This window comes from Ursus americanus, chromosome 19 (genome assembly GCF_024610735.1).
Source record: "Ursus americanus isolate L20-20 chromosome 19, mUrsAme1.1.p, whole genome shotgun sequence".
NCBI lineage: Eukaryota > Metazoa > Chordata > Mammalia > Carnivora > Ursidae > Ursus > Ursus americanus.
In genome coordinates, this window is record NC_142145.1 from 16,026,526 (window position 1) to 16,301,485 (window position 274,960).

Below are 274,960 nucleotides of genomic sequence, written 5' to 3' on the forward strand. Positions count from 1 at the left end.
CCATTATACTCCATTGGCCAGGGTAGCTCCATGTCCCCACCCAGATTCAAAGGAGGAAACATAGACCCCAGCTTTTGGTGGGATTAGTGCTGTTGCAATGTGGATAGATAGGATTGTGGGACTGGATTTGTCATGTGAAATCTGCACCCCCTCACTCACCCCCAAAGACTTTCCACAAGAAGGGCCAGAAGACCCTCTCAACCGAAGCACTGAGAAATACAGAAGTGAAGGGAGAGCCTGAACCCGTGAAAAGTGTGTGGTTGCTCTCCTCGTACAATAGGTATGACAGTACTGGAAAACACCACTGCGATGGGCTCCACAATTTCAAGGGGAGATGCAGGAACCCTAGGGGAGCAGCAAACAAGCAGCTGTATTCAATTAAACCAGTCAAAGTGAGCACATCTGTAAAGGGCAGCACGGATGTACCAGTGGTAAGAATGCCTGGAGCCTCCAAGATCTTTAGTGGTGGTGAATTGATCTCGGTGTCCCCAGCAAGACAACAGATAGACAGCTTACTAGAGTATCACTGGTTTAGGTAACAAGGAAAAGTCTAGGTCTGATAGCTCAAACCCTGACTTGAGCGCTCACCGTCATGACCACTCACTGAATCTCCAGATATAAGTCAACTATCAGACCCAGTCCTTAATTGGAGGGAACCTTCTCGAGGAAGTACATATACATAAATGTCCATGTGTAAAATGTACATAAAAGTACATCCTAGAAACATACAAATAATTGATGTACATGTTCTAAATTTTCCTCAAAGCTTTCTCCAAAAGGACCTGAAACCATTTACTAGAGAGAATGGCACATTGGGGAAATGGAAATATCTAGACCTTTGGGGACTTACTAGACACTGGCTCTAAATTGACTTTAATTCCTAGGGACCTAAATGGGACTGTTCTCACCCATCAAGGTGAGGGCTTATAGTGGTCAAGTGAATGATTGAGTCTTAGCCCATGTCTGAGTCACAGTGGGATTCATTGATCTACAGACCCATCCCGTGGTTACTTCCCAGTTCCTAGATGTATATTCAGAACAGATGTACTTGACCCCTTCCGAGTCTCCAAATTCTCTCTGAGCGTAGAGTAAGGGTCATTAGGGTAGGAAGGGTGAAAGGGAAGCCTATAAAATGTCCCCTCCGTACCAAGATAGGGGATGGGTAGAGATTAAGGCCATCATCAGAAGATTAAAAGATATGGGGGTGGTGATATTTATCACCATTTAACTCACTTGTTTGGCCTGTGTGGAAGTTGGGTAGATCTCGGGGAATGTCTATAGACTCTTGTAAGTTTAAGCAGGTGGTGATTCCAATTACAGCCCCTATCCCAGATGTAGTATCTTTACGTGAACAAATCAAGAGAGCCCCTGGCACTTGGTACGCATCTGTTGACCTAGATAATGCCTTTTTCTCCATCCCAAGGTGCAACGACCATCCAAAGCAATTAGCTGCACCCTGGCAGAGCCAACAGTACACCCTGACGTTCTCGCCTCGGGCCTTCGTCAGTACTCCTGCCCTCTGCCATAATATGGTCCAGACAGAGCTTGGTCAGCTTGACAGTCCACACAACGTCACACTGGTGTACCACACGGCCATGCTGATTGAATCTGATGAGTAAGAAGGAGGAAGTTAGTCTAGATGTCCTTACTAAAGCCACGTGCACATTAGAGGGTGAGAATAAATCTCACCTCATTCAGGCATCCACCAGTTAATTAATGACTCTGGGAGTTCAGTGGTCTGGGACACATTAAGCTTTTCCCTCTACGGTGAAAGACGAATCCCTGCACCTTGCACCATCTACTAGGAAAAAGGAGGCGCAATGTTTGGCCTTTTTGGATTTCAGAAGCAACATACACTGCGTGTGAGTGTGCTGCTTTGACCAACGCACAGGGTCTCCAATTAGGCTGCTAGTTTTGAGTGAGGACCGGAGAAAACTAACATTTTGCAGCATATTTGACCGTAGTGCAAGCTCCCCTACCATATATATATAGTATGTTGACCTATCATAATCAAAGAATTCTGAAACAGCCAGTTGAAGCCTAACACACTTGCGCAAATTCCAAGGACAAAGTTAACTGGGTTTCAAGCAGCCTTCAAATATGATTTCATAATCTGCAATTTACTGCTATGCTCTGGCCTCTAATACTTTTTATTAACATTCCATTTTTCTCCCACTACAGGGATTTCAGTGTCATTCTTAATATTTCTCCTTTAGTTGGGGCTGTCGGTAGTTATTTCCTTGAGATTAGAGATGCAAATAGGCTCAGCCTTCCTCAGAGGGTGGCCGAGGCCCTGTTTGGTTCTTCTGCCGGGGACAGGCTTACGGAAGACACTGAGAGCTCAGAGTTAAGAAAGCCAGTGTTGGGGGAAGAACCCCCAGGGTGGTAGCTATTGTGGAAATGTGTGCAACAGGGGGCCCCACTTCGTATTTCCTGTTCGATGCACCCCTGCGTCCTGATGCTGGTGCCGCGGAGATACGGAGTGGAATATTCAAGTGATCTTATTCACATTCACTCAACAAATGTATTTATTGAGTACCCACTGTCAGCTCAAGACTTTTCTGTACATTGCTTCTTACGATCTCTCCCGGAGCACTAAGGAAGCAGGATAGGAACGGGCACTTGGGGAAAGGACGGGTGATCGCAGGTGATCGCCGTACAAGCAGGCCATCGTGAGCACGATGGGAGCCTTACACGGGTAGTCAGAGAGGGCGCGGACAGGAGGACTAGACTTCCTGCTGCCTGGAGGTCATGGTGTTCTGTGGATAAGCCCTACAGCTCAGCTACCTCGCTAGGAGACGACACCCCTTCTCACCAGGGCTCTCGTCTCAGGGTAACATCAAGACTGCGACCTTGTCTGAGCCAAATCAGTATAGTCACATCCCACGCTACCCAGGCAAGGACCCCAGGTCCCCCTCCATCCTGCTACTCTCACCTACGAAGCCACATAACGCAGCTGGTCCAAATTTAAACCCCAAAAATTTCTGAGGAAGGGTAGAGGAAAGTAGCATCTTATGGCCTTGCTGTTCCAAGTGGGCCCCAGACCGGCACCACCAGCAGCTCCTGGAAGTGTGTTAGGAATGCAGACTCTCGGGCCCCGCCCTTGGCCTCCTGAGTCAGAACCCACATTCTGACAAGACCCCCCCCCCCCCGGCGATTTCTATACACAGGTTTAAAAGTGCTGACCTGGGGACACCTATATGGGCAGGGAGCAAAGTGCTGGCCTCCCTCCCCTCCCAGCTTCTTCATATATACCCTCCCCCACTTCTTGTGCTGCTGTGGGAAGAGAGGGGCTTGGTGATAGTGCCTGATGGGGAGGAGGCGAGTGAAAAAGCAGCTCTCTGGGAAAGGTGTTTACCCCAAGGTAAAGGCCAGGTGGATAGATCAGTTTCCCAGAAATTCTGGTGAATTGAGAGGGTTGGGGATGCAGGGCTCTCTTGCCCTGGAAATATCCTCCGGAAGAGGAATTTCTGACCAGCTTAATGGACACCCTTGTCCCACACAGAGGTGAGAAAGCCGCTCTCAAGTCCATGAGTGGCAGCCCTGGCCGCCTGTGACAGTCACCTGGTCCCACCTGCAAGGGCCTCTTTCAGATGTGGGGGTGGGGCCCAGAAACTCGGATTGTTCCAAGTGCCCAGGAGATTCTCATGGGTGGCCAGGACTAGAAATCACTGATGATGAGAAACTTGGAACACGAAATATAAAAACTTAAGTTAGAAAAGCCCTAGGCCTACCCCAGCTGCTCCCTTCCCACCACTGGTCTTCCCTCCTCTCCTTAACTCCCTCCCCACTTGGCAAAAGCTGGAAATGGCAAGAGATGGGAGAGAGGAGGGAGCTCCACAGCGCAAAGGGGTCTCCAAGACTTGGGTCTGAGCAGCACGAGGCCTGGCTGCAAGTTGCAAGCGAGAGCCATTTCTGACGGGAAGAGCCATCAGATCCCTGGGGAGGGGGGGCAGTGTGGCAGGGAGAGCCTGTGGTTCCCGGCGTGGCTCAGCCTGGAGCTGGAAGAATTACAGGTGCTGTCTGGAGCTTCACTCCTGCATAGTTTTGTACTTATCTTTTTTATCTAAGACTGTTTGTTTTTCAAATTTCCTCTTAAACCCCTTAATCTCCATTTTACATCTTACCTGTCAGAGTCCCCACTGGGATTCTCAGCAAGTTCCTATCAGTTGCTGGAATGACACAAATTTGTTATTTGGACCACAACTTTAAACTGGCCAATCCATCAAAAACCACTTCAAGCGCACATGGGGTGTGTGTGGAGGGGGTGGGTCTACACCCACTGAGGGAGAAGTGGTGGCCGGGAGCTTGGTGCGGGGTACCGCATAACAATCCCTGTTGTTTAATCAAAGCAAATGCGATTCCATAGGCCTGGGGAATCTACACCCCAATGTTTCTCCCTCACCTACCAAGGCATCTGCAATGACCCCATTTGTATTCACTCTCTGGATATAGAAGGCCCTCTTGTCTAAATTTTCCACCTCCAGGATCTCAGTCTGGGAGGAAGTCTAGAAAAATCCAAGAGAGACCCTCCTTAGGGGAAAAATATGGTCAGACTGGTTATCTATGAAGCAATCAAGAGAGTCTCTGAAAATAAAATTCAAAACGGCAGAGGAGCATATTTTCCATGGGAATATTTATTTCACTTAGTTTCTGAGTAGCCAAGACTACTCACGATGGCCTTTAAGGTAGCAGCCGTCCTCACTCCCAACGGGCAGAGGGCAAGTGAAAGCACGTGCTTGGAAAACACCAACTTTCTACATACATGTAAGGAAGCTCTTTTATGGGTCTTTGCTCGGCTTTAAAATGTTTCACAGTGGTTCATTCACTTTCTATTAAAAATTGCAAAGTAGAGGGGTGCCTGGGTGGCTCAGTCAGTTAAGCATCCGACTCTTAGTTTCAGTTCAGGTCATGATCTCACGGTGGTGAGATCGAGCCCTGCATCAGGCTCTGTGTCGAGCATGGAACCCACTTAAGACTCTCCCTCCTCCTCTCCCTTTGCCCCTCCCCCTCCTTTCTCTCTCTCAAAAAAAAAAAAAGTTGGAAAGTAGAAAATACAACATTGTAAGCATAAAAATGTGAAAAATGATCTTTTACTGCTATTTTTCATTTTTGGTTCCCATGTTGACTTGAAAAGGCATCTGGCCTATGTACAATGCATGAAGTGGGACCATGAAGCATAGCTTTGCGCTAACGGGGATTACATTATCCCATCTTAAGGATGATTTGTTAACTCTGAGAGTGAATCACCAGGCTCCCTTTGGGTCTCTCATCCACTATTGAGCTCCAGTCCAATGCTCCCAGTGCTACCAGGTAGGGGCTCTAAATGGCAGCCTGATTCTGTTATGACGCGTTTTTTCCTTAGTTAGAAGCCAGAGTCAATCTATCTGCCTTTAAATCCACTGATCTAATCAAGAGCTCTTGAAATTGATAACCAAGGGGGAGGGGGAATATATACGCAGCCACAGCAGATAAACAGATGCTGCGGAGGATATTGGACATGTCACAGCAGAACAGAAAAATAACCAAGGAAGCTCCCAGTGAATCTCAGGGGAAGAACAGGCTCAGATATTCCTACACCAGTGCACGAATCAGGGAAGGCACATAAAAATCGACTTGAGATGTTAAGGCAGGAATTCTTCTTCACTGGTGGGTCTGGGAATGAAACTTGCCAAAGAATGTAGCAGTAGGAGACTGTGTTTTTTCCAAATACAAATACCTAGTAAAAATCCTGCGGTATGGACACTGACGGACGGATTCTAAACTTCATATGGAGAGGCAAAAAAGACCCAGAATAGCCACTCGGTATTAACCGTGGGAGTTTGTGAAGTGCAGATGCCCCGGCACGCTCCCCCTCATTTGAAGATTCTCATACTTGCTCACTTAAAATGGTCAGACTTCCTCCACTTCACAGCAATGCTTCGTTTGCTCAGCCTGGCTGGGGACAGCGGCAGGCCCACAATGTGCGCAGAGCGGTTTAAGGCCCACAGGCTGGTTGCTGCAGTGATCGTGTGCGTGTGTGTGTGCGTGTGTGTGTGCGCGCATGCGCATGTGTGTGCGTGTGGCATTTGACTAAGACTGACACATTCACCGTCGAAGGAGAAAAAGTCCGACTAAGGCCCGTGGGCTGGGAAAACAGAGGTTCTCCCACTCCCTTGTTAAAAATACTGAAGCTTACTCCCATAGTGGAAACTTCCCAGTTTTTGACAGAAACCTGCATTGATTTAAACACAGTAGAGCAAACACCGTTTAACTTCCTAAGTCCTCCTAGAACACCAGCAGGCCTCGGTGAGCTGAACGGTGGGCTGTCTGTCCCTACCCCAGGGGGCGTCCTGACATCCTTGCTACCTGCTGCCTTCTCCCTTCTCAGGGGGGGATTTCTTGTTTGGCCAGCATCCCCAGCCACCTTCCATTTTGAGACTTTGAAGCCCTTGGGAAGTGGAAAAACAGTTGTCCAGCTCATAAGAAATGTGTGTCCCAGGAGCACCCGAAAGCTCCCAGCAAGCGGGTACTTCCTGAAAACCCCAGTGTAAGCTGTTTGGGTGTCGCAGTGCCCCTGCGTCTGCTTAGATGCCGGCCTGGCTCTTGTGCATGTGTCCCCGACAGTGAGGCTGCAGTGGAGACCCCCAGAAAAAGGACCTTCCATCCAGCATCAACGCCCATCACTTCTACCGCCGAAGCACCGACCCATCTAAGAAGCCCAAAGCGCTGGGCTGGCGGACTAGCCACAAATGGCACAGGCCGAGCCACAGTCGGGTTTATGCCAGGATGTCAGGCACGCGGAAAGAATTAACGATCAGCTCGGCCACAGTAAGACTTCTTTAAAGTTTCTATTAACCAACGGCAGTCCCCCAGGAAGACGATAAAATAATAAAGCTTTGACCCAACATTGACATTTCATGTTTAGTTAAAGGAATGAAAATCTCTTTTTCTTAAGAAAGGAGTTTATGAAAGGGCACAAGAGAATCACGTTTTTAGAAAGCGTCCTATAATTCTTTTTCTTTCACTTTGGTGATTTTGACAGGATGAGGGCCATTGTTGTTGCCACAGTCTATTTCAGCAGAGAGAAAGGCTTACGGGGCAAGCTGCCCCCCGCGGATCACTCCTGCCGCTCTTTCCCAGATCGGGGGCTCCGTGACAGAGGAGCTGTGCAGGTGGGTGACGAGGCACAGGCTCACACTGAAAAAGAAAACTCACCTAACAACGGGTAACGGCAACGAAGCGCGTACTGCACGCACGTCAAGCACCATACTAAGAGCATTCAGTGAGTTAGCTCCCTGTCCCTGGGGACGGCCAGGGAGCTGAGTGCAGTTCCTGCCCTCCATTCGATGCTGAGGGAATGAGCTTGCTCAAGGCCGAGAGGTGCTTAAGTGGCTTGTAGAGATTCTAAGCTCTTCCACCAGATTTGGACAGACCTCAAAGAATGACGGAGACTTGTAACTTCTCACCGAAAGGATGTCAACATCACATTGTTCGGTGAAAAGAGAACATTTCTGTTACCACTGAAGAGTGCATTTGAAAACATCATTGGGGGGCGCCTGGGGGGCGCAGTCGTTAAGCGTCTGCCTTCGGCTCAGGGCGTGATCCCAGCGTTCTGGGATCGAGTCCCACATCAGGCTCCTCTGCTGGGAGCCTGCTTCTTCCTCTCCCACTCCCCCTGCTTGTGTTCCCTCTCTCGCTGGCTGTCTCTCTCTGTCAAATAAATAAATAAAATCTTTCAAAAAAAAAAAAAGAAAACATCATTGGCTCCTTTCTACTCCTCTAACACTGCTACACATACCGTGGTCCAGGCCCCGGCAGCATCTAGGGATGGAGTCTCGGGCCCCACCCAGCCCTCCTGAGTCAGAACCTGCCTCGAACGGCAGCCAGGTGCTCCGCATGCTCACTGAAGCTTGAGAGCACCCCTCCCTTCGCTGGGCTCCCACACCTGGCAGGAATGCTCTTCCCTGGGATTTACCTGCCTGATTTCTTAACTCTGCTCAAGGTCCCCTCCTCAGAGGTCTTCCCTGGCCTCTACATGAAAAGCAAGGCTTCTCTTTGGCTCTCTATCAGCTGACCCCGTTTAATTCTCCTTCAGAGCAACTGTATTCCTGAAATCCGAGTGTTCCTCCCACACGCTGCAAACTCCATCCAGGCTACGACTTCACAGCCCGGCCCCGAGGGCGGCGGCTGGGACAGAAGTGCCTGACACAGTTTCGTGAAGGACCATGTTCTATGCAGGACTCTGTATCGTGCGTGTGTAACTCACACAGTGGAGGTCCCTGGGAAACTACAGAGGGACGTGCCCCTCTCACCCTTCTGCACTTTTTTTAAGTTTTCAAAGGAGGATGCACTGGTTTTCTAATTTATGAAACACTTCTCAAATAATTTATCCACCCACCTCAAGATAGATTCCACCACAAACACAAAGCAGATTACATCTTTCCTTTTAAAAAGGTTTTAGACTTTATTAACTTATCAGAGTCTACTTGTTTTGAAACTCAGACATTACAACTACATCGTGGGGACCATGCACTGTATGGTCCCCAGCGGCAGGTCCAGAAGTGGCCCAGACCCCCGTGCTTGGCTTAGAATGACCACGAGCGGCACAGAGACTGAGCAGGTTCGAGTCAGAGCCCACAAAAGAAAACAATTTTTACTGATGAATCATTTATTTGGACAAGACAAAAATGTCTCCACGTTGTTTCCTTTTATACAGAAAGTGGAACATTTCAAATATATTAGATTTTCTCTTTTTCAACAGAATTCATTTCAATCTGGTCCTAGGAACTTCTTCTCATTTTAGGATTCACGTTTTAGTAACACATATGCACCCATTACAGCCAAAAGAGCATACTGTAAAGAAAACACAGTGGGAAATTACTGTGAGCTCTACAAATTAGGTTGGTCTATAAGTGTATTCAGATGAAGTCTGCTCAGTGCTAGACTGAGGACAGAATCAAAAGATGACCCCTTCCCCCATGCCTGGTTCTCCAAACTAGCTGTTCAATGCACAGTATGGTTTAAAACCCCCCAAACATATTGATGGACTAAGGACCAAGCACCCAACAAACACGGCTAATTCACTGCTCAATCTTGCGTAGGTTCCCTATTGTTTTTCAAGTGGTTTTTAAAAAATATAGATGCCATTTTTATTGAGGTTGAGAGATCATCATTACTGGGTTTATTGTACTACGTTTTTTTGTATGTTTAAAGATTTCCATGATAAAAAACAACTAATATAGAGGTACCATTCTAGAATACACTATGAACACAAAAGATGAAAGTAGCTATTTTAAATAACTGACTTAAGTGTTGATAATTTAAATGGTTATGTTAATTTGCAGTTAAATACAAACACTGCAAAAAAAAAAATAACCAGCAAAACATTTTTAAAAGACTGCATCTTTACAGCTGCACGTGCAAAAGCTCCAATATACACACATTTTTTTTAACGCAGACATACATACACATTCCTACCTTGAATTTTGGGTAGTCATTCATTATTATGGTGACCATACCAACATATGGTAAAAACCTAAATTGTGGGATGAAAAGCCAGAAATATAAGGACTGTTTGTAATATGATGATAGCAACATTTAAAAACACTCTAACTCAGCCTGAGGACACAAATCTTCCTCGGGAATAGCCCTGACTGGGGCTGTAAGACTAACATTCACTCCTGCCTCAAAAGGCTTTCTTAATCAAAAGCATCACCACTAACAGCAGGACGATTTTTCAAGCAGGCACATGATTTCAAATAGAGATGCTGCTTGTCTTTGCTTGCTGCATTCACCGTAACAAAATTAAAATAATTAGTTGAGCCACTTGTACAAATGGAACCGACAACTGCCATCAAGCTAGTATTTAATTTTTTTTGGTGGAGAAGTCATATCCAGACAGCCTATATAAAGATGGCTGTTAGGGAAAGCTTTCAAAATACATGAAGAATTAGTTTGTAATTGGAAGAACCACCATCATTTTCATTTCATGGGGCTTTTCAGATGTAACAAACACGCTTATTGGGCAATGAACACAGATGTGAGTCCCATAACTTATACCCACATGTGATTATGATCACAGAAACAGAAGGTCCGGGGCATAAGCTAGCCAATGATTCTGCTGACAAAATTCATGTCAAGATGCAATCAGTAGACCCAAGCCTCACATCACTAACAGGGAACCAGGGAAGGCACCCCGTACCAGCCAGTCCTATGTAAATCAGCAGCTCCAACCTCTCCTTTATACAAAGCCTGTCCCCAGGACGTCTAAAAATAGAGGACTGGGACACTTGGGTGGCTCATTCGGTTAAGCAGCTGCGTTCGGCTCAGGTCGTGATCTCAGGGTCCTGGGGTCAAGTCCTGCATCAGGCTCCTTGCTCAGTGAGGAGCCTGCTTCTCCCTCCGCCTGTTTCTCCCTGCTTGTGCTCTCTCTCTCTGACCAATAAATAAATAAAATCTTTAAAAATAAATAAATAAAAATAGAAAACTGACCAGGTAGAAGTCTCTCCCTTCTCCCCACAGATATTCCAATGGAAATGCAACCGGGTAAAGGAGTTAGAAGATGAGCAGAGGGAGAAAAGGGGGAGAAAGAGGCCTCAAAACACAATCTAATTGATAAAGCTAAATCGAGAAAATGGTAATCAAGTTCTCCAGCCTTAAAGAGCTGGTGGGATTTAGAGAAGATAAAAAAAAAAAAAAAAAAGAAAAGAAACACTTCTAACAAGGGTTAAACATAAGAAAGGGTCACTAGGAGAGGGCAAGAATTGCCTTTTTTTGTTTTTTTTAGTAAGAGGATACATGCTCTGCTGTGTCAGTCAGAAGAGAACTCATCACTGGAACAATTATGCAAAGATGAATATTAAAAGATTTATCACATAACTGTTTCTGGTAGAGAAAAACAGGAAATAGTCTAAATGTCCACCAAAAGAGGATCGGCTAAGTTATGATTTTATGATTCTCAGTGGAACAACAGTACGTAGCCATTTAAAAATACATGGGTGTAGATTTGACACAGAAATCTATTTCCAACTTCTTGTTGGATGAGAAGATAAAATAAAATTCTACTATGTAAAATTATATATTACATATGCACACACATCTGTATAGGTACAGGGAATGTCTAGAATATTCACTTAAGTGTTAAATAGTGGTTATCTCTGGGAGGATTTCTTGTAATTGCTATTTAAAACCAGAAATAACTAATCTCTAAGTGATGATTTCTTTCAAAAACATAATTAAACCAATGATATAGATAATATACTTGCATTCAGTTTTAGATTTTTGGTCCCTAGTTCTGAGTGGTATTTACACAGTAAATTGGACTACTTACAACTCTCCTGACATATAATATTTGTAACAAGTGATTCTATTATCCTATACACTTTGTTTCTTAGTTTCTTTTTTTTGAGGGAGGGAAGGAGGGAGGGAGAGACAGGGAGACTGAAAGAGAGAAAGGGAGGGGTGTGGGGGGAAGGGGCAGAGAGAAAATCCCAAGCAGGCTCTACACTTAACACGGAGCCCAATGCAGGGCTCAATCTCACAACCCTGATATCATGATCTGAGCTGAAACCAAGAGTCGGACGTGTAACCAACTGAGCCTCCCAGGCGCCCCTAGTTTCTTTGTTACTAACTATTTTTCCGGTTTCTGAATCTTTTATATAACTTAAAAGTTAATGCTCACCCTCTGGCTCTTCCCACCACATCCTTCTTCTCAAGCCAGTTCTGGCCCTCTTTGTACAAGCCTCTGTCGTCAACTTCATTATTGTCTCCTTTAGTCAGAAATTTGATGTCTCCATTATCTCTAGAAAGCAAAATAATGTCCTCTCACAAATAATTTTCAGCACAGCATCATTAGAAAACAATCAGTTTACCCAGCAACGGGCATTTAGACAAACATTCCACAGTAACTTGATCTTTCCTGGTCTAAGGCGATTGCTTACAGATAACCATCTAACTAACACACAGGGCTGCCGGCGATTCTGCAGACTCAAACTCGGAAATGCTCAAGTCACCCTGATAACCAAAAAGCACGGCAAAGCACGAGGGCGCCAGCAAGGCAGCAATCAGCTTCCAGCAACTGTTTTCACTCTCCTTGTCCTCAAAGACCGACTTGTGAACACGGCTTAGATTCCCCTTCACTCTAGAGAGGAACTTGGTCCCAGATCACACAGATCTGAGCCCCAGCTAATTGAAATGCGCGTGTGCCCTTACCCCTCCTCAAACCTACTTTTCCTTGCCAAATGTAAAATGTTAATGCATTATTTCCTTCAGCACTGAGCAAAGCGGTATAAAATCTGGTTTGCAAAGAAACAGGAATCACAAATGGCACAAAACCAGTGTGTTAAAGAGACCCACGGGATTAATTCTAAACATTCTATACCGGTGCTTATGTAGCCTTGACACTAGAAACACAACATTACAGCATTACAGAGCTATAAAGAGGGTCTTCTTTCAATAAGACAAATGAAAAAAGGCACTATTATAATTAGATAAAATATTAAAAGCCCACAAAGATTTGAAACCATGCCAAAAGGAGCAAGCTGATTTGCAGCTGCGGTTATAAAGGAAATCAGGAAGATAAAACCCCTGAGCAGTCTCTCCCGCAACTCATGCAAATTACAGAAAATCACCATTATTTCCTCAACTTTGAATAATTTCTCATCTGTAGAAATTATGTTTAAGTCAGCTGTCACATTACGACCATGTATATTTCTTTATCAGTCAGTTAACAAGTGGACATCAAGTCCTGTCATGCAGTACCACAAATGGAAACAGGGTCATTCCAATGTTTACAGCAAAACAAAGTGATGATTTTAAGTATCGACTTCTTTGGGGAACCCCTGCAAGCAGTGACTGGAATGGGAACCTGATACTGGACATGTACAAATAGTTACAGTCCACGCGTGTGTACACACACACACACACACACACGATGAGAAATGCTCTGTTATTTAAGAAACACAAATACACACATCTCAGTTTAATTCCGTAACTCAGGCAGGTAAAAATGCTACACTAAGCTGCAAGAGGTAAATGAATAACCCAGTATACAGAAGGTCGCATTTTCACTAATCACGTGACTGTACCCTCCCCTGGGAACTTAATACACATGAGGTAGAAGTCACTGTTTCCCGTTCCCAAAAAGTATCTTCAGAAGCCTGCACTGGCATTTAAAGGAAAGAAAGACCATTTGTGGGGGGAGAACTGAAGCAGGACACACAATGATTGAACCCCGGGCCGGAGACAGGGACGCGTCGCCACCCATGGCTAAGGCTACTGCTGTGAATGCTGCTTGGTCTGAAGTGACACAGAGAAACAGGCAGCTTTCTGCATTTCAGAAAACGGTCCTCACATCATCATAATCCTCAGCTGCAACGGGACTGGATTTTCTCTGAGACTCCTTCAAATAACTATTATGCTCTTGTACATTGCACCTCCCACTGCGCAGCAATTTAGTTACCGTTACCGAGTGCTTCCAGAAACACCTGTCCGTTCAGTTCTCATAATCGCCCTGTGAGTCATGGTGGGAAAGGATAATGTTATCAGTCCGTCTTACTGACTGGGTAAGGGAGCAGGTCCAAAGTCACCCAATTCGTCAATGGCGGGACTAGGAGCATAATCCAGAGCGTCTGCTATTTTCTAACCATCCAAGAAAACTGGCTACCGAAACTGAATCACCGAATTCCACACCTGAAACTAATATTACACGGTATGTTGGCTAACTGGAATTTAAATAAAAACCTGAGGGGAAAAAAAAGTTGGATAACAATCAGTGCTAAGGAAATTCATTAATTAATTAATTAAATCCAGCAACCAAAATTTACAAAACAACACCAAAAAGAAGTCAAGCCCCCTTACTTTTCATGAACTTTGATCACTCTGTGAACTATTGGAATGTCTCGTCCTTCAACTTTAAAGACCACGATCTCACCAGCTCTAATGGGGTCTTCCCGGAAGTTTGTCAGGAACAGAAGGTCGCCCCTGTGAAAGGCTGGCTCCATACTGCCACTGGGAAGAAACGCAAAATTACATCCTATTAGCCTGGGTTCACTGGGGAACTTTTCAATTCATGAAGAACACAAAAATAAATACATCAGTGAAAGTCTCAGCCTCCATCAATCGTCAGGTAGGTCTGGGAGCTATTATACAAGCCACAGTGGTTCCCTTCTGACTGCTCACGATGATGACATCAAGTAAGACAGGAAATGATTGCTTCTTAGATTAAGTATGAAAAGGATAGTAGCAGGCCCCTCTGTACTTTGTATTAGGTAGAAAAAGAACCGAGTATAATGTGAACTCTTTGCAGTAAAAGCTGCCAATTTTTAGCCTCAAAAAAAAAAAAAAAAAAGTCCTACATCTACAAATACATGACTATTTTCATTCAGAAGTACAGACTCAAAGCCGGTTGATACTCTAGGGCTATTCTCGCGTTTCATGGCTCATCTCCAGCACCTAGGACGTGGGCATTCAAGGAAGAGAAGCAAACAAATGAATGCCTTGGAAGAGTGATCTATCCAAAAACCGAGCTGAGGGTTGGGACAAAATTCAAGCCCAAGTCTTGGGACTCCTGGGGCATCATCCTTTAGACCATATTCTACAGAAAGTCCAATTTTAACAAGTGTTGACTGCTTTTGAAGTGGAGGTCAATGAAGAATCCCACATGGTACTGGTTTAAACCCCTGCCAAACATCTTCGATGGATTCAAAGTAAATTGTAATCTAGTAGAAGCTGAAATTATCAAAACAGAATTCATTTTGCATATGCTCATGCTTTGTCTTAATGCATCAGAAAATAAATAAGACCAGGGGCGCCTGGGTGGTGCAGTCGTTAAGCGTCTGCCGTCGGCTCAGGGCGTGATCCCGGCATTCTGGGATTGAGCCCCACATCAGGCTCCTCTGCTAAGAGCCTGCTTCTTCCTCTCCCACTCCCCCCGCTTGTGTTCCCTCTCTCGCTGGCTGTCTCTCTGTCAAATAAATAAATAAATAAATAAATAAATAAATAAATAAATCTTAAAAAAAAAAAAAAAGAAAGAAAATAAATAAGACCAAACAATATTGCAATATAGGGACTGTATGCTCAAAAACCAGTGAGAAGTTTGTTGAGGGCAGGATGCAGGGAGGAAGAACCAGACTGGCGAAGAAATGGAGTGCTTTAAAGGAAAATGTGAGTTCATAATGGGAGTGGCTCAAGAAGTTGGCCCTCCTGTCCCTCCCGGCCCTGGACCACCTTAAACGTGTCAGCACATGCAGATCAGCAAGGAGAAACACAGCAGAGACTGGCCTGTCACTAAGTACCTGCTGATGTGTTTACTTTAAAGTGAAACCAGTGACACTAGTATCATAATAGATCTAGCATTCAAAAATAGGAAATCTGAATAAAAAATATAGTGAGGGCTAGAAATATAAATGACTATGAGGGAAAGAAAGAGCAAACAGTTAAGAACTACAGCTAGAAAAACCTTCTGGATAAGTCTGAGGCAGAAGAGTACAGTTTGTCATCAAGAGTCATTATCGTGTCCCATGAGGAAAGCACTTCTTTGATATGTTTCACTAATATCAACTTACACTTGCTTTCTTCACGAGCCAGGGATTTCCCAAAGGTCAGTGTTCCCCAAGGTCACACATCTCTCATGATGTCAACAATTAATGTTGACAAACCAAATTTAGAACTATAAAGGATGCTTAAAAAAAAAAAAAAAAGAAGTCCCTACAGACCACAATGTTACAACAACTTCTGTGTGTAAGTGTGTCCGTGTGATTTAAGGAAAACCAGAACATCTGGGATCTAGTTTTGGTTTTGCCAAAAGTAACTGTAAGATGCAAGTGGCTTGGCCTTCATGGGCCTCAGGCTCTTTATCTGTTAAGTGAGAGTTTTTAATTTCTTTTTTTTTTAAGATTTATTTGAGAGAGAGGGAAAGAGAGAGAGAACATGAGTGGGGTGAGGGGCAAAGGGAGAAGCAGGATCCCCACTGAACAGGGAGCCAGATGTGGGACTCGATCCCAGGACCCGAGATCATCACCTGAGCTGAAGGCAGACGCTTGGCTGACTGAGCCACCCAGGTGCCCCAGGGGTTTTTCATTTCTAATGGGAAAAAAAAAAAAAAAAAAAAAAAAGCCTTAAAATCCTTCCTTCAGATGAATCTTACCAGGATGCATACCTATATAGAATATATAAAAATGGAGCTGTTATAACTGAAACAAGGCTGAGGAGTCTAGAATCCATGCATTTGATCCCCTTCTCCTCCTAACTGACCCACTGAACCCCAGGGCACTCCTAGAGCACAGTGTGAACACCAGTGAATTAGAAACCAGTATGTTCTCCTAAGGCTCCTACATGTATGAGGGCAGTGTACCTCTAGAACAGACCCCTTGGCCAGCCACGCAAGGGCACCCGGGCGAAGCCAGGGTCACGGCCGAAGCCCCATGATGTGGCAGCAGGGCCCGTGGAGGGCAAGGGCACTGTTTGGGAGCCACGAACCCTGCATGCCGGCCTTGGCTCCTGCACCAGCCAGCGGTGAGCCTGCCCCCGTCGCTGCTACCGCCTGCCGCTCCACCGGTGAAACACACAGGCTCCGCCCCCACCCACGGTAAGGCTCGACGGTCCAGGACGCGCTGGACAGAGAGCAACCTGAAGCACCCAGGGCTCCCAAACGTGCTTCTTTAACTTCAAACTGATCACGTTTTCTCCTTGCATGACTTCATGGCTATATGAAGTTAACTAAAGTATTAACTTTTCTAAACTTAACGTCCGGTGCTTTAGAAGGGTAATAGTGTCAGGGAGTGAGCAGCCACCGACGGCAGCGCCGCGGACGCCTGAAACAACACAGCACGCGCTGCCGTGCGCTGGGGAGACACACTTCCTGTCTGGCTGGCACCGAGAAAGCCGAATCACAGTTTTAAATGACTTATGTTTAAGGACCGGTTTGCACACACATAATCACACGGGATTGTTATCTTCGGTGGATTAAGGCACGAAAATACAAAAGCAAGTATACTGTCCCGCAGTGTTAGCATCCCCACCACCAAAGCTCTGAAGTGTGTGTCGAAAAAGATCAGATTTTTCAACAAAGGCCAGAACGAAATGCAAACGGCATCAACAAAGAAAATCCTAATGCTCTATCCAGGGACAACACTGAGTGTTGGCTTTCGCTCGGGCGACCCTGCTTCTCTGTGGCGGGGCAGAGCGCGACAGCGTGCGGCACTTACCTCAGCACCACCACGATCGGGCTCTCGCTGCCAGTGAGGACGATCAACCCCTTCCAGATCATGAGCGCAGAAGACACGATCATGGCGAAGTTTAAAACCTGGTAATACAGCTGGAACGCAAAAGGCCAAACCCAAAGTGAGAACCAATGGAAGAATATGCACGAACCCTAAGCTGGAGATGAGCTTGTTTACAAAAAAAAAAGAAAGAAAAAAAAAAGCTAAGTTCTGATTTTAGGACATTAATTCACACAACCTATAAACTCAGTTAGTATTTCAACTTTTGTCCCAGGAATGAGCCTTCTGTATACTGTCTCTCTTTCAATGAGCAACGAGAGAAAAAAACCAGAGCAATCCATGGGCCCTACTTTGCTAAAGCCTCGATAAGACTCTACTTGCCTCTCTGGGATTTCCCAGAACCTTCAACCCTGAAGAGTCCCACTTTTCAAGTTTTGCCCCAAAGGCCTTTTGTTCTCGTGTAGAGAGTGCCCGTAAGACCCGAGAGCCTGGAGTGCACGGTGTGGTTTACCTAGAACCACTCATTAGCCGCCTGGCCAAAGAGGCCTCAAATGAGGCTTCAGAATCCTATAGTACTTAGCAATGAGGCTGTCCTGCATCTGAAATTACATTTCAAAGTAAACAAAAACTTTAAACACATGGATGTTTAAATTTTCCATAAATGTTTTTTTAAGGTTAATCCTTTAATCTTTTTTATTTATTTTTTTATATCATAGAGAGAGTGAGTGAGCACAAGCAGGCGGAGTAGAAGGCAGAGTGAGAAGCACGCTCCCTGCTGAGCAAGGAGCCCGATGTGGGGACTCATCCCAGGACCTTAGGATCATGACCTGAGATGAAAGCAGTCACTTAACTGGCTGAGCCACCCAGGCATCCCTAAATTTTCCATAAATGTTTTAAAAAGTAAAAAGTAAACAATATCTGGTTAAGAACATAGGCAGAAAGCCACACAAGACAGTATCTAGTTCTAAGCTGCCCTCATTCCACCTTAAACCACTGAGTTAAGACCCACAGGGCTTGTCCTGCCGAAGCTCAAGGCTCTTCCTTGCCCACAGCTGCCTGCCACACCCAACCCCTGGTGACAACGGGGGAAAAAGTAACACGCGCCCACATTATAACACCCTATCCGGCTATAGCTGGATTGTTGGGCCAGATGTCTCCAGTCTTTCAAGAGGCTTTAGGGACAAAAGTCACTGTGTCTACTACTACTTGAAATGCAAGTCCCTCAGGGCATCTGCCCTTAGTATCCTCCAGGATGGTCCTTACTCTAGTACCCGCCGCAATCTTCCTCCTCACAACCCCTGTCCTGGGTGATCCGAAGAGCCATGCAGATGGCCTACCCAACACTCTGGTGTCTCAATTCTTAGCCTCATCTCCAAAGTCCTCCCGCCACCTGAACCAAACACTCTCAACAACATACCTGGAACTGAAACTGCTCACCCCCACGTCTCTAATTCAATTTTTCCACTCTACCTGCCACGTACATCTGTTCTGCCATATGTGCTCACCTACATGGCAGGACTCCTGTCACCCCCCTCACCACCATTTGTTCTATACATTCTACGTTCTAAACATTTCTGGAATCTGTTCCATTCTCTCTATTCCCACTGGCACCACACTCATCCGAGTCACCAACAGAGCCCACTGGGCAACTATAAGAGCCTGCTAACCGGTCTCCTGGCGTCCATACACACCTCTCCCAATGCACTCTCCCTGTTACACTCTACACTCATTTGCAAATGTCCCTCCGGCCATCTATAATCTCTATGCCCTGCTTCAGCTGCCCTTCAATTGCATCCCTTCGACTGCATGCCACTACCCTGAGGATGAACGTGGTCCCTATGGTCCTATCTGGCACATTCCCCTACTCCCTAGCTTCAGGGGGCACAGCTCACTGCGCTCCAGGTACGTTAGCGGTATCTGTCAGTGCTTCGGAGAGCACGTGCTCCTACACTCCAGGATCTTTACCTGGCTATCTCCTCTGCCCGGAGACTCTCTCCCTAGACTCCTTAGCATACCTAACGCTCACTCATCCTAAATCCTACTAAATCAACACGAGTTCCCCAGGGAAGCCCTCCCTGACCCACTAGACCAGGAGTCGGCAAACTTTTTCTACAAAGGGCCACATGATAAGTATTTTACAAGCCATACAGTCTCTGTTGAAATTACTCAACCCTGCCATTGTAGCGAGAAAGCAACTAAAGACAATATGTAAAAGAATGAATATGGCTGTGTTCAGATAAAACTTTATTTATAAAAATAGATGGGGGATGCACCTGGGTGGCTCAGTCAGTTAAGTGTCTCTTGATTTCGGCTCAGGTTATGATCTCTGAAATGTGAGATTGAGCCCCGCATTGGACTCCACACTGGGCATGGAGCCTGCTTAAGACTCTCTCTCCCCCCTCGGCCCCTCCCCCAAACCTACCCCCCCCCGTCTCTAAACAAACAAACAAACAAACAAACACACACACACACACAGATGGTGGGCTGGAGTTTGCTACTCTCTGCTGTAGACCAGCCTAGGTCCTCCTGTTACATATTCTCACTGCATTCTCTACTTCTTTATATCATCCATCACTATCATAATTATACATATCATTTTTAATGTGTCTTTTACATTAGATTTTATGTTCCACAAAGGCAAAGATCATTTTGGCCTTGTTCACAGCTGGACCTCCAGTGTTCAACACAAGTCTGGCAAAAAGTAAGTACTCAATTTGTGGAATAAATGTGAGAAAATAAACATCTTTAATATATGGTGGGCACAAACTATTAGTAAGAAAAACACTAAAATCCCCAAAACAACAACAACAAAAAAGGTAAAAGCTTAAAACTATTAATTTTCCAAAGAAGAAATACAAGTGGTGAATAAACAGAGTGTTCAAACCCAATCCTGCCTCCTCCCTCCGCTCTTCTTTTTTATGCCTAGCAAATTTCAAGTTTGGGGGTTTTGTTTTTTTGTTTTTTGTTTTTTCATGCTAAGACTCGGTGCTGGCCCAGGGTGCACTGTGGTGAGAGGGCAAGCAGACACAGTCATTCTGAGAGCAATCTGGCACTAGCATCACAAGGCTACTTTCAGCCCAGTAACCTTACTTTAGGAATTCCGTCTACAATAAAGACAGATAGGGAATTATGGCCCAACAATATGCATCATGGTCCTATTTCTAGTAAGAGAGAAAAGGAAATAAATGAGCAACAACAAGAAATGATTGAGTAGGGGCGCCTGGGTGTCTCAGTCATTGGGCGTCTGCTTCAGCTCAGGGCGTGATCCCGGCGATCTGGGATCGAGCCCCACATCAGGCTCCTCCGCTGGGAGCCTGCTTCTTCCTCTCCCACTCCCCCTGCTTGTGTTCCCTCTCTCGCTGGCTGTCTCTATCTCTGTCGAATAAATAAATAAAATCTTTAAAAAAAAGAAATGATTGAGTAAAATAATGGCAAGTTACTGCACTATTTAAAACAAAAGTGTAGGCTGCAGTAGAATCTCCACTAACCGCAAAACAGTTTGTAAAACAAGCACAAGGAGTTGCCCTCAAAGGCTAACAGAGGCCGTCTTGGCATGGTGGAATTGCGAGTGATTGAGCTTTCTTCTTTAAACTATTCTCTATTCTTTAAAATTTCTGTGATGGGCATGGATTAATTCCCAAGTCTGGGGAAAATAAATGTTTAAAGGAATTTGACAGAATATTACACGGCCGTTAAAATAATTCCTCTGAAGAGTGTGACAAAACAGGAACACGTAGTCTGACGTGGCGCTAAGGCAGGAAAAGCAGAGCTCGTAGCGCTCCTACTACACGTCTGGGAAATTATGTCACTCCAGGTATTTACGGAGGAAACAACTGAGAGTGGGGACATAAAAATGAATTAAAGTAACCGTGAAGAGGGACGCCTGGGTGGCTCTGTTGGTGAAGCGTCTGCCTTTGGCTCAGGTCATGATCTCAGGGTTCTGGGATCGAGCCCTGCATCAGGCTCCCTGCTCAGTGGGGAGCCTGCTTCTCCCTCTCCCTCTGCTGCTCCCCCTGCTCGTGCTCACTCTCTCCCGCTTTTCTCTAATAAATAAAAAAAAGTTTTTTAGGGGAGCCTGGGTGGCTCAGTTGTTAAGCGTCTGCCTTCGGCTCAGGGCGTGATCCCGGCATTCTGGGATTGAGCCCCACATCAGGCTCCTCCACTGGGAGCCTGCTTCTTCCTCTCCCACTCCCCCTGCTCGTGTTCCCTCTCTCGCTGGCTGTCTCTCTCTGTCAAATAAATAAAATCTTTAAAAAAATTTTTTTTAAATAATCGTGAAGATATTCTGATGTAATCATTGAAAAGAAAAAGATAAATGTAATTCAAAATTAAAGTTACACACCATTTTAAAAAAAAACAACAACTCTTTGGCTACTGTTTCAATAGCAAATGATGAAACTATCACTAAATCCCCAGAAGAGCAAAGAAGGAAACTGGAGTGCCAAGTGGATACCGTTAAAGCGTTGGGCTGTAATACATTAAATTGTTGCTTCTGAAGTAAAACTGCCTTGCAAGGCTCATTGGTCTAAAGCAGAGGCTGTTCACTATAGCTTGCATTCGAAAACTTCTCCACCTGCCCTGCCTGACTTGAAGGACTTGATAAAGAAATGTTTCATTATGAATTACAGCTCTGACTGGGAAAGCCCCAAGCCACAGTTTTAAACAGAAATTGTCATTTTTAGACAGGTTTTCAAACCATCAGGCTCCACCCTGATAAAAGCAAAGTATAAAACCTTGCCATTTATGTAATAAAGGCCTGGTACTAACAATATTTTTTCCAGCATGATTTTCTATGCTCGAAAAATTCATCGAGGGGAAGTAAAATCAATTTCTCAAAATAAACAAAAGTCCTTTGAGCAAGACATCAATTGGCTAAAGAAAAAACCGATTATACAAAAACCTAACAATCAAGCTAACTGCAGAACCGCAGATCCTACTTCAATATTCTACTTTAAGGAACCTACTAACCCGAGTCCAGGACTAAAATCCTGGAACCTAGAAACATAATTTTGGTTGAACTACTGACAAACTGATGGGGATGTAAGAAATACACCAGCACGTTTTACTGGTACCTTGTGTTTGTTCATCTTCACCTACCAACTTTCTACACTCGGCAATTCATAGCCAGCAAAGTCCAGAAGCAAGCCCACACTCAGCCTTTGTCAACCAAAGACGAAAAAGCCAATGTCTGTGAGTTTCAAACAAACATTTCAGACCCAATATTCTGGCCGACAAAGCAGCACAAATGCCAGTAGCTGTGTTTCTTCCTTCCTCTCTTCCTCACTGCAGGAACAAAGAGTCCTTGTTTTTGCATGTGGCTCTTGCCTTACTTTATAGCAAGCTGGGGCAGCAGAGAAAGGAGGTCCCACTTCCAAGATTGGCGGAGCATGCATGCCTGACAAGGTGTCAGAAGATGCTATTTTGGAGGGAAAAAGAAAAAGAAACAAAAGGACAAAGCTTAAAAGAAAAAAAAAAGTACCAGGAGGCAGCAGAATTGAGCTTCTGCATTTTAATTAGAAAACTAGCAAAACACAGACAATGCAACAGCTACTGACAGGCCTTATCACCAAGAGTGGGAATATACAGATCTTTCAAAAGGCAAACTAGTTTAGGAACTGAGACATTCATCAGAAGGCCTTCTCTGATAGTCTGCAATTATAACCACCAGTAATCAGTACTAGTTTTAGAGACATTTTAAAAACCTAGCCAATTAAGTCTAGAGTTTTAAAGAACGCTCTATTTTCTGGAGAGTTTTCTTGGGAACAGCATCAGTGCTCAGGGAATTAGCTCTTGGTTTTTCAAGCTGGTGATAATCACTGCCACAACTCATCTTAATCACAGAAATTCCTAAGAGTTCATCAGCTACGCACACCTAGAAACAACCAGATTCTAAACAACAGTTTAGACTTGGTGACTTGAGTCACCAAACTCTCCCACACTACTGCACTAGTATGAAATTCTATTTGGAAAACAAAACAAAACAAACCCCATATGTCCACAGGCCTAAGTTGTGCTATGCCACAGGCATCATCCCACTCCACAATATGGTGGCAAAAGTGACAGGATGTGTCAAAATCATGAGAATTTATATCATTTTCAAATTAAGTGTTTTTGTTTGTTTTAGAGAGAGAGAGAGAGAGAGAGAGAGCGCACAAGGGGGTGGGGAGGAGGGGAGAAGCAGAGGAAGAGGGAGAGAGAGAATCTTTTTTTTTTTTTTTTTTTAAGATTTTATTTATTTATTCGACAGAGATAGAGACAGCCAGCGAGAGAGGGAACACAAGCAGGGGGAGTGGGAGAGGAAGAAGCAGGCTCATAGCGGAGGAGCCTGATGTGGGGCTCGATCCCAGAACGCTGGGATCACGCCCTGAGCCGAAGGCAGACGCTTAACCGCTGTGCCACCCAGGCGCCCCAGGGAGAGAGAGAATCTTAAACAGGCTCCACGCCCAGCAGGGAGCCCTAAGCGGGGGCTCCATTTGGGGACTCTGTCCTGAGCCTAAATCAAGAGTTGAACAATTAATCCACTGAGCCATCCAGGAGTCCCGCTACCATTTTCAAAGACAATTAAAATTACCAGTAGGATGGTTCCATTTTTCTTAGCATAATTTATTGCTCATATCAATAGAAGTATTAGGATTCATTAGGATCTATCATGCCCTACAGGTCCCCTAAATTCTCTAACTAGAAGCTTAAGCAATAGCATTTTTCCTGGCTGAGAGGGCTTCCTTTCCAGTCCCCACTCACTCTTGCCTTATATTGAAGACTCAAAGACAGCGACGCTGGCCAAGGGGCTGACCAAGGAGAGAACAAGAAGGAAGTTTTCCTCTGAGGTCACAGAAAAGTGAGAAATTAACCCCAGGTGCCCAGAGACCCCACGCTAACTGCTTCCTATATTCAAGGTGCAGCCAGATGACAGAATCTAAGAGATTAGTGAAGACTTTGGGGGTCCCCTCTGGAAACCTGAATCAGTCTAAAACGATTGCGCACCCCCAGTGAGATCGCCAGGCACAAGGAGCTTTATTTAGTCCCGATGCATGGTGGGGAGAACACGTCCCAGAATGGGAAGAAATTACTTTGGGAGGCATTACCGGACAGTTCTCACTGTCAGAAAGTTCTTTCCTTTCGCCTGCCTTCCGCCCCTTCCATCCGCGGGCAGCCTTCCTCGGGGTGTCAGGCCTCCAAGCCTCCCAGAGAAATCTATTCCCTCTTCCAGAGGCTGGCCCTTCAAACCCGTGCAGACAGCTGTCACTCACAGCCCAGTCATCTCTCCTGGCTTTCTCAACCACATTTGACATCCGTAGGACTAGATTCCTATTCTCTTCTCCTTCCTGGCCAGCCTCCCCTCACTGCGCTCTTGTCAGTGAAAGAGAGCGCACACCTGTGCCCACACGTGGGTTTGCGCAAATTTGAACCCAGGGCCTCTGAGAGTCGGTGGGGGAGCCTGAGGGCGCCGGCGGCCCCAGTCGCCAGGCGCTGTCCTTGCCGGAGCCCTACCCAGAAAGCCTCGACTCCCCGCAGTTGCAGCCGGTTCTCGCTCCCGGACGCGCCCCCCTGGCGGGCCTCCCTTACCTGGCGTTTGTTCATCTTCCTCAGGTCCCCGAAGATGTCCAAGCCGGACGCCGGGAGATGCGTTCCCACGGCGCCGGCGCGCACCATGGCCGGCTCTCCTGGGGCCGAGACGGCCGGCCCGCTCCCGGTGTCACAGACAGCGGCGGAGCACCGGCCCGACCCGGCCCCCGCCTACCAGCCCCTTGTCCTTGCGGGTCACGTGACCGGCAACTCGCTCGGGCGTCTGGGAATGGTAGTCTTTTGCGAGTCTTAGCCAGCAGTCCACCTGGAAGGAACTGGAAGGAAGAAAACTACCACTCCCAGAATGCTGCGGGGCGAGAGTCTCGTCCAGTGAAGACCCAGGGCTTCTAGGGAGGGCAAAGACGGGACTGAAAAGCCTTGTCCGACCCTTCCGAGAGAACTTGGGAGAGAGGGTGATCTTGCATATGGCAGGGGCAACTCGGGGAAGTGACTATTCAAGAGGAACTGAATTCCTCAAGACTCTGGTCAGGCGCCAAGAGGACACCTAAAGCTCCCCGGCATTCACCTAGCCGTGTATCTTAGCCATTGGATAACTGCGCCGAGCGGAGGCGGGGCCTCCACACAGGCAGCCAGCTGGGCTGAATCGGGGAGGAGTCTAAAGAAAAACACGGCTAGTGGGCGGGGCTTGGAAGAGGCGGGATTTTTGAAATCTGCAAGAAGTAGTAAGGTTTGAACACAGGAAAGCATCGTTGTAGCCTCTTGATCATAGTCGTGTTGCAATAAATATTAATTGAATGAATAAATAACCACCTAATTTTATACACGAAGAAAGAGAGGCCCAGAAAGTCTAAAGGACATGGCCAAGGTTAAGGGTCAGAGTCTGAAATAGAACTCAAATTTTACAATTTCCAATTGTAGATTGCTAGATCATTCATTCACTCAGTTATGCATTATTTATTTCATTCATTTGTTCACAAGTCTTTCTGAAGTATCTAGGCACTTGAGAAACATCAGTGAACAAAATGAAAGATCACTGCCCTCATAAAACTTACATTCTATACATTTTAACAGAAGTAGATATAATACATGAGTAAATTATACAGTACCTAGCGAGCAGTTGTGCTATGGAAATAAAAGCGAATAAGAGGAATGAGGTGCTCTGGGGGAAGGGGGCAAGTTGCAATTTAAAATATCCCAGGGGCCCCAGGGTGGCTCAGTTAATTAAGCGTCAGACTCTTGATTTTGTCTCAAACATGATCTCAGCGTCATGAGATCCAGCCCAGAGTAGGACTCTGCACTCAGTCAGTGCAGAGCCTGCTTGAGATTCTCACTCTTCCTCATCCTCTGCCCCTCCCCCTGATCACACTCAATCACTCAATCAGTCAATAAGATCTTTTTAAAAATCTTTTAAAAAAACCCATTTTATTTGTTTGACACAGAGAGAGAGCACAAGCAGGGGAAGCGGCAGGCAGAGGGAGAGGAAGAAGCAGGCTCCCCGCTGAGCAGGGAGCCCCATGTAGGCCTCAATGCCAGGACCCTGGGATAATGACCTAAACTAAAGGCAGACACTTAACCGACTGAGCCACTTAGGCGCCCCTTAAAAAAATCTTTAATTAAAAAATAATAAATAAAAATAAATAAAATATCCCAGAAACTAACTCACTATAAAGCTAATGAAAGGTGAACTTTGGGACACTTTACTTGCAAAGGCCCCTTCCAAGGACCTGGAGAAGAAAAGGGCCATAGAGTTTCGTAAAATTTTCAAAAGCAAGATATTTGAATTGCTATTGGTTGAATCTAGCTTCTTTGCATTCCAACCTGCCCTCCATCATACTTCATGTTGGAGGAACAAGGAGCATTTTTATTATCCACCTAAGGAGAAGTTGAGTTGAAGATACATTTAGTTTGGGTTTAGTAGACATATTTATTTGGTTCATGGTCATTCCCTGCCATCCTGGTGTAGGGATGGTCTTAACACTAGGCTCTTAAAAACACGGAGAGAGGCCCTTTGAAGAAGGAGACAAAGCAGAAGCTGAGACACCCGACCAGCCATCCTTCCAACCTACCCCTGACCAAGGGCAGGGTCCACACTCAGCATCCACCTGTTCCCTCCATGTGATGTGGTTGTGACAGGTGTGATCTTGGACAACCCTCGGGAATCAACTCTTGATGCTCCTGGGCCTCCAGTCTTGTCTGCTTGTCTTGTTCTTACAACGGAAGTCATTAAAGTCAAGTGAGGTCTCAAAGTACCACCAAGCAACCCAAAAGTCTTCGACTCCACCCCCAGACCGGGGCTCAGCCTTTGTCTCTTTGTCTCTGTTCTCGGCTCCTTTTTCACCATCTCCATCAGAGCTGTGATATCAAACACAGAATCTTAGCTCCTAGTGGCTTATTTCCTCCAAAGACCTAGGAAAAGGAACAGAGTTTAATTCCTGTAGACGCTGCTGCCAATATCTGGGGAGACCTAGTTTAGTGCCAGAAGTCAACCATGCCTCTGCCTAGCTGTTGATTCTGGAATTGTCTTTGATTTATTGCATATCTTAAACCAAAACATAGCATTGCTTTATCTATCCCTTTTCCATGGAGAAATAAGCATACTAGTTTTCTGAATGAAATCCCCCAAACACAGGCTAATGCCATACACCTCCCTTCCCTCAAGTGCCATAATCAGAAATAAAACTTAAAGAAATCTCCTATACCACAATTGGATCACTCTCTTAATTATTGATTTGTCTGCTTCACTGAGCACTAGGAATCGAGAGGTAAATAAGACACATTTCTTAATTCCAGCTGAAACTGTAAATGTGCAGACATGATTGTCACATAGGGTAACAGGTGAATGGGTTGGGACATAATAAAAAGTATGCACTCTACTTTAGAACTCTCTTAGCACATCTGGGTAGCCCTCGTGAGCGGGGTGAGGAATTGCTACAGAGGCAACACCCTCTAACATTCTTTCCGTGTTTACTTTGCATCAGATGAATGCTTCTTTATACTTGCATCAATTACAAAAACTGTATTTTACAGAAAATGGAAAATAAGTCTCGGAGATGATAAGCAGCTTGCCCGATGTCGCAGAGCTAAGAAAAGACAGAGGCCAGAACCTGAATCCAGGTCTGCCAAATCCAAACTTCTGCTCTCGTTCCCTACACCGCACCATCTCTCCTCTGTTCTTTTCTGCCCTTCAAAGCCCCTGGCATCGCGTAAACAGATACAGTTCCAGGTGGGAATTTCAACTTTCAGTTTCTAAGTTCAAGCTACTGCCTCCAGACTGATGGTATTAGAAACCATCATGAACACAGCAGAATCTCGGGGTCCTGGTCTACTTGAGCTGGATGGAGAGAGGTAGGACTCGTTCTTAAATGGAGCACGGATGGATGACTTGTCATTTAGTCCATTCCAGCAGGAACCCTGGAGCTCGTCTGGCTGGGCACGAATGAGTCGCTTCGTGTCAGATGTGAATCAGCAGTACCTGGGTAACGGTGCCGGACACCAGCATTCTGAGTCGCTCTGTGTCTTTGCCGTCTCCTGCATCTGGGGAAGGATATGCCTCAGAAGAGCTACACTGTTCCTCAGGGATGTCATCATCAGAGCGTGGAAATTTGGCTACCTCTCCCTCCTCCATCTCTATGCCACCTGCTGCCTAAGTGCTCTTGTCAAAATGAGCCATTTCTCCAGCTGCCACGTCTTCTCTCCCACCCAGCCCTTCTATGCCTCACAGCTGTTACAAACACCCCGGAGGGATTTTATACTAAGTGTCAGGAATAGTAACAGGAAGGGGGGAAGGAAGATGACATTCACTAACCGAAGATGCTCATTTCCATCTATGTCCCATGCTACTTGGCTGTCATGTGAGAGTAGAGAGCTTTTAAAACTCGGCCTCTCGGTTTTACACCATTTAAAAAAAAAAAAAAAAGCTAGGGAGACATTTTCTTACATTTGCTCCATCCATGAGGCTCAGTACTTTCTGCAAGAGTTTGATAGACACAGGAAGGTAATTCCCTGTTGCTGGGCACCCCAGAACAAGATTCAAGAGATCCGTGTTGTCTTCCTTGCTGTGCCTGTGCACGGCATTATCACCTCGAACCGCCCGTCTTTCTCCTCGGGCCTCAGTTTCCTCATCTGCAGAAAAAGGTTGTGGCTTCCGTTCTGGGCAGGTATAAATTTCACAGTCCTGGCTCCTGGGGAGCAAAATGTAACTATCTTTTCCTATAGCTTGAAAAAGTTCTATTAAAGGGATGCCTGGCTGGCTCAGCCGGTTGAGCATCTGGCTCAGGTTGTGATCCCAAGGGTCGTGGGATCGAGTCCCGCATCGGGCTCTGCACTCGATGCTTGAAGATTCTCTCCCTCTGCCCCTCCTCTCTCTCTCTCTTTTAGATTTAAATAAATCTAAAAGAAAAAAAAAGAAAAGTACGTTAAAACCCCCTTCTCCCTGGTTTGCAGCAATTTAATATAGTCACTTTCAGTTTTAAAACTGGGTCAATTGGAGAGTATTTAAATACTCTCTCCTACCGCTCCCTTTCCACCCCAGATGGCAAGTGAGTTAAGGGAGGCAAAGCCTGACTTTCAGGGGCTGTTGTTTGCATGTGCTTCTCCCTCTTGGTCTGTCTCACTCCTAGCAATCTTGACAGTGTAGTTTGTCGTATCTGGTGCTTGGATGTGAGCTCTGCCACTACTAAGTCACCGGCTTCTGTCCTTGCTGCCCCTTCATCGAAGTGCCTGAGGTCCTGGCATGGCTTTGGTCTTCGTAGGCACACGCATCACCTCAAGCCCCAGGCTTTGGGGGTCTACCGGTTCTGCTCTATGGGTCCTTTCTTGGCTAGCTTCCCAAGTCTTTCTGACTTCCAAGTGAGTTTTGGTACATCACTCAGCATCGTTTGGCCTTGAAACCCTCCATCCATTTCTATTCTGTTATCTTCCATCATTGCAGCCCAGGGGACACAGACAAGGTGCTCGGGGTCCAGATGATGCACTTCCACTTTGGAATTATCGATCTTAGAAACCAGCGTGTATCTTTATACCTCACTCCACCTTCAGGACTCAGCTGGAAGGCGGAAGGCAGAGTCAGCTCTTGGAATCTGTCCCAGGTCTGCTCTAACTTTCCTCTCCATGCCCGGGCTTAGAGTTTTCAAAGGGATTCAAAAGAAAAAATAGAAAGCATCCCCATTCATATCTTTTTGTTCTTACATCTGAATGGTACCTTTGATCTTAGAAAGTCAAGAATTCACCACCTTAGTTTCAGATTCTGAAGTGACCCCTTTATTCCCCAAAGGGGGTAATTCATCTTTGGCTGTCTATGTGATGTTGGGGCAAAGACAGACTCTTGGGGTACAAAAGAAGACATTAAGAGGTAGGACACGGACAGAATGGCTAAAATTAACAATACAGGAAACAACAGGTGTTGGCGAGGATGCGGAGACAGGGGAACGCTCTCACACTGTTGGTGGGAATGCAAGCTGGTGCAGCCACTCTGGAAAACACTATGGAGATCCCTCAAACAGTTAAAAATAAAGTTACCCCACGATCCAGCAATTGCACTACTGGGTATTTACCCAAGGATACAAATATACAGATTCAGAGGGGCACATGACAGGGTTATGCTTGCATGGCATTTCATTGTAGCAGGGAGAGAGAAAGACAATAAACAAGTAAATTTTAAAAATTAGGATAATTTTAGACATGTGTAAGGTTACAAATGCTGAGGAGCCAGCCCTGCCATCTAAATCTCAGGAAGATTTAGAACCTGTTTTTATGTCTACCCTCTGGGGCAGGACACCTTTGGGGCATGGGAGCTCCTAGAAGACAGTTCAGGGCAGTATAGGCACAGACCCGTGTCCAAACAAGCCCTCAGCTTCTAAGAACAGGGTTTGGAGACAGGCAGGGGGCCAGGAGCAGCCCCTATGTTCAAATAGGATCCTGATCCCAGCCACAGGTCCTGGCAGATCCCCGGCCACAATGGCGACCCCAGGGCCTATCCCGTCGTGGTGTTAGTGGTCCTGTCCGGGTGTGGGCACCATATGCATTTTGCACTGAAAGTCTTTCCCTCACTATCTGGGTCTACTTGCAGGCGTGAATCACACAGAAGAGACAATACACTTTCAGAAAGGAGAGGAGGACAGAGTGGGAAGCACAGGGCAGGACAGAGCTGAGAGATGGAGAGCCCCGACCACATTTGAGTCCCATGTTCCAGAGGTCCCCTCGTTCCTGTCCTGGGCTCCATGATACCTCTGATATTTTTATAATAAACTCCCCTTTTGGTTTAACCTGGGTAAAACTAGGTTTCTGTCACTAGTTACCAATAAAGACTTACCCGATACAGAACATTCTTACAATTGTATGGGTAGACTCATGTGGAAATGGGGAGAATGGGAAGGAGATGCTGGTTTCAATAATAAAAGGAAATGGTGGGCTCTCGACACTCCTCCCTGACTCCTTCTCCCCACAGAGGATCTCTGCAGCCAGAAGCAAGAAGGTGGTGGGCTGTGTCTGAGGACAGGCTCAAGGGCCAATTCTCTCAGAAGCTGGTTAATTGGTCACAGAACAGATGCTACCTGGAATGTTACTTAGTTTCATTAGCGATTCTGCATTTGCCAAAATAGGTTTTTGCCAGAAGTTCCTGCACATCAGGGGTGTGTGTTTGTTAAAATTGCACACGATCCCAGGGAGCTCTGGAGAGGGTCACCGGCCACCTGGCAGATTGTCCCCCAACTCCCCACAGCAGGGAGGGAACACAGGGGGCCCCACAAGGCTGGGGCTTCCTGGGAGCCTGCAAGCCCCTCCCCGTCCCACACTGAGCTGGGTCTGCCACAGGGATGGCTTGTCATGGATGGATGAGAGCCCGCAGGCTCAGCAAGGCTCCGTGGGACCCCAATCTAGCAGTCAGCCACGGAGGGAAGAGGGGTGGCGTTACCTGCCCAGCTTCACGGATAGAAAGAAGAGGAATCACTTAATTTGGGTGGGAGGGAGGGGGTTATGGAGGATTCTAACTGGTTTGAGATATATGCCACCCCTGAGGCCAGGAGTAATGGGAACGATGACTGTAGCCCCCTGTAGAACCCCAAGATTGGGAGGCTGCAGTGGGAGAGGGACTGTTCTCCAAATGGGTATGGTGTTCCCTTTAGACAGGCGGTTCCAGGCAGAACCAGAGGACAGACATTTATGGGAGGCAGAGGCTGAGAGAGTAGGTGACTCTTCAGTGCTTATTTAACCAGTAAATAGCAGACTTCAGATTAGAAAGAACCGATACGGTCTGGATATATTACATAGTTTCTAGTCCAAGCATGGAGACGGAGTTCTGACAACTAGTTTGACTTTAGGGCAGAATATTTGAAAGCAGGACCATCTTGGAAATCTGGCATTTCCTTAAGAACCGATTACTCTCAGAAGAGCCCCTCCCCTGCAGTAGACGCTCAAACACACTGCATTTCACAACGTGGCAGCGTTTTGTTGTTTTCTCTGTCTTCTCAAGCTCCCTTTGTCTCCGCGCTGGCGTTTGCAATGCCATGCACGGGCCAACGCAAGCCGCAGAGCTCCCAGGGAGTGCCGTGGGACGGCAAGCCCAATCCTCCAGCTCCCGCGGGCTCAGTCCGCTGGGCACAGTCAGCTCCCCCATCCTGAGGAGCAAGTGGGACTCTGACAGAGTGAGCAGAATGCAATGCAAACCCTGCTTTGGGGGTTAAACACCCAGGGACAGTGCCTCCAGCCGGGGACAGCAGCGGTCTCCACCGCCCACAGCTCAGGTCGCGGTTTTGGGCCCGAGCTCCTCTTCACCCTGGAGTAGCTCCAGGCGGACGCAGTCCTGAGTTTCACTACAGGGAAGCCCCTGGCGTGGGTCCGACCTTTCCCTCCTACCGGTGTGCCCTCCTTCCTTCGTCTCTTCCCTCATTCCTGTGCCCGACACACCCACAGCCTCCGTGCTGCCCCGGGGCTACCCAAACCATCCCTCCTCGCCGGCCTAGGCTCAGAAGGAACCCCCCTGCCCTTTCCAACCCTGGCCTTCCTCCCATCCCCCAGGGTCCTGAGACACAGGAAGCACAGATGATGGGAAGCCCAGAGAGCTGAGAGGCATTTTCCTGGTCCTGGAAGGCCTCGGTTAGCAACATATAATGAACAGCGAACCGCTAAAAAATCAGCTGGAAGCATTTCCATTTTGATCGATATGGCAGACTACATTCAGACAGAACCCCTTCAATACAGCACACTGAATTTGGTTTTTTAATTTAATGCACAGTTGAACCATCAGGAAAGTAAAGAAATTCTGAGAGCAGAAATGACCATAAAACTTGAACTCAGAGGGCAAGCGATACAACGGCTGGTATTTTTTGACCCCTGGTGGCCTAGAGCTTGGATTTTAATGGGCACATGCACAGGGCATAGGAATACCCAAGTATATTTTTCAAAATGTTTTTCAAAACACACAAATACATAATGAGCACATGTCAAAGTTTCATTTAACTCGTTAATGAGAGAACCAGCAGAATGACAAAGCCGGTTCAAGGGAAGATACTAGAAATTCATGTGCGTGTGGATAGATAAGTGGTGGAGATAGATAAAAGGTTGGGTTGTGATTTCTAAATTATACTTTTTAAAAGACTTAATATCCTACAGGGCAAAAAAAAAAGTCAGAACTTTTATTTATTATTTATTAAAAAGATTTATTTATTTATTTGAGAGAGTGGGGGGGGCAGAGGGAGAGGGAGGGAGAGTCTTAAGCAGACTCCCCGCAGAGCTATGAGCTGGACAGGCTTGATCCCACAACCCTGAGATCACGACCTGAGCTAAAACCAAGAGTCAGACGCTTAACCAACAGCACTACCCAGGTGTCCCAAGTCATAACTTTTAGAATTATTCCTTTACCAGATAAAAATCTTCCGCATCTCACCAGCAAGCATTTTTAGAAACATCTAACTTTGCACAGTTGTAAGGTTTCCGGGTCCTGATCAATAGAAGATCAGAAAAGGAACAAGGTTGCATTCTCCTCTCCGGAGGGTCAGATGACCTTGAGGAAGCTTGTCAGACAATGCCCTAAAAGGACAGTGCTGTGCGGCCCTCTCACTGCTGCGTTTGTCAGACCAGATGCAACGACACAGATTCTCGGGTAGAATGCTCCAGGCTTGACCTAGGTTGCACAATCAATTTGCCCAGTTATATTCTGGTTTAAAAATAAAAACAGAGGACATACTTCTGTTCGACCTGTGTCAATCACTACATTGCTACAAAATGTAAGAAGACTCCATAAAAGTCTTTGGTTTGGGTTGGGTTTGGTTTTTACCAAATGAGCCGTGTATAAAAATAACCGGGTATAGGTTAAATCGTGTGTCCCGCCCTTGGCAAGCAATGGGGTAGAAGTTGTTAGAGAGTACTTTCCTTCTATCAGAGTCATCTTGCTTTTAGACTCTTCCCTGCATCTTCTGTGTTGGGGCGCCTTCCTCCCAATCATCACAGACGATCTGGGGGCCACAAGGGTCTAAATCCCCACGTGCTCTCAGTAGCTGATGAGCAGCACCTCTCATCAGTTGAACTTTATTTTCACTCACAATATAGTGTATTTCCCAACACTTCAGCTGCTTACAGGTCTCTGCACAAGTACAGCCTTCCAGCTATTTATCTGGCAAAGAAAGCAGATAAGGGATTCTAGGTCTGTTTGTCTCCACGAAGGCCGCTGAAGTGCTATTGGCGGAAGTGTTTTCCTGAATTGAAGCATGGAGGTTAATAGGGACCAAACTTTGCGAACAGCAAACACAGTCCAGCTGGTGAAAAGCAGGGATGAAACTATGCTTTGTAATTACCTGTCTGTCCAGAAATCGTGTGGGTGTCCGGGGAGCGCTTCATTGAGAGGGCGCTCCGCACATGCCTGTTGCCCTTCTTGGCGTCCGTCGTCAACCTTGGTGGCGAGCGTTTGTCTTCTCATCCCCCCCCCCCCCCGCGTGCCGGCAACACAGAGGACATGGTAAACAAAGCCTTGAGGGTCCATGCACCCAGCAAGGCCTCTCCTCATCCGTAGTGGTTCTTCTAAAACCCTCAGAGGTAGATTTTTAATGTGTTGTTTAGGACTCCCTTTTTCCAGCAGGCTGATGGCATGGCTCGTCCTCCCAGTCTGAAGCGGGGACATTGGAGCCAGCCTGGATTTGCTGCCTGGCTGCAGCCCATCCCAGGTCTCTTTGTTGGCTGGAGCCACCACCCCAAAGAGTGACAACAGGGGGCTTAAACAACAGAAATTTATTGTCTCTGGACAAAACCCTTCTGGCGGGGCGCCTGGGGGGCCCAGTCGGTTCAGTGGCTGGCTCTTGATTTCGGCTCAGGTCCTGATCTCGGGGTGGTGAGATGGAGCCCCGTGTCGCTTGAGATTCTCTCTCTCCCCCTCTCCCCCTCCCCCTGCTCACTTACTCTCTTTAAAATAAATAAATGTCTTATATAATAGATAGATAAATGTTTCGGGAAAGGGGCGCCTGGGTGGCACAGCGGTTAAGCGTCTGCCTTCGGCTCAGGGCGTGATCCTGGCGTTGTGGGATCAAGCCCCACATCAGGCTCCTCTGCTGTGAGCCTGCTTCTTCCTCTCCCACTCCCCCTGCTTGTGTTTCCTCTCTCGCTGGCTGTCTCTATCTCTGTCGAATGAATAAATAAAAATCTTTAAAAAAAAATGTTTCGGGAAAGATCAAAAGTCTTCAGACTCTGCCCCATGCCCATAAAGTAAGCACAGTTCCAGAGCCTGCCATTCAATCCAGGTGCGAGTATCAGCAAAAGTGAGAATAGGACGCTGAGCAGAAGAGAGGGAACAATGTCAAGAGAAGTCAGGATCCCAAACACAAGGCTTTGGGACTCCGTTGCTCAGCAGGAGGTTCTGGGGCTTGGGGAACTATGGGATCTGTGACCCCTGGTGGTTCAAATTCTTCCTGCCCAGAGCATCTGTGTAACCAACCCTCAAAGACAACTCCAGGGAAAAGAATCCCGGTCCTAACACAGTTCAACTAAACTGTTTCATGGAGAAGGCCAAACCACCCGTGTAGATCAGATGACCTTTTTCAGCCACGACCGAGGTGAGCCAGGATCCATAAGAGCCTTGCGAAGAGGAAACCAAGGCAGATCAAGTCTTCGGGAGCTCATTGAATGGTCTCGAAATAGAGACACATGCTGATCGGAAGCCACGCTTCAAACACCACCAGAAGCCTTCGGAAACCACTCCACTTCAGCAGGCATCTCTCTACCTAGTTCATCCAGATTCAGCGTGTGTGGTTTCTTGCTACACCCGCACCAGCTGCAGCTGTCTCTTATCTTGGGTTTTTCTCAGACTTGGGATTTTCCCATTTCTTTGGCTCGGATTTCATCATTGATTGTTGACATTTCCTTCCTGACCAAGGTCCTTCCCCACCCATGCTTGACTCTTCAATCTGTCTACGCATGTCTGACTCGGCACTGGTGTCTGTCCCTAACTTCAATATTTCTGGTCAGTAGACGGATTCTAGAAAGACTCTTTCCTGAGCATTGGGATGATCAAAATCAGATTAGCAACCAGGGCGCCATGGAAATGAAGGGGTCTGAGGCAAACCAGACAGAAAGGTGAGACAGAACCTAGAGAAGAGCATGGACATTGGGAAGGAGGGCAGGGCCGCCAGGGATTGAAAAACAATAGGAATCCTGGATAAGCAGGCCAGCTAGACTTCCCTGAGGTTCAGGAGAAGCAGGTCAGGAAACGGGGAGAAGTCTGGCCACAGCCCAAATCCAATATTGCATGTACTGCTGTTGAAGACAATTGACCCTGGAAGTGAAAAGTAAGAAAGCCTTGACCCTAAGGCAAACAGCCCATCAGAGGAACTCTTCTAGAACTCTTTCTCGGGGAATGCTCAAGATGATGGAGATAGGAGGTGGGTAAGTGCACCTGCCTGGACAGGAAGGCAGGGCACAGGTAGCAATAATGGGAGGCTATGGACACCAGCCTTCTCCTTGGTCCCCTCCACCCCTGAGCACTCAGCCAGGCCACACGGGTGGAGTTGGAAGCAGCCTGGCATGCGCAAGTGAACCTCCAGCCTTCTTCTGAATGGGGCCTCTCAGCTACCCACGGGGTCCCAGCCTCTTTCAGATCACCTCTCCTTGGGCCCCAACAGCTCCACTGATTGGATTTTGAGAAAGGGGCATTGCCAGGAAACGTCAGCAATGTTCCATCCCATGGGCCTGTTCTCCTGCAGCTGCACTGCATTTCGGAGGACAATCCAAACAAGGGCGCGTGTAGGAAAGCCCGTATCAGACACACCGGAGAAGCTGTGGCCCCAAATAAGAATGACGTCCCTCTGCAAGGCCCTGCTGTGCCTGGCTGAGGCCCTGCTGTGCCTGGGTCTGCGGCAGAGATGCTGAGACCGGGCCCTTACCGGCAGAGAGAGGAGAAGAGCGCCTTCCCGCTGCTGGCTTTGAGCAGACAATGGAGCTGGAGTGAAGGGGGGAAGGAAATTCTCACCACAGCAGTGGTTTCTACCGCCTATTTCAAAATACGCTGCAAAGGCTTGGCGGATGAATGTGCCCTCGGGTCCCCGCCAGGGCTGGCTGTGGCATCTCACGGTGTGCAGAGAATGGTGTGCTTGTGGGACAATTTTGCACTTCCCTGTCTTGAATGGCAGCTCTCTTTTGGATAGCATCCCTCCATTTTTCTTAAAGATATCTTTTATAACATCTTCTTCCACAGTGGAAAATATGCTCCCAGGAAGCCCCTGGAAATGCCTTACTAGAAACGTATTTTGGGGACACTTGGGTGGCTTAGTCGGTGAAGCGTCTACCTTTGGCTCAGGTCATGATCCCAGGGTCCTGCTCCGCAGGGAGCCTGCTTCTCCCTCTCCCTTTGCTCCTGCCCATGCCCTGCTTGTACTCTCCCTCTCTCAAATGAATAGATAAATAAAATCTTGGGGCGCCTGGCTGGCTAGCTGGTTGAGTATCTGTCTTTGGCTTGGGTTATGATCCCAAGGTCATGGGATCGAGTTGGGCTCTCTGCTTGGCGAGGAGCCTGCTTCTCCCTCTCCCTCTGCTTGCTACTCTGCCTGCTTGTGCTTTCTCTCTCTCTGTCAAATAAATAAATCAAATCTTAAAAAAGAAAAAAAGAATCCCTTCCTTTAGGGGCGCCTGGGTGGCTCAGTTGTTTAAGCGTCTACCTTTGGCTCAGGTCATGAGCCCAGGGAGCCTGCTTCTCCTTGTCCTTCTGCCTGCCGCTCCCCCTGCTGTCTCTCTCCCTGTGTCAAATAAATAATAAATGAAATCTTTAAAAAGAAAAAAAAAGAGAATCCCTTCCTTTAAAAAAAATTAAAATAAAAACTAAATAAAATCTTTTTTAAAAAATCTTTAAAAAAAAGAAAGGTGTTCTACAATAAATTGTGTCTCTTGCTCCCCGTGAATTCATATGTTGAAGTCCTGACCCCTGGTACCTCAGCATGCGGCCTTATTTGGAAATGGGGTCATTTCGAAGGTAATTAGCTAAGATGATGTGACACTGGAGTTGGGTGGGTCCCTAATCCAGTAAGGCTGGTGTCCTTATACATTGGGGGAAATCTGACACAGGCATGCACACAGGGAGAACGCCTTGTGGAGATGAAGGCCAAAATCGGGGTGATACAGCAGAAGCCAAGAACCCCAAAGACTGCCAGAGGACTTCCAGAAGCAAGGAGATTGGCATGGAACAGATTCTCCCTCCCAACCTTCCTTTTTTATGGGGTTTAACTTTTTCAGAAGTTTCTTACAGATGCTGTCTCATTTCCTTCTTTTTTTTTTAATTTTATTTATTTATTAGAGAAAGAGAGCACAAGCAGAGGGAGCAGCAGGGAGAGGGAGAAGCAGCCTCTCCACTGAGCAGGGAGCCCGATGCAGGGCTCGATCCCAGGACCCCAGGATCATGACCTGAGCCGAAGGCAGACGCTTAACCAACTGAGCCACCCAGGCATCCCTCGTTTCCTTCTTATTATAACAAGACTGTAAGGCAGGAAGAGCCAGTGCTAATAATGAGACTCGCTGAGGGCTCTGCCTCGGGGGTCTGATGCCTGACGGGAACCCGCCTCTGTCATTTACTAGCTGTGTGATCTTGGGGAACTCACTCAACTCCTCTGAACCTCATTTCCCTCAACCGTAAAACAGGGATATTGAGAGTGTCGACTTCAAAAGGTTGTTTACTACCTAGGTCAAAGGGCTGTTGTGAGGATTAAGGGGATAAGCCTGTCGGGCATGGGGTAACAAGCACCTTAGAGATGGGGAAACTAAGGCCCAACTTAGGTGCCTTGCTTAGAGATGGAAAAACAGGATTTCTAACTTCCAACTCTATACCTCAGGGCAGAGACTTCATGGGGTTCAAACAAGATGGGCAAGGAGCTTGCTGGATTAATTTAAGATTGTCAAACAGCACAAAATATGTGGATTCGAGCAGGAATTTCAAGGAGTGGAGATGGCCGTGACACAAAACAGAGCAAGGGGAGCAACGAGAGAAGAGAGAAGGAACAGAGAAGGGCAGAAGGGCTATATGGCTGTCAGAGGTATGGAGGCCCTGAAGTTTTCATTGTCCAGAAAGGGAAACTGAGGCACAAGGCAGCCATACACACCTCCCGAGGCTAGAGCTGCAGAAGTCTGGACGGAATCATTTCACGCAGGAGAACTTTCTCGTTCTGGGGAGAACTGCTGAGCAGCCAACCGTCTGCATCAGCTTCAGCCTCCAGGGCTCATGGTGATATTTTCTGGAATGACTTCAGATTCTTCCCACCGGCCGCCCACACCCGTGGCCAGACAAGCGGAGCTAGTCGAGGGAGAACAGCACACAACACATCACGATATGTTCTTCTCTCTTTTGTTTTATTCTAATCTGTCTAGGCACAGGACACAGATGACCTTTCAATAATCCAAAATCCCAATAAAAAGAAATTCTCTCTGAAAAGTACACAGTGTTTGGGAAGGCTTTAGTAGTTAGTAGGCTTTAAAGATTTTCATCGGCCCTGCAATCTCTCTGTGTGCTTTGGAGGCAGTAAGGGGAGCAATATTAGCCGAATAAAAGGTCACTACCACAAAAGTTGTTTTTAGCCAAATAAACCTGACATAGTAGAGTGGAAAGCTCTAGACAGATATGAAGTTGCTGACGGTACCACGGAGCAGGTACAACGAGCACTTCTCACACACCCAGGCAGGGTAGGAGAAGCCCTTCATTCTACGCTTGCTTGAAAATGTCTTTTCGTCTGTTTTTGTTTTTGTTTTTGTTTGTTTTTTTTTCTATATTCTCTCGCACGTTTCCTCCATAATTTACTTCAAGCTTCCCCTGGCTTTGCAACCATGAACATTGCCACTGAAACGTGGCTTTGCTGGTTCTCAAGCTTGTGCATGGATCAGAATTATCTGGAGGCCCCGTGACGCACTGACTGCTGGGCCCCAGCCCCCTAGTCTCCGATGCCGCTGGTCTGGGGTGGAAACTGAGCACTGGCGTTTCTAACAAGTCCCCAGGTGCAGCTGCTGCGGTGGTCTGGAAGCCACGCTAGAGATAAAGATTTACAGAACCTTCCCTGGGCTCTGCCTCGGCCAGGGCCACTGAGGCACTCTGCACTCAGACCTGCCCTCACTCCCAAGGGGGTTCAGGTCCTCGGGTTCGTGATATCTCTGGGCTGGCCCCACAGTCGGATCAGATCACGGGTCCTGAAACCCCCAGAGCAGCGTGGGGCTGAGCAGTCCTCCCCGCTGCCCTCTGACCCAGGAATGCCAGCGCCCACCCAAAGGGGTTTCCATCACCAGCCAGCAGTGTCCCTTACTTAGGGTGGGGGAGGCGGAAAGAGCACATCTGGGCATTTGTCTGATGCACTGGGTGTTAAAGATCAGGAACTCTGAGGTCAGGTGTGACAGACAGTCCTCATCTTCACAATTGAAAAAATAAATGAAACATAAGGTTCATTTCAACTTGTTCAGAAACAAGGCAATGGAAATCGCGGAGAAGATTGTGAAGTGGTTTTCGGTTGAAGATAACAAATTAGATTAGAAATAATAGATACATTTCCAAAAGGATTCAGTGGAAACCTTATTCCGGTCCTCTTGACGACGGTCTAATTTTCCTAGTAGGCTGGTCATTTAAGAGGAAACCATGAATACTCGGCCTCTTCTAATTAGCGGTTCAGCAAGGCTACGGTTTTCCTGGGAAGCTGCTGGTGAGTGTCAACACGGCAAAGGGACCCTGCGCTGCCCTTTCAGGTGCTGCCCTCTTGTGGCCGCCCGAACGCATGCAAGCTAAAGCTTGCTTTCGGAGCCTACACATCTATTCCTTCAAATCAAAGGGAGCTGAGACCAGAACTGACTTCTCTCACCAAAGGGGGGGAGGGGGGTGGAAGTGGGCCACAGCACAGATGTTTCCACAGGTCTGAAACTGTTGCCATGGCTGTCGCTTCGTAATGTTTTGTGCGCAAAGGAGATAAGAGAAATCATCGAGGCAGGTCATACTGATTTCCCTAGACTTTGTTAATAGGAAATTTGGAAAGTAAGGGGGAAAAAAAAACATGAGTATGTGTATGTTGTCTGTGTATGAGTATATGTAAGGAGAGAGAGGGAGAGAGAGGGACAGAGATAGAGGGAGAGGCAGAGGGGTCTATTTTGCTCTTCTGTCCTGCTCCTACGGGCGAGCAGGGAGAACACGTTTTGGTGTGGGCTCCATGGTGACAGGTGTGTGAACCCGGATGGGTAACAAGCTCTTTGGGCTTCAGCTGCCTCGCTGTAAAATGCCATCATGGGATAGATAATCGCTGCAGTCCCTTCCTGTTCCAAATTCTGAAACTACTTAAAACAAAATGGAAGAGAAACCCCTTCTCTTCACTCATTGCAGACGCCCCGGCTGATAGACTTTGCCTCCCCTTTGCCTTCCTTCCTTCCGGCTTCTCTTCCCATATTCTCTAACAGAGAACTGATGCTGTCATTCTGGCTTAGTTTTGTGCTGCCCTCTTTTTGAGATTTTCAATATTATATAGGAAAGTTCCATTTTTCTTTTTGAATCTCACTCAAGGGTATTCCTGTTGTCTCTGCTTTTCTCTTCTTCTTTTCACACTCCCCTAAAACTTGTGTATCTTACCACGCCCTTCGTTGTTGTAAATTAGCAATTCCTGCTCAGAAACTGTTGGAGTCAGGCTTCACCACGGAGCTCCTCTTTGAGGCAGGCTACACACCAGGCATTCGTTGCTTTCATTTACATGCTGACTTAGGGCAGTGATTTTCAAAGTGTAATTTGGGTACCACCCCCCACAACACCCCGAATTCCTGAGAGCCTTCCAGGGGACCCACAAGGCCAAAACTATTTTTGTAATACCAAGACATTATTTCCTTTTTTACTCTCTCAGTCCCTCATGAGTATACACTGGAGATTTCCAGAATCTATATGATGTACCATATTGCAGCCAACTGAAAGCAGTAGCAGATATAAAAGAAGCAGATGTATTAAGCTGGACATTAAAGAGATTTCAAAACTGTAACACAATGACATTCCTCTGACTCTTGTTTTTTTTTTTTTTTTTTTAAGATTATTTATTTATTTATTTGACAGAGACAGAGTCAGCCAGTGAGAGAGGGAACACAAGCAGGGGGAGTGGGAGAGGAAGAAGCAGGCTCATAGCGGAGGAGCCTGATGTGGGGCTTGATCCCACAACGCCGAGATCACGCCCTGAGCTGAAGGCAGACGCTCAACCGCTGTGCCACCCAGGCGCCCCTTGTTTTTGGTTTTGAAACTACAGATATTTTCCATAAAAATTTGTTACATCCTGCATGTAATAGATTTATTGTTATGTTTGAATACATTAATAACTAAGCATTTAAAATTTCCTTCCGTTTTAGTTTCTAACACAGTGAATATCAAGAGCTAGAACCCACATAATAAACAAAGGCTCAGTGGGGTCCCAAATAATTTTGAAGGGGTAAAGGGGTCCTGAGACCAAAACCAGGGATAGTAATAGTATCTAGTTCAAAGAGACGAGCAGTTTGAGAGCCTGTGGGTCAGAGGAGAGGGTTAGGCTGGTTAGCAGTCCACCTACCTAGTTCCGAAGGGTGGAGAAGCAAGGTCAGGTTTAACACTGCTAGCCAGAAGGGTAGTCTTAGGTCCCATTAAACTTTCCCTGAGCCCAGGAAAAATGAGGCTGCTTTGCATTACATCTGTGCCGAGCGGGGAGAAAGCTGAGGCCCCAGTGGAGATGCGCCTTGCATGATGCTGATCGAGCCCAGCCCGGCTCCCAGCCCAGCGCCCCTGCCTGGCGCCTCCTCCCAGCAGCTGTGCCTGAGAAGCCGGGGATTGGCCGGAGTTATCCCTCTCCACCTCCAGCTACTGTTCTGTAGAGTCTAGAAAGCCAAACATGAGTTTCCTTAGCTTTGTTTGCAGCTAGCGTCCTCCTAGGGTCTGAATTATGTTCCCAAGAATTCATAGGTTGAAGCCCTAACCCCCTCATGTGACCGCATTGGGAGACAGGGCTTTAAATTGGTCATTAAGTTTGCATGGGGTCATCAGCCCGGGGCCCTCATCCAGGAGAATTCGTGTCCTTACAAGAAGGAGAGAGGCCATGGGGGATCCCGGCACGGTGGCCGCCCACAAGCCGCAGTTGGGGTGGGGGGGCGCTCGGGAGAAACCAAACCAAGGGCACTTCCGTCTTGCATTTCCAGCTTCCAGAACTGTGAGAAAATAAATGCCTGTTACTGGATTGAATATTTGAGAATTGCTAAGAGAAGAGATCTTTAAAAAGTTCGCACCACGAGAGGGGCACGTGGGTGGCACAGTTGGTTAAGTGTCCGACTCTTGGTTTCAGCTCAGGTCACGATCTCAGGGTTATGAGATTGAACCCTGGGTTGGGCTCCATGCTCTGCACGGAGTCTGCTTGAGATTCTCTTCCCCCCACCTCACACAATCAATCAATCAATCAATCAATCTTTTTTTTTTTTAAGTTCTCACCACGAGGGAAAAAATATAGCTATGCAAGAAGATGGTTGTTAACTTCTTGTGGTGATCATTTCACAATATATACAAATGTCGAATCTCTGTATGGTGCACCTGAAACTAATACAATACTATAAGTCAGTTATTCCTCAATTTAAAAAATTCAGTAAGTAAGAAATAAATGTCTGTGGTTTAAGCCCCACAGGCTTTGGTATTTTCTTATGGCGGCCCTGGCGGACTAACACAGGAAGTGACTGTGATTTAGATTCTGTCAAACAGGCATTTGGGTGAGATCTGGAAGGCAGAAGGGAGGTAAACACGAAAACTTGCTGCTGCTGCTGCTTCTGGAAACTTCCTGGCCATGGCTGTTTCTGATCGTATTGGCTTCCCGATCGTGGCAGGTTCCTAGCTATACTGGCTTCCAAAACGTGGCAGCAGAGGCATGGCTTGGGGGTTAGCAGCTGCAAAGCTGAGTGACCATACCGACAGGTGACTTTCTGGTCACAGAAGAGGAAGTGGCTCTCGTGGTACTGAGGTGTGCCTTTGAGAACTGTTCCTGAAAGTTCTGAGCAAGAGAAGGCTCTGCAGGGATCTAGCTTGCCATTTGGCCCCTGTGACCCAAGGGACCTGATGGTATTCCAAGCCCCTGGGGCAGCCCAAGATGCTTTGTGGAGCCCGTGACAAGCCCTAATAGGCCCCAGAAGTCAGGGATCAAAGCCAAGGTCTCTCTGGCTGTTAGTATTCTTGAGAAGTAGCCCCTAACTTGCTCTGTGTCCTGGTGAAGATAGACCAGCTGGCCGTGGGACGTTGGTGGCCACGTGCCTCAAGCGCTCCATCATAACTCACCTGTTACCTAACCCAGCAAGTCGTAAGGTCGGGCGCATACAGCGGTACCCCATCATCGGGTGGCGTGGAATATACGAGCAGGTCCTGGGGTGCCGTTAGGCTGCCGGCACGGGTGCTGCACAACCCCAGCACAACGCCTTCTGCCACGTTGCCACCTGCCTTCTACCCTCGGCCAGGACCTCATGGCGGGGGGCTGGGGGGAGGGTGCCCCTGGGACCAGCTGACCGAGAAGAAGTTGAGTCTGGTTTTCAGAAGGTTCCACACAGCAGTCTGCAACAAGGCAGAAGGCCGACACCCGCTGCGGGGCAGCCCATAGGGCAGAGGAAGCCTTGCAATGAGCGGGACTTTGGGGTCCTGGAAGGAGATGTGGTCAGAGACCTGGCTCTTCACTCACTCCTGGGCAGCTACTAATCCTCTGGCTGGATGGCTAGAAGCTCGGAAGGAGTGAGATGAGGGGAACTGTCGGCACGTCTGGGAGAAAGTTATATACAAGATCTTCACCGAATGAGTCCCAAGTGTGACAATAATTGTATCCCATGTGACTGTCACTAAAGAGCACGACTGCATGTGAAGCTCTTAATAATCAGGTGAGAAGACGGCACACGCCGCGGGTGTCAGCCAGCCTCTCCCTCGGCAGCCAGCGTGCCACCTGCTTGATGGCCTTGTCGATGAGCCGGCGCCGAGCGGCTAGAGAAAGAGGGGGAAGCAAGGCAAGCTTGAGCTTTCGGTCCTGCTGTTGCGCGGGTAGCAGGTACCACGGGTGAAGGTATCGGACTGTGAACGCTCCTTCGGGGCCCTATCCCCATCACCTGCAAGGTGGAGCCTTCAACCACAAGGGGCCACACGCCAGGGCAGGGGAGCCTCAGCGTTCCCGTGAGAAACTGTCACGTCCGAGAGCCCGAGCAGCGCCCCGTTTATCATCCCAGAAGTTATCCCGTTGATGAGGTAGGCAGGCAGCTGGAGAACAGAAGGCTGAGGTCACGCATTAGGAGCCGGAGGGGATGCGACTCCTAGACTCCCAGCTGGGAAGGCACAGTCTGGGGACAGAGAAGCGCTCCACTGCGAATCCACTTCCAAAGTAGAGAAAGCGTCCTCCTGTTCCCTCCGGTCTCAGCCCGGTGCATGGCTTCCCGCAGCCACCAGGCAGCTGCGGCTGCTTCCATTCCCATCTGGTCCCCCTGTCGCCCCCTTTCCACCTTCTCCTGGATGAAGCTCTGCTGGTTTTTGCTTACACCGAGATACGCTCGGTCTCTATCCTCTGCAGCGGATCACGACACCTGCTTCACTGCCTTGTACCAAATAGTAACTCGCAAATCAAATTTCGGCAACTGGGGATAGTTACTTCACCAACCTAATGTCTATACCTCAGGCCCATGATGCAACACGATATTTGAGATTTTTAAAATGTAATGAATGGCTGATGTATTTCCTCAACACTCCCAAGAGCAGGCACTGAGGGGTAGAGTATCGTTGACACTGCATAGGCTTGAAGCACATTTGTCTCAGGTCATTCCCTGTAAATTGAGACATTTCCCAAGAAGGGGCTTCTCCGTGTTTCAGAAGGCTTTAGGAGGCCACGAGCTTCATCTGATGCCGGAGGAAAAATTACCAGAGCTCAGGGCACAGGGTCATCCCACTCCCAGTGCGGATCTGGAAGTCACAGGCTGCCAGCCTCTGGAAGGGTCTCCATGGTTTCTGGCTCAGATTTGTGAAGTCCCGGGGCATGCTTGCAGAACCTGGAGGGAGCAAGGGGGCTTTCTGGGGAGATGTAGGAAGACTGAGTGAGGCTGCGAGAAGCAGCACATTGGAAGGAGCCTTGAGTTGCCACGTCTGGTCGTGAGACTCTCCCTTAGACTTCCTTAGTCCTCATTTTCCTTCAAGCGTGGACAAGAAAGTCCCCTCGGAATCCGCAAGGAGTGCAATCGTGCTTTCTATCCTCACAACTCCCATTACACTCCAGCTCGCCATTGTCTCTCTCCTCCCCTCCAGCCAAACTTCTGGAAGGAATTTTTCATAAAGGCCCTGCCTGATTAACCTTTCTCATCCTGAAAGCCTCAGAATGTGATAGCTAAGAGTGTGGGCTCTGGACTCAAACTGTTCGGGTTTGTATCTTGGTGTCCCCACCTGGCTGTGGCCTTGGGCAAATGACTTATCCTGTGCCTCATTTTCTGGGTGTGCAAGTGAGGATGAGAACAGTACTTCCCTCAGGGTGCTGTGTTAGGATTAAATGCCTTGGTTTCTACAAAGGGCCTAGAACAGTGTGTGGCATGTAACAGCCCTCGATAACTACAGCTGTTGTTGTCTTTCAAATCTCAGCTTCAGGCTAGTTTCTCAGAAATTCCTTCTTCAGCCTCCCGGTTAGAGTCAGGCTTTCATGGTTCTCCCCTAAGTTGTGATGAGGCATTTGTGGTGTTATTATTACCCTCACCTGGGACACTACAAGATCAAAGAGCGGAAATTACCTCTGTATTCGTCAACGCTGTATTCCCAGGGCTAAGCACAGTGCCTGGCACACGACAGGAGCAAGTAAACATTTGCTGAACATATAATTCCCGAAGGAATGGGGGAGTGAATGGGGGAGTGCGCACTTGCATGCAAGCATGAAGGGAGGCTGCCTCAGGGAGCCAGTGCCCCCAAACCCCTTGATAAACTCACTATGGAAGACATCTTTGGCCAAAGGATACCTGGTGGCTTGACAGACTACGACTCCCAAAGGGAGCCTTGTAGGGAGTCCCTTTGAACATGAGAAAGCTCACTTTGAGCCAAAGATGGTGCATGTCTTGGAGAAGTTGCTGTTTGCACATGAGTGTCATTAATTCAGACCGTGACATCGAACAATCCCATTACTCAGCGGGTCTGGTGGTTCAAAACCACGGTTGGCTACTTCCTAGAATCCTTCAGGAATTTTTGAGAGAAGTATAGGTGGCTGAGTCCTAGCCCACCTGCAAACCCCTGGAGTTACCCCGGGGCCTGAATTTGCGCAAAGCTCCTCAGGCGAGCCTGCGGCCTGCGCAGGCCAGCATCTGAGAACCTCTCGTGCTGCCAAATTCCATCATTTTACAGAGAAAGAGGCAGAGGCACACTGACACCGTGTCAAGATGGATAGCATGATTTTTTTAATGAACGATGAAGTAAACATAATTTGGTTGGGACGAGAAAATATGGTGTGCCTTTTGAAACAGTGCAGAACACAAACAATGCATGTTGGGGTTCATTAGCATGGCAACAGGCCCTGATGAGAAGGCCCTGGCAGCACCCCCTTCCCTTCCTATTGTGATCTGAGCAAAGATATTAGGTTGTCTGGGAGACTCAGTCGAGTTTCCACCAGCAGACTTGCCACACTTGGCTGGGGTGTATTTGCCAAGTTCAACACAGAATGACCAGTGTTAATTGTCTAAGTACGGACAGCCCAGGCACAAGGCCAAGTCCCTCCATGTAGGGGCTCTGCACCTGACTGTTTCCGGTTTGTGAGAACACAGCAATCAAAAGGATCATTCCAAACTCACAGTTTCTCAACGCGGGCACTACTGACTTTTATCAGATAATTCTTTGATGGGGGAGGGGTGGCTATCCCACGCACTGTTTTTTTTTTTTTTTTAAGATTTTATTTATTTATCTGAGATTGGGGGGGAGAACAGGAGCAGGGGGAGGGGCAGAGGAAGAGGGAGAAGCAGGCTCCTCACCGAGCAGGGAACCCGATGTGGGACTCCATCCCAGGACTTGGAGATCATGAGCCGAAGGCAGATGCCCAACCGACTGAGCCACCCAGGTGTCCCTGTTTTGGTTTTTTTTTTTTAAGTAGGCTCCAAACTCCATGCAGAGCCCAACTTGGGGCTTGAACTCATAACCCTGAGATACAGACCTGAGCTGAGATCAAGAATCGGACACTTAACCGACTGAGCCACCCAGCTGCCCCTGCATTGTAGCATGTCAAACAGCAGCCATGGCTTCTGCCCTCGGAAGAACAAGAAAAATGTCTGCAGACATTGCCAAAGCTCCCCTGGAAAGACAAAATCGTCCCCTCTGCCCCACTGAGCAGTATTTATTTATTTAACCTTACAAATGTATTACATTGTTTATCTAATCTTACAAATCCACCTTACAACGAATCAAAGGACTTGCAGCATTACATCAGGAATTTTTACTGGAGCCTTTTCCCCTATGGAGAAAATATTTTTAAAATATTTCTATGGATTTCATGAACAAAACCCAAAAACTCACAAACCAAAAGGAAAAGAGTGGTAAATTTGCCTACATCGAAATGTAAAGAGTTTATCATTTACAATGTTCCCACAGATGGGGAGAAAGTATTTGCAACACAAATAATCAACAAAGAATTAGTCTTTGGATACATAAAGGACATCTTAGAATCAATAACAACAAGAAAAACACTCAGTAGAAGAATGGGCAAAGGATATGCTAGGCAGTCTCTGAAAGGGAAGCTCCAAGAGCCATTAAACACATGGAAAACACTCAACCCCATCGGTAGACAGGGAAATGCAAACTGAAGTAATCAGACCCTACTCCTCAGGGATTTAACACTAAATTAACAGGTGACAGAACCAAGTGTTGAGGAGGGTCTTTTTTTTTTTTTTTTAAGATTTTGTTTATTTTATTTGACAGAGAGAGAGAGAGACAGCCAGCGAGAGAGGGAACACAAGCAGGGGGAGTGGGAGAGGAAGAAGCAGGCTCCCAGAGGAGGAGCCTGATGCGGGGCTTGATCCCAGAACGCCGGGATCACGCCCTGAGCCGAAGGCAGACGCTTAACAACTGAGCCACCCAGGCGCCCCAAGAGGAGGGTCTTGACTAATGGTATCTACTCCCCTCCTCGAGTAGTGGAGGTATAAATTGGCAAAATCACTTTGAGAAGCTGCGTAGCATTATCAGGAAAGTCTGAATATACATACGCCTGATAACCCTACGATTACTCTCCTGACTAGACACCTGGAAACTAACATATCTCCATGAAGAAACACATACAAGGAGTTTGTTACAACTATGTTTGCAAAAATGAAAAACTGGAAACATACCAAATGTCTACCTAGCAACTGGTGAATGGATAAATATTTAAGGCATGCATGCACTCAGTAAAACTCTATGAACGTCAGAAGTGAATTGCCAGCTACACGGACTGTGTTTAATGGGGAAAATCATATTCCGAAAGGCTATTACAGCATGGATCCAATTACATAGTGCTTAAAAACAACAAAGTACATAACATTTATAGACATGCGCATGTTATTAGTAAAAATACAAAAACATGGATGAAACTTGGATAAGAAGAGAGGAAGGACACGGGAAGCTGGAGGTCTACAATTGTGTTTACATGTTTTATTTATTAATTTTTTTTTAAGATTTTTTAAATTTTTTTATTTGACAGAGAGAGAGACAGCCAGCGAGAGAGGGAACACAGCAGGGGGAGTGGGAGAGGAAGAGGCAGGCTTCCAGCGGAGGAACCTGATGTGGGGCTCGAACCCAGAACGCCGGGATCACGCCCTGAGCCAAAGGCAGACGCTTAACGACTGAGCCACCCAGGCGCCCCTACATGTTTTATTTTTTAAACAGAAACACATTAAAAAGAAAAACGGCAAAATGTTACCCTGTGTTTATTGGGGATGATGGCTATGCAGGCTATCAACTGTTTCATTTCTTTAGCCTTGTTGGAATGTTTGAAATATTTTCTATTTTTAAAAAATAAACTTTAAAAAATAAAGACATCTGGAAAAGGCAGAACTATAGGGATGGAAAATAGATAATTGCTGAGGGCTGGGGGTAGGTATAGAGGTTGACCACAAAGGAGCCCCAGGAATGTTGAGGGGTGATGGAACTCTGTATCTTGCTCATGCTGGTCACAACCGTGTGCATGTGTCAAAACTCGCAAAAGTGGATACTTCTATAAATTTTTATAAATTATATCTCAACTTAAAAAAGAAAAAGAAAAAATTCATCTAATAAATGTAGGAACAAAAGGTGCAGAACCAGACGTTATTTTATGAGCTTATCTAATAAAAACGAAACACTACATAAAATTCGATTGTTACTTAAAAACATATATTAATACATTCCTAGTCGTAATCAATACATTTTTAAAATTGGCTTTTTACCGAGTATGAGTCTTTGCCTCTGTCTGGGTAACGCCATGCTCAAATGCCAGAGTTCATTCAGCAAGAGAGGAGGGACAGGCACATGGGTAGGCCGCCGAAAATGGCCGCCTCTGAGTGTGTTGTAGCATAGCATTATTTTAAGGCCCAGTTGGGGTCCAGGGACTGTAGTTCTAAAGGCTTCTCATCCTTTTAAATACTTTGGCGTCTCTGAACTTTGACCTGCACTGGAAGGGGGTCTGGTTGGGCCATCTGGGGGAAAGGTTCTTATAAAACTGAACATATCTAAGACCTGGCTGAGAGGTGGGGCCTCCTGGAAAAGAATTCACCTAAAAAAAGAAGCGGTTGATTCCATCACTGTTGTCAGTAGCCATTTATTGAACATCTACTGTGTGCCGGCCGTGGCGGTCAGGGCTAGTGGTGAACGGGGCATTTATGTAAAGAGGAAGAAATTGTCGCTCTGATCACCCTCCATCTCAGCACGCATAGACTCATACTGTATCCAAGGGAGAACGACCTCTGTTACAATAAGGAAAATCTGCAGGAGCCGTTTCTATAAAAACATGCTGAGCACTTAGCAGCACTGCATCAAAGCCTGAATGAGAAAACACAGCTGGCACAAGGGGGGCAGAGGGGACTTATCTGTGTGTGCCGTTTGGGAAGCTCATTTGTGCTCTGAAGGGACACAGTGGCCTGAGCACCCAACCAGCCCAGCCCACCTCCTGCCCAGAGAAGTTAGAGGAGAAGGCGGCGTGCTTTGGAGAGTGGAGTGGGGACAGCAGGTGTAGGAAGCGCTGACCCCCCGGCAGCTCTCAGCATTCTGAGAGCAGGGTGGTGGGAGGGCACAGCTCTCAGGAGAGCCAGCACCATTAGAAAGGGAGCTAGGAGGGTCCAGGGGTTCACAAGACAAGCGAGATATTCCTGCACTCTCCCAAGACCAGTCAGGAGGAACTTAAGGAGAGCTGGAGTTCCTTTAGATCTGCTGGGGGTGACTATACTGTCAATAGGACCTATTTTTATCTGTGGGTTGGTATGTGGGGATGAAACATGGATTTCAGAATTTAACAAGAATTAGAGGAGCCTCCCATCAATTGATGCTTTCTCTATGCTGCTGTCACTGCCTCTACAAATGTGAGTGAGTTTATTACTATTATTTGCTTGAGTTTATTATATAGAAAAATAGGGGAAAAAAAAACCCAGTATAATAAGGTCCCACATACCCATCACCCAGCTTCAAAAATTATCACTACATGCCCAATCTTGTTTCATCTATCCCACTTCCTCCTGATACCATTTTGAGGCAAATACCAAATTTTATCATTTCGTCCATAAATATTTCAGTATGCATCTAAAACATAAGAGCTGTAAAAAAAAAACATGACCACAATACCACTATCACATTAAAAAATTAATAAATCCTTCATATCTTCAAATATCCAGGAGGTGTTCAAATTTCCAACTGTCTCATAAATGTCATATGCTTTTTTACAGTTTGTTTCAGAATCGAAGGAAGGTCCCCATATTCTATAAATCTTAAACTCCTAGGGAATTCCAGATTGAAACAAAAAGCCAGAACAAAATTGGATTTTTCTATCCCTACTTTATATTTTATGAAATTGCAATAGTAGAGAGGGTATTTTTTTTTCCTTATTAAAAAAAAAACTTTGAGAGGCAATGGCGCTAGTAGTTATAAAAGCTATTTCCGTGGGCCCCAAGTTTCTAGCCTCATAACTAGAAGCACTTGGCAATTTGGCTGTCCAGCAATGTTGGAAGGCGAGGCATTTCCCACTGGGGTCCGTTGGGATTGTAATGTTCCTCCTTCTGTAAATGCCACCACCCACCCTCAAGATCTCTGAGGCCTAAGTCCAGGGGTCAGGTGCCAAATCAGCCACTAGGGGGCTCCCAAGGAACTCCGCGAACTTTGGGGTTGCTCAAAGAGCCAACTTGGTGCGTTCTAATACAGATACGGAACATGCCAGGCGGGGACTTGTCTCCTCGCTCACATCAGATTCTGCCAACAGAATAGACCAGGCCCCCGGGAGATGTGGCTCCCCAGGACGAGCTGGAAAAGGACAAGGTTAGCCGTCAACTGCCCTTTCGAAGGATTTGAGCTTAGCAGCCCTCCCCATCCACCAGTGGTCCTCCTAGTAGATCCAGCTGGAGAGACGTAGCGCATACAGAGATGGGGAGCATTCTGCGCTAATTAGCTCCTCGTAACCCCCATGATCGTTGATAAATCCTTCGATTCTTAAGTACACAACAAGTGTTGCTGTAAGTGATATTAAGCACATGCGAGGAGGGATGGTTAACGGGAAATCACACACCCAGGGAGGAACCAAGCCTGACACCCTGGACACCCTGGCCTTAGAAATCTCTGTTTCTAGGCCTCACTGCCGGAAACCGAGGGGTTGGGATGGAAGCCATTCCCTAGGGTCTCGTCCTTCTCCACTGGGAGTTTAGTTGAGGGACGGTATTCCTTCGTTAAAGCCGCAGTAACAGAACACCACACATTGGCTGATTTACCACACGGGTATGTATCATCTCACTGTTCTGGAAGGCGGAAGTCCTAACTCAAGGTGTCGGCAGGGCTGCGCTCTCTCGGAGGGCTCCCGGGGAGAGTCCTTCCTTGCCCCGGCTAGCTTCCGTGTCTGCTGGAATCCTTGGGGCTCCTTGGCTTGTAGGTAGGTGGCTGCCTTATTCCTGTACGTTTTCACACCTTCCTCCATCTGTGCAGATCTGTCTCTATGGCCAGACTTCCCCTTTTTTATAAGGACACCAGTCATATTGGATTAGGGCCACCTCCCCCCATGAACTCGTTTGAACTTGATTACCTCTGTAAAACCCTTACCCCCAAATAGGTCACGTTCTAGGGTACTTGAGGATTCGGACTTTGTATCTTTTTCAGTGGACACATTCAACCCCTAACAGGGACCACTACTGTAAAAGCGATAATGTTTGGAAGGCCTTTGCAATGTACCCATGAATAGTGCATGCCAGTGGGTCACCCAATCCTGAGGCTCCAGGACAAAGTTACAAGTCTACAAGGGTATCATGATAACACAAAAACGTGAAAAACTACATACTGTGATTTTACCAAGAAAAGCGAACATAACCCAAATTGCATTAAATTCACAAGGTTTGCTGTTTTCCTGTGATCTTTGCTATAGAAAATACATGGAGGACGAGTCCCCAAAAATCCAGGTTCTTTTTTTTTTTCTTTCTGAAAATGTACATCAGAGGGTGATTATTATGCTACTATATAGGTTATCAGAACGCGTTTATACAGTAAACTCTCAGAACTCTTTTCTGCATTAAGCACAGAGAAGTCGTGTATCTTAAACATTCACAAAATCAGATTCACAGCCCTTGCCAGGGGGACAAGCATTCGTAACCTAAATGAGGCCACGCCTGCTTTTGCTCATCACCAGCAGAACGAACCCCTTCATTCTTTCAGGTTTTACCAGAACGTTCACGGCCCTGCAGGCATTGGTCCCAGCAAGCACCGCTTCAGGTCCTGACATGGTTTCTCAATGCACAGCGTCAGGGCCAGCCCCATGATGAAGGTCAGCAAACAGTGTCCAGAGAAGAGATAGAACTGGAGAGAAAAAGGGGCAGAGTCGGACGCAATCTTGCTACCAGATTCCTGGCTGTATGAAATGCATCTGTAAGGCAGACAGCCCTGAACACTAAAACTAGAATAAATACCATCAACGAAAGGTATTATCCTGAAGCCCACCCTCAAATAAAACAAAGGACGACAGGCTCTTCGCAACAACGGAACAAGCTTCTCCCCAAGCCAGCGGGTGGCTTTGTTGGTCCAGCAGCGAAGGGACAGTGGAGTCAGGCCGGAGCCAGGAGCAGGGACTCACTTACCATGTTGGTGTCGGTGTAGTGAATGAGCGTTTCTTGGAGCCCGTTGTAGAGCACGATGAGAATCGGGTGGGCCAGGTAGCAAGCGTAACTGATGCTGGCGGGGAGCGTCCAGAGCCGGCAAGAAAGCAGCCGGGTCACCAGGCCTGCGGGGAACCGACAGCACGGTTCACGGAGCCGCGAGCGCCTCTCCGGCTCCGCGGGGTCATCCCTGCTCCTGAGTGTGTGAACCTCGTCGAAGAGGGTCTTTATTCTCATTTTTAAGAGACTGTGCCAAAACAACCAAACAAAAAAAAAACCCCACAAGAAACAAAAGACAAAAAACACTTCCCTTTGCAGGAATATGAAACAAATAAGAGACACTAACGTACAGTTTACCGTCCGTCTACTCCCTTCGTACGCTCTCAGGGCCGGAGCACAAAACATGGCACATGCAAGACGAGGGGCCAAGTCCTTCCACCAGCTTCGGATCTGGCTCCAGAGCAGCCCAGGAGCCGCTGGGCCTTGGGACGAGGCGGTGGCATCGCCAGACCTCGGCCTTGTCATTGGTTATGGACGGGCTTGCATTTGGTCAGCTGCTAGTCCCTTTCAGGACAAATATTCTGTAACTTGGTATAACTTCTAGAACTGCGCTGTCTCACATGATAGCCACTACCCATTTGGGGCTATTTAATTTCAAGTAATTAAAATGAAGTGCAATGAGACATTCCTTTCTGCATGGGACTTCCTGCTCTCTCTGGTGGCTGGAAGAGGGGTCTCCCACAAGCTATGTCCACCTAGATCCTTGTCTATTTGCCATGAGGGTCTTTGCAGATGGACTGAAGGTAAGGTACTCGAGATGAGATTATCCTGGATTAGAGTGGGCCTCAAATCCACACGAGTGTCCTTATAAGAGACAGAAAGGAGACATGGACACACAGAGGAGAGGTGCAGGGCAAAGCCATGTGAAGACAGAGGCAGAGACTGGAGTGAGGCACGCACGCACCCACAGGCCAGGGAACTTGGGGCTTGCCAGCAGCCACGGGGGTGGGGGCAGGAGAGAGCACGGAACAGATCCCCACAGGGCTTCTGGAAGGACCTTGCCAACACCTTGATTTTGGGTTTTTAGTCTCCAACACTATGAGAGAGTCACTTTCTGTCGTTTTAAGGCAAGAAAGAAAGAAAGAAAGAAAGAAAGAAAGAAAGAAAGAGAAAGAGAGAGAGAGAGGGAGGGAGGGAGAGAGGGAAAGAAAGGGAGAGAGAAAAGAAAATAAAAAGCTTGTCTTTCTTGTCCACAAGCCCCATCTCGAGTGCTCAGTAATGCATCATGAGGTTTCAGTTGCCCAGGACAAAGTCTTTGCTGCCATCCCAGATTCTGTTCTTTCTCCCGTATCCCACAGAGCGCCGCCAGTCTATCATTAAAACTATCTCTCTCCAATCAGACCCTTTCTCCCCCTCTCCTTGAGTACCCCCTCATCGAATCCACCAGGGATTCCTCCTCCACGGACCCCTACAGTAGCTTCCTGCCGGATCTGATGGTCTCTCTGCTCTTGTTCTTGCCGCCCTACAGTCCCCAGGCAACATCTAGAGTAATCTGTTAAATCACAGGTCAGATGACGTTACATGACATTTAAAATAAAATCCAGATTTTTTCCTGCGGCCATGAAGACCCTGCATGACCTGGCGGCCACCTTCCTCTGTGTCCTCATTCCCATCGCTCTCCCACCTTGATCCTAATTCCCAACTCGCTGGTTTTCTTGCTGTTTCTCCCACCCATTGAACTCATTCCAGTCTTGAGATCTCTGCTTCACCATTCCTTCTGCCTGCAATGCTTTTGTACCACGTATTTGCAAATGCACCCCTACTCCAGTTACCCTCCGGTCCCTGCTTTACTTTTATTCACTATATATATCTGCCCTGGAATTATATTATAAATGTATTTACTTACTGTGGCTCTGGATTTGTTTCCTATGACTGCTCTAACAAGTTGCACAAACATGGTGGCTTGAAACAACCAAAATGTATTCTCGCGCCATTCTGGAGACTAGAAGTCCAAAACCCCTATCACTGGCTGAAATCATGGTATTGACAGGGTCACATTCCCTCTGTAAGCTCTAGGGAAGAATCCATTCCTTGTCTCCTCCAGCTTCTCAGGGCTTCTGGCATTCCTTGGCTTATGGCCACTCCCACTAACATCAGCATTTTCAACGCTCTGCTCCACCTTCATATCCCCATCTCCTCGGTGTGTCTGTCAAAGCTCCCTCTGCTCTCCTCTTTTAAGGATACACGTGACTGCACTTAGGGCCCACCGGGATAACCCAGCATAATCTCCACATCTCCCCATCTCATGTTGGCCACCATCATATCTGCAAGGTCCCAATAAGACCTGATATCGTGGGGGCCATTATTCAGCTTACTAGAGTCTCCTGGTCTCTCTACTTCCCCTAGCCCTCTGTGATCTCCTACAAGAGAGAGATTGTTTTCTTGTTATTGCTTCTAGCCCCTGCATCTCAGTGCTTGGCATAAAACAAGCATTTGATAAGTATTTTATGAGATTGAGTGAATAAATAGAGGTGGATTCACAGACAAAAGATGCATTTGCCCCAAAGTGAGTGCCCAAGGAGAAGATCAACCAAGATACTACTGGGGTCATACAGTTGTAGAAGAATTAAGTCAGCAAAGAGCACAGGTAAACCAAACACAAGAGAACATTCCTGAGGCAAACAGTATCTTGTTCATATCACCGCTACAATTGGTTCCAGCCAACCACTAATCACATTAAATTAATGGTGTTGATTCAGATTTTATTGGCTTTATAGTTTGACGGTTACTCTATTATTTTTTTTAAGATTTTATTTTTAAGTAATCTCCACACCCAACCTGGGGCTCGAACTCACAACCCCAAGCTCAAGAGCCACACACTCCACCAACTGAGCCAGCCTGGTGCCCCATTTCTATGGTTAATTTATAAATTTGTTTTGGCTTTGTAAATGTGTGTGCTATAAACATAAAAGTTTGTGTCTAGGTTTATGTTTGCTCATGTTTAGGTAAAATTAGAATTAAAATTTAAGCCAATACAAGGGATCCAAAAGACTTCTTATTCCTTCAGAATGGGTCCATATATTATTCAAGGTTGAGGACCATTGCTGTAGGACAGAAAGCAGCCCTGAAAGTTTTGACTGGAGGAGTAACGTATCAGAAGATGACTCTGGCGACTCAACAGAACACGACTTTGCATGGAACCACACCCCCATGGTCTACGCTGGCCCTGACTGAGCTGGCGGACACATGATTTGAGCCGTCAGGATCCCTTCACACCCTGAGAGTCTCAGCGAACACTTCTTCTTCAGATTTCCCTTTATAGATATACTTGTCTAAAGGTCACCAGGTGGATACATATTTTCTAGAACTGTATCTTGCCTATCACCTCCTACATTCACCTACTAACCAATCTTGAGATCTCAAAATAGCGTTGGAGACGCAAACCTAGAACGTCAGTCACACCTAGATAACTGTGATCGGCTAACGACAACAGACTTCGAAAAGACACATTGCTCCAGAACAACCAAAGAGCTAGTCTGTCACCTGGATTGATGGAGATATTGTCCATACTCAGCCTAATGGTCGATAGCACTTACTAATCCACTGTAATGATATTGCTGCAAATTCGATTAATCTTCTAACTTGACCTAAGTCACTCCCTCTAGCAGGTTAATTCTTCATTGAGCTCGACTTTTCACATTAGACAGGAATACTGTGATGTTTGCCACATACCATGGGCCAGGGGGAGTAGTTGCCTATGTTCTGAGGCTCTGGGGACAACTTAGGGTCACTGTCACTGGGTGGGAGCAGCGTTAGGGTGTGGTCATGTGATTCAAACAGCTGCCCAGAAATGCAAATACATCAGTCAGAGAGAATGCAACCCACTTCGTTAATGTCATTTCTCCATATAAGGAAAAGCTTTTACAGTTAAAATATTAAAGGACAAATCCCTCATCATTATATACTCACCAAAGTCAAAAACGGCTTTACCAATCAAACATCTGGGAGGGGTACTGTTGCAGAGAAATGAAGGTCATGGGCTTTGAGCATTGGCCTGCACTTGGTCTGGGTTCACTTCCTAGCTCAGCCTCTACTGAGCTTGACCTTCACGAGTTACTTCATCTCCAGGCACCATCTTTCTCAAGAGAAACAGCTCCTGATGGTTCTATCCATAGGGGTATGGCCAGGGTCACCCGGGATCGTATGGGTGAAGTTCTCCATGGGGCCCAGCATAAGCCTGTGCTCAATTAGCGGGAGATGTTGGGATCATTTTATCATTTTTCTCCTTAAACCATGATTTCCAAACACTTCTGCTGAGGCTAACTGGGTTGGGTTCACAGGCCCAAGTGGAAACGCATCCTGATTATTTCTCTAGGGTGGAAAGGGGTCATGGCTCCACCTGGCTCACATTCATCGCTTTAGGGCTTCTGGGCAGTGTGGGGCCAGAACTTTTTCTGGATGATTCTTGCCAGGCGTTCTCCTGTCATTTTCTTTTCTTTTTTTTTTTTTTTTAAAGATTTTATTTATTTATTCGACAGAGATAGAGACAGCCAGCGAGAGAGGGAACACAAGCAGGGGGAGTGGGAGAGGAAGAAGCAGGCTCCCAGCAGAGGAGCCTGATGTGGGGCTCGATCCCATAATGATCATGCCCTGAGCCGAAGGCAGACGCTTAACTGCTGTGCCACCCAGGCGCCCCTCTCCTGTCATTTTCTGACACCTCAAGTACCCAGTTCTTACCTCATGCCAAGTAGAAAAGACAGGGGGAAAATGTCAGGTGACTTGAATAGACATTTCTAATCTGGAGAAGAATCCCTTTCTTTCCATTTAAGCCCTTTCTGATTGACTTTTCCACACATTGAAAGCCGGGCTCAGTTGAGACAATTTCCCTGCTTATCAGAGGGCTGAGGGGATCTTGGGAACTACTCAGTCTATACCCTCAGGTAAGGAAACTGAGGTCCAGGGTGAGCGTGACCAGAACTTTCGTCTCCGGCACTGGTACTTTGTCCTCACTGTGTGACCCTATCTTTCTCCTGCAGCTTCCAAACTAGATTCATTGGAAAAGCTGCAGATTTTTCTTTCAGAACCTGCATTTGTACATAAACCAGGGTAAAAATCCAAAACAGAATATGCGGGCAGTTCTCCCCCAGGATATAAACCAATGGATGTTTTTGAGTCAGTAGCAGTCTTTCACCAACCACTCCAGCGAATAAAAAAGCCCTTCCGTGTACGTTGTTTTTGCATTTGTCGCCTTTAAAGGGACACGGCGTGAACCCGCAAGCAGCAGCCCACGCCACACCATACCTCCATAGCCTTCCTGACACGCCAGCATGACCCAGCCCACGGCGGCCGCCCACAGGGTCCGGTGGAGGGCCTGGTACAGAGCAGCGGCAGGGGAAGAGGTGGCAGAGGCGTCATCGAGCACATACGCCAGAGCGACCACTATAAACAGGGTGGACAGCGAGCAAATCCACCCCAGCAGAGCCTGAGCCTACGGGGAAAGAAGAGGCGTGGTCAAGCCAATTGAGCCTACAGGGAAAGGAGAGGCGTGGTCAAGCCAATTGAGCCTACGGGGAAAGGGGAGGCGTGGTCAAGCCAATTTGGACGTTGCGTATTTACCTCTTTCTACACTAATTCAGTTTTTTCTCTTATTAGTGTCACTTTACGTATCTATTTGTAAACCTCAATCAGTGCCCAGCTTCGACTAAAATAGAAGGTTCAGACTAGTGGTGATGAGGGGTCAGGGTTGGGGTGGGGTAGGGGAGAGTGGGGGGCGTGACCACGAAGAGTTAGCACAGGGGCGATCGTTGTGGTGACAGCAGAGTTGTGTACCTTGCTTGTGGTAGTGGTTACACAACTCTGTGTGCTAAAGTTGCACAAAACTATATACACACACAAGTGAGTGCACATAAAACTGGCGGATCTAAGGCCTGTGGGTTGCGTCAATGTCAATTTCTTCGTTGTGATAAGTTACCATACTTCTGTAACCTGTTACCAGTGAAAGAACCTGGGTCAAGGGCACACAAGACCTTCTATACTATTTTTGCAACTTGCCATGAATCTCAAATAATTATTAAATGAAAGTTAGAAGGGAAAAAAGAAAAGATAATATTCTAACCCACTCCTGACCTCCCATTCTGTTCCTTAACCTAAGAAGGCTCCTGGATTGGTTCTGTGCCCACCAACAGTGCTTCCGTCACGCGGTCTGTACCTGGGCTGCACCCTAGTCATCGGGGTCATAAAATGGCAGCAGGAGTGGGAGAATGGAGAACTTTCCAGCTCAGAGAAGAGCCCCATGGGTTAAATTCTATTACCGGGCTCAGTTCAAGGTCTTAGATCTTATGTCACCTTACTTGACCTTTTTAGACTCACACCTGTCTTCCAAGAATCTCTCTCTTGCTTCTCTGTTCCAGTTCCCAAGTTGCTGTGATGACCCCTCCACTGAACCAAGCTAGCATCTTATCAGTCCACCGTCTAGTCTCTAAAGAGAAGCTCTCCCCTCTTTGGCTTCAGATTCCTGCGCTAGGTTCTGGCTACATTGGAAGAAAACCATTTCCTGGGGGGGGGGGGGTCTCCACAAGCCCCTTCTTTTAGGCTAGGATCCCCTTCACTCTTTCACTGATAATGCACCCTGCCTCAACTCATTCCTAGCATAGGGCATCGGCCCCAGCTGCCTCCAGCTTGACCTCTGTGTTCATATTTTCTGGCTTCTAGAGGTTTGAGTTTCGTCTACCCATCCCTTCTATTTTGTTTCTCCAGCACAGCTTGACCTGTATTCTGCTCCCTACTCCCCGGTCCTGACTCAACCCCTGGAGTGTTTGCAAATGCTCTGTCGCAAAGAGCCCCTCTGCTCCCTGGGTACCTGGAACCTGGTTGACACTGAAACACCTCTTTGGTGGCACTCTGTTGTAATCTACAACTGACTTGTGCATTTTCAGGGGAAACTCCAACCCACAGGAAAAGTCACGTAGCCCTTATACATCCATTCTGTCTAATGAAGCCCTGTCTCCTGTTGCTGCCGTAAGCAACACAAGATTTTCCAAGGACAAAGACCTCTTCTCCGGAGCATCTAGGTGAGGTACCCTCAAGACCTAGGCAAGCAAAGGTAGGGCTTAGCGGAGGAGATTTGGGGCTATCGCTGTACCCTAATAGTGCGAAGGAATTATTGGCACTTCATCCATTGAAATGCAAATTATCCTTCATTCATTTGTTTATTAAGTGCCTTCAGTGATTTCAGAACCAGACGCTGGGGATTCAGAGGTAAGACTCGGTCTACGCTCAAGCTCTAGGGGCTCAATGAAAGCCATATGAAGAGGTTTTGCACATTCAAGGGCAACACCAGGGTAGTGTTTTAAATAGATTGCCCAAAGGGTGGATTTGCGATGGACAAGACAAGAAGTCCAGGCAAGAGATGAGAAGAGCTTCAGTGAGGTTAGTTGGACAGGCTGAGAGGACAGCAGAGGAAATAACAGGGGGGCTTGGTGGAGGATTGCCTGGGAGGAGGGTCAATGAGGAGGACATGTCAAAGATGAACCCAGGCTTCTGGCTTGAATAATGAGGTTGGATGGCGAACCAGAACGACTACCCACAAAGGGGCCAGGGAAGCAATTTTACCTGGAGGACAAAGTGACAGCTTCTTTCCCCTTAGACACCTTGTGTCTTCAGGCCCAAATGGAGCCATTGAATCTGACCAAGAATCCTGTCTATAGAAACCAAGGAGCTTGTGCTGTTAGAAAGTAACTATGGCCTTCCAGAAGAGGGCCTTGCCAGTGCAAACTCTCTGGGTGTGTTTTTCCCATATCAGTGAGTTCTCTGGGTCTGTACCAAGGCTCCAATGGGTTGGAACACCACTGGGTTCCAGTCCTGGAGCTTTCTTAAAGGCGCTCAGTGAGGGAAGCAGAGAATTAGCCTCTGGCAAGAAGATAAGGTCTCTCTTCCTCTCTAGCACCAAGAAACATTGCTGACACACCACGGCCCAATAAAGCACTGAGCAGTCTGATTCCTGCCCATGGCTTTCGACGAGCCTGGCCAAATGGGCCACTCCAGTCCCAAGCAGACCCAGCCTTTACCGTGAGGTGTGGGGCAAGCTTACCTTGGTTTTAAGAATGTTTGCCTGGTGGTTTTGGTGCATAAAAATGCTCAGAAAGAGGCCCACGAGGAATGGCCCGTATCTGCAGTAGGGCTTAGTGTAGTACTCCAAGAAATACAACACAGTCGCGTGTTCACTGAAAAACACAAGAACAGAAGGCAAAAGGGTCTGTTTGATCTGGACCTGAAAAAGGGAATCCCTCAGATGTCCATTGGTGCAATCAGCAAATCCAAAGGAAAATGTGGGGTACATTTGTTCATGTCCTCAGTAATGATCCACAAACAGTAACCTCATGAGCCCGCCTTAGACCACAGCTGCCTTGCTAAAATTCCAAATTCCCTTGGGCCCCTCCACCCTAGATCCCGAGGAAATATGACGACTGCGTTCCTTTTAAGTAGTTGTTTCTGGTAGCTGGTACATCAGGACAGCTCTAAAATTCCAGTTCTCAACTGGGTATTTACCCCAAAGATACAGACATAGTGAAGAGAAGGGCCATATGCACCCCAATGTTCATAGCAGCAATGTCCACAATAGCTAAATCGTGGAAGGAGCCGAGATGCCCTTCAACAGATGACTGGATTAAGAAGCTGTGGTCCATATATACAATGGAATATTACTCAGCCATCAGAAAGAACGATTTCTCAACATTTGCTGCAACATGGACGGCACTGGAGGAGATAATGCTAAGTGAAATAAGTCAAGCAGAGAAAGACAACTATCATATGATTTCTCTCATCTATGGAACATAAGAACTAGGAAGATCAGTAGGAGAAGAAAGGGATAAAGAAAGGGGGGGTAATCAGAGGGGGGAATGAAACATGAGAGACTATGGACTCTGAGAAACAAACTGAGGGCTTCAGAGGGGAGGGGGGTGGGGGAATGGGATAGGCTGGTGATGGGTAGTAAGGAGGGCACGTATTGCATGGTGCACTGGGTGTTATACGCAACTAATGAATCATTGAACTTTACCTCAGAAACCAGGGATGTACTGTATGGTGACTAACATAATATAATAAAAAAATATTTTAAAAAATAAAATAAAATAAAATTCCAGTTCTCAGGAGTGAACTTCTTCATGGAAGCTATTACAGAATTCGGTTGCTTGGGCCACATCCCTGGAGACTGTGATTCAGAGGTCTGAGATGGTGCTTGCTAGAAGCATCGGTGGATTTAAAAGCTCCCAGGTGCGTCTCATGTGCTTCCAGAATCGAGAACCCCTGGGCTAGATGGGAATGAGCCTCTTCCTCAGTCACCCGGCAGTGTCCACAGAAGACGATGACATGACAGGAAGGGCATGGTGCTCCTCGGGTCAAAAAACCTGGGGTGTCTTCATTCATGCAGTCATGCAGTCATGCATTCATTCCCCTCGCAAATACACAGTGAGCACGGTGAGCCAGACATGGCTCAGGGCTATTCTACATCAGGAGGTCAGCGAAGGTTCCTCTGAGAAATGATGTTTGCACTGACACCTGTAGGAAAGCCCTGCCAAGATCTGGCTTCTAAAGGAAAAGCATTCTAGTGTAAGGGAACAGCAAGTGCAAAGGCCTGAGGAGGGAGCACGCTGGGTGTGGGGCGGTAAGAAGGCCAGTGTGGCCAGTCCAGAGTCAGCACATAGGGGACTGATAGAGGAGGTCAGACAGGGATTTTATTGTGGCAGCACTGGGAAGCCATTGGACAAATCCAAGCAGGTGACTGACAGGATCTCACTCTGCCTGCTGCATTGAGAAGAGATTAGCAGAAAATCGGACCACTTTTCCCCATATGATACACAGGGTGGTTATAAGGAAGAATCGTTCGATATACCTCACTGGGGAGGCAAAATAGCATAGTGGGTAAGATCCTAGGTTCCACTCACACCTATGTCACTTACTAGCGGTGTGACTTTCAAGGGATGACTCCAACTTCCTTAAACTTGAGTCTCTCCAGCCAATTATTAAGAGCTTCCAAGCGCAAGTTCTCTACTGAAGGAGAAACCCAATGCGACCACGTGGGGGCGCTCCTCTCCTCCGAGAAGCATTTCAACGGGCAGCAGTGAGTTCCCCATACTTTCAGAGAAGATTCCCCTCCACCCCACCACAGTGCAAGTTGAAAGGTTCGGAAGTTTGGAAACAAAAACGTAATCAACTTTCCCATCCAGGCTGAACATTTCCCACCCAGTTTTTCCACAAGCCAGTGCACACAGCACAAACAGCCTGGGACTCATGGAGCAGCCCTCCCTGGGAGGTCCTGGCCATCCGGAGGGCAGGCAAGGGAGAGTGGCAGGCTGGGAACTGCGGGTTACCTTGCTTCTGATGGAGCTGCGACCGGAAGGGTATAAGCCAGTGTGAGCAGCGCCGTGGCAGTGAAAGATGCCAAGAACAGCACGGCTCCGAGGAGGACAAGGACATGTTTACTTCTGCAAAGAGAGGACATTGACAGAAGCACTCTTCAGTTTCCCTCATCGCAACATTTGTGGCCGCGAAAGATTTGAAAGTTTGGCAATCAGAGGCACTTCCTGCTAGGGCGGCCTTTGAGGGAGGCTGATGTGGGGGCAGCTGTGGCAGAGTGGGCTGCAGTTAGAGAACTGGGTTAGCCTTTAAACTTGACCGTTTACTGGCTGTGCGACCCTTGGCAGGACCTTGAACTTGAATTTCCTCATCTTCACCCTGAAATTTATGATGCAGCGCAAAATGAGACCATGCTTGGGAATGTCCCTTGCCAGCCACGAGGACATACATGGTGGTTGATTTAGGGGAGAAATGACTGTCAGGCACAGGGGGACGCAGGGAAGGGAATAGCATAAGGGAGCCAGGATTCTTCTCCCACCCAGATGCAATCTGAAACAAATATCTGGGTGCTGGTAGTTGACACGGGGTTAGGAATGAGGGATGGGGTGTGGAACAGGAAGCAGGGAAACCTAATACTAGGGACATGTTATCAAGGTGGCTAATGCTCCATTCTTCCAAAATGTTCTAGGGAGCCTTATGAAATGCTCCTGAAAACTGTCTCGGGAGATGAAAGAAAGAAGCCTTTTCTAGTGTCTTCTATCCCCCATGGGTCAAGGGAGGCCCCACAAAAGCCAATGCCGCCACACTTTGGGACTACACATGTTTAAGGCCAAGAGGAGTCCTGAAGGAATCCCAGCTGCAGGATATAGGAGGTTCTGGGACAGGAACTGAGATTTAGGGACACAGGCTCAGAGCAAGGCAAAGTCTGGTTGCACCTACTCAGAGTCATGAGGGCTGGGACCAAGACGATCTGCAGTGGTACAAAAGAAATGTCAAACACAGGTGCAGGACTGTCCAGGCACAACCCTGCCTGGATGATGCTCCTGACAAGCCCATTCCACTGCTCAGAGTTGCTGTGGTTCTTCTTGAGAAAGGGATATACGACTAGTGATGCAGGGAGCAAGTGATTTTCGTCCAGAGTGCCAATTCTACTTTAGTGTTAATGCTTGGAATGGAGGCGTGTAGCTCAGTGGTGCTGTGATTGATTAGTAATGTCTGCTGTGAGCGTAGGCTGGGAAGTTATGACAACAATGCCATCTATTTACTGTGCCTTTTGCCAGACTATCTAATTCTGCCCTCCTTGAATGACTGGCATTCTATATGAGTGTGTTCTCTAAAGAAAAAAGCCTTAACTTTTATACCTCCCACCACGTAGAAGCTAAATGTAGTTGCGTGGCCACAAGCTTGGCTGGTTTTTAGCTGAGGGACTGAAAGCTGCCTTCCATGACAACCTCTAGGAAAGATGCTGACTCTGGGGCCAGGGCTCCTAAGTCACGAGGACACTCAAGTAGGTCCCCAGTAGGTCTGTAGTTGGGAGGTACTAAGAATTCATGGTCTTAGGTGGGTGGTAAGCCATTCAGTCAGGACATCCAATAAAAACCCACATCCACCCAAGTAAATATTTGTTGAACTCCCTGGAGGACTTGAGCCCATCTGTGGCATCTCCCCTCAGGAGTCCGACAAGTCGCCCCTGGCTAACCACCACTATAATAAAACTAGTAATGCCTCCTAACATAGACTCTCATGGGCTGGAGTGGGTCCCCCCCGCCCCAATTCCAACTTCCAGCAACTCAGAATGTGACTCTGTTTGGAGACAGGGTCTTTAAAGAGGTCGTTACAATGAAATGAGGTCATCGGGATGGGCCCTCATCCAATCTGAGAGGAGCAGATTAGGACTCGGACAACCACAGAGGGAAGACCATGGGGAGACAGGGGGAGAGGCCTCAGAAGAAACCAACCCTGCTGACACCTTGATCTTAGGCTTCTAATCTCCAGAACCACGAGGAAATAGATTTCTGTTGTATGGTACTTTGTCACGGCGCCCAGAGCAAGCGACTACGCATAGGGACCAAAAGAGACAGGGAGATAGTGCCACACGGCCCACCTTACCTCCTGCTTGTCCCTTGTCCTCCTGAGCCCCTGAGCCGCTGATCAGGGCCTTTGACCACAGCCCAAACGGCCCAGTGCCAAAGCCTTCCCTCTGCCAACTCAGGTTAGCAGTTATATTTTCTGGCTTTTGGAGGGGACTATTCCTGGGACAATGGGATTGAGAAAGTCACAGACTGCCATCCCCATTCTCTCAAGAGGGATGGTCCCTCAAAAAGATCCACTCAGGGGCCATAGCCCAAGAGGAGGAAGGAATAGCAGAGGGTCTCCCTCTCTGAAAAGACCCCCGTCTTCCTTGCAAGCCTGTCAGCCCTCAGCAACCCGGCCAGGATTCCCTACAGGATTTCTCTTGCTCTTTTTTCACGACATAACTGGACCAGCAATCAGTACATCTTGCTGCAAATGTCACCTCCGAGGAAGCCGGGAGAGGCTTGCCCTTTCTCCACTGCCAGGGCTGCCGGGCCTGCTGGGGCCTCACACCAGACCCACCTGTTCCTGCAAGCACTGGCCAAGGTCTCCAGTGCCCTTCGAGCAGCCATAGTCCAGCACAGAGCCAGGGCTGTGACCGCGCCAGAGAACAGGTCAACCCGGCTCTGCTGGGCCCAGCTGCTCCCCCGACCCTGCGGGAGCTCTCACGGTTTGACCGCCTTGTAGGAGCGAGAGTCCACCTCAGGGGGGCCCTGTGGGCCTGAGCAACTCTCAGCTCCTGCTCAGGGAGCCCCTCCCCTGGCAGCAGGAGAGATGAGTGACCCAGGAGTCCTCCGGGAATCCGCCCACCCTTTCTAAGGGGCTTGGGGGGACAGGGAGCTTGGTCAGCGTCCCAAACCCCCCTTCACCTCCTCTCCACCTTCCTTGCCTGATCCATGGCAGGGTGAAGGTAGGGGGTCACACGAATTCCTAATTTCCATCACTCTCAGTGATTGCCTCCGGGGAGATGTGAGCATCACATAAGCAGGCATCGAGTGGCAGATCTTTCTACCAGAGGATGTTCAGAGCTATTTTTTTAAATCTCCATTTCCAAAATAAATAGCCAAGTGATTATTAGATCTCATTTCCATCTTATTACCAGATTTGGTTTCGATTTCATATGCTTTTATCAGTTCCGTTAGGCTATCAAAAATGGCACTCCCCACCCCTCAACCCCCACTCTGAGAAAATAAGCCGTTCGATTCAGATGCTTTTGTTTCAGCAGACTGGGTGGAGGAGAACTTGGACCTCCCCGCTCTCCCCACAGCAATCATACAGAGACAGACATCCCCCAGCATCGGGCATTTTCTCACGTCTCCACAACCCTTCACTCACCTCGGGGGAGTAGAACTAAGAAGGGGTGAAGCAGGAAGCCTGTGGGAAGGGGTGAGGTTGAGCAAGGGGAATGTGGACCCTTCAGTTTGGGAAGCCTCCATTAACATCTGCTCCACACCAATACCTTCTGGAAAGGGTGTTTACAGAAGAAGCAAGGAAGGCGATTGATTGCCCAGAGAAGGGGACCCTCTGTGGAATAGGGATGGTGCAGAGAATAGGGAGATGGCCATCCCTGCATGGGTTTAGCAGAGGAGCAGAGCAGGGCGCTAGCAGTGGCTTATCCAGACACCCTCCCCTGAGTCCCTGTGACACTGAGAGGGGCAAGGGGCCGCCCCTGCTTAGGGACAGCAGCTGGGGACAATGGCGATGACAAAGCATCTCAAGTAACAGGTAGCCGAGTGACATGTGGTCACACATGACTGACAGGCAGGCGCTGGACTGGCTCCCATGTGTATGACCTCGCTTTGTCCTCCAGCCCTGACGGGAAGCACTACCATCTCCTTTTACAGAGACGGAAGTTGAAGATGGGAGTCTCGCAAGCTACCCTGGACCCCCTAGCTATTGACTTCCCAGTCAGGATTGGAACCCATGTCTTCTGACTCAAACTCACTATCCCAGCAAACTGCCTTTGTGCTTAGTGGAATCCATGGAACATTTTTTTTAATGATTAGTAAAACAAACAAACTATCCAAACGCCTCTTTACATTTAAAGTTAGAAAGCGGTGTGTGCTTAAGATATGTGGAAAAGCAGATTTTCCTTTTTTTTTTAGTTGCCTAATTCTTAGATTAAACTAAATGCTCTCTCACTCTCTCAAATAAATAAATAAATCTTAAAAAAAAATATTAGGATGCATTTCCCTTGCCCAGGATACTTGAATGTTCTCATGTGGCTGGAATGGGCAATATTCTGGGTCAGCCTGGAATTTAAAGGTCTGTCCGCAAAGAGCATTAACAGGTAACTGTGACATAGAGCTGGTCAACACACATTTGGAACTCAGCTGTACCGTAGTAATTGAAGACTTGCAAGTTAGATGTGAAAAATGAATGTTTTCTTACATATCAAAATAACAAGGTTTGTACTTTGTTCTGTATTATCATTAACGTTCCATATTGGCAACAGTGTAATTAGATGGCCAGAGGACTGAATATTGATAGATCTTTAAGGAAAGCAATTTGTCATTATGCTTCGAGAGCCTAGAAGACATTCATGCTCTTTGACCTAGTGATTTCCCTTAAAGATATGCATTCTAAAGAAATATCGGAGTTGGAGACAAATGGTGACCATGAAAATATTTATCAGACTGTTACCTACAAAAGCATAAAATCAGAAATAATCCAAGCATTTAACAATAGGGGAAGTTATAAGTAAACTAGAGTTCATTCATGGAATGGAATGTTATGCACACATTAAAATTATGTTTACTTAGAAGTAAAATTCTATGGGAAATTGCTTATGTCATAAAACTATTAAAAGAAAGATACTAACGTGTAGATAAGGAATCTTTTCATGTATAAAAAGCGATGCAGAAGAAAGATCAGAAAAATAAACACGAAGATATTAATAGGGAATTCACTTCTCCTTGAGTGAGGGATGGGTCGAGGGTGATGGTTTTCCCCTCTCTTCATCCTATTACCTTGCAGGGTTTCTTAAATTGAACATGTGTTTTAACAAAAAAAGAAATATCTTTTAAAATATGGCATGGAGGGGCCCCTGGGTGGCTCAGTTGGTTAAGCATCTGCCTTTGGCTCAGGTCATGATCCCTGAGTCCTGGGATCGAGCCCCACATCAGGCTCCCCACTCAGTGGAACACCTGCTTCTCCCTCTCCCTCTGCGGCTCCCCCTGCTTGTGCTCTCTTGCTGTCTCTCAAAAAAATAAATAAAATCCTTTAAAAATTATTTTTTAAAATATGGCATGGATAATCCACAAGCTATAAGTCTTCTTGTGAATTATTGAGGTCTTCAGCTTTTCTGGAACTAACAAAAATTAAGGTAAAAAATATCCGATGTGGGGAACAGGTACACTGATGCATCGCTGGGGGCACTGTGAATTACCTCACTCTTTCTGGAGAACAATCACACAGTATGTAACAAGCACCACGAAATTGTTCCCACCCCTTGACCTAGTAACTCCACTTGGAAATAGGACCCCAAGGAAATGAAGACGAGGGAAACGTAGTGTGTTCAAAGACAGTCACCGAGGTGTCACCTGAAGTCATGAAAAGCTGGAACTAAGCTAATGGCCAACCGCAAAAATGGTACATAACTCCGGAAACTGACAAGTACGCAGAGCATGTCGCTATGTGGACATGTTTGCAAAGACCGTTAAGTGGGAAAGCTGAGACTAGATATTAATACACACGGATTACAACTCTGCAAAAACCCAGAGGGATTCGTGTAGGACAAAAATCGGAGGAGGACACAGCGCAAGGTAAACAGAGGAGGGTTCGGTGTCCAGACTGTTCTGAAAAGTGCGGTTCCTAAATTGTAAAACTACTCTGCCCAGAACTGTGGTACTCGTTGAGAGTTCCATGGGAGATGCCCCACAGGGAGACACACCTGTCTTGGGGAGACCCCCTGTCCCGGGGAGACACATCTGTCCCAGGGAAACTCACTTTCTGTGGACGAGGACGATCGCCGGTGTGGTGAGATGGAACTGAAAGTCGTTGGCGAGGTACCACGTCCAGCCATTACACTGAAACAAAAGGAGCAGAGGTGACCCCTTTCCCTTGCTCACGGGGCACCCCACATTGTCTCGCCTTCCTGGAGCTGGAGGAAGAATTCACTGGGCAGCTGGGGTGGGGGGCGGGGGGAGGGAGGGCGGTGGATTTCCACGGGAAGGGAAAGGAAGTCTGAGTTAGAGGTATTTCAGGTAACCCCCTCTCATTTAACCCAGTTACAAGCCTGGGTGGTGGGGATTCCTATTGTCAGCTTACAAAATGGAAACGCAGACAAGTGTTCTTGCTTGTTGAAAAGAGCAGTGATAGCTAAGCTCCCAGAAGCCTTGTGGGAGCTCCATTCCATCCCATGACACGAATGGAAGGAACAACCGTGGCTTTGGTGCCGTCAGAGTTGGAAGGGTCCCTGTTGTGCTCTCCTCCCTGCCTTGCCGGCCCTCCCCACCTCCGGCAAGGAGTGTGTTCCTTTAGGAAGGAGGCCTGGCTCCAGACAAGCTTTTTGTGGGAAACCCCAGAGTTCCCACGCATGACTGACAGGCTATCATCTGGCCAAAGCCACCTCCTTGCACAGGCTGTCCGCGTTTGTGTGAAATGAGGCCGTTACCTGTATTTCTTCTTCAGTGTGAGGAAATTCCTGGGGGCAATTCTCTCCAGGGCTTCAGAGATACAGGTTCCCTGTTCCCTCCAATCCCCCCCAGTCCAAGGGAGACCAGACTTATCCAGGGGAAGTGACAGCTTTCCTCGTCCCCATCAGAAAGAAGTTCCCGTGATGGGGAAATTTGTGGGGACTCCAGGCTTGACAGCCTGACACTTCTGCTTTCAAGGACCTACAGTGGGCTTTGCCTCAAAGAGGCGGCTGGCTCGTTCGTGTCCTTGCCCCCAGTGCCCACAGAGGGCCCAAGCCAGTCTGCATCTGGGCAAAGAGCCCAGCCTGGCCTCCACGGCCCTGTCACAGACACAGGCCCATCTGAAGGCAGTTAGGCGGTGACGCGCGCCCTGTCGGAGCCTCCGGGCGCCGGCCGATGGAAGGCGGCCATCTAGTCGGTAAGTCGTTCTGTGCAGTCATTAGCCACGCTTGAGCGATTCTCTTTTCAGCCTTGCTTTCCAGGCCTATGCACACATCAGTGACATGATCTAATTACGGCGATTTCACTTTCGTTTCCTCCAGCATCATGATGAGGATATGAGGGCTCTGGGGAAGCCACCACCAATACGTACTGATGTGGCGTAGTCAGATCTGGCCGACAAGGCCGGCTGCATCCGGGACACGCACCTAGATGGCTGGCCCCTCAGTGCCCACTACCCTGCTCCCTCCCTCTGCTTTTCACCGCAACTGCCTGCCCAGACTGGTTTGGGAACGCTCGCCCATCCCTAGGGGTTAGTCTGCCCACCCACAGCCCACCTTACTATGGCTTTGCTGTTACTCCAGCGAATATGCCAGAAGAAAGGGCATCAGACTCGGGCTGGCCCTGGGAAAGTCACCAAGCTGCGCGAAGGGAGGCCCGGCGTTGGCTCCTGCCACCTGCCCGCTGCTGGCCCGAGACGCGGGACTCACCGCATTCCGGACCGACAGGAAATTATTAAGCAACAGCGCATTCGTCCACCATGCTTGCCGGCAGTTATCCAGGTGGAACTTGGGCACGTCCCAGACAGGTCCCCAGGGAACAAGGGAGAACAATCCAACCAACAAGCACACCGAGTACAGGTGAAGAGGCTGCAACCTGGCAGGGAGAGCGAGGGGGGAAGAGAAGGTGACTCCCCGCAGCGGTTCCGTTCGGTGCGCTGGGTGAGCGAGCGATAGAGACACTCCAAAACGGATTGTACTGGGTGGGCGAGCAGCTCCCCAGCCACACCTCCAACCCCCCTACATTCCTGGGTGAAAAGTCGTGAGTGCCCACCGTGAACCGGCTCCGGTGCCGCAGCTGTGAAAATCCTACGAGTCCTGGAGCGAGGGGTGCCTGCCGGCCACTGTGCTAGAAGCTTCTCAGATACTTCTAAACCTCGGAACACTCCTTCAGGGAAATAGTACCTCTGTGTCACTGATGGGGAAATCAGAGCCCCGAGAAGTGAGTGACTTGTCCAAGGGGGCTTAGCCAAACAGCAGGGCTGGGATCAGACCCCGCTTCCTGTTCTTTACCCCGGGCCCCCCTGGAGGACAAGACCTTTCCTCCCTGCCTCCCTCTTTTCCTTCCTCCCTTCCTAGCTTTATTTCTCCCTCCCTCCCTTCATACCCTACCTCGTCCGAGCAAGACTTGAAGCAGCTACAAAGATGATGGGGAAAAGGCACAGGTGTCCTTTAAAAACAGAATTGGACCACATCTGCTGCCTGGTGTATCGGTTCCAGCAGCCACATTTGTCGGTCCAAACAGCTACAGTAAATTTTAATACTATACTTTATAGAGCCCAATGTATCCCAAATAGTATCATTTTAATAGGTAATCCAGCTAAAAAAGCAGTGAGCTGGTTTACATCCTTTCTTCTTTGACTACATCTTTTGAATCCGGTGTGTATATTTAATACTCGCCCACACGGCCGTGGGCCACCTGTCTGATGGCTACCTATGGGACCTCACCGGCCTCGAGTTTAGAAGTGAGGTTGTAGCCGGGAGGGGGACACGATGCTGGCATGGATTCTGGGTGAGCGATGATGTCAGCCATTTTTTAAAAGAACACATTTAGAAATTCAGAGCAGAGCACATGGCCCAGCAGCATCTCCGAACATCTCAGAGGGGCCATCGGGGCCCGGGGTGGGCTGTGACAGATGGGAAGGGGAGGACTGCTGGGGGGGGGGCACCCAGCCTCTGGTCCACACCAGCCCCAGACCTGTTGGCCTCCTGTCCTCCCCACAATGAGAGAATCCTTCCTAGCATGTGTCTGGTAGGCCGGAGGGCTGTGGGCACGTGGGGAGCAGGCGGGAATTACAGATCGCAGTCAGACAGAAAGGGCTGCCGACGGTGCCAAGACGTGTCTCCCCAGATGAGCTCAGACAACAGCCACGGAGCCCTCCCTGGGCCTGGGCCCTGCCACATTAGCCATCTGACCAGGCTGCCCTGCAGCTGCTCCCACAGGCCTCCCAAGCCTCCCTTCCCACCATCTGTCACCTCCCCGGGGACAGTAAGTCAATCCCCCCTGCTCCCCTCAGAACCAGGGTTCAGGTCAGATGCCCTCAGGAGGGAGCAGGGTCCAGGCGGCGTCCTCCCCAGCACTGCCTCTGAGTCGCGGCCCATGGGGGTGGGGTGGGGGGGCTGGGGTCGGTCTCACCTTGAGGAGCAAGGCTACAGAAATGGGTGTTCTAGTTTTATCTAAATTTTCATTCTGAGATCATCTCACTTCTCTCTTTCCTCTTCTATGGAAAAAGGGGAACGATAATTCCTTAGATTCTTTTAAGAAAGATCACGATTCCTGCCTCCCGAGGTTTTTTGAGAATCAAATGAGATCAGTAAGGAAACACTGGGAAACATCGAGAGCATCAGATAAATGTAAACGCTCTTCATTTTTGTCCAAGCTTCTGGAAGATTTAAAGTCAAGTTTTTCAAAGATTAAAAAGTACAACTTTGGCTATTGTAAGAGGTGTGAGAAGCAGGCCTTCTCAGACCTGTTGGGCGGGAAGGTAAATTGGAAAATGTCTATCGAAATGTTAGATGCACCAAACTACTACTTGTAGGAATTTACCCACAAACATGTTCACAAAAGTGCATAAGTGTCTAGACATTGTATTATTGTCTGAGACGGCAAAAACTTGGAATTAGCACCATGCCCATTAACGGGGACAGGTTAAACTGATAGTTCACCCACGCATCACCGTCCCACCCGAACTTTGGAGTCAGTGAGGTGGTTCCTTTCATGCAGAGAGAGAGACATGCCAACGTTAAATCATTAAGTGCATAACAGCTACATGCAAAACAGTGCGGCATATTGTATAATCCTACTCACGAGGGGAAACCCCAATGCATATAAATACATGGAAAGTACCTGCAAGAATTCACACGAAACCGTTAACAAAGGTGTCCTGTGGGGAGTGGGACTGCAGTGGGTACCCTTTCTTTTAGTGTATAACCTTCTGTTATCATTAGACATTTTTATCAGTAATTTTTTTACATACACAAATCTATCTCTATCTATCTATAGAGATAGATAGATAGATGATAGATAGATAGATAGATAGATAGATAGATAGATAGATAGATAGAGATAGAGATAGATAGATATAGATATTTTAAAAATGTGGCTCTGGTTGGAATAACCACACAGTTTTCAGGGTCCGGAACATCTACCCCTCTTGTTTCCCATTACAGAAGCTGTCCTGATTGACCCCTGGAAGCTGGGTTTTGCATTCTCTTATAGCCACACTAGCTTCCAGCTGTCGCCCATCTCCTGCTGCTCTCCTCTCACTGTCTATTCTCAGAGTGATTCTTGGAAAATGTAAATCTGACCATGCCACTCCCCTCCGGGAACCCCCCAAAGGCTTCTTGTCTCCAGATGAAATAGAAAGTCCTTAAGCCAGCTAACGGTCCTGTATGCCGCCCCCCCGCCCCGGCGGAGCTCCTGCCCCACGTCTCTGAATTCACACCTTTCTGTTCTCCAAGTTAACTGCTCCCTTCTCTCTAGCGGGCTCTCTGGGGTCTTCCAAACACACCAACGGTGTGCCCTTCTCTGCACCCACTCCCCATGTAGGCCCTTCTTCCCGCACAGCATTCTTTTTGCTTAGAACTTTCTTTTATTTCCTTGGACAAATGTCATCTCCCATGACTACCCTTCCAGAGGAAGAGCGCATCGTGCCTCCATCTCCCAGTTCGCACCTTGTGACACTTACCAGCACTGACCTGTTAGAAATGTATTTGCATGTTGCAACTTAATGTTGCATATTTATTTGTTGATCGTCTATCTCTATTCACTAGAACATAACCCCAGGCCAGAAGGCACTTGCATGGTTATGAACTGTTGGGTCCCCAGGGCTTACAACAGTCTCTGGCACACAGGGGGCCCTCCACAAATACAGAAAGAGTGAGTGAACAAATGATCTTACTTCCAGTCCCCTTGGAGGTAAGTAGGCAAACAATCCATCATATTTGAGTAATAACTGTGGGTTTTGCTGACAAGAATGAGAACATCAAAGTGGCTAGGAGTGTGGCTGCTTTCTCACTGGGTTTACCTTATAGAGTGAGTTCAAACTCAGTTGGGGATGCTTCCCCTGATTTTTCAACAAAGTTTTGTCCCGCTGTGGACTCTCTCTTCCTGGCTCCAATCTGCCACTTTCCCCGAGCTCCCTATCTCAAGAACATCACCACCACCTGCCATGTCGTTCAGGCTGGAAAATGCGAGTGTCCTTGATCTGCCTTCTCTCCATTCCCAATGCCAATCACCAGCCCAGACCTGCTGTCCTGCCCAGATATTGCAAGAATTTACTCATGGGATCCTTGCCACCATCTTGCCCTGTAAGGCCTCACACACACACACACACACACACACACACACACACACACGGACTCTTCCTGCCCCCACTACTGCTTTATCTGCCTGTTAAAACACTTCCTGCTCTTCAATCTCCAGCTCTAGGACTTTTCTTCTGAAGCGGGTTTCCCAGGCAGAACCCACCAGGCCATGGCATTCCACGCCCCACCCCCTAACAACCCATCAGCCTCTCTCACTAAGAAACCCTGGTCTGAATGCCGGTCCCTCTACAGAAGACCACAGAGCAGAATAGGCTAAACCCAGTGCCAGGCACCCAGAAGATATTGAAAGAATAAGCACTCTGTCAAGCATGCAGGACAAGGGCTAGATTTAATAGTGTTTGGAAGAAACCACAAAGGTCATGGTGGAAAGAAATCAATAGAGGCCTATTCCCTAGCTCAGACTCATTATTAACCTATTCACCAGAAAAGTTACAAGGTGCAAGTAGCAACAAGAATAATAATGGCAGCTCGTACTTATGAAGGCTTATTACGTGTCACACTTTTCTAGGTTCTTAGCACACGTTCTCTCATTTTATCCTCGCAAGAGTCCAGTGGAGTGAGTGCCACTATTCGTCTCATTTTTGAGATGGGTGAACTCCAGCACAGGAAGGTTGAGACACTTTCTCGGGGTCACACAGCTGGCAGAAGATTGAGCCAGAATGCAAGCCCAGGCAGACCAACTAGAGTCAGATCTACCCACTCCATTTACCAGCCCAGAAGACTATTTCAACACCCCCCTTCCTATTCCTTGACATGAAATGTAACAAGAGAGGCGTGGGCCCTAAGCAGTGAGAGCTGGCCCAGCTCAGCCAGCAACAAACCATGAGTTAGAGAAGGTACAAGAGGAGTATTGGGTTACCTGAGTTGAGTTTCCTCTTCTCCCCGAGCAGAGTGTGTTTCATTGCTTCACTACCTGTCTGCTATCCCACTGACTCCATACTCCGTCCCAATAGCGTATCCCCTCCTGCCCCAACTGTCCACACATTCGTAAAGAGGACCACGTCCTCCCCGCCTCCCTCTGAGCAGAAGGACCGTTGTTTCAAGCGTCACCTTCCCCTCTCCTCGTTATATCTTATTTTATTTTTATCATTACCCTTAGTACTCTGATTTACAGGACCCAGTTACTACCAATTTATAGGAACCATGGACATTCTCCCTTTGGAGACACATTCCAGGGACACCTGACAGTACATGTATTGAAGCCTGCTGCCCATCAGCTGAGAAATAAGGACGTTTTTGCTGGTTTAATATAGTTCACATTCTATTGGGACAAATGCCATGAAAATTGTTATCTTGTAATGGCAACGGCCATTAAGCCAGCAAAAATCAACTTTATAAAGAAAACCCTGTCTCTCAGTTTATTTTTCTTTGAAAATTATTTCAAAGGAGGGCTAAAGACTAAAAAGGAATAAATGATTACACAGCAATAACGAATGAAAAGATGAGACAGCCCTACCTTGTAAAGCGGCTGAGGACGTATCTGAGTATGACACTGAGGGTCGTTCCTTTGTCTGAATTCTGATGTATCTTTAAAAACGACCTCGCACTTAACCAGCCACTGAGAGAGAGAGAGAGAGAGAAGACGAGTCACAGGAATGACTTCTCAGTGATACCGTTCATCGGATGATACACTGGGCTGTCTTTATCAGGGTCCGTAAGCGATGCTGCAGTAAGAAGATTATCTCCAACACTAAACAATAATAGTTTTTTTTTTCTTGCTTGTGCTGCACGCACACGGCCGGTCGCCTGGAGCTCAGCATCGTCCCCACCAGGAGACCCATGCCGAGGTTGCAGCCACTCTCCAAAAGGTCACCAGCGACCATGGCAGAGAACAAAAGGGTGCTGGAGGGCTTCAAACTGACAATTAAATGCTCTAGCCCAGAAGGGACGTGTCTAAAGCCCTCAGCATACCAGCAACACCAGGTACCCCTCGCTGGCCAGACCTAGTTCCTGCCCAACCGCCGCGGGGCCAGGAAGTCACCAAGGGCCTGGAGGGAAGAGAACCAGAAATATTTGGTGAACAGCTCGTTGAGCTACCACATCAGCCTTTTGAAATAATGTCGTCCAAAGCCTTCCCCTTTCAGAGAGCCACATCGTTTTCAAAGTACTTTCGCTAATGGTGTTGCTTTTCCTTCTAGATCATTGCCAGACTGCTTTGCAATAAGTGTTTGTTGAGCGAGTGATTGGTGAAAGGGAAGATATTACCACCCCGGCTTACCTAACAGGGACATTGAAGCTCAAAGACTCAGTGGGTTGACCAACATTCTCCACCAACATAACCTGATGACGAATATGTTACCCAGAATGCTCAGCTAAAGACACAGGCTACGTCTCTGAGTTCTAACTTGACAACAAGCAAGTTTGGGAGTGAGTTTCCTGACCTTCTGACAGGGATGCCAATGATCCTTGTGGGTGTTTCCCTAAGGAACAAATGCATTTCCTATTGCAAAAGAGGGCTGTGTGTGTGTTGGAAGGGATCAGGGAGGGTTAGAGAATGTCTTTGTTCTCTGCCAGCATGAGTTTCTTTTGAAACGGAGCAGGTCGGATTCACTAGGATAGGAACACAATTGATGGAGACATGTAGAAAGGAGTGCTGAGATGTGGAGGTAGGACAGCCAATTCTAATCCCGGCCTCCTCTTCATTTCAGGGAAGAATGAATCAGGGTCTGTCTCTGTGGGCGGGCACGCACCATCCCATTCGTCCGGAGGACAAAGAGAAAGGCTGGCAGGGAAACAGGCTGTGAGCAGGAGAAGTCGCTGTCGGATGCTGGGAAGACCCAGAGACCCGACCCCACGGGGGAAGAGCACGGTCCTGTGGTAGAGATGCATGGAGTCAGCCGGAGAGGTAGAAAGCGATCCCCCCAACCGTCCCCAGCGAGAGTCAGGAGTCTTTAGTTTTACTATATAAACATGAGTGGCGTGGTGGGTACGGCACACTTTGGGCCCGAAACAAACATTCTGTTTCAGTTCCGATTCTAACTTTCCTAGCGGGGGGCGGGGGCAGGGGCACGTTATTTCGTCTCTGCACATGAACTTTCCCAGCTGTAAAGGCGGGCATGATATTCGTTGCAACTTCCTAGAATTATAGTGTATGGAATAAAAGACTGTAGGCTCCCAGCACGATGGCGATACTCGAATCCCTTAGTATTATTTCCATTGTCCAAATGAAAATTCTATTTAAGAGAATATGTATACTTTTTTTTTTAAGTTTATCTGTTTCAGTCATCTCTACCCCCAACGTGGGGCTCGAACTCACGACCCCGAGATCAAGAGTTACTTGCTAGCGCCCCAACTTGCACTTTCTCAAGTAAACAAAATGAATGCTGGAGGGGAAGAAAACAGTTACCGAGACAGGCAATGAGAAACAGAAGCACACAGAGATAAACAGAAAAGAGAGAGATGTCTTGGTCTCTTAGGCTGGGTCAGGAGTGGCTGGCTTCCACTCCGCCGTCCTCGGCGTCTCACGCCGCGGGGCTCATGCTGCGGTTCTCGGACTTGACCAGGAGGCAGCAGCACCCCAAGGGCTTTTTCCAGCCCAGATGGTATGACTCAGCAGGCCTGGGACGGGGCCCGAGAAGCTGCATTTCTAGCAACCTTCCAGACGAGGCTAGTACAACTGCGTTGGGACTAGACTCTGAGAACCACTGATAAGAGGCCCGCACTCCCCAGGCCCCAGGGCGAGCCTGGGGTCAGACATGTAGTCCTTACAATAAAGGGGCACATAATTCTCATTTTCTTGGACATTGGAAATTTCATAGCCTTGGCCTGTGTTGTGGGTATCTCAGGGCTGACCCAGTGGCGTCCGCGTTGTCTCAGAGATTTGCACCGATAGTCCAGGCATGACCAGTGGCTTTTCAGGCCTTCATTCTCCCCTCCTGGTGGCAATCCTGCAGCTTGAGTTCTGGCTCCGGTTCCAGCCATCCTGATCGTCCTTGCCAGCCGCCCGCCCACGGCTTGGAGCTCGGCCAATCAGCCCCATCCAGCATTTGGTGTCTTTTTTTTTTTTTTTTTGCTTTGTTCTTACTAGTCCTCTTGCAGGGAACAGAGTTCTGGACTTCGTAATGCTGTCCCCTGGGCAGACCTCCCCACCCAACCGGGGGCTGGCCGAGGTCTCCCGCAGTTGGGCTTTTCCTGCCTGGTTAGTCCCAGTGTGCCCTCTTGGAAAGTCCGGTGCCTAGTGGTTCCCATATCACTAGAGACGGTGGCCTTTGACCCCCGCCTATCTGGGTCACTTGAGTGTCACCCTGGCCATCTCCTAGCATGAGCTGCTGCCCTAGTGACCAGGTCTCAGCTCACTCTGTACCCTACTTTCTCTGCACTCCCCCAAGAAACTGTCATACCAGAGGCTTGAGCTAAAACAATTAAGAAATCATTTCAAAAAAAAAAAAAAAAGAAGAAAGAAATCATTTCAACAACTACTTATCGAGCAATACTATACACGCTTGGTACTGCTTTAAGCATCCGTGACAGCAGGACACAAAACAGAAAAAAGACCTGCCCTGTATTCCAGTGGAGAGACAGAGACAGCAAGCAGAAGAATAAATAAGGGGCATCTCTAGGTATGTTAGATAAAGAGAAAGATAAATCAGGAAAAGGAAGTCCAGAGTGCTGGTGGTGCATTTTAAACAGGGGGGACCAGCAGGGCTGGCGGGGAGGCAGCATTCTGAGCAGACGTCTGAAGGAGGAGAGGAAACAAGCCGCCGGGGTCTCGGTCTCGGGAAATAAGTGCTGCAGGAAAGGATGGCCCCGTCAGCCTCTGTGGCTCCCCCTGTTTGCCAGCAGGTTCTCTCCTGATCTGGTGGTTCCCTGGTGCATACCTTTGGCATTTCACAGACTTTAAAATTTAAAAAACTAAGTGGCACTCGTGAGAAGCTTGCTTCCTCGTCTGGCCAACTCCCATCCCTCCGTCCCCACGTGGCTTGTCTTTGGTCGTTCCCGGCATATAATGTAGACAGTCTCGGATCTCCTCTCTTACCTGGGACCGACCTACTCCCGCCGGCCGTGCAGCCCCCAGGCACAGTCTGCAGTCCGCCCCACCTGTCAGGCTGTCACTTCCGCTTCTGCCTCCGTGCTGCCAAACGCAGAGGGCACCTCTTGGCACATTCAGCTCCCAGAGCGTGGGCCCAGCGGCGACGACGCCCTTCCCTCCTCAACCACTTTCTTGTCTTGGCTCTCTGGTCCCTGTGTTGTCCCACCTGTCCTCCCATTTCACCGCTCACTTGTTCTCGGACCCTCGGGGGCTCTCCTTCCTCCCCAATTTCTCCAGCCTGGGGCGAGAGGGAACCTTAGCATGCCCCCTGATCCGTCATTCTGCCCTCCTCCCAGCGGCCTCTGATTCAGCTCCGTGGCCTCCATGCTGCCTGTAACCCAAGGGCTCCAAAGTTCCCATCTCTCGCCTTGACATGTCCACCGAGCGCCAGGCTTCCAGAGCCCAGGCTGACCTCACACCTCCGCGTGGGTGTCCACGAGCTCCCTTTATCTTCATGTGGTCGGGACAGTTCAATTCCAACAGAAGGCCTGATTCTCCCTCCAGACCCCTCCAGTCTTTCCACTCAGCGTGCATCACCCCTCTTTTCTTCAGTTACTGAGCCACACCAGAAATCCTTCTCAAGTCCTCTCTTTCTCACACTTCATGTCCGATAAGCAACAGGTCCTGACAATTCCACCTCTAAAGCCTATCTTGAATGTGACCTTCTCTCTCTGTCCTGCCCACCACCCCACAGGCTCCTCATCGTTTCGCATCCAAAGTACAGCCAAGGGCACCCGATTGTTCTCCCTGCTCCCATCCCTGCCTTCCTTAGGTCTGTTATTAACCAGGAGCCAGAGTGATCGTTTTTAAAATGTCAGATGAGGGGCACCCGGGTGGCTCAGTCATTAAGTGTCTGCCTTTGGCTCAGGTCCTGATCCCAGGGTCCTGGAATTGAGGCCCGCATTGGGCTCTCTGCTCAGCGGGGAGCCTGCTTCTCCCTCTGCCTGCTGCTCCCCCTGCTCGTGCACTCTCTCTCTCTCTCAAATAAATAAATAAAATCTTTTTTTTAAATAATAAAATAAAATAAATAAAATGTCAAATGATATCACTTTTCAAATGAAAGCTATCCAATCACTTCCTGTTTCACCAAGACTGAAGTCCAAATTCCTGAGTCTTGCTACAAGGTCCTCTGTGGTCTGGCCCTGCCTGGCTCGCTGTCTTTCCTCTCCTCCCTGTCTCCCCACCTTCTCTATGCTTCAGTCTTCGTTCTGCTCCTTTAACAAGGTGCTCTGTCTCTCTCTCTGTCTCTCTCCCTCCCCTTAGCTTTTCTCCACTACTGCCTCCCTTTGCCTGAAGTTTTCCCATCCTGGATTTGTCCCATGGCCGGCTCCTTCTCGCCACTCAGATCCAGCAGCCCCTCAACAGACAAGGCTGCTCCGATGAGTCTAAACAGCTACCTGCTCGCTCTCACAACCACTGTTCTATTCTTTCCTAGTATTTATTACTACCATATTTTTTCTTGTTTATTTGTTTGCTTATTGCTGGACACACACACGCACGCACACACACACTGATGGGAACACCACAAGTAGTCCTTGTTTGTTGTACCCTCAGGGCCTAGAACGATGCCTGGCAAACAGGTGGTCAGTGGACGATGGTTGGACGGATGAATGCCTAGCATTTGATGAAAGCCACTGCCGTCTACTGTCACCATCTCCCTGTGAAGGAAGAGACATTCAACCCAAAAGAGGGAGAGGCGGGTCTGCACAGTGACTGAGAACATGGACTCCAGGGTCTGACTGCCTGGGTTTGGATAGCGGGTCCACACCAGGACTGTCTCCCTCAGGCTCAGTGGTCTTGCCTTTAAAGTAGAGATTTGGTAGTCCAGCCATACAGTGGAATATCACTGGGTCACAAGAAGGAAGGAAGTACTGAATTGTGTCACAACGTGCGTGAGCCTGGGAAACAGCAAGGAGAAGAAGCCGGGTACGTAAAGGCCAGACGCCGTGTGGCCCATTGATACGAAATATCTAAAAGAGGTGAATCCACAGATTCAGAGAGCGGATTTCTAGGAATGGGGGGGTGGGGAGTGGGGAATAACTGCTTCACGGGTGTGACGTCTCCCTTGAAGTGCTGCCCATGTTCTGGAACTGGCTAGAAGCGGTTGGTTGCACAAACCTGGAAACGTACTAAATGCCACTGAACTGCTCACTTGAGGGGCTTAATTTATGTGCATTTCACCTTCGCCACCAAAAAAGAAGAAAATGGGGATTTTACCAGTGGCCCCTGTCGGGGGACATGGTGAGGATGAAGTGAGATGCTGCTACGGCTCTGAACACAGTGCCGCCGTTCATCCCACGATTAAGGCAACGCACTTCTCCGTAGTTCATTTACATAAAGAAAGCGTTACGAAATGTCACACCCTTTTCAGATGTGGTCACATTTCACTCCGGTGAGAACTGGCAACTTTATCACGGATTCGCATCAGTCCGTGGACCAGAATTTGAGAACCACTGAAATAAACAATTTTGATTCAGATAAAATCACCTTTTGTAAAAAAGAAAGAAAGAAAGAAAGAAAGAAAGAAAGAAAGAAAGAAGAAAGAAAGAAAGAAAGAAAGAAGAAAGATAGATAGAAAGAAAGAAAGAAAGAAAGAAAGAAAGAAAGAAAGAAAGAAAGAAAGAAAGAAAAATTTAGAGGGGTGCCTGGATGGCTCAGTTGGTTAAGCAACTGCCTTCGGCTCAGGTCATGATCCCGGGGTCCTGGGATCGAGCCCTGCATCGAGCCCTGCATCGAGCTCCCTGCTCAGTGGGGAGCCTGCTTCTCCTTTTGCCCCTCCCCTCTGCTCATGCTCTTTCTCACTCTCTCTCTCTCTCATAAATTAATAAAATCTTAAAAAATTTTTCGAGAGCCACCCTAACTCATTTAACAAACTGAAGATACAAAAGCGAGGAGCTGATGACAAGAGTACTACTTACAGTAGGACAGAAGCAAAGGCCAGGTGAGTAAATAAGTGTGAGCCATTCACTTTTTCTCACTAAAGTGGTGATGGCATCACACACACGTACATCTCCCCAGACAAACAGCAACATGTACAACAGCAGGGAAAACACCGTATTACCTGACCAGGAAGAATGTGTCAACCCCAAGATAGAACGGGCCGCTCCGAGAGTAAAGGTACAGTGGGTTTTTAAGCACTCTGGTTTTCCACTCGAGCACGTTATCTGCAACAAACCGGAAAACGATATCTTTTTGTTTCCCGGAAGAAAGTCATGTGATATATGTTTTCAGAACAAGCAAGAGAGACGCCTTCAACTTTCATAGCATCAGGAGGATCTCGTGCAGCCCCACAACTTGCGAGGGGACAGGAGCTTGGCATGAGAAGTGGTGACAGAGGCACTTAAAGGGCCTACCATGGCATGGTACCAAGGCTTTGAGCTGCTTCCTGCTCTCACAGGGCCCACGGCTCGGGGGCACGCAGCATCACCCCGCCACGGGCTGCTGCAGATCGCCTGGGATCTGTAGCAATCTGGCCCCTCCCCTCAACTCTGCCCCACGTGTTGGCCCCACTTATAAAGGGCTGCTCCTTCTGGCGGTGCTTCGGGAGCGAGGCAACAGACAGCGGGCCGGGAAACACTTTAACACCAGTGCACAATATTTATTTATGCTTGGCTATTTTTCCAGGTGAAAGAAACATCAGTTTCTGGATTCATCAATCATTACTAGAAGGAATCCAGCCCGTTGGACAAGGAGTATGCAATCCTCAGATACCGCTGTTCACCTGTTCGTCAGAGGCCTGACTCACACCCAGGAGGAGGTAAAGCAATTACCGGGCACTGGCCTGGGAAACTCACTGGGGGGCGGTCATGGCTGTGGCTCTAAGACAGGAGGAAGGCTGCTCGTGGGGAAGGCTGCAGCCTCCGCACCCCCTGACCCAACAGGCTCCCCGCACAGGAAAGCGTCTCTCTTCCTCGACTGCTCCTAGAGACTCATCGGTGCCTCTCACCCAAAGACAGCCATGCAGTCATCTGGCTGGTGTGCCCCGACATGATCCAGAGGAGACTCAGAACTCGGACGCCGTTCAGCACAGAGCACGAGCTTCCTGGCGTCTCTCTCGTCCAGAGGGCCGGCACGTTCTTCTGCCAAGAAAAGCATTTCAGAGCATGCTCCATGGCTCCTAGAAATCCTGGACAAGAGCACAGGTGTTACCGTCCACCCCGAAAGCCAGATCAGGCCGCACGCTGCCCCACAGACAAGAGTCAAAACACACACACCGGTGATCTTGGTTGTCACACAGACACTCCTTGGCTGTGACCCCGGACTGCTCAACCCAGTTCTCCACGGTCCCCTCTTGATCTATCTGTGCACCTTCGGATGGGGTCGCCCTCCCCCGTAAACCTTGACTTGCACTAACATGCTGGACCTGCAGTCGGCGCCCACACTGCCATGCACTTAATAAGCTGCCCCAGCCCACCCCCTGCCCCCAGCCCTGTTTTACAAAGGGGAGGGGGACTTAGACATCATTCACAAAGGACATGCTCCATAAAGCCAGCATTCCACTTGGAATGGCATTCCTTCTGTCCTCCCAAGAATGAACTACTTGCCAACAACATCCCTACCTGTCAAGTACAGGGATGATAACAGAGGGGCACACAGCACAGCAGCCAGGGGCGCTGGCCTTATAGTTAGCCGCTCCTGGCTCTGAACCTGGCTGTCCTCTGGTAGACGCTCTGTAACCTCTGGCAAGTGAGTCAACCTCTCTGTGCCTATGTCTCCACATCTACGAAATGGGAATCAAAGTAGATCTTGCAATTTTAGGATTATCACGAAGAACAAATGAGATGGCATCAGAGCTGCTGTGTTGACTAAGTTAAGTCCTATTGCTTTAATCCCTTCCACTTCACTTATTCTTCTAATTTTTAAAAAATTTTAATTGGACTCACTGAGATTAATTCCAAATAGCTGGAATTGTGAACCAGGAACCTACAAAGAAAGGCTCAAGCCATTCCAAGGGACTCCTGTTTTCTCTCGGATGTGGCTTGGTGCTTAAACATCGCAGGTGCAACGTGGCAGAATTGAGACTTATTTACAACTGAGATCTGGCTTATAACCAGCGGCTGGAAATCTAAATCAATTTCTTAAATGGGAAAATGTAATTGCCAAACTTTCTGAGGCTGCAGCTGTAAATACGAGGTTTTCCCCCGGGGTCAGTCTCCAATGGGCCTGCCTGAAGGCACGGAGCTCACCCTGTCAGACAGACAGATTTTCACTCACCAGCACTTGGCACGGCACGATCAGCCGTGTCCTAGCCCTGAGTCCCGGCTCCCCTCGGCTCCTGAGAAGCCACGTGCCACATGGAGAGATGCGGCCCCCGGCTCTGCCCAGGTCCCCCCACTCTTCCACCTCTCAGGACCTCTTCCCTCACTTTTAAGCTGAGCACGCTTTTTGGCCGGGCTCCTGGGAGCATTTGAGCCCGTTTGTCAAACATCTGGCCTGATGCCTACCTTGGCAAGTGAGTACTGAATATATTTTGCTACCATTTCATTTTTTTTCCATCTAAATTCTACTTGTGGGTGAACTTAACTAGTAGCAGCTTTCATACCATCAGAAAATAACTGGTCTATGGGGAGGACAGCCTCTCTGAGCCCCCTGTACTCATTTGTAAATGGAAAGGAGAAGCTGAAGGAGCACGAGAGGATCGGCTGAAATGACGCATGCGGTCAGTGGTTCTCCAAGTTCGGGGTCCCCAGTCCAGCATTTTCAGCATCGCCTAGGAACCTGTTAGAAAGGCACAGTCCCAGGCCCCACCCCAGACCTACTGACTCAGAATCTTTGAGGGTCAGGCCCAGCAACCTGGGCTGTGACAAGCCCTCCAGGCGCTTCTGATACTCACCGAAGTTAGAGAACCACGGGGGGGGGGGGGGTGACGGTGCTTTGGAAAATCTTGCGGCCCCTTTGGATTTTCTCAGTGATTATTACTGTGAGCCTGCTTCAAGCAACACACCACAGATGAAGAGCCTTGACTTCCAGGGGCTGAAATTCACACCTATTTAATTCATGGAAAATTCCTCAAACACAGGCTCGTATTTTTCTCATCTAAGTAGGAAAGGACAGGCTCATGTAACAGGAAACCGCTCTGAGCGAATGCAATGATTATGTGGAGGATAAAGATCCAGGAATCTGAAATACCCAATTTGGCTTTAAACTTCTAGAAGACACGGTAGTCTTATGTTGATTTGACTCGCTGCTGAGTATAAAAGTGGAGAGGAAAAAGATGTTGATCCTGGGGCTCTCTCCATCTCGACTTTTGTTTCCAACCATTCAGGATGTGATATTTTACTCTGATGGCATTAAATACAAAAAAATTGCTACAGCAACAGAACACGGAAACCGCCCCCCATATATCTTTTGAAGGCACACTCAAGCGTAGCTGCTGAAAAAGCTAACATAACCTTCATATCCCGATCATAGAGAGTCCTATTTTGGGCTAGAACCCTAACATTTTGGTGGCTCATTGCTGACACCATCCCAGGTGTGTCTGTCTAAAGCCCTGCGATCTGGTCTTAAAACGCCAGGCTCCACGGCTCAGCCCTCCCACTCATGCTAGGCAATAGAGAATTTTGGGGACTGTAGGCTCACCCTCAGTCTGATAACTAGAAGCACGTGGCAGGTGCCTGGAACCCAGCTGACCTCAGCAAGGTCAGTGTTAGTGAGAGGACTTGGCCAACTGAAGCTGCTCCCCTTCCCCCGCTCTGGCTTCAGGGTAGAGAATTAGGAAAAGAGCAACGAATCAGGAGGAGGACGGTTCACATTATCTCATTTAATTCCTTTGACAAATCCCATTGTATGCCCCCATTTTACGCATGTGGAGACCGAGTTTCCTAGAAGTCAAACAACCTGACCAAGGGCAGAGTTAGAAACCGAGGCAGGTTTGATCAACGATCGCTAAGCATGGGCTCTTTCTGCCATGCCCATGGAACCTTCCACGTGGCAGCTGGGGAGCCGAGTTCTTGAACCACGTCACATGAGGAGACACTGAGGGGCTCTGAGACTTGGGGGAGCCCATCATAATTGTCCCCAGTATCTGATGTGGTGGAATAGAAACAAGACTAAGTCGAAGGGCCAAACGAGGGCCTGTGAGTAGAAATTACAGAGCAGCAGGGACTGACTCCGTGCAGGGGCCTAACAATGAACGCTTCCCACGATGACAATGCGTGTTGAGGCACCGCCGGGCCAGCGGGCGCCTTCTGACTTGGGAGGGAGGGCAAGCATTCTCAGCTCTTCTGTCCCATTATTCTGACACACACAGGCTTTGTGTTGCTTTCCTTGCTGTTGGGAGTTTGTGGTGGTGTAACATTTGTTTTGGGGTTTGCCTGAAGATCCAAACAGGGTCGGATAAAATCATCACCGTGCCCTCCACAGTGGACCTAGTCCCCAAAGCTACCTGATCACGTACTCATAATCTTTTGGCCCATTCATTGAAATTGTGTCTTATTTTTATCCCCTTAGTCGGCAGAAGGGAAGGTCAATGATGTGCACCTGCTGGACACGATTGCCCACGTTCTACAGGTGTTTGCACAAGGATGCTATTCTTGTTTCAGAGTCTGCGTGTGTGTGTGTGTGTGTGTGTGTGTGTGTGGTCTTTGCCTTGCCATATGGGCGGGCGGAAATGAAGGAAACGCTCCTGATTTTTCACTGACACACAACACAAGGTGACCGACCGCAACTGCCATCCCGCTCTCCCTTCACGGAGGAGGTTATCCAGCTCGGGCTCAGCCGCCCTCCGCCAGCCTTTAACCAGCCGCGCTCTTACCCCCCGGCTTCGATCTGTACATAAATCCTTCACCTTAGCCATGCCAGGAGGGTTCTGTGAGTCATCTGCGTAGCCGTGACACTGAAAATAGACACTGGGGTCATGGAATTGTTCTCTAAAGGATTACTCCACTGAAACCCAAGCTCTGTTCTGACCGAGTCACTGGGTAGCACAAAGACACACTGGAGAATTGTACCCGAGAAAGAAAGCAGCGTTTTCAGCGACCTCGCCTCAACACCCTGATAGCGCACAAACACCGAATTGTAAAGAGCAGGGACCCAGCCTCACGCTGGCATTTACCAGCCGTGGGGCGTTCACCAGACTGGATTTATTTTCCAACTGCCACTCATCTAAGTCGCCTCTCGTGAATGGTCATAGTTTCTTAAAATGCCTACTTTTTCCTCTGCTCGGGGCTCCTGATAGCGAGAGATGGGCCGGGCAACCTGGTCTGCTGCTCGGTTCACTCCTCTGCGTCTCTCTCAAAGGCAGACTCCCGTCGGTGGCCGGAGGCGCGGCTGGCGCCCTGCCGTCGGACCCCCTCTCCCTGACTGCCACGTAGACAGTCCCGGCCAGGGGCAGGGAGACGCCCAGCAAGGTGAGGCACCTGCAGGGAAAAGACAGGTGTGACCAAGCCTCTCACACCAACGCCACGGGCACATCAGAGAAAACAGCCCAGTGAAAAACAAACCACTCAAGCCCCCGACTAAAATACAGATAAATACCTAACAGTTTTAAGGGGTGGGAGTGGCGTTCTCGAATAAACAATGAAAGCAATGATAAAGTCAAAGATGAATGGATTTCACTAAATTCCTTATTATAATTGTAAAAAAACAAAAAACAAAACAAAAAAAAACATAAACAAAAGCAACCCAAACACTGAGGAAGATACTTGTAGCTGATACGACTAAGGATTCGTATCTTTCATCTACATTACATAGTTTCAAAATCAGTAAGAACCCAACTCGCACACAGAGATGTAGAAACAGGAGTGAAAAGTAGGAATAGCAGAAAAAGTTGCGGGAAACAACTCCTTGTTACTAAGTTTTTTAAAATGTTCATTAAACCAATGTATGTAATCTATCAAACTAGTACTAGTTTTTATAAAGCTCGCCTTTGATGCGGGTGACAGGGTGCTACAGACATGGACATCTGGGGGGTGGCGGTTATATAAGTGAGGTTTTCAGGAAAGCCTCTTACCAACAATTCCAGCTACAGGCCAGCAATTCTATTAGTTTGTCCCGAGGACCAATGCATGATGCAAAGAAAAAGTAACAGGCGGGAATGCTGAGGGCTTTGTGGGAGAAGCCATGCCTCAGAGAGAAGAAATTCATCTTCAGAAGAACATGACAGGAACAGGACTATTTTGGGACAGGATACATTTCTCAGTGACTCTGAAACTCAGTCACATGTGGGTGTGGCCAGCCTTCCTCTTGGACACTTCCGAACGTTCTCATTTAAGGTACAGGGCGATCTCCCGTGGAGCATTGGCCAGACATCACTCAGGAATGAAAATTAAACGACTATGCACCGTTGGTGAGTGGAAGCTGATAACACAGCCCCGACATACACATCCCAACCCGGGACCTCAGATGCCCATACTCACAGACACATGGCAACAAAGGTGTCGAAGGGGAACATTCCAGCAGCGCATCTAGCCACACCCACGTCCGATGAGGAGGAATTCATTGTAAAGAGAGAGAGAGAAGGGGCCAAAAAGGAAGTATTTCTGAATCTTAAAATATCTACCAAGGGGAAAAAAGAGAGATTGTATTAATAATACTTTATTTTGCCATAAATATACTTTTCCAAGAGCTTTCATATCTATTATTTCAAAACAAAACTTTGACATTAAAAAGGGCAGCTGGCTTTTCATATATCTGATGTACAGATGGGGAAAATAAGGCACGAGGATGCTGAGATTCACGGAAGGAGGAACTCAGCCCCTCGCGGTGTGGACCGTGCTCTCCAGACTTCAAAGCCCGCCCAGACTCCCGCATCCTCTCCCGGCACAGCGCTGGGAAGGACAATCCTAAAAGGTGCCATTGATCTCAAATCTGTTTGCAAACAGGTTCCCCACAAGAGAGAGAGAGAAATGCAATGTGAGATGAAAAAATACAACGGAAGCCCACAGGCTGGGGAAAGGTGCAGTCTAAAATGGAAACTCAGAAGCACCGACTCAGGGCACAGCTAATGGTCATTGCAAGGAGTTAGTCGGGATATTAGTGGCAAGATGAGGGCCGTGGTCCTGAACTTTCGAGTGCCCCAGAATTACCTGGAGGGTTTCGCCACAGATTGCTCCCTGCTCCCCTTCCTGAGGGCTGATGCCGTAGGTCTGGGGCAGGGGGACCTGAGAATTCACACTTCTAACAAGAAACCAGGTGCTCGTGCTGTCAATCAGGACACACACTGAGAACCACAGGACCAGGGAGCTTCCAAAACTTCAGCAGACATTGGCGGACACAGTACGTTTTCATTAAATAGCAACGGCCATAATAAATACCAAAAAAATAAAATATTACGTGCCCATTAGGTATGAGACATATTTTGATCATTCTCTTTAATCCATCAACAACCTACAAGGAACTATTATTTACCTTATTCTACAGACCAGGACAATTCTCCTCGGATAAGTTCATGCCCTTAAGCAGAGTAGCTAAGAATACAGTTTCTGCAGTTTGAGGGCCTGCATCTACCCTTTATAATATGACCATGCACAAGGTACTTCATTGCTCCGTGCCTCAGTTTCCCCCTTGGTAAAATGGAGAAAACAGTTCCTTATACGGTTGTTGTGAGAACCAAATGCAGCGATAACTAGAAAACACTTAGCAAATGCCTGGTACAGCCAGAGCCCAATAAACATCACTGCCTGTCTTATCTCCGCTAAGTGGCAGGGATGGAACTCATTCAGGTCTGTATGAACCTGAAGAGTGTGGTCTTTTCAGTTCCTCACGCTGCCTCAGTTCACCACAACGCATTGCCTCGACTGGCATCACGAGGCTTGGGTTTGAGCCCGCTTGCTGTGTGACCCTGGGCAAGTTACTTCACCTCTCTGGGTCTCATTTCGTCCTCTGGCTAATGAGGAAGGGTGGGTTAGACACAATGTCTTCTAATGTCCCTTCTACCTCCAACACCCATTGTTCCCATGAGTGTGACCAGAGGGTGTCTGAAATGCCCCAGCTTGTCACTACGAGATTAATAACATGTGTTAATTGTGATTCTTAATTGTGATCTGTTAGCGGTGGAGACAGGAAGGAGTTGTCCCCGTGTCCTTAGCACTGGCTGAGGGCAGGGTGCTCCATTAAGTAGGTCCCCAAAGGGGACACGGCAGCAGTTTCCTCAGTATCCGATTCCATTTGCTCTGAATCAATGCCCCCCCACCCCCGCCAGCTACTGCCTGGTTCTACTTGAATTTACCAGATAAACTCTTCTCCTGAAGCAGAAGCGTACTGACCAGCTGCCATGTCCATCCTCGTTGGAATTTTAAAAGGAATCGACTGGCCTTCTGTTTAATCCAGGAACCACTCAGGAGCTTCTGGGCCGTGTGAACCAGGCCCTTCAGCCTGATGACTCCGGATGCCCTGAGAAAGTCAGCCTCCCAGACCTACAAGGCCAAGCCCAGCTGCGTCCCTGAGGGGACCTGCAGGCATCCTCGGAGACCACAGCAGCCAGAACCTTCCTTTGTCAGCCTTAATGGCACAGCATGTACTGGAGGCCACAGAGAAATCCAAAATCAAGATGTCAAAAAGCTTCGTAGTTTATCTACACTCTTACAAACCTTCTTTAAAAAATTTAATTTAGGGCCCTGAATGTAACGAGAAGTACAAGACAGCAGAATAAGGAACAGAATGGTAAAATGTACATCTGGGATTCCAGATTAAACCTTTCATCTTCCATGGTTTTTAAAAGGACGCTTTTCCTTAGGTCTGAATCTTCCTGTCTCAAGAAGCCCAGGCCTAACAGCAGCTGGAAAATGTTCCTAGTTGTCTCAAATGGTCTTCTTCCTGCATCTGAATCCTAGGGGAGCTGCCTCACAGGCCCCGAAGCTGATTGAAGCAAATTCCAACTGACTTCACCTCTGTCACCCCAGGGGAGTCCCTTCTGGGGGTCAGCGGTTGCCCCCAGATGAAGTCTGAAGTCAGTGTCCAGACCCTGAAGGACAGAGGAGGGTCTACACTGCCCCCGTGACCCCAAAGATACTCCAGGCTGCTGGATACTTAAACTTGTAAACCGCGGGATAGCTCTGGCCAAGCAAGAAGCCAGAACAATGCTCTGTGTGCGTGTGTGCGTGTGTGTGTGTGTGTGTGTGTGTATGTGTGTGTGTGTGTGTGTGTGTGTTGGGGGAGGTTAAACTTGGTTATACTGAAGTCATCATCAGCTTTGGCCTCCAGACGCTCAGGTCCATCCCCTCCATTCCCTCAGGGGTAAGAACACATTGTGGGGGGCTCAGCAGGACAGCCCCCTCCAGCTCCCGGCCCACCACTTTTCTCTTCCCACGTTCTCCCTGCTCCTATACCCCCCGAGGGCCTTACGTGCAGAGTGCAGACAACCTAAGCCCCACCTCCCTGACCCTCCCCGATAGTCCCCCCTTAGAGGGGGGCTGGCAGCCAGCTGGGCAGGGAATTCTGGGGTTCTGGTTACTCAGAGTGTGATTGGAAGAGAAGGGGAAGGTGGGCATGTCCCCCTGACCCCACAGACATCTCATCCCACGGGGAGGACACAGCCAGAGGAAGGCCGGAGGAGTGGTCCCTAAAGTGGGGTCCTAGGTCTGAGGGCTGCACTGCAGACACCACTGTCCCAGACCCCAGGGCGCCCACCCTCCTCTCAGGGCAATCACAGGACTCAGGGAGCCAGGCGTCCATCAGGAGAGGAAGAGAGTGAGTAGAACAGAACTGGGCCTTGGAGGTCCTCAAATCAAAGGGTCTCTGAGAAGAGACTCTTACAGACTGAATTGTGCCCCCTCACCCACCCATATTCCTATGTTGCAGCCCTAACCACCAGGACCTCAGACTGCGCCTGTATTTGGAGGTAGGGCCTCTGGAGAGGTGATTAAATGAAAATGAGGCCATCACAGATTCTGATCTGTGTCCAAAGGAAGTTTGGACACACACATGTAAGCACACACCCAGCGAGCAAGCCCAGGAGAGAGGCCTCGGGAGAGACCAGCCCTGCCACCACCGGGACCCGGACTTCCAGTAGCCAGGACTAGGAGGGGTGCATTTCTGTTGTTAAGCCCCCCAGTCTGTGGTATTTTGTTGGGGGCAGCCCTAGCCTCCTAACACAGAGACCCCCCAGATCGCGACGTGACGAGGCCGCACACAGGCCGGGAACCAGGCCAAGACTCTCGAATGGGGCTGCCTGAGGACGGTTGGGTTTGTGGGCTCGTGCGCCCTCACCAAACGACCGGACTCAATGTCCTCGGTCCCAGCAGCACCGTGGCCAAGCGCCAATACCTTGTGCTAAATCCTGCCGGAGCAAATAAATCCAGCTGGCGGCCCGTGCACATTCAGTCGAAGCGAAGTGTCTACACTGCCAGATTCTAGGTCTATGCAGGGGAACGGGAGACCTCTGTCTGATCTGTTTCCCCCCAGCATCTCGCCATGTGCCACCCGCAGCCCCTTCGCTAACCCGGGCCAGCTCAAGCCCCCTTACCGCCTCCAGCGTGGTTCTTCCCCCCAACCCCGCGGCCCCCCAGAGCCGTGGAAATCAGAAGACCTTGATTTCTACAACCAAACAAAGTATGCCTTGTGCCTCACACGTATTTGGAGAACCGCTTGCAAGAGCGTGTCCCCCTCTTGCTCCCGGATAGAATCCCCTGGAGCTGACAGGCTTCGGGGCCATTCTTCAGGGTGACCTAAAATACCGTCTCCTGGGCCGCTGTCCTCAGAAGACAACGAATAAAGTGTTTGCTGGCCTACTTGGCGGTTGCCTTTCTTTGGGTCCACACTCTCAACACCCCGGTGTCACATATTTTCATTCTCAAGAAGTGATGCCAAGTCAGGCGACTGAAATGTCGTAAGACCCTATGGCAGCCACGCGGGGCAGGTGTTTTGCCTGGAAGCAATACCTTCTGCCCTTCCCGGCATGGTCTTGCCTCTCTCTGCAGTCTTGGGCTCATTTCTTCTCGGCCTGTCTGCTACGGTCCCCACCCGTGAACTCCCTGCCCTGCTGCTCTGGGTGAGCGAGGCCACCGTTGCGGAGCTGTGCCCCCGCCTCCTGCACTTGCAAAGGGAAGAGCCAAGAAATCCTTTCCGGATAGAGCCCTTCTCTCCTGGGCAGAGAAGCTCCCAGCAGAAGCTGGTGAAAGGCCTCAGCAGCACAGACAAAGGTCCCCTCGCACATCCACCCCTGTGGGCTCTTCTTTTCCCAGGTCCTCAAAGACAATCATCAAGACATCTTTGTATTCATAATAGCCTCTCACCTTCTACTTTATTCTAATGTCAACTCTGGCTAATCAGCTTAGCATTAGCCAGCAAAACTAGGCTAATTGATAAATCTCCTAAATAATAATGAACATTAACTCAGACTTAGCGAGCCATTTATTCGCTTGAAATGCTAATCTCATAACAAATCTGCACATTCCTCTTCGTTGCTAGGATATTGATGGCCTCGCCAACCAGAATTGAAATTGAAATTTAATTCATAACAATTGGTTTTCTTTTTAACAGCACATAAAATATTTGCCTAGAGAGACAGATCCTGGACCCGAAGCTGTAGGGATAATCATAAATTCAGAGGACAGTGTCAGGTTATTGGAAACTAACCGCAATATCAACACTTAAAAGAAGATGTTTAATACGTGTGCGATATTGTGATATAATAAGAAATCTATATTTGGTCTTCAGCCCAGCTTCCTGGCACAGAGCCCGTAAAGCCCTTGGAATTTCCTGAGTGACAGGGGTAGGAGGAGTGTGTGCTCTTATTCACAATAAGCTTTCAACCAGACTGGAGTTTATGGGAACAAGACGACTCCAGGAGGAAGGGGCTGGTTGATGGAGGAACCGATCCTGTGATTAGAGGATTCGAACTTCCAGCCCCATCCCCCACCTCCGGGAGGGATGGAGATTGAGTCAATCACCGATGGCCCCAATGGCCGGTGATTTAATCAAATGCGCCTACATAATGGAACCTCCATGAAAACCCTACACAGAGGGGTTCGGAGAGCTTCCGAGTTGGTGAACACGTGGAGGTGCTGGGATGGGAGGGTCACCCTGAGAGGGTGAGGAAGCTCTGAGTCCCTTCCCAATAGCTCCCCTGTGCATCTCTTCCATTTGGCTCTTCCTTAACAATCAGCCAGGAATAGGAAAGTGTTTCTCTGTATTCTGTGAGCCATGAGAGCCAGTTATCAAACCTGAGGAAAATACCATGGGAACCCCTGATTTGTAGCCATGTCAGACAGCACCCACTACTTGGGATTGGTGTCTGAAGTGGGGGACAGTCTTGTGCCCTTAACCTATGGGGTGAGTACTCTTTCCAGACAGTTAGTGTCAGAACTGTGTAGCGTGAGGGGGAAATCCGCACATTTGGTGTCAGAAGTGTTCTGTCAGTAGAGAAACAGTATCTTCCCTTTAATGGGTCGCGTAAGTTCTTATTTGGATAACCGGAATAAATAACAAAAGACGCTAGCAGTAAGACTTCCGGCCTTTAAAACTCTTTCTTTGAACATTTTGAAAGAGTTAGAGGAAGCCAAACCAGTTTCCATGTGAACTGAAGTGTATTCATTCTGTAAGGCGAAGGTCCGAAGAGCCTGCTAGGCTGCAGAGTGTCGGAGCCACTCTGACCTTCGGGGTCCCCCCCTCCCCGTGCAGAGGAAGTGACTGAAATGTGGGGAGATTAAGTGATTTGCCCGGGATCACACAGCTGGGAGGTGACAACCAGGACCAAACGCGGGGCCCCTAGTGCTAAGCCTTGACAGCACATCGGCTGCCCCAATCCCAGCTCAGAAAGGCTCTGTGGACGTGGCAGCTGACAGATTTCCACACACGGGCCCCAGCAGAAAGCACTCGCAGTACAGAAATCGGACACAGCCCGCCGCCTCTCTTCAGGCCTACCCGGGCCACTGTGGGTGACGGAAGATTGTTCACATCTTACGTTTGATTGTGTGAAGATTCAGCCCTTACCTTCTCTTTATTCTTTCCCCTCCTTCCTACCTACTCCCCTCCTATCCTACCCTCTCCATTCCCAAATCCCCCAAATGCCACTATTCTCCATGTGTTAGACTTATCAGGATGAAAAGGTTGGTTCATTCCTGAAGGAATGGCCTTTCTTGACTCCAAGAAGGAAATAGTTTCCCTGGGTATCTTTCGGACCTACCCAACTGAGACATCACAGTCACATCCTCTTCGGCGCAAGAGTCAGGGACACACACGCCCACGCTGTATTCGGCTCCATCCTGAAAAACACAATGCCACAACGTTCTTTCATTTTAGCGTTCACAGCATACGTGCGCCATCGTTTCTAAGGCTTTGTGCTGCCCGAGATTAAGAAAGTTAGGCCAGGGGAGAGAAAGGTTTGGAAAGATGTTTGCTGATGTCTTTGGAGATGGCTGCCCCATTACGGAGTGGTTCAAGTTAACTTTACAGAAGATCGGATGCTGTCATTTTAAATCAAAGTATGCAGCCGATCATTTACAAAGCCGCCACCAGTGTGGGATCTGTCCCCGTGCACCTGTCCCCCACAGTACTAAGATTTGACAGTCCTGTGATTTTCAACAGAACTGCCAAGTGGTGATTTCTTAGTGACAGGACACAACATCTCAAGTAAAGATTTTATTCAAAGATTTTATTCATGGGGCGCCTGGGTGGCTCAGTCGGTTAAAGCGGCTGCCTTTGGCTTGGGTTATGATCCCAGGGTCATGGGATCGAGCCCCGCATCAGGCTCCCTGCTCAGGAGGGAGTCTGCTTCTCCCTCTGCCTCCCACCCCCTCCCCCACCCCCGCTCGTGTTCTCTCTCGCTCACTCTCTCTCAAATAAATAAAACTTTTAAAAAGATTTTATTCATCAATCAAGCCCATGCTTAGAATGCCTGTCCCAATAAAGAAAAGATCAAATCATAAATAAAAATTTCCAGAATGCTGCTTCTAAACATGTATCGTACATGATTGTGTAGGCCTGACCTTTTGCTCTGATATCAAAACCATTAATCTGCTTCAAAAATAAGATATGACGTTTGTACACACGGATTAAACCCTCAAGCAATCATTATCATAACCCTCGGTGGGACAAGCGGAGTTGGGTGATAATTTCTCTAGCTCCAATAGTTAACCATTGCAAGACCATTTTATAGCATTAGAATTAGAGAGCTTGGATTTCTTATTGCTATTTTATATGACTGTTTTTAGCCAACCTGTTATTTTCTGTTAATGTGGTGTGACATCATAAAGTCTATTTTTGTATTTAACAGGAGGCCGTGTTTTTCCTGGTTTTATTTTCCAGCAGCAAAAGAGCTAACATGCTTTGAAGATAGTGAGCCCTGTGACCTCAGTCAGATGCAGTGATGTTCATAGAAGTCCGGGCCCATCTGCTAAGATAGCCTCAAATTCCAATCTGGGAGCTCTGTTTCTGGGACAGGGTTACAGGTAATGGGAAGTCCACCCTCCTTCTGGTATTTCAGAAACAGATGGTGACTCAGGAGTTAATGCCCAGAAACACTGGCTGGGACTTGACCTTGGATTCCACATGAAGGTTGTTCAGAAGGCCTGCCCCATACGATGGAGCGGGGGGAATATCTGAAGGCCTAGGAGGTTCGGGGACAACTGCCTCCTGTCATGTCCCACACTTAAAACAGGCAAGTGGGGCTGTTTGCAATTTAGTTTTAATGTTTTGCCAAACATCTTAAGAGTTTTGGTTTTTTGTTTTTTTTTTCAAGAGAAACAATCGACGGAGTTATATGAGGTTCCCCATCATGAAGTTCGGTTGTGCTCGGAGAGCATGAGTGCAGATCCCCACGCTCACCTGCACGATGCGAAGCTTGCAGTACTGTCCTCGGAAACTCCCCGACGGAGCACGCGTGGAGAGGCACTCGCTGTAAGATCCCAGCCTGTCCACGTTTCCGTGGAGAACGTTGCTCCCAAGCTTCCCGACGGAGTCATACACTGAATTCCAAAGCAAAAGAAGTAGGTAAGGTTAGGGTCTTTGCGTTATTTTGAAATGAATTTATGGGCACTCAGTTCCACCTCGTAAAGCCATCAATCTGAAATGTTGGAAAACAGAAGAGAGACAGAGGCATTCCGATGCCACTCCGCGAGCCTCCGTCTTGTATCCACAGCCCGTCTACACTGCGGGAGAACAATGCCGTCTGTTCTCAGGTCGGCGGCATGGTCTGCTGCTGGAAAAAAAAAATTAGGAATATGAATTCTTTTAAGTAGTACTTGGTTTGAGGGAGTAAAAAGATGTAGCTAGAAATTGGTAGCTTTTCTTTCTCCCCGATACAGCCAGGAGAAAATACTCAGTCTTTAAAATTTTTTACCCAGTTTTGTGGGACCTCATTTTAGACAGTTAATTTTTTTTCTTATTTTTTATTTTATTTTATTTTATTTTTTTTACCGTCAGGAGCAGTCCGGAGCCGTCACCAGGCTCCCCTGTTAACGACGCTCTTCACCTTGGCCCTGCGAAGCTCTTCTTTTGTTTGTGCTCTTAAGTGTCCTTGTGTCCTTCACTTTAAATAATTCATTTCCTTTCATTTTCCCTCGTCTCTCCCTTCCTCTCTCCCTTCCCCGTTACCCCGACCCGTACGTTTTTGATGTCCGTCCTCTCATTCACAGATGTTCTTTTTTTGTGTAAGTGTATTTATAATTTATATACATGATTTTGTGCTTCGGACTTCCTGTTTCTACACATGTCACTCAGTGCTACGTTGGTGATGTTATTCGTGTTCTGTTTATGGTGCTACTGCGCTCACAGTCCAGACCTTCTAACTACCTGTAATAATTCATCAGAATCATAGGCTTAGCTAGTCCCTGGGCAATAGACACAGAGATGGCCTGCAACCCACAGAAACACCCTGAGTGTCTCCATACAGACCTACGTGAGGCTTAGCTCAGGATATACACCTGCGAGTGGGATTGCTGGGTCATCAAGTAAACGAACACTGGTAAATCCCACCGGATTGTGCTCCAGAGTGACTCCCCCAGTCTACCCTCCCCAGGGATGCTGATTCCTGTTTCTTCTTTGCATTGCCCAGCTTTCTTGTTTTGGGCAATGAATGGATATGAAATGCTATCCAGGGGTGCTAGCTGGCTCAGTTAGCATAGCAAACAACAGTTGATCTCAGGGTCATGAGTTCAAGACCCACATTGAGTGTAGAGTTTATTTAGGAAAGAAAAAAAAAAAGATAGTTAAAACGCTATCCAAGGGCACCTGGGTGGCTCAGTCGGTTAAGCGTCTGCCTTCGGCTCAGGTCATGATCTCAGGGTCCTGGGATTGAGCCCCACGTTGGGCTCCCTGCTCAGCACAAAGTCTGCTTCTCCCTCTCTCTCTCTGCCCTTCCCTCCCCTCATGCTCTCTCTCTAATAAATAAAGTTTTAAAAAATAATAAAATAAAATGCTATACGGTTGTTTTAACTTTCATTTCTCTAATTACAAAAAAGTCGGGGTATTTCTGTCAGCCAGCCATTGAAGTACTCTCTTCTGTCAAGTGCTGTGTGTGTCCTTTGCCCATGGTTATGGATTTGCTCTTTGATGTGCAAGAGCTCCTTGTCACTCTATCTACTGGTCCCTGTCTACCTGATTCACTGAAAACATTTAGAGTCAGTCGGTTATCTGTGGGTTCCTTATCCACGGCGTCCTTTGTTGGACAGAAATCCATTCTTCTGAGCCTACGCTTTCTGTTCCAGTCTTTCGACAACCTTTGTTCTGGTCAAGACTGCCTGCATAATTGGCAGGGCTAATGCAAAATGAAAATGCAGAGCCTCTTGTTTAAGAATATTGAGATGGTGACAGCAAATCACACTTAAATCAAGTGTGGGGCCCTTTGAAGTGTGGGGCCTGTGTGACTGCAAAGGTCACATGCCTACAAAGCCAGTCCTTGTTCTAATACCGGAACCACATGGTTTTTAGTATTATGGATTTGTAGTATACTGCATATCTGCTTTTAGTCTTTTTTTTTTTTTTTTTTGTTTATTCATTTAAGAGAGAGCACAGAGCGGGAGAGAGAACGAGCATGAGCAGGAGGAGGGGCAGAGGGAGAAGCAGGCTCCCCACTGAGCAGAAAGCCCACCGCGGGGCTCGATCCCAGGATGCTGGGATCATGACCTGAGCTGAAGGCAGACGCTTAACCTACTGAGCCACCCAGGCGCCCCTGCCTTTAGTCTTCTTTTCAAAGTTGAGCTAGTTAATTTGTAGACCATTAAGGATTCATACAAATTTCAGAAAATCTGTATTCAGAAAATTTCAGGAAACATTTATTGAGCTCCTTGAAATATCCAACTAGAATATTGACTGAAATTGCTCCAAATTTATAGATTATATGGGGGTAAGTTGACATCATTTTTGTATTAAGCCATCATTGGATGTCAGTCTTCTTTTCTGTCCTTATGTGAAATTTTACATTTTTCCTTGGTAATCTTAACACAGATTGTTTAAAAGATTCCTAGATAGTGTATAGTTGGCTATTTTCCTTGATGTTTTATTTTCAATTATATTTTCTGATTGATTGTTGCTGGTGTAGAAAAATGCTATTGATTTTTATAATAGGTTTTGGTATCTGGCACATTTGCTAAACATTCTTATTCGTGTTGTAATCTTATTTCTTCCTTGTCAATTCTTGTACCACTTTTCCCCCCTTTTCTAGCTTTGGAATCAAAATTACAATGAAATTTATAAGGAGCATTGGGTAGCTTTCACACTTTTTATTTTCTGGAACAACCGTAATTAACACTGGTTGCCCGGAGTTGGGAATAGTAGAGGGGGGGATTACACATGTTGGCAATGCAAAGGAGAACTTTATGGTGATAGTTCTGTGTCCTGATTGTGGTGTGGGTTACACAGTCTACACGTGTGCTATAACAACACAGAGCTACCCACACACATTGTACAATTCTTTTTATATCGTCCTATAATTATGTTCAATGCAACCATTAGGAGGAATTGAATGAAAGATGTGGGGCCCCTCTGAGTCTGTGTGTTCATGGATTCTAGTATTTTTTCACTTGGCATCCATTCATCACGGGGCCAATTTTTGTATTAACTACATTTTCTTATTTTCTGTATTTGTGACGCTCTGACATTTGTGGCCTCCCTGGCTGCGGAGAGATGGCCCATCCTTGATCTATCCAGTTCTTAGAGCAAACACTTTCCCACGTGGCCCCCCAGCGTGGCCTGCCCCCATCTTGGGAAACGAAAGCAATAAAAATCTTTCAGTGGCATTGTCCTCTTCCTGCTGTCGCTCAGTCACCTCCATCAATGAAAACCTGTAGGTGTAATTGATACACTTCGGTGCAATTTTTGCAACTTCCCGTAAATCTACCATTATTTAAAAATAAAAAGGTATTGTAAAAAGTAAGTGTTGGGCAGCTTTTCTATTTTCGGAATCTTTAATTTTGACAGCTGGTGTTTTCATTGTCACTCCTGGTTCTAAGTGTTTCGTGACCTTGTTTGTTGGTAACCCTCATCATGTCTTTTTGTGACACAAGGGCTCTGCGTAACACGTTACTCAGTTTCCATACACGTAGGGTTTCTCTTTTAGCTCTGCCTTTGTCATTTCGAAGTCAGGTGTCTGATTATCTTTCTTTCTGGAAATTTTTACAATTTCCTCATCGTGTTTCATGTTCTTAAGTTTAGGTCGGTCCCGATGCGTATGCCGATGTGAATTTTCTTTATCAGTCTGGTTTGGCGTTCTGTAAACCAGTTCGATCTGATGTCTTTTATCTTCTTTTAATTCTGGAGAAAATATTGCTCTTATTTGTTAAATATTTCCTTCCTTCTGCTTGTTTGGTTACACGTCTCCTTCTGACGGCACTTCTGGCCTCAAAATCTCTTAGTGGTTTGTTTCCCAGCTCTTTCTTTATTCCTTCCGGCTGTACTTGGAGTGTTCCCTTAAATGGAACTCCCAGCTCCTTGTGTTCCTTGGCCTCCATCTACCCTACTCTTTATGCCATCTATTGTGCTATTTATCCATTTCAACTAGTTTTAGTCTGTCTTGCTTTTATGATATTTTTAAGGATCTATTTATTTATTTGAGAGAGAGAGAGAGAATGCACGCGTGAGTTAGGGAAAGGGCAGAAGGCAAGGGAGAGAATCCTTAAGCATTGAGCATGGAGCCCCATGTGGGGCTCAATCCCAGGACCCTGAGATCCTGAGCTGAAATCAAGAGTCAGATGCTTACCCACCTGAGCCACCCAGGCGCCCCTTGCCTTCATGATTTTTTATTCATACTTTGTATTACCGATATTCTCCTTTAGCTCTCTGATTATACTTATTGTGTTTTTATTTTTGTTAAGATTTATTTATTTATTTTAGAGAGAGAGAGAGAGAAGGGGAGCGGCAGAGGGAGAAGGGGAGGAAGAGAATCTCGAGCAGACTCCCCTCTGAGCACAGAGCCCAGTGCGGGGTTCCATCTCCTGACCCTGAGATCATGACCTGAGCAGAAACCAAGAGTCAGACCCTCAACTGACTGAGCCACCCAGGTGCCCCTACTGTGCTTATGTTAACTCTTTGATGACCGTCTGTTCCAATAATTCAGCTTCATGTAGTACACATATTCGCTCAATTCACTGGCATTAGCTTCAAGAACACAGTAGGGGCGCCTGGGTGGCCCCGTCATAAGCGTCTACCTTCAGCTCAGGTCCTGATCTCAGGGTCCTGGGATCGAGTCCCTCATCAGGGTCCCAGCTCAGTGGGGAGTCTGCTTCTCCCACTCCTCCCTGCTCATGCTCTCTCTTGCTATCTCTGTCACTCTCTCTGTCTCTCTCTCTCAAATAAATAAATATTTTAAAAAAAGAATACAGTAAACATGATACAGTTGGATTTTCTTCTAAGCTTGATTAATATGGTCCAGTTGATCACTTTCCCTTAAAGTCACTCGGTAAGACCTATGCTGCCAGAGCCAGATCCTCACATTATGCCAACAATAGCCAACATACGGAGACGATTATGTGCCCAGCGCTGTTTTGAGTGCCTTCTGTCCATTGTCTCGTCTACCCCTCACACAATCCTATGAGATTATGAGTAATCATGTTAATCTCCATTTTACAGATTCATAAACAGAGGCAAAAGATGGTCAATAATGTACACAGCCACATAAATCTGCCCCTTTCTAATGGCTCACAGAATCAGAGCTGGGTGCTTCAACTAAGAATCAGAGCTGTGTGTTCAAATCCATCTTGACCTGAACCCATAACCTCTTGCCGTCTAGAATATACAAAATACCCTGTTTTTACGTGTCAGTTTGGTATATAAGTTCTTATTTATAACTAGAGATGGTGATGTTCCTTAGAATGAGTGGGAAAAAAACTCCACATACAGCTTGGCCAATTATGCATCTCTTCTTGCATTTCTGTCTTTGTCTTTGCTAACAGTTGGGTTTTTGAGAGTTAACCTAAAAATCAGATGGAAGGAACTGCATTTTGCTTACACGTGTGCTTTACAAAATAATAATAATAATAATATATGATTTTAAAAACCTCCCAGGCTGGGGTGCCTGGGTGGCTCAGTCATTAAGCGTCTGCCTTTGGCCCAGGGCGTGATCCCAGGGTCCTGGGATCGAGCCCCGCATCGGGCTCCCTGCTCCACTGGGAGCCTGCTTCTTCCTCTCCCACTCCCCCTGCTTGTGTTCCCTCTCTCGCTGGCTGTCTCTCTCTCTCTCTCTCTGTCAAATAAATAAATAAATAAAACCTTAAAAAAAAAAAAAAAGAAGAATCTGCCCCAGGAAACACATACAAGCATGCAATTGCAAGATGGTTGTGGTAATAATGCCTGTAAAGGCAAAAAAGCAGACATACACTATTAGGTTGAACCACATGAAAATTCCATTTTATGAGACGAAAACTATTTAATGTCAGAAATGTCAAATAGTTCAACCTTTGTCAGGAAAAGGGTAAATGCACTATGGTACTTTCGTATTTTATAATGCTCTGCAACAATGAAAATGAGTTAGATCTATATTTGATGCTATGGGAAATGCTCCAAGACATACTGTTCTGTGGGAAACAAAGAAGTTCATGAACAATTAATGTAGGGGTGCCTGGGTGGCTTAGTTGGTTAAGCGGCTGACTCCTGATTTTGGCTCAGGTCATGATCTCAGGGTCCTGAGACTGAGTTCCATGTCGGGTTCCATGCTCAGTGGGGAGTCTGCTTGAGGATTCTCTGTCTCTCTCTGCCCCACCCCCTGCTTGAGTACTCTCTCTCTCTCAAATAAATAAATCTTTTTTTAAAAAAGAACAATAAATGTATTTTTCAATTTTACAAAGCAAAACAACATCTTTCTAGTAGATACATATCTAGTAGGTACATATTGCACAAAAACGCAAGGAGAAGGATCTGGAAAGTTCTAGAAGGCTATATACCCATTGATAAGAGCTGTTATCCAAGAAAGGGACTGAGAATTAAATGAGGGAACAAAAAACTACTTAAACTTGGTCTGTATTGTTTTGATTCTTTTACAGTGAGAATAGATTCGTATATTATTTAGTAAATATATAAACAATAAAATATAAAAAAATTTTAAATATATATTTTTAAAAAAAAATCTTCAGTGGTATTTCATTATCTAGAGTAGGAGTTGGCACACTGTGGCCCTGTTTTTGTAAGTAAAATTTTATAGGAATACAGCATCTCATTTGCTTACACATATGTTGTCAACACTGCTTTCTAGATACAGGCAGGGTTCAGTAGTTGCGACAGAGGCTGTGTGGCCCACAAAAACAAAGTATTGGCTATAGGGTCCTTTAAAGGGAAACTGCAGACCTCTTATCTAGAGCTGTGATTCTCAAGTCTGGGCAGCCATTAGAATCCCCTGGGGCATCTTTAAAAAACACCAAGACCCAGGCCAGGTTTCACCCTCATGAAGAATGAGGTCAGGGTGTGGCTTGGGCATTAACTGGTTTTTTAAATTTTCCCAGGTGATGCCCTGTGCAGCCAGACTTGATTGCTCTGATCTTTAAGTTTAATTCCAGACTCCTGAGAGTGGTTTAAAAGGCCCTTCGTGACCGGACCTGCCTCTCCAGGCTCGTCCTCCCACACCCACACCCACACCCATTTCCTCTGCTCCATTATACAGAACACACCAGGCCTGCACTTGTCTGTTTTTCTGCTTGGAATGTCCTTCCTTCCTGTCTGCCTGGCAAATGTGGAATCATCCTTTGGGTCTCGGCAGAAGGATGGTCTCCCTTGGGAAGCAGTCTAGACCCTTGCTTGGTGGATCACACTTAAAGGCGTGTAATGGTTCACCTGTCTGTCTCCTATGTAAGGGAGGGTTCCTATTTCCATTAATGGATATCTCAGAGGAGGAACTCAAAAAACATTTGCTGGATGGAACTAAACTTTGAAAAAATTAAATTCAAATGCCCAAAATCCAGCTCCATGAATGTATTTTGAGGTCTTCCATGTGTCAAGAAAACCAGCAACACTTTAAAAAAACCAGATGCATTTATTAGACATAAGCTAAATGATTCTCCTGTTCCCTTTCTCTATCACTGAGTATTCCCAACACTGTGGCCTGAAGTTTAAGGATCTGTAACTATAAGAGTCCAAGGAGATAAAAACAAGAGAGATGTCAATACTGAGCTTGACTTAATCCTTAGATAAAACTCTAAAGGACTAATTTAGAGAGATACCCAATTATTCTCTTGAGAAGATCAAATTCCACTTTTTTAATTTTTCCAGTTGGTGTTCTGCTTTGTAAACTGATTGGATTTATGGTTTTCTGGCTGAGGTTATTTCGGATGCACGCAAGTTTCAATTGCATTTGCTTCCTTTCCGATTATGAACTCAAACGGACAAGTTGCCCTTTTCTTGCCTCCTGCTTAATTGGTTTCTGTCAGGAACCCGAGATGCTGGGCCAAGGCCACCATCCAAATAAAAATACATAGTGATTGTCATGGGAGGAAGGCATAGGATAAACTAATGATTAATCCCACCTGCTGCTTCAAATCACATGGCAGTTGTTCCAAATTTTCATTTCCAAAAGATGAAAAACAACTCGTTTTAATTCTGCTGGGCTAATTGGCAGACAGATTGCTTTCTCACATGGTGGTGATAATATGTGGATATTAAAATGTGGAGCTGATTAATTTCTGGGTTTGAAAGGAGGAAAGACAGACCCTGGTCAGTGGTCTTAATGTTGTAAAATATGGATGCACTTATACCATGACGCTGAAGGCAGCAGAAGCTTCTAGAATGCTAAGCCACAAAGAAATCCTGAAAGTAAGGATCATCTACAGCATTATCAGCAAATATTTATTAAGCACCTACCAGATCGCTGTGTTACGTTGGAGAATTTTAAAAACTAGAATTGAATAGTCCTGGCACTGTTGTCGATGATACAGGGCATACACAGAAAACACTAGCCATCTGTTGCCAGAGATCTCCTTGTTAGTAAGAAAGAGATCCGAATGTGCTATCAATTTGATATCCGAAGTTCCTAAAGCAGCTTTTTACAAACACCTTCTGGAAGTCCCCCTTGTGTCTGGTCAACTATTAATCTTGGACTTGGAGACCAAGAATAGCAGGGGTATTAGTTCTCTGTGACCACTATTACAAATTCCCACAAACTTGGTGGCTTAAAACCACAGATATTTGTTCTCTCACAATTTTGGAGGCCAGAAGTCCAAAATCAGTATCACTGGGCAGAAATCAAGATGTCGGCAGGGCCACATGCCTTCTGGAGGCTTTAGGAGAGACCCATTCTTTGCCCCTTCCAGCTTCTAATGGCTGCCGGCATCCCTTGGCTTGTGGCCACATCACTCCGATGTCTGCCTCTATGGTTACAGCACCCTCCCCTCTGTGTGTCAAATCTCCCTCTGCCTCCTACCTCTAAGGGTGCATGTGATTGCCTTTAGGGCCCATCTGGATAATCCGGGATAATTTCCTCATCTCAACATCTTTAACTTAATCACGTGGACAAAGATGTTATTTCCATATGAGGTAACACTCACAGGTCTCAGGAATGAGAATGTCGATGTCAGTAGGGGCGCCATGTTTCAGCCCACTACAGCCTGGATGTGTCTGAAATCCAGCTAATCCAGACATTTCAGTGGATGCCACTCCGCCACCCTTGCTCTAGTACGAGATTTCATTTGTTTCAGCAGTTTTTCTGTCCCGAGCTCCGGCACTGGTGGAGGGGCTGGCCTTGAGGAAAACGCCCTTCAGACTCACAGCCAGATGGGAAAAGAGCAACGTCTGCAAATCCAAATCAAGTTGAGGGCCAGTCCTCCAACGATAACAAGAGAACAAAAGCTCAGCTGGGACCAGTGACCGGCTAGCCCAGTAGGTACCGACCTACAGCTTGTCTCCTGTAACAGGGTATAAACCACGGGCCTTGCCTTCCAGGAAAGAGGATGAGACACACAGAGAAGAGACAGGAAATAATCATTCCAAGAGATGAACAAGGAAGCCAGAGGGGGTAAGTTATCAGAGGAGGAAGCTCAGCAACCCCGCCATCGGGTGGGCTGAGAAACCTGACATGGGGACCGGGGAGAAGGGACTTGAGGGGTTAACAATTTTTAAAACACAAATAGCTGCTTGGGGAAGATTTCAAGGATGTTATGAGATTAGAGAAAACAGGAAATGAAAAGCCCTGCAGACTGCTTGGGAACCAGAGCCCCCCCCCCCCCATTCCGTCCCTGAGGAATTAAGTGCAGGAACATGCAGACATCATGTGAACCCAGGGGGGGCCTCGCTCTGTTGAGCACAGTTTTAATTCCATATAAATAGCACCCCCTGAAAGGCCTCTGTGGCAGATGGTGTTATAAATGGCCCGGGTGGATGTTATGAAATGGGCATGGGCGGGCCGGGTGTATCTCAGAGAAAATGAGTTCCAGCATCTACCTGAGACCGCTTGTTTTGTGTTTTGTTTTTTGTCTCTGAAATAGATGCATACCTTTTTAATCCGGAGGGTGTGTTTGGGAGCCCATAGTTTCCCGTGTTTCTTTCCTGGTGCTGTCCTGATTTCCACCAACTGGGTGGCTTATAACAGCAGACCTGTACCGTGCCACGGCTCTGAAGACCAGAAGTCTGAAATCACGGGGTCCGCGGGCTTGGTGCCTTTTGGAGACTCTGAGGGAGAATCTGTTCATGCCTCTCCTCTAACTTTTGGTGGTTGCTGGCAATGCTTGGTGTTCCCTAGCTTGTAGATGCAGCCCTCCGATCTCTGTCTCTGTCCTTACACGGCAACTCTCCCTGTGGGTCTCTGTGTAGAAATTCCCTTCTTACAAGGACACCAGCCATTGTCCTAGGGCACTGCCTGACCCAGCACGATCTCATCCTAACTTCAGCACATCCACAAAGACCCTATTTCCAAACAGGATCACATTCACAGGGACCAGGGGTTAGGGTATCAACATATCTTTTTGGAAGACACAATTCAACCCACAACACTCTCCAAGTGGGTATTCTAATCCAAGCCAAAGATGTTTGTGTGACCTGGTTGGGGATGCTTTGGGCCTGGAGGCAAGAAGCCGCCATGTGCTCAGGGAAGGTGTGATAAGTTTATGGAGAGACGGGATCCCAAGATAATGGATGTCGGAGAACCTGGTAGGCCATGGCAAAAGATCTGCAGAAATAGCCAGTCAGGTGTCTACCAGGACCAAAGAAACATAACACAACTTCAATGTCTCCTTTTAATGGAGTTTCTAATATGTATTCTGGTCATCCGCCCATTAAATTATGTACATATATACCGAGTGCCTATGGGGATATAGCTTGGGGGTAGAGCATCTGACAACATATATTCCAAGTGCCGCTGTCCTCTCTGGGCTCTGGGCTGGAAAGGGAGCTTTCACACACGATTACGTGACATTTAATATGCTAAGAAGGCATAAAGAGGAAAATAAGAAACACCTATGTTCCTATCACCCAGCTTAAAAAGTGAAACGTGATTCATCATTTGAAATCTGACAGGACCCCAATCGCGCCCCCAGCCCGACCAGCTGGTCCCACTCCAAGACGACGTCTAACTCCATTTGGAGGTCATCATTTTCACGCGTCTCTTTCCACTGTCTGTCTGACACATACCTGTCTCCCCAAACAACACAGCAGCCTAATGTCATATTTGGTCCCTTTAGATCCCGCATGTATTCTTCCACAACTTTCTTCGTTGATGTTCTTTCTGCATATTCCCCCAACATTGGCCCATGTGGTGCTGCTTTATTCCTTCCTGCCATGTTTTTTCATGTTTCTCTCGCTGCTTATTTTAGGCAGTGATTGAAAGCACAAGCTTGGGAATCCAATGACCTGGGCTCAAACCCTATCTCTGCCACTTATTTTGGGCAAGATGCTTTACATCGCTGTGGCTCCCTTTTGTCATTTATAAAATAGAGAAAATTCCCTGCTCAGAGCGGGCCTGCCGGAACTCGGTGGGACAGCCCTCGTGCAAGCTGGGAGCCACCCCCCACGTAAAAGTGCTCTCTAAATATTGACTCATCATTTTTCCATCCGCATGACTGTCAGGAAAACCATGCTGAGAAGAAAGGTCAGAATCACGCTCTGTACCCAAAACTCTCAGGCAAAATGTCGAAGCAACAGCGTCAAGTGTTTTCTGGTGCGTTAGAAAGCAAATCGATTACAACAACTACAGATAGCTTTCATCTACTCAGTTAACTAATGGTCGTCTAGCCCATTTGTATAAATCATTTGATTCTTTCTTGGACCATTGACCTTTGGGAAACCTTTTTCACTAAAGAAAAAAGCTTTTCAGTTTCCAGGCCCCTACAGACGGAATATTGTTGGAACATGACCAGAGTAACTTGTAAGGCAAATAGTGTGTCAACGCGGCTGTGTTGACTAACAATGACAACACGCACCACCACCTCATCACCAGCGGTCTCAGCCAGTCCCTGTACCCTGGGATTTTCTTGGCCAGGTGTTTGGCCCGGGTTTGTCAGAATGTTCCCTGTTTGGTTTCAGCCAGTGTTCTAACAAAACATCATCAGCTCTAAAATGGGATTTGAAGATGGCCATTGAATGAGTTGGATTTATATGTTTTCCAACGTCGCACTGAATATCAGGACATGTAATCCAGTGTCGAATGGCAATTGCTTCCGATCACGGGCTATTTTGAATCCCCCCATATTAGATCAAAACTTTTGTCTGCCTGTATGATGTGTATTTGCTACTGTTTTCCAACACAGAATAAATTAGTCACGTGTCCAAATGCAAATGGAAATCGCGATGATGGTTTTTCTGGCTTTGGAAAGAGTTGAGTTTTTACATTGCTTCTCGTTAGTGGTTTCCTGCAGCATCCACAATGAATCATTCTCCAGGAGAGGTTACCCCACCGAAAAAGAATCTGATTTCTTACCCTTCCTGGCAGAAAGGTAGGTGTCCCTTTAGATGTGAGAATAATTTGGGGAAACTAACAAAAAATAAATTATGGCGGCCTATGACATGCAAAGAGCTTTGGCTACAGTCGGACTTCTTCCGGCGTGGGCCAGTGCCTTCACCTAAATTCACCGTCCTCAGAATTTATTGTCAAATGCATAATGGGTAAACCTTGTCCCCTAAATAATGAAGTAATTCATCATCAAAAGCAGACTAAACATCTAGAGAAAGAAATTAGTAAGTTATCTCATACGACGGCAAAATGCTACCAACTTGGATAATAGTAACAACATCTTACAATTTATAAACAGTTCTGGTCTTATTTGAGAGGTTGGTCCTCATGAGATTCCTTCTGGCTAAAATTAAATACCACTTCCTCTCTTGCCCTTGTGCAATAAAAATTCCTCCTCCCTCCATGATTCCTGGAGCAATCTGTAAATTGAGGCGCATCTCGCCTTCCCTCTTTGGTTCTGTGTTTTTAATTATCAAGGGTTTTTCTAGAATCCTCCCAGCACAAAGTTCAGATTGCCCTCTGTTCACCATCCAGCAGGACAGCAAAACCTACTTACTTCTTAGAGCGTATTCTTTGGCCTCCACTGAATTCAGATCAGAAAGGAACTCATCAGTGTCTTGCATGCATTTGAGAGAAATGTTTCCTGCGGGAAACACAAAAGGTAATTGAAACAGAAAAGACAGAAGACAAAATAATAAAGTCAGGACCATCGTTGTCCCTTAACCTGTCAGGGTAAAATTCCCCTCTTAGACAAAGAGCCTTATATTTACGAAACACTCGTCTCTAATGTGCTGGGCGGGGGGAATGGGACATGCCTCAGTCCTTAACACGCAGAGATAAGCTGTGAGTCCTCAGCCACCTGCAAAGCAGCTGAGATGAACAAACCATGGAAACCGATTTATACACAACTTGTTATTGTTCATTAAACTCGCGCTGTGGATGTGGGGGCCGCTGACCACCTGGCTTCCTTTAGCTACGCAGATTAACATTGCCGCCTACCACGGAGAGGCCGGATTTTCCCCAGCTAGATGGTCTTGTGGACATCTCTGGGTTTAAAAGATAGACGGAGGATGTTAAGGGGCAATATTTGCTTTTTTCCAAGAATGATTATGAATCCGACCTATGAAACATTCAGATAGATCGTAAGCAACGAAGGGCTTCTTCGCGATCGCCTGGCTATCTTACGCCTCTGTGAATGTGTCCGCCGGACCTGAACGCGATGGAGGCGTGGGAGTCATGACCTCCCCCACGGAGAGGGCCAGCTCCGCAGCAGGACAAGCGAGCTCCTGCATCCTCACGTGGGGGCTGAGACACGCAGGCTGGGAAGGAAACGATGCTGACAAAAGCCCATGGTAACGGTGTTCATCTACTTTAAGAAAACATCAAATGTGTGGCTCTGGATTCCTCGCGGTGTAAATATTCTCCTTCCAGAAAGGCTTTCTTGAAATAGTAACCTCCCTAACTACATTTCAAACGTGGTGCAAACCTTGTTTACGCAGCCGGAACACACCCACACCTGTGGGCGGCCGGGACTCGGGTATGCGTCCTGCTCGCGGGCTGGACGGCAGCCTCCAGCATCCCAGACCTCTACCCTCGGTCTGAGTCTGTTGGGACTGCTATAACAAAACGCCCCAGACCGGGTGTTTTGAACAAAAATTCATTTCTCACGGTTCTCCAGGCTCAAGGCTCACATTACGGTGAAGGCCCCCTTCCAGAGCCTTACCGGTGCCTTCTCCCTGTGCCCTCCCAGGGTGGAGGCAGCGAGGGACCTTTCTGGGGTCTCTTCTCTAAAGACACAAATTCCATCCTCAAAGCCTCTCCCCTCAGGACCTAATCACTGCCACAAAGCCCCACTCCCAAATACCATCATCTTTGGGGCTTAGGATTTCCACATATGGGTTTGGGGGTCGACACAAACATTCAGACCAGAGCACCCTCCCTCGCAAACACTCCACTGTCTCTCACCTCTGTTCCTTTGCTCATGCTGGGCCTTCTGTCCCCAGGGCCCTTCTCTGAGCCCACCTTCTCCTGGACATTATCTTCCTGCTTCTAGAAGATGTTGGCTCTTCCAGGAAGTCCTCCTGGGCTTCTCCGTAGGCAAGGAGACGCGCCTGTTCTCTGTGCTCCCTCATTGCCTTTATAGACTCTCTTTACCTCCGCACCCTGAAGACTGTCTACTTCTTTTTTTTTTATTTTTATTTTTTAAAGATTTTATTTATTTATTTGACAGAGATAGCCAGTGAGAGAGAGAACACAGCAGGGGGAGTGGGAGAGGAAGAAGCAGGCTCCTAGCAGAGGAGCCTGAATGTGGGGCTCGATCCCAGAACGCTGGGATCACGCCCTGAGCTGAAGGCAGACGCTTAACGACTGCGCCACCAGGTGCCCCAAGACTGTCCCCCTTTCCTGCAGCCTGGAAACTCTATGAAGGCGGGCACCGTGCCCTTTTCATCCCCCTGTGCTTTTTTAGAGTCAATTTACGTCATAGCTAAGAGCAAAGTTGACACTGAACTGTGGAACCTACGGCAGTCTCTCTACTCCATTTACTTGATCTGGAAAATTAGGATAACAATAATCTCAACCTCTTAGAGTTATTTTGAGATTTAAGTGAATACATTTAAAGTTACTAGGAGAACATCTGGCCTATCATAAATCCCTGAGACGTATTAGCTACTATGTTTATATTCTAAATAGCCCTGCACACCTGGCAGATGATAATATATACACCAGACACCCAGATAACATATACACCAGGGGACGTCACAGTGGCTGACCTAACGTGGACCCTTAATTAACAATAACTATTGTGGCCACTTACTATTACTGTCATTGTTATTGGACTAAAGAAAAAAAAAGATTCAGGCACACAGGCTGAGTAGTTCCTTGAAAAAATAGATCATTAGATCCAAGTTACAAAGGGAAAGTCCTAGAACAATAACAAAGAACTTTCCAGAAGCCAAACCTACCCAAAGACGAACTGGGCTCTTTCAAAGGTTATAGCAGTGCTCAGGTATTGGATGAACGCTGGATCAGGGTGTTAGACAAGAGATCCAGCATCAGGGGCACCTGGGTGGCACAGTGGTTAAGCGTCTGCCTTCGGCTCAGGGCGTGATCCCGGCGTTATGGGATCGAGCCCCACATCAGGCTACTCTGCTGGGAGCCTGCTTCTTCCTCTCCCACTCCCCCTGCTTGTGTTCCCTCTCTCGCTGGCTGTCTCTCTCTCTGTCGAATAAATAAATAAAATCTTTTTAAAAAAAAAAGAGATCCCGCATCAAATGGTCCTTATACAAACGACCTTGAAGGTCTTCTCTGACCTTGAAACCCTCTGAGTCTTCCTTCAAAATTATTTTCTGTCATGAACGCATTAGTTTGTCACCACACGCCTCCACAGTTGTTCGTAAACTGAAGCAGAAGTGGAAAGTTCAGTACAAAAAAATGAAAGATAACATCCAACCTGGAGCTACCTGGAGAAAGCAGAAACTTCCACTAAAAAGGGGACCTAACTGATCACCAGAAACAAGGGTTAAGTGGTTGACTACTTCAGTCTCCCCATCTGTGAAATCATAAAATCATCCTGCCTCGCGAAGTTGTTTCCTAAGATTAAACGAGAGCTCTTAAGTCCTAAACAAATAGGAGTTGGTTTAGAGCTCTCAGCTCCAAATGTCTCTCCTGGGCTTAATTACCTTCCTACATTAAAAAAAAAAAAGAAAGGGTGGGGTGGGGTGGCTTCCCAACACGAGAGGTTTAGGTAATCTGAATATTTAGGAGTGACTAAACAGGACTGGCTCAGTCGGTGGAACTTGTGACGCTTGATCTTGGGGCTATAGGTTCAAGCCCCATGTTGGGTGTAGAGATTAAACATTTTTTTTATTCTTAAAAAAAAAAATCACTAAACAGAAAAACCTCTGACACCTGAATTGATTTCCAACTCTGTTGTCAATAGTCTATAGTCACTGAAAGTGGGAATGGTACAGCTCTTAGAATTCAGTGTTAAGTACTCCATCTTTTGTCAACTGGCGGAAAAAACCTAAAGAGCAGAACACAGAGCCATGCTTGAATCATTAGTAATAAAAACCATCTAAAATGATTTTAAAATACCACCTATGGAAGAAGGAAACAGAGAATCTTAGTTTGGGGTAATTAATCATTCGGGACCCTTCTAATGCTTGTCCCAATCCCTGAAAAATAAAATCATGATGGATCGAGGTTCAAGGAGACTTGGTTGCTTTATGAAGACATTGCCGGCACCTGTCTCATGCAATGCAATGTGCTGGGCGTAAAAATAGGACATGAAAGTAAATAACGCGTTCCCTTCCTGAAAGCAGGGCTTTCTCGTCTCCCGAGGCAGCAGCAATCAGCGGATGTTGTTCTTAATGCCACAGTCATTTTCTTCAAGTAACTAGCTCTCCAGGAGAGCGCAGTCAGCGGCTCTTCAGCCGGCCCTGGCTTGGAGGGAACAAGGATTTGTCTTTGCCGACAAGAGTAAGGATCAGCCTGGTGGGGAAAAGAGAACTGGAACGTGCTGCTCTCAGGCTGCAGAATGGACGCCTCTTCTGTCCCGAGGGAATGGCAAGCGTGGACTTCAAAACCGGCAGAGCTCCCACAGCAGCTCAGCACGTACCCAGAGGACGACAGTTGACAAACAAGCGTGTAAATGCCAGGAGGAAAATCGACTGCAGGGGAAAGAAGTAGAGAGAGGCGAATGGCTGTGTGCTGTTGGGCAGGGTGGGCACGTCGTAAGCTGCGTGACCTGGAAAGGCTGAGAAGGGGACTGCTGAAGCCACGGGAAAGAAAGGAGAAGGCCCAGGCGGAAATAGTAACTGAGGGAAGAACATTCCTGGCAGAGGAGACAGCCAGTGCCAGCCCCGTGAAGGGAATGGGAACGGGGTGTGACAGGAACAACTGGGGGGCGAGGGAGAAGAGGCAGGACGTGAGGCTGGTGAGGGGACAGGATGTGGGGACGGAAGGTCTGCTGGGGTCTACATGGCTATTGACAGGCACACACTTCTGTTTACCTTGGTTAAGTCTCTTCTAAAATAACTGATATTGTCATGCCACTTCGATGGTGTCTTAGAGGGAAGCGAGAGTCTAAGCTTTGAAATGTCCCGCCCTGAGATGGGCGCTGCCCGGATCCCACACGGTTCAGTGGTTCCTTGAAGGCAGACCGATTCCCCGGTGAAGAGAGAAGCTGAGGAATGCCATTGCCACCACGCCACCAGAATGAGTAAATTCAAAACGTCCCTGCTTGTTTGTGTCTTTTGCTTGAGAGGCAAAGCAGGAGCACCGTTTTGGCCAAGTGGCGGCCATCCCATGCTCAGGTTCGGCTGCTGGGGGTCAGAGACAGTGACCTTCTGGTTTCCGGAGTAGGAGGCAAGACCCATCTCTTGCTGAGACTCAAGCCATGGCAGACTCCCCACCCCTGGAAAGTGATCAGATGCAGAACTGAGAAAACCAAGGATAAATGTCCATTTATCTACTTAGTAGAGACACATCTTCTACCCTTTCCAAGACAGGGTCGTCCCTTTGACACATACAGCTCTGCTTTCTCCTGACTCTTGTCAACACCACACCATCCTTTCCAATCAGCAGATGCAGGGTTTCCTTGTTCTTAAAAAAAAAAAAAAAAAAAAAAGTTTATTCTCCAGAAATAACCGATCCAATTAAACTTGACCTGAGGGTCAGAAAATTATCCTTGGACTGGACCCACCCTTTCTGGAACTGAGTTAGAGGTGTGATAGTGGACTGTAATTATAGCGCTTCCCTAGATAAATACATAGTTTTGCAACGGACTGTTTTAGAAACAGAACTGCCACGGTAGTGTAATTTACAATTATAACTATAAGAAAAGCTCCGGGGTAAGCAGCTTGCGATAAAATAGCAAAGCAAATTGAATAATCAGTTCCTTTAAATACTGTGAGACATTATAAATACTGCTGTTTTGAGTCAGAACTAACCTTGTAAATTGAATTTGGAAACCAGCGAAGAATATTTTCTGGGAAACGCTCTTCTGTTTCCTTAGGTAAAAATAACCACTAAGGAAAGGGTATAATTCCAGGATAAACCTGGAAAAGTAATTAGAAAGAAAAAGTAAATGTGGAATCCGAAGTACCCTGCGGCAGCCAACAGCCAGCCTATAGGGGATAAAATGCATGTGGACAATTAAACAAGTATACAGCAGGCGCTTCCAAAAGCCTGTGCCAGGTGTCTGTGATCATTATGTCTCCGTAGCCCAGATACCTCACGCACCCTGCTCTGTCCTGCTCTGTGCCCAGCATACTGACATGAGAGACTACTGCGGCTTTCTTACCCTCTTGCTTTTATTTGGCTTTGACCAGTAGGAGGTGAGGGCAGGAGACCTGAGTGTATGGAGACAGCTTCCCTATCATTTCTATCCTACACTCTCCTGGCTGGGCCACGGCTCTGGTCGAAGCCCTGGTCCACGGCTCTAGACCACGCCCCCCACCCCCGCTCAGCAGGACTCAGTGCGCTTAAGGGCTCTCCGCCATCACTAAGTCCCTGGGTGCCTCGCCATCACTTGTTCTGGCCCTCACTTCTGTAACAGTCCCTTCCTGAATTACTTTGGAGCGAAACCTTTCTTAGTGTGCTGGTTGTGTCCTGCTAGGACCCTAATTCACAAAGGGTCTAATGCCAGGCACTCCCAGATCTACCTTTCCAAGGAAGGCAGTGAATATAAATGAGCAAACTCCCAGAAAAAAAAAAAAACAAAAAACAGTCCAAAATGATGGAAGTTTTATCATCCAATGCGTTGAGTCTGGGTAAGTGTTCATCAAAATCTATCTGGACAGAAGGGGAAAATAGAGGTGAAAAGAAAATGTTCTGTTTCATAGGGAAGACTGACAGTAAACAAGTTTCAGATTGAGCCTCACAGCTAAATCACATGGACCAAGCTGGGCTACTTCAAAATAAGAGAATTGGGGGGCACCTGGGTGGCTCAGCTGGTTAAGCATCTGGCTTCATCTTGGGTCATGGTCTCAGTGTCCTGGGATGCGCATCTGGCTCCCTGCTCAGCTGGGAGTCTGCTTCTTCCTCTCCCTCTGCCCCTACCCACACCCCCCCCGACTCGTGCTCGATCTCTTTCAAATAAATAATAAAATCTTAAAAAAGAAAAAATAAGAGGGGCGCCTGGGTGGCTCAGTTGGTTAAGCATCTGCCTTCGGCTCAGGTCATGATCCCAGGGTCCTGGGATCGAGTCCAGTGTCAGACTCCCTGCTCAGCGGGGAGCCTGCTTCTCCCTCTCCCCTTGCTCCTCGGGTCAAATAAGTAAATAAATTCTTAAAAAAAAAAAAAGAGGTTCAACAGTGACAACAGAATTACAACTGGCTAGTCTAGAAGCTCCTGGCAGCAGAAAGAGAGGCTCTTTGCAGAGACCTAAGTTCCCACTGTCCTATCCCAAAAGTTTACAATGAGCTCTTGAGGGATACGAGGTTCATAACTGCAAGAAGAGACTCAAGTAAACAAGAAGAGTCAACGGTCCATGTAAGCAAGGAGTGAATGGTATAAAGTAGGAGCCAAGTTTTTAAGGTAACAAAATCTAGGTTCCTTATGTAGTTCCTTTGACTGAAGAGCTCCAATAGAGGACCCTTCCAGCATACGATTCCCAAGTGACTGGGTTTTTGTGTAACATTTATAAATGTCACATGCAGCTTTCCACATTTAGCACATCCCTCGTTATTCTCAGACCATTCTTTGGGATAGATGAATGGTTCCATTAAATCATAGTTTACACAATTCTTCAAACACATTTTCCTTTTTGCCCCCTTCCACTTAGGCATTAAAAGAAAAAAAAAAAAACAGTGCTCACAGGATGATGAATCCATTAACATGAAATAATATATTAATCTTGGCCAAAGATTCCTGCAGTCAATTTCCCTGTTGGCCAAAGATCCTGGGACAGAACTCAAAAGCCCACTGACCTGGAGAAGTGCCCACCAGAGCCTCAAGAAGGAACAGTTGTTCTCTGGCGTACTTACTGGAGTAGGAGACAAAAATTGGCAGAAAATGTGTTTGGGAGGACGCAGCGGTCTACGCCATGTAGTCTAAGCCGACATCTTCCTTTTTCTCATTTTCTTGGTCTTCATCCCCTTGTTGGCGTTCTTCTTTATGCATTACTGTTACTCAGTGATTGATAAAATAAAATCATCCGATCACATCCTCCAGCAAAAATCTATCTTGTATGTCTAAAGTGCAAACTTCCCCACAACTAGTTATAATTTTAACTTTCCTATTTCTATTTAAATCATCTAAACCTTGGAAGAAAATCTAAGAAATTACCTTAAGAAGTCAGATTTCCCTTTTTCTCCGTGTCCCACAGCACGGAATCCTCTTGGTCCTACTTCTGAAATGCCACCTACAGCCATGACTTCTTTCCGGGCCTACCTACTCTCAGCGCCTTGGGTTAAGTGCACCTCATGACCGTGGCTGGGCTAGCACGGCGCCTTCACCACTGTCAGCGTTATTACCGTGATGGCCATTTATGCTGTTCAATGTATGTGCAGACTTCCGTCTTCTGGGCACATTGTAGGACTGTACTTCCAACCTCCAGGTGAGGAAGCAGCGTCACATGACTGGTTTTGGCCAATGAACTGTGAAGAATGACATCCGTCACTTGGGGCCCAGAGCATTTTAATTGCACTTACCCTCTGCCAGAGGAACCAGCAATTTCTGTGACAGTGGGAATACGGGTAACAAGGGGATTTGGTGCTATGTCTCTGGTCAACCGACAATGAACATCAAATGTGACCGAGAAGTAAGCCTTGCTGTTTTAAGACATTAAGAGTTAGGGTTGTAACCACAGCATAATCTAACCTATCCTGATACACTCCCCGACCTTCCATCCTAAATATTGCCACTGACTAGTCCGGTTCCATCACTCCCCTGTCCAAACAACTCACCTCTATCAGAGTACAAACCCTAGTCCATCATTCAAGGCTTTTTACATGTTGGCCTGAGCCTACACTGTTAAGCCTCAGCTCACCCAACAGAGGAAATGGGCTTCTTAAGAATTAATGGAGCATGTCCCAGTTTCTGCCTTTGGTCTGAATATCCTGTTTCTCAAATCCTCACATCCACAATTCCATTCCGATCCACCGCTAATGAAGAACGGGGAGAACTCCCAAGTTCCCACAGTGGTTTTCCGCTCAGCATGCACCGCGTTAACCCAAGTAGTCACATCTTTCGTTAATGGCTAATAATTTTCCACACAGCTTCTTCCTCATTCTGTTCCCTCTTCCCGGAACGGCTACAAATCCTGTTATTTTGTCCTTCTTGATTTCTAATCTCTTCCATAGATTCCATCTCCTTACCTCTACGCTGTATTCCAGGTAACTTCCTCATGACCTGTCTTCCAGTTCACCAATTCTTTCTTCAGTTGAACCATCTGGGTTCCCTCCCAGAGCTGCACCTTTGTGTGCTGTTTTTCTACTCTGGATTTCAATTTCTTCTTCATTTTGGATCTCAAGGCATTCTTTGAAACTTTCTTGGATGCTCGACTGGGCATTTATGAAGCTAACTTTATATCGGCAAGCATTTCTGGGTATTTAAAGTAGAGAGACTTCCACTCTATCTGATAAAAGCCACTGTGCCACAAACAAAAATTCTAGTATCGTGTTTTGCACATACTTTTTATTTGTTGAATAAATGGATTATTTGTCAATATGTACATAAACACATAGAGCGAGCACTAAGATTTAGAGCAAGAATATGTGGGTTCTAATACGCAAAGCCACTTACCCGCTGTGAGGGCTTAGGCAAAGAACTGAATCTGAGCTCAGCTTCCTCAAGTGTAAAACTAGACTATTAAGACCCGTGCAGCCCACCACACAGGTTTATTGCAAGGTTCAAATGCAGAAACACATGAAAGTGCTATGAATACAACTTAGAGCAATACAAGTATAAATATAACAAGAAACAGCAATTGAATTTCAAGTGTAGGAATACTTAATCACGCCCTTGCATCATACCCATGAATTGATGGAGTCGACGAGAAAGGGACAAAAGAGCTGATTGCTAATGAGAACGAATACGCCATTCTTCCGGGGGTTGGGGGGTGGTGGTGGTGGAGAATTCTGCAATATCCTGTAGCCTGTCCCTGCCATTAATCATTTCCTCAACTTCATGAAGATGTCAGAGACCCACCATCAATAACTCTCTCACAGAAGCACAAGGGCCAATGTCCCACGTTTATTTACATATGAAATGTGTTTAATACAGTTATGATGGATGGAGTGCGTAACACCTGACAGCAGCAAGACCTTTTGAGGAACCGAACGTTGACTACAGTATATCATGCAAGTATCTATATATACACAAATGAACTTCTTTTCTTAAAAAAAAAAAAAAAAAGTACAAAACATCTTTAGGGATAAATACAAGATATAAAATGCAAAAGAAAACACAAAAAAAACCAAAAACTGAAAAATAGAACTCTCCCAGAGCACTATAAACGGAAGGGACAGAGGAGTAGCCCTGCTGTGCTTCGAAGAAGCAGCAGAACTACTGATATTGAAGATACTCATTCAAACGACCGAACTAAAGCCTGGTGGCTCCGTGCGTGACCGCCCGGCCAATCGCGACACGCACTTGCTGCATTGATAGGTCGGTGGTGGAAGTTGTGCATCCCAACTCCAAGTACCAGAACGTTTGGCAGTAGCACCCAGAACAGGAAACGCCAACTCTTTAGACAGCAAAGGGTTAAGTCAACTGTGATTTTTTTTTTTTTCTTCCTGTCAAGAGCCAAAGACTTGGTATTTTTAGTTGTGTCTTTGTAAGAGTTAATAAGTTACTTGACGAAAACCTCGACTATAGAAATCTATTGGTCTAACTACAGATGTGTGACTTACGGTAGTCCAGCCCTTTTGTGACTTGACCTCCTTGTGCTCTTCCAGCCAGCCTTGCAAAATCCGTCCAGAAGACCACTGGCCTCTGGGTTTTCCCTTTAGAATACCTTTCCTTCCCCGTTCTACAATGGAATTAAGGAAATGCACGCTCCTTCCTGGAGTTCTGGCCGAGGTGTTTAATCCACCGCTGGGAAAGAAGCTACCTGTGGGGCTGGTTTCGACACGGTCTGGCGTGGCCTGAACGAAAACGCCACGCGCCGGGGGTGCAGTGACCCGACACAGGTGCACTCACCGACTTAGAGCAGGCACGTTGAGGGTAGTGCTAAGACACTTAAAAGTCCCTAGTGTTTTTGAGACCCACGATACCTACAATTTATGTAGTGAATTCTAAAAATTAAAAACACTAAAAAAGGCATTATCTTAGCCTGGAATTAGTTAACCCATTCAAATCGGTAACATACAAAATGGTTTATTTGAATTCAGCAACTGCCCCTGTTACTAAGAACTCTGTTTTTAAAGAAATAGTACAAAAAGAAAAATTCTAACCTGGGGAAAAAAAAAAAAAGAAGAAGAAAAAGAAAAACAAAACACCAAAAAACTAAAAAAAAAAAAGGGAAAAAAACCAAAAACCTCAAAACATTTTCCACTAAATACTGATACAAACATGTAACAAAGAGTATAAAAAGTTATTCATTTAAATATATACAAACTCTTTTAAACTCAAATACTGTTGTAATACTTATCGAGGGTCTACACGACGAGGTGAAGAAGGTACACTCAAAGGGAATATATTGCAACAGCCTAGACAGTACTGTTAACTCTATTATACTGCAAACTTTTTGTAACAAAAATGTCTCTTTTCTTCCAATGTGGACAGGGATTCTCCTTACGGAAGGGCCGTGGCTATTTCTCGGCTGAACTCACTCTTTTGGATTTAATGAAGGCCATGCCGTGTGTCCGCATGTGAGCGTTTAAGGCAGCTTCCGTTTCGAACGTTTTTGCGCACACTTTGCACTTCCGATCGGACACCGCGCCGTCGGGCGACTCGTCCTCGGGGCTCGGCTTGTTCTCCTGCTGGTTCTCTTCCCCGGCGCCGTTCTGCTTGGACACGGGCTGGGGCTCCTTCAGCTTGTGCACGATGAAGAGGTGCCTGGACAGGGACACGTGCGACGTGTAGCACAGGCCGCACTCCCGGCACTGGTAGGAGGAGCCGTCCGACTTGTGCTGAGGGATGTGTTCGTGGAACTGCAGCAGGTTTTCGGTGGTGAAGCCGCACACGGCACACTTGTGAACCTTGAAGACATTTATCTTTAGCTTTTTCAGTGGTTGGGTAATTGCCCCTCTGGGAGGTCGGAACTCTAAAACTGGTTCTTCCAACTTCCGCTTGGGGCTGGGAACCTTCGAGAGAAAACAAACGAAGCGGACGACACAAGTGAAAATCGGTCTGCCCCGCGGGTCATAAATGACCCGTTCTCCCCGGGCCTTACAGCTGCGAGGGCAGCGAGGGCTCTGGGATTCGGGGTTTCCTACAGCTTCGTGTCTGCCCCCCCTCCCCCTGCTCCCCCGGGGCTCCCACCTTTCATCCACTCCGCACATGGGAACCGAGCTCCTATGTTACCAGGCAGCCGCTGGGCCCCGCCGCGGACAAACCAGTCCCTGCCTCCCCAAAATGCAGGTTCCAACACAGCGGGACAGAAAACCACAAGCCAGGCGATGGAGCAAGCGTCAGGCCCCAGGAGAACAAAGCAAGGCACCGAATGGGGATGGGAACCGGGGGTGTGGGGGGGTGAGGCTGCAGAGCACAGTCAGGGATGGCCTCGGTGACCGTGACACTTGAACAGAGGCCTGTTGCGGGGAGGGTTGGGATCCAGGCTCTGGGAGCCAGAAGGGAGGTCAGTGGGGCTGCATCAGGGCGAGCAGGTGGTGCAGACGGGAGGCAGGGGGCAGGCCGAGAAATGTCGGGGCTTTGCCTTTTCTGGGACTGGCACGCAAAGCGGCTGGAGGGTCCGGCTGGTCTAGTTCCTGAGCTTCCCTGCACGCTCACTGCTCTTCGTCCCAGGGCTCACCCGCAGGCCATGCTTTTCTCCTTCCTTTGTGGCTTTCTAAATCTGACCTCCATTCAATCCCCTCATGCTTCCAGCTCCCCAAAAGTCCAAGACAGGGGGACACTCCTTCCTCCCTGCTCGGTGACCCGTCTTTTCTGCCCTGTTGACAGGACAGCACTCACACACAGCCCTGACCTGAACCTGCCCCTACACAAAGATTCTTTAATTCCGTCCCAACCACCCCCCCCCCCGCCAACCCCATCACTTGTGGGGAAAAGATTACACTTTAATGCGACTCCTGTCTGACTTGTATTCTGACTAGGCTTTACTCAATGATTAACTCCTTGAACGCACACACAGGCTGTTACCCAGGGACATTCCGGACGCAGCCCAGTGCCAAAGACAGCAGAATCCCCCTAAATGTCTGCCCAACTGCTCCCTCCTCGAATAGCACTCAGCACACACATGCCTGGTCCACACGTTAATATATATAGTGCTGTCTGATTCAAGTTCACGATCCACTGACCTGGGGACAAGGCAGAGATTTGTGATTTTATCTTTTACTATTACAAAGTGAACCTAAGAAGAATCTCTTCATTTTTATTGGGTACCTTTCACCACCAATATACTGCCAACAAGAAAGAATCCAGCTTTCTACATCCCTGCTGGCTAAGACACCGTTTACATGAGTCCACACAAAATTCTGTAATTATATATGTAAGGAGATCCCTAGAGCTGTTTCTGGAAAGACACAGAAGAAACTTAGTACCTTTTAGGAGCAAGATGAAAGATCAGAATGGGCGTGCAGGGAGATGACCTATTATTTTATACCTTCGTGCATAGGCTTGGATTTAGAAACATTTAAAGGGAAGAGAATGAATGGAAAAAGCAAGTCAACACAACGTCACTGTAAAGAGAACATCTGCAATGTTTGACCTTGGTATCTTCTTTTATTTCTGTTTCCTCCTCATTGGCGGCTTCTGTCATTTCTTTCAAGTCAGGGTCCTTAATACCGTGCATGAGCTGGATATGTTTCTCCAGCATCAACCGTTTCGTAAAGGTGCGCCTGGAGTCTGGGCAGTGCCTGTGGAGCAAAGACAAGGAGGTAACCTGTCTGCCGGAGAGGAGCCCACGCTGAAGAGCCCGCTCACCGCGGAACGACCTCCACCAGCCAACAGGATGCTCTGTGGGGTCCCGATGAGCCGTGTGAATACCAATAGTCCAAAATGAAAGAGCGATGTCGCTAGGTATCAGTTTCCAATTGGTGAGAAAAATTTTTTACGGTTTTTGTAAAAGGCTTTCTGTTGCTTTTTTGTGTCCTTATAGGACCAGCCTGATTCGGTTCAGACGGAGTATTTCTTGTCTAGGTTTGGCTGAGGTATTCCTTAATTTATAATTCTAGAGGGTTTTAATTTTTAAATAGAGAATATCAAATTTCAAAAGTTTTCTTTACAATGACTCAGTGTTCTCTCAGAATTTATGTCGTAAGAGGTACTTTAATATGAAAAAAGTCCCTCCCTGATTCCTTCATGTGGATAATTATTCCTGTCCACTCTGCCGTAACAAAGGGAAGACAGGGTGTCTAGCCCTGCCAAGTTCCTCGCCAAGGCACAAACATGGCATCACAGGGCTCAAAGTCCTGGGTTCATTCAGTAGATGAAAATATAGGAAACTGAACAGATACCAAAATAGGTCAATCTTTTAAGTCTTCACTTCATCTTGTGTGCGTGGGGGGGGACCCAAACCTGTAGATCATGAACAGTTTTTCCTTTAGAAGATATGAATTCACCATTTTCTTAATGAAGTGGACAAAAGGAAAAAGAGTTAATGGCCATGGTGACTATGGGTGCTGTAAGTCAGACATCAAGAGAACCGCTACAGAGAACGAGTGTGAACAGCACCTCGGGGTCTCCTGCAGAATCAGAAGGCTTCTGGACACTCTGTAATGACTGGCCGCACACCCTGATGATTTCATGTTAGAGACCGCTACGGGGCAGCCTCGAGAGCCAGCAGAACCCCAAAGAATACAGGAAATCAGCCGGACAATCCGAGCATCTCGCTGCCTTGCAGTGACTCCCTACAGAAACACACAAACCTACCCGAGGAAGGACAAAGCCATGCCACAGTCCCCTTCTACCTTCCTCTCAGCCAGGGCTGCCTTCTAAATTCTCCGGTCCTCCCAGCGCAGTCTCACACATGCAGGCCTTGGTCACAGTATTCTCATCTTACCAAAATCACCCCCAGCTTCAATTTCACCGAAGGAGAGTCTGTGTCCCAGTTTCCCTACTGGAGAAACTTTCCCTCGCTAACTGAGAACAGTGGAGCCCCGCCCAACTTACAGCCAACCTTCACAAGCGTCCTGAGCCACACAATACGCCGTGCCCTGCTCTGATCACGCCACACCAGCTACACGGCTTGTGCGTCTGTTAGTCCTCTCTTTTACGAGAAGCGCCTTCCCGTAAGTAACCGTGTTCTATCAATTCACCTGAGGCATGCTCTGGTGGAGTGAGTGATCAAGCTTTTCCACTAAGGATACAGCAAGTTCTGGTTCTCAAAAACAAAGCAGGAGCTCGTGGCCGTCCCGAGTGGCTCGACCATCCACTCAGTGTACCTGCCCACTCAATTCCTTGAATTTGGTCGCTTAGCCTAGGGTGTGTGCTGAGAAAAGGCTGCCCTGCATCAGGGAAAGAGTCCAGCCAAGGACTGACCCATGACCAGGCCCTACGCGGTCTGCTCTGAACCAAACATCCGGGCACTCAAACTGCCGACGAATGCGGGCAACTCCCTGGGCGTAGAGTGACCAAACGTGCACCTGCCAATCAATCACTTCTCCACAGAATATGTACCTCTGGTCAACAGGGAAGACCCAGGAACGTACACGGGGTAGGGAAGAGGCCACTCCTGTTTATTTTACTATTCCTAAGTGTTACAACCCAATTAAGAAACTGTATGTCAAAATAACAGAAGATGGCTAAAAACTGAAATCTATAGACTACAGCAGAGAAATGGAAAGTTAATGGCAACATATGAAAAACCCAGGAGAGGGGTGCCTGGGTGGCACAGCGGTTGGGCGTCTGCCTTCGGCTCAGGGCGTGATCCCGGCGTTATGGGATCGAGCCCCACATCAGGCTCCTCCGCTATGAGCCTGCTTCTTCCCCTCCCACTCCCCCTGCTTGTGTTCCCTCTCTCGCTGGCTGTCTCTATCTCTGTCAAATAAATAAATAAAATCTTTAAAAAAAAAAAAAAGAAAAAAAAAAAAAACCCAGGAGAAGTCCCCGCTGTATCCTTTTCACAGTGCTTCCCACATTAGAAATCACGACTTACGAGCAGGTATAAACTTTCCTGATGCCTTTGTGCTTGATCCGATTGTGACGGCACAGGCTGTGTGAGGAGCTGAAAGATTTGTCACATTGGCGGCAAGGGTGTTTTTTCATTTGCTTTATTAGGAGAAAAGAGAGAGAGAGTCACTGAAGAGAACAAAACCAGAATCACTTTAAAAATTAAGAATGCTTTCCTAATAGTTTCAGTTGTAATAATCAATACTGTTTAAGCAATACAACGATAACACTAAAAGATTCTTCTTAAATTGTAATAAAAAGGAAGGGCAGGGCTGGGGTAACCATGAAGGGGCTAATTAATTTCTAGAGAACTGGAGAAACGTTATCATAAGAGTAAAATATTACATTTTTTCTCAAAACACGGTGTTGATTCAACACAAACCCTCGGATATTTGAAAACATTAAATTTTCCTTGCAGAAGAGATATAAATGTTATTTTTAACATTTCACATAGCAGACACTATATGAAAACATAATGCTTCAATAAATGCCGAATAAAACCAATGCTTAATTTGCTACAGATCCAGAAAGCACGTTAACTTATCCGGTGTGCCATTTTAAATGAAATCTCTAGCTGATTTCAAACATTTTGACTTTCCCCCTGCTGAGTAATTATTCCTACCGTAAGGGAAGAGTTTTCCAAAAGGCCTTTGAACAATACCATGTAGTTATTTCAAGAACACAAGAGTTTGAAACCACTTTATGGAGGCTGTGTGCGCGTGTGTAAGCACGCAGGCGTGCTCGTGGGCACGGGGGCTGGGGGACAGTGAGAGAGCAAGAGAAAGCTGCCAGGAGATAGAAAAATCAAAGTTAAAAGTTCCCTACTTTGGCTATGACACACTTGGGTGAATTTAACAGGTTCTCATGTGGAAGCTTGGAAGCAAAATTAGTGGCTTAACCTTAAAACACATTCCTTGGGTACAATATGCAGCCTGGAACCAAACAATGCCGTTTCACAAGGAAATCAGATCAAGAAATAACTGTCGGCCTCGTGAATGGAACAACATTTGGCTAAACCCTCTTAAAAGTAAGGCTGAAGTAGAAACAAGGTCTCATGTGAAATAACATTACTGTTTTTGGCAATAAGAGATAAGCAAGCAATTGTGGGCGAAGTGATTAAAGAAATGATAAATATTTTTAAACAATGTTCTTATACTAATCACCTGACAAACCGGCCCTTATTCAAACTGGTAAGCAAATCTATTTAAGTGGCTGAGTTTGGCTCTGGAGACCCAGAAATGGGTTGGCGCCTCGTCTCTATCGCTCACAAATCAAACCGTGTGATCCTGGGAAAGTTTCTCCGTCAACATCCGCTCCCCATGCTGAGAACTGGGGATCACCCCAGTGCCTTCCTCAGAGGGTGCTGGGGGAAGGGCAGGGAATGAAAGGGTCAGCACAGTCCTTGGGACACAGAGAAATCCTCAATAAATATTCTTTTATAAATAATAATAAAGTTATGTATCAAGTTTCATTTTAGGAGTAGAAACTACTGTCTTTTAAATAAAACACATCGGTGTGCAAGTGTTCAAAAACCGAGACAGAGGCAAAGGAAGACGTTTCTTCCCCATGCTAAAGATGGAAGTCATGCCACTGCTTTTATCGTTTTCCTAAGCATATGATCTGGGATATTATGAGAATAATCTCGGGGGGAGGGGACATGGGGGAACAAAGCGAAAAACCAACTAATGCCTCTGAGCCACACTCTTTTCCCCACATGTATTCCTTCGTAAAAATCTTGATCACGTAACATAGACAATCCTTAAGTCTCTTGGGTTAGCATTTACGTAGCCAGAGAACGAATACGAGGTTTCTCCAGAATAAAGCTTTAAGAACAGTCAGTCATAAATAGTCCTGTTTCAAAAAAGGTACTGAAATATCTATTAATATCTAATTCCTGGGGCGCCTGGGTAGCGCAGTCGTTAAGCGTCTGCCTTCGGCTCAGGGCGTGATCCCGGCGTTCCGGGATTGAGCCCCACATCGGGCTGCTCCGCTGGGAGCCTGCTTCTTCCTGTCCCACTCCCCCTGCTTGTGTTCCCTCTCTCGCTGGCTGTATCTGTCACATAAATAAATAAAATCTTAAAATATATATATATATATATATATATATATATATATAATTCCTAATGAATTTTGTATCTATAAAATGGACAATGTTAAGATCCTGGGAGAGTCAAAACACAAGACATTTTTCTAAAAGCGAGACAGTTATAGCAAATAACCATAAAACATGTACAGAACGGACATAGCTTCCTAACCATACAACAGGGCAAGAGGCCTCAAAGGAATGCAAACTGGATTTTCCATTAAGATGAAGGGTTTGAAATTCCATTTGTTATGGTGTCATTATATGAATATCAAATCAAAATTTTAACAGAGAAATATCAGCAAAGAAGTCCTCAGTAGGTAATAAATTAAATGAAGAGCAGCTTGGCTGAATCTGAGTCTGTAATTACTATTTTCAAAAAGAGTTGACAATGTGTGAGATACTCTTCTTTTCCAATGTCTTTATGAAAAAATGCAGAAATGAGCCATGCAATCCCCAAACAATGGAGCGGGGTTTCAAACTCACTGGTGACAAGAAAATCACAGGTTTCAACACCAGTCTCCAGATCAGACTTGCCGTGTTCCCATTACCTAAGAAAACAAATGACTTCCTTGTTACATTTTAAATACTGACTTACTCAAAGGTGCTTTATCTATTTTCCTAACTTCTATCTTCAGTATTAGAATAGTTCCTACTGCCACTTTATGACACAGAAAGCAATTTTTATCAACCAAACAAAAATGGAAAAAAAAACCAAAACTGTATTGAAAGGCATAAAGTCTACTGTCACTCGGTTTTCAAGACTGTTAAAGTCATTTTCTTCCTCCTGGTTCCAGTAGCGCAAGCTGATATTGAGGGAACTAAGGCCTTTAGTGGACTTCTTATAGTTAGGTTTTCCTACTCGATTATGAATTATTTTGTTTTTCAATAGAACTCTTTAAAGAAGTAGTGAGAGGAGAGCTGGGAGGGTCTGAAAATTTTTGAAAACTTTAACAACCAAATAAAACAAACACTTGGGCACATTTCCTAACTGTTCTCCCTAAGCTCCAATTTTTGATTTTTACCTTCACATTCTTTAGGAAAAAAGCATCAGCTCCTCTTAGCAAATGCCTTTGCTCTGCGTGCCCCAGCCTTGGGCTCAAGGTCTGAGCTCTGGGATTTAACTGCCTCTGAAGGCCCTTCTTTCTGGATGGCACTTGGTGAATGTGGCTGGATTGCCACGGGCCCACACAACCAGCCACTTCCCATTCTGTAACTAGTCCCTTCTCGTGTCTTAGCTTGAAGCCCTCTTCTGTTTCAGGTGACTCTGAAGAAGTAGAGGGAGACATCCCTCTGGCCAGACATGCACTTGGCCTTTTCCTGAGATTCCTGCCTCCACGAGGTTATCCACCTCCCACCAACACGCGAAGAGCTTCCTCCACTATCATCACACATCCAGGACCCCCCTCCAGATTTAAGATGGCAGGGTGCAGAATTATTCCCAAGCCATGCTCCCACACTCTCCAGCTCTATCATAAACACTTCCTATGAAAACGGAAAACCCCAACCACCTGGGCAAACTTCATCCCATCACAGCATTAATCTCACAGGACAGAACTAAACTTGTGGACATTTCACTTGGAAATCTATCCTTCAGATACCCCCCCCCCCCACGGTACGGTCACTTCTGTGTAACACGATACACATCGATCACAGGTCACAAATCACTGCACTACACAAAATCACACAATAAAAACCACAGGGCTTCCAGCAAAAATGAAGTTAGGGGCCTAACACTCAAACCCTGTCAGTGACACACTTAATGAGAACGGCAGCGTGGTTACACGGGATGCCTGGGGAGGCGGGCATGGGAAGGTTGCGGCTTGCTGGGATTTTGTGAACTGGAGGAAGGAGGGTTACCTGCGATCAGAGGGTCAGAGGGGAGGTGTGACAGCAGGTGTGCGGAGGGCAGTCTGAGGTGAGTGCATGCACGTGTTTTGTGTTTTCCTACACAACCCCATTCCACGATTCTCTGTGCTCACCTACTGTTTCTCAGGGGTGAGATCACACATGTGCGAACTCAGAATTCAGGTCAGGCTCCAACCATTCCCTGAGAGATCAACTGCATAGAACAAATCTGTTTTCAACACATGCGTTAGAGCAGAACTGACGGTATACACAAGGTTATTGGGTGCGGCACTGCGTATACGGGGAAAAGATGGGGGAAAAATCTGGCTCCATCAAGGGAGAACTGGTTAAATAAATTATATGCACTCCTAGCAACATGCTTGCCATGAAGCCATGGAAAAGAATGGAAGACCTTGATGCACTGCTAGGAAAAGAACTATAACATATACTACATGGAGAAGGGACCAGGGCAGAGAATTATACTCATCAGCTGTGTTCTGCATGGGAAAGTAAAAAAAAAAAGAAGAAGAACATGTATGAATCTATGATGTTACTCGCAGCGAGACACTTCAAGATACGTAAGAAAAAGCGCTGGTGGGCGGCAAGGTAGGAATGAGGCTTCTCGCCTTATTCCTTCATATTGTTTAGATTGCTGAAAAATGTGGAGAGAGTCCATATCAAAAAAATTTTCTTCTGTTGCCTCAAAAAAATATTCAAGTGAAGTGTACTGAGGTGTAACTTACGAAATGTAAAATTCACTCTTTTTCATGTATGGTTCTATGAATTTCAACAAACAGATACAGCGGAGTCACAGAGCAGTTCCGTCGGCCCTGAAATTCCTGCGTGCCCCTTGACAGCTCCTCCATCCAGCTCTGGGCACTCACGGATCTGTCTTCCTTCCTATCCTCTCGTTCTGTCTCCTCCATTCGTCACGTAAATGGAACCACATAGTGTAGCACGTAGCCTCCGGAGTCTGGCTTCTTCCATGGGCATAACACACGTGCAATTCATCCGTGCTGCTGAGTGCACCGGCAGCCCGTCCCCTTCCACCGTGGAGCAGAATCCTGTGCTCTGCTCCGCGCTCCGCTTCCCAGGCGAGGGACATCTAGGTTGTACCCAGCTTCTGGCAGCTATGAATTAAAAGCCCCTACGGACACGCACGTACAGGTGTTGGTGTGAACATATGCTCTTATTTCTCCCCAGGAATGAGATTACGGAGTCACAGGGTAAAATAAGTAAGAAACTATCCACCTGTTTCCCAGAACGGCTGTACTTGGCATTTCCGCCAACGGCGGAGCGCCCCAGCAGCTCTGCTGCCTTCCGGCAGCTGATGATGCCCCTCTCCTGTGGCCAGCCTGCAACATGCCCAGGAGGACTCCGCTGTGGGCTTAATGTGCACTTCTCTGATGACTAGTGGGGTTAAGGTAAAGGATTTTCAGTGAACAAGACAAAACACCTACTTATATAGTGTACCTCTTCCTCCAAAGAATAACCTGGAACCCTACGAGTTTCTGGTTTTTCATTTCTATTTCATTTCAGTGCCCTGTAAGCACCTTGAAAACAGAAGCCATAAATCACTCATCTCTATCGCCTTGGCATTCAGCACACAGAAAACACTCAGTTAATGTTTACTGTGTGAATAAATCAAGGAAAGAATAACTGAAAACACAATTAATTATCTACCGGAAAAATATGAGCAGGGTCTAAAAAGTAATCCCAGAGGAGCACATCTTGGATACCGTGCTGGGAACAGAGCAACCACCGCTTGTTTTTGGAAGATGGGCCAGACATGAGCATGTCTAAGTACTGCTAAGAGCCCGTGGAAAAACAAAGCGATTGAGGACAGAGGAGAGAGAGCAGTCAGCGAGCAGGGAGAGTTCAGACAGGAGGGGGCCTTCAGACAGAAGGAAGAACAAGTCTTCCTGTGGGACTGGAGACAAGGCGCCTCCGTGGACAGGTGTAATGCTTATTACGGTCAGGAGGGCGGTGAGGAAGGGACTGGGATACGGCAGGAACTTCTGCCCAGTGGTTTCCATTTCGTTTTTCCTTTTTAAAGATTTTATTTATTTATCTGAGAAAGAGAGCACGAGCAGCGGGGAGGGTCAGAGGGAGAGGGAGAAGCAGGCTCCCCACTGAGCAGAGAGCCCGATGCAGGGCTCAATCCCAGGACCCTGAAATCATGACCTGAGCCGAAGGCAGATGCTTAATGGACTGAGCCACCCAGGAGCCCCCAGCAGCTTCCATTTCAAAGTCAAGTATATACGGTGCATCTGGGTAATGCAGCCTTCATCTTCTTTCTCTTACTGTTCCTGATTATAAAAATAACAAACACTTATTGCAAAATAAATGAGAGAACAGAATGCTTCGAATCTCACCAATTGCAGTAACTGCCGTCAATTTCCAGCTGTATATCCCTACCGTTTCTCTTCTGAATCCACGTTCATAAGAATGAGTCTGTTACACATCTTAATTTGTAACCGGATTTTTTTTTTCTGTGCTCTAACACAACACGGTATTCTACTGTATAAATGGGCCACAATTTATTTAACTATCTCTCATTAATTGAGTTAGGCTGTTTCAAATCTTCAGTAATTACAGATAAAAATTTCTGTAGTCAACCAATTATGTCTGTGGTATGAATTTCTGAAAGTCCTTCTAATTTAGAAGCTGTGAAAAATGTTAAGGCTCTTCCACGCTTCTTGCCAAACAGTCCTCAAAAAAGACCCCATCGGTTTAAGTCAGGGCTCATTTACCAAGTCTTACAGATCACCATTCAACTCTACCAAAATGGGTAGGTAAAATATTGTACTACATTTCATTTTGTTTTTCCTCAATACCTAGGGATGCTGGACATCTATCCATACATTTCTGAGCCACTTCTACTTCCCTAGTGAATGGCCCGGTCATATCCTTTCTGCAGTTTTCTGAGGAGTAAAGGCAGAAAATGGCAGGTGAGGAGGTCAGAGCAAGACCACAGGCCTTGTGGACAGTAGGGACTCTATGTCCTCCATGATGCATGCCTGGAAGACACCAATGGGTCATCCGTGAGTGTGATAGGAAGACACCAATGAGTTTGAGCAGAGGACTTATACGATCAATGTATTTTATATGGGTCACACTGGCTGCCAAGTGTGGAAGCAAAGAAGCCATGTGGAGGCTGGCTGTAATGATCCAGGGGACAAGAAGCAGTGCTGTAGGCCTGGAAAGTAAAGGTGATGACAAATGACTGGATTTGGTATATATCCGGATGGGCTGGATGTGGGTGATGAAGGAGAAAGAAAAAGGGGTCAAGTATCCCTCCAAATTCCTTGGCTGGGCACTTGGTAGAACAGTTACCAGTTACTAACCAGGAAAGTAGGAGAGAAGCAGGCCTAGGGAAGGAGAGGAATCCAGAATTACATTCTGGATACATTAATTTAAGAAGCCCAGGGGGGGATCTAAGTAGAGGTGCTAACTAAGTGGTGAGATTCAAGTCCGCAACTCGGGGGCGCAGTCCAGGCCACAGATAGAAGTCCGTGAGTCGGCTGACTATGGGTGGCATTTAAAGTCATGGGCCTGGATGAGAAGTTTCTGAGAATAAAGGGCACATCAACATTTACAGGCTGGAAAGGGGAGAAAGACCGAGAAGAGCTATCGGTGAGGCAGGATTTGAGAACCAAGAGGCCTAGCAAAGAAAGCACTTCAAGATCAACCGCTTCAGATCAAATGACACCACTGAGAAGGCCGAGACCCCTGGGCACAAGTCCCTGGTCCTGCAGAACTTGACGGGCAGTTTCTGCGGAGCAGTGACCGGAAGGCTTCCACAGGAGGGGGGGGCAGGGGGAGCACAGGGAGACAAAATAATCTCAGGGATGTTACCTGTAAAGGAAAGCAGAGAGTAGGCGAGTGGGTTAGGAAGGCTGTTCAGTCAGGGTAAGAGGCACCATGGCGAACTTTAGGATTCTGAGAATGATCCGGGAAAAGCTGAAGATTCAGGGGAGAGTGGACGAGTGTGGTTGTGAGGTCCTCCAGTGGCTCAGGAAGGGGGCTGGAGGGAGCGCACAGGCAGAGGGGTGGGCCTCGCGGGGACACAGTCACCCTTGTAACAGGAGAGGGCAGGGTATGCACATGCGGATGCAAAGGGGTTTTCATCGCCTATCTCTCCTCAGGAGTGAGGCAAAGGCCAAATTTTCTGGCTTTCAAGACTGTCTACAATCTCGTCCTCCGCCCACCGTTTTTCACTACATCTCGGATTTCATAAATGTTGCATTCAAAGCCACTCAAAGGCCCATCTTCCGAAGACAATGGTGCATTCTTCCCTTGCCCTTCAAAAACAGCCTTCCCTTTCCTTGAGGCCCATTCGAACCCTTCGGCCAGCTCGCCTCTCAGCCCCCCAGCAGCCTTCCTGACCTGTCCAGCCACAAGCCTTTCCTTCCCTCACTCACCCCACACAGGTACCGAGCACACCACTGGAAACACACATTTCAGTATTTCGCTTCCCTGCAGAAAATTCATCTCCTGTTCTCTGTACCTTCAAGGGCTAAGGTCTTTGGACTTACCTACCTGCCAACCCCAACCTCCCGCCACACCCTTCCAGAACGTCACACTCCAGAACGACTTGCCGGCAGTCCCTCAGGATGTGACGCTGGTCTGTACCACACCCATGCTCCACTCGTACACTGGGTGAATTCCTTCCGTGCGTCCTCCAAGTACCTACTGCGGTAGTATTTCTTCTGTGAAGCCTTCCCTGGCATCTCCCAGTCCCCGCCAACTCCCCAAGAAACAGTGATGCTCAAATCCCTGCCTCCTGGTGCCTCCAAACCTTCTCTTCCACGTACCACATGCAACTTTAATTTTTAATTTCACTCTGTCCTCCTCCGACCTCTTTTAAGCCTGTGCTTGCTGTATTTTATCGCTCGCTCTATTCATGAAGCCTCAGCAAGTCCTGAGCTGAAATCTGAACTGGGAGCACCTTTCCCTTAGTTTTAATTACATCCTTGTGTATTCCTTGTGATTCCTCTAAGACCCAGGCTAGTTGCAGCCTTTTAAATATTTATGCTTTCTTTTTATACCCAACTATAAGCATCTGCAGGGCAAGAATTATATCATTTGTTTTCCGCCATAACAAATGCTGTGCAACTTGGTAAATATTTATAGAGTTAAAAAAAAAAAAAGGTACACACAGAAGAAGCAGCAAGATGAAAAGTTAAACATTCCCGAAGAACGAACGAATGGCCTGTTCTAAATAGTTTCAGAATAGTGCATCACTTCTATAATATGCAAGTGCCCAGACAAACCAAAGACTGAAAAAGAGAAACAGTATAGATTTGATAACCTGAGCAGGTCAAAAAAATCTATAGTCCACTATGTCTCCTATAAACTAAACTAGCTTTTCTGTAGAATAGAAATGCACTAAGATTACATATGAGTTACAACCCAAGAAAGTTGCTTTTAAAAAAAGAAATTCACTTAAGATATATGTAACATCCTTAGTGTTATTAAATGTATTAAATGAATACAGGTATAATTTTCACTGAGAGGTCCTGAAACTTTTCACCAGGAGATATATATATTATATATAATATGCTTCATAGGGATTTCACTGTCTTCACCTGTCCATTTTAGATCCAGATAGCATCAGTGTGTGCCGACAAAACTGGGCACTCCCTTTCCATTCGCACAAATACCACCTACAGTTACAGAGGGTAAGTTGTAAGAAGCAAACCCGCTTACCCAAGCCACCCACATTCTCCTAGAAGAGTGGTTTTTTACACAGGCAGGTAGCCCTCCCCTAAGTGTAGAATACTGTGGGTCGTAAATTCTAAAGTCCTCTTTTTTTTTCTTTTTAAATTTTTTATTATGTTATGTTAGTCACCTCACAGTACATCATTAGTTTTTGATGTAGTGTTCCATGATTCACTGTTTGCATATAACACCCAGTGCACCATGCAATGCGTGCCCTCCTTAATACCCATCACCGGCCTAGCCCAATCCCCCACCCCCTCCCCTCTGAAGCCCTCAGTTTGTTTCCCAGAGTCCACAGTCTCTCGTGGGTTCATTCCCCCTTCCTTTACCCCCCCTTCATTCTTCCCTCTCTAAAGTCCTTCCTGAGAATTTAATATCTAGGACACAAGTGAGATCTTCTGGTCTCACGACATCCAAGAATAGACAAATAAATGGGTAGTCAGCTGAGCACAGCATAGGAAACTCAGACTACATATGTCTGAAAGCATCAAGAAAAACAATCTCTGAGTTCTGAACCGTCCAAGTTTCTACAAATTGGAACGGAGTGGTTTTAGGGAAATATTTAAACACAGAGTATAAATTTAGACCAGAGGTTGGCAGACGTTTTCTGCAAAGGGCCAGACAGTAAATATTTTAAGCTCTGCAGGCCATAAAGTCTGTTGCAACTACACAACTGTGCCCTGCAGTTCAAAAGCAGCCACAGTGATACATAAATGAGTGGGTATGGCTGCGTTTCAACAAATTATTTACGAAAATAGGGTGGCCAGACTGTGAACCATAGTGTGAGAACCCTGATTTAGACCACGATCTCACACTTTTCTAGAAAACAGAGCCAAGTCTCAGTAAGTCAGAACCAAATCTATTTAACAGAGTAGGTAATCAATCCAGGAAAAAACAAGCCGTAACTATAAAGTAAGGAGAAGGGTTTGTTTTTCATAGGACATGCTCAGAATGTGTCCTGAGTCCCGCCAGGATCACAGTTGTGTGTCTAGATCACTGAGGTCATAGCTCTGAAATGGTGTTCCCAAGGACAAGTATGTGCTAGTTGCTATGTTTGCTTTAAACAACAAACAAGGGGCGCCTGGGTGGCTCAGTCGGGTAAGCGTGGGACTCTTGATGTCGACTCAGGTCATGATCTCAGGGTAGAGAGATCCAGCCCTGCGTCAGGCTGGGCGTGGGGCCTGCGGAAGACTCTCCCTCTGCCCCTCCCCCAGCTCGCACAGGCTTGTGCACACTCTCTCAATAAATACATCTTTAAAACAACACCAAACAAAACCAGTCTTCTAACTTTCTGGTTATAAGACTATCTGGTGTGCTGCTGACGTCATACAACTGAAAAAGACACAGAGCTGTGACCGAGGCAGAATAATGGATGGCCAAACCCACAGCAGACTGGAAAGAAACATGTCCCACCACAGTCTCTGTGCCCAGAGCCACGTCAGACCCTCAGGCAGCGGGGAAGGAAGGTGCTGAGCGAAAGGCTGACACTCCGAAACGCCTGCTGGGGTGTCATGGGGTCACCACGGATGTGTGTCAGCCGGGGACCTCTGTATCTACCTCCACTGACCGCTGGGGACACGCGGCGGAGCTTTGGGGGTCCTGTGTACAGATCCTAAACAGACCCCATGCCCCTTCCTTGTCAGGAGACTCACTCGCCTCCATCCTCCTACACCCATTTCATTGAAGGTCCTCCAACGGGCAACCCTACTATTTCCTATCATTCCCACTCACAGTGAGAAAAACAGCAGTGATGGGTGCTGCGGGCTGCACGACTCTAAGACATTCAGGAATCAAAGACCACATGAGTATGAAAAAATCTTTGCTACCAGCTTCCTCTGGGTCTGGTCTAGCTTCGCTCCCCTTCTTCTACTTAAAAGGGTCTGTCCCATCTTCTCGGCCTCTTTGGTTCCTCACACACGTGCCTACAGATGGGTGACACGTTATTTCCCTATTGTTTCTGTTCTCAGAGAACCCAGTCCTTAAGAGGGGACCACAAGAAAGAATGTATAGAATGTTTTTTTCCCTTCTAATAACATTTTTAATACAATCTTTTTGCCCTTTTTCATTTAAAAAAAAGTCACCATGAAAGATTTTCCCCCTACAATCACTATTTTATAAGAGCACAAATATTACTACAGAATAAAAATATTAAAATATAGTGTCTGAAGACTTAAGTCGGCTCCTTCTGAGATTATGAGATTTATTTCCACAAACCAAAAGACAAAAGAAACTAGACATTCCTCTTCAAGATAATCACTGGTTTTTATCAGATGATCTGTAAGACATCTGTAAATACGCTCAAAAAGTAAACAAGCCAGCACAAAGATCAAAAAAGCTACACTGAAACCGACCGACCACGGGTGATTTTCTCCCTAGCTCCAGCCCGCGTCATCCGTTCATCTTTCCAGCTGTCTCGTTAAAGCGCACTGACGAGGTCCCGCGGCTGGGCACGAGCAACGCTAAGGCTGCAGGTCCGAGATCGCGTGACCCCGCAGCGTCCTGGGAAGCCACCCCGCGCCACGGCGTGAGGACAAACCGTCACGCAGCCACTGAAAGGCTCTCTCCCTTTCCCGACAGCCCTTCCAAATTCATACGTGCAGCTGCATGGGCAGCGCACCCGGGGCTTGCTGAATTAATGAATCACAGAATCAGGCAGAATCTTCCTCCTTGCTCCAGTCTCGCCCGGGACTCTGGCTCTTCTGCCCAACAGGAGTCTGTTCTCACTCCTGACCTGGAGACCCACACCCTGACCTTGAGGTGGAGGGAAGGGCTCCTGGGTTCCAGCCCTTGGCACAAGTTAAAGTCTGAAAATGGTTCCGCAATCCCTTCTGGGTCTGAAGTCTTCCCGTCTATATGCTGAACCGAGTGGGGATTCATGAGCTCTCACTTACCTTCTAGTGCCATTTTACGATTCCTTACTAAGTCAATAATGGCGAGAATGCCTTTTCTTTCCTTTGCCGTCCCCACTTAACAGTACGTAAAATTGTTTTCTGGTTGCTCTGGGCCTGGAGATAGTACCAACTTAAGAGACAGAATCCTATGCTAAATTCTTAAAATCTAAAAATCTGGCCTGCCACTTGGATTTAGGGATTACAAATGCACGTTGCAATCCTGGACAAGGACACAAAAGTCTACCCACATAATACAGCAGATCCAAATACCGCACCAATGTTCTAAAGCCAACGGCCACGTTCAGCACTGACTGGATGAAGAAACCTGATCCCAGAGCAAATCTGGGAACTTCAGGTCATGGAAGAAACTACTCTCCTCCCCCAGCCCCGTGGGCACAGGAAGGGACGGAGCTCTGACAGGCAACAAGAGGGGATGTGGGGGACACCAGTCTAGGGCGGTGGAAGCAGACAGAATGGAAACCGCTCGTCTGTGGCAGTGAGGCAATGAAGCCCCTGGCTGCAGGCGATGCTGTTCGTAAGCAATGTTCTGAAGCCGGCAAGGCCCGCTAACAGTCACCCAGAGCAGACGGGCCGGAGTCTCCTATTTCTCCCATCCGGCAGCACCTGCCCAACGTCAAGAGAGCTTTTACCTCCTGAGCCTCGAGAGATAAACAGGAAAAGCCCGAGGAGGAAGTGTCCTCCTCAGACTCCAAAAGGAGAACAGGCCTCGCGGGCAACGCAGCACAAATGCCCGAATGTCCGCCAACATCTTAGTCACCGTGGTGGGGGGCAGCACCCAGCTCTCACCGGTGACTGCCTGCGCCCCTTGCTGGGGGCTGACTTTCAGAAGAGCTCCCTGTGAGCTCAACTTCAAGTGCAAGGATACAACTTGGTGTCCGTCGCGCCCGTGCTCTCAGTGATCTCCCAGCACCGGTTTCCTGAGCCCACACCGGGCCAGGAATTCTGGCCAGAGGCTTGCATCTGCCGGGTGGCACGGTAAAATTAAAGGTGCGATCTGTGGTTGCAAAACGGAGGGAGGGTGATCGGCCACACGGAGGGTCCCAACAGCCTAAATAACCAGCACACCACGCGAGGCCCGCTTTCATTCATTTCACAATACTGACCGGGCTCCTCCTTTTAACTCACCGGGATCTCCCTGCCCTCAAGGAGCTCACAATGTGTTGAAGGCGGAAAAAACAAAGACAGGATTCCCACGTTAGGCGTCATGACCGCAGTAGTGACGGGTGCGTGGAGGAATACAGAGGGGGCGCAGCAGGCTTGGGGTACTTCTGCTGGCCACGACTAGCTGAACCGAACGGGAGCTAACCAGGCAATGAGGCGAGGAAGAAACAGTGGACGTGAGGGCCCACAGGCAGCTCTCTATGGCTGGAACCACGAGGAAAGGCACAGCGGAGTGGGTATGGAGAAGGCCCACGTGAGGTGAAGGGCTTCGGATTCCACCTTAAACACACAGGGAGGGTCCACCCAGGAGAGATGCACTTGTACTCCGAAAAGATCCCACCAGCAGCTGTGTGGGGATCTACTGGAAATTTCTGTTATCTGCCGGTGGGTCTAATCTCCGGGGTTCTGATCACAGGACAGTTGGTCCTGTCAGACCCCCTCCACTGGGACCCCACCAGCTCCAACTCCAGCCCCACCAGCACCTAAATCCTAACAGACTTTCAGAGGCAAGCCCACTGGTCTGGTTACTGGGACTCAAGACATTTACACATCTGCTTACCACTCCGTGTTATTAATTTTATTGTACCTCCCTTGATTTGGGATTTTACGCTTACTATCCAATGGGATGTATAGTAACCTGGCCTGTCCCACAGTGTAATCAGAAAACATGCACACCGTGGCAATAAGAAAAGTCAACAGAGAAGGCGAGGTCTTTTTCTTAGACCACCTAACTAGGCGGATATAAATAAGTGCTTGCAGTCTTCAACCTTGTTTGAAGAAACCTCCAGTGACTTTATAGAAAAATACCTTCTAAAATGCCTTTAACAGACATCTGACCAGACACAAACACCTCACCCTAAAAGCAAATCTTCCAAAGAACCTGAAAAATCTGGCCGTAAACAAAATTTGGAATCATATATTCTTATCTGAGTCACATTTTCTAAATAACTTATTAATCCTTCTCAAAAACATTCTGTTTTCTTCATTTTCTGTCCCTCGTGGAACAGTAAATTTCAGACATGGAAATCAGTCACCCACTTCTTATTTCATCTCCTAGTTCCTTCTCTGCATCTTGACTCTACTTCCGTTCAGTGAAACAAGGTCAGTACCCATCTTAAGCAGATGCAGCAGGCCGCCGGGCACACCAGTTCATCCAGCAGCCACTGTACAGGTGCGATAAATGTTACTGGTCCTTCCCTCTGCTTCGGGGCACACAGGCGCCCACACTTCTCAGTCCACTACAATTGGGCCTGGTCACGCAACTCGTTTTGGCCAATGACACACTGTGTGTCACATCCAGAATAAGGGTATGTAAAGGCCAGATGGGGTTCTCCAGTCTTTCCCCCTCAACCCCTTGCAGTGACACCTGTGTGGAGACGGTGGGGCTGAAAGAAACCACCGTGATCACGGAGTCATCAGGGGAAGGACAGCTGCCCCAGCGAAGGGCCCAAACTCACAGCAAACTGCATGTGCAAGACGTCAACTTTTATTGTACAAATCAATGGGCTTTAGGGGACTTTACTGCCACACAGGATAAATCAGGGGGGCTCTCAAAGGGCAGACTTGTAAGAAATGCAGATTATCAGGTTCCATCCCAAACCTACTGAATCAGAAACTACTGGGGTCCAGCCCAGAAACCAGCCTTTTACCAAGCCCTTCAGATGACGCTGATGGACAGTCAAGTTTTGGGAACCACTAACTAGAATATGGTGCCTAATCAAAGGGCATTAGCTTCCTTGATATGAATGCTCTGTCTCTGAAGCTGCAAAGAGGGAGGGGTTGTATTAAGACTGTCAAAAGCCGGGGGCGCCGGGGGGGCACAGTCAGATAAGCATCCGGCTCTTGGTTTCATCTTGGCTCAGGTCGTAATCTCAAGGTCTTGAGATCAAGCCCTGCGTTGGTCTCCATGCTGAGCCATGGAGCCTAAGATTCTCTCTCTCCCTCTCCCTCTGCATCCCTTCCCCCAAGTGTGCTCTCTCTAATAAATAAATCAATTAAAAAAAAATAGTCAAAAGCCAGAATGATTGCTCATATACAGTGGCTAAACCCTCCTGCCCCACACAGTATTTGTGTACTTGATTTTTTCAAACCTAAATAAAGACCTCTGTATTTATCTGTTAGGATTTACCTTGCAAAATCCCTCCCAGCGTCTTGCCCTACAATCAGGGCCCTGATAGGAAGTAAAATCTCATCCAAAATGGAAGCTTTCTCCCAACACAGCAGTGAGCCTAGAGCCAGCTGTAAGTTCAGTGTTTCGACCAGGCCCTTTAGTGCCAACCTATACAAACTAGTGGTGAGCGAGAGGCTCTCAAAAGCTATGCTGAAACCCTGTTACCGCCTCCGTGGCATTATTCTACCACCACCAAGTATCCCAGGAACGAAAGGAAGTAAGATGTATCTGGAATCACCTGTTCTTGGCCTTCGCCAAGTTCTTCTTCCTGGTGCTCAGAAAACAGCTATGCAACAATCTGGTCTCCGAAATGTTTGGACTCAATAAGGTAGAATGAACTTTCTGCCTGCAATTTTCAGAATCTATCCAACTTTTTCCTTTTGGTCACACCCCATTTTCCATGAATAAAATGTGTGTGTGTGTATTATATATATATTTTTTTAATTAATTTATTAATTAATTTTTTAACACCTACAAACTCCTTTAGCCCCATGTGAAGGGGGAAAGTGAACTTACTTACAGTAGCTAGGCCCTAAGAAAGGGCCTCTTTCTGGGGCATCCATTTCCCCCTCAATGACACTGGTTCCATTTTCCTTAAAGAAGCAAAACAGGAGCCTTCTCTTGGTCAACCGTAAACATAATTCCCAGAAGACAATGGGCTTTACCTGTCCTTTTCCTTCATATTCTATAAAATGTCCCTTAAATATTCCAACAACTGGATATATTTTACAAGTTTGGGCTTATTGCAATCCCAAGAATGTCTGATAAAAACCCATGAATTGCCACATACATTATTAGCTCACACTAAATAACGAAGAAGCCACTCTGAAATGTCCTCTGCTTTTTTTCTACCCATACTCTGTTTTCCCAATTGTGGTGACCAATGCGATGTGATCATCAAAATACACACATAGACAATCCCTTGAAAATATATGCATCTCATTCTCAATAAAAGAATTCAGAGGCTTCTAGCTGGCTCAGCTGGGTCATAAGTTCAAGCCCCACATTGGGCAGGGAGCTTACTTAAAAAAAAAAAAAAAGAAAAAAGAAAAAAAGAAAGACAGTCTTCTCGGAGAAATGGTTGATTGCACAGCTGGAGTGGGGAAAACACAAGATGAACCGGGAATATACCGGGAATATACTTACAACAGAGTAAGTAAGGAAGTCTCAAAAATGGGGGCACGGGAAAAGGACACAGGAGCCAACTTAGAGGAGCCCCCATGGAAATCTAAAATAATCTCAACAAAAAATAAATGATGACAGTAATTTAGCTCCGCCCAATTTCTAGACACAGAACTGGACCACACCTATACCTTCAGAGAATCTCGAAGTGCCTCGTAAAGTTCATTTCAATTGCATCTGAGTTCTGTAATTCGGCAAATGCTACCCTACTTAGGCTCTTACTTAAAAAGTTCCATAATGACCCCTCAATGTGTAGGGCAGCATTTGACAAAACGGCTACAAACAATTATCATAGACCACCTTGTAATTTTCAAGACCTGAACAAGTACAGACAACTTTTACTTTTTCATTTACTATCAGGTTACGTTAAGTGCAGAATGTGTGATCCGAGCTCAGATGTCATCTCATTGAGGGGATCCTAATTTGAGGTTCCTAGAAGACCCCTATAGCAACCAAGAAAGAATGTCAGGAGGTATATGAGCCCCTAAAATGGTACCTAAAATTCTGTGCATTTGTACATTTACCTGGGAAAGGGCTCATAGCTGGGATGAGATCATCAGCATTATGGTACTGACAAGCTCATCTTCCTGTTTTTGTATTTGAGAGCCGGGACACAGGGAAGATGAGAGGATTTCTGTGGCCAGAAAAACTGATGTCCAAACCTAGACGCGACTAACACAATACCCCTTTCCAAATGGGCAACATTACAAACCACAGAAGCTACAATAATAAACAGATTTAGAACTTGTCCTCAAAGAACGCTCTGATTTAAAAGGCAGCTAAAACCTGCCCATAACAAAACAATAATAACAACTTTAGAAAGTGATCGATTTTATACTGACTTCTCTGTATGGAAGTTAACAATCGTTTCTAAATGTAGCTGCTTTGGGGAGCCCGGGTGGCTCAGTTAATTAACCCTCCAAAATTTTGGTTTCAGCTCAGATCATGATCTCGCGGTTGTGGGGTCAAGCCCTGAGTCAGGCTCCACTGTTCCTCTCCCTCTGCTCCTGCCCCAGCTTGCATACTCTCTCTCAAATAAGGACATAAAATCTTAATAAATAAATAAGTAAATAAATAAATGGGATTAAACTACTCTTTTTTAAATGGCTAAAATAATGAGTTGACAAACTTTTTAAATTATTACATCTCTATAAATTTTTATAGATTATCTATCCCCAATTTTTTTAAATTACTTGATTTAATACCGGATTGCAATAAATTACTGAAAAAACAGAATTAAAAACCACTGAAAGTGGATACTGGATTTGTATTAGTAAAAATATATATACGCGTTAGAGAAATAAAGACACTAGCTACTAAATAAATAATTAGCATAGCTCGAACTATGTTTCTGAATCTTGAAGACAAAGCTGCTGAAGATCTTTGTTTTTGATGTGGAACTCCATACAAAATATTTTTAGTAAAAATTTTTTGGATGGGAATTGAGGAGAAAGAGAAAAAAATTAGAAACAATTACCGAAACCAAAAGAGGCCATCTTAAAAGAGACAGCAGTGAATTAGCCTGACAGGGGTTTTAATTTATGCCAGGTGGGCTACTCCTAACTCAAAATCTTTTCTCCAGAATAACTGTATTAGTAGCAAGAACACTGAAGCAAACTGCCATACTGTGCTTGGCAGAATGTGTTCACATTATTCTCCAAATTACATATACACATACATTTATTTTTTTAAGGTACGATTACAGTAAAATCAAGAGTCCCTTCATGGTGCACTGGGTCAGAACATTTAGGTACTGTCATAACACGGAATATTTCACTGGCTAATCGGTGAAATCATCTTTCCAGTAACTTCTCGCCTGGTGGAAGTAAAAAATTATGCTCTCCCGGGACATTTAGCCAGATGCGATTTCTGAATCCCTCATAAGTTCATATTTATGTCTCACCTTAAATCCAAAAGGCCTGGAGGCTGCTTATCACCTCGCAGGTGGTTTCCCCTAGGTACCTGCAGCGCGGGACACCATGTGGTCACTGAACACGTATTACTCCCATTTTAAAGAAGAGAAAGTTAAGTCTGGGGGGGGCGTAAGATGTCTTCCAAGTCAGCACTCATTCTTGATCCATTAATTCGAGAAATATTTATTGGCTTACTATGAGCTAGGGACAGAAGGCCCACAGATATTCAGATGGGAACTGAAGAGAGGAAGAAAGCATAAAGTATCTATTGGGAGAAAGAGGTAAGAGGCAGCCTTCACAGAGGGACAAGAGCTATGGTAAGGGAAGCACAGGCTGCCATGGAAACACGTAGGAAGAAGGGACCGAGGAAGGCTTTCCAGATGAGGTGACGTTTAAGCTGAAACCCAAAGGACTAAGAGTAGTCAGCCATCAGAGCGGCACATTCCTTCAAGTTAACGACTACCCCCCGAAAAGCCCCAGAGACGAATGGGCCAACAGTGTTTCGAGCAGGTGGGGCAGGGGCGCCTGGGTGGCTCAGGCGGTTAAGTGTCTGCATTTGGCTCAGGGTGTGATCCCAGGACCCTGGGACTGAGCCCCACATCAGCGGGGAGTCTGCTTTCTCCCTCTCCCTCTGCCTCTACCCCTGGCTCATGAGCTCTCGTGCACACGCTCGCTCTCTCAAATAAATAAATGAAATCTTTTTAAAAAAATAAAGCAGGCGGAGCGGTCGCGTTTGTCTAGCGTGCCCCACGCGAGATACAGTGGAGGAAGGGGGATCAGGGGAGACCCAGGGAGGCCAGTGGGGACACAACACCGCACACTTGGGAGCTGCACTTGACAAAAGTCTCTCTGGCTGCAGAGAGAATGATCATCCGGCAAAACAGAGCTGCCGGAACGAAGATGGACAACGGGTGGGCTAGAAGAGATGAAATGCCTGGGTGAGGGAGCAGCCTGGGGAGAAGGAAGGAAGCGTCAAGTCAGGTCGGACACCAAGCTTTTGGTGGCAGAAGCTGGGGGCTGGGGGCAAGCTGGGGTTCCCAGTGGGACAGGCTACCAGCGCCTGTGAATTACCCAAGAGGCTGAAACACTCGATAAGTGGTGGGATGTGGGGACTGGAATGCAGGCAAGAAACCACAGCTGGAGACAGAGTTGAAGTATGTGCACACATATGGGGGAAGTGAAGCCACAAGGGTAGCTGAAATTTCCCAGAGAGAGAGTGGACTGTTTCCAGGACAGAAACCCGATGGGTGCTCCAGCAACCATGAGAAAACCCAGGAGGGAGAGCAGTATTCAACACCTAGGGTAGAAAATGCTTTCAGGAAGACCAGCCAATCATGTGAAATACTGTGGGAGGAGGAGGAGGTCGGGGGTCAATCGAGGTAAAGACCGAAAAATGTCCAGTTGCCTCGACAGTAAGGAGGTGGGTGTGGTGGGCTGACACCCAAAGGTGGCCAAAGGGGGAGGAAACAGGAGCAGACAATGGCAGCCGGCAAGGTGCCCGCTTGGCCATTGGAAAGGAAGAGAGACAAGGGCAGAGGGCAGGAGATTTGAAGTTTGGTGTTTAAATGGAACAGAGCTGACGGGAATACTTGGACAGGAGGGAAGAAGAAAAGAACGGGAACAGAGACGTGGAGTCTGTAGGTGGGCTGTCTGGGAGCGCAGGGTTCTGGTCTGGTTCAGAACAGTGGAACTTGATCACTGGTTTCTGATGCACGACCAGCCCTCTGCTCATTTCACTGGTTTATGAAGACATTTCTTTCCTTCGCTTCCCCACCTCCCTTCAGTTCTCTCCAAAGGCTGAGTGAACAGCATGGAAACTGCAATCTAATCTGATCTGCCTCATTCCAAAAGGTAGCCTCTCAACTTCTTCAAAGCTAATCCTAAAATCCTACTAAGCCCAACATTTCCTCTGGATGAATGGCTGCCTCTCACGGAAATACCCGCGCTGTGCACAGGGTACCTGCATGCACGGCCAGCCCCGGGTGGGGTCTTGTGCTTCTGTCCTAGAGCAAACAGGTCGAGGTAAGTGTTACATCGCATCCCACCAAATCTGTCTCGGAGCTGTTCCCTTCATCTTACAGTCTAGATCCAGTAATTGTTGAACGTGCAAGATAAAGGTAGTTAAAAAAAAAAAAAAGAAGAAGAAAGAAGAAAGGGTTTTGAAATGTTCCAAGATGGTTACCAAAATCTCAAATGTATCAGAAATGAAAGCACTGGACTACTGGATTGAGGTCTGCTCCTGTTGTAGCATCTGTAAAAGCCAGTTTGGGTGCCAAGAAAAAAAAGCCTTTTCCTAGAGTCACCACATCAGGCTCAGAAAGCTAATTACAGGTCGTGTATTCAACGAGTAGATTAACCAAGTACTGCCCCTTAAGAACTACCCAGTATTTGCAATGACTATTCTGAGATGCTATGGCCCACTCGGGGAGCCTAAAGTTGAGACGATTAACGCAAGCAATGTGGTACTAGGGCCATATATATTCTGTAAGTAAGTAAATTTTTACATGAAGAGACACTGAATTAACCATAGTCAGACCAAATAAAAACATGTCAGCCACGTGCGCCGCTCAAATAAAACAGTACCAATAAGATTACGAAGTAATGCTTAAAACACTTAAGAAACTTTTTTAAAAAAAGATTTTATTTATTCATCTAAGAGAGAGAGCGCACGCGAGCATGAGTGGGGTGAGCGGGGGTGGGGAGCAGCAGACACAGAGGGAGAAGCAGACTCCCTGCTGAGCAGGGAGCCTGACGCAGGACTCGATTCCAGGACCCTGAGATCACGACCTGAGCCGAAGGCAGATGCTTAACTGACTGAGCCACCCAGGCGCCCCCTAACTTAACAAACTTTTCAAGGATCTAGTATATACTAATTATAAGCCCATTTCTAGGTACTTTTTACACAGGTTCCCCAAGGAAAATGATTTGGTTTTACTGCCTTAAGCAGTTAGGATGGTTTCTTTAAAAGTACAATGCATCTGACCCCAGTGACGGATCATAGTATCGCGAACGGAAGCAAGCTGGTATTAGGTGCCTCAGGATTCGATACGAAAAGAATACACCACCTATTCCTCTCTAAAAATTCAACCTGGATCTAATCAAATTTCTAGGAATTATGGAATAAAGAGAAGCAAAGTAAACAACGAGAAGCAAATTAAACAATGTCAAAAGGAAACAACTACCCACATCCAGAAATGTGCGTGACACTCCACAGGACGGGAGGCCCGATTTTTCCAACAAATCAATAGCAAGTTAAAAAATAAAATAAAATGGAGAGAGGGCTACTACAGAATAAGAGATTTAGATTATACAAAAACCAAATGCAACGCAGACTCTTTCTGGATCCTAACTGAAACAAACCAATTTTAAGACTACCGGAACAATATCACAAAATCGTCTTGCTAGTTTCATGAGGTCTAATAATGGGCATTAAGAAAAAATCGCTATTAGTTGGAGATGTGTACTTATTATTTAAAAAAGAGAAAGAGTATATATAAATATTGCGACTCAGCTTTTTCGGTGGCTTCAGTTACAGAGCTCCTGGGCAGCTTAAGGAAGGATGAGGTACCATCCTACTACCAAACTCAGGAAAGAATCACATTAAGTCCTATACGTACTCCTAACAGTTTTCCAGGCGTCACTTTCTTTTTCTCCTCCCTTCTTCCTTATTTGTTAATTACTGGCAGAGCCGAGCCAAGCACCTGAGTGTTGGAGGTCTGCCAGTCCTGTGCTCTTCCTCGCACCTCGCAAGGTGGCCTCTTGCTCTTACCTTCCCGTGCTCCTTCCTCACGTGGGAAATGTAAACATCTCTCTGTGTGAACAGGCGGTCACACTCCCAACAAGTCCAGCCGGGACTGGCCACTTTCTTGGGTTCCATGGATTTTTTCACAGGTGATGGAGATTTCTTTTCCAATTTCTCTTTCCCGTTCATGGATCTGGTATCCTCTTTGTTCTGATTTGCTGAATTTTGAGTTGCAGGCTTAATGCTCAAAGGCAAGTTTATACCCAAGTTTGGAGGCCCTTCAATACTTTTCAGTGTTCCATGCATAGACTATGTTACAAAAACAAAAGAAAGATCTATCACAAATGGTTACCATGGAGAGAAGCACATGTCGACTATTCTTAACGCATGACAGATATTCCAAAAAGATTTTATATTCATTCAGAAACATTTCTTAATAGAGCAAGAAGAAAACCTAAGCAAAATATACACTTAAAAAGAGACAGAGGGGAATGAACTTTTATGGTTGCTCTAAATTATGCATTTCTGGTTCCAAATAACTTCTGAAAGCTTATTTGCTTGTGCCATTTTTAAATTCTTTAAAAAAAAAAAAAAAAAAGCCTTCTGCGCTGAGTCCAAATTATTCCTGGCTGTCTGTCCTCCCCCAGTGAACCAGTGAGTCCTCTCTGCAACAGACTCTTTCTGGGGAAGAAGACGCTTACTTTCACACCTACCCAGAAACATGGGACTAGGCTGACGCACAGGTAGGTGCTCAAGACCCCCAGGTGACCACCTTTCACAAACACCTGAGACCAGAGCGATGCCTTCTCCCTCCCTTTCATACCTTCCACATTCTTGGGATACTTGTAAGAGTCTGGGTTTTCACTGGAGTGTTTTGGGGTAACGTCAATATCCCTACATCCTATCCCGACCTATCCCTTCTTACGGATACCTCCCAGCCTTATACAGGAGATACTCGAAAAGCCTCTTACAGTTGCTTCAGCTGTTTATTATCATTAACATAACAGCCACAGCAGCTATCCCACTTAAACTTGCAGGATTCCAAATTCTACGGAGGTAAAACTGGTGCCATTTGAGTCTAAAGATCAGGGTGGTTTTGGTTTTTGTCTTGTGTTCTAGAAGCAGAGACCAAAAAAAAAAAAAAAAAAAAAAAAAGGAAGCAAGTAAGTCTGTGCCTCAGTGTAGAATTTATCTTTGAACAAGGTCTTGAGTCATCAGCCTTCAGGCGTGAGTCCTGAACCTACAGAACGTACAGAGAGGCACAAAGTGACATGCGTCTCCTCGGGTCCCCTAGGCCTCCTGCGTCCTGTAGATCCACACCGAGTAGATCTCGGCTCCATATTCTTTCCTCAGTGTTTGAGTCAGAAGCAGCCCCTGCAGGGGACTCTCCGTCATACCTTCCCAGGCAAGGTCACCTCAAACAGTGCCAAGAATTCACCAACCCTTCTCCCTGTCTCACCCCAGAAGGAAAAAGGGGCTTCTGTAATTTTCTCATTAGCAGGGGTAACAAGTCTATCCAGAGGATCCTTAACCTGGTCTCTAAAAGGAGCCCAGGAGGAAGACATCTAATGCTCTTTGGCACAAGAAAATCTTCGGGAAGTGAGATGTGCTCTCGCGACGGCCAAAAAGCCGTGTACTGGCTTTTCTGCCACCTCACAGGGCAGAGGCTTTGGGGTTTCCAATAGCCTTTTTCAAAACAGAAGCCAAGCTTTTACCCTTTTAACCATTTAAAACCCAAACAAAACAAAACCCAAAATCTTCTAGCAAACTTTTCCTAAGTTTCCAGGCAAATACGTTTTTATGAACTAAAAAGCTGAGGAGGGGGTCATGTATTCAAGTATTCTACTGTGAGACGACCTTACGGTGCTATGGGAATTACAGAAAAGCAGCAAAAAGTTCTGCCTTGACAGGAGGGCAAGGCCACGTGTGCTAAAATGGGAATTTCTTATTTACTCCATTTTCACATCGTGATGTAAAAAAAATCGTTTATTAAAAGCAAAGGTCTTTTTAAAATAAAACAAATACCATTTAATTCTTTTAGAATTGATTTTTCCTTAGGTCCTGTAACAACAAATAACTTGAACAATTGTAACTTGAAAGTTTGCTTTAAATGTAAATGCCAACATGTATACAGGGATCCTACACAGTGAATAAATCTATACTCTGGAAGAAGAAATGCTACGAATTGGATTAAATTAGGCAAATAAAGATCTACCTTTAAATGAATATGTATGGGGGGAACACTATTCCTGTCCTGCTTTCTCTGAATTTCCTCCTCACGAAAAACTGAATAGCACAGGTATTAGGTGATGTAAATACACTCAGAGGAACTAGCACAGATCTTAAAAATAAAAACAAAAATAGGGTGCCCCTAAAACCTTATCTTTATTCTTACCCATCCCCAAACACATAAAGGCAGAATATTTCAAGTGTATTGGACATACTTGAAATGAGAACATAAGTGAGTATTTCCACTCTTTTTCGTATCATGGAGTCTCGTAAAGGTTCAGATGAATAAAAACAATTCTTTCGTCCTTGTGGCCACAGGACTTTGCCCTCCTCTTCAGTCTCTATTCTTGGAACCTTGTATTCCTCCAGATTCACTATTAACACAAGAAGACCCTAACCACAAGGTCGATGACCCCACTTCCAGATGTAAACATGAGCTCCAGAGAGCAAATACCTTAAAAGCCTCTTAAGAAGTAACTTTTCTTTCTTTTTTCTTTCTTCCCCCCTGTAAAAAGTATGTTAAAATATTTGGGTCTAATTCCAACGTCACTATGTTCTTATGAGCAGTTTTTAGGGTTTTTCCCCCCCCGATCATTCATTAAATAAGTATCTGTTGTCAAGAGAGTTTTGTAATTTTAGTGAAAACCTTTAAAATATCTTAAGAGGATTTTACTGTACTTTTAAGTGATAATGATGAAATGTAGCTCCCATGCATTGATTCACCGTAGTAATGACACAGAGCCACTAGCTTAGCCCGGCCACCAACGAGCAGACCCTCCAATGAGCAGATGTTAAGTTCTTGGCAATAGGCAGTTATGCTACGTGAGCTCAAACATGCTCAACACAGGAAATTTCAAAGATTAACAGTCCATTCATTTAACTGAGATGAGACTAGACTAATTCAGAGACCTGATTTGCTCACCTTTCTTGTACCCCATATTAAAAAAAGAGAAGAACTAAGAGGAAGAGAGATGGAGTTCATGATATCAGGCCACTGTTGCTGTTTCTTTTTAAAAAGTCAAGTCACTTTAAGCTCTGAGAGCTGATGGATATTATCTCCTAATCACACAGGAATAAAATCGCTTTAACCTTTCACAGTGGGCAGCTAAGAGGCTAGGACTAAGCACTGTCCTTCATGAGCTTAAAAGGCTGTAAAGAGATTTAGGCGCCCCTTTTGGGGTTTGGAGGGTGGGGGTTATCCAAACTGGACATTTATTCATTTCATTAACTGAACACCTGCCAGGGATCAGACACTGTGCTGGCCCACCCTACACATTTTACTGTCAATTTACATGCAACCTTGACAGGAAAAAAAAAAAAAAAAAAGACCCCCCCCCCGAAAAAAAAGATCCAGGAACATCAATTATAATGTAAATTTAACCGCTTATATAATTTCAAGGGAAAACCTTCATTTTTCTAAATACACACTGATATTTACAACGAATTAACACAATTCGTCAGAGTCCCTGTCTATTTCTAAAGTAAACTTCACAGTCACATTTTTAGGTGAAGGAAAAAAAAAAGAGCCCTAATACTTATTTTTCTTTTATACTCAGGCCTACGTTTGTTACTCTGCATTGGTCTTTCACTGTATGCAGATTGGGACTCGGGAATAAAAAGCATCAGTCAAGTGTACGATGGCAGCATTCCGTACATTGCTCTGTACCAACAACGAGCACCCATCCCTTCCCTCGACAGCATGCATGCTTTCTCTGTATCTGCAGCTCAGCCTTGACTTATGATCAATGAATGGGTCTACAATTTACTTAAAGGACACGAGAGATGCGCACACACCTTGATATGGTCCATCATGAGTTGCTTCTGTGCATATAAAAGAGAACAGTCGGGACACTTGAAAACAGACACCTTCTGGTTTTCGATGTGTTGGTCAAAGTGGCGATACAGCAGGGTTTGCAGGGTAAAAACAGTGTCGCACATGGAACACTTATATATTACTCTACAACAGAAGAAGTGCGTGGAAATGTCAGTGAGCCCTCGTCTCTGAAGTCAAAGGAACTGCTACTTTACATCTCAAGAATTCAGGTGGCAGGGGCAGTGAGAACACATAAACACGGTAAAAAGAACAAAACAGTTTAGCTTTGAAACAATCTTTTGGAGGCAACTGGCATCACTCAAGTGCAGATCTGTCTTGACATTTTGAGTAAAGACGCATTCCATCACATTTGCATAGAAGTCTAAAACAGAAGTCTAAATTAATGACCATTGCACTACTTACAGATCTACAGAGGACACTGGTTTGTACAAGATATTCACTTGTTAGTTACTTTAACACAGAGCAAAAGCACTCTTTATTTTTTTTTTTTTTTTAAGTATTCTTTAAGAGAAGACAAGGAACGCAGCTGGGTGGTGGTCCCCTACCTTGAAACAGCGCTTGTTAATGAACTAAGGAGGCCTGTTCAGCTCTGATGTCTGCATAAGCTCTTACTTGTCCCATGTTTTCTTTTCGAGTTAGGGGCAATTTTACACTTGAATTGCATTTCTCTACATGTTCTCAACACAGAAAGCCCTATACCAATAAACAATTATACACTCCCCCCCAAAAAAAAGAGAGAGAGAGAGAAAGAAAATCCATACCACTGTTGTTTCAATTTGTGTTATCTACTGTGCTTAAGATGGTTTAAAATACTGTCTACTACAGACCATTTCCATACCTGATGTTACCGTCAAGCAGCCTCCCTGAGCTAATTCAGGAGACCTGAGCCTTCTACACAGAATGCCTTCCATCCATCAACACCTTCCACTGAAGCTCAGGCAGGAGGGAAAGCACTAGACTCCCCAGCCACCAACCTCGTTCAACGTGCCCACAGTTAGGTCCCCTTTCTCCCGTAACTGCCCCAGGTCTTCCTGGTCCTCAGGGGAGACCCTAGGGACACCTGTGTCTCCTTTGAAGAACTTCGAGAACAAGCACAAAGAATCCCAGTGAGCAGCTTAGAAAAATGGCAGAGAAACACTGACTGAAGGTACAAGTCAGAGAGGAGAAAAGCAGAGTTGAGATTCCATTTGTTATCTCCACACGAGAGCCAAAGAAAGGAACGCCTCTAGAAACCACAGGTCTTTCCTCTCAGGGTCTTTGTGAGAAAGCACGTCTCGCTTCGTAGCTCTGTCAGTAAATGACAGATTTAATTTTTTTTTCCTTTTCCTACATAAAATTTATAAATTAAATTGGATTGAGCGGCACACGTTTTTATAAGGTCTTGACATATCAGTAACTTAGCGCCGAGGGGCTTTTCGAGGACTTCAGGACGTCCCCACACAGCTCAGAGGAGGCACCCTGATGCTGTGCCAGCATTACCTGTACCATGTGTGACGAGGACATTCATTTCTTCACTATTTAAAACAGCTTAGAATTGAAAATAGCCCAAACACCCAGTAACGTAAGTAGTGAAGTAAGAGCAACGATGTCATTTTTCACAAACTGTGCTACAGACATATACCCATGAATGCAAAGATTTTTGTCACAATCCAAACAACCGGGAACAAGACAGTAAGTACGATATGGCTGCATTTTAAGGGAGCAGAAAAGACATGGAAGGTTACACAACTGTCATCATCTCTGCTGGATGATACTATAGGTATTCTTACTCTCTTTGCTTGTCTGTACTTCTCGATTTTTCTGTAATGACCATAGAGCAGTAAGAAAAAAAGAACAGTCTCGGGAAAAGAATGAAGATTTACTAGCTAGGCTAAGAACTTTCCCCAAGATTCTATTCTTACATTTTCAGAAAGAACTATTTCATGAAAAATAGCATGGCCCATTTTATTCATGCTACATTCCTTTGGGAGGGGGGGTTGTTTGCTTTGACTTTTTTTCTTTTTTTTTCTTTCCACTGAATAGCAAAGAAAGTATTAAAGAGGAGATAAATGATTTACTTGAGCATTTTTCTGAGGAACGGTTTGCTGGTACAATATTGGAATACCGCCCCATGAGCTGCTAGTGCTTACGAGGGAGGAGGTGGTGACTACATGGCGGAGAGGTCTGGCGGACACCAGCCTGACTAGATGGGGGAGGTCGGCAGCGCCGCCAGAAGCACACACAGGCACTGCCTGGCTCTGATGGGACACAACAAGGAGCCTCCTGCCAAGAGTACGTGTCCTGCGTCCAGCTACAAGAAAGCAGCGACGGACGGGGGTCATCCGGAGCATGAGGGGCCGGAAGCCTCTTTCGGACGGCCAAAGACAGGAGGGGGGGGGACTGAGCCACTGTTGCAGACGGAAGAACCCTGAGGAGACAGGACGATTAAATGCAACACATGTTCCTGGATAGGATTTTGAACCCAAAATTTTAAAAAAGACACTTTCTCATCTATTAGAGAAATTTTAATGGGATCCTCGCACTGAGCAGTAATGTAATCAGCACCCATCTCTGGCTGGGAGGGCTCAACAGGGGTGACATACATGGGTGACCTTTTTGGGAGGAGAGGCAGAACACACTCCAATAGTTATGTCATGCTGTCCTATTATTCCTCACCGAGAGAGAGAGAGAGAGAGAGAGAGAGAGAGAGAGAGAGAGAGACGCAGAAAGAAATGGTGGGAGTAAATGCCAGGAATGTGGGCAACTGGGGAATCTAGATGAAGGGATGTTCATCTGTAGAGTTTTACAACTTTTCCGTAGGACAGAACTACTGAGAAATGTTAAAAAATGGTGCTCATGCTAAAAAACGAAGCCCAAACAAACGAACCTCACAGAAGAGTTAGGACACGAAGATGGAGCAAACTCTCCGACTACAACGGAAGGAAACCACAGGAGGCAGCCCGGTGGGGGAGGGAAGCCAGGCAGGACGGTGAAGCGGTGAAGCCGACGCTTGGGCGCAGCGTGGAGGGGGAACAGACAGAACACACCGTGGCCAGATCCCCAGGCTGTGGGAATGGTGGGCGAGGCCCTGGAGGGTGGCAAAAGGCTCTGAAAGCCAATCCTGTATGTCTGACTGAATCCTACCCTAGTTGCAAGACTGAGGGAATGGTGGAATAATCAGCCTAAGGGGACCGGGGGGGGGGGGGGAGGAAGAAGGAGAAAAAAAAGAAATAGAAAGCTAAAACCAGGGCATCTGGGTGGCTCAGTTGGTTGAGCATCTGGCTCTTGATCTCAGCTCAGGTCTTGATCTCAGGATCACGAGTTCAAGCCCCGTGTTGGGCTCCACGCTGGCCCTAACTTAATAAAAGTCTTCGTTAAAAAGCCTATGAAAGAAAGAAAGGAAGGAAGGGAAGGAAGAAAGAAAGAAGAAAGCTAAAACCAAATAACCACACTCAGGTCCAACTTACAGCAAACCAAACTCTCCAGAACAGGGTGCAACCCTTGATACAAATGTAAAAACAAATGGAACAAACGATCCTAAGCTCTGAAATCACCGCCACAAACCTCCTCCCTCATTACCACTGACTGAATCGAACTAAGTGCAAAGCACTGTCCTCAGCCAACAACCTGCACGCTTCCAGCAGGTGAGCCGTTTCCCGGACGGGCTCAGAGAGGACAGAATTTGCTGGATGTTGCACAAATCCCAGGGCCATGGTTCAAATTCAGCCTCATCTGACTCCAAAGTCTTCCGCCATGCCACTGTTATAATTTAGTACGTGCTTGACTTCTCAGGGACTGGCTCAGAAACTCTCTCTTACGTAATTCTGGACTTTGGAGGTCTCACTTCTCCACTTACATACATTTAGAGCGGCCAATAAAAGGGAGGCACAAAATAGCAAAAAACCTGCTGTTCATCAGACGTCAAGGAAAAGACGAAAATAGACACAAACCTCTATCACCATGAAATCCAGGAATGGACATTCAAACTGATCTGGAATCACCCAGAAAAGATGCAAGGGTGTCCACAGTTTTCTATTAACACAGCAGGGTAACAAGCCTGATCACACGCTGAAAAGCAAGAAACACAGCACTGGAACAGTGCCTGGCATGTAAGAAACACTACGTACATATTAAATAAAAGTCTTAAAAAAATACAGATGTAAAAACTTGCACTGTGCGCTTTTCAATTTGAGGTGCTAGGACTACAGGACTTTCTGGGGCTGTATTTTTAGACCTCATATAGTCTCTAAAGAAAATGGGGGAGGGTTATTTTTATATTGCTCTTTAAAAAAATGAATGCACACCATTTGCATAATGTTGAGTCATCTGCATAACCACCTGTTAACCAAATCCTGCTAGGAGATTTCAGTGCCTGAGTCTTCAGTGTAGTCGGGGCTACTAACTTTGGGGGGCTAACATATACAGAGCAGAGATGGACTTAATGTCAAAAGGAAGCTTCTGAATCAAGTGTAGGCCAGGCAGCATTCCAGCACAGCACAGGAAGGCTTTACGGGAGCCTGAATGGGGAAACGTGGCAGGGACGAGCGATCTCAAGGCCCGCTGTAACACAGTCGTGACACACGGGTGCTGACGAGCAGCCCCTGGGGTCATAGCAGTTGAGGTAAAGTTCACTGGTTTGGCAGTTTTGTTGTATTTCACCTACAGCTTTTTTTCTTTTACTTTTACAGTTTTTTTGTGTTTTTTTTTAAGATTTTATGTATTAATTTGACAGAGACAGCGAGAGAGGGAACACAACAGGTGGAGTGGGAGAGGGAGAAGCAGGCTTCCCGCCGAGCAGGGAGCCCGATGCGGGGCTCGATCCCAGAACCCTGGGATCATGCCCTGAGCCGAAGGCAGATGCTTAACGACGAGCCACCCAAGCGCCCCTACTTTTACAGTTTATAACACAGTAGTCATGGAGCTCCTGGTGGCTCAGGTCATGATCCCAGGGTCCTGGGATCAAGCCCCGCATCGGGCTCCCTGCTCAGCGGGGAGCCTGCTTCTCCCCTCTCTGCCTTCCACTCCCCCTGCCTGCACTCTGTCTCCCTCTCTGACAAATAAAATATTTAAAAAAAAAAAAATAAAACACAGTAGTCAATGCCTATCTTCAGAGTTGGTACTTATTAAAGAACGACTGTAGTAAAAATAATTTTAGGAAAATACTAGAATAAATTTCTTCCTATGCATCACTCAAACTGGAAAGCTTATCTTACTCATTTGCTGCCCTGTATTCCCAGGTAACAACTACTATTCCAGATTTCAGTAAAGTTTTATTTATTTGAATAAAGAACCATATTGAAAACTGTATTAACTGGGGGCAGGACACTGCCTTAATGCCTAGAAGCTTTACTACCATGAACAGTGAAGACCTTAGAGTTCACTGAAGTGCATCTTCAGGGTCAAGATACCAGGTTATATATGGATCACCTAATCTGCAGATTGTTTCATTTCGAGGCTCCACAAAGATCAGAGTGAAGGTCTTTCTAGAACAGAATTCATTGTATCCTCATTTTTTAGTAAACACCCCTATAGTGTGCAGTCATATCTCCCCAAACTAAATGTTACTGTAAAAGTCAGACACATGTAACATGGCCTATGTGCACATCTTCCCTCCAATACTTCCTTGATTATGGAGTTACGGGCGAAACACACCAATAGCTTTGGGCAGGAAATCTAACCTCACCCAACAATCAAATTCCACGTTGCCATAAATCATACGGGAATGAAATAAGCTTAACCGCACCTAATCCAGGGCTGTGTACACAACAGAGAGGAAATGTGGAAAGCACCAAAGCCACTGAGCCCCTCCGTGCTCCAGACAGAGGGACTGTGTGCCTCACACAAACCCCGTGCTGTAAGCACTACCGTCATTCTATGGGGGAGAAAAACGGATGTTGAAACAGAGCACGTGATAGTCCCAGACCTCCCAGCTGGTGGGTGGGTGGGAGGACTCGGAACCCAAAGCCCACTCGCCCTCCTCTTGGCTAAGCAGACCAGGGCTGCCCAGGACCACTTCGTTATTAAGGACTCCACAAAGCAAAAACGGACAAAATTAAGAGCAAGATTAAGACAAACACGAAATTTGCTTTTGCTCGTCAAGGACTAATACTGGCTATGAAGTTAAATTCAGTAACCAGTGTTTTAAATTGACTTTGTATTACGTTATGACGAAAAGTGCATCCTATAAGAAACCATGTTAACAAAAAATTAAAAAAGGAAAGATGATGGTATTTTATAGTTCTGCTCAAACTTATTTGTTAAAATCACCTTAAGAAAAAGGGCAAAACTGGTAAATATTCACTTGATTCGTAGAAACTGAAGGGCCCAAGTAATAAGTGACATCTGCGGACGGAGGCGTCCCCTAGAAAGAGCTGAAGGGTTTAGGGAGTGAGGAGCTACCAGCTGTGTTTCCTGGAACATCGACATCTGCGCGGTGGCATCATCCTTTGTATCTTAAGTTTCATTCCACAGAACTACTCCCTCCTCTGAATCTCTGTGGCGGCAGGTGGCATAAAAGTCAGAAGGCAGCAGGACTTACTTCGGCTCTCCTATCTTGACGCCGGGATGCTGCGTGTAGGCATGGGAATGTGTGCTTGGGGCAGACTTAAACGCCATGGGACAAATAGGACACTTGTAGAAGACTTCACAGTGAGAGCCCTGGATGTGGGACTTCAGAGCGGCCACGTCAGAGTACACGACATTGCAATGGACACACCTGCCAGGAAAACAAACACGCGGTCGTCAGCACGGGACCATCACACACGGGCACCCTCACTGTCAAAGTCAGGTACAGCGAGCATCTTACAATGGCCTCTTGAGGCTTCTAATGGCTTTTAGGAAGTCAGTCTTGTTTTGTGTTGTTTTCTATTTATAAAAGGTCAAATTATTTTTACATATTTAAGAAGGAAGATCATGAAGAAGAAACACAAAACTAAAAATGGCCTATGTCTTGGGCATCTAGTAACTAATCCAGACTCCAGCGTGGGGGGGACCAGTGGAGGGTTGGGACAGTACCGAGACCGGGGAACACGGCAAGACCGTATGACTTGAGCCTCTGGAGAACACTCCCACACGCTGGATTCTGACCCCAGGCCCTGAGGTTCCTAACCAGCCCCCTATGCACAAATGGCATCTCCAAATGGAAGAAATGTTCACTGCCTCAACCTGCCTGCCATCAATAGAGGACAGAGAGAACAAGTCAGTCCTGGCTCCGAAGCCATGGCCACGGTCTCGTGGGACACACTGATGTGGTCAATGGATCTGGAGTTAAGGGGGCCTGTTGGGTAGAGAAGGTTAACCGCCTAGCTGGTTTGTCTCCTGGAAAATAAGTTCAAGTACACTTACATTTGTTTTAAGAAATAACATGAATTATAAACTCTGAAAAATCAACATCGCTAAATAGTCTTTCCAGTTAACTTCTTTACTTCTTGAACGTGTGCTGATTTGATTAGCTCGTGAACTGATCACATCTAGTCCTCTGGAAACAAGCTCTGACGCTTAGGTATGTTTCTCCCCAAGCTCTTCTTTCTCATGCAGGGACTCTGAGCAACACTGGTAACATATTCACTCGAGGACCTCGTCACCCTGTGTTCACACCTGAGAGCCATCCGAGGGTGGGCTCTGTGAACACTGGAGAGTCTGTGCAGGTAACCTGTAACGCACCTGAGCAGACACGTCCCTGGACGAGAAGGTGGGGGCCGACCTGGGGAAGGGGGACTGCAGACAGGGCCCGCCTTTCAGCAGGCAGAGCTCCATCACTTCTGCATGAATTTAAGGTACTTCCATTCCTAGCACCTTCTTTCCGAATGCATGGAGGTGCTTCCAAAGTCACACAGAGGGGGCGTTCTCTGAAGGGTATGCGTTCTACAAAGCGTGCCGTATTAAGCTTTGCGAGCGTTCCATGAAAATGCCATCATGCGTTACATTTTCAATGACTTCCGGCACAGGGTTCGGCAGCGGTTACATTAAACACCAAATCATGATAGGACAATAATTAAGGAAAGCTCCTCTATCTTGTCTACTTGAACTATTATTTCGGGCAGTAAAGCCACCCAAGCACACGGAAAACTATTTTGGGTTCACCGTCAACAGCTTACTGATCCTCTCTGGGCCTGTTTCTCATGTGTAAAAGGGGAAGAGTCGAACTCAGTCACTTCTTAGTTCTTCCCAGCCCTAGAAGCCTCTGAGTCCTACGAAAGAGGAAGATCCCATCAAACAAAAATGGATCATGAATGAAGCGCAGGGTCCTCCACAGTGGTACCATAAACAGAAAAATTTTCTCATCAAGGGCAGAAAGGTGGTGCTCAAAGGGCAAAAAGAAACAAAGAACTAATTCTCTGACGTCGCCTGGACTGGGAGAAGATTTAATCTTAAGGAAAATAAACTGGAAATTAAAGCATCTAGACAACAGGTGAAGGAGGAGGTAGGTAAGGCCTGGCCCAAAGGGCACCACGGAGGCCAAGGGAAAACCCTCCTTAACGTGAGGAAAGAAAGCAGAGAGTTTGAAACCAGGTAAGAAAAGAGGGAGTTGTAAAACAGCTGCCCACAGGTGGAAGAAAAGATTCCGGGGCAACAGAGGCCCACGGGGAATGGAAAGACGACAAACAGAAGACAGGATGTGAAGGGTTCATCCAGTATCTTCATGCTACCCAAATCCTGTCTATTAATAAGTATTTCATGTACCTGAGGTCCTTCGTGTTCTGGGTACCAATCAAGTTCCTCTTTGTGTAAAAAAAAAAATTTTTTTTAAATGTTTATAGTATACAATCCTATAGACCCCCTTTCGAAATGCAGATCCAATGCATCAGGGAGTAGGAAAATTCATAGAAACCTAGGACTTTCACCAAAACGACCAGGAGTTAGGAGTGACCCCCTCAGTATCTGGGAGATGTGATATGATCACGAAGAGAAAGACTGAGGCACACTGAGTCACAAAGAGACAAGTGAGCCATGGGAGCTTTGTTAGAGAGACTTCTCTGACCAGAGAAAAAACAAAGTGAAAATGATTGAGTATAGAGGCAAAAGTACTGCTTCCCTTATAGAGCGGGGAGAAATAACAAGGCCAAGAGGCTGCTACGTCCCCATCAAATATTAGGCGGAACCATTATTTGAAGCAGCAGGAAAAAAAATTAAGGTCAAATATTTTTTCTCCCACCTAAAGAGGTAAACATGAACTATGCAGAATACACACACAGAAGTATTTACAGCTCTTCTAAGCCTCGAGTCCAAGAAAAAAAAAAACCTATACGAAACACAAAAATTTTAAAAATTCCAAGTGCCAAATTTAAGTAACTCTCTTAGTGGAGGGGGAAAAAAAAGAAAAGCAAGGGATAGGCTTCTCCAACTGAGTTGATTACTTTTAGTCTGAGCACAGAGCATGTTTTAATTTAGGAAAGACTCCAGGAATAGCGAGAATTGCAGAAGTCCTACTTCCTTTATTCATTCCAGCCTAAGTTTACTTTCATTATACTCAAAGAATAAACATTTGAGGAAAGTTTGGCATCTGTTAAAAGAAGAGCACAGAGAAAATGGTGCAGAACTGCTTTCCATTATTAAACAAAGCACCCAGTAATAATAGCTTCAAAACATGGGGTATGGGTTTTGTGGACTCCAGGCCACCTTCAAGGTTTAACTTTCCTCCGCACTCAGAGCATGCATTTCCATTATCCAGTTTTACTCGGTAACATCTCAGTGGCGATGGAGCGGGCACCACACTGGTGTTACAGACAGAGGCGCCGTGGCATAGAAAGGATATGTGAATTACCACAAAGTGGCAAAACTGGCACAAAAAAACTCTAGTTCCTTAATTTCCAAACCAAACGTTCCCTACTAGGGTAGATTCCAATGCACTGAGCAGCTGTGCATCACAGGCTTGGAGGCATGTGATAAAAATGTGAAAGAAGTCTCTTTTAGGGTTAGAAAAATGGACAGAGCCATCGATGATGCTGTAACCTAAATGTAATTGAAATAAAACCATCAAATTATACCAACTAGACTTCATTTTTATAAAATATCGTAACTGGGGGCGCCTGGGTGGCACAGCGGTTAAGCATCTGCCTTCGGCTCAGGGCGTGATCCCAGCGTTATGGGATCGAGCCCCACATCAGGCTCCTCTGCTATGAGCCTGCTTCTTCCTCTCCCACTCCCCCTGCTTGTGTTCCCTCTCTCGCTGGCTGTCTCTATCTCTGTCGAATAAATAAATAAAATCTTAAAAAAAAAAAAAATATCGTAACTGTACAACTAGAAGATAGCACTGTGTATTAAGAGTCTAACATTAAAGTTACAGGCAACCAAACACTTAATTTGAAGATAAACACACAGTACAGTAATACCTCTATTAACAAAGACACTGTGTAGCAACAGCAGGTTTTCTTGGCTGACCCTCGCTGAGTCAAAATATAAATATATAAAAAATATAAAAGGCACAAGAATGCATTTCAGAAGGTCACAAGGGGGAAGGTAAAGTTCAAGTTCATCACTCCATGCTCTCTAAATGAACATTAGATGTGCCAGATGTGGTAAAAGACATTATCTGAGATTCTCGGGGGTCAGGGAAAGGGGCCCTAGCTAAGATGAACAGAGACGAAGGAAACGCCCGGACTTGAATAATGGGGAAGGAGTGATAGAGGAAGGTTACCTGGGGCGGAAGGTTCTTCCACCAAGAGTGACGGTGTTAGGAAAGGGCAAACACGCAATCCTTCGACAGGACGAAATAAAAGGAAGGGGCCATGCACCCTTTCTGTCTTGATCAGGGGAGACGTATTAAGAGGTACAGAAAAACCCGGTGTTCTTACAGGGGTTCAAACGCAGAGAGCATGACAATAGAAGGATGCTGGAAAGGGCGCAGAAGAAACACCTCTAACAGTTTGTCAAAGCTGAATGCTGCCACATGCACGGTTCTGTAGGACGATGGGCTCCATCTACCATCAGCTCTGCAGAGACCAGAGGGCCAATACCACAAGGACTCAGATCAACCCTACCACAAATGAACTAGGTTCCCAGAGGATCTGTTAATTGAGGTATCACTGTAGGACCCCGAGAACGGTGGGCACAGACCGCTCGAAACTCGAAAGCGAACAGGCTTTACTTGCACGTAAGCAAACAGTATACTGACCGAAAACCAACTCTCCGTGTGTAGTGCAGACAGTTCTTGGTGACGTGGCTCTGGAAGTGCACCGACCTGCAGATGGCCCCGCACTCGGGGCAGGTGTAGGGAGATTTGTGCTGATGGATTCTCTGGTGTGATGCGTAACTGCACTGGTTAGGAAGCAGCATCTGGCAGACAGTGCAAGTCTTCTAGATAAACCAAAGGGGGAAACAGGGTTGGTCCTACGAAGTATTTTCTAATATGCAAAGAAGCGTGGTTAAAACCCCCAAATAACTGCACATGCCCATTTCAAATACTGCTATCACGGATTCTAAGCCCAAGGAAAAAAGCAAAACTTGAAAGTTAAACGTTTAATGTAATATCCCTTACCCTGGAAAATACAAATAATAGGTCCTACTACGTAGTCAGGGTCATCCCGAAGCACCAAGTAAAGAGAACGGCAGCTTCAGGCAGACTCCCAATTTTGTTACTTTTGCATTTTGTTCAGTGCGGAGAAGGGATATTAGAGGAGGTAATCTTGCAAATTACATTAGCAAGTCAGTTTTAATGGAGAATTACACGTTTACAGGCATCTATATCTCAACAGGAGCCAGTTCCCACAACTCATAAAAAACTTTCTTTAGAATAATAAAAAAATTAGACACTAATCCAGTTTGTTTCTTTCTCTTTCTTCCTTTTCCCAGTCACTTCAGTTATCTGAAATCTAAAATACAGGAATGCAAAAGAATGACCACAGCAATTAGCTGTTCTTCTCCTACTTGAGGTGGTCTTTCAGTGAATGAGCTGGACATTATAGGATTTATAATAAAACCAATGAACTCAAATTCAGATACATAAATTTCGATATTAAACTGAAACTTTAAAAAGTTTAAAATCTAGGGGCGCCTGGGTGGCTCAGTCGTTAAGCGTCTGCCTTCGGCTCAGGGCGTGATCCCAGAGTCCTGAGATCGAGCCCCACATCGGTCTCCTCCTCTGGGAGCCTGCTTCTTTCTCTCCCACTCCCCCTGCTGTGTTCCCTCTCTCGCCGGCTGTCTCTCTCTCTGTCAAATAAATAAATAAAATCTTTACAAAAAATTTAAAAAAAAATAAAAAGCTTACAATCTAGTCCTATATAAAATAAAGACAGAAATGCTCTTTGGAAAGGGCCCTACACATTTAGCTAATCAGGAAAACCTGAAACACACTAAAACTGAAACACACTATTTTTCATCCCCTTAGATGTAAGCAGTAAACATGGCATATTTTTAAAACACAGAAGCAGAAAACTTAAGGCAAATACAAGTGAGGACTTACTGCATCCACTCCAAAATAAACCTAACATAGCACAAAATAAAATATATTCAAATTCTAGTTAGCCATTAATATAACAAGTATCTACTACCTTCTAAAATGTCTAATTTGTACTAAAGTCAGTTAAAGAAATCCTCAAAATACAAATTCTAGCTAAGATTTAAAAATGACCTTTTACACTGACGACAGAGTTATACAATTTTTAAAAGATTTTTTTTCTTTTAGCCTTTGAATCAAGCTCCCAAAATTAAGACTTGAAACTTCTGAACTTTAAACAACTGAAACCATGGAAAACCAGAAACTTGCTTGAAAAATCTGGTTTTCCTTCTGAAAGGACTAAATACAAATGTTATCCCACAAAATGTTTATTATAATCACAAAATAAGAACATTATAGGCAGCTCTGATGAGGCCAGCGTCATTTTTAAAAAAGCATTCCTTTTCTAACGACACATAGGGCCAAGGTTAAAACAAGCCACAACAAGGAAAAGCCAACCACACCTTCATGCATTAGAAGACCCTGCTGATGTCTACACTATCACAGGTAATCAATGGTTCCTTTGAACTCAGGTCTTCTATTTGCTCTCGCCACATGGTCATTAATGCCAGGCAGTGAATCATAACATCTGCGTTTTCACACACACCTTAGATATGGACCCCATTCCACTATGGGCCGAGTGATGAACCAAGTACTTTAAATACATGTAAATGCAACATCCCGTTCAATTCTCATAATGATCTAGGACATAGGTGAGTGAGATCATTGGGAAGCTGCGTCCATTTTTGGACCTTAGAGCTCACTACTTAATCTATTAGAACTGCCTGACCATTATGTTAGGATCTGAGTGGACACCATCGCTACAACTTCTCTTTATCTAAAGCAACATGGTTATGCTAGTTTATAATAGGGAAAAACGGCAACACAAACAAAAGAAATTCTAAAAAAAAAAAAAAAAAAGCTGAAAATAACTTTCACATTCTCTCTCATCAACATCAACAAATATCCTTCATGATACATATAAAATTCACAATGAATCACTTAACCTTCACTGTTAGACACTGAGTCGTTTACAATACATATATAAACAGTCATGGAAATACTTGTGAAAAGGTTTTGTTGCTAGCAGGTCAACTAAAATAAGGATCGAAATGATTCAAAAAGAGATTTTATGAACTCTGACGTGTTCCTTACAACAGAACTCTCTAACTGCAAAGGCTATGAAAAATATGTTAGAGTAACAGATACCAACAACAAATACCAACCTTGCTCATACCCGTTTCCTGGAGAGGGGAAGTCCCTTCGTGACGCACCGTGTGGTGGGGCGGTCCGGCCCGTGGGGCTCTGGGAGGGCTGCTGGCGGCCATCCCACCCCGGCCACTGACTAGCTCCACGTATTTGCACTCACCCATTTCCACTGGCTGAGGCTTCTCGCCCACTTTAGAGACAGAAGTTCAAGGAGAAAGTGGGAGCCAGTAGGTACTACCGCCCCAAAACAAAATGCGTCCATATTTTGCAATTACTGAAATGGGAGAATTCAGTCACTGGGGAATCACACTGGATAAAGACCTTATCTCTAGTTCACATATATATATATATATACGTGTATATATACACGTATATATATATATATTCATGCACGACACTGTATTTGCTCCCACATTTCTCTCTGGGTACCTGCTTCCACTCCTTGCCTCCATTCCATTTTGAGAAAAAGCATGGTATTTTGGTTGTAGACATTCTCCCCTCCTTGATGCTTGTGTCGTATCAACAGTTTTAAACTCACATGATTAGGACCTAAGAGTACCCCTGGAGTTCTCATTTGTTTCCCTCTACCTGTTTCAGATAACGCTGCGCTTCCCCCGCTTCCCCCGACAGAGGTGCGGCATTTTCACAGCACTACGGAGAATATCCCATTAGCTTCTCTGGGACACTCTGAATTCGTGGCGATGACAGCCGTTCTCTGGATTTGGGGGACACAGCAGCACGGCGGCAGGCCAGGATTTCTTTGTGGTTTACAAGAATCTGACTTTCCTTCCCTTTTCTTAAAATCAAAGGAACTAAAATATATCTTAAAACTCTAATTCTCTACAAGTTGAGGCTATTTACAAGAGGATAAAGCAGTTTAATGTGACAGTACTTAACTGTTCCAATGGAGGAAGTATACAGTTGGCCCTTGAACAACGTGGTTTGAACTGCGAGGGTCCACTTACGTGGGGATATTTTTTACAGTACAGTACTGCAGTGTAATTTCTCTTCCTTGCGATTTCCTTTTCTCTAGTTTACATTATAAGGATACGGTATATAGCGCATGTAACATACAAAATATGTGTTCATCAACTGTTTATGTTCTGTCGGCTTCCAAGTCAGCAGCAGGCTAGTAGTTGAGGAGGTGGCAGGGGCTGGGCTAAATGGGGGATGGGGATTAAGGAGTACCCTTGTGATGAGCACTGGGTGTGACGCGTCAGTGATGAATCCCTACATTCTACTCCTGAAGCCGAGATTTCACTATATGTTCACTAACCAGAACTTAAATAAAAACTTTAGAACAACCCAGTAGACTATTAGTAGTTAAGTTCTGGGGGGGGAGGCAAAAGTTACACATGGATTTTCGACAGCGTGGAGGATCGGTGCCCCTAACCCCCACATTATTCAAGGGTTTACCGTAATAAAATGCACTTAAGGAGTTTCATGTGTCTTCTGACATTTTACTTGTATCATTTGAAAAAGGACAAATATTTTCAGTACTTTGTTAATAAACAGCTAATTTCTACGCTGGGGCAGACTGCTACTTTTTAAAGTAAGATATTACCTTTCCAGAGTCAAGTAACACGAGAAAGCTACAGGACTATGAAGCTGAAAAGAAATCACATTCCGTATGCGACAATTACTCATATTGTGCCTTCCCTGCCCGGTCCTGGCCCCGCCTCCTGCAGCTGGTGGGCGTTCAGACGCAGGCTGGGAGGAAGGGGAACTAAGGGGAACGGTGCGCATCAGGGCCCTATGGAGGACTCAGGGATGCTAGGGCTCCTTGCACGCGAGAGGAATTATCTGTTTAACAAGGAAAATAATTCTGTGTGTTCCAGTTCATGCTTTAAGGAGAAAAACTGCCTGGGAAAGGTGAGAAAAATTGCCTGGGAAAGGTGAGAAAAGCTGGAGAAATAGGAGTAAATACACCATGTATTGTGCTTACATCTCAAACACACCAAAGCAGGCAGCGGCCTGAAACATGGCTCTGAAGATCAAAACACCGGGGGCTTCATAGTCAGCCCCCGTGCTACATAAACTGTTCGTCCCATTGACAGCAGTTTTGTAGTCTTCTAGCTACAGCAAAATGACCCCCAAAATAATACCAGTAATAATAAAGCACACCAGTTTGCTTTCTGGCTCTCACTTTCATCCCATTTCACGATGAGAACACAGGGCATTTCATTTCAGATCTCACTCAGATTGGAAAAAACACAAAGCAAGGTTTATAACAGAAATGCCTCTGTCTCCTTTTGTTTCCAAACTGGTGGGTTGTGGTGGTTTTGTCCGCAAATCATTCTGCTACACTAAAAATTTCGAATAAGAGTTGACAGAAGAGCATATTGGCAGAACGGGGTATCGTCAGCACATATAATCTACTCAGACGATAATCTCGGGAGAAAAGGGTGATAAGCTAAAGCCAAACTGGGACAGGACTAGTCCGACCAGAATTTAGATTACGCACTTACAAAAGCAGGACCAAGCAAGAGTTGTGGGTCTATGGCTAGTAAGATTTGGGGTGGGCGAGGGCATGGTGGTGGGCTCCATGGCTTCCAGAAGCAGCTCCCGCTGCTCAAGACAATTTAACACACGTGGTGTGCTGTGTTAATGATGCTCAGAAACTAAGCCGCACCAGCAGTCCCTGAAAATGAGGCCCGCTGCAGCAAAGTCCCCTCTCGCCGCACTCCTGCAGCTGACCTGGCTAGAACCCAAGATTCCATTCTTATGGTGGCGGTCCCTGCCACCGTCAAATGCTTCTACATCCCTGGTTATCAGCATGACAAAGCGGAAAGAATGATGAACCAGCTACAAAGAAATCTTGCCTTGAGTCCCCATTCTGCCACTCTTTGGGCATTTGTTTCTCCCACTGTAGAACAAAGGGTTGACCGAAGGACCTGTGACATTCTCTGCTTCTATGGCTGATGTCCATTCTACAGGAAGAAAACATTCTACCAATTAAGGGGTTACAGCGTGCACTTCTGGTCTGTACTTGGCTAAATTTAGTCATGGTTTTACTGAGAGGTGAAGCAATGACATTCCAATACATTTTAATATCAATTATTAACAGTACAGTTGTCAGCTCTTAAATACTTCATGGAGAACACGGAAGCTTCTCCATCCTGCCACGCACTCCTTTTCTCAGTGTGCCCCAAAGCAGGGATTATTGTAAGCAGACAGGTCGGACTAAAAACCTCCAGGCAGGGCAGATTTACTGGTGTTAAAAAGTCAAGTGCCCAGCCCCATTTTCACTGCACTGCTTGGTTCTGCGCGGTTGGGTGGGGAAATGATCCACTCAAGATTCTTTGCCGTCCCAGCCTCCCCTTCAGGGGCATGCTCCTCTAGGGGATCAGCAGACATGGGCAGGGCAGTCCAACCTCGGGCTAAGCAGCCTGGGGTCCTGCCCCATCACGTGTCAGAGTGTGATGGAATTCCAGGACTTGGACTCTGGCTTGGCCTTGGGCTAAACCATACATTCCCACCCAGCTCTTAGCAGAGGCCTGCACCAGCAGGTGTCCTCAGCCAGGGGCCAGTTGTTAATAAACGGCACTCCGATTCCCTGTGGCGATCATTACTTTTATACAGATGGTCCACAGAACCTTTCGATGAGGAGGCGTAACTGGCAAATGCCACCAAAACCTTCCTTCATCCCATTACGTTCTTGGAAGTTCTGGAAAGGCTAAACGTGCACCTGTGGGGAGACGGTGGGAGGAGGGAGGAGATCCAGCACATGCGGCCACAGTTGGTGTTAACAGAAAAAGAGACCCCTTGCTGGGTTTCAACAAGCACTCTCGGGGAAACTCCCGGAAAGACCCATCCCCACAGCAATGGGAGTCAACATCTAAACGGGGAGGAAATGAGAGGTGAAAGGGTAACGGTGATTGTGCTCAACCAAGAAAAGGTGGTTCCCAAGAGAAAGGCTGGGCGGGGTCTTTGGAGGCTGGGCTCCACCGACGACAAAGGGAAAAGAAGAGCTTCGCCACCTCATCCCTAATTGCTTTCACAGGTGGGCTAAGAGCAAGGGTACGTGGAAATGTCTGAGCGGGAGAGAACAGAGGAATTCCGAACCGCCAAGCAGAATGCTATGCTCCCAGGACACCTAGTCCCAAAAAACAACCGGAATCACGGGCTGGAAGGCTCAGGCTGAGCCCAGCGATGTAATTATGGCATCTCTCCCTGAAGACACAGCAGCTCCACAGAAGGTTTACACAGAGGGAAACTGCTACTTCCAGGAAAAGGGAACGGAGGTACCTTTCCCTATTCCTTGCATTAAATACAACTGAAACTCCTGGGCATTATATATAAAACAGACATTAAAAAGACTCTGAGAAACAGAGAGAAGGCAGGCTGGCATGGGACCTCAGGACCCTAGAGTGACACACTGATGCGTTCTCTCGGTGTCTTTTTGCTTCATATATCCCCACGTTTGGAGCTGAAGAAACTGGCAACCCGAAAACACCAATAGGTAGAGACCCCCCAAAAAAAAGACCGGAAGAAAAGCCCGCTATCACTAGCCAAAGAAGCAGAAAAGGGCCAGGCTAACAAAAGAGAAAACTTTTTAAACAATGACCTCTACTCCACCCAACCACCACAGGGAACGCTGCGGCCCCACACCCACCTTGCCAAGTTCCAGTGTGGCACAGACTCCCACCCTCTTGCAACTGTAGTAAGTTGTCCCAACACCCCTGCCCAGATGGTGTCAAAGCCAGCAGGGAAGAGGGCCTTTCATCCCTCCACCAAGTGATAGAGTCCTTCTACCATTACAGAAAAGAAAAATCCCCAAAGAAATCTCCAGGCCCAGATGGTTTCACTGAGGAATTCTACCAAATATTGAAAGGAAGATGAACACTAATTGTACGGGCTCTTCTGGAAAATAGAAGAGAATACCTCTCAGTGCATTATATAAAGCTAACATTAACCTGTCCAAAACCAACCAAAGACAGTACCAAAAAAAATATGAATATACATGTAAAACTCTAACGTAAAATATTAGCACGTAAACTTCACAATATATAAAAAGAATCATATAGCCTGATCAAGTGGGATTCATTCCAGGGATTGCAAGGCTGGTTCAATACCTGAAAACTCAATGTAATTTATTCCCCCAAAACACTGAATCCAATAAGTGAGTTCAACAAAGTCAGGGGGTACATGATAAATATAGAAAAATCAACGTATTTCAATATATCATAATCAACATGTGAACACTGAAAAATATAATACCATTTGCAACTGTTAGGAAGGAAAAAAGAGCAAAACAAGGCATTTAGAGGACCTGTATGATGAAAACCACAAAACGATCTAAATAAATGGAGAGGGGAGCCTGGGTGGCTCGGTCAGTTGAGCATCTTGACTTTGGCTTAGGTCATGGGATCAAGCCCCATGTTGGGTTCCACATTCAGCACAGAGTCTACTTGTCCCCCTCTCTCTGCTCCTCCCTCCCCACTCATGTACATGTTTTCTCTCTCTCTCAAATAAATATTAGAAATCTTTAAAATAAATAAATGCATAAATAAATAAATGTTCATGAACTGGAAGACTCAACATAGTAAAGATATCAATTCTCCCTAAGTCGATATATACAGATTTAATGTAATTCCTATCAAAATCCCAGAATATTCTGAAGATATAGACAAGACTGTTCTAAAATTTATAAGGTAAAGCAAAAGAACTTTTTGCCTAGAATTGTTAAAAACGAGCTTAAAGTGTCAACTATACTTCAATTAAAGAAAAATAATTATTTCGAGAAAAAAGAATAAAGTTGGGCACGTCAGTGTACTGGATTTTAAGACACTTTATGGTCACTATCATCAAGGCTGTGTTGTACTGGTGGAGGAACAGACATGTAAATCAACAGAACAGAATCCAGAACCCAGAAATAGCCACACACAAATACGCCCAATTGAGGGGCACCTGGCTGGCTTAGTAGATAGAGCATGCAACTCTTGACCTTGGGTTTGTGAGTTTGAGCCCCACACTGGGCACAGAGTTTACTTTAAATAATATATATATATGCCCAACTGATACTCAATGAAGGTGCTAAGGCAATTCAGTAAAGATAAGACAGCCGCCTTCTGGACAAATGGTATTAGAGGAAGAAGGCGTGCATGGGGAAAACAAACAAACAACAACAACAACAAAACACAGCCTAAGTTTCATACCTTATATAAAAACTAACCCAAATGGATCACAGGCTTCAATACAAAAACTAAAACTCTAAAACTTTTACGAAAAAAACACAGGAAAAAATTCTCAGGATCTAGAGCGAAAAATAGGCTCGACACCAAAAACATGAGCTGTAAAAAGGAAAACGGTACACTGGACTTCATTTGCTCTGCCAAAGACCGGTTTAAAAGATGCAAAGGCTCAAAAGTACTTCAAAAAAACTTTCAAAAAAATGGAAAGACAAGCCACAACTGGGAGAAAAGACTTGCAACCACGTGCCCAACAAAGGACTAGTATCTGAATATAACAAGAACTTCGAAAACTCAACAGCTAAAAAAACACAAACATGATCTAAATAGAAAATGGGCAAAAGACTTGAAGAGACATTTCACCAGAAAGGACAGACAGAGGGCAAATAAACACATGAAGAAAGACGTTCTACATCATCAGCTACTGGAAAACTGCAAGTTAAAACCCCAGCAGCTATCACACACCTACCAAAATGGCTAAAATGGAAAATACCACCACCAAAAGCTGGCGAAGAGGCTGATCACCCATTCGCTGCCCATGGACTATAAAATGGTTCAGCCACTCTGGCAAAGAATTTCTTAAAAATACCCATATGCAACTACCATACGACCCGGCAACTGTCCTTGTGGGCACTTACCCCAGCAAACTCGAACTCATGTTCACACAAAAACCTGTACACAAATATTTACAGCAGCTTTATTCGTAATGACCCCAAACTGCAAACAGTGCAGACCGTCCTTCAAAGACCAAAAGGTGAACACCCTGTGGGACAACCTCACCAGGGATACTACGCAGTGATTTAAAAGAACAGACTCCGGGTACATGCCACAACCTGGATGAATCTCCAGGCAATGACGCTGAGTACAAAAAGCCAATCCCCAAACGTTACAGACGGTATGGCTCCATTTACAAAGCACTCCTGAAATACCAACGGAATAAAAATGGAGAATGCTTGGGGTTAAGTAGTGGATGGGAGTGGCTCTAAAAGGGCAGTATGAGAGACCCTTTTGGTTATGGAAACATTCTGTAGACTCATGGCACCGATGTCAATATCCCGGTTATGATACCGTTCTACAGTTTTGCAAAGTGTACTACTGGGGGAAACTAAATAAAGAGTACATAGCATCTCTGTATTATTTCTTACATGAATCTAAAATTATCTCAAAATAAAAAGTTTAATTTTAAAAATTCAGTGATTCGAGAAGAAAGACCCAGAACATCAGCACAGAAACACTGCAGCATTATTAGGCAAAATTTTTAAATGATTATGGTAATTGTAAGTAGAGTCGGGCAGCAGGAAGGAAGGGAGGAAAGGCGGGAGGGAGGAAAGGCGGGAGGGAGCGAAGGAAGAAGAGCCCCGTTGCCTGTGAAGGCGTACACCTCTCTCCAAGCCTGGTGGAGTCAAAAGTTGGCAGGCAAGGAATGAGGGGCAGTGGGCCCATTAGTCCTGCTAGGGCCCTGCGGTCACACCCTTGACCTTCAGAACCAACAGGCAGCAGGGTCAGTGAGGCATGCGCTAGGGACGGTTCCCTAACTAGGACTACTCTGCAGACCTAGGGAACCCTGCCCGGGGAAGAGCTCAGTTAAGCCAGAAGACAACATGGGCAGCTTGTGGGCACAGGGCTCACCTGCACTGGATTCCCGCTCCAGAAGGAAAAGTCAGAGGGGGAGGCTACAGGGGCTTGTTTCAAAGGTGAGGCCATCCACTCTCTCAGTTCACTGAAGACTTACCAAGAATGGGGAGGTCCACAGAGAAATGGAAAGTAAATGTTTTAATTGCCTGACTGTGGTAGACAAGAAAGGAAAGACGCGGTTGGGGAAAGACTGCTACTTGAGGAGCCTTAACTCAACTTCTACGTTTTACTAGAAGACGTGTTTTAAGTGCCATTCTCAGGGAGGTAACAGTTCATGCAGGTAGATTCTTCTCCCAACTGCATTTAAGCTCACAAACTCTATATTGTCTGAGAGTCACGTGAATGGCAAACTGGAGAAGATGAAATGAAGAATTTTCCCTCTTCTCTCTTCTGTTCTTCCTGGCTTCAGCCCCACCTCTGCTACCACTGTTACCTGATGCCGGACCAGGTGACTGTCATGGGTGAGGACCCCCCTAGCTTCCCCTACATCCGAAGCTGGTACAGCAACGGCCATATGGATCCGACCAACGTCCTGGACTGGGGAAGGGACTCGGGGTTGGCTTAACTAAACTGGGCACTGAAAGAGTGGCAGCCCTCCCACTGACTGCCACACCGGCTGGGCTGCCGAGCGAGAGACCAGGCTGCCTGCCTGGGTCTGCGGTAGAACCCTCCTCTGGCCTAGTCTGGGAAGAATGGGAAATTACGGGAGTTGGGGGGGGTGGGGAGGCAGTCGTTCGGGTCAAGGCTTCCAATAAGACAAGGGGAAGTGGGGAACAGGCAGAGTATACCATGGGGCGTGTTTATGTCGCCAGCCGGTCGTGCCTGGATACACAGGCTGCTGAGGCTTTTAAGAGTATAAATATGAACCGAGTGGACACTTACCCAGGCAGAGTCAAAGAAAGAAAATACAACCGGTGGGGGGCCGGGGGGAGCCGATGTTTGGCTCAGTGTACATTTGGCCCCAGAGTTTAACGTTATTCTGCCATGACTCATTCCTAAGTATTCCAGGTGAAACGGGTGAGCTACACGACACACTAGTCCCAGCAAAATGCAGAAGTCGAGACAGAGCAGCCACACACACGAGAGAAGATGTTCACCTCCTTCCCTGAGGGAAACCACCCTAGTCTGACCCTCACTGGGCTGTTGAGCCCAAACGGTCAACAGAGAACAAAAGCTGGGGGAGTCCGTGGAGGAAGGGTAAGTCCTACGTCCCTGCCCACATCCTTTCTCCTTCCTAGAGAAGAAGAGATCGGGAAGAGAACAGACTCCGGGAGGGCAGCTCGGAATGGCAGCAGCGCACACGGCATAGGACAGAGGTGGTGAGAGCCCTCTGAAGCCAGGACCGGATCTGCCGCTCTGAGCAGAGTATCAGCAGACCGAGAAACACGGCAACAAAATGCACACAATGAAAGAAATGTTTTGGGTTTTTCTGCTTTTTTTTTTTAAAGGCATCTTTTTGAGATGGGAAGAAATACTACCTTTCTGATGAGGCCGTGACAAGGTAAGAGCGCACCCAGAAAAAACCCAGGCCCTGTCACCAGGATAGGCTAGAAGAGCATGTCGATCACGGCCTTCCCGAGCGAGTCAGCCACTCCACTCCCAGTGTTCCAACGTCCGAGCCAACGGAACCTTTCACACCCAACGCCACAAGAACGCTCTCGAGACTATCATTCTCATCTCCGCTAAACTGAAAATCCAAAGAAAAACATGATTGAGGTATTCTTGATCTTTTGGTCCCCAAACTCGAAATCCCACCAAGAACTTGATTTGGTAGTTGCCCTTGAGGAACTGATCGTGGCAACGCTACTTGACATCTGGACATCAATCCCCTAGTCAGCAAGATAGAGAGGTAAATACGGGAAAGATCAGCTCCCTGCTGGGTCTTCACAAACAGAAGGTGGAGCCAGCGTGTATCAGCTCAAACGAGCACCTTCCTCTTCCAATTTCACGAGTTCTCTTGCTTCGGACAATAAATCGTACAGACTTTCTAGCTTGAATCTGGTTCATTTGACATGTCCAGTTACTTCCATTCCAAGTAAGTATCATATATCTGTACAACACACCGATCTATTGGCCAAATGATGCCTCATGGAGAAAAGCAAATGACAGAAGATAAAAGGACTCACTGATGCCCACTGTGACACATACTTCACCAACATAAACCGACACTTCACCGCCAAAAAAAAAAAAAAAAAAAAGCTGCAAAGAAATGCAAAGGTATTCTATTCAAATGGAGATGGCTTTCCATCTGTAGCTTAAATTCATTGTACTGAGGACTGTTACCGAACATACTTCTGGACCAACATCATAAGCAAGCAGGCACACCATGTAAGTGGGTACCGATTAAGCCTGTTTAACTGTACAAGACAGTAATTCTAACCCGAGGAAAATTTTCTGAATCCCAAATCGTCAGTAATAACTCAAGAACGCGGGTGATGTAACCTGACTTGAACACCTACTACGATGGCATGATACTCTAATTAGCCAGGTCTCAGAGTTCCCGCATATACGCCAATGACCCAACAATTCCAAACTCATTTAGCCTAAATCTAAAGCGCCGTAACTCAACTAGACATTGAGTTATTGTCTTAAAAAAAAAAAAATCACCTTCCAAAAAAATTGTTTTTAAAATAAGACTCTTACTACAACATTGTTCAAGTCTACGAAAACAATCCTTTCTCTCGTGCATCACACACACACACACCCATTTAACTGAGCTCCCACCCCTAAAATCGAGGGCATTGTCTAAGCACTGAGGTCTACAGATTCGTCACCGAAAAACACCAAAATGTGATACTCTACTTGTCCACTCGTATCTGCAGCCTGCTGGAAGTGTGTAGCCAGCGACGTCTCGTCCTGGAAAACTTCGTTACACTCCAAACATTTCAGACTATGCCTACACAGCTTGGATGGGTCTTCATCTAGAGGCATAGCTGGAATGATGGGTGTGCTTGAGGGAGCGGATATGACGGTCCCAGTTAGGCCAGACTGAATTTTCGTGACAGTGTGTGTGCCGGCTCCCATGGAGCTTGGAAGAGCAGACGATGAAGTGGAAGTATTGCTTGACGGAGAGACAATCATTTGATCCGCTGGGACTGGCTTTAAGATCAAGTGGGAGCACTGCATCACAACCCCCTTTTCCTTATGCCCGCGGGCATGGGAAAGGAGACTGCACTTGTTGTAAAAAACGAGGTTCTTTGTACAGTGGTTACACGTTACTTCGATGCGCACGCTGCGTCGGTCATAGTGTTGGGTCAGGCTCTTTTCCAGGGCAAAGGAGTCACCGCACTCCAAGCACTTGTACCCGCGGGTCGGTAACGTGATGCCTGCATTGGCAGGAGGACTGAGGTTGGGGATGTAAACTGGGACTGGGTTAACGCTGCTCAGCACCTTGTTGAAAGCCTCCACCACGGAACTCTGCAAGGAGGACACCACCTGGACTCGAGACACCTTCTTGGGTGGCTGCGAGGCTGCTGCATTGATTATTGCCTGCTTTATTTGCTGCTGAGGTTTGGTTAGCACTTGGCGGAGCTCAGAGGTGGCCTGGGCGCCCTGAGGCAGAAGGTTAAGGTTGGCGAGGTGCACAGTCTTTGGCACGAGTTTGGCGTTGGCCAGGCTGGATGCCGGCACCACAACGGTTTGCTGCTGGATGGCATTGGCGGCTTTGATGATGGCGCTGCTGGCGCTCTGAACAGAGGCAGCAGATATGACCGTGGCTTTGACAGTCGTGTTGTTAGCGAGCTTCAGATTGATGACTTGAGATCCTGCCGTCTTCACGGCGGACACTGGGAGGAAGGCAGTTGCCACAGGCTTAATAGTGACCTGTTTGGGGGTCAGCTCTGCAGGGGCGACTGTGTTGGTGACCACCGCCGACTGCAGAGGTGCTCTGGGCGGGGAGGAGAGGACGGCAGCCGAAGCTGGAGAGGACAGGAGAGACGTCACAGACGCCATCACGGACCCCGCCTGCTCGGAAGGCTTTTTTCCAGAGTCGAGATCGACCTCTGGCAACACCCTTGTCACTGTTCTCTTTATTTCCCCAGAAGACGTCTTAATGGTCTTGATGCGGACTTTGGGGATTGCTGGTGTCGACCCTGCGGGAGAGGACGGCGATCCCTTGCTGCTGTTCTCGCTGGAGATGCTCCGGGGGCTGTCCGGCGGCTTCAGGGACGCCTTCTTCGTCCCGTCGATGAGGCTCTGCGATTCAGGAGACTTTTCCATGGCTCTGGGACTATCATTCGCCTCTTTAGGCAACGGAGAGGACCCCCGGGAGTCAGTCACCGGTTCTTTGCAGGAGTCGGAAGCAGCCTTTTTAGCACTCAGGGCTGCTATTGCAGCTATACACGAGGACAGCTTGGACGATGGCTTTGACCTCGACAGCGCGACGCCACCAAGGCCAGGGTCACTCTTCTCCGAGCTGGGCTTCCCGTCGTGGGTCCGGTTTTCAAGCACCTTTTCAGAGTTTTCCTTCAGTTTTTCTTCTGCTTTTCTGGCTTTAAAAGGTTCGTAAACACTCAGATTTATGGAATTTGTTTCCGTTTCTCTCTTAACAACTCTGTTTTTATCTAAATTGCCTGCAGGAGAGATTCCAGTTTTGCTCAAGCTGTCCCCTCCGAGTGCCTTTGGCTTGTCATAGTCCTGCTGGGCAGACGACCCGGTCAGCACGTTCGACCGAAAACCGGAACGCACGTCCTCTTTGTCCGGGGGGTCGTCCACCTCTATCTTCTCGTCGTCATCGAACTCTTCAGCACTTGAGATGGGGCTAAACTGGCTGAACGTGGAGTCTTTTAAAGTCACCTCTGAGGTAGGCGCATCTCCTTTCAAGGACTTGGATCCGTCCTTGCCGTAACTGTCGAGAGAGGACGCGGTGAGAAACCCGTTGTGTAAGCCGTTGCCGGTGGGGTTGTGGCCGTCTTTCTCTGCGCCCTCGGAGGAATCGATGTTCCGAACGTTCTTCACGATAACACTGACGCCCACGTCAGAAGAGGAGGGGGTGTGGGAGTCCTCGTCCCCGTGGGCGTTCTGCTTGATGTGGCTTTCCTGGTCATCGTGCGCAGACTCAATAGCTGCTTTCGGATCGACCATATCTGGGATGTCGAAGGCTGCCAGGAGGTCATCAAAGTCTGGGGTCTTCATATCCCCCATGGTCATGAACTTGATCAGATGTTCTGTTAAACGAACAGAAATACTTCCATCAGCAATGAACACTTTGTAACGATGGGATAAGTATCCCGCTAGGACTTACACGAACACGGTGATGGTCAGCAAGAAAGACCAGGTTGGTAACTACACTTCCTACAACGAGGAAACTCTGAGTGAACAAACATCCAGGGAACATGTACAAAGCCTTGATAATTACAGCTTCAAACTAATTTCCCCAAAATGCTGCCGGCATCACCAGCATGGCACCTTATAACGAGAATGAGGCTGACTGGAACAGGTACAGCACGAAAAGTAGGTGCTGGTGTAACAACTAGAAAACGGGTCATTTACCACTGGATTCATCGCCCGGTTTTCACAAAAAGCTACCCCCAAACCTACTTTAATCTCCACAGCATTCAATTCTACTGGCAAAATTAGCATGATTATGGTCACCGTCACATTTGGCCTATCACATTAAAAGGCATATATGATGATCAAAAAAACAATTACAGGGGCGCCTGGGTGGCACAGCGGTTAAGCGTCTGCCTTCGGCTCGGCGTTATGGGATCGAGCCCCACATCAGGCTCCTCCGCTATGAGCCTGCTTCTTCCTCTCCCACTCCCCCTGCTTGTGTTCCCTCTCTCGCTGGCTGTCTCTCTCTCTGTCAAATAAATAAATAAAATCTTTAAAAAAAAAAAAAACAATTACAGATTTCAATTCACCCACACAACAAATGAGCATCCCAGCCCACCACGGGCTAGCTACTGCTAAAAAAGTTCCGCCTGAGATTTTAAAAAAGAAAAAAAAAATCCTAAGAAGCCTATTCCATCAGTTTTTATTTAGTCCTAATTTTCTCTATTATGTTAGGGGAACAAAAAATACTCTCCTGGTAGGGAAAAAAAAAAAAAAAAGGATAGCATCCCTTCCTTCTCCCCTCCCTGGTTCAGTGCATTTAGTGGTAAAGGTAACACACGGCCATTTCCTAATTGCCTCTCATCCAACAGTTGTCTAACTGGCTGTGGCAGGTGAGCACGGCTCCGCCGTTGACGTCGCTCTCGGCGTGTACCAACGTGGCCCCGAGGGCAGGGCAGAGCCTGGGAGAAGGCAGGCCTTTTCCTCTGCACCGGGGCCAGACTGGGGCGAGGGGTGGGGGGTCACAGCCTATGAGGTGCCCCCATTAATGTCGGCAAAACCCTGCGCAGTAGGAAGACAGAGTTTTAGGAAAAAGGATGGTCACAGCCATTGCTAAAGACAAAGGATTAGAAACGCATGAAATGCTTAGGGTCTTTAAAGGGGACCCTTCGCCCCACCTGCAGAGGACACGGGATCGTGGCGATCACATGAAACTCCACTACAGGAGAGATCCTCCTCCTGCAGTCCAGAACACTCCACCTGTGTTGCCACGGTCTTCTGGTATGCGGCACGGCACGTGTGGGTACTTGTCTCTTCGTACCTACTAGCCTGTCAGCTGACTGGAGATGGCAATGTCTCACTCTCCGTTGCACCATAAATGCCGTAAGACTAACACACGAGTCAGGGGCCAGCACACTGGACTTATCAGAAGGACGGGCCTGGGCCCAGCTCGGTCACTCCCTAGCTCTGGGACCCTCAGGAAGTGAGGGAATCTGTTTGGGCCTATTCCTTCTCTCTGCAGCGGAGGGAGGCAAGCAGCCAGGAAGAGAAAGAAAATAGGAAGCAAAATTCAGTGTTGGAAGGGAAGAGAGTTACAGCTGATTTTAGGCAACTTTCGATGCAAGAATCAGCCTAATTGATTTGTAGATATGTATTCCTAAGACTCTCTCACCTTCATACTTACTATTGTTCCTCCTTTAAATCTCCTTTAAATTACTGAGAAATTATCTTCCACATTTTACTTAAGTATTTAATGATTTTTCTTTTTGTACAATCTGTAAGAGATCATGCATTCCTTTTTTTTTTTTAAGTTTTATTTATTTATTTGCGAGGGGGGGAGGCATGAGCAGGGAGAAGGGGCAGAGGGAGAGGGAAAAGCGGACTCCCCACTGAGCAGGACCCTGGGATCGTGATCTGAGCAGAAGGCAGACGCTCAACCGACTGGGCCACCCACGCGCCCTGATCATGCATTCCTAACGAAAACTACACAGGGTCAAGGCAGACTTCCTACCGAGGTGACAACACGCATACCGGTGAAAACTCACACAAACCTCAAGGCCACCAGCAGGTGCTAACACATCATCGTCGTCAGCTTACTCACTGACTGCGGGACACATCCAAACACGTCTAGTCATCTGGATGGGAAAAATTACTATTGAAGAAGAAATTAGCACGCTTGGTTCAACGGGAGCTATGGAACACATCACCTTCCATTCACTTGTGTTACTACAGAACTAAAGAAGTCACATAGTCTTTTCCCTAGATGGTGTGCTTCGCCTAGAGAGAAAATACCCTGGGGCCACCGTTCTCTCAGATGGATGCCTGAGGGACCAGACAGGGAATCATGTATCCCCAGCATCAAACGACAGACAGCCCAGAGAAAACATCAACACTTCTAAGTTGATATTGTTGTGAAAATATCTATGACTGAGTCATACCCACTGTAAGTCTGTGATTATGATTGTCTTTTTAGAATGAAATCGAACATTTAAACTGCAGAGTACAGGGACTGAAAAACCCATCTGTCAGATAATACCCACATTAAGAGTCCACCCACTTAGGAATAATCCTGGATTGTCACTATTTTTATTTTTAAGGAGCAAATGGCAGTTTTAAGTGAAAACTCACGATAAAATCACCATTAATGGGGCGCCTGGGTGGCTCAGTCGTTAAGCGTCTGCCTTCGGCTCAGGCCATGATCTCAGGGTCCTGGGATGGAGTCCCGCATCGGGCTCCCTGTTCCGAGGGAGTCTACTTCTCCCTCTGCTCCTGCCCCCGCCCCTGTGCACTCGAGCTCCCCCTCCCTCTCTCTCTCAAATAAAATGTTTAAAAAACAAATAAATAAGAAAATAAAATAAAGAAAATCACCGTTAGCAAAGCATCCAGCCTCTGTGGTTGATCTCTACCAACCACATCGATCCAAGTTTATAGATCGCCATTTTTGGAGAACTCAAGACACAGAATCACCCAACTCCTGCCCAACTCCCCCCAGAGTTGAAAGGGTGTGAAAAGAGTTGAAACACTGACAAGTGTTTTTTTTTTAAGCCACCACTTATCCAAAGCTTGGACCCAGGCTGTAGATGTCCCCGGGAGTAGACGGGCTCTGCCTAAATCTCCATCCTTTATTTGCGGTGACACTGGATTTATGTTGTGTGCCCTCTCCTTACAATGTGGGTGAGCAAAGAACGCCATCCAGTTTCACATCAGTCATTCCAGAGGGCAGCGGTTTAGGAACAAAAAGAACATAAAAGGCCATTCAAAGACTCGCAGGTGGTAGGCCCAGGACACACAATCACAAGAAATGGTAAAAGGTCGCACGTAAAACAAAGCCTGTTGAGCAACTGAGAGCCCAGATCCGCAGTGCAAGTGGCACGTCCTCTAACGAATACGTGGACGATCAATAACTGAATCTCATCATCTTCCTCTCCCCGCGACGCGCGGGACCTGGCTGACTCACCCACACGCAGGGACGCAGGCACTGCAGCGCAGCCTTCAATCTCTCGGTCGGTGGCAGGAAGGTGCCCACCACGCCACCCACGCCTTTTCCTCTCCGCCCGACCAGAGCAGAGCTATGGCTTGGACAACCCCAGAGAAGTTCCCCCAAGCCTGCGAACATCCCCGGGGGTCGAGAGGACCTTCCCCGTGCAGGAGCAACTCTCCCCCCGTCATACTGTGGCCACTCACCCCGCTCTCCCCCCCGCCGCCCCGTGTCACCTAAGATTTATACTTTTTCTTGCGGGGAAGAGGGTGGGCCTGAGGGCAAAAGAACATGACATTCTGAAGAGCATGAGGCTGAGGGCGAATGAGCAGTGGTGTCAAAAACTCTTGAGTCAGCCCTCCTGGTTCACCCTGAACGAATCCAGATGTGAACGTCACAGACGCAGGCCAGGCGTGAGAGCCCAAGTGCAAAGCCCAGCAGGAGCACAGGGCACTGCCTGGAACCTGACACCCCAGGTGGGTGGACCCGCCTCTGCGCGGTTGTGGAATCGACATAAGGAACACCGCTCTCCGAAACGTCACACTTCTCTCTCGGCTTCCAGAAACGTTGTTCATACCCACAATTCCACTGTCCCATCACCTGCTTCCTTCCCGCATTCTGGAAGGCAGGAGCCAATTCTCCACTTGGGGGAATAAAATGTTTAACTCCCACTTCATTACCCAGTTATATCAGGTACGAAGAGAAATGTTTACATTTAAAAGTTTTCTCTCATTTTTCACCCCCGTCCTGAAGTACTACTGTCTTCTCTTTTAAAAGATAATGGACAGAGAGCTCGCTTGAGCTTCTCTTTTCCCTGGAGAGCTTGATTTTCAGACAGAATTAGCTTTAGTTGTTGTAACAGTCTTCTATTTCATTTGTACTCCATAAAACATACCTTCCTTCAAAGGTACTAACGGTCTTTTAATTTAAAACTAAACCCCATATAAATAACCTAGGACTCACTAACAGCATTTGTGCCTAATGTGGAATGTCCTTGCACTCAAAGACACAGAAAATATGGACTGGGGAGGGGGATGCTAAGCCTACTTACAGAAACGGAAATTGAAAGAACTGGAGTCTGTCATGTGATCACTTTATTCTCTTCTACGACATGGACAAAACATTTCCTTTCTTACCAAAGCCTCTTAAAATTATAAAAAGCTATTCCATCTTTGTTGGCAAAAGTCAGAAGTTCTCAAGTCAAAAGAAAAACAGAAGAAAAACCTATTCACCCCCTTAATCGTACTTTTTACACTTTGCGATAAAAGGAACTGCTCTTCGTGGACCTGTTTCTCAACCTTAAACTAGAGACTGGCAGCTAAAAAGCTCAGGCATCTCTCACCCAGGGAACACTAACTTCAGGTCATCCCCAGACCCGCCTGCCCGGGCCGGAGCCAGCCTAAATCCAGGCCTGACCCAGACACGGTTCTGCCTCCAAAATGAACACGCAGAGGCCAATCTGAGCAGTGAAAACTCATCAGACCCACCATTTAAATGGAGAAACTAACATTTTCTTTCATGAAAACCAGTAAACTCTAAATCGTAATAACCCTAAAGAAAACCATTGTATATATTGACCACCTTGACAGTCTTACACAACCTTTCCATAAAACAACTGTAATAACACAAGGTCTGTTATTCTTTTGGGGGACTATGTTTGTCACTATTTTCTAGCACTGTCTGGACACTGAAGCCCTTTTTGAAGAAATCATTCAACAGAGCAATGAATCAAACCTTATATTTCTAACCTTATCTTGCCTTCAAACATAAAATGTTGTTCTTTTTTTTTTTTTTCTTCTTTCTTTAGAGTAGGCTCCACACCCAGCATGAAGCCCCAACGCAGGGCTTGAACTCATGACCCTGAGATCAAGATTTGGTTGAGCGCCCGACTCTCAATTTTGGCCCAGGTCATGATCTCAGGGTCGTGGGACTGAGCCCCACATCAAGCTCCACACTCAGCAGGGAGTCTGCTTGAGATTCTCTCCCCCACTTCCCCGCTCGTGCTCGGTCTCTCTCTCTCTCCCCCTAAAATAAATAAATCCTTAAAAAAAAAAAAAAAAAGACATTTCACACACAGGGTGAAGAGAACAGAATATAGGTTCTGCGAATTCTGTATGAATTAATAAGAAATTAGTAAATATAGTTGCTATTTATCCATAATAGATTTACTTGTTTCACTAAATCCTCCTATCCACCTCAATTATGATCCTTTTATTAATTCTTGATATACAGATACTGTGGCCAAGGCAGTGTTTCCTTTTTCAGTTAATACTTAGTGTTCCTGATTTGAAATATAACTGATGGGAAAGTTCAAACCCCTTTTTGGAAATATAAACACAGCATCACCTAATCAGGGCACAACCTTGGGAGATACAAGAATAAAACGAGCCGTTCCCTGTGGTTCTTCTCTGCACTGCCCTCAAGGCAATACACACCAGCACCTCTCTGCCCTCCCGGCCCATCCACTCTTCCCAGCCCTGCAGGAGAAGCCAGGGGAGTGTCCCGCCACATGACCAAACAGTCCCTACAAACCTCAGCCCTTCCAGAACCTCAACTTGCAATCTTTGGTCTACTTCCTGTGTACCCCCCCCCGCCCAGGAAGGTCACCCTTAGATCCAAACTCTCAAAGCTCAGCCATAATGAGCTCCTTTGCTGTTCCCACTGAGGCTCTCCAGTGGCCAAGATAATTTCTAGAGAAGACTGTAGATCCCTGCTCTTTATCCCCTACCCCTGGGAGTCCCAATCTCATTTGGCTTCCACAATGCTGACTCCCACACTGTCCGTGGTCAGAAGCTATTCCTAACTTTCCCTCTTACCTGCTGCATGCCTTGTTCTCCCTGCAGTCAGCTTCAGAGACAGTGGGCATCAGGCGAGATCTTTCCCAGAGCCCTTCCTACCTCTCGACCTTTCCGACTCCTGCACGGCTAGCTGTTGCAGCCGATCCTCCAAATCTACTGTGAGCTTGCTGCCCCCTCCTGTACTCTTGGCCATCCCTGTCATGTCTACCTACTGGTGGAAGGACACCTCCCCCTAATCTTAGCCTTCAGACCCTATCCTCAGTGCCCTGCCTCAAGGGCATGCTGCCTTCAGGCAAGTGCTCGATCGCTGGGACAAATCGTGGACCTCCAGCTCCCTCCCGGTCCCGTGCAATCCACTCCCGATACTAAAATCCAGGCAGGGGGAAGGAATCTGGGGGTGAAGAAACTGTTCTGTATTACCATTTTGGGGGTGGACACATACTTCTTTGCATTCATAGAAACGCAGAGAACATTATTATATGTAAGGAGGGAGAGGGGAGAAGGCAACCAGGAATAATGGGAGGACAAAATGAGAGATGGACTCTAACAAAGAAGGTAACTACACCACAGTCAACAGTATCCGCGTGCAGAAGAGGGAGGGAAGAAAAGAGCTAGCCGCAGTCCTGGGAAAACACAATTCCGACTGTACGCTGTAAGGCGGCGGAGGAAGGAAACCTGCACGTACTCTCCTCTACTCAGGACAAAAACTGCTGAAATCAGAATAAGGTCTGCAGTCTAGTTAGTAGTAGTGTACCAATGATAACCGTTTCATGTTGATGATAAGTTCTAATGATGCAAGGTGGTCGGGAAAGCTGGGTGAAGGATACCTGGAATCTCTTTGCATTATTTTTGCAACTTTTCTATAAGTTATAATAATTTCAAAATAGTTAAATGAAGATAGTGCTATCATTTAATAGTGTATAGCTACGTACCACGGCCCCACTCCGTGGCTTGTGTCCTTTCCTGCCGCCGTGGTCTTGCAGCAGAATTCCATGCCCCAGCCATCCCTCCCTCTCGTGACCCCCGCAGCACTGCCAGGAGTCCACCAGGCTTCTCCGAACTCTCCCTTCCTCCCCCGTGGGTCCCGTCAGACTCTGTATCTACCTTTGCTCAAGGGCAGCTGTGGCAACTCCCGTGGTCTCAACCATCGTGCACATTCACAGAACTCAGGCACGTCCACATTCAGCCCTAATTCTACCTGAAGAGCCACCTTTCCAAACTGCCACTTTCATATTCCACTTGGCTCCCCCAACCACGTGTCAAAGTTAACCTAAAGCCCTCACGTTCCCTCCCAACCTGTTCCTCCGGAGTCCTGTCTGTGTTACGTCGATGACATTCACCTTCTCTGTGAAAACATTAAGAACCCTCAGGCAGCATTTCACACGCAGCGAGACAGACAGGACTTCGGTAGGATCTTATTAGGCTTTTCGCAAACACAAGGCTGAAATACACATAGTAAACGCTGGATTTTTCTACACCAAACAGACTCCTTCTGGCGGGACAGCTAATTCTCATGCTAATGAATATTCTCAATCTCTGAAAAGAGAAATGCAGTAGTCCCCAAATTCTGATCTAACCAACGGTCCTTTTTTTCGGATCCATGAATACAAATGCCAAAATGATTTCCCAAAAGGCTATACCAATTTCTGTTGCTGCTGTTACGCATTAGAGTTATTTTAAGTGCATCCTGTCCCCCAACTTTATAAATATTTATTAGCAAATGTCTAAGGCAGCAAAAAGATAATTTATTATATACCAATTTCTACGTTATTGAGCACTTGAAAGTTTGAACTTTTTCCCATATGGTTTGCTTACCAGTTGTAAGAGAAGTATTTGTTCACTGAGTAATGAATGGAGGCACAGAGGGAGATAATGAATATCCTATTTACTTCTTTCTGCTGCTCTAGGAGGTAACCTACCAGCCTACGCTCTTGTCACTTAGCAAATAATAATCAGCAAAAGCAGAGAAAACCCAGCCACAGTTCCCCAAAATAAATTAGTTTCTATGGGCAAATCCTGATGAAGGGAAGGAGCATTTAATGTCCCAGCTACACAACACGCAGACAACAGGCAGGAGGACACAAGGCCCCCTTCCAGAACCAACGTTCCCTTTGCTGTGACTTCTTCATGTCAGAAAACGTTCCACCTAAAAAATGAGGCTAACTGTCTATACCCAACCCCGGGGATATGGGGAGGACTGGTACTTAGTTAAGATATTTAGAGAGAACACTGTCAAAATCAAACACAGCACAAAAAGCACAGAAAGTATCAGATTCAAACAAGGAGTGGCCACTGGTCAGAGAATTTCAAAGAATGTTCTTCCTCCTGTCATCCACAACCAGATGGGAGACCTACACCCAGAGCCAGGACACCCACCTGGCCAAGCAGTCAGGACCACATTGAGGAGGACGGTTTGTGATTATTAACCTTCCTCCTCACAGGGTCCCTGCATTTGAGCAAGAGAAGGAACGAAGGCGGGTGGACAGCACTCTCTGGTGGGATGGGAGGTCCCACACAGAACCCACGGGCCGAGGTGTGAGCCTCAGTCAGGGTCAGAGTTAGAGGCTGGGGCACAAGCCAAACCCACCAGGTCAGCACGGGGAGGGAGCCGGAAGAGAAGCCCACACAGAGGCACAGTGGCACCATCCTCATCTGAGCCCACCTGCTCCCTGTGGCCCCCAAACCACAGCAGGACCACAGTTCACAGGGACACAGAGCCTCCGAGTTTGCACAACTTCCCAAAAACAGCCGCCCTCCTCTGAAGCTGGGTGGAGCGTCAACGGGGGTCACAGCTAAGAGAGGTTCCTTCTCCAAATCCTCAGAACCCCTGCACACAGGGTTTTCCCAGGGGAGCTCCAAGAACTGTATAAAACTCTTAATTTTTCAGTCTTAGATAATTTTAAAAAATCAATAATTAATGTGAATTGAGGAACAGAAAAGAAAATAATGTATACTTCCATCTGTTTCGAGACTCACACTCAACAAGAAAGTGGTTCTCATATAGGATTTCCCATGAAGGACAAATATAGAAGAAATTACATCCTGAATATGTGAATTCATACTGTTCCAGTCGCCTACACTTTGCTTTAATCTCCTTCATTTAACTCTGTCACTACCCCTGGCAGTCCCTATCATCAAAGCTACACTGTAAATTGGGAAAGACAAATGCAAACCTCTAGCTCCCAAGTCCATTTTATTTCATCTATTTGTTTTGCCTTCGTAAAACCAAACGCTCAAAATTTAACGTTAATGAGTTTTTAACTATCTCCCGACAGCTCACAAATCTGTAAAAATTCTTGAGAAGTGTAATAAAAGATACAAATTGCAGACCAAAAATACCATCGACTCATATTTAATCCTGTTTGCCAGATTCCTATGTAGTGTTCATACTGGAACTCAGGCCACAGAAAAAAGCAGCTTAACTCCCCATCCAAGGAATAATAATTTTTTAAAACATTTATTTATTTGAGAAAGAAAGACTGCGCGCATGTGCACGTGCTCGCAAGCAGGAAGAGAGGCAGAGGGAGAAGGAGAGAGAATGAATCCCAAGCAGACTCTGTGCTCAGCTCAATCCCACAACCTGACCACAAAACCCAGAGATCACAATCTGATCTGAAATCAAAGAGTCAGACACTCAAGTGACTGAGCTACCTAGGCACCCCCGAATATCATTTTGTACTGATACAAGTCTTATAAAAATCTGACAGCTAGGGGCGCCTGGGTGGCTCAGTCAGTTAAGCATCTGCCTTTGGCTCAGATCATGATCCGGGAGCCCTGGGATCGAATCCCACATCTGGCTATCTGCTCAGCAGGGAGCCTGCTTCTCTCTCTCCCTCCCTCGCTCCCCCTGGTTGTGCGCTCTCTCTCTCTCTCTCTGCCACACAAATAAATACAATCTTAAAAAAAAAAAAAAAATCTGACAGCTACACAAAAACCAATTCCTGGCAGTCTATGGAAAGACTCCATAAGAGAAAGAAGAAAGTGAGTCATGCGAGAAGGTGAGTTCAGCGCTGGTACAGATGCCTGGCGAAGAGCAAAAGTGGGGACAGCCAGCACACGAATCTTGGTTTCTGACACCATTCTCCACTAAAAGGAACCAGAGTTCCTTGGAGAAATGGCTGATTCTAGGATCAGGCAGGAAATGTACAAAAGGAGCCTGGAGCACCTTGGTAGTGCCAATAAATAAGTGCCCAAAACAACACAAGTACGTTGATGGGGTCACGTCAAAGGAACACAGAGGTCAACTGAACGAGCTCCCTGCGGCCATCGCTGGTACAATTCCAGCAACAAACAAAGCAGTACTGGATTATAACCCAAAGTATAAGATACAAACCCATGAGTCCATAATGATATAAAGGACTGAAAACATAAATGGGAGAAAGCAGAAACATCTCGTGCACAGAGGAATTCCAAGTAACTTATGGAGATGCCCGCCCTTACGGAGGTGAAGAAGAGCGCCCCACTCCTTCAGTGACTTTCTTCCAAAGCGGACAGTGTGGAAAGGGGAAAGAAAAGAGTAACTTTCAGTGGAAACGCACGACAAGCCCCCTCCGAGCCAGAAGACCAAGGTCAATATCCACAGTGATAACTTCCAGGTAGAGCGTGCCCCCCGATGTGATGAGAACAGCACATTATCCCAGAGGCATGCTACCTCAGCCTAACCACGAGAAGAACACTGGACAAATCCCAGGTGCTGCACAGTCTACAAAACACCGACCACTACTCCTCGAAGCTGTAGGGTCATGAAGAACAAGGGAAGTCTGAGCATCGCAGCCAAGCGAGGAGTAAGGAGCCGTGGTAACTAAATACAATGTGATGTCCTGCATGGGATGCTGGGACAGACAGGGCATCGGGTAAAAACTGAGGAAATCTAAAGAAATCAGAGACTTCAATTAGTTTTTTTAAAAGTGAGTAAGGCAGGGACACCTGTGTGGCTCAGTCGGTGAAGCGTCTGCCTTCAGCTCAGGTCATGATCCCGGGGTCCTACAATTGAGCCCCTCATCAGGCTCCCTGCAGGATGGGGAGTCTGCTTCTCCTCCCTCTCCCTCTGCTCCCCCGTGCTCATTCTCTCTCTCACTGTCAAATAAATACAATTTTTTTTAAATGAATAAATAAAAGCGAGTAAGACAGAGATAACGAACGGCTACCTAAGAGGGTGGGAGGGCACTACAATGTGAAGAGGGGACTGGGATGAGCAGAAGGTGGGTAACCGCCACACTTGTGCCGGCCAAGAGCAGGACAAACAAGGTATTCCTAAAATGTTTACGGAACAGCTCTCTGTACGTGGAGATTAATTTTCCCTTTTATCCTCTTACCAATAAGCTGCCTCAAGGTCAGCCACTGACTAATCAAAATGACCTAACAACCTTTTATTTTTTCAAAGATTTTATTTATTTGTCAGAGAGAGAGAGAGCACAAGCAGGGGGAGCGGCAGGCAGAGGGAAAATCAGGCTCCCCACCGAGCAAGGAGCCCAATGTGGGACTCAATCCCAGGACCCTGGGATCATGACCTGCGCCAAAGGCAGACACTTAACTGAGCCACCCAGGCACCCTGACTTAACAACTTTTAAACCAAAGTTTATTAGAAATAGAATTTCCAGGGGCGCCTGGGTGGCACAGCGGTTAAGCGTCTGCCTTCGGCTCAGGGCGTGATCCCGGCGTTGTGGGATCGAGCCCCACATCAGGCTCCTCCGCTATGAGCCTGCTTCTTCCTCTCCCACTCCCCCTGCTGTGTTCCCTCTCTCGCTGGCTGTCTCTATCTCTGTCGAATAAATAAATAAAATCTTTAAAAAAAAAGAAAAAGAATTTCCAGGGGCGTCTGGCTTGCTCAGTCAGTAGAACGTGCAATTCTTGGTCTTGGGGTTGAGTTCGAGCCCCGTGTTGGGTGTAGAGAGTATTTAAAAAATAAAATCTTTAAAACAAAACAAAACAAAACCAAAGACAAGACAAAACAAAGAAACAGAATTTCCCACAGTTTGCATATTCCACGCTTTCCACACACAAAATGACTGGGATGATCTTGATAAATGACTTATTTGGTGTCTCTTTTTATCTAATGGCAGACAATAAGACAAGTGGATCACTGATAATTTAAAATACAAAACAATAGCCTATAAAAAGAATAGGTCCCTCTGGGGACGCCTGGATGGCTCAGTCAGTTAAGCATCGGACTCTTGATTTCGGCTCAGGTCATGAGATGGAGCCGAGCATCGGCTCCACGCTGGGCACTGAGCCTGCTTGAGGTTCTGTTTCTCTCCCTCTTCTTCTGCCCCTCCCCTTTAAAAAAAAGTCCTTCCTAAGTAAAGGTTTGGTTGTGCAGGTCACATGGAAATAAATGAATTATTTATGCCTCTCACCATGATTTAGGTATCTTCTAACAAAGCCAGTCTTTCCTTCCACAATAACGTTGTAAATGCGGTCTGCCGTTCCAAACCTTAGCAGCCATAAACAGAAACTGCTGCTTCCCTTTAAACAAATTATATGCAGAATAATTTCCCAATCATACACTAAAATCCACTTTGTGAGGCCAATGTAATTAATGGCCCATATGCAGAAAAACAGAACAAGGTATATACATTTATTTTTCTTTAATTGTTGTAAAATACACATACCACAAAATTTACCATCTTAACTAAATAAAAATTTTTTAAGTAGGTTCCACACCCAGTGGAGCCCAACTCAGGGCTCTAAACCATGACCCTGAGACCAAAACCTGAGCTGAGATCTACAGTCGGACACCTAACCAACTGAGCCACCCAGGTGCCCCTTAACTATATAACTTTTGCATGAAAAGCACATAAAAACATTAAAAGCAAAAAATGCTACCTACTATTACTAACTGAAGACCTGCAGAAGAATAAAACACAATTAGTTGAGCTGTCCCCCAAAGTAGGCTGGAAGTGTCTTAAAAAGGGCAATTTCTAAACTCACACATTCTCCAAGGTTTGGACTTCAGACTTCTGATACACACACACACACACACACACACACTCTTCAACACACAATTGATTCACTAAACACTTGCATATCCTACAACAGCCACTCACTTCAGAGAGGTTCAAACCTAATTTTTGTTTTTTCTGAGATATCCAGTTAGAAGGACCAAGGAGATACTTACAGTCATACATCATTTCAGTCTCTTCCACTGAGTTCCCCTTCCATCTATTCTCAAAATCAGACTCCCCCTCCCTATACTGTGTCTCTCTCAGACACTCAAATTAGGAGTATCACCTCTACTTCTCTCACCGAGTCCTGCCCACTTTCCTCAGTCACATCACATGCATCCTTTCTAGAACGTCTTCCCTCCTCTGCTTGTGGACCGTGTCACCTTACACCTAGACAAAGACAACACCGTTTCTCCATCCTCTCATTCAGAACTGCCTGACTCATCTTTCTCAACTCCATTTTAACCATATCTATCACTCCCCTCTATTCAAAATCCTCGAATCACTTTGCAACTACAGCCAAACTCCTTGGCCTGACCCCAAAGGCCCTAACCCCTGAGTGAGGCCCAACCACTGCGCGGCTGCCCCCGGCAGGTCCCTCCCGCCAGCGCACCTTTCCTTGGGCCATGAAATTTCTTGGCCCAGAATCCCCCCAACACACACACTCCTCCACCGGCCACGTGTAAGAACCCATTCCTCAGATTTTTCTCAAAGAGCCTCAACTTCATCATTTTAAAAATGGGAACCAATAATAAGAGCCATTGCACAGGACGGCTGTATAACGTGAAAATAAGTAATATATATGGAAAGCACCAAACACATCAGCATTGAAATGCTATTTTCTTCCTCTCTTTGTTGATTTGTTAGAACAGTAAAACAAAATAGAAAAAAAAAAAAAGGAAAACTGAGTACGTGTTTTTGAGGCTAGACAGTGAAGCAGGCTGGAGGTAACGATGGTTTGGTTGGAAGAAAAGGAGGGCACTTTACAGAGTGAAGGCAGTGGCTCCTTTCACATCTCATTTCACTTCACAACGTGTGGCCTTTCTCCCCCTGTGGAGGTGCCTCCAGTCCCACCATTGGCCATTGCTAGGGTCACCTGGAGTTCACACTTGGAAAAGAATGCAGTTTCCTCTGAAAAGGCAGCAGAATTTCAACTCACAAAGCAAAATACCTCAATAGGTCTGACTATCCTGTAACCCCTTCTCCTAATTTCGAAACTCTGTCTTCCCAGCCGAGCATGACCAAGGACTGGCTGTGATCTCAACCACGTCTTGCCCAACCTTGGCCCGACCGACGCCGCTAGACCACGTTCACACGCTGACTGACATGGCACCAGGCCCTGGCTCACAGACGGGGTCCCCTGGGAGGCCGAGCACCAGCATGAGCAGCCACAACAGGTCACAGCAGACGAAAGCCACGCTAGGAGCCCTCACAGCAGATTCCCCCCAGCCAGGAGCCCCATCCAGAGGAGTAGTCCCCAAGTCCTACACCAATGAACCAACACTCTAAGAGAAGCTAGAGAGAGGAGAATGGACAGGCGGGGCTCAGAGAAAAGTCAAAGCAAAAGGGGGCTAAGAAGCCCTCATCGCACTGCAGAGTTATCTACCTGGAGTCATCTAGTTCTCTGGAAAGGTGAGTGGCTGCCCTTTCTTCATGGAAAGACGAAGGGAGGTGGCTTTGGAGGTAGGGAAGACCAGGGTCTGGCAGCTGTGATGGAAGCATGACACGGGGAAAGGGCTCCCTGGCAGCCACCCCAAGAAGAGATTAGCGTCCACATGGGATGATCTCGGAGGTCATGCTAACTTGTGACCCCACTCTTGCAGGTGTGCTGGTTATCACTTCTAATAGGTGTTGCGTCTGTGTGTTTGTCCCCTCTCCCTACCTGGTTCCATCCATGCTCTGCAACCGCCCACGAGCAATGTTCCCCCAAGAGCAGAGGGTGACTGAACAATGATGCATGAGAATGAGAACTACTAAGTGACTGAGGGGCACCTGGCTAGCTCAGTCGGTGGCGCGTGTGACTGCTGGTCTCGGAGTCGTGAGTTCAAGCCCCATGCTGGGTGTAGAGATTACTTAAAAAAGAAAATCTTCAAAAAAAAAAAGAAAAAGAAATCACTAAGTGACTGAAAGGAGTCTACTTTCACAAGCACACAGCCTCCATTTCCTCCACCCAGAAGATACTTGGGGGCCTGGATTCAAAGGCTGACCTTCCAGCTCCAGGTCAACCCCCCTGGACAACCACTCCTCAGACACTTGAAAATGGCTGGAAGCCAAGAGGACACGAAGGCTTAGCAATTTCCAGCTCCAAAAGATCCAAGTTCAGGTCAAGCAAAGACATTAAACGTGGCAATACAAAAGAGGGCAAGAAGAGAGAGAGAGAGAATATGGAGGAAAATTCCCACGTCTGTCAGAAGACACTTCCGTCAATCCTTGGAACGCAGAAGCAGAGAAACAGGCCGAATGTTTTTGTATATTGGTATTTTGTACAGGGCAAGAGCTTCCCATGAAAGAATGCTGACTGCATGCCTGAGTTTCTTTTCCCTTCCCTCCTGAAATCCTACAAAAATGACATTAGAAGTATTTTTAAAAAGATAAAAATAGCAAATACAGAGAAAGTATTTCGTACTGCTTAGGGCTGGGGGCGCTGGGAGAAGTGAGGAGGAACAGCTAACGGGCACAGAACTTCTCTCTGGGGGATGAAAAGTCCTCCAAGTGACCACGGAGATGGTTACACAACTCTGGGAGTACAATGAAAACCGCCGCCTGTACGCTGCACATGGGGGAACGGTGTCTCTCAATAAAGTCCTTACCAAATTACCTACATCGCATGCCCACAAGGAAAGGAGAGCGAGAATGGAGTCAAACCCAACGGAAGACATCAACACAGTTTTAGGAAAAGGAAGAAACGACAGGGGAGTGGTAGCTGGCTCAGCAGGGTCGAGAAGTTATATCCCAAGGTCATGCAGGAGGCCACCACGGAGACAGTTAGTCCGTGGGAACTTCAAACAAGCTCGGGCCATGGACTCAGCAAAGGAGACACCATGTCTGGCAGGAGGAATGGGGTGGGGCTCAAAGAGGGAGTGGATAAAGAGCCCTTGTACCATTCCCCGGCCCCCTGCAGGCTGGGACAGCCCGGGCGGGCAGGGGGAAAATGCTCCGGGTTATCTGAGCCATGGAGGCTTGGGATTCAGAGCCCCCATCTCGAAGTATGAGACAGAAAAAGCCTGGCCTATGGCCTTTCGTTTCCTCCACCCCTCACACCAAAAGCCAAGTTTATTCCCCAGGCAGGAGCACCGACGAGACTCCTAAGAAATGAAAGCTGCAGTGAGAAAATCCCAGATGCCGGCTGGTGGGATCCTGCAATGAAGGGTCCAGCTCCTCGAGTATTCAGAGAACCCACCCTTCCAAGGGCCATCTCACCAGGAAGGTAGAGCTTCCAATCAGCTTTTCATGGCCTTTGTCCTTAACTCAGACTGCCAGACCTGAGGGAAAGCCTCCAACAGGAAAGAGACCAGAATAAATAAAGAATTAAAAAACAAAAAGAGGACAGAAATGCTGCAAAGAGTGGAAGGATACAGACATAAATAATATCCTCGGAAAACACAGAACAGGGCGTTATGGAAAACAAGCACCCAAAGAATAAGAAGGAACTTTTAGAAATAATAAATAACTGAAATAAAAGATGAAACGGGTAAAAAAATAAAGTCAAGGAATGCGGAACTTGAAAAGAGATCCAGCCAACAAAAGGGCAAAGGCATGAACATGAAAAGTTCAATCCCGTTGGTCTACCATCTGACTATTAAGAGTGTTTCAGAAAGAAAAAATAAAGAGGATATTATCAAAGAAAAAATACAGGAATATCTCCCAAGACTAAAGGGGCCAAGTCTCGGGACGCAAGGGCCTGCACAGGGTTGCCAGATAAAATACAGGATGCCCAGCTCAATCTGAATTTCAGACCAACAGTGACTCGACTTTTCGCAGAAGTATGTTCCATTGTTTATCTGGGCATCTTGCATTTTCTATTTGCTAAATCTGGCAACCCTCTACCTCTGAGGGCCTAGCACATCAAACAAAAACAGTCCACAGCACAGCGAAATTAAAGTAACACCAAAAAACTGAAGAAGTACGACAAAGAACTGGATAGAGCTTCCTGAGCCCTGGGCGTGGTCTACTCCTGAGTCCCCTCAACCGCTAGTGGGGCCCTCAGTACCTTATCTGCAGACAATAGGACCCCCCCGCCCTGGGCTGGTGCTTTAGACAGCCATTTACCAAAAGTACCAAACACAGAGATTTGTTTTTTCTCTTTGGTCTCTTAGGAGTTTTTGGGTTTTCCTTTAATTCTGGACACTGGCTGAGTGAATGGGAATTATGGGAGAGAAGGGGAGTGGTGTGTGTATGGAGACCACAGCCTCTGCCCTGGGGGACCAGAGCTCCTGGACTCCCAGGGGCATGGAAGGCACAGGTTTCCAAGTGCCTGAGAACCTTCAGTCACAAAAGTTAAGTGGGAGAGAAGTTCCAGAAAATTATGCTGGATGGAGACTCCACCCATCCGGGCTCCATGGGAAGCCTGAGCTGCGTTCTGCAGCTGGGTTCGGGGGCTCCAGCCCAGCTCCCACCTGCTCCCTGGGCTCACAAGGCTGCTGGGAGGATGATGAGGCCCTCAGACTTTGGGTCTTGAGGGATAGGCCTCAAGACCCTGGGTGGGAACAGGGACCAGGCCAAAGATACAGCTTTATTTAAACCTTTAAAATATTTAGGCATATGGTATATACCTTTTAAATATTTAAATATATCTTTTAAATATTTCATTATACCTTTTAAATATTTAGCCAGCTGGTCTCCTTTGTAGTCTTGCCCCAGGCTCTGCACCACAACATCAAGGGCGGGTCTGGGGGCCATTATGACTATTATGACGATTATTATTATTCCTATTTTATATACCAGGCAGAGAAAGTTTAAGTATCGAGAACATGTGGACAGTAAATGTTTGAGGACGGAGAAGAACCCACACTTTCTGCCTGCACGGCCTACGCTTGTGACTTCCACCAGGATAGCTGGGAGGTAATATCTAAAATGAAGAAGTCTGAAGTTAGCAGTGTGGGTTTATTACTTAGAAACCAGAGTCAATAATGGAAAATCAAAGAGGTGAAATTAACTGCCCACAGGGATAAGGACTAGAAAACACTGTTTGATGCTTTCAAATCTATGTACATGTATTACTTTGACAAAAAATTAAAACTGTTAGAAATCGTTAAGTAACGATCTTAACGTCACATCTCTCCCCTCAACAGAAACAAAACAGAACAAATCACTCTGCTCCTCAAAGCCTCGTTTCTCCAAAACAGCACAAAAAACCTACTCGTGGCTCTTCCTAACGCAAATGCAAATCTGTCACAATCAGAAAGCGGTTCACTAATTGTAACCCTTAGGGTATTACTGCATTAAGTGTGGTCTCAAAATTGTTTACAGTGAAATATGGCATATTCCCTTACTTGTCGGAAAAATGTTATATAACTGAAAACCCAGAAATAGTCATTTTTTATTGCAAAATAAGGCTTCATGAATATTCAGGAAGAATTTTTAAGTGTATTTTTCTCTTTTAGGTCTCTCTCCCCCCAACCTCAATGCGTTGAGAAGACCCTTACTCAGTGAGAATTAAAAATAAAGGAAGGAAAAAGAGGTGTAGAGGAGGTTTCGGCATCCAACTACTTCTAGATTATGTATATTCTAGAAAACTGCACAGCTCATAAAATTATTTAAGTCGGAACGAGCTGAGCTGTTCCGCCAAATCTACCAAATCTAAGAGCACACATAATAAAATGTTAATAACAACCCCCTTAAGACTGGGGCCAATGTCAAAGAGAAATTCCAACCCAGAGAATTTTTTTGTGTTTCTGTTCAAGCCCTGGGGAGGGAGAGACAGAGAGAAAAAAGAAAAAGGCTTACAACCTAAGACTTGACCCCAGAACAAAACCACGGCCCTTTGAAGAATGCAGTCGTGTAGCCTTTTATGTCTCCAGCTAACCAGGCTGCCCGTTTTAAAATGTGAGGTCGCACAGGGCTCGGGTCTTGTCTCCCAGCTTGTTCTCTCGCTGGCTTCCCTCCATTCGCTCTATTCCGGAGCCTCATCTGACTTCCTCCTGTTCAAAGCCTCCCGAAGACACCTCTAACTGAGCAACCCCAACCTGCTTCAATCTGTCCAATGTATTGGTCTTTCTAACGTTTACCTCCATCGTACGTCACTGTTTTACTTATATGATACCTTTGCGGGAGGATCTAAAGTGGTTTATAGTAAGAGATGCATAGGGACCCAAAACTGCAGAGGGAGAGGAATATAAAGGCATCCCCCTTGACGCATGTGTCTGAAGGTGTTCTAGGCACGTGCTGCACCGTCCTGCCCTGATCAGCTTCCATCCCAGACACAGGGATGGCTCCGTTGGGTCCCGGCAGACACGCCGGATAAAAACGGCTGTATTTCCACTGAGAGGTGGTGCCTGGAACAGGCGAATTCACAGAGACACAGAACAGAAGTTTCGCGCAGGGAAGGTGGGAAGGCCAGTTACCGTTGCACTGGTTCAGAGTTTTTGCTGGGGGTGATGAAAAGGTTTTGCAGACAGTGATGTACTTGATGCTACTGGGCTGTATACTTACGGATGGTTAAAACAGTAACTTACGCTACGCATACTTTACCACAATTTAAAAAAAAATCCGCACTGAAAAGAGAGAGGAACGGGGAGGACAAATAACGATGGATTTTAAAATGAAGATTTTAGAGGGGCGGCTGCGTGGTTCAGGCAGTTAAGCGTCCGACTCTTGATCTCAGCTCAGGTCCTGAGCTCAGGGTCGGGAGTTCAAGCCCCACACTGCGCTCCACACAAGGCATGGAGACAAGAAGAGACAGACAGACAAAAAGAAAGAAAATGGAGACTTTGGCAATGTATTCCAACATCCAGTATCCTTTTGTGACCATCTTTAAGGAAATGGGAGGATACACATCAGCAGAGTGCTATAACCTTTAGCAAACAGCAGTCTGAGGGGTACAGAGCCCCAATCTTTGGCATTTATCCATTCCAGTGTTTAGATAACCCCAACCACAATACGTTTCAGTTACTAATACGACCGACGTCACTGGTGTGGCTGAGAAGAGGTGCCCGCAGTGGGCGAGTGCGCCAGTGAGGGGCAACTCCGACACACCAAGACAGCTCCGCCACACTGTTTCCCAAAGTGTGTTCTGTTTATAGACATTAGGAGGGAAGGAAGATTCTGCAGTCGAATGGCTGAACAACATTTAAACTGATTTCCTTACAACAAGGCTTCCCTAAATCTTTATCCCCACCACCTTTCAAGATCTCCCCCCTGAGCAGGGAGCCTGATGCAGGACTCAATCCCAGGACCCTTGGGATCATGACTGCAACTGAAGGCAGCTGCCTAACCGAATGAGCCACCCAGGTGCCCCCTCTTTTAAGATCTTTAATACATTAATATACATTTTGAATTACAAAAAGGGGTTGAAGTATGAAATATTTACCAAATCTATTTGACCTCCAGACGCTGTTTTTCTTCTAAGAGCAACTCAGAGGTGCCCCATGTCTTTTGGGAAGTATTGCCATAAAGACATGAGTCTCTTCATTTGCAGGCCGCAAGCAGACACCACCACACAAAGCACAGATGGCCAGGTATCCAGAAGACGCCCACCCCTCTGCAGAGCACCGCCAATACTGGGCGTGACCGGTGCACCCTGGTAGACAATCCAAGTGGGACAAGCCAATTTGGGTCAAACTTTCAGGACAATTTACACAGAAAAGCCCAAATACAGGCTCTGCTCACTGGCCCCGAGCCACAGGGTTTGAGGGAAGAAGGGGAAAGTTTGGGCACAGTTTCTTTTGGTCTTTCCTGTGGAATATTAACTTCTCTCCAGGACCCACAACACACCTGTTATGATTCCAATAACCCCCAAAGCCTTAAGGTACATTAACTTCTAAAATATGCCAGGTAGGGCACAGTATGAATCTAGATAAAGCTGCCGAAATATCTAGAGAAAACTGATCAACGAGCTCAGTTCACAGAATGCCAAGGAGTGCCAGAACGCAGGGGAAGACCAAGTCTAATGGGAATGAAGCGGGTAAAAGGAGGATCGGAACTGCAGAAAAGGCAAATGATTAATTAATTCCTTAGGGAAGGATAAGGAGGTCAATACTCTTAAAGCCTCACAAATTAACACCCAGAACGAGCCACGGTTTATTGGATTTGATTGGTAAGAATATTATTTTCACTTATTATTTCAACCCCTCCTAAACAAAGGAAAGGCCTTCTGTGATGAAAATCACGTATTTGTGCTTCTTTGCAAAAGTGCTGAGAATGACAAGGCCTGTGATGGACAGTAAGAACGAGACAACAGCAATCTGCCACCAAGGGGCTGGCAAGACACAGAGGGGCCATGGCGCTCTCTTCCTTCTCTTGAGCCTAGAATCAGAGGAAGTGGTTCTCCCACCTTGCTACCAAAGACAGTCAACACAGGACAAGGAAAAAGCCACAATAAAACCAGTGAACATGTTGGGGGCTTTTCTGAAGATTCAGGATATTCTGGAACCATCCATTCTGACCGACGGATAAGTAAAAACGAGTCCACCATGATTCCACGCCATCACTGCTCTCTCTGGCTTACATACACAAGAAACATAAGCCAAACCCTTTAGAAAGAAAATATTAAGGCCAACCATTTCACAGGTGAGCCAGGTCTTCAGACAATTCTAATAGATCGAGTAATAAGCACTTAGGTCCAAAAACGTATACAGTTCCCGATTAGCTCATTTCTAAGAGTTGAGGGTTAATATACTCCATGACAGGAAGAGATTCACTGAGGTCTAAAGTAACTCACAGAAACTACCAATTACTCTTTTATTTTTTCTTTGAAGTACAAATCACAAAGTGCTGATCTGATAACCTGGATGAACCAAACTGCTCTCTTTACAGACAAGCATTCCTTAAGACTTTGTGTCTACTGGGGCACCGGGCTGGCTCAGTCGGGGGAGCGTCTGACTCTTGGTTTCGGCTCAGGTCATGATCTCAGGGTCGTGAGATCGAGCCCCACATCAGACTCCACACTACACATGGAGTCTGCTTGAGATTCTCTCTCTCCCTTTCCCCCAACCCTCTCTCTCCCTCTCTTCTGTTTACTGAAGGCGACAGAAACAAAAGGTCAAGAACCCCATCAATTCATCCACCAGGTGCAGAACCCTGAGTTCTTTCATGGGAGATCTGTTACAGTCATGGCATTCCCCGCCCCCCCCCCCCCACTCTTTCACTTCTGGCTCCCGGTACCTTCTAGCCAATATAACCTCTAGATTCAAAAATCTCTATGTAAACATTGCCACTCCATTAGAAGCACTCTTAAGCTGAATGGTCAGGTGGCATCTTTGAAAAAAAAGATTTAGCCAACAGGCTGCCATTTATTCAAAATGCCTTTCTTAGCATCCCTGGGTTTTGAAACCATTTTTATTATAAGAGTAGTATACGCTCTTCACCAGTCCTCTAAAACCCAAAGATACAAGCAAAAGTCTCCAGGAGGCCCACTAGTCAGAGGTAAGCTCTGATAACATTTGGGCTACAGACTTCTAAATGCATACAGAAACATAAATATAAACACACATGTATATTTTTAACATAATAGGCCTTGTCACATTCAACAGTATCTCTCCATGTCTATGCATGTTTCCATCATGCCAGACATATGTTCATGTGAATTCAGTGCATACATTTGCTCAAGAATACCCTTTTAAATTTAGATTTTGATATTTTCCGAAGAGATTTTGCCAAGGCAAGGAACCACGAGAGAGACCTTTCTTGGAGAATTCTTGCAAAAATAAGAACACTTCAAAAAATAACCTTTAAGATATACAGTGTTGAGTTTCACCCATTTGCTTTAAAATTCTGAAGACGTATTTTTAACTCATGTGGTAAAATGCAAGATGAGGGAAACAGACATTAAAATCATTTACTCGTGCTCTTAAATCATAACCCTTATGTTTAGCTTCTGTCATTCCATCCATCGAGAGACCACATATTCTTGATTTCACAGTAAACTAGGCTTCTCTGTGGATAAGCATCTATCCCTAAATGTGTAATATATTTATCTGTATTTATCCATGTCTGATATCTCAGTATGCTTTCACTTCCACTCTCCCAAGGGATCTTAGCTTGAAGAAAGTCTTATATAAACAATAAGCCACTTCCCCCAGCTCAAGGAAAGGATGAATCCAGAGGCTCACCAAGCTTCCAGGGAAAGGGCCAACTGGTTGAGGCTGGCACTTAACAGCATATCAGGCTAGGATGAGAAAGAAAATCATATGGGTTAACAATAAAGAAATAAAAAGCTAGTCAGAAAGATGTACTGAAATCACTAGTCAACTTTCTAAGGTTGACTTGGAGTCAAACTTATTTTGACTTGAGTCAAACTTATTTTAAGTCAAACTCTTATTTTAAGAAGCTTCATACATATGCAAAAGCACAAAAACCCAAGTATAAGAAAACTTTTTTTTTTTTAAGATTTTATTTATTTGTTTGAGAGAGTGAGAGACAGACAGGGAGAGCAGAGGGGGAGAGGGAGAAGCAGGCTCCCCGCTGAGCCAGGGGCCCTACTTGGGGCTCAATCCCAGGACCCTGAGACCATGACCTGAGCTAAAGGCAGACGTTTAACTAACTGAGCCACCCAGGCACCCCATAAAAAAACTTTTTAACCCTATTTATAAAGCACAATTCATTTATCTGGTGATTTTTAAATATGCATAACTACAAGGGTCTCAGGTCCCTCTAAAATGGAAGGAAGGAGCCATTTGCCTACAAAGTCCAAGGGAAGAGGAAGAAGAGGGTGGAAGAGAGACAGGGAAAAGGGAGGGGAGGAGGGAGGGGGAGAGGGAGAGGAGAGAGGGGAGGGAGGAAATCGTAAGACAGAGAGGAGGGGGGGCGCCTGGGTGGCACAGTGGTTAAGCGTCTGCCTTCGGCTCAGGGCGTGATCCCGGCGTTGTGGGATCGAGCCCCACATCAGGCTCCTCTGCTATGAGCCTGCTTCTTCCTCTCCCACTCCCCCTGCTTGTGTTCCCTCTCTCGCTGGCTGTCTCTATCTCTGTCAAATAAATAAAAAAAATCTTAAAAAAAAAAAAAAAAGACAGGAGGGGAAGGGAATAGAGTGTGCCTACAGAGAGACATTCACAGTTAAAATAGTGACTGGTGATATTACAGGTTGCACTTGATATGCAATTCATACTATACTTTTTGTTACATTTTACATTTCTTTGAGGAGGGAGAAAGAAAAGAACTCTTTTACCAGGGCAACTGAGACTGATGGGGATTTTAGCAAGCAGATACCAGGTACCATTAAAAGTCAAAAAAAAAAAAAAAGAAAAAAAGAAATACCTAGAAGTCATTAAAGAGGTAATAACCACCCTTCCACGGAAGAAATGGGGCCCTGGGCACAGTAACTGCCCTCTGGATAGAAAGAAAGCAAATGTTTGGATAAGCCCAGGTTATAACAGTTAAGTACTGACAAGGGTACTTAATTTTATTTAGGAGTTTATATTTCTTAAGCACCTGCTCCACTTCTGGAAAAAAACGTCCTTTTAAATAGAACGTTCAAGTTAATGTGAATGCTGTTCTTAATAACTGTATTTTATAGAAAATGTAAAATATATACGAAGAGGCACTAAATATGAGAAAAAAGTAAAAGACATAACATATGGATATACATTACACAGCTCAAGAAAGACAACCTTGGATTTCAGGTAAAGCTGAACAAGCACCCCTTCCTTTATTTGCACCAGTTACCTGGAAACAGGGAACCTCGGGGCTTGTTGACCTCTACCTAGCTAACTTCAGAGCTTTTAACTCGTGTGTGTTATCTAAATGCTTGGGAAGAAGGAAAAGGAAGGTAAATCAAGAAAAGAGAAAATATGGTCCACAGTATGTTGAAGGGGTCAGGGGCAGGAGAGGAAAAGACTGAATCATATACATTCTCACCTTAAAAAAAAAAAAAAAAAACTCGAAATGAAAATACCTGATTTCCTATTTACAGAATTAGAAAATACAGGATATCAAGCCCTGACAGGGTACATTCGAAATGGCCCTTTCGCGTGCAGTTAATGGATTTAATATTTAATTTTCTTTGGTAGTTTGCTAAAATCACATACAAATTTCAAAATGCCCAGTTTCCCACATTTCCTCCACTAAAGAACTCTCTAAGGAGCGCCTGGGTGGCTCAGTCGGTTAAGCATCTGACTCGGTTTTGGCTCAGGTCGTGATCTCAGGGTGAGATTGAGCCCCACGTCTGTTTGGGATCCTTTCCCTCTGCCCCCCCGCTCACGCACACATGCTCTCTCTCAAATAAATAAATTCTTTTTTTTAAGTATTAAAAAAAAAAACTAGCTAAGAATTCCATCCTGGGTCTGCCTGTGTAAAATTAAAGATCCCATAAAGATTGTGTTTTATTATTTAAGCGATTAAACTCCTTTAAAATACACTGCGTTTCTTAACTGAGACCAGAACATAACCCCAGAAAACCCTTACGGAAGACACAGAAAGTTCTGCTCCTTCAGTGTTCTGATTTCCCAGAGTATAGGACATCCACAGGAAGACAACTACAATAGCCCAGCAGTAAAATGATTTCTGAAAGCAAAGCACTAACCTAACAAAAACGTCTGCGGAGGGCTCCTTTCATGTCAAAGCCCCTGCCCAAAGGAAAAATCAATGTGCATGTGATTTCCACTGCTCTGGGCTCCTGGGGCTCCAGGGTGGAGCAGCCTTCAAAAGCCAGCTCCCTCAGTCACTTCCTCAGGAAATGGGACTGACCACAGCGCGCCCCCAGCTCAGGGTGGTCCCGGGCCTTCAGACAGGGTCCAGGATTTGGAAGAGGACGCGTTCACCGCGAGGAGCGATACTGGCTGGTCCCGCATGACACAGACGCTCCCTGCGCACTCAAGCCTGGGGCTTCCGCTCTGCTTTGTGGCTTTTGTGGGGGCCCAGGTGGGAGGAGACGGGTCCCTCACGGCTACAGCTGCTCAGACCCCTTTTCTATCTCCCTCTTCTGCCACCAGACCATCTCAGCGACCCAAAAGGCACATGACCATGACGCAGGGATGCAGCACCCCGGAACGAAGGCTGTATCAAACAGACCCAAATTAAGCCCCTCCAGTCCCTCCACATGACCACTGTTTCCTTTTTCTTGCTCCAGAGTCAAAAATAGAATTGTGCTGACTTGCCCGGAGCGCTAAGGTTCTTGAGCAGTGCAATATCTACTTACTGAATATACAAAGCTTCCAAAAATACCTGTCTCGGGTTTTTCTTTAGAAAGCAGAATGTCAATTTAAAGGGCAGGGCTGCCCTGGGGTTAGCATTTCAAAGCGAGGGCTCCGCTAGAAAAGCTCCAAGCAGGAGGAAGAGTTTACTGAATACCAAACCACAGCGGGCGACCTGAACCCGGGCTATCAGAACTCAGAGATCTGGCCGGACACGGCCTCCCTAGGGCTGTCCTTCATTTCACCTCCAGGAATTCCTCTGGAAACCAGGTAATCCACCTGGCCCGACCTCTCTGCAGATACCTGGTGCAATAAAATGGCGCTCAGGGCAAGGGCTTGCCCAGACAGACACCCACTGAGCTTGCGAATAATTAAAGAGAAGCTTCAGCTAAGGAGATCACCACGGGATTCTCACTCTCCAGCAGCACACCCACAACCAATAAATCCTTAAAGTCCAGAAAGGGGGAGGGAGGCTCTTTTCCTTAGGTTCTCCCCCCCTCACAAAGAGAAAAAGGCAAGGATCCTATTCCCTGTATCTGGATGACGTGTCATTGACCTTAGGGCACGAAGGCAACGTTTTAAACCAAAAAAATTAAATCTTCCAAAGTGAGAGGTGTTGGTATAAAAAGCGTCTGGTGCAGCAGAACCCTGGAAAAAAGGTAAATGTCCACCAGAAGGGAGATGATTAAATCAACTGTGCTACGTCCTCTTCAAAAAACTTGTGGTAAAATACACATAACGTGGAATTTACCACCTTAACCATTTTGAAGTATATAGTTCAATAGTGTGAAATACATTCACATTATTTAAATTACATCCTTTTTTTATGGAGCATTACGCAGTCATTAAAGTAAGGTAGACGAGGTGGTGCCGGCGGTTAAGCCTGACTCTTGGTTTCAGCTCAGGTCATGATCTCATGGGTCCTGGGATCGAGCCCAAATTCACCCCCACTCCCACCCCCCGCAAATTGGGCTCCCTGCTCAGTGGGGAGTCTGCTTGGAGATTCTCTCCCTCGGCCCCTTCCCCCACTCTCTCCATAGTAAATAAATCTTTTTTAAGAAAAGGTAAGGTAGATGTGTTACAGGCACTGAAGTGGAACGAGCAAGGTACACCATCTAGCGAAAAAAGAATCAGGTCACAAAACAGTATCTAAATTACACTAAAATTTAAAAAAAAAGCAAGCATATTGTATTTTATATGTTTCTACATATAGATATGTAAAATGAAGAGATATGTAAAATTCATCGAAAGGGCTAGGACGCACACCATTCTGTCACTGGAATCCAGAAAAGAGCAGCGGATGGGAAGGCGGGGGGGAAATATTTCTCGAAGTTCATCCGCCAGGTGTAGGTGTGCATCTTCAAAATCTCATAGCTACAGGGAAGCAGATGAAAGTATCTCCTGTGAACTTAGGCATAGTCAGTCATCAATCCTGTAAATTCTGTCAAAGGCACTTTTGCTCTAGCCCTATTTCCCACTGGATTTACATTCTTTTAACTAAAAGAACCTGGTGCTGGTGATTTGCTAATTCATCAATGAGTTTATAGAAATACTGAAAGGGTCTGGGCTAACCCTGTCACCATCAATGAACTTCAGGAAAGTTCATTACGGCCTCTGCTTAAAGTGAGTTATTCAAATGGTTTCATGAGAAAGAAAAAAAAAAAATCTAAATCTCTCCACTATTAGTTTTTATTTTTGAATGAAACATGTTTGGTGAATTCCAGCATATCAAACTTAAGAAATCACTTGCCCATTTAAGTGCTAAAACAAAGGATTCCTCGTTCAAGAGTAGAATCCATAAAAGCTTTAGCATTCCTTTGGCATTTTATAAATACCACATTTTTTGGTAGCATCTCTACAATTCCAGCTTGAAGCAAAGGATAGATTTTCTAAATGAGAAGTGATATTTTGAGTATACAATGGAGAACTTCAAAGTAATTTTCCTTTGTCACCTGAATAAGCCGCCTCGGTTTTTGCACATAAACCCTAAATCCTGCGTGGAAGCCTTTGTCCCTGAAATGCTGCAGTCAGACCAGCAGACCCAATTTCTGTGGTTTCTTACTCTTTTCACCAGCAATTTTCTTTCATCTTGAATACTAAATTAAAAATATTTGCAAACATTTGAGACTTCTAGCATTAGACAATACGGAAGAGAAACCCAGCAGCTCAAGGTATCTTGCATTTCTTGGGGGATTTGTATAGTTTCAAGATGCTTCCTTGCTGGCTGGCTTCCCTTGGAGGTCTTTGTTGGGAATTCTTAGTACCCAAAGTTTTGAAGTATTGTTCTTGCTACAAGGCTCTAAGTCCACGGTTCTCAAGTGGGGCGATTTTGCCCCTTCTCTTCCACCACCACCAACACTGGTATCTAGCAAGGTCCAGAGACATTTTTTGCTGTCACAAGTTGGGGGAGGGGTGGGTATCGGTGTTCAGGGATGCTGGCAAACATCCTATAATGCCCAGGGCAGCCCCCCAACACAGCACTGTGCAGCCCCAAATGTCGGTAGGCTAAGGCTGAAAAACCTTGCTCTGAGTAAACAAGAGATTTTCCCCTCATCAACCTGCCCTCCTCTCACCAAGACCTAATCCTCTTAAAATCACCATAAACCTGCCTTCCTCCCACCCCCTAGTCATCCAGGTGGAGACGGTGGCAGGTCAGGGCCTGGCTAGCCCTTGTGCACAAGGGGCCCCCTGCATCCCGATCACAACGGCTCTCACATTCCACAGTGATGCCATCGCCGGAGTATCCCACGACTCTCACCAGACACCAGCTTCATTTCAAACGTGTTTGGAATTAGGAAAGGTCCTACTTTCATCTGTCAATACAACTAAGAGTCCCCCCCTCCAAGTTATCACTCACAGCAGGCCTACTGGCTGTCGACCTTACAAATAAATTCACTCACAAATTCTCTTGCTGGAGTGGACGGAAAGCAGAAAAACACACATCATTTCACCAATCACTAGATTATACGAAAAGGAAGAGATCGAGGACGCCCTCGCCCTACTCCTCTCAAGGCCCTCCCATTTTTCACGAAGTTCACATCACCAACAGCCAACAGCTTGAAGGATGTTCACCCAGGAATGTTCCACCAAAAAGGGATTCCACCACAGCCCAGGAATGCGGGAAATGCTGGGTTAGATGCATGCATCTGTGCACACAGACACATGCACACACACTTTTTTCCCCCTGAACTGCTGCTGTGAACTCCCAAAGTTCTGAAGTATTCCAGGGAGAATCTTCATTCTGGGGACCCAGGCTGGGAGCACCCCCCAAGAGTACTGGAGGCCAGCCGGTTTTGGGTGAGACATCTTTGGGACCCACTTGAAACACACTGTAAGCAGCTGCTCTCCCTAGGAGATGGTATTAGCAAATAGGAGCGCATTCTGGAGTGGAGCGTCGGGAGATGCTTCTGGCCCATTTTCCCGAACAATGTTGAACCCCATGTTTCTCCCGGCAGCTCCCCTCCACAGGCACCTCCGCATCGACCCCAAGACAACTCCAGAAAGAGCAAGCGAACAAATCTCCAAATCCAGAGGAAGAATAATAAGGTAATTCTGAACGGGCTCTGCCTTAAACTTCAACGCCACGAAGTGATGATAAAAACATGGTTTGACTGGCTCTACGGTTACGGCCAAAGGAGGCTATTTGTGCTGTAAAATGCACCGGCGCACAAGCAGGCACACATGTGTGGTCAAGGAGGAGAAATCAGGAAAGGGAGCAAGGTGTCTCTCAAGGTTTACCTACTTTCAGCGACCAGAGCCACAACAGGGTCACGGAGCCAGCCAGCAACACCTCGCGGATCTTGACAACAGGAGAAATACTGGCTGACCCAGAAGCAGCAGCTCTGAACCTCAAAGATATTCGAGCCTGCCATCGACTGTCTGCAGAAATGACACCTATAAACCACAGTTTGCTGTCGTGGTTAAAAGCATGGGCTTTGGAGTAAGACAAATTGGAGTGAGTCCTAGCTCTTCCCCTTACAAGTTACCAAGATTCTGGGCAAGTTACTTAACCTCTTCAGCTTCTGTTTTCTCATGTGTAAAATGGAAAAAAATAAGATCCACTTTGCAGAGTGATTGTGAAGGTTAAATAAAACAATCCAGGGCCGCCTGGCTGCCTTCGGCGACTGAACGTCTGCCTCTCGTTTTCAGCTCCAGTCATGATCTCGGGGTTGTGGGATGGAGCCCCGTGTCGGGCTCCGTGCTCAGCACGGAGTCTGCTTGTTCCCCTCCCTCAGCTCGTCCCCCTGCTCTCTCCCTCTAAAATAAATAAATAAAATCTTAAAAAAAAACCAATAATCTAGGGAGGTACTTACTTCTACCCGGAATACCTAGAATATAGTTACATACTAATTACTCTGAGTCACTGTAACATCAAAACAAGGTCAGCAAGAGGATTCTAGCACAGAGAAAGCCCTACAAGAAATGAAGCCACAACTCCTGTGCTCTCAGACAGGGGATAACAAGATCGATGCCACTAGAATCCCCAACCACTACCCGGGATCTAACGGGCATCCTGAAGTGCCTCTTGCAGACAGGCCGCCCCGCAAGGTCTTCTAAGAAGCACAACAAACGCAGAACAAATGCTTCCTACCCTCAATGACCTGAAACAGGAGCACTGTGTAACCAAAGAGGTTAGAGCCACATGTGAAATTCCAGGGGAGGTCGACAATATCCCAACGCTCCAGACAGGGAACAGGGATGTTTTACAATTCTATGACTCATCTCAAATCCAAACCATGAAAGCCCAATTATTACTAGTCAAGTGCAAAACTATGTGTTTCATCTTTCCCAAAATTAACACTGGCCAGATAAACCAGACTTGCCTTTTGCCAAACATGTGTGTACCTAGGAGGGGCCCCAAGCATAAGCACACATGCGCACATACACACACACACCCCCCTCTACCTAGGAGAGGCCTCAAATATACACCTATGTACCCATGAGACCCTAAACATTAGGCCTGAACAATTCCTCTAGCCACGCAGCCAAATTTCCTACCTCCAGTGTCTCATTCTGGTGCATAACTCAACTGGCCTTTGCTACGCATTTATGGAGCAAATGCTAAGCTAAACATACCGTTTTTGTGATTTTGAGTAAACAGAAAATCGACAAAAGGATCCAGCTGTATACTCAGAAGAGATCCCACACCTTAGCTACTATACTGAAGCATGGTAAAGGGTGTAGAACTGGGGTCAGAAAGATCCAGGCACGAATGCCAATTCCCAACAACTCAGCCTCTACGTATCTGTTAACCTCTCAGAAGCTCAAGTTTCTCAGGCATAAAACAGGGTAAGACCACCCCCTTGTCGGGTAGTAGATCCCTCAGGGGTGTTTCACTAGCCCAGTGCAAACTACCACCCATGTAAGGTTAGCAGTAACCCTGCCGTCCAAGCCACAGCTGAGCAGACCAGGACCGATTAGCTCACGGTCTGGAGAACCAGAAGTGGGACTGAGCAATACAGGTGATGTTACTAGTTCTTTAGACGAGCATGTGGGAACACAGGGGCTGTGGGACAGCCACATTTGCCAAGTGCACCAGAAAGAGGACACAGCTCTACCAGGGAAGAGGCACAAGAAGACAGCAGAGGCCACGGGGCCCTGAAAAGAACGCGGAGTAAGCTCAGTACAAGATGACATGGGAGCTCCCCCGGGCAGCAGCCACAGCCTCATCAACAGCTCCTTTTCCTTTGGTGTGAGTTTGAAAAGCTAAGTCTTGATCACGTGTCCTGTGAACTCAGGTAAACTCCAATCTAGTGTTCTAACGCCTTCCCACGTGAATCTTGGTTATAAGGAGCTACTGCTTCTCCTAATCCATTCTCCCAACCTCGGCCACCTGAGCAACAAGTGTCCTCACCTGCCACGTCCCATGAAGGCTGCCGTGTACAACTGGTTCTGATTCAGTTATCCAGCGACCACTGGCAACGGTAACGCATCCTGCCCTCACCCGTTCACCTGTTCACACGCCCCACAGTCATTCCGTGGGCCCTGCCTCTGTGCACACACAGTCCCCATGATCCAACTGCTACTTTCACAGACCGACTCGTTCCTGCCTGTCCAGTAGACTTGTGACCATCCATCCATCTTTGCTTTGCCTTCTGACAACCTCTGGGTGTCTGTCTATCTTGTCTCTGACTCCTAACGTATCTGGACACTTGGCATGCTCCAGAAAGGCTTTGGACTTACTACCCCACCGAATTCTGAACTCGCCCCCAACTCAGATGAACTTCCACAGTTCCAACCCCTTTTCCAGGGCTGGCCCCATGGCTTTGCCCACCCTGAACACCCAGCCTTGTTGCTATCCCCCCAACTCCATCCCACTGCCCTTCCAGCAACCTGTGACTGCTCAGCAGCTAGTCACGGGCCAGCCAGACACCCCCCCACACCAGGCACAGTATTCTGCGCCAAGCACGGAGGTGACAGATTTAGCCAACAATTAAAAATCCTATGCAGTGTGCCAGATTCATATATCATAGAACTCTTGAGTCCAAATTTCCAATAAGATCTAAAATTCAACTAGGATTTCTGTGAAACGGAGTTTTCTTATAGGGAGATGGGGATGGTAAGCTAGCTCATGTAACAGACATCATTTTAGAATTAGCTTCATCAACACAATCCCCGAATTTAAAACATACACTGGGGGGCGCTTGGTAAGAAGGGCATGCAACTCTTGATCTTGGGGTTGTGAGTTCAAGCCCCACACTGGGCGTAGAGATTACTTAAATACATAAATTATTTTAATTTTAAAAATTAAAATTTTTAATTTTAATGGGTGGCTGAGTCATTTGAGTGTCAGACTCTTGATTTCTGCTCAGGTGATGACCTCAGGATCCTGGGATCAAGCCCCATGTCGGGCTCCATGCTCAGCAAGGAATCTACCTGAGGATTCTCTTCCTCTCCCTAAGCCCCTCTCCCTGCTTGTGTGAGCGCGCACACACGTGCACGCTCTCTCTAAAATAATCATTTTCTAAAAATTTAAAAATGTTTTTGAAACTTTTTTAAATTAAAAAAATAAAAAAATACACTATAAAGTTTTGCACAGCCCCTTGGAGTTCAAACACACAATACACCAAGTGCCTTCCCAAAACGCAGTTTCTTTTTTGGCCAAAGACCAAGACCTCCCCCAAGACCTCCTGATGCAAGGACTCCAGGGTGGTCGCCTCCCTCACGTGCTGGAGAAGCAGTGGCGTCGACGAGCCATGCTTCCACACTCGTGTGAGGCAGCTCACTGTAACGCCCATTCTAAGGAAAAGTCACAAGTCACCCCGATTCCTTGTCAGGCACGGAGGCAGAACTAGTGGCAGGACAACTGCTCTGAGTCCTCATCTCTCATCAGATACTGACTCTCTGAACCAAACATGGCACAGTCACCCCCCAGTGTCAATTTAAGGCCAGTCTGCATCACATGGACTTAAGATAGATACCCCTGACACATATCTCAATATTAACATCATCTTCTGTTCTATCAGACTACAGGTGTCAAAGGGGTTAAGATAATAAAGGAGGAGTAATGCAGTTGCGTAGGAACAGGAATAAACTGATCAGGTCAGATCGTGTGTACACAGGAATCAGTGTTCATGCCAGTCTCGGCACCTACGACCAAAAACCAGTTCTGACCCCATTTGCGCTCGCTGGCATCCCATGCAAAGCCAAAGGGCGAGCCCCCGCAGAGTGAGGCAAGCTTTGGAGAATCAGATCACTCTGGAAGCAGAGGAAGCCGGTGCAAAACCAAGGGAAACAGCAGAGACCCTTGCTACTGCATCACTACCTGCACCATCTTAACACATCCCCAGGTGACTTGTATGCAGATTAAAACGTGAGAAATGCTATCTACAGAACAAGGGCACCCAGGACCAGGCATGGGACCTGAGCAAGAGGTACAAGACACGAGCACCAACCAAGACCCGTTATTTGCAAAAGGCAGTAGGACTTCAGAGCCAGCTCGTCCCTGGCCCAAATCCAAGGTCTGTCACTCACGAGTGGTACCACCTTGGGCCAGTCACTTCACCTCTCTTGAGTCTCACCACGGATGGTAATTACACTGCACGGGGGACGTTAAGTGTAAACATCTAGCACATGGTAAACCTGTGATAAACACGGGCTCCCTGTCCATTCGGAAGCAGACACCAGGCTGGCATGGGTGCCTAGATCCAGGAATGCAGAGAGATGAACCAGGAATACGTGGGAGAGAAAAGGGGTGCAAACCAGGGGAGCACGAGTTTCTCTAACCAGGAGACATCTCATCGTCCTTACACTATCTTTTCCAACCAAAAGGGGAACTCAACATCAATGAACATCAACACTTTGGGGCACCAGAGAGATTTCACTGCTCCATTTCTTTAGATGTCCATCCAACATTCCAGACCAGCCCTGTCCCATAGAAAAAGAATGAAAGCCACATATATAGTTTTAAATTTTCTAGCAGTCACATTTAAAAAAAAGGGGGGTAAATAAATGTTAAGTTAATAATTTTAATTTAGTAATAAATTGTATTAAACCAAAACAGCCTTGCTTCAACATGTAGTCAATCTGAAAACTTTTTTACGTCCTTTTTTCTTTTGTGTAAGTCTTCGAAACCTGGTGTACATTCTATACCTACAGCTCATCCCAGCCCGGACGAGCCACACTCAAGCACTCCGCAGCCATACGGGGCTATCGCCCACTATGCGGACAGAGAAGTTTGAGACATCAAAATATCACCCGCAGATTCCTCCTCCACTCAATCTTCTATCACCACCAAATCCCAGTGTGCAAGATAAGGAATATTTGGTCGCTGCGAAGCAAACGTGGGAAGCAGAGCGCCATGGGAAAAGGGACGGAGCAGAGGCTGTGGCTTACCTGCCACCTTTTCACAATCAGGTTTTGTTTCTTTTAACTCTGGTTAATGTAAATTACATCAACTAGACTACAATCATCACTGATTGGGCTGGATTTTTCTGGAAGCAAGGACAGTCGAAGTACGAGGTAATAATGACAAAATCCATCCAACATTTTCCAGCTACAAATGAACGTCCAGCCAAGTGGGGACAAGGACGCTACTCTCCTGCCCACCTTTCCGCCACTTAAAACCAGACCCAGGGCAGCTGTCACTGAAGACATTACAGACAAGGCAGGAGACACTCACTGTGGATTTTCACGGGCCAAAACAAACCAAAGCAAAACTACTTAAAAATGAGCTAAAAGGCAGGAGAGGAGAAACAACGCCCTCTACAATGAGAAAAGAAGGTCAGCGCACAGGCCCTTCCCCTTTATAAACCAGGGAAGCTGAGGAACCCAGAACAGCCAAGATTTGAGGCAGGACTTACCCCGTAGCAGGCACTCTGCTAAGCACTTTATATGCACTTAATCTTCGTAACAACCCTCAAGAAAACCATGGCCTAGAATTTAAGGAGCTTGCTCAAGGTCCCACAGTGGCAGAATGCAGCTTTGGGTCACCGAGAGCAAGACAAACAGATGTACGTCACCGAGAGCCAGGCAAAGGCCACTGCAAATCTTCGTGCCCTGAGCCCCCAGACTTAACTAGAACACTAGGCATGATCACGTCTCAAACTAGAGACCTCAAACTACCTCTCCCACTCTTGCTGTGTTAAATCAGCAAAACAGTTAAAGACCAGCTTACCAGTGAGTACCTGTGTGGTTCGCATGACGTAAGGGCTGTACATGGGCTGGCGCGTACACCACCTAGCATATGCCGAACACTGGAGGGCAGAGAGACAGTCGTGATGACGCAAGCTGCCTCAGACTGGGAGCCCAGAGTGCTGGGTTCTAGGCCCACCTACCGACCCCGACCCCTCCCCCTCCCCACTATGGCCTCACTGCAGAAGAGGAGGAGAGAAGTGTAAATCTTTGAAGTATTTCCAGCTAGGGAATCTTTAAAAACAAAAACAAAAAAACACAGGCCTTTCAATTTTCTGACTTAGTAAGTTTTTCAACAATCTAATTACGATTCAGATCCCTAGAAAGAATTTGTTCCTCACAGAAGAAAATAATCAAAATCAATACCATAATGAGACCAATGAGTCAAACTTTGGAAAGCCAGAGTTTGTGTCCCAAAGAGAAAAGGCTGAGTTGAGAAAACATTCAAGAACTACACCTTGATTTTATCTTTAGGCCTCTCTAAATCCTGCAAGATGGCTGGAATCTCTAATTACCTCAGGTTGTAATAATATCTAACTGAAAACAATACAAAACCTGCATTCTCCGTCCCTAACGACTGTCGACTACAGGCCACTTAGGAGGGAATACTTGGGACAGCCAAAAAGGCCACTCTGAGTTTGTCTAAATATTACTTATTTCAGTCTCCAGATTTAGATCAAGTAGAACTTGCTCTCCCCCTCTCATCCTAAAAGAGGAAAAATTCAGAACTTCCTGTCTGCAGAAGGTGATTCAAAGAATTCTTTAAACTGTGTTTATTTATTATTGAGACAAAAGATTCTTCTCAGCACTATACTTTCATTTTATTTCGAGTTCATCCTTTTCAAAGAATAAATAAAAACAAAAACATCTCTGTTCCTTCTTCCTGCTGATTTGCATCGTCACCCTGTAGTGCCCAGTAAAACTGTACTCTTTTCGACCTATTTCTCTCACCGCCTCTGACGTACAGACTCTCCTCTCTCCACGGTAAGTGAAGTCAGGAGAAAGCGGCTAATTACAAGGGAACCTCACCTATGTCCCAAGCTTCTCCATTAGGCGTTCTTACGTAGGCCGTCACCACGCCACCTCTAACCTGATCCTTATCAGTGCCTTTACTGTTCTACGCCCATTCCTCCCAGTCTAGACCTCCAGCCCAAACCGATCCAGGCAACAAAGGACACCTCCATGGACAACTCAACCCAAACTTGAACTCACTGCATGAAGCCCCCTCACATCCACCCTCCAAACCTATTCTGCCTTCTGAACACAGCATCTCACAGACAAGAACATCCAGCAGCAAGTAACCTCAAGGAGCAAACTGGGCGCCATCCTCTGCTCCTCCCTCTCCACCACCCCCCTTCTCACTGGGTACACACACCTGCCCCACCTACCACTCCATCCCACTGCAACGCCTGGGATCAGGCCCTCTTCTCTCCTGGATTTGCTACGGTGGTCCCCTCATGTGACCTCCCTGCCTCCAGCCTGGAGAGTCTCCATTCCCTCCTCAGACACTGCCCCGAGACCTCTGTCATTTCGAGTAAGGCTTTCTGCTCATACCACCTACACAAGGAAGTCCTCACTCGAGTGCACTGTATAGGATGACCTTCAGAGAAGTCTGGCCCTTGACTGCCTCCTGATGTCATCTCCTCCTCTCCCACACCCACCCTGCTCTCCCGCCCACGCTCACAACACCAGGCTCGCTCGGGGCCTTTCCATAAACTGCCCCATCGGACTCTGCTCTTCCCCCAGTCTCTGCCTGCTGTCCCTACTCTTACGCCGTCTTTCACTGCTGGGCACGCAAGCCACCTCCTCAAGGGCTCCTCCCTCTGGACACTGGGCAGTAGGGAGCCCATTCACATTCCTATCATAGCACCTGTAGGCGACTTCCCTCTAGAATTTTCTCTCTGGATTCCTTTGTCCTTGCTACTCCCAGTGCCTAGCACAATGTCTGGTGCTTAGGAAACATGCAGTACCTGTAAAACCGATGAAATAATCCCCAAATTAAGATCACTTCCCACTTCTCGGGCTCTCCTCTACCTACAGCACCATAATCCTGGTCTGTTTGCTCTTCCCATTCCTGAACATTATTTTATCCTCTAAGAATTTTTAAGTTTAAAAAAAAAAAAAGGCTCCCCAAATCTCCCTATTTCATTGCCTAGATTTTGCTTAAATATTTTCATTTCCTTAAAAGGCATCAAACCTGAACAGTGACTTCAGATATTAAAACAACACCCATATTTTGGCAGTCAAAAACTCAAGACAAATTATAATTAATAATACGTTGTTTACGCAACTCAGATTTCAACAAAGATCTTCGGTACCGCTCTCCAACACTGTGACTCTGTTATTGTTTGGCATGGTATTGAACCTGAAGACAAATGTAAAAATTAAACTGCCAAATGTTTCTGAAGAGATTAAAAATAATTGCTGTAGGAAATAAAGGATATTTTACCACTGGCAGTTTTTTGTTTCCACTTCTGGCTAATTCCGATTAGTTCTGGGTTATAAAGCATGTCATCCCGTTAGTGAGTGGTCTATTATCATAATCATCTCTCGTGTGTCTTCAGATAATGCTCCCTGCAATCTCTTACTTGGGAAGTCTTAACTGCAGCTGACAAGGCCAGATCTCTCTCATGAGCTGCGAAGAAGAGCTGAATGTGCTTTCATTCAGACTTCTAATTCTTCGGTACTGACCATATGACCAGGCCATGCCACACCCCCCCAAAGGATTTAGGGAAGAGACATAAAAACTTAGGTTCAGACAAAAGCCTGTATGCAAATGTTTACAGCAGCTTTACTCATAAGCACCCACAAGCAAAAACAACCCCAACGTCCTGGGGAATGAATAAACAAGCTGTGGTATGTCCATAGAGTGGTCTAGAGCTTGGCAACAGAAAAGCGGCCAGTTTTGGACACACACGACAACATGGATGAATCGCAAACGTACTTTGCTAAGTGAAAGAAGCCATTTGTATGGCATTCTGGAGAAGACCAAATACAGGGAGAGAACCAATCAGTGGTTGCCAAGGGTCGGGGTAGGAAGAATCTGACTACCGATGTACAGCAGGAGGAAAGTTCCAGGGCTGATGGAACCATTCCCTGTGGATAGTGGTGGTGGATATGCAGTGCCATACGCTCGTCAAAACCCATGAAACTATACACCACAGACTACATTTGACTGTATGTAAATGTAAAAGTTAAAAAAGTTAATTATTTAACCATGACTTGGTTAAAGATCACCCCTCAAATAGAATTAACACACAGGTGTAGATCTCCTCAATGTTTACTGCTGCTGCGGTCACTACACCGACGAGGAAGAGATGTTAGGGGAATGAGCAGGGAGCAACCCCACATCTTTTCCAGATATTTTTGGTTTCCCTTGCACTGGCAACCGTCCTGGGGTCCCACATCAGGGCAAGCTCTGCTCCTGCTGTGAACAGCAAGATGGGGAGTTCTAGCAAGCAGATAAGGGAGGTTATTCAAACCCAACAGAAGATAGACCCAAGAAAGCATTTCAAGGGAAGAAATAAAGGGAGACGGGAGACAGAAATCCGAAAATTCTAACTCATCCTAGTCAAACGTATACGCAGCACATTCCATCTCCATGTTAGCTGCCTCCCTCCTAAACCCTTCTGTAAAAAGGAGTCAAGGTGGGTGCGGGTGGGGAATCTCTTTGTGAGAAAAGAGGGGGGAGAAGGAGAGAAACGAGCCTCCTCTCCAGAACCAGGACGCTGAGAGTCCTAAAAGCCCTGGGTCTACTGTTTCTTAACGTGGAAAAAATAATTCCAAGCAAGCAAGCAAATGATGAAAACAAAGGTTCAACACCCGGTGACACTTTCTTTCCAGTGTACCCTCATCAGCCAAACCCACACGTTCCTCCTCCAGAGAGAATGGCCGGCTTGTCATCCTTAGAGCCGGCCGCAGGCAGTCCCTGGCAGGCTCCAGGTGGGGCAGTCCGCGTGGCGACAGTGGCAGCAAGGGCACAGGCCCGGCCCCAAGGGTGGATGCCACCCTGTTCCCTCCTGGCTCTCCCAGGAAGGAGAATGCTGTTGCTCCTTCTCCACACCTCCATTCACATTCCCGAGCCCAGAAAACTCTCCCTTCCTGTTCAGTCCCAGTCCCCGGAGCCCTGGGCCTGCTACATTGTTATACCTCAGCAGGAGATCGCCACCTGAGACAAACCTCAGTCCACAGATGAGCTCCTGATTGCTGCCCTGGAGAACCAGCTCGCCAAGCTTAAGCAGCACTTGCAGCCGGAAAGCCGGGCCTAAATGCAAAACAAATGCGATTTTCCAGGAGCCTTCTGGGGGGAGGAGGAGTAACAAAGCTGAAAACCACAGAGAGAGTAAACCAGAACATTCTGTGACATGCAATGCCTTGCAGAAAGGGCTCTTAAAACATACTATCAAGGAACATTCATTGCAAGGGGTGAGCTGTCAAAGTTAAATAAAAATCACTGACTTTCTAAAGCCAGGAGTGAAGGACTAAATTATAAAACATCTTATTGTATTAAGCTCATTAAGGGTTATCATATTAGCCATCTGAGTTTTAGCTGGCAGCAGAAAAGCAGGAGCAGCATACCATGCAACGTGGACTGCGATCTGCTTTGCAAGCAGATTTCTACCACACTCAGACACAGAGCCTCTAGCAGTCGAAAATGATGTAGAACTGAAAACCAATTTTAGCACAGTGATTTGTAAAGAATTCTGTGCCATCGTGTAAGCTATTTTACTGGTGTATCAGGCCGAGATTACATTTATCTTTATTAAATACTACACAAAGTATTCGGAGCTAACCACGCACTCACTTCCCTTTTGCCAGCTTTATATCACACACTGAATGCTCTGCCATCACAGGAAAAAATCCTTAACAATAAAAACCCTTGCATACTTGACACCCTTCACTGCAGAGACTCTGCCCACCAACTATCAGCACACAACATATTCTAAGATCCTCGGCATTTCTGAAAAGACTCGTCTCTGCACCCATCGAGGAGGAACAAAATACCCTCTTCAAAGTAGGGGACAAATGTATTTTCAATCCTGTCCTCTATGGGCTCCTCTTGACTGTACTGCTACCAAACCAGGACACAGAACGAGTTCTATCTGTCGTTGAGTTCATACTGGAGAGGATTCTGGAGCTGCTGGTTTCCTGTTTGGGGAAGTTGCAGCTCTTTTCACCAGGAACCCCAAGGCAAAATGTTCAGTGTTCCCCCTGTAAGTGCTCACTGCCTTTGTTCTGCACTTTGCTAGACTCATTACTGCTTTCTTCTCCCTGCTCCTGGAAAACCTCTGGTTTGGGGGGGGTGCATAAAAATGCTAGCTCGAATCGAACTACAAGCTCTTTAAGGCATCACACATTTTCCACCATCCACTGCTATAAAGCTTTGAGTTAACAGGCATCTTTTCACAGATGAAGCCAGACTAGCCGGTTTCCTCCTGGTACTGCATTAGCATTCCACATTAAAATGTATGCCACAAATAATCCAATGGCAAACTCACCGTCAACAGCCCCCAAAATCAATAAAAGCCATTCCACCACTTGACTCGGAGTTGAAAAACCTTTCAGGTTAACACACAGCGCAAGGTAAAAGGAAGGTGTTGAATGAACAAAAGGCAAATCTACCTTCAGACTCCTCAAATCCTAAAAAGGAGGCTAGGCTGCCTCGATTTGGCCAAGTCCTTCCTTCCTTTTTTTTTTTTTTTTGTCATCATCAGGATAATGCTACATGTGTGCTGCTTTAGTCTTATGCAAAGCAGTGCATTCTCCACAAGGCCCTGATGCCTACCATTCTCTAAACTTGCCTCTTTCCAGGCCTGCCTCTTCTAAAGGACTAACCACATGCGCGTTAATGAAGTCATTCTGATTTTGTCTTGATAGCAATACCATCATAAAGTCACTCTAATCCCATTAAACTTGGATAACATTAAGAGCATTCCTTCTCCACTCTGAACCCCAAATTATCTCCAGGGTACCAATCCTCTGTCCGTCTGTCTCTGCATGGATCTTCAAATAAACACTTAAATTCATGCTCAAAATATCTCACCTTGTGAACCTTGACCTTTTGGAAAGACTCTGGCCCAATGTTCAGTTACTGTCACACGGTTGCATTCTCTGCAAATACGAAAGGGTTAAAAGCAGCCCCAGTCAACAGGCCTACAAGGAAAAAAAAGACAGCATGTATGCCTTACTGCATCACTGGAACCGCATTTATGCTCATTTCCTAGAACAATATTGTTACCTTTTGGCCTTCATAATAGTCAGAAGTATCCCCAACACCCTTTAGTAGCTTCTAAAAGGAAAAGCACAAAACAGAACATACCCTGCAAGAGAAAAAAAAAGAAAAAAAAGAAAGCATGCAAAGTAGCATTCTCCAGCAACAAACAAACTACCATTACAAATCCATCAGTTCATTTTGGTTTTGTTTTGTTAAAAACATAGAGAAAGAGAGAGAGAGAGAGAGAGAGAGACTTGCATAAACCAAGTGTCCCCACCCTAGCAAGGCACATTTTTTCTTTAATAAGGGTCATAAATCTCAGCTCCTTGTCCATCCCTTAAGCAAAAGAAAAAGGCAGGAAAAGCCCAAGGAATCTCAGACCTTGCAAACCTGCACATTTTTTTCCATCTTCTCTACACAGAATCTTTTAGGGCTCCATTAGTCACGTACCAGTGCTGTGTGGTGTCTAAGTGTGAGTTCACATACTGTGTTGGGATGGTACCTTCCTGCAAGCGCCTCTGCTTTTGGCTGCCATGAAGGGAGGAAGCTGCTATCCCACTGTAGTAGCTCAGTGACTGCATTGTGTTCAGGAGCTGATCTGCCTCAAACCAGTTTCAGCCGGTTCTGGTCACCCTACATAAAAAAGCTATGGCAACCCTCGCTGAGTTGCCAACAAGTCCCTGAAAATCATCAGCACAGAGGGGATCTCGCTAGGGGTTGCTTTTCCCTTTTAGGTCTTCGTGAGGAGGGGAAGGTCATCGTGTGTCCCCCCCCACCACACAAGCACACAGCCTTGGAAATGCTCACCTCACAAGCACCCCAGTGCCCCTCAGGGCCCATCCCCCCTGCCCCTCCACCCCAAAGCCCACCGCAGACACTATTTCCCCCTCCTTCTCCTCTCCCCACTTACCTCCCACAACCTGGCTCACATCTTTGTGTACGTGTGTGTCAGTGTGTGTTCTCTGTGTTGGTGGCTGACAAAGAGCCCCCAAGAAAGCAATCTATGTGTGTCTCCTCACACTGGATGCGTCGGCTGCAGGAGCGGCCTCGGCCTCCTAGCAGAGTGGTGCTGGCTTGTTGACCAGGCTCCTCTCTGCCTGTCACCCCCACCCCACCCAGCCCCCTCCTCCCGTCCCTCTCTTCGCTCTCCCAGCCCTGTCACCACCAGCAGCAGCCCCCCCAGTCTCCTCCTCCTCCAACCTTCTCTTCTTTCAAGCACCTGGGGAGGGGGGGGGAAGAGAAGTCCAACTCCCTTAACCTCGGGGCAGGAAACTAGGGATGCCTGGGGTGGGGGGGCAAGTTACGGGGCAGCGAGAAAGAGGGGCACCGAGGCCTTTAAGGAATCCTCAGTGCACCGCCAGCGCTGGAGGGGGTAGGAGCGAGCTCCTGCGCTCACGTGGCCCCCCTCTCTGAACCTGTGGGGCCTAGCGAAACCGGCTCGTCCTCGGCCCCCCCAAGGAAGCTGGCGGGGCGCGAAGGCCGGCCATCCCCAAGGCCAGGGTGGGACAGGCCACTGCACTCAGGCCAAGGGGCCTGAGCCTCACGCGCTCACCCCGGCCCGCAGGGGTGGGCACGAGGGGCCGGCGCGCCCGCCTCTTCCCCGCAGCCCACCCGCGCCCCGTCCTGCGCTGCCCTCGCCCCTCGCTCGCCCCCGGCCGCCCCCTCGCCGCCCCCAGCCCCGCGGGCGCACACCCACCCCCTTCCCGGGGTTGGCCTTCGCAGCGGTCAAGCCCGGGCGTCTGGGCCGCAGCTCGGATGACCTTTGTTCAGCGCGGCGCCGCCGGCTGCTGCTGCTGTGGCTGCTGCTGCTGTCGTCGTAGCGGCGGCGGCGGCGGCTTCCATGTTACGGGCGTGTCATCTGCATTCCCGCTGCCGGGGTCTGTGTGTGCGTGTGCGGTGGAGCGGCCTCGCCGCCGCCTGCCGCCTGCCGCCGCCGCCGCCTCCCGGGCTGCCGGCTCCCGCGCCCCCGGGCCGCCCCGCCGCCGCCGCCGCGGCCTCGCCGTGCGCCCGGCCCCGGGCCCCGCGCCTCCCCGGGCGGCGCGCTCTAGGCCGCGCGGCGGCGGCGGGGCGGCGCGCCACGCCGGGGCCTACGGCTGGGGGTGCGGGCCCGGCGGCGGCGGCGGCGGCCCGAGCGGCGAGCGAACAAAAGGGAGCGCGGCAGAGGGGGAGGGGGCGGCCGGTGGGGGAAGGGAGGATTCGGGGAGAAGGGAGGCGAGAGCGCGAAGCCCCGCAGCCGGCGGGCGCGGACGCCCGGCCGGCGCCGACTCCGCGGCTGCGAGAGGAGCCCCGCGGACCTGCCAAGTCTCGCCCATATGGGGCTGCTGGATTGCAACTTCGCCCCGGAGAGCGGGGTGGTGGTGGTGAGGGGATGGAGGGAGGGCTTCTCTTTTTTCAAACGACATTTCGGGCTCTCACCCAGTCCTTTCCATGGCCCCAAGCCGCAACTTACTCGAGTGGAAGGAAGCAAGGCCTCGCCAAAGATGGTTGAAAAAGACCGTGAGCCTCTACCCAGGATCTTGAAGCCAAGGTGGTGTTTTGTTATCCTCGTAATGGTGGCAAATAAGTAAGAAGAGAGCACGCTATCTTCAGATAAATTAAATCTGAAATTCTCCCTGGAGGTGGAAGAAGGGGCTCTCCTCTGTTTAGTTAGTGGTTTGGAGCCCTTTTCGCCTTAAACTGAGCCACAAAAGAATGGAAGACACCCCCTGGGGTGGGGAGAAAGCCCTGGTGTAAAAGACACACGTTTTGCTTTCCGAGAAAAAGCCACTGGGGCCAGATTGAAACATGGCATGTTCAGTTCTTGCAGGATTTTTTTTTTTTTAATGGGGGAATGATATTGAGTAAACAAGATGTAATAGCTAGGTCTTTAAATTCAAGAAGGGAGATGGTGTACAAATATAGCAAGCACATATTGTACATAGAGCAGGTGGCCATAGCCTACAGAACGCAGAAAGATACATATATAAACCCCGTTCAGACCCCAGAGGTGTGTATGATCGTTAACACGTCCAAGAAGGAGACAATATGTTACCAACAGATCAGGTATGCTCTTTCTCCAGCCCTGAGTCCTGGGTCCTACCTCTTTCACAGACGTGCACTCAATTGAAAGGGGTTTTTTTTGAAAGGAGAGAGAAACCCCATGTCAAGCTAATTGTGCTTGCCCTGGAACTAGGACAAAATGGAAGGATCTGAAAAAAATGTCACCATAAGCTCTTAAAAAGGCTCACTTGTGTGTGAACGGATGGACTCTAAAGATAACTGATATTACTCGAGTAGCACTGAAGACTCCCAGCATGGGAAGCTGTTGCTGTGTATTATATTTTAAATTAGATTAATTGGTTAATATTTGCAAAGTGTGCTGAAAAGTGGTAGTGGTGGTTTGTGTGTGTGTGTGTGTGTGTGTGTGTGTGTGTGTGTGTGTGTGTTTAAATCTCAGTATGCCTCTCCTTTGCATTAACTTCCACTGAGGAAGCCATTGTTCTCTATTATGGGGACACTATGATGTAAATTGAAAGTAGCATTTTTGCTATTTGAGACTTTTCATGTAAATGAACCAAATGATTGTCTCACGGAAGAGTTGTTGGTCTTTCATTTCAAACGGCAAATTGTTTGGAGTTGCACGTAAATTGGCACACATATTTACACGTGTTTAGAAAGACCTCTGCAATCTGCAAATTTTGTCAGCCAGGGCATCACATTTACCAGTGTTACAAGATGATGAAATTGAAACTCTCATCTTCTTTTAGCCTGAAAACGGTGCCAGAGCTCTGTGGGTTGAGTTTCATACTTTACCTGGGCTTGATTTCATTTGAAAGGAGGCCTGTTTTCTTCTCCCAAAGGTGGGCCTTTATTAGCATGCATGTAAAAACATTCCAGGCATTGAAGAGTGTACAAGGACCTACTTATCTGAAATCTTGATACACGACACATATTCCGATATATGAAATTCCATAATGCACCTATCCCAGTAAATCCTAGGTTCCCTAGATTTGGAATCTTTGTTTACTTAAAATACTCCCTTGCCCTGCCCCCATTCCTTCTCTTAGGAGTTGAAAGCACAGCACAGCAGTGTTTGAATGGTTGCAAGAATTGTATTACCAAGACGAAACTCTGGACTTCTTATTTTTATCATAAAGAGGCTTCAGTTGTACAACTGCCTCGTGGCCTCGTAATGCCAAATACTTTTTGAGCAGAGCTTTTTACAAAGCCCAGTGTTTTGGTCAAACTCGCTGGAGGAAATTAGTTTGAAAGCACAATTCATCATTTGCACAAACGGCGACAGATAACATTGCATCTGCTTTTAAAAACCATAAACAACCAAAATTAAAAAAAAAATAATTTCTTGCACATCGTCTCAGTTCTATGTTTACAAAGATTTCAGAGAAACCTTTCTGCCAGGTAGACCAATAGTTAAAAGCAAAGCACCCATCCTAGCCCATTCTATAAAATTATTGAGTTTCACAGCAGGGAAAACAACACTTTTTAGTGTTAAGTTTTTCAAAAATGACACTACCCTCTACCAAAAAAAACAACACAAAGCTTCATTCTATTTTTCTACGTCTGTAAGGCTATCTTGCGCACCGCTCCGCTTTGGGCAACAATAGAAGTAACTTGACTTGCACGAATGAACTAAACGATTATTTGAGTGCTGTAGATAAGAAAGAACACAATAAAGAAATCACATTATTCTTATGCCAAATAGAAACTAAAGGAATTCCAAATCCTTTGGGATTTTGTTTGTTGCTGTTTTTACTGCTAACTCTCAACGTCTTAGCTTTTCCTCCAATCAGTATATTGCAAAATTCCAGCTTTTCTTTTTTAAAAAATCCTTTTGTGGTTTGAAACCGGCTTTGCAAACGCATATAGATATCCGTCTACACATAATACTTCACCTCCGAATTCCACTATGAATTCGGAAATTCCTTTGTTAGAGCACACAAAAGGTGTGTTCCTTGAGGAAAAGGAGACCAAAAACCAGAAGAAAAACCTTTCCTTTATCTCACCATCAAAGGCCTTGCAAACCACTGCTAAACTGACAGCCTCCTGACCTGTGCTACACATTTTTCACCTCAAAATGAAGGTCGGCCTAGGCGGTTATAGAGTTTAATAGGTTACATTTGCTGGCTTGTTTTTAAAGGAATGATTACACTATTCACCACTAGCATTATAATTTAAAGATCGGTAGCCGAGTGACCAGCAAAGAAAATCCATCTTTTTGACATCAAAATACCGATAGAATTGGGATATTTTTTTTTTGTATTTTCCAGAAACATACCCTTGAAAGAAACCATACTCAGATTTAAATTAATATTAGCCTACCAGAAATAGACCGAGGGGAGTTCTAGGAAAGGATTCCCCTTATCCTTTGTTGGTGATTTTATAAATAGATTTTCGGTAGCAAAGCCACATCCCCTTTCTTGACCCTTAGTTTGGAAATGCCTGCAAAGCGCTTTCACTCAGAGACCTGAATGTGGGGGACAAGGGGTGTCTGTCTGTGAAAAGATAAACTGGGGCATGTTAAAAATTTGAAGAGTTTATGCAAAAATCAACTCACATTGGGCAGTGCCAAACCGGAAGTGGCTGAGAGCGCTCCACCTACAGGAGGAACCCGGGGAGAGACAGAGAAGGTACCCAAACAAAGAGAGGAAATTATGTGATTGGCTACAGCCGACAGCCCAATCGGCTGCTTGTGACTGGGTGGCCTTCGCTTTTCCATTATGTAACCTTGAGGTATTTACAGGCTTAGGTTTTGATTTGCCTCCGTGGGCCACCTTGTCATTCGAGCCGCCTCAGTCTCTTGGCCTCCTTGTTTAATTAATTTAACGGTTCAAAGTTGGGCATTACGTAGGAGGCCCCTCGATATCTGAATGGCTTCCTGAGTCCTGGCTACTCGTTGGATCGGCTGAGGTTTATCTCCTACTCTGCCGCTTTAGGGCCTCACTGCTGGAAAGCCAGCCCTTGCCCACGGAAAGAGAAGGACAGGGACCAAGGAAAGTGGTGTTTTATGAACCCTCGAGAATCCAAGAAAAGGCAGACGTGTGGAGTTTGGTATACCAGCACAGAATCGTCTTCAGGAATGGTGGGCCAAAGGACAAGACCTGTTGAGAATTTTGTAAGATTTCCTACCGCTTTGTACCATTTACATCACGTCTGAGGATCTTTGAAAGGAACTGTTGTTTGGGCTTGTTTTCGACTCTCCAAGCCTAAGAGAAGGGAGGGAAAGCTAGAAAGGTATCTGAGGAAAAGAAGGGCCATCTGGTTAATCTTTTAAGGAGGAGAAGAGAACAGGCGGGAAATGAAGACCCTGTTCCACCGGAGAAGAACTGGTCCTCTCCAGAACAAAGACTCCCTGGGCAATGAGCTGTTGGAATCTTCATCTTTGCATCCGCCCCCAACACCCCCACCATCCCCACCAGTTAGCACAATGCCTTGTATACCCCACAGCTGAAGTTAACTAGTTACTGGGCCACCTGGCTGGCTCACTCAGTAGGGCATGGGACTCTTGAACTTGCCTGGTGACTTTGAGCCCCACACTGAATATAGAGAAAAGGAAGGAAGGAAGGGAGGAAGGGAGGGAGAGAGGGAAGGAGAGGGGGCAGGGAAGGGGAGGGGCAGGGAGGGGAGGAAGGAAGGAATTAACCAGTTACTTGTGAACTAAGGAATGGGTAAGTTCACAGGCATCTAAAAGTAAACATGTCCCGTAGTAAATGTAAGAGCTTTTCCCACTGCAAGGGATACTACAGTGTTTTGTCCAGAACCTCTCTTCAGAATGTATGCCCCCATCCCCTAGCTGCTGCGAATGTTGGCTGCTGACCACTCACCCCTGAGTCCCTCCTGGCAAATCGCCTTGGTCCTGACTTGTGCCAGTTCCTGGGAGCTGCCTCCACTAAGTTTGCCCCACCCCCTCCAACCCCTGCCCCCAGGCCCTGGTCCCAGGTAGCAAGCAACCCATGTCTGGCTGCTGTAGAGATACAAAGGCTTAGGCCTCTTGCCCAATCTGGCCCCTTAAAAAAGGGGCCACCCAGTTCCAGAGCTCCCTGTGAACTGGCTGAGGCCTTGGTCTCTGTAGCTCTGTGGCTCAGTTTCTCATTCTGCCTAATCCTGCCTCACTCCCTCTCATATGTCTACCTCCAGAGATTTTCCAGAGCCTGTTTCCAGGCCACTCAGCCCCAGACACCCACCAAACCAGACCCATCTCCCCACCGACTCGTCTCTGATGACTCCATTCCCTCTCGGCAACTCCATCACTATGGGCTATGGATTCTACCTCTCAGGTATCTCATAATTCCAGTCCCTTCTCTCCACATCCATCCCTGGATTCAATGCCTAGCCTGTCGCTTCAGTTCCCTTTCCCTAGCTGATCTTTGTGCCTCCAACCTGGCCAACATCCAATACATTCTCTAGGAAACTTTCTAAAGATATCATCTTGCCGCCCCTCCGCTCCAACCTTTGCATTTCTCTCCGTTGAGTAGGGTACAGGCTCTGTGAATAAGGCAACCCCTTTGCCCATCCACATCCCTTGCCCCTCCCTCCTCCATTCCTACATGCAGCCTCCTAGAACTTTTTGTTATTTGAATGAGACCTGATTGCTCTCACCATCAGGCCTTCTCCCTGCCATTTCCTCTTTCTGGGTGATCTCCCACCCTTCCCCAACCCCCTTTGTCTAACTCACTCCCTTGTGCTATCTTTAGGCCTCATTTATGTCCCTCATCTGGAGAAGTCTTCCCTGACCTCTCCCTCAACACGCAAGCGGAGTCTGGGTATCCCTGATGTGTAGCCCTGAACTATCTTTCTCACACAATATTTGAGGTGTATTTGGCCCTCTCTATGAGACAAGAAACTTGTGATATCAGGCACAATGATACTTTGGCTCACTGAGGTCTCTCCAAAGCCACCACACACAGAAAGACATTTAAAAATTAGGAGTTTAGAACATCAAGATTGATTAAACACCAGTGAGGTTGTTGATTTCTTTATCCAAGGACATTTGGAGATAAGAGATGATCAAGTACTTTACAATTTTTACTAAACTTAATGATACATTTATTTGATGCCAAAAGACCCAAAGCCACATCTCACTAGGGAAACATTGGTTATTCCTGGAAAGGTAGAAAATACAAACAAATGTTGAAAGATGAAAATAATAACCAGAAAATATGACTGCAAAATAAAATACATTCATTTGTCAGCAAACAGTTGGAAGACGCTTCGAAAATATTGCTGTAGATTTGAAGAAACACGTATTAGAATAAATTACACAGTGTGGGAGGATTGCTCTACTGTTGAAAGAAAAGTACAGCTATTTCTAACATGCCGCTGCTTAGGGTACATGTTTGATCCTGTTCCAGTGAGGACATTTCCAAAAAAACTTACTTTTTTATGAACCACTCAATAAAAAGTTAAGCAGAGAAGGGACAGTCTCAACAATAAATGACTTCTTTAGACAAAATAATATGTGCATGTAATTTTTTAAGGTTTATCATCATTATTATTTTTTTTTTTTAGTACTCTCTACACCCAACATGGGGCTCGAACTCACAACCCCAAGATCAAGAGTTACGTGCTCTTCCAACGGAGCCAGCCAGGGGCCCCATGTATGTAATTTTTTTTAACTGTGTAACAACAACTAAAAAAGCAGCTTCTCTACAGGAATTTAAAATTCTGGGATTAAATTACAAAAATTCCAACACTCAAAATTCACCACTGAATCATTCACAGATAGCTACTGCAGCCAAGAAATTGCAGCCAGAAGTCTGTAGATAGCTACTGTCAGGGAAGAAGAATTCCCTCTGCTCTTCAAGATCCTTCTAGCTGGACTAAGAATAAAAATGACATAAGACAGATTAACAGGAGAAAATCAGATTTAATAGCATACATAAGGGGAATCCACACAGACTTGGAATTCCAGTGAGGAAGCATGATGCTTCCTACAAGCTAAGGACAGGGATAGGGTCTGAGGACACAAAGGGGAGAAAGACCCTTCAGGGGGAAAGTGAGAGGAGATGTTTGGAAAACAAAGGTTGCTCTGTTATGCAGATACATTTCTTAGGTAAAGAGGAATCTCTCTTAATACCTCTCTTCCTGGTACAGCGAGGCAGTTGAGGGGGAGGTAAAGAGCTTTTTCTGAATCGGCTGGGTTTGGATTGCTTTTAATTGGAAATAATGTTCAAGCCAATATGACCCATCTTGGGGTGGCCTGCCGTTGGCCCCTATACTACAGGATAGTGAAGTTAATTTCATTTTTAAAGGGCGGTAAGAAGGACTTTACAAGTGTCCCTTTACAGGGACTCTACTGCTCTTTGATTTTTTTAAAGATTTTTATTTATTTATTTGACAGAGAGAGAGCACAAGCAGGGGGAGTGGCAGGCAGAGGGAGAGGGAGAAGCTCGCTCCCCGCTGAGCAGGGAGCCAGATGCGGGGCTCGATCCCAGGACCCTGGGATCAGGCCCGGAGCCAAAGGCAGTCGCTTAACTGGCTGAGCCACCCAGGTGCCCCTCTACTGCTCTTTGAAAGAGAAGGCATGACTACTGGAATACTTTGTATCACGCAGTAGTTTGCTGTTATGGCAAAGAACTTAAAGATGACTTATTCACTGTCCTTTTAAAAAAAGGAGTTTCAAATTTGCTGATCTTTTCTTTGTTAAATGCTGTCTATAATATGCTATCTGGCAGAGATATTTGTTAGAACAAAGAACGTTTAATCTGTCACTTTAAGGTAAAAACACTTTAACCACAAGAAAGAAAGTGACTGCTTTCAAGAAGAAACTCATGCTATGGAGAGAGCATTTTAGAAACAGATGTTTGGAAATCACTCATAGTTGGGTGCTAAAAATTCTGTATTAGTATTACCTTTGACAGCTATCAGATACGTACACTTACAATGTCATAAACAATTTTCTAAACCATTAACAACAGTTCCCAGATGAAGAGTTTCAGTGTGCTTGAGTCTATTTAAAATATAAAAATGCAAATGCAACATCTTCCAATTTTCCTTGCAGGAATGATGGACTGACTTGGGGAAACAGATTCATCAACTAAATGTCAACTAAACCTTATGCTTTGTTGGTAGGTGGAATTGAGAAACAAGCATTATGGGACACCTGGCTGGCTCAATTGGAAGAGCATGCAATGCTTGATCTCTGGGTTGTGAGTTCAAACCCCATGTTGGGTATAGAAATTACTTTAAAACCTTTAAGGAAAAAAAAAGAAAGAAAAAGAAAAAGAAGGGCATTATTATTAAGTATATTGTGAAAATAATCAACTTCTTCCAAGGGTACATAACTTTGTGAAGCATCTTTTCCCACTAGGACAGCGATGAGAACAACTAGGGTTGAAGTAAACTGAATTTAGAACAAAATCTTCAAATCGCTTTATCATAATACGTTATTCCAAGATTTCCAAAAAAGAAGCATGTTCAATATTCAGAATCTTAATGAGAGCGAAATACTTCATACTGCTACTAAAGAAAAGTAAATTTTTTTAAAGATTTTATTTATTTGACACACAGAGAGAGAATGAGGGAACAGTGGGGAGGGACAGAGGGAGAAGCAGACTCCCTGCTGAGGGAGGAGCCAGACCAGGGGCTTGATCCCAGGACTCTGAGATCCTGACCTGAACCGTCCAGGCGCCCCTAAAGAGAAGTAAATTGTAATGACATTGTTTGGTCCATCACAATTTCAACCTTCTTTGACTTCTTTTTTTTTTTTTTTTTTTTTTTTTTATTTATTTGACAGAGATAGAGACAGCCAGCGAGAGAGGGAACACAAGCAGGGGGAGTGGGAGAGGAAGAAGCAGGCTCCCAGTGGAGGAGCCTGATGTGGGGCTCGATTCCAGAACGCCGGGATCACGCCCTGAGCCGAAGGCAGACGCCTAAGGACTGTACCACCCAGGCGCCCCTTGACTTCTATTTTTGTGTATAATTTGTAACGTAATGACGTATTAGCATAGTACTCCCTGTTTTGAATTTATAAGTGAACATATGTGTGTGACTGAGCCAGTGGGTTCAAAAAACGTCCTTGAGTGGGCAAGCTCAACTTCTGCCGGACACAGGGCAAACCCTTAGTTTCACTGCACTGACAGCCTAGATTTGGGTCTATAAATTGCATGTGGTGCCAAATGAACCCAATCTTTATGGAAAGGGGAAAAGCATCATGGAAGTTAAGGGAAGAGAGAAGTTCAAGAAGGGGCTGGTGAAAGGTGTCCCATGCAAAATCCCCAAAATGGAGAAAATCTTTCAGACCATCATTTCATTAAGGGAGACAGCCTCAAAGGGGCCAGAGGGTTTATTTTATGCCCCAAAAGAATGGGTCGTTCGTTAGTCCTCTTCCACTTAATATGCAGAAGGTATAGAGAGGGTAAGCTTAGTTAAAAGAATCCAGACAGATGGCAGCACCCGGAGGGGCTTATTCACTGTGCCCTCTGGAAAGCTATTGAGCTTTGTGTGGGGTGTCTAGTGCCTGACGTAGCTTCCCTGCTTGTGGCTTATGCTCTGAACTTCCCATGGCTACAGCTGAGGTGACAACACTGTGTGTCCTGCACTCGGATGGGCAAGATGGGAGAAAGAGGAGGGAAGAGGCGTGGCCAGAAAGGGAGGATCCGGGAACTCTCTGTGAGTGATGCAATCCCGGCAGCTTTTACGTTTGGTAAGAGGCTGAGATGGAAACTCGAGAACAGTGTGATGATGTTATTTACTGATGCTTGGATTGGGTTCACTGAAAACTTGGGTAGCGTCTGGAGGCGGGGCGAGGGGGTAATGTCAGGTCAGAGTTTATAGACAACTGGAAGGTGGGATTAAGGGGGGTCTCTCAATGCAGGAATTTGGCTAAGAGGTGTTAAGAGTCCAGGATTGGTGGAAACAGCAAGGAGAGGGATTTAAAGAATTTTAGAGCACAAACTCTGGTATCCTTTCCATTGAAAAGCTGATGGGTCTTTGGAGAAATTCATTTAAGAAACAATCAAACAGTTGGCTTGGGCAAGAGAGTTCTGGAAGAAGAAAGAAATGCTAATTAAGACAATGAAATAGAGGGGCGCCTGGGTGGCACAGCGGTTGAGCGTCTGCCTTTGGCTCAGGGCGTGATCCCGGCGTTATGGGATCGAGCCCCACATCAGGCTCCTCCGCTATGGGCCTGCTTCTTCCTCTCCCACTCCCCCTGCTTGTGTTCCCTCTCTCGCTGGCTGTCTCTATCTCTGTTGAATAAATAAATAAAATCTTAAAAAAAAAAAAAAAGACAATGAAATAGCAAAGTAATGTTAATGCAGATACGAAGGTGTAGCTTCAGTTCTCAAGGTACTGGTTGGGGTCGAGTAGCCAGTTGTTCCTTCTGGCGGGAGGTTAGAAGGGCAGGTGACTGGAGAAGAAAGAGAACATTCGCGGAAGTATCCCCAAGCCTTCCTCTCTGGAGCCTACCAAATAATAAAGCATTTGGATAAATAAGAAAAACCTCAATAAAAAGGTGTGGTCTTTTTATCCTTCGCAAATCCAGAGTCTTGCCATAAAAGAGGGGCAAATCTTGCTATCTGTAAATCCAAGACCATCACAGGACACCAGCATAATCAGGTAAGTAGGATTTGAGGGACGTACTGGGCAGATCTGGGAAAAGAATTGTGTTTTAACTTTTAGTCTCTTAACCTCTTTATTATTTTTTTAAAGATTTTTTATTTTTGGGGCGCCTGGGTGGCTCAGCGGTTGAGCGTCTGCCTTCGGCTCAGGGCGTGATTCCCGCGTTAAGGGATCGAGCCCCACATCAGGCTCCTCTGCTATGAGCCTGCTTCTTCCTCTCCCACTCCCCCTGCTTGTGTTCCCTCTCTCGCTGGCTGTCTCTATCTCTGTCAAATAAATAAATTAAATCTTTAAAAAAAAAAAAAAAGATTTTTTATTTTTAGGCGCGCCTGGGTGGCTCAGTCGGGCGTCTGCTTTCAGCTTAGGTCATGATCCCAGGGTTCTGGGATCGAGCCCCGCATTGGGCTCCCTCCTCAGCGGGGAGCGTGCTTCTCCCTCTCACTCTCTCTGTTCTCTCTCTCAAATAAATAAATAAAAAAACTTTTAAAAAAGAAAAAGGATTTTTTTTATTTTTAAGTAGTCTACACCCAACGTGGGGCTTGAACTTCCAACTCCAAGATCAAGAGTCACACGCTCCACCAACTGAGCCAGCCAGGCGCCCCTCCTAACCTCTTTATCTTGTGTTAAATTATTTCTGTTGTTTCTGCTAGGAAACTTGTCACAGAAGGAAGAAAACCTTCCTTTTTGATTACTGTTCCTAGCAAAGATGTGAATAAGCCCTTAAAATGAAATAGCAAATGCCCATGAACAAATAGAAAGCCGGGGAAGGCCTCCCTTCGTCCTAGACCTGTGGCTTTCTGGGTAGCATTTGGAAAACCATCCTTTCTCTGTTGTCCAGGGCACTGCCCGACTATGGATGTGACAGTCCCAAGGTGTACTTGCCAGTGTAATAACAGGGTCACTCACACTCATGCCAAACTCTGATGCCTGCAGGATGAGAGTGGAAAGCGGGCCTTCCATCTGATGACTGGCCTGCCTTTAGAGACCCCAGCGGGACTTCCCAGCATGGAGCGATGTCCCTAGCATAAGGTCGCAAAGGTCTCCTCCCTGCCGTGCCTAGCGTGGAGTTTGAGGCTGAATTCCATCCTCAGGCCAGGCTCAACAATCCCCCATACTCCCCTGCTTCATTCCCACTCTTTCTCCTCTTCCACCCAACCACCTGGACTTGGAAGGCATATGGCAGAATGAGCGAATGAGCGTGAACAGAACTGTGGGCTGACCCCACGTTAGAACAGCACACTTCAGTTACTAAGCGCCTGCTGGTGCAGAGCCCAAGTCTTGGAGCTAGAACTGGATCGCAGGACTGCTGCGGTCCAGTTCTGCTCCCTGGGATGCTCTTTCCACAGATACCTGCCTGGCTCCCTCCCTCACCTCTCCGCTCCACTGTCACCTCCTCCGAGGGAGCTTCTCTGACCCCAACTAAAAGGGCACCCTCACGTCTCCTTATATCTCCAGCTGGCCGTTGACTCTGCTTTATTTGCCCCGTAGAATTGCCACCACCTGGCTTTATTTTTAAGATTGCCACATAAAATACATGCCATCCTCAGAACCTACTTACACTAAAAAATCATCATCGTTCATCTGAAATTCAAATTTAACCGGGTGTCTTGTATTCTTCGTTGCTAAATCTGAGAGCCCTGCTTCTGTTGGATCTCTCCCTCCCACTCCAGTATAAACTCCACGAGGCGGAGATGTGTTCCGTCGGATTCGCTGCTCCAAATCCCCCACATCTAGTGTTCTTGGGCCTCGTCGGGCTTAGCACAAAGTAGGCACTCGTCAGTGTTACGGAATGAAGGAAGGAAGCACAAAGCGCTACGGGCACCGAAGACTTAATGCTAACAGGGCAAAGCACGCCGCATTCCCATCTGGCTTCCGCTGTCTCCTTGGAAAATTTTCAATTGTAACGGGGATTCCAAGGATGTAAACGTTTGCTTTCGGGTCCAGATACTGGATTAAGACCACCAGTACATACCAACCTGCCAGACCCCACGCAAAGGACGGCTTACAAATCCTACTGACACAAATCTGAATTGAGCCATAAATGTAGCCGTAAAAACAGAACCTTTTTTTTTTTTTTTAAACATACCCCCTCTCCCTACCCATTCCTCGTCTAGCCAAGCATCCCCCATCGACAATCACAGGATTTCCTTCCCCAACTGCATTCAGTCTGCTACTCCTCCACTGAGCTCCGGTTCCCATAAGCTAGAAAACAAAACTACATCCATCAAATACTGTCCTCAACAGCTCGTCTTGAAAATGCTTGGACATGTCTAGGGTGATAGTTTGGGCAGCTTCATTTGATGTTCTGACAACTGAGTATTGTTAGCTTTGACTCGGTTACTTAGAGGAGACTTTGTAATTCTCCCCCAATCACTCATGTGTATTTACTCAGCTAAGTAACTCTCGTGACCCGTGGCATTCCTCGTAGGGGTCTCTTCCAGAGGCAGGAAGCCAGAGAGACGGTTGCGGCTCAGAAAGCACACCTTTTCCACCCAGCAGCAGGACATGGGTGCTTCTTGCCATGGTTTACACCTGAACAGTTTCCACCCAGAAGGAAACTTAAGATTTGTTTTCTTCTACCTGTTCCACACACCCCCCCATCTGGAGAAAAAGATTAAAAAAAAAACAACCAAAAAACACTTTTATTTATATAAAGATAGAAAACATCTACCTTTATATAAATAAATTGCCATGTATGTTGTTTTTCTAGCTAATTGCTCTCAGCTTTGCTGTGCCTCAGCCCTCCGGTGTAGTTCTGAGCAGTGCGTGTCTCGGGACAGCTTGAAGGAAAGGACCAAACACCAAGAGCAGAACGGTGGGCCACAGGAGGAAAGTGAGGCTAACAATTTAGATAGATGCTATTGAAAACCAGCCCAGAACATTGTAAAGACCCAAGAATCAACCCCAAAAAGAAAAAGCCAAACAGGTGCCAAAGCTAGCCAGCCAGGCGCGCTGGAGCCGTGGTTCAGAACGGAAATGCCAGAGAGGGCGTGCATGGCGCCGCTTTGCATTTGATCTCTTGGGAATCTATTAAGGTCTGTCCTACATAAGATGATTTCGGAAGTTCATCAACATTCTCCTGCCTTCATGGGCAAACATTCGGTGCCGAACAGCGCCTTTGCGCTCGCAGTGGTTGTGCTAGGACGCAGTGAAGGCTTCAGCGTGCTTTGGGTGCGCAGGACTCACCCTGGGCTCGAAATGACCAGTTGGCCAGTTTGTTCCACTTCCGTGGTTCTTTTGTATCTGTGTCTCCTAGTACCTCTCGGATTTTCCTTGAGCTGCCAGGAGTTCCTTCTGCCTTTCCTAGCCGACCTGCTTCCGGCCGCTCCTCCTTTTCTAATCAGCTATGGAAACCAAGTAACCAAGTTTGTAAGGAAGCAGGACTAACCTGAGAGGAGGAGCTCCAAGTTCCTGGAGTCACCATGTTCCGGCAGCTTCTAAGCTGCCCCTCCCCCGGCATTCCTCAGGTCTGTGTTACAGAGCCGGCTGTGCAAGCTGACTTAGCTGACTTCTTGCCAGGGGAGCTGTCCTAGCAGAGACAATACCCAACACTTACGGGGCACTTACTCTATGGCAGATCCTGTCAAAGTACTTTGCTCTGTACGTATTACCTCATTTAACCGACATTCTCTCACGTGAGCCTACGAGTTGGGTCCTGGGATTTATCTCAGTTTATAAATGAGGTTTTCTCCAGCACACAGCCTTCACCAAGGGACTCAGCACTCAATGCCAGGCAGTCTGGCGCCATGTTCGTTGGTCACTGCTCAAGATGGAATCCAAGCTTGAAAGCCCTGAGTCATGCACGGCCCTCCTTTAGCTTTCCCTCCACGCTCGAATTTTTGCCAAGCCTGTGGAACCCTGTCTTCTATCACTCTATGTCTTTTAGGACAAAATCCAAGTCCTTTATGTGGTTTATAAACCCCTCCCAAATCCAGCCCTCGCTTACCTCCCCAGGCTGTTCTCAGGCCCAAGTCCTCTGGCAAGGAACACAACCATAGTTCTTCAGGGTCTCCCACTTGGAAGAAAGTCTTTCTTGCCTTGAGAGCTCTGCACCAGGGCACTCAGATTCTCCACTTCTGCTGGGCCAACTGTTACTATTCATGTGACAGCGTGGAGGCCACTTCCTCTGGGGAAACTCAGAGGCCTCATCATTGACTTAGGTTCTCCAGCTAGAGCTCCACTAACATCCTCATGTCCCCCATCATTGCCTGTATTCCACATCACTAGGCTTGCTTATTTGCCTTTCTCCCTTGTGGCCTGCAGGCTCAGTGAGGGTAGGACCCTGTGTCTGATTCACTGTTGTATTCCCAAAGGGTAGCAAGGTGCCTGGCCCTTGGCAAGAGTAGCTGTAATCGTGATTCATTCAAGGCATTTATTAAGTACCCACCATACGCCAAGCTCTAGGACACCCCAGATTTTCTCACTCAGTCCTTATGAAATCTTCACAACAACTCACTCACTGGACAACCCAGTTTGTAGATTAGGAAAGTGAGATGTAGTTCCCCCTTTAAAAAGTAATTGATCTAGGTCTCAGTAGCTATAAAAAAATACATCTTTGTCCAATGGATACCTGGAGGCCCTGGTCGGCCTTGGAGGTTACCCGGCCTGGGATACCCCTGATGGAACTCAGAAATAAGGTTAAAAGTTTGCCTCCTTAGAGATGAACTATTAAAAAATATCAGATCAAAGTGTGAAATAGACAAAGTTCTCTAAGAGACAAAGCCTGCCAAGGCAAGACGAGACTGTACTCTAATTGAGGGTATTAGCATATCTAAAGAAAGAATGTGTCAATCACACGAAGGGGGGTGGTTAGCTTAGAACCTTGGGAAAATAAACCCCAGTCGGCATCCTTCTTTGACAGCGCCCACCCAGAACCTTCCCCGGCTGGAGGTGCCAGCTAATGCGGTGGTGTAGCCCGGCTCCAAAAGGATATGCACCAGCAACTGAATCAGCCGCTTACCTCCTCCGCTCTAGTTCCCGCAACCCGAGTGCAATTCCGCTTCCGCCTGCGGGCAGAGGCTAATAATAGCTCCCACGTGTTTGGTCGGCATCCGGGGCTAGGCACCTTGAGTGCGCTCCTTGTTGTCTTTCCGTCCCACACAGCCCAGCTTCCGGCCAAGGAACCCAGGCCTCCCCGAGCCAGAGGACTTGCCCAAGGTCAAACTGCAGATACCAAGAAAGAGCTGGGGTTTGGATCCAGGCTCACCCAGCTCCAGGGCGCAAGATTGCTTCGCCTCTTCCTGGCGCGGACCGCCCACGCGAGCATGCCTGGACTAAGGAGAGCTCTGTTTCTCTCTGTAGAAAATAACTGAGTTGGCATTCTGGTTTGTGCCCCTGCTTTATGCAGGGCTGGTTTCATGCACGTCTTCTCTGAGAAGCAAATCCATCTCAGTGTGTTGATATTGAACCGTCCACACTCCCGCAGACCTTCCTCGACCACAGCTCCTCCCTGCCATCCAACAAGTCAGAGGACCACAGACATGCTCCCATCTCGCTATGCTTTTCCTGTGTCCCTCCACCTGCCCTCCCGAGATCTCTCCTTTCAAAACAGCCTCCATCATTTGTGGGAGCTTGGCATCCTGCTACCGACTGAAGGTAGAATAAAGAAATGGGTGCTTTCCTCAAACTACTTAACAAAAAAACCATTGAACATCCCAAGTGTTACATTTTTGCCAATGAAAGGGATAATCCCATAGTAATTGTGGCAGGACAGTAGGCATAACCTAGGACCAGGATGTCTATTCACCCTATGCACTTGGCAGTGATGTGGGAAGCCTTAGTTCAGCCATTGTATTGCTGTGTGACCTTGGAAAAGTTACTTAACCTTTTAGCCTATGCACCGATGGGCACCCAGTTCATGATTTTAGACCTTTTTCCCCCTCAGATCTATATAGACAGGACTGCAGTGATGAGAGCAATGCAGTGAGAAAAATACGGGCTGAAACCTGGCGACCTGTTTTGTTCATTCCCTTTTTTCTGATCCCACCCCCTCTCCCAGGCTCTTCAAACACGCGCCAATGCCTCATTAAAGACCGAAAACCATCCCATTAGGTCCAAATGCATGGAAACATATTCATGATTATTCAAATGATCTACCGTAATACAGTATAATCAACGCCAGCCTCATAAATATTCATTTCCACTGTGCTAATCACTATGTAATCTCACAAAAGGGTGTACCTCTGTAATCCTCTTCCCTTTTGCCCTCTCCTCCCTCCTCCCTTTGTCTGATACTCTCTTCTCTACTCGTAAACCTCTGAAGGTCTTCCTAGGTCTTTGCAGTCTCATTCAGAGTAAAGATATTTCTGGTTCTGATCTAAAGCTTGCTTTATTTATCTCTATCTTTAGCTTATTCCACCAGAAGGTTATCTTTGTAAAGTATGTCTGACCGAGGCCGCAGAGCTCTAGATTCTCGGGCATCGGTACTTCGTTGAATATTCCCTGTAATGGATAAGAGAGATTCTCTTCACATGTATAAATGGGCATTCCGGGCAGAGCAGTGTGCTGGTGCTGGAGGACCACCCCTTAGAATAACACCTTCCAGTCTGGTGCAGGAAAAACACAAAGAAAACAATGCTCTGTAATAATGAGCAGAATGAAATAGACACAGGAGACTTACAAGGCAAAAGCTAGCTGGTTGGGAGCAGCTGGGGGGCAGCAGGCAGCAGGGGGAGCCTGGAGAGATATGGGGCGGGGAGCAGCGCATCCTGAGTGTGGCATTCAGACTCTCTGTTCCAGCTGATCCCTGAATGGTTACACTCATGATACTTACACTATCCCGCTGGGTGTCTGTCTCTCCTAAGTTGACACATCGCTCATCGATTGCTACAACCATGTACTAAGGTTAGTAAATGCATGTGAATTCCAGCAAGGCGGAGTATGAGGAAGATCCCTGTAAGACCGATGTATCAGTGGAACTTGGAAGTTCCCAAGGGACGCCGGGGTGGCTCAGTCGGTTGAGCGTCTGACTTCGGCTCAGGTCCTGATCTCAGGGTTCTGAATCAAGCTCCACATCAGGCTCCGTGCTCAGTGGGGTTTCTGCTTCTCCCTCTGCCCCTCCCTCTTACCCCCCCCCACTGTCCTCTTTCTCTCTCTCGAATAAATAAATAAAACTTTGAAAAAATAAAAATAAATGAAGTCCCCAAGGAGCTTCTTTCCAGTCACCAGCACTTGGCACAGTGGCAAGGAAGAACCCTAAATCACACAAGGAAAAGCATTTGCTTGCTTAAACCCACCGGGAGAAGAACACAGGGTCAGTGGTACCCTCGTTCTTTATTGGGAACGCCCAGTATAGGGCCCAATATAGTCTGTGCGTTTGATGGTGAGGAAGCCTAAGCCATTTCTATCTTCCGATGGAAAAAGTCACAGGGCAAGAGAAATGTTTTTACAGTTAAGGACTTGGGAAATTCCAGAATGGGAATAGAAAGAACAAAATCAAGGGGGAAACGGATGGTAGCCTCGGCCCAGAGAGAAAGTGGAAGTTTGCTATATTGTATGCTGCTCTGTAAGATACAGAATTTCACTGTTGTCTTTAGTTTGATATGAGAACCACTTTACTTTTCAGGCTTTTCAGGGCGTAAGGAAAACCCACTGCTGCTTACAGCTTGTGTAGGAATCATTCTTCTCAAATGAGAAGCCAATTTCTCCTAAGCATTGAAAATGTATAGGATGAAAATGAAGGGAACATGATCGCTAAAGCAATGTTTTCAGTGATTTCATTTGTCTTCTTAAAGGCAGAAAAATAAGCTAGCTTGTCAGAGAAAGCCACCTTCTCCAGGAAAGCCGAACGTGAGAACACCGCCACGGCAGAAAAAGCACGTGGGGCGACAAAAGCCATTATCAATTTTTCATGGTTGATTTGTCAGTGGCGTCAGAGAGATAAATAATATTATTTTCTAATCTGGAAGGGTCTCCTACCTGAGATTTGCAACATTATTTCTAAAATCAACATGGCTTTTTCTTCCCAGGGATTGTCCCCAAAATCGGGGGTCCCTGGTTTGATGTAATGAGATTTACACAAAGGGAGTTGTCAGTAACCACAGAAACAGGGCAGGGTTTTCATAATGATTATGCTCGAATTGTATTCCAGCCTGAAAAGAGCCTTTTTAATTATAGGGTTTTGGGGTGGGGGGGAGCAGGGTATAGGAGAGCTGAAGGGGGAGCAGGGAGGGCCTCCAGTATTTCATGCCCAGAGACTGAAATGTCTTTTATCTATTTAAAAGGATAGCAGGTGGGCTCCACTCACAAGTCTTAACCCCAGGACTTGGTTTAACCCTGGAGAAAATGTTTTTCATTTGCAACCCGATGTATTTGCTGGTTCTTCACTTCTTTAAATTGCAAGCTCTTCAAATAGAGCTGAGCAGGCCTGGAGGAGTGGAGGAAGGTTCAGCCAAGGATAGTGCAGAGGTTCAGAAATACCTGTGCCTAGCACACTTCCTGGCGGTCTCAATTTCGTTCTGCAAGGCAGCTGGGCCCAGAATCAGTGGCTCCCAGACCACGGGCGGTGGGCCGCTTTGGAGCTGACGACACTGAAGCCTGAGACCCAGCCTCTTGGTTTAACAGGACAGGAGCTGGGTTTTTGTTTTTTTTGTTTTTTTTTGTTTTTGGACACTGTTAGGTAACTCCAGCCCATCTGCATTGCTTTAGTTTAAATTTTCACTTCAAGCCTGATGACATCCAGGGAGGAGCGCAATTTAGTGACTATTACACGTGCTCGGTCTAGGACAAAATCCGATCACGAAAGGTCGGGTCCCAGAGCCCTGTCCGCCTGTGAGTCCTGGTTGGACGTTCAGGGTCAGTTCAGCATCCCTTTGAGTTCTTGTCTTCTCAGGATCAACCCCTCCTCCACCACTCACCTGATTGTTTTAAATTAAGTGTGTGGAGGCGTCATTTAATATACAGTTGAACTCTTGAAACAAATGGGATGGCGTTTCAGCGGATTCACCAAACAGAAGCTCATGTCTCATTCACATCACAGCTTGTGCTGCTCCGTGATAGAGGGATTCTGGCTGTCCCCATCTTGTGCTACTGCCATCTTGACAAAAAAAGACACCAAATGGCCAATGAGCACACGAAAAAGTGCTCAACACCATGAGTCATCAGGGAAATGCAAGTTAAAAGCACAATGAGGTAGCATTATTTGCCCTCCAGAGAGCTTAAATTTTAAATTTAAAGGGTGGGGCATGGCGTCTGGATGACTCAGTTGGTTAAATGCCTGCCGTCGGCTCAGGTCATGATCCAAGGGTCCTGGGATCGAGTCCCACATCGGGCTCCCTGCTCAGTATGGAGTCTGCTTCTCCCTCTCCCTGCATCCTTCCCCCTCCCCCCTGTTGTGCTGGCTCTCTCGAGTGCACACACTCTCTCTCTCAAATAAATGAATAAAATCTTTTAAGAAAAGAAAATAAAAGGACTTATAACACCAAATACTGATGAGAATGTAGAGCAACGGAAATGTTCACACGTTACTGAGAAAATGAATCATACACGTAATCTATGACCCAACATCTCTGCCCCTACATATCTATCTCCCCAAGGAAAAGGAAAACGTATCCATAAAGACTTGCACAATAATGTTCATAACAGCTTTACTTATAACAGCCAAAACCCAGACACAGCCCAAATGTTCATCAGCAGAAGCATGGATAAACTATGGTATATCTGTGGAATGGAATATTACTCAGCAATAAAAAGGAACATACCACATGTACATTCAACACTATGCTTGAATCTCAAAAACATTTTTTTTTATTTTTTTATTTTTAAAGATTTTATTTATTTATTTGACAGAGATAGAGACAGCCCACGAGAGAGGGAACACAAGCAGGGGGAGTGGGAGAGGAAGAAGCAGGCTCATAGCGGAAGAGCCTGATGTGGGGCTCGATCCCACAATGCCGGGATCACGCCCTGAGCCGAAGGCAGGTGCTTAACCGCTGTGCCACCCAGGCACCCCTCAAAAACATTTTTACTGAGTGAAAGAAACCTTACACAAAAGAGCCCTTCCAATTTGATTCCATTTATGTGAAGTTTTACAACGGGCAAAGCTAATCTATGATAGAAAAAAAAATCACAGTGATTGCCCCTGAGTGGGTGGGACTGACTGAAAAGTGACACAGGGGAACTTTTGGGGAGAATGGTAAGATCTTTGATCTTGATGGGGATTTGAGTTATGTGGGTTGTGTGCATTTATCAAAAGCACAGAATGATATGCTTAAGGGTTGTGCACTTCATTAATGTATTTTTATAAGTTTTCTTAAATTCTTAAAATTTTATTTATTTATTTGTCAGAGAGAGAGCACAAGCAGGGGGAGCAGCAGAGGGAGAGGGAGAAGCAGGCTCCACGCTGAGCAGGGAGCCTGATGTGGGACTCGATCCCACGATCCTGAGATCATGACCTGAGCCAAAGGCAGACGCTTAACTCACTGAGCCACCCAGGCATCCCCATTAATGTATTTTTAAGATAAAATTTCAAGGTAAAAATTTAAAGTTAGGGGGTACCTGGCTGGCTTAGCCGATAGAGAATGCGACTCTTGATTTCGGGGTAGTAAGTTAGAGCCCCATGTTGGGTGTAGAGATTACTTAAAAAAAAAAGTTTAAAAAAAATATTAAAGTTAGGTAAGGTCAATTTAAGGTAAATTATACCCAAACCTGTTCAGTATCTTTACTGTAGTAGTGGATACATGAACCTACACAGGTAAGAAATTGTATAAAATGGGATGGGCACACACCAAAACGAGTACAAGTTCAACAGGGAAAACCCGAGTAAGATCAGTGGATTGCATCCATGCCAATATCCTGACTGCCATATACTATAGTTTTGCAAAATGTTACCATTAGGGGGAATGGGACAACGTGTATAAGGGTCTCTCTGCATTATTTCTCACAACTGTATATGAATCTATAATTATCTCAATAAAATGTTCAATTAAAAAAGGATTCTAGGGGCGCCCGGGTGGCTCAGTCGGTTAAGCATCAGCCTTCAGCTCAGGTCGTGATCCCGGGGTCCTGGGATCGAGTCCCTGGGATAGAATCCGGCACATGCTCCCTGCTCCGTGGGGAGTCTGCTTCTCCCTCTGCCCCTCCCCCCTGCTCACGCTCTCTCTCGCTTTCTCGTTCGCACTCTCTCTTGAATAAATAAATAAAATCTTTTTCAAAAGGATTCTAAACCAATAATCTACTTAATGACATGCATACTAAAATGTTCGGGGTGGTGTTCTCAGAAATGCATTTAGAAGAGACGGACTGAGGGATGGTTGGAAGGATGTGTGATGGGCACACACACAAGGAAGCAAATATAATAAAATGAAATTGGGTGGTGGGTGTTCACTGTGCAATTCCTTCAACTTCTCTGTATGTTTAAGATTTTTCATAACGAAACGTCAGGTGGGGAGGGGAGTGGACAGCGGCCAGCTTTGGGACAGCTGCTCATCGGCGCCAGTGCGGACCCAGGTGCTTTCTATTCTTTGCTCCATCAATCCTAGCAAGTTGGCTTTCACTCTCAAGCTTGTCCATCTTGTGGTGTTAAGATACCTGCTGCGCTGCGGACGTCACATCGCCTTTTGAGGGATGGGGAGGCGAAGACTGGATTTGCTGCCTCCTCCCTTGTTCTGCAGGAAAGGCAAAGCTTTCCCAGGAAACTCCCAGTGGATTTCTGCTTCCCCATCTCGGTCCTGAACTGTGTAGCATGGCCAACCGCACCTGCAAGAGAGGAGGGAAGGTGATTAATTCGCTGGGCACATTGTCCACTCCACCCTCCCACCTTTGGTTCATTAGCAAAGAGGGTGGGACCGACACTGAGGAGACATATTAAGGGTGCCTGTCACACCCTGTTACCGGTCACGCTGCCTGGTGTCCCAGGCTGCTGATCTCGTCAGGTGTAAGCCCATTTCGCTGATGCTGGCATTTGTTGCTGCCAATATGTCCACATTCACTGGGCAGCAGAAAGACACCCCAAAACATGTGTGATTCTGTAAATACCAGGCTAAAGACCCTGCACAGCCGTTCCACCCAACATACCATACAATTTGGGGGTCCTGGTGGTGTCATGAACCACATAGCTGAAAATGGACTTTAACCAGGCAAGAAATTCAGTAATATCCCAGAAATGAGATGCCTTGAATTTCTTCTATTTTGAGATGTGACATTTACATAGCACATTAAAAAATAACCAGCTCAACATCTGCATTCCTTGTGCATGCAAAACGTCGATCGGAAAACTCCGAGGGTACCAATCAGTATGCCCGACACATCTGTGTGTATCACTTGGTACAAACTGATGGGAATGACCTTGGGCCTGAGAGAGAGCTGCCACTGCAGGTCTGCTAGTTCAGTACCAGCAGCTGTTTTTTTTAAATAAGGTTTTTTTTTTTTTTTTTTTTTTAAGATTTTACTTATTTATTTGAGAGCGAGAGAATGAGTGAGGGGAGGGTCAGAGGGAGAAGCAGACTCCATGCTGAGCAGGGAGCCCGATGGGGGGCTCGATCCCAAGACCCTGAGATCCTAACCTGAGCTGAAGACAGACGCTTCATCGACTGAGCCACCCAGCCCCCAGCAGGTGTTTTATTTACTTGGAATCTTGAGGCTTGACACTCCTCTTCTGCCACCATAACTAATTTGTGATTTGATGAAGCCTTTATATTTTTGGATCCAAAGTGAAACACATACCTAAGAACAAGATAAAATCTTTCTTCAACTGTTAATCATCACCAACGGGCACTAACATTTTATTCTAAGTAATCTCTACACTCAGTGTGAGCTCTAGCTCTGGGCCCGGAGATGAAGAGTCACACGCTGTGTTGACCGAGCCAGCCAGGTGCCCCCAAAACATTTTGTTTTAAAGATTTTATTTATTCGACAGAATCAGCCCACAAGCAGAGGGAGGGGCAGAGGGAGAGGGAGAAGCAAGCTACTGTGCTGAGCAGGGGGCCAGTGAGGGGCTTGATCCCAGGACCCGGGGATCACGACCAGAGCCAAAGGCAGATGCTTAACCCACTGAGCCAGCCAGGCACCACCATTTTTTTTTCTTAATATCCTAAGAAAAGGAAATGATCACTTAGCCAGTTCACTTGGACAGTCTCTCTGCTTGGCCACTGTGACATTACAGAGTCCTAATCTCTGTTTTAGGAGTTTCTGTTTCTCCTCCTCCCCTAAGCCTGCGTTCTCCAAGTTTAAACTCAAATTCAAACACCACTTACTCAGTGACCTTGGGCAAGTAGTTATCTTCTCTGGGTCTCAGGTTCCTTATCTGTAAAAAAGAAACTAGTAATATCTAGACAGGATTGATGTGAAGAGTCAGTGGAAAGAAGTATTGGAAACCAGCATGGCCCAGGGCTCAGTACAATCAAGCTTAATAGATGTTCTCCTCTTTATTACAACAGATGTTACTGTTCTTACCAATTAAAAATGTTTAAAAAGGGGCAGCTGGGTGGCTTAGCCCATTAAGAGGCTTGACTTAGGCTCAGGTTCTGATCTCAGAGTCCTGGGGTTGAGCAGGTTCCAGGCTCAGTGGGGAGTCTGCTTAAGGATTCTCTCTCCCTCTTCCTCTGCCTCTCCCCCTGCTCTTCCCTCTAAAAATAAAATAAATAAATTAAGATAAATACAATAATTTTTTTTAAAAAGCAGTGTTGTCCACTGTTTTAAAATATAGTGTATCAATACAGAATTTGAAGTTTTAGTGAGGTCAACAGATGAACTCACGACCCTGAGATCAAGACCTGAGCTGAGATCAAGAGTCATATGCTTAACCAACTGAGCCACCCAGGTGCCCCCCAGAAATAAAAAATCTTAACAACAACAAAAGAATGTCATTCCTTTTAAAGGCTGAATAATACCCCGTCATATGTATGGACCACATTTTGTTTATCCATTCATCTGCTGATGGAATATTTGTCTTACTTCCACCTTTTACCTATTGTGAATAATGCTGCTATAAACATGGGTATGTCAGTTTTGAGTCCCTGATTTCAATTCTTTTGTATACGTACCCAGCAGTGGAATTGCTAGGTCATGTGGTGGCTCTGTTTAACTTTTTAAGGATCTGCCATATTGTTTTCCATAATTTCCATTTTATACTCTCACCAGCAATGCCCAAGGGTTCCAATTTCTCTATATCCACATCAACACTTCTTATTTTCTGTTTTTTTTAATAATAGTTATCCTAATAGGTGTGAAGTCGTATCTCATTATGCTTTTTTTTTTCTTAAGATTTTATTTATTTATTTGACAGAGAGAGAGGCAGCAAGAGAGGAAACACAAGCAGGGGGAGTGGGAGAGGGAGAAGCAGTCTTCCCGCCGAGCAGTCTTCCCAATGCGGGGCTCGATCCCAGAATGCTGGGATCATGACCTGAGCCGAAGGCAGATGTTTAACGACTGAGCCACCCAGGCGCCCCCTCATTATGCTTTTGATTCACATTTCCCTAATGTAGAAATATATGTATTTCTCCTTCAAACAATTCCATGCAATAGATGGTATTCCCATTGTACAGATAAAGACGTTCAGGTTAATAGAAATCACACTGCTTATAAGTGAGGGTGCCTGATCTAATTCAAGATGTGTTGATTTAATCCCAGCTCTACTATGTTGATTCCCCACGTGCTTTATAAAGTAACAGGTGCTTTGACTTTCAATAAGCATGAATTAAATTAAATGCTGAATCTAGCAATGTGACTGGTATTCAGAAAAGTAATGCTTTAACTTAGTCTATGAGAAACGTCTTATAACCCCAAGCAGGTTCGCTGTGTCATTCTTGCCTTCTGCTATGTTTAGAGGGTTCCAGTCAAATGCTGTGCTTATTCTGAGAATGAACAAATCTGGGAAAACCTTCTGACAATTTTCAAAAGATGTATTTATTTATATTAGAGAGTAAAGGAGAGAGAGCGAGCTTGGGGAGTAGGGGCAGAGGCAGAGGGAGGGGGAGCAGACTTGAGTGGCCGATGCCGGGCCCCAGCTCATGACCCTGAGATCATGACTTGAGCCAAAACCAAGAGTTGAGCTTAACAGACCGCCACCCAGTTGCCCCCTGACAATTTTATCTTTCTTTTTTTTTTATTTTTAAAAAATATTTTATGTATTTATTTGATGGAGAGAGAGAGAGAGAAAGTACAAGCAGGGGGAGTGGCAGAGGGAGAGGGAGAAACAGACTCCCTGCTGAGCAGGGAGCCTGTCTTGGGGCTTGATCCCAGGACTCCAGGATCATGACCCCAGCCAAACGCAGACATTTAACCGACTGAGCCACCCAGGCACCCTTACAATTTTCTTTTTAATGAGAGGAAATGGAATATGGGAATGTCCCAGAAGTCTTCAACAAGACAAAAGATTTTGAAATATTGGTATTTCCTCCATATTGGTGGGTACGCAGCTAACGGCATCATAACTGGATTCTGTGGGAATTTTTGACAAGTGAAGACATTTCCTGGGGGGTAAACACAACAGGCTTTTTTCCTACACAGAGAAATAGTCTCCATTCAAAAAGAAACTCTCCCCTTATGGATGCCTAAAATTCCGCCTCACTAGCATTAAGTAATTACTATAAAATTAAAATGTGCAAGTATGCTGGATATAGCAGGTACGATTATCCTTCCTATCACCCCGTCCCATTCCCCGAGGAGCACCACTATTTCTTGGGTCACCTTTCATACAGTTTCTGTGCAAGTCAAGTGCCTGCACACGAACATACACACGGACACACTTAATGGGACCACGCTATGTGTAAACTGCTCTACAATTTGCTTTTACATTTTATTTCTATCAGTGACATCTTTCTATGTCATTATATCAGGAGTGTGCTTTATCCATAGCATGAATGTAGCATAGCTTATTTCGGTATTCTCATGTTTATAGAATTTTAGATTTTTAGCTTTTTCGATTACAAGCCATACATACCCTTAAAGATATGTCTGTTTATTTGTGCTAATATATTTCTGTGCTTATGATATTTTGTTAAGCGTTGCCTCCCCAGCACATTCCTTTTAAACATATGTCTTCAAATTCATTCTAAAAGGATTGCTGAGTATCTGCCATATGCCAGGTAAGCTCTAGGCTCAGTGTCAGAGGATAATGGTGAGAATATAAAAATAAAAAGGACACTATGTCATCATGGGGGAAACAAACGATTAATTGCAGAATAACTGTGACATTATGATTGTGATACATGCCAACAACAGAACCATCTGGTGCTCTGACAAAGTAGGGTATTGGAGCTGACCTAACCAAAGAATTGAGGGAAAACTTCTGTGTAGCACTTCTCACTAAGCTGAGACACTGTGAGAAAGCTGGGGGGATTAGGAAAAGCTTTCCAAGAAGAGGGAACAGTTTATGCAAAGGCCCTGTGGAAAGAGGACACACAGCATGTCAAAGAAACAGGGCTGAATAGAGGAAGCTGTTTTTCCTGTGCTTGATAAAGCTAGAGGCCAGGATAGGGCCAAACCTTGTAGGATCTCCCAGATTTTCATCTCTATCCTAGGAGCCAAGAGAAGACCCTAGTGTTTTAAGCAGGAGGGTGGTGTGATAAGGTTTGAATTTGGAAATGATCTCTTTGGTTGTGGGGTGAAGAACAGATGAGCAAGAGGGAAATGTGTATGATGGGGACTGACATGTGGAGAAGAGACATGGTGGCTTGGTCCAGGGTGGTGCCGTGGAAAGGAATGGACGGGTTCCATGTGGATGAGTAAGTCACAGCATAGGGAATGCACTCAATGATGCTGTGATAGCATTATATGGTGACAGATGGTGGTAGCTACACATGTGGTGAGCACAGCGTAACCGGTGGAGGTTGTGGTTTCCCCATGTTGTATACCTGCAATTAATAAAACATTGCGTGTCTGGGGCGCCTGGGTGGCTCAGTCGTTAAGCGTCTGCCTTCGGCTCAGGGCATGATCCCGGTGTTCTGGGATCGAGCCCCACATCAGGCTCCTCTGCTGGGAGCCTGCTTCTTCCTCTCCCACTCCCCCTGCTTGTGTTCCCGCTCTCGCTGCCTGTCTCTCTCTCTGTCAAATAAATAAATAAAATCTTTTAAAAAATAAATAAAAAAAAATAAAACATTGTGTGTCAACTATATAAAGAAAAGAAAGGAGAAAGAAAGAAAGAAAGAAAGAAAGAAAGAAAGAAAGAAAGAAAGAAAGAAAGAGACAGATTCCATTGACAACTTTAAAGAGTTCTTGAGGAGGGGAGAAATTTGGCTGTCCCCCATCTCCATCCATCCCCCTATAGAAGGCACCCAACATGGGGCTGGAACTCACGACCCCGAGTTCAAGAGCTGCACGCTGCACCCACTGAGCCAGCCGGGTGCTCCATGATACGTGGGCTTTAGCCTTGCAAGCGGGAAGGGTAGCAGTGCCACCCACTGAGCTGCGGACGCCAAAGGAAGGTCAGGTTAAGGTGAAGACCCCAAGTGTGCTCTATTCCTTGTAGAACCCGGCACTGTGCCTCTTTTCCATCACCCGACGTCTGATGCTCGGTTAAGCTACATGTCGTCACAACTGGCTACGTAATTTGTGGGGCCCAGTGCAAAATGAAAACGAGGGACCCTTGCTCAAAAAAGATTAAGAATTTTCTTTAAAGATTTTATTTATTTGTCTGTTTGTTTATTTATCTGAGGGAGAGAGTGAGAGAGAGAGAGAACCCAGGCGGGGCGGGGGGAGCAGAGGGAGAAGCAGACTCCCCGTTGAGCAGGGAGCCGATGCCCTGGGGGACTGGGTCCCAGGACTCCGGGATCATGACCTGAGCTGAAGGCAGATCATGACCTGAGCTGAAGGCTTAACTGACCAAGCCACGCAGGTGCCCCAAAATGATGAAGAATTTTAAGGTGGCAGAACATTAAGCCAAGCACGGGACTCGTCTGTGCTCCCACACCTGTGAAGCCAGCCCCAGCACTGGCTTTTGCAAAACAACAAGGAAGAGGATCAAGTCTGGTTCATAGAGCCTATAAACTGTCGGGGTCAGAGGGATGTAAAGAGATAGTTTTAAAAATTATCCTTATCTTTAAGAGATACATGCTAAATATTTGCTGATGGAATGATCTGGTATCTGGGTTTTGCTCTAAAATAATCCCGAGGGAAGGGGGAAGTGGGTGGAGTGTGTATCTGAAGCACCATTGTCCTGAGTTAATCATTGTTGAAGCTAATGATGGCTACCTGAAGATTCAACACAGTATTCTTCATATTTTTGTGTGTGTTTGGTATTTTCTGTAATTCAAAAAAGTTTGAAGGAGAAGCAAGCAGGAACAGTATCACATGAAAAATGCTGGTACAGATGCTGGAATGAGGAGATTATTCGTATACAGTGTCCAGTCCAGCCCTGCTCCAGACTAAAAGCATGTTTGAAATTCATATATTCCAATTTGGAATTTGTATATGTATGTAGACAGTCTCAAAAAGAGCAGAATGAAGTGTTTCTTTGTCAAGATTTATGGGGGTATAATTGACATATAACATTGTGTAAATTTAAGGTTGTACGACATGGTGACTTGATACACGTATCTCTCTATCGAGAAAAGATTACCGCGGTAAAGTTGGGTTACACATCCTTCACTCTCATAATTATCATTCTGTGGTGGTCGTGGTAGAACATTCAAGATCTGCTGTCTTAGCAACTTTCAAAGATGCAGAGCAATGTTGTGAACTCTAGTCAGCGTGCTACACGTTCCATTCCCCGACTTACTCTTCTCACCACCCGAAGTTTGCCCCCTTTGACCAACATGTCCCCATCCCCCAGCCCTACACTCCCCTGTTCCTGGCGACCACCAAACTACTCTCTGTTTCTGTAAGGTCAGCTTTTTTTAGATTCCATGTATAAGTAAGATCCAGAATAAATTTGTGTGTGTGTTTTTATAAAGATTTTATTTACTTGAGAGAGAGAGAAAGCGAGAGAGCACAAGTGGTGGGGGTAAGGGGAGGAAGGGGCAGAGGAAGAGAGAGAAGCAGACTTCCCCCTGAGCAGGAACCCAATGTGGGCTTGATCCCAGGACCCCAAGATTATGACCTGATCTGAAGGCAGATGCCCAACCAACTGAGCCACCTAAGTGCCCCCAGAATGAGTTTTTAAAAGAGACATTTTGGGAGCACCTGGCTGGCTCAGTCAATAGACCATGTGACTCTTATATCTCAGGGTGGTGAGTTCAAGCCCCATGTTAGGCCTGGAGTCTACTTAAAATAATAATAATAAATAATAATAAATAAAACAAAAGAGTTATTTTATTTTAGTTTTCTTTTGCTGCAAAACGAACTACCCCAAAACCTAATGGCTTAAAACAGCAATGATTTATTACGTCTCCCAATTCTGTGGGTCAACTGGGCAGTTCTGCTGTTCTTGCCTGGCTCACTTCCCAAGCCAGTGGATCAGCAGGGGCTGGACTGTCTTAAGATAACCTCTGGGCTGCGCTGGGCCGGCTGGGATGGACCAGCGGGGACCCGGCCTCTCTCCATGTGGTCTTTCATCTTGGGCTTCTTCATAGCATGGTGGTCCCAGGGTTCTAAGAGGGCAAGAGCCAGGGCTGCCAGGCTCAGAGGTCACACAGCCTCACTTCTGCTGAATTCTATCGGTTAAAGCAAGTTACAAAGTTCCATCCCCCACTTTTTTTTAAGTAGTCTCTATGCCCAGTGCAGAGCCCAATGCAGAGGTTGAACTCAAGATCCCGAGATCAAGACCCGAGTTGGGATCAAGACCTGAGCTGGGATCAAGAGTTGGAGGCCTAACCGACTGAGCCACCCAGGGGCCCCTTGATCGGAGGGACTGCAGAGAACTCACGGCTGTATTTAATTCGCATGTTTTCATAATGACCCTGAGACTCTCAAACCCTGCTTGCCTGCCTGAGCCTAAAATTACTGAGAGGCCTCATATACTTCATATCTGACCGGTGAGGCTGCGGGGAAGTCACTGTGGCTCCCGTGGACAGCTCTGCTATCACTAACCCCCTTGTCGCCGCTCTGCAGGGTGTCTGCTTCTCCCTCTCCCTCTGCCCCTCCCCCTGCTTGTGCCATCTCGCTTTCTCTCTGTCAAATAAATAAATAAATCTTTTAAAAAAAGTGTACAATTCAGTGGCATTCGGGACATTTACATGTTGTGCAATCACAGCATTTATCAAGTTCCTAAACATTTTAGTTAGTTAGTTAAAAGATTTTATTTATTTATTTATTTATTTGTTTGTCAGAGAGACAGAGAGAGTACAAGCAGGGGGAGCGGCAGGCAGAGGGAGAAGCAGGCTCCCCACTGAGCAGGGAGCCTGACGTGGGACTCACAGACCCCAGGACCCTGGGATCACGACCTGAGCCGAAGGCGGATGTTTTGCCGACTGAGCCACCCAGCTGTCCCTCAAGCTCCTAAACATTTTTATCATGCCAAAAGTTAACCCCATACCCAGTGAGCAGTCTACCCCCATTCCCCACTCCCGCTACCCCTGGCAACCACCAATCTGCTGGCTGTCTCTGTGGATAACCTGTTCTGGAGGTCACATATGTGTGGAATCATACAGTACGTGGCCTTTCGTGTCTGACGTCTTTCACTTGGTGAATGTTTTCAAGTATCCTCTGCAGTGCAACATGCATCCGGCTTCATTCCCTTTTAGGAGTGAGTCACATTGCACTATAGAGACAGAACACACTTCAAGTGCTGGTTTCCCCATGTTCTTGCCAATACTTATTACGTTCATTTTTTTAAAAATTGTAGCCATCCCAGTGGATGTGAAGTGATATCTCATGGTAGTTTCCCTCATGCACTTTAAAAAAATAATAAATTTATTTATTTGTCAGAGAGAGAGCACAAGCAGGGGGAGCAGCAGGCAGAGGGAGAGAGAGAAACAGGCTCCCTGAGCCTGACGCAGAGCTCGATCTCAGGACCCTGGGATCATGACCTCAGCTGAAGGCAGACGCTCAACTGACTGAGCCACCGAGGCGTCCCCTCATGCACTTTTTGTTTTCCGTTCAATTTGACATTTTCTCTGACTTTTGAAAACATCTTAAAAACAACCATTTATGTAGATTATTTTTTCTGATAAATAATAGTCAACAATAAAGCATTTACTCTGTGAACTCACAGCGGGGCTGTCAGCCCCCAAACAACTACGTGACAGGACATGAATATGGGCTGGGCAGGTCTGTCTTCTGGGGATAAGCTAGGACCTGGGAGTCACAGATACTCTCCAGTCCTGGATTTGAAGTTGACACACTTGGACCTCCATCTTCTCTGTGACACTGGGAGAATTATTTGGTCCTTGTATTAGTTTCCTGAGGTTGCCCAAATACCACAGACTGGGAGGCTGAAGCAACAGACATTTATTTTTTCACAGTTCCAAGATGAAAGTGTTGACAGGTGTGGTTTCTGCTGAAGCCACTCTCCTTGGTTTGTAGATGGTCGTCTTCACATGGCCTTTCCTCTGTGTGCATGCAGCCCTGGGGTCTTTTCCTCTTCTTATAAGGACACCGGCCATATTGGATTAGGACTCCACCCATATGACTTCATTTCACTTTACCTCTTCAAAGGCCCTCTCTCCAAATATAGCCACAATGAGCGTTAGGGCTTCAACATTTGAATTTGTGGGGGACGCAGTTCAGACCTTCAAAGCATGGGCTTTGTCACTGTAGAGATAACTGAAATCCATTTGGGAAGTTTTAAACAACTGGAAAGTAAAATCTCAGCCGTCTACGTGCCCTTCATTGTATTGTTAAGTCAGACCAGATGGTGAAAGAGGGCAGAAAAAGCTGTGCCCTTGGGGCCAGGAGAGGAGGACTTTCAGTTTAGAGGCTACCCCCCAAAGTCCTTTTATTTCTCTGGCCCAGGACTTTATGATGAGGATCAAAAGAGAAAATACATTTGAAATGATAAAGCCCCTTAAAAAGCAAGCCGCCATCATTACTGCTTTTCTTGTCCATAGGACGCAATCTCAGCTAGGCTACGTGGTTATCAATTTTGTCACTAAATGCCACCTCCTCGAGTGCTTGATTTACAACACTTGCCACTGAATTAGTAATGAATCAGCTTGTCTGTGAGTGACAGAAAACCCCAAATAACAGTTGCTTCGCAAGAAAGACAAATTGAAGAAGGAAGCAATCTGCTTCAAGAAGTCTTCGGGGACCAATCCTTATGGTCCAACATGGCGGCATCAGCATTCCCAACATCAGGATGCAAAAAGGATGACGAAAAAGAGAGAAGAGAAGGGTGGCGAGCCACACGAGCTTCATAGCCATCCATCCCAATGGCCAGAACTTAGTCACCTGGCCACACCTGACTGCTAGGGAGCTCAGCAAATGTAATCATTATGGGCAGCCTTGTCCTCTGAAAAAATGCTTATTACTAGGAAAGATGAGAAAAAGACATATTGCAGAAAACTAGTTGTCTCTGCCTTATAATGTGCTCCTCAGATCCTCTGGACTTGGGCAGTTACGTAAATCAATCAATAAAAAGTTGCTGAATAAGCCAGGAAACATAGAGTAGTCCTCCCCTTACCCAAGACCCCAGTGGATTCCTGAAACTGTGGATAGTACCCAACCCTACGTGTACTAAGGGTTTTTCTTGTACATACACACTTATGACAAAGGTTAAGGTATAAATTAGGCATGGTAAGAGATTAACAACAACAAAATTGATAAAATATTATTGATTGGCTGTAGCTTAAAGCCTCGTTGGCTGTTCGTGACGGCTTGGCCTTAGGTTTCAGTGTTGTAAGCTGGAGGCACATACAGGCTTAGATTTTGCTTTGCTTCCATGGACCACCACGACATTAGAGCCAGCTCAGTCTAATGGCCTCCCTGTTTAATTAACTTAACAATTATCATTTTTTTTTTGTATTATCATTAGCAATAGTTTGTTTATACAGTGAGACAGAAGTCAAAAAAATGAGTCATTTATTTATTGACCACCTACTCTATGGGAGCCACTGTTCTGGGCCCCAGAAATAACCCAGAAACCCAACGGGTTCCTGCTGGTCTGGAGTTCACATTCTGGTGGGAAAACAGGTGAGAAACACATGGATGAAGGAAATGCAAGGAGGATACAGGAAAACGGTCATGAAAACAGGTCTTCTTATCTCACTGTGGGACGGGCACTGTACTAAGGTTTTCCATGCGTTTTCCTAGTTAATCCTCAGAACAACCCTAGAGGCAGAGTATCATTATCCCCATTTTACAGATGAGGAAAACAGAGGCTCAGGGAAAGTACGGTGCTAGTGAACAGCAGAAATAAGAGCCTGACTTCTCCGTGGCCACGTTTCGCTGCCTGCCTTTCGTGTGGGGGTTGTTTCGCTCTCATTTTCAAATACAGCTTCCAGTGGATGGGAGTAACATTGTATAAAGCAAGGAATCTTTCAAATATGTTCTTTGTAGTAATTTATTGTGCTTCTGCTCTTAAAGAATATTCCTGGAAGTGTACTTTATCTAAATGAAGCCTCTTCCTGGGAAAACGACTTAATCAGCTTCCATGTCCCTGAGGTCAAACGCTCTGAGTCAGCCTGCACTAATGACCGCTTTAATCGGAGGTCTGTTTAATTTATTTTTCTCCTGAACTGAGGTTCTTTGGCAGAGAACTTGAGAAATCTCATACCTCCCAACTTGGGAACGCCTACGCTAGGAGCTGGAAATTGCAAAGCAGCACAATTGACTGCCGAGATTTTAGGAAGATACATCCAGAGACCTTCAGAAGGCTACAGGTATGCAGACCTTCACGCCAGCAAAACAGTCCCCATTAAATGTACTTATACATTGGATGGTGTGATTGCTGAAATATCATCTTTTTTTTTTTAAAGATTTTATTTATTTATTTGACAGAGAGAGAGACAGCCAGCGAGAAAGAGAACACAAGCAGGGGGAGTGAGAGAGGAAGAAGCAGGCTCCCAGCGGAAGAGCCCGACGTGGGGCTCGATCCCAAAACTCCGGGATCACGCCCTGAGCCGAAGGCAGACACTTAAGGACTGAGCCACCCAGGCGCGCCTGAAATATCATCTTTTTAAAAAAAATTATTTAAGTAATCTCTACACCTGACGTGGGGCTCGAACTCATGACCCTGAGATCAAGAGTCACATGCTCTTCTGACTGAGCCAGCTAGGTCCCCTGAAATATCATCATTTAAACATCATGGTGGACAAGGCCATGTCACATCTAATCTGACCTCCAGTGAATTTTACTCTACAGCTTAGCCCAAACTTTCTGTTTCTTTTTCCCCACTAAGAATCATTACCTCTTTAAACATGCCCAATTTCTCTCTACCTCCAGGTTTTTTTCTTTTTCAGGGGTCTGAGTATTTCTCTCTTTACATGAGCAATGGCACATCCAATTACAAGTAGGAACCAATGGGGCCCCTGGGTGGCTCAGTCGGTTAAGCATCTGACTCTTGATCTCAGCTCAGGTCTTGGGAGTTCAAGCCCTGTGTTGGGCTCCACGCTGTAGCTACTTTAAACGAACACAAACCAAAGAAACCAAATAGGAACCACTAAGACTGATGGAGACACAGATGCTCGGAGGCTCCTTTACCAGCCATGGAACACAGCGGGCCTGCTCTCAGTGAGCGAGGTGCAAATTTGTGGCTCGGCAAAGTTAGGAAGAACTCCATGACATTTACACTTGAGCCACGGATGAAAAGTGGACACTATTGATGCTACAGTGCCAAGAACACAATGTATTAATTTCCTATTACAGCATGAGAAATGATGCTAAAATACAGTAGCTTGAAACGAAACAAAAGTTGGGGTGCCTGGGTGGCTCAGTCAGTTTTGTCTGCCTTTGGCTTGGGTCATGGTTCTGGGGTCCTGGGATCAAGCCAGTGTCTGGCTCCCTGCTCACTGGGGAGCCTGCTTTTCCCTCTGCCCTCTGCCTGTGCTCTCTCTCTCTCGCTCTCTCTCTCAAATAATAAATTTTAAAAATCTTAAAAACAAAAACAAAACAAAAGTCATTTATTATTGCTCTTGGCTTCTGTGGGTTAGGAATTGAGACAGGGCACAGCAGGGATCATTGATCTCTGCTTCACGGTGTCTGGTCCTCAGCTGGAGGCCTGGAAAGCCTGGGGGCTGACATCATCTGACTGCATGTTCATTCTCATGTCTGGGGCTCACGCCCAGGAGGCAGGTGGCGGGTGGGAGGGGAGCAAAGGATCTTCGTCAGAACAGCCACACTTGGTCTCTGAATGTAGCTTGGGCTTCCTCACAAAATGGTGGTTGGATTCAAAGGACAAGCACCTCAAGAGGGAGAGGGACAGAGAGAGACAGAGAAAGAACCAGGTGGACACTGCGACTTTCTACTGTTTGGTCCAAAAGTCCCATGGTGTCACTTCTGCTGTGTGCCGTCAGTCAGAGCAGCCACCGCCACCACCCAGATACAAGCTGTTGGGGGAGACGTTGCTTCCTCTGGTGGGAGGAGAGACAGTCCCATCGTAGGAAGAGCACATGAGCCAGGATAAACATGTAGGTGTGGTTCTCTCTGGAAAATATCATCTGCCACAGAGGTAGGCGGAGCTCAGCAAATACTGAGTCTATCTGTGAGTGCTAACCACCTGCTCGCAAAGAAGTGACCATCCAGCGGCTGGAAGCAAGCACAGAGTCATAGAACTCTTCTGCTCAGTGGCCCCTAAGATCCACTAGCTGCATGCTTCTTCGCCGTCTGTGTACCTCCAATGGTCTGCTCTGGGAGAAGTACTGTGCTGTGTCCGAGTCCTCGGACAAGTTAGCTCATCTCCCCCAACTTCTGTTTCCACTTACAAAATGGAGTGATCGACCTGGCCAGGAAAATTGATTCAAGATCTTTGACATAAAGTAAAACAATGACTGTGGGTTCTTTCAATATCATATGGGAGCGCTGTCCAGCCCAACACCCTCCCAGATTTTATTTAATTCTTTAGAAGGTGTATTTTTGTTTGTCTTGCCATTTACTAATGACTAATGGCCACATTCTCTGAAGTTCCATGTTAACTTGTAGATTTTCAAGACTAGGGAAGATGACTCCAGAGGTTGTAGTTTTCTTGCCCCATAGACATTTACCAGTTTTGTCTGTAGCTTAGAAAACTTATTTTAGGATGTCTTTCCTGACTGACCGCACAGACATCTGTTCATCAAGTTCGCCTTTGAACCAGCTTTACCATCCTCCTAGCACCCTCATGAATTAGCTACATAAATAATTGACATGTGTTCATTCTATATTTATCTGAGAGTCGGGGTTTTAGCTTTTTGAAAATTATACTTTGATAGCCCAAAGTCCTATGCACCGTGGGGAAAAAATAAAAGTAATTAGTGTCCTAGCTATTCACTGGAGGAAGTGATCTGAAGAGGGCCAGGACGAATTTATAGGAAAGACTTTTTATAGAAAGACTTTCGAGAAGGTCTCGATAGATGTGAATACTTTCAGAATGGGGAGGGCGTTTGAGGGCTGGGGGATCTTCGGTGCAGAAGGGCCAAGTAAGTGGGGAAGTCAATGAACGAACCAGAAAGCCACGGTCTGGAGAGGGTAATAAATAACATTTTGAAACTAACCACAGGAAAGGCTATTGATAACCTCACCATTTCACCAATCGTGAATGATTAAGACTAAACCCAGCAGTCGTTATGTATTTAAATTGTATTCGGTTTTCTTTTGCGCTTGTGTTCTTTCGCTGTTTTCAACACAGAGGAAGTAGCAATATGGTTGCTTCGGTTTATAGTGAAGTCCTGCTCTCCCTGCACGAGCCTGCACGGGTGGACTTTCCTGCGCTTAGTTTAGAAAGAATGAAATAGTGCTCTTGGTCATAAAGTTCTAATTTTTTCTCCTGGGCTCCGCAGAGCCATCCAGGGAGAAAAGCCGGTGCCGATGCAGGGGGTTCGGATTACCAGCTAGCCTGGTAACATATAGAAAAAAAGAAGTCCTTTTCTGCCTTTGGAATCTTTCTTTAAAACTCATGAATCTCTTACTCTGTAAATTACAAAATGATCAAGGCCAACACCCGGAAGCAGCCAGGCCAGCTCCTTGCAGAAAGCCACGGGGAAGGAGTCCTGTTTCAAAACGCGGACTTTAAATCACCCCCTTTCTACACACCTCACTTGTGCGGCTGGATCTCGGCTTTCCGATGCTTCTTTGTTTCTTTAAATTGTAGTGAGCTACATATAACGTAAAATGTACTATTTTCACCCTTCTTAAGTGCACGGAGAGCGGCGGAAGCTCACAGGTGGCATTGCGTTGATGCACAACCTGTCCCACCATCCCCCTCCAGAGCTCCTTTCATCTGGCAAACCTGAGACCCTGGACCTGTTAGCCAGCACCTCCCCATCCCGGGCAACCACCATTCCACTTGCCGTCTCTATAACTCTGACCATGTTAGGTACTTCGTGTAAGTGGAATCATACGATCTTTGTCCTTTTGTGCGTGGCTTATTTCACTGAGCGCCATGTCCTCAAGGTTCATCCACGTTGTATCATCTGTCGGAATTTTCTTCTTGTTTAAGGCTGACTACTATTCCATTGTGTATGGATGCCACATTTTGTTTATCCATTCATCCATCCACGGGCACTTGGGTTGTTTCCACCCTGTGGCTGTTGTGAATAACACTGCTGTGAGCAGGGGCGTACAGATACCAGCATGCTGCTTTCTATGGGCCTGCTTCCAATTTTTATTTTTTTAAGTAGGCACCATGCCCTACGTGGAGCCCAACACAGAGCTTGTACTATGACCCTGAGATCAAGTCTCAAGCTGAGATCAAGAGTTGGACGCTTAACCGACTGAGCCACCCAGGCACCCCTCGTGCAGTCTTTATAAGAAATGATCAGCGTGGTCCAGGAGACTAAGCCATGCTCAGTATGCCCTCAGCCTCACAAGGGACTCTTGGAAACATTTTGTCCGGTCCTAATCCTAACCAGACTTGTACACGTTTTCAGGAAGAGCAAAGTCATAAGCTGTGATGGCACATCTATGTTGAATCACTGTTGCCGCCAGATCAAATACTCACGGGGATAAGAGTCAGGGTGTTGGGCGGAGGCGGGGGAGGTGGCTATGGCAGCCTTCCTGGAATATTCCCCCAACTTTCTACCCCCTCCCTGGTAGGAGACCCAGCAGCCCCGACTGCAGGAGGTGGGCAGGTGAGGAACCAAGCCAACCAGATTACATTTCTAGGAATCTGGAAAATTCATCTGATGGCAAGATCTCCAATGGGAGCTCCTTATGAGCCTTGGCTGCCATGGTCCCCAGATCTGTCCTGGTTCCTGCCTTCAACGCTGAGCAGCTCAGTACCATTCAAATAAACTCCTCCTTTTGGCCTTGAGTTCCTGAGTCAATTTCTATCAAAGGACTTCAACTAATAGACTGTTCAAAGACTAATGATGCTTGAATTTCTTCAGGAAATATAGGAATGCCATAAAACTCAATTTGTTATGAACATGACCTATTTTATTATGGTCCATTTCTTTCAGCACTGTCCCGATATCTTTTTTTTTTTTTAAAGATTTTATTTATTCATTTGAGAGAGAGAGAGACAGAGAGAGCACAAGCAGGGAGGGAGGCAGAAGCAGACTCCCCACTGAGCTGGGAGCCTGACATGGGGCTCGATCCCAGGACCTGGAGATCATGACCCAAGCCAAAGGCAGATGCTCAACTATCTGAGTCACCCAGGCGCCCCCCCCATAGCTATTTTAAAAATATGTCCAAATGAGGCAACATCTTTCTCTGTTTCCCTCTATCTATGCATGTCTTTTTCTTTGTGTTTATCTCTGGCTCTGTGTCTGTCTGTCTCTCTGTCTCAGAGAAGGAGGAGAAAAGAAGACTAAAGAAGGATGCGGAAGAGACTGTGATACAGGGCAGATTCTTCAACTGTATAAAACCGTGGAAACTTCCAGAAGGGTGCCTGTTCTTTGCTTCCAGGAACACATGCCTTTGCACAAGACTGTGTTTCTGATTCAGGGCTTCGTTTACTGTCTTCGGCTTCCAGCATTTCCTCAAAGTAAAGATCCACGGAAGCTGGAAAGTTACTCCCATTGGAGGGGCGCCTGGGTGGTGCAGTCGTTAAGCGTCTGCTTCGGCTCAGGGCGTGATCCCGGAGTTCTGGGATCGAGCCCCACATCAGGCTCCTCCACTATGAGCCTGCTTCTTCCTCTCCCACTCCCCCTGCTTGTGTTCCCTCTCTCGCTGGCTGTCTCTCTCTGTCAAATAAATAAATACAATCTTTAAAAAAAAAAAAAGTTACTCCCATCGGAGGGAGAATAATTGTGCCTTTGCTTGCCATTATTTGCTTTTGTGTTTTTTTTTTTTAAATGAGAGAATTCCTCTAGAGTCAGAACTTCTTCAAATGCTCTAAAAACGTCTCTTGTTTGAGCAGAGCTCTGTGAGCTCTTTCTTCTAAAGGGCCGCTCCTCGATGCTCTTCCACAAAGCATTTCAAAACGTGGTGTTGGCCTCTTTTTTCCGCACCACATCAAAGAGCACATATTGTTTCCTTTCTGAGAACAAAACTCTTTAATGGCAAGAAAGAACAAGAAACCCAGCAGCCAACCATCCCTATCAGGAAAGACACTGGTAACCCTAACTATGAAAACGATCTGCTTCCCCCGTCTCTACTCACGCTTTGAAACTGAAGCCCCAGTGCCGTAGTCACGCCCTCGTGTGTGTGTACGGCTCTAAAATGCAATCACGCTTTTCCACTTCAAAAACTCTTTAGGAACCTGGTTGAATACTCGACTCCTCACAGCACAGTCAGTAACACCTATCAAATACCTAGGATGAAATGCTGAGTAAAATCGTGAGTAGCAAAATCACAAATATTTTGCAAAGCTGCAAACGTCCTTGTTTTTTGACTCAGCAATGTCACTTCTAGAACTTTCTCCTACGTATACAAGGTAGGTATCATTGGAAACATATATGATCTACACGCAGACATGCAAAAGGACAGACGTGAGATGTTATTTGTAGCCACACTGTTTTTAAGAGGAAAATATTGGAAACAACCTGATACTCATAAATGTCCTTGTATTCCATCAGTCCAATGGAATGCTTTGTAGCTGTTAAAAAGGGGAAGGGGCATTCTTACATATTGGTGTGAAAAGGTCTTGAAGACTTATTGTTAGGAAAAAAAAAAGTAGTCTGCCGAGCGATGTGTAGGCAGTTCTTCTTGACTCAGGGTGCACATTAGAATCGCCCGGGGAATTTTTAAAAATACTGATGGCTGGGTCTCTCCCCTAGAGATTCTGATTTAAGCTTTCTGAACAGCTTCCCCAAATGATTTTAATGTATAGCCAAGGTTGAGGAAAGCTGGTGTATGGTGTGTTTCCATTTGCTTAGAGAAGAAAAAAATATGGGTTTCCTTTTGATAGCTAAGATGATCTCTAGAAGGATACCCAAGAGAGTAGTCAGTGTTTACACTGAGGATGGGAACCGGATATAACTTTTCAGTTGTATACCTTTCAAACCATTTGAATTTTATATCTTTTTTTTTATTATAATGATTTTTTATTATATTATGTTAGTCACCATACAGTACATCCCCGGTTTCCGATGTAAGGCTCGATGATTCATTAGTTGTGTATAACACCCAGTGCACCATGCAATGCGTGCCCTCCTTACTACCCATCACTGGCTTATCCCATTCCCCCACCCCCCTCCCCTCTGTGGCCCTCAGTTTGTTTCTCATAGTCCATTGAATTTTATATCTTATGAGCATATTACCTATTTAAAAATATATAAATGAGGGTCATCTGGGTGGCTCAGTCGGTTGGGCATCTGCCTTCGGCTCAGGTCAAGATCTCAGGTCCTGGGCTTGAGCCCCATATCGGGCTCCCTGCTCAGTGGGGAGCCTGCTTCTCCCTCTCCCTCTGCCTGCCGCTCCCCCTGCTTGTGCTCTCTCGCTGTCTCTCTGTCAAATAAATACAATCTTTAAAAAATATTAAAGGTATAAGTGAAATTTCATTTTAGAAATACTCTTCATAAATACGACTTTTGAAAGAACAGGCGGAACACTGAGCAAAATGATCATCTCCTCTCCTTTTTCTTACCCCCAAAGGCTAATGTCATTTAAGAGGACGATGAACTAGGGAGGAAATTATGAAAAGGATCAAAACATTAGTGTCAGGCAGGCCCATCCGTTCTGCTTAGCCCAGAAATGGAGCTGTCGGGACGCCTGGGTGGCACAGTGGTTGAGCGTCTGCCTTCGGCTCAGGGTGTGATCCCAGCGTTGTGGGATCGAGCCCCACATCAGGCTCCTCTGCTATGAGCCTGCTTCTTCCTCTCCCACTCCCCCTGCTTGTGTTCCCTCTCTCGCTGGCTATCTCTATCTCTGTCAAATAAATAAATAAAATCTTAAAAAAAAAAAAAAAGAAATGGAGCTGTCATTCTGCCTGGGGGAGGACGTAAGAAAGGTAATAGTTCATATCAATTGCTGAAAGTCAAATACTTGTCTATCCGTGCATCCATCCATCCATCCATCCATTCAATTCTTCAGTAATATGTTGAGCACTTATCATGCGGCAGGCACAATGTCCTGCTCTTAAGGAGTTTAGTGAGGCTGGGAAGAAAGTGATTTTTTTTTTTTTTAAAGATTTTATTTATTTATTTGACAGAGATAGAGACAGCCAGCGAGAGAGGGAACACAAGCAGGGGGAGTGGGAGAGGAAGAAGCAGGCTCATAGCAGAGGAGCCTGATGTGGGGCTCGATCCCATAACGCCGGGATCACGCCCTGAGCCGAAGGCAGACGCTTAACCGCTGTGCCACCCAGGCGCCCCGGGAAGAAAGTAATTTTAACCAAGAATAATTATAATAAAAATCCAAAGTGATGAGGGCTACATTAGAGATGCAAGCAGAACATTTTGCTTTTGAAATACTTGGGATCCCCTATACCTTATGAAGATGGAAGATGGAAAAACTCATGGATAGGGAGTTTCAAGTTCATGGACAGCATGTGTCTTCTTCCTACCTGGGCCAGGTACAAAGCGGTTGGCACATGTGGGACGGGGCATGCCAACAATAGGCAAGGGGCATGGGTGTTACTTCGGCCTTAAAATATCTTCCCAAATCATCAGACTTTCACATGCTGATGGGATCCCTAGGTTCGTAAATATGAATTTGATTAAGTTTATCATTGGTTCCAGTACATTCTCCTCTTATCCATCTCTCTTTCTCTGGTCATCTAAATTTAGGGGTTTAATCAGTAATGTATTCTCAATAATTCATTTCAGTTTAGCAAACTGTTAATGAATGTCTTCCTATTCAAGGCACTGGGACACAAAACTAAGACACCGTCTTCTAGCAGGAGGGTCAGGCAGTTAACCAGAATTCAGTGCGCTGAATGTGACCCTCTACACGCCTGTTCTACCCACAGCCTCCTTCTGAGCAAGCAGCCAGTTCTTAATGTAAAGATGGCCTGAAATATGAACCAATACATTGGGTGTCCTGAGAAGGGAGTGATTAATTTAGGGTTGGGGGAGAGTTTGGGGTAGGAGGTAGTGTGGGGCCAACCATGGTGATATCTGAGTTTGGACGTGAGGAGTGCACCATTTCATAAAGCCATACTACAAAGAACGAGAAAGCTTTGTGGGAATTTGGAGACAAGGCTGGCACCTGGAGTACTGGAGCCATGAAAGTGACCATGAATATCACCCGAGGGTCTGGGGGGGCAAGCGGATGGCCATGCGGTGAGCTGGCCCAGTGCGTCGGGGTCAAACCGTGAGGTGGATCTGGACCCACTCCATGGCAGTGAGGACTCATCCGTGCTTTGCAGGCCTGGGGCTTGGGGCACGGGGCTTGGGCTGGCCGCTGTCGGGTTTACACAGCTCAAAAGTTGGCCTGTTCATTCTTATATCGCACCTCGTTTGAACACACTGGCCTCTCTGCTTTCTCAGTTCCCTGCAGATCTAAACCAGAAAGCAGCAAGTTTGAAAGGAACTTCAAACCTGCTCGGTGCAGGCACCCAGGAGGGAGACAGAGGAAAAGGGGCAAACAGTGCCGTAGACAGCCAGGCAGTACCAGGGCCCTCCGGCACTCGTCCAGCGGGCTCTCGGCGGTAACCTCGGAGATAGGCTGATGTCGCCGGGCCCACGCTGCGGACCCTCAGGAGATGTTGAGGTCACGATTGCTATATTATGTTTAAGAAAGCAGGGGCATGTGGCATCTGTCTGAGAACATTTCCATTAAAATCAAATGTTTTCAAGGTTTGGTCTTAAAGGGATAGAGCAAAAAATTTTTTTAAATTAATTTTTGGGGGCACCTGCATGGCTCAGTCGGTGGGGTGTGGAGTCTTGACTTCAGCTCAGGTCATGATGTTAGGGTCATGGGACGGAGCCAGGAATGGGGCTCCGTGCTGGGCGTGCAGCCTGCTTGAGATTCTCCCTCTCCCTCTGCACTCTCCCACCCCTGAGACTGCACACTGTCTCTCTCAAAAAAAATTAATTTTTTTATTGAGGTAAGATATACTTGACATAAAATTTACCATTTTCGCCATTTGAAGCATACCGTTCAGTGGCAGTAAGTACATTTGCAATGTTGTGAAACCATCAGCAGTATCTATTCTAGAACGTTTTTGTCATCCCCAACAGAAACTCTGCACCCACTAAACAATAAATTTCCATTTTCTTCTCTCCTCCGCCCCCGGCAGCCAGCATTCCACTTCCAGTCTCTATGAATTCAACTATTTCGTAGAAATGGAATCACACAATATTGGTCCTTTTGTGACTGGCTTATTTCACGTGGCACAACGTCTTCAAGGCTCATGTATGTGTCCGACTTTCCTTCCTTTTGGAGGCTGAGTAATCATATGTACTCATCCCTTCATCCATCCATGGGTACCTGGGTTGCTTTCACCTCTTGGCTACTGTGAACCATGCTGCTACAGACACATATCTCTTTGTGTCTCTACTTTCAATTTTTGTGGGTACAAACCCAGAAGCGGGATTGCTGGCTAGGTGGTAATGGTGTCTTTAATTTTTTAGGAACTGCCATACTGTCTAAAAAGAATCCTTTTATCTTTTTCTTCACTTCACTGCTCCCCATCCTTCAAGGTCCTAGTCAAGTTTCACCTATTCCAGGAAGTCCTCAGTTTCTCCTGCATTTTCTTCTTGTAAACTGTGTGCCACACAGTTTGGCAGCTGACGAACTACTCCCCTGTGTTATCTGGTCTTGCTCTCCTTGGGTTAGTTGTATATTGCAGATTCGATTGCAAATTCCCCAGGTGCAGCTCATGTCATGCTCAGGATTGTCCCGACTCCTTATTGCATCTAGCTCAGAGACGAGGACACGGCAGGTACTCAGGAACATCACGGACTGATCGTTTGAAGGACCTTTAGAAGGAAGCACCGGGCCATAAATCTTCATCCTCATGTTTAGTGGATCTGGTAGACAGCAAAGCTATTTGGGGATAGAACCCAGAAGAAGCTCCCACACAAGGCGGGGGATGTAAGCGATAGGGGCTGAGAGAAAAGCTCGGGGTCGGGTTGTCGTTGGCACTGAGTATTAATGAAACAAAAATGAGTGAATCGTGGCCTCGTTGCCTATGAGAGTGGCTTCGTGGCCTTGGACAAATTATTGAACTTCTCTGAGTCTTAGTGCAAAACGAGGTTGATGGACTGTCCGTTTACAAGCCCCTGATGAAGCTGGCCTGGGTCATGTCCAGTCAGGAAACGCTGGTCGCCTTCCTTCTCCTTCACAGATGCCCCTCCTTCTCCAGTCTTCTGGATGGAAGTGGTCGTTAGAGGTCTTAGCCGTCCTTCCCTTTCTTTCTTACTTTGTGCCAGTGCTGGTGTTTTAGAAATGGGGATTGTGTGGGGCGCCTGGGTAGCGCAGTCGTTAAAAGCGTCTGCCTTCGGCTCAGGGCGTGATCCCGGCGTTCCGGGATCGAGTCCCACATCGGGCTCCTCCGCTGGGAGCCTGCTTCTTCCTCTCTCACTCGCCTGCTGTGTTCCCTCTCTCGCTGGCTGTCTCTCTGTCACATAAATAATAAAATAAAATCTTTAAAAAAAAAAAAAAAAAAAGAAATGGGGGTTGTGTGACTATTCAGGGAGAGTGAGGCCAGAAGACGAGGAGACAACTGCCTTTGAAGAGACAATTTGCCACTTGCAACTCCCTACACACAGGAGGGATACCATGCCACATGGGGCCACATGGGGCCACACAGGGCCACACGGGAGGCACCAGGGGTGGTCAGGAGGCAGAAAGAGCAAAGGGGAAAGCACAGATGAGAGCCTTTACTCTGGTTTTCTGGGAAGGAATGGTCGAGGCAGTGTAGGCAGGGTAGACAGGTTTAGGATTGGCTAGTTTGAACATTTCCATGGACTCTGGAGCATTGGGGCTATCAGTAGTAGTTTGGTCCCTAGGCCCTGGGGTACTTGGGGCAGAGGATTATTACCTTCCCGAGTATAAGGACCATTTGGAGGGGTGCTTTGGAGTACAGGCTCTGGTCTGGTCAGTCTGCGGAGGAAAGGAGGACTCCCAGGAGGGTAGTTGGCTAGACCAGGGAGGGGCAGTCTCTCCCCACTCAGCAAGTCCCCAGGTGCGAGAATATCAAGAATATGAAAAATCAGGGACGCCTGGGTGGCTCAGTCAGTTAAGCGTCGGCCTTCAGCTCAGGTCATGATCCCAGGGTCCTGGGATCGAGCCCTACAATGGGCTTCTGCTCAGCAGAGAGCCTGCTTCTCTCTCTCCCTCTGCCTGCCACTCCTCCTACTTGTACTCTCTCTCTGTCAAATAAATACATAAAATCTTAAAAAAAAAAAAAAGGGGGATACGGAAAATTAGAGCGTGTAGTGTAATATAGTTGGTCAATGGCAAAGACAACTCTCAAACACAAAAGACATGATTCCTGTGCTCCCGGGACCCTTGGCCCAAACCTGTCCTTACGGCCAAGGAAACAATCTATGGGGCTGAGAATAATAGTCATTAAGAAAATAGCCTCTCTGTCCCTAAATTCCCCAAGGATTCTGACTTTCCTAGGCCCTATCAGCTGTCTCCCCTCTGCTCTCCTTACACAGAAAGGTTTTAAACTCCTAAAGATAAATATCTCTGAGAGGTTAAGAAAATGACCTCGATGGGAAGAAAGTGAAAGCCTCACTGGAAAATTTCAATGCAGGATGTCTCTCTTTCAAAGAGGAACCTTAAAAAAAAAAAAAAAAAAAAGAACAAGAACACTAATAAATATCATAATAAAACTATTTTCTAATGAGAGTTGCAACTTAGCTGTAAAACTTCACTGAAGCTTAATCTTGAACAAAGACTTTGAAAAAATAAACCTCACTCCAAATTAGGAACGCCTGCAAATGTTGTAATTTCTACCTAAGGGGCTTTGTGTCCAAACATGTCATTTGAGAGCCCAGGCAGACAAAGGAGAATGCCCTTGGAAACAAGGCTGCCATTCAGCCCAGCGGCCCCAGGGCATTGGATTTCCTCCCTGGGCTCAATAACATTTTCAGCCACATTAGCCACCAGCTTCAAACCTGGTGGGAAGCAAATTTAAAGTGTCTCTTTTAGTGGGAAACAATAAGAATGCTGTATTTCACAAAAGAAAGGAATCCTATCACCCTTGGATTGGCAGACCTGGAGTCTTAATGATTATATGTGACAGTAGCTTGTACTCCTAGATGTTGAATTTATAGACACCTTTGGGCTGGCAAAGCTTATCCCAAAGGGGAGATACCCCAGATCCTCTATTGAGCACAAGTTCCTCTAATAGCCTCAGAACAAATGTTTATCCTGTTCATCTTTGTATTCCCGGGGATAAGTAATGAATAAATGAATAATCCTAAAACCAGAAGGGTAGCCCCAAGGTACTGACAGTAAAGAGTAATAGATCGGAAAAACACTCACCGTTTCATTCATTCGCTCCCTTGCTCATTCTGTGAACAGATGGCTACTGTTGGCTACCAGGCACCTGAGGTCTGGAGTGAACAGAGACGCGTGGTGAGCAACAGAAATAGTGGCAACTAGAGGGGAGAGTGGGGGATTCCTCATCTTCAAGTGGAGGGAAAGAAAGACGTTCAAGAGGTACAGAAGAGAGGACAAGGGGGAAGGGATGGAGCCCTAGTGCAAGATAGAGAACGTGAGACTGGGTAAAAGGACATCAGATCAGGATGCTGGGAGACTTCTGGTCAAAAACAAATGAGTGTAAAAACCTAAGAAAAGTTTTGCTGTCAAGCAAGGCCCCCCAGTCCAGCCCAGGTCCAAGCTCTAGGGGATATGGTCGGGGGAGGAGAAATGGGCATCTTTATTATTCATTCATTCATTCATTCATTCATTCATTCATTCATTCATTCATTTTTCAAGTGAGCTCTACACCCAATGTGGGACTCGAACTTATGACCCTGAGATCAAGAGTTGCACACTCTACCGACTGAGCCAGCCAGACACCCTGGAAATGGGCATCTTTTAAAGCTGAAAGACCATTGGCCAGCCTGGCCCAATTTAGGAGAGCAAAGAAGTTTCAGGGTCAGGGAAAAAGACGAGATTCTGTACCCTGATTATGTTACGTAACATTGGAAAAAGGGATTTTGCAGGTGTCATTAAGGTTACTAATAGGTTGAATTAGAGTTACTCAAAGGGAGATAATCTGGGTGGGCCAACTTGAATCACAGGAGCCCCTTTAAAGTGGAGAGTTTTATTGGGCTGTTGGCAAAAGGGGAAGTCAGAGAGACTGAATGCGTAAGAAGGAGTTGCTAGCTTGTCATGTGCAAGGACCAGAGTAGCCTCTAGGAGCTCAGAGTGACCCCTCGTGGACAGCCAGCAAGGTAGTGGGGACTTGAGTCATCCAGCTGCTTGGAGATGAATTTTGCCAACAACCTCAATGAACTTGGGTGTCATTTCTTCCCCAGGACCCAGCCCAGCCGCCATCTTGTTTTCAGCCAAGTGAGACCCAGAGCAGAGAACCCAGCTAAGCCTGACCTACACCTGAGCTAATAAATGGGCGCTGTTGTAACTGGCTACCTTTGGACATTTGTTCCCCGGCCGTAGAAACTAATAGAGTCTATCGGACATCAGGCTGGATACGTATGGCGACATAGGTGCTGCCTTCAGAATCTTTCAGCTTGCCAGGACAACAAATGCAGGCTGGTGCAGAGAAAGGCAGGATTAAAGGCCAAATGAGTCGGGCCTGGCAAGTCACTGAAAACTCACTTGTGAGGTGGTCTGAGAAGAGAGGGGTGTGCGAGTGACAGTGATGGGGCATGGTGTCAGGGATGAACTGGGTGGCTCCAGCTGTAACATCAACCCCAACATTTAGGTGCTGCTGGGGCCCCCGAGGCGCTCTATGGAGGGATAGGTATACACTCCCCACCCCCTTTTCTCTCTCTCTCTTTTTTATTAAGTAGGCTCCACGCCCAGCATGGAGCCCAACGCGGGGCTTGAACTCACGACCCTGAGATGGAGACCTGAGCCGAGATCAAGAGTCAGATGTTTGGCTGACTGAGCCACCCCTCCTCCTCTCTTTTTGACATTAGAATCAGTAGAAAAAGGGGGTGCCTGGGTGGCTCGTTGTTAAGCATCTGCCTTTGGCTCAAGGCATGATCCCAGAGTCCTGGGATCGAGCCCCACATGAGGCTCCTCCGCTGGGAGCCTGCTTTGTCCTCTCCCACTCCCCCTGCCTGTGTTCCCTCTCTTGCTGGCTCTCTCTATCTCTGTCAAATAAATAAATAAAATCTTTTAAAAAAGAATCAGTAGAAAAAGACTCAAGAAGTGAGGATTTTGTTAAGGAGAGGTTATAGGGCTACAATGCCTCTTGCTGCTGAAAAGTCCTGGGCTGTGTCCTATGGTGTTTCACACAGACGCTATTAATAGACTGCACCTGTTT

The 274,960-nt window shown here is 46.5% G+C and overlaps 3 protein-coding genes across 12 annotated transcripts; all 3 read right to left on the reverse strand.

Annotated features, from left to right (window-relative positions):
* Window positions 1–8,632: 8,632 nt before the first annotated feature.
* On the reverse strand, window positions 8,633–24,960 carry SEC11C (SEC11 homolog C, signal peptidase complex subunit). Its single transcript, XM_045790199.2, has 6 exons — window positions 24,768–24,960; window positions 17,187–17,296; window positions 13,840–13,989; window positions 11,663–11,782; window positions 9,460–9,517; window positions 8,633–8,835 (listed from the first exon to the last, which is right to left on the reverse strand). The coding sequence occupies exons 1-6, from the start codon at window positions 24,852–24,854 to the stop codon at window positions 8,782–8,784; spliced, it is 579 nt and encodes a 192-aa protein (XP_045646155.1). The 5' UTR covers window positions 24,855–24,960; the 3' UTR covers window positions 8,633–8,781.
* A 26,976-nt stretch (window positions 24,961–51,936) lies between these two features.
* On the reverse strand, window positions 51,937–99,247 carry LOC123787560 (O-acyltransferase like protein-like; the record flags this gene model as incomplete). Its single annotated transcript, XM_045790383.2, has 14 exons — window positions 51,937–54,165; window positions 54,444–54,586; window positions 59,763–59,949; window positions 62,551–62,683; window positions 64,829–64,942; window positions 70,836–70,915; window positions 72,454–72,619; window positions 77,807–77,908; window positions 84,441–84,543; window positions 85,326–85,505; window positions 89,528–89,736; window positions 90,736–90,874; window positions 97,443–97,521; window positions 99,083–99,247. Coding segments are annotated over 14 exons (1,926 nt in total), but the record flags the coding sequence as incomplete, so codon positions are not given.
* A 22,548-nt stretch (window positions 99,248–121,795) lies between these two features.
* Window positions 121,796–226,187, reverse strand: ZNF532 (zinc finger protein 532). 10 transcript variants are annotated; one of them, XM_045790191.2, is made up of 12 exons: window positions 225,416–225,698; window positions 223,744–223,825; window positions 223,549–223,658; window positions 204,855–204,910; window positions 178,898–181,260; window positions 165,741–165,922; window positions 161,166–161,342; window positions 154,609–154,771; window positions 150,613–150,894; window positions 127,837–127,949; window positions 125,449–125,596; window positions 121,796–123,865 (listed from the first exon to the last, which is right to left on the reverse strand). In XM_045790191.2, the coding sequence occupies exons 5-12, from the start codon at window positions 181,241–181,243 to the stop codon at window positions 123,371–123,373; spliced, it is 3,906 nt and encodes a 1,301-aa protein (XP_045646147.2). In that variant the 5' UTR covers window positions 181,244–181,260; window positions 204,855–204,910; window positions 223,549–223,658; window positions 223,744–223,825; window positions 225,416–225,698; the 3' UTR covers window positions 121,796–123,370. The 10 variants fall into 10 exon arrangements, with proteins under 10 accessions (XP_045646147.2, XP_045646146.2, XP_045646148.2 ...); XM_045790190.2 differs by lacking the exon at window positions 204,855–204,910 and adding an exon at window positions 221,685–221,769; XM_045790192.2 differs by lacking the exon at window positions 204,855–204,910 and adding an exon at window positions 221,655–221,769.
* Window positions 226,188–274,960: the final 48,773 nt, after the last annotated feature.

Bases quoted from the DNA above. Each gene is read 5' to 3' on its own strand.
- ZNF532 (XM_045790194.2), bottom strand. From the start codon at position 181,243: ATGACCATGGGGGATATGAAGACCCCAGACTTTGATGACCTCCTGGCA. The intron at 125,597-127,836 runs GTAAGTCGTGAT...TTTGCTCCACAG, and splicing joins AGGAAAGTTTATACCTGCTC to GCACTGCCCAGACTCCAGGC. The intron at 123,866-125,448 runs GTCAAACATTGC...TTTCTCTCGAAG, and splicing joins AAATAAAAGAAGATACCAAG to GTTCCCAGCCCCAAGCGGAA.
- SEC11C (XM_045790199.2), bottom strand. From the start codon at position 24,854: ATGGTGCGCGCCGGCGCCGTGGGAACGCATCTCCCGGCGTCCGGCTTG. The intron at 17,297-24,767 runs GTAAGGGAGGCC...TTTGCGTTCCAG, and splicing joins GGAAGATGAACAAACGCCAG to CTGTATTACCAGGTTTTAAA. The intron at 11,783-13,839 runs GTAAGGGGGCTT...TTTGCTTTCTAG, and splicing joins GTGATCAAAGTTCATGAAAA to AGATAATGGAGACATCAAAT.